Source organism: Triticum urartu, chromosome 2A (assembly GCF_056163025.1).
Source record: "Triticum urartu cultivar PI428250 chromosome 2A, HENAU_Tu73, whole genome shotgun sequence".
NCBI classification, from domain to species: Eukaryota; Viridiplantae; Streptophyta; class Magnoliopsida; order Poales; family Poaceae; genus Triticum; species Triticum urartu.
This window is the reverse complement of record NC_141874.1, coordinates 760463442-760751799: the sequence shown is the minus strand read 5'-3', so window position 1 is coordinate 760751799 and position 288358 is coordinate 760463442. Positions and strand designations below refer to the sequence as shown.

Here is a 288358-nt window from a genome sequence, read left to right as displayed (position 1 = left end):
TGCCTCATGGCAAGAGGTAATGACGAGGTATCATCTTCTCTTAGTGACAATGATGATAGTTTTAATGAGGATGATGATGATGATCCGACTAAAAATCTCTATGAGATTGGGAAAACTCTTCATAGAGCTAAAAATAACACTTATAAAAGGTTCCAAGATGTTCTTGCTTGCTTTCAAAAACATAATGACTTATTTCTTAACGAGCAAGTGAAAAGTGAACAACTTGAACATGAACTTGCTAAGGCTCATCAATGTCTTAGTGACTTGAGGTCTTTAAAAGAAGAGATTGAAGTTACTCATTGTAAATTTAAAGAGGATTTTGATCACCTTGACCTTGGCTACAAGAATGTCAAAGGAGAGCTCACCAAATTCTCTAAGTCTCATGAGGAACTTCAAGCTACTCGTGCGGAGTCTCTAGTTTCTACATGCTCCTCTCATATTGATAATGATGCTTGTGCTACTAACTCTATCTTGTGTGAAGCACCGATGTTGAAAGAAAATGTTGAGCTAAGGACTCAACTTGATTTGCTAACTACCAATTATTGGAAATTGGAAGTAAGTTATGAAAAGCTCTCGGGCACTCATGAGGATCTTCTAATCTCTCATGATGGGCTAAAGTTAGCTCATGAGGCTATGTGCACCAAGGTAAAATCGTGTGAGTCTCATGTGGATATTAGCACATCTTCTACTCGAAATGCCTTATTGCCATGTGCTAGTCCTTGCAATTCCTATCTACATGATATTGGTACATCTTGTGATGAATTGCTCACCATGCCTTGTTGCTCTAACAATGAAGTTTCTACTTCCCCTATTTCTTTTGTTAATACTAACCTTGTAGAAGAAAATAAAGAGCTCAAGGCCCAAGTCACCAGTTTGAAGAAAGACTTGGAAAAATATTGTGATAATATCTTGAGTGTGCAAAAGGACCCTCAAGACAAAATTGGACTTGATTTCATCTCCAACAAGAAGAAGTCTAAGAACAAGAAGAAGGGACAAGATCAAGTCAAGAATTCGGCCAACATTATATGCATCAAGTGCAAGAATGTTGGACACGATGTGAGATCTTGTCCATTGAAGAAGAAGGCTTCAAGTGTGAAGCATCAAGGGAAGTGGCCTCAAGTTTAATCTGAAGAAAATTAAAGGCCTCTTCCCATGCCTAACCTTGATAATATTCTCCAAGTTGAGAAGGTAAAGAAGAAGAGAAAGGGGAGCACATGTTGCTATATTTGCCGTGAGAAGGGACACATATCTTCGTCATGTCCCAACGGTAATGTCTCTAAGCCTCCAATTGTCAATGATCATTATTCACTTAGAGAAGGATAATGTTGGCAATTTGTTTGCAAATTTGTTGGTGCCCAAAGTGGTTTGAAAGTTGATAAGACCATTTGGGTTGCCAAACCTATTGGGACTAACTTCTTAGGACCCAATTTGGTTGGGGACCATCAAGCTCAAACTTGATCAATAGGTGTGTGGAGGACATTGAAGACTTGGCTAGTTCATCTAGAAAAAATATTTTCACCATGTATTATGGTTCAAGCCAAGTCAAGTGGATTATCATCATATTTTCCATTCCAATGCTCCTAGTGGAGGTAATTTGTATTTATATTGTCTACATTGAAAGTTACTAGTCCCTCTCATGTTTAGGTTTTGTACCTAGCATGTGTTTGGATATGGTGTGCCTCTTATTATGCTTGATTTGAGTTATCTAGCATGTGTACGTCGCAATGCACTTCATATATTTGTGTGTGTGGTTCCGAGCCTTTATTGCTTCATTAGTTGAATCTTATTGGGCACTTTTGAGATATTAATGGATCACCATATTATGGGGGAGTGATATGGTTTGTGCATATCACAATCCTTGTTAAATGTGTACAATTATGGGATGCCACTTAGAATATATTTGAGATTATCTTATATCTATGTGGCATGCAATGCCTTGTTTACATATGGCATTATTGTGCGGTTTTTCCCATGGCTATCTTCAAAATCATATTCGGAAAATCGTTTGATTAAAGATATTCCAATTGTTGCTTTGCATGATGATCTATCTAATTGGAATGTTAATAATATACCATCCAAGCTTTGTGTTTATTTCTAAACTCTCATGTTATGCTTGTGTTAGTATAGATGATCATGTACTTATGTGGTTTCTACGCTGATACGTCTCCGTCGTATCTACTTTTCCAAACACTTTTGCCCTTGTTTTGGACTCTAACTTGCATGATTTGAATGGAACTAACCCGGACTGACGCTATTTTCAGTAGAATTGCCATGGTGTTATTTATGTGCAGAAACAAAAGTTCTCAGAATGACCTGAAACTCCACGGAACTTACTTTTGGAAAATATTAAAAATATTGGCAAAAGAATCAAGGCCAGGGGGCCACCACCTATCCACGAGGGTGGGGGGCGCGCCCCCTGCCTCGTGGCCCCCCTGGAGCTCCTCCTACTTCAATTCCAACTCCATATATTCGTGTTCGGGGAGAGAAAAAAATCAGAGAGAAGGATTCATCGCGTTTTACGATACAGAGCCACCGCCAAGCCCTAAAACCTCTCGTGAGGGCTGATCTGGAGTCCGTTCGGGGCTCCGGAGAGGGGAATCCGTTGCCGTCGTCATCATCAACCATCCTCCATCACCAATTTCATGATGCTCACCGTTGTGCGTGAGTAATTCCATCATAGGCTTGCTGGACAGTGATGGGTTGGATGAGATTTATCATGTAATCGAGTTAGTTTTGTTAGGGTTTGTTCCCTAGTATCCACTATGTTCTGAGATTGATGTTGCTATGACTTTGCTATGCTTAATGCTTGTCACTAGGGCCCGAGTGCCATGATTTCAGATCTGAACCTATTATGTTTTCATGAATATATGTGAGTTCTTGATCCTATCTTGCAAGTCTATAGTCACTTACTATGTGTTATGATCCGGCAACCCCGAAGTGACAATAATTGGGACCACTCCCGGTGATGACCATAGTTTGAGGAGTTCATGTATTCACTATGTGTTAATGCTTTGGTCCGGTACTCTATTAAAAGGAGGCCTTAATATCCCTTAGTTTCCGCTAGGACCCCGCTGCCACGGGAGGGTAGGACAAAAGATGTCATGCAAGTTCTTTTCCATAAGCACGTATGACTATATTCAGAATACATGCCTACATTACATTGATGAATTGGAGCTAGTTCTATGTCACCCTATGTTATGACTGTTACATGATGAACCATATCCGGCATAATTCTCCATCACCGATCCAATGCCTACGAGATTTTCACATATTGGTCTTTGCTTATTTACTTTTCCGTTGCTATTGTTACAATCACTACAAAATCCAAAAATATTACTTTTGCTACCGTTACCGTTACTTCCATATTACTTTGCTACTAAATACGTTGCTGCAGATACTAAGTTATCCAGGTGTGGTTGAATTGACAACTCAACTGCTAATACTTGAGAATATTCTTTGGCTCCCCTTGTGTCGAATCAATAAATTTGGGTTGAATACTCTACCCTCGAAAACTGTTGCGATCCCCTATACTTGTGGGTTATCAAGACTATTTTCTGGCGCCGTTGCCGGGGAGCATAGCTCTATTCTTTGAGTCACTTGGGATTTATATCTGCTGGTCACTATGAGGAACTTGAAAGACGAGAAAACAGAAATTTATCCCTCAACTACGAGGGGAGGTAAGGAACTGCCATCTAGCTCTGCACTTGATTCACCTTCTGTTTTGAGTAAGCTTGCGACACCTAAACCTGCTTCTGCTATTAATTCTGATATGTTGCATGTTATTGATGATGCCACTTCTGCTATGCATGATACTTATGATGAAACTACTTCTATGCTTGATACTACTATGCCACTTGGTGAATTTCTTGATGAACAACTTGCTAGGGCTAAAGAGAATGAAATTATTGAAACTGATAATATTGATGATAGTGATGATGAAGACTCTCCCCCTAATAAATATGAATTGCCTGTTGTGCCCGAGGGCTATGTTATGGATGAAGAAACTAAAAGAGACTTTCTTGCTTGCAATGATAGAAGTGATCTTAAGAAATTATTAGCTAAGCTTAAATAAAAAACTCTGAATGCTAGAATGAAATATGATCCTTCTTATGCTACTTCACCTATCTTTGTTACTGATAAGGATTATGAATTCTCTGTTGATCCCGATATAATTACTTTGGTTGAATCCGATCCTTTCTATGGCTATGAATCTGAAACCGTTGTGGCACATCTTACTAAATTAAATGATATAGCCACCCTGTTCACTAATGATGAGAGAACTCGCTACTTCTATATCCTTAAAATATTTCCGTTCTCATTAAAGGGTGATGCTAAGATATGGTTTAATTCTCTTGATCCTGGTTGTGTGCGTAGTCCCCAGGATATGATTTATTACTTCTCTGCTAAATATTTCTCCGCTCATAAGAAACAAGCTGCTTTAAGGGAAATATATAATTTTGTGCAAGTTGAAGAAGAGAGTCTCCCACAAGCTTGGGGGAGGCTTCTCCAATTACTTTATGCTTTGCCTGATCATCCTCTTAGGAAAAATGAAATACTTGATATCTTTTATAATGGACTAACCGATGCTTCCAGAGACCATCTGGATAGTTGTGCTGGTTCTGTTTTCAGGGAAAGAACACCGGATGACGCTGAAATTCTATTGGATAATATGTTGACAATTGAAAATAATTGGACACATCCTGAGCCAACTCCTGAACCTATTCCTAAACCAACTCTGACGAAAAGAGGTGTTCTATTTCTCAGTCCTGAAGATATGCAAGAGGCAAAGAAATCTATGAAAGAAAAGGGTATTAAAGTTGAAGATGTTAAGAATTTACCTCCTATTGAAGAAATACATGGTCTTAATTTACTGCCTATTGAAGAAATATATGATCTTAATCCATTACCTATTGAAGAAACACATGGTCTTGATAACCCGACACAGGTAGTAAAGGTAAATTCTCTCTATAGATTTGATGAAGGTGATATCCCCCAATATAAGTCTGCTAGACAATGCTTAGACAAGTTTGACAACTTTATTGTTAAACAAGAAAACTTCAATGCTTATATTGGTAGACAATTGAAATATAATTCCGATACACTTGAACACTTGGGTGATTATATGTCTAGAGTTAAAGGTGAACTTAAACTCATTAGTAAACATGCTTCTATGGTTACCACTCAAGTAGAACAAGTACTTACAGCTCAAAATGATTTTCTCAATGAATTGGATAGTAAAAATAATGACTATGCTGTTAGAGTGGCTACTAGAACTGGTAAAATGGCTCAGGAACCTTTGTATCCTGAAGGCCATCCTAAGAGAATTGAGCAGGATTCTCAGAGAAATAATTTAGATGCACCTAGTTCTTCTAAAAAGAGTAAAAAGAAAAATGATAGGACTTTGCATGCTTCTAGTGAACCTATTGCAGACAGACCCGAGAATCCAAATGATATTTCTATTTCTGATGCTGACACACAATCTGGTAATGAACATGAACCTAGTGATAATGTTAATGATGATGTTCATATTGATGCTCAACCTAGCAATGATAGTGATGTAGAAATTGAACCTGCTGTTGATCTTGATAACCCACAATTAAAGAATCAACGTTATGATAAGAGAGACTTTGTTTCTAGGAAACACAGTAAAGAAAGGGAACCATGGGTTCAGAAACCCATGCCTTTTCCTCCCAAACAATCCAAGAAAAAGGATGATGAGGATTTTGAGCGCTTTGCTGAAATGATTAGACCTATTTTTTTGCGTATGCGATTAACTGATATGCTCAAAATGAATCCTTATGCTAAGTATATCAAAGAGATTGTCACTAATAAAAGAAAGATACCTGTCGTGGTTTTGTCACGGCAGATGTCCTCATGAAAGGACTTAGTCGTGGAGCCATCGCTACGGGTTAGCTTAAAGGGGTTAAAGCAGACAAGGGACGCAAGAGAGTTTTATACTAGTTTGGCCCCTTACGATGAAGGTAAAAGCCTACGTCTAGTAGTGATGGAATTGATGGGGTTTCGATGACCAGGGAGCGAATACGCTTTGCCTGGGTCTCGAGTTGTTGTGTGTTGTCCTTGAACCGCCGCCGGGTCGTCCCCTTATATACATGGGTTGACGCCCGTCGGTTTACAGAGTTCCGAGGCCGGCTCATAAGCGTGTCTGCCCCGGTCTCTGCTCTTTCTATCTTACAGTACAAGTTACATATCAATGCCGGTTTACATCTACAGGCCATAAACCGGCTCTGGGCCCTGGGCCTTCATACAACGTCATCTGTCTTCATGGGCTTCAGGTATACTAACTACTAATGGAGTTAACCCGGCCTCTCCTGGCCGGTTTACGCCCAGTGATAATATCCCCAACATTAGGCCCCAGACTGATTTGAACTAGTTCATGTCAGTCCCGAGCACTTAATAAGATTTCTTCTTCAATGTCTTCACTCGATTTGTAAACCGCCATGACGTCATCTTCCAGGACCATGGTAAACCGCCATGACATCATCTGTTGTTTTAAACTGTATATGCTTATCTTCATTAATGGGCCTCCGACAATCGAGGCAATCAAGCTGACACACACCCCATTTTTCAGGCTCCTCGATTCTCGCACCTGCCTTTTATCTATTCCCCTTATAAATAGGGCCGAGGGGTCATTTTAACATTTTCCCCCTCATGCGTCTTCGCGTCGTCGTCTTCCACATGCCGCTCAAGCTCTGAAGCTCCGCCACCACCGTCGACCGTCACCTCTGCCTCAACTCTGGCCACTGCATCACCCTGAGCGCACCAGAGAACTGCGGTGCTTCTCCGCTCTTGCATCAGCATCGGTAAGCTTTCCATTCTTCCACCATAGATCTGTTTCTAGGGTTTCGGTGTTCTTCGGTGTTCGTCGCCGTTCATCAATGTGCAATAGCTTTTTGATTTAAACTTTGGCCTTCATCCTATACAACGATAGCCGTAACCCTTCCTTTCCATCTACGCATCTCGTTTAAGCAGAAGATCCCATCTGAACCTTCATCAACTGCCTCTGTTCGACTATTTAGGTCTGAATATATTTTCCTTTCGTGACATGCGGTAGATCCAAAGTTATAATACCAACTTGTGAAACCTGTTTTTCCTTCACTTATGCATTTTTGCACTTGTTTCTTCAATACCAGATTTAGGCGGTTTAACTCCTTTAGAAAAAATGACGACCCAGTAGATACCATTAGTCCCCTATTAAACCGTCAATACCTTCACCATTATACTGTCTCCATCAGTAGGCTCCGGTTTATGAACAATCAACTCCGGTTTAACGATATGCTGGCACCCTTATATTGCTGTATAGTTATCCACTATAATTCTTAAACCGTCAACATAATGTTTCAGATTTTCATTGCCATGGCCAAGCAAGTGTATGAGTGCAATTGGGTCCCTTCTCGAGTGACTGAAGAACAATTAGACAATCTTGTTAAGACGGGCGCTTTAGCCAAAAAAGACGTCATCCACTGGAGGGTCCCTGGCCCGGAAAATCCTCCTGCCCCCAAGGACGGAGAGGTAGTCGTGTTTGTTGACCAGCTCGCTCGAGGTTTTAGCCCTCCCAGTTCAAAATTCTTTCGGGACGTGCTTGCCAATTTTCAACTTCACCCTCAAGACATAGGTCCAAATTCTATGACCAATATCTGCCACTTCCAAGTCTTCTGTGAGGCTTATCTTCAAGAGGCACCTACAGTTGACCTGTTCTTCCACTTAAACTGTCATACATAGTTCACAGATGGACCCAATACAGAATTGGGTGGAATGGCAGTTCAGAGAAGGAAGGAAGTTGAATTCCCGCACCCCAAGCTCCATACTCACCCCAAAGAGTGGAACCAGACTTGGTTTTACTGCAAAGAGATGTCTCCAATCGATGAAAACCCCTTGCTGGGTTACCGCCCTCATCGCCTTATCAATACACATCCTTTTCCTCAGAGGTTGAAAGGAGCAATTACGCCCCTCAACTATCCAAACTTAGAGCCTTCATGGTGAACGGTTTGACAGGGGTTGACCTTGCCTGTTTTTGGATAAGCTGGAGTATTCTGCCCTTAAGCCGGTGCACCGGTTTGATGTGTGAGTATACTGGGAGCTTGAAGGATGTTCAATGACACATTGATATCCAGCTCACAGATGCGGAAGTTACTGAGGCTGTAAAGAAGATGCTGAATGAACTGGAGGCGGTCTGCAGCCAAACCAGACTACTCCCTTTCTGCACTTTTAACAAACCGCCAGCTGTAAGACCCATACAACTCTTTTTATCCGACGCTGCTTTTGTCCATATATTCTTTGAAAGTTCTATCTATTTTTTGACAGGGTGATGATCCGTTCTGGAATAAAAAACCACCACAGAATAAACCGGCAAAGCCACAACGCCCGAAGACAAAAACTGTTAAGAAACCTGCCAAAAGAAGGACCACTGCATCCTCCGATCCACCAGCTGATGATGTGGGTAATCCGGACTCGGAGTTAGAACTTGAATCTCTTGGTTCATTTTTCATACATCTCATTGACAATGATTATCATAAGGACGACGCTGGAGGCAGCCAGGCTGAGGACGTAGAGGTAACCATTCTTTCCTCCGATTCAGATCCTCTGCCAACATCAAAAATCCGTCAAGCAAATCGGAAAGTAAAATTTTCTCACCCCTTGCTTATTTGGACCCAAAATTTATTTTTAAGACGCAGCAACACGAGGCCCGCCGCACAACCCGGCACAGCGGCCAGGTAGTGACCTTTGTCGGTTTACCGAACAGTCCGGTTCAGAAACGACGATCAGAGGTCTCTTATCCCATTGATACTTCATACCCCAAAGCAGGTTGTTTTCGCCAACCTCTTAACCCGTCTGACTCAAATTATCAGGGCACTTCTCACTCATCCTTTGGTGAGTCGTGAGCTACACAACTTCCTCCCCTCAAAACAGTGATTGGGTGAGTCATAACCTTACTTTTATCCTTAATAGTTGTTTTAATATATATTGTGATGATCCTCATGTTTGTTTTTCTCAGCGCCAAGCCCAGACCTAGTAAGAAGGCTCGGTTGAATAAACCGACTGAAGAAGATGTGGCTGCTGAACCAGAGAAAACTCCAAATCTTGAAGAGGCCAACATTGATGACATGCTGAACGACCCACCGCCTCAAGATAATGACTTCCTTGCTGAGCAGGCAGAAGTTGACACCACAGGCCATGCTGACCACCCAACCAGCCCTGTCCGAGCTGATGATAAACCGGCAAGTCCGGTTAAAAATACTAACAAACCGGCCACTCCAGTAACAGCTGCTGACTATAAGGATGATGATGTTATAATCACTGGCACTGGCCATACTACTCCCGATAATCCTGTCGCTTTGTCAAAGCACACTGCCAAAGAAGAATTCTCCGCAATTGGCAAAGGCAAATGGAATGCCGATTTGTCAAACTATGTCCATCTGAGCGCTCAAGACCTTCATTCTGGCTTCCTGAACCGTCTGTACACCAGCCGTGACTATGAAGCCGGTTTGGTAAATATGATGAAGGAACGATATGAGGTAATTTCACAAGTATTTCCCCCTTGTATTTATGAAAGTGCGTTATATCGACTAGAGGGGGTGTGAATAGGAGATTTTTATGAAATTCTTCACTGAGGAATTTGCTGGTGAGGAAATTCCTTAGCGAAGAACTACTAGCATCGGAATAAGTACTCAGAGGTAAACATAACAGAATACATGCATGGTCATCATGATGAAATGAAGACAAACACAGAGTACAGAAAGCGTAAACACAGGATAGCACAAGATGAAGACAAACAGACTGAAGAAATTGAACTGAGGAAATTGAGAAAGTCTTCAGTCAAAGTCTTCAAACACAGATATGAACAAACACACAACACAGTAATGAGGAAATGAAAGTGTTGAGGAAATGGAACTAGTTGGCTTGGTGAAGACAATGATTTGGTAGACCAGTTCCAACTGTTGTCTCAGTTGTACATCTGGTCGGAGCGGCTGAGTATTTAAACTCGAGGACACCCAGTCCCGGACACACAGTCCTCACCGTATTCTCCTTGAGCTAAGGACACACAATCCTCGCCCAATCACTCGTGGTAAGTCTTCAGGTGACTTCCGAACCTTCACAAACTCGGTCACTCGGCGATCCACAATTCCTCTTGGATGCTCTAGACCTTGACGCCTAGCCGTCTGGAAGAAGCATAGTCTTCAAAGGTAACAAGCTCAGATCCACGCAGGATCAATCTCTTCAGTGATGCTCAATCACTTAGGGTTTGTAGGTGTTTGGGTTTGGGTTTGGATTTTCCTCACTTGATGATTTTCGCTCAAAGTCCTCGGAGGATGGGTTGCTCTCAAATGACAAATGTCAAGTTCTTGCGGAGCAGCCAACCAGCTAGTGGTTGTAGGGGGCGGCTATTTATAGCCTAGGGAGCAGCCCGACATGATAAGACATAAATGCCCTTCAATGATATGACCGTTAGGTGGATAAGATATTTTGGGACAGTTGGCGCGTAGCACAGCAACGGTCGGAATTGAGGTACAAATTCCTCAGGGCTATCATGTTCCTCACAGTGTAGGCAATTCGCACTGGCGAATTCCTAACTCCTCAGTCAGAGCAAAGTCCTCAGTGACCAGAAGAACTGCGTCTCTGTCACTAAAGAAATTGACTGAACTGTATGAGATTTCCAATGGATTCACTCGAAGGGATTGGTAGGTGTAGGATTTGAGTTGAGCATCACATGGAAATTTTCTCCTTAGTATTTCCTCGACCCCCTTTAACAGTACGGTGTTTCCTATGACTCAAGAAAGAGAAAATGAAACTACGAAAACAAAAGTCTTCACGCTTCATGTTCCTCGAATGAATACCAAGTCTTCAGGATTACACCAATTTCTTCACTTTCAAAGTCTTCAGAAAGTCTTCAAAATATCAAAGTCTTCAGTTGAAGAACTTCATTTTTAGGGGTCGACTTTCTCTGTAAATATCAAACTCCTGATAGACTTATAGGCCTGTGTACACTCATAACCACATTAGATACTTAACCTATAAGTCTTCAATACATCAAAATCACTAAGGGGCACTAGATGCACTTACAATATCCCCCTTTTTGGTGATTGATGACAATATAGGTTAAGTTTTCAACGGGGATAAATATATGAAGTGTAAATACTGATATTGAGGAATTTGATTGCAAGATATAGAAGAACTCCCCCTGAAGATGTGCATAGTGAGGAATTTGCTTTTGAAGCAATGCACACTTGAAGAGTTGAATCATGGAGATCTCCCCCTATATCTTGTAATTCATACACACATTTGATATATAATACGAAGAATTTGAAATGCATGATGAAATATGATGCCTGATGTAATTCAACATGCGTGCAATAATATTAATGAGGAATAAGCATGCAGAATAGCGCGTCGAAAAGCATCAGAGAATAGTGCATCAAAAGTATCAGCGCACCATCGGGTTTAAGATTACAACTCGATCCAAAAAGTTTCAGAAGAACGAGAGTTGTAACTTAGCAAAAAACGCCCTTATAATAGACCCGCTTGAAGACTAACTCAGATTTCTCCCCCTTTGTCATCGAATGACCAAAAGGATCGAAACTGAGGACTAACGCCCCTGAAGATAATCAAGTTGATGAAGGAGCGCCAGCGTTGTTGGGGTCGGTTGTTGAAGTAGGGCCTGCCGCAGTGTCGTCCAAGTATTCATTTTCATCAGTCTCACGCGATGAAGAATATGAGCTGGCCACCAAAGAAGGAACCTTGACCTTCTTGTATTTCTTTGGAGGAGGTGCAGACCAGTCAAACTCTTCTTTGAGACCCATTTGCTTCAAATCATCAGCACTGTAAACTTGAGACAGAACAGCCCAGGTGCGGTTGAGGGTTTCATGAAGGTAGTAGTGGTTTTTCTTCACTACATTATGGGTTGCAGTCATGTTGTGAAGAATTGAACCAAACTGACGCTTGACCCATTTGTGATTGCGATCAACCTTCTGATGAAGACTGAGGAGTAACTCACGATCAGTCATCACCCTGGGTGCTGTGGCTTGAGGATTTGGCTTGACAATGTTGGCGGCAGTGTCATGTGTGGCAGAGTCATCATTGGTGGAATAAGATGCAGCCTTGCAAAATTGACCATCCAATGGACGAATGCCTTCATCTATCACAGCAGTGGCCTTGCCCTTTTCTTCAGCTGAGGAAAATGTCCTTTTGAGGACTTCAATAGGGGGCAAGTAGCTGCAGTGGTTCAGAGTTTCAGCTTTGTAATTGAGTGAAGACCTTGTCCTGATGAATCTCATAATCCATGGCGCATAAGGCTTCAGCTCAAATGGTGACATAGCAATGTTGGCTAGAGTCCTCATGAAGAAATCATGGAAGTTGACGGGAACACCATGACAGATGTTGAAAAGCATATTCTTCATGATGCCAACGACTTCTTCATCTTGTGAGTCATGGCCTTTGATAGGACTCATTGTCTTTGTCAGAATGCGATAGACAGTCTGAGGCACATACAAAAATTCCTTGACGAGGAATTGGGTTCGAGGGGTCTGCCCTGGCTTCAAAGGTTTCATCAGCACTTGCACGTAGTGATTTGAAAGCTCAGGTTCGTTGTAAACACAACGTGCATCTTTAAGGGGAGGACTTAGAGGAAGGGCATGAAGCAATTCAGATGCTGGTGCCTTGTAATGTGTGTTCTCAGTCATCCAGTCCAGAACCCATGAATTCACATCGTCAGAGTTGCCGGTGATGTGCAGTGTTGCGGAGAACTGAAGAATGAGTTCTTCATTCCAATCACAAATATCAGTGTAGAAATTGAGTAGCCCAGCGTCGTGAAGAACACTGAGGACTGGCGTGAAGCACGGCATGGACTGCATATCCACATGAGGAATATGTGCATGGTCGAAGACTTTGTCTTTGTTAAATAGCACTGAGGAATAGAAGTTAGCTTGACTTGCAGTCCAGAAATGCCTCTTCCTTATGCGAGCAGAGTCATATGGATTATACTCTGTGAAGAACACGTGCTCGCCAAAGAAGTCTTCAGCCTTGAACTTTTGCTTCCTTGAGAACAGGTCCTTTGGCTTGGGCAGAGGAGTGTCAGTGAGTTGCATCACTACCTCAGGAATCACGATCTCAGGTTCTTCATGCTGAGGAATTTCTGGTTCCTCCTCAGGTGCAGTCGGATTCTCAGTATCAGCAGCAGTTTCTTCAACACTAGTGGCTGGAATTTCTTCATGCACAGATGTAGTGGGATGAGTTTCTTCAGAGCCCAATTGAACAGTAGGTGCAGGAGAGTGAGGAATTTGCTGCAGTGGGGTGAAGAGTGGGGAATTGGGATGCTGACTTTCCCAAAAGTCATCATTCATCAATGGAGTTGTGCTTCCAATGTCCACATCTTCATCATCAATTTCTTCAACACCAGCCTCTTCAGCATCAAACTGAGGCATTGGTGATGAGACCATTGGGGTTGAAGGGATTGCATCCACTTCAATTTCTTCATCAATCTGCTCTGATGAAGCAGCAGATTGAGTTTCTTCATCAGATCCGCTTGGGATCTCATATTCTTCACCAAAAGGAACAAGGTCCTTTGATGGCATGGTTGAAATTGGAACATCATCAATTGGATTGTCGAACGAGCTGGTTATGGGCTTCATCTTCTTTGGGGCTGAAGATTCTGAAGCACTTGATGCTTTCCTTTTCTTCACTGCAGCTCGCTCTGCAGCCTTGGTCTTCTTCACATCTGATGCAGATGGAAGGATTGGAGTTGGTGTAGGCGCAGGTGGAGCTGAGGAATCTGGTTGATTTTCCTCAGGCGCAACTAATGCAGTTGCCCTGACTACTTCAGTTTCTTCAGGCGCACCACTAGTGGATGCCCTAGCAATTTCTTCAGCGGCTAGAATGGAGTCATCAGCCCTGGAACTGGCATTTTCTTCAGCAGCCTGAAAATCATCAGCGGTGCTGGCATGTTCTTCAGTTTGCTGAACAGATGCTTCAGCTTGAGGAACTTCTTGTTGCGATGGGGCTGCAACCTAGGTGAATGTATCAGTCAGCTTCACAAATCTGACCTTGGCTCCTTGCCAATCAGCATAGTACGAGTTGAAGTTGTCGCTGAGGGCTTTGATCTCAGCCTACATCTTGATAAGTTCTTCAGTTGTCATTTTGACAACATTTTTCTTCAGCAGTTTCTCTTTTCTGTACTGCGATTTCTTGATCTCTCTGGCCCTATCATATTTCCACTTCTCCTCTTGGATGAAGTGAGTCAGCATGTGAATTTGACCAGGTGTCAGCTTGAAGTCAGACATAGGTGTGTTGGGATCCTTATGCCAGAGATCAATGTAATCGAGGATCGCCCTTGGATCCAACAGCAGTGGCACAGGTGTGCCTTTGGCTCTAGCGGCCCTTTCTTGTCGGTCCCTGATGATTTCTGCAAGTTCTTCTTCATCAGCTTCATCTTCGTTAGATGGTACATTGAAGACTACCTGCTTCTTCTTAGGACTTGGGCGAGTACCGCGTCCAGCAGTAGCCTTTTTCTTCAGTAGAGAGGGTCCAGCTGAGGAACTTGGTGCAGCTGAGGAACTTGCTGAGACACCAGAGGCAATAGAGATGCCTACCGTCCTTTGACACGTGGCAAGATGCGCAGGTGCTGAGGACTTTGGCGGAACAGCTGAGGACTTTGGTGGAGGTGCTGAGGATTTTGGAGGAGCGGGGGCAGCTTGAGGAATTGGTCTTGAGGACTTTGAAGATTCTGGCCGTGAGGGCACAGTTGGTGAAGCACTTGGCTTTCGAGCGGGCTTCTTAACCATTGATTTCCTTGGCCTGACAGAGGCCTCAGCAGCAGCAGCAGCAGCAGCAGAGTCTTCATTGAATTTCCTCACTGCTTCTCTGGCTTGTCTTGCCAATTTGGCTTGGCGCTCGGCCCATTCTTCAGGAAAATCCTCACCGCGTTTGAGACTAGTGGGATCAGCCTCTTGGCCAGGTGCCAGTGGATTTCTTGGGTGTGGAGGGTTGAGAGCGAATTTCTTCATGTACTTTGGAGTAACATATCTGTACTCCCTCCATTCACATGCCCATCTCCGTTCAATCCTCTGAATGCGCACCTTGCGCTGATTTTTGTTCTCTTTGCCAAACTTGGCTTCATCAGGTGTGCAGTACTCAGCATATATATCTTCAGGGATCTCAAAAGCAGTCATGACCTCAGGTTTCTTTCCTCCTTTCTGAGGCTTCTTACCATCTTCCATGTTCTTCAGATGAGGAATTTGAACAATGGAATTCTCTGAAGAAGTATGCAGTTTTTCTTCGAGGAACGCTGCAAACGAGTTAAGTTGATGAGAACCTAATGATTCAGTAGCGGACATGTGTACCTGTGAACAGAATATAGTTGCGAGGAATTTGGAGAGGTCACCTGCGTTCTCAGAAGATTTTTCAAAAAGAACAAGTTTGAGGAATTTGACCAGATGCGTCTTGAGGAATTTCACTAAGCGCGCTATATCTTAGGTTCCAGAGTTGTATAGATCGAAGATCCACACAATTGAGGAATCTTGAAGAAAATGATGCTTAGGGAAATGAATCAAGAACAGATAACATGTGTGGTGTTTTGTGTGTGAGGATTTGAATAATAAAACACCTTTGAAGATTTTGTAGAAAAGTTTCGAATCAAAGAGGGCAGTAAAAGTAACTTTTAATTACCCTGAATGAAGAACATGACGAACAGTGAGATGAAACAGTGAGGTTCGTCGATGTAGATCTTCCACGCCCTAACTTGGCGGAGGAAGACGTCTACGGCGGCGGCGGAGGTGAAGATTTCCGCGGTTGGCGCGAGTACGACGGCGACGAGGTCGAGGCAGTGAAGCTCTTCCTCACCGGCGACGATGGAGTAGCGGCGGCGCTAGGGTTTGAGAAGCTCGAGCGGGAGAGAGAGATCGAGCGGAGTAAAAGAAGTGAGGAAGGGGAGAGGGATATTTATAGCCACGGTGAAAAACTATTCGCCCGAAGATTTGGGACGAACGTGCCCCTGGCCGTTCTCCTTCTCATGACATGTGTCACCCACGTACTGTGTAGTGGAGATCGTGTAAGATCGTGGGTGAGTAAAATAATGCATCGTGGGATGCGGAACGGTTTGAGCGGCAAAACCGAAAATTTGGATAAGATTAGTTTTAACGTTCCGTTCGCAATTTCTTCAGCTGACAAGGACACAATGAAGATTTTGAACGAGTTTCAAATAGAACGCACATGAAGAATTTGTGAACAGATTGGATTGAGTATAGCATAGAGGGGAAGGGTCCGATCACATTCACTTAGCAGAAAAACCAACTTGAAGAAATAGCTATAAGTGAATGCTGTAGAGGACATAAACTCATATATATATATAACCAATGAAGAAAAACGACGACACAAGTGAAGATTTTGCAAAGTTGAAGAATTTGAACAATTGAGGAATTTCAAAACCGAAAAAAACTCAAATTGAAGATTTTCAACTTTTGTGGTGGCGTGACCCACCGTATAAGAATGATGATTTCAGACACCACGTACAATTGTCGTAGGGTTCTGAGAATCAAATTCTTCATTAATTTCTTCACACTTAGAGTGTTATTCTTCATTGATTGAAGAAAAACGTTTCTTCATGTGTTGCACATCTAAGTCATCAATTTTGCATTAGTGTTAGGATGAGTGCCTTTTCAAAGTACATTCAAAGACTCTAAGATATTTAGCTCACACCGCAACTTGCTAAATCTCTTCTCATCCAAGGGCTTAGTGAAGATATTGGCTAGCTGTTCTTCAGTCTTCACATGCTCAATAGAAATGTCACCCTTCAACACATGATCACGAAGAAAATGATGACAAATCTGAATGTGCTTTGTCTTCGAGTGCTGAACTGGGTTGTGAGCAATCTTGATGGCACTCTCATTGTCACAGAGGAGAGGCACATTCTTCACGTTGACGCCATAGTCCTTGAGTGTTTGCTTCATCCAAAGCAGTTGAGCACAGCAAGAACCAGCAACAATGTACTCAGCTTCAGCAGTAGACAGTGATACGCAGTTCTGTTTCTTCGAGGACCAACAGACCAAGGATCGTCCGAGGAAATGACAAGTACCAGATGTTGACTTGCGGTCCACATGGTCACCAGCATAGTCAGAGTCAGAATATCCAATGAGATCAAAATCCGAGCCCTTGGGATACCATAATCCTAGTGTTGGTGTGTGAGCTAGATATCGAAGAATATGCTTCACAGCCTTATGGTGTGATTCCTTCGGTGCAGCTTGAAATTGGGCACACATGCAAACACTAAGCATTATGTCTGGCCTAGATGCACATAAGTACAATAAAGAGCCAATCATGGAGCGGTATACCTTATGATCGAAGTCAATACCATTTTCATCAGTACCTAGTTGACCATTTGTGGGCATAGGGATTTTGATGCCTTTGCAATCTTGCATGCCGAATTTCTTCAGGACGTCCTTGAGGTATTTCTCCTGAGATATGAATATGCCATTGCGCTGTTGACGAATTTGAAGACCTAGGAAGAATTTCAACTCTCCCATCATAGGCATTTGATATTCTTCACTCATCATATAGGCAAATTCATCACTATAACGTTGGTCAGTATAGCCAAAGATGATATCATCAACATATATTTGGCACACAAACAGTTCACCATCATAAGATTTAGTAAAGAGAGTGGGATCGAGTGAACCGGGTGTGAAGCCTTTCTTCATGAAGAATTCCTTCAATGTATCATACCACGCCCGTGGGGCCTGCTTGAGGCCATAGAGGACCTTGTTAAGTCTGAAGACTTTGTCAGGATGTTTTGGATCTTCAAAACCTGGGGGTTGAGCAACATATACTTCTTCCTCAAGCTTACCATTGAGGAATGCACTTTTTTACATCCATTTGATATAGATGATATCATGATGGTTAGCATAAGCAAGCAATATGCGAATAGCCTCAAGTCTAGCAACAGGTGCAAAAGTTTCATCAAAATCAACTCCTTCAACCTGTGTGTAGCCTTGAGCTACTAGTCGTGCCTTATTCCTCACCACAACACCATTTTCATCTTGCTTGTTGCGGTAGATCCACTTTGTGCCAATGATGTTATGCTTGCGAGGATCGGGACGATTGACTAGTTCCCAGACGTTGTTGAGCTTGAACTGATGTAATTCTTCTTGCATGGCCTGAATCCACTCAGGCTCCAGAAATGCTTCATCTACCTTAGTGGGCTCTGTGATAGAGACAAAAGCAAAATGCCCACAAAAGTTAGATAAGTGTGAAGCTTTTGAGCGTGTGAGAGGACCTGGTGCTCTAATGTCATCGATGATCTTCTCCACTTGCACTTCTTTTGCAACGCGAGGATGAGCTGGTTGTCGTTGAGGAATTTGATCAGCATTTTCTTCAGCATCAATTTCCTCAGCATTTTCTTCAGGTGCATCAGCTCGATATTCTTCACGTTGTGGAATGAATTCTTCAGCAGATTCTTCAATAGGAATGACATCTTCAGTGGCCTTGTGTTTGATAGAATCCTCGGGTGCTGGTTCATCTAACACAGAAGGTAGGTGCTCTCTTTGCGAGCCATTAGTTTCATCAAACCGCACATCTACAGTTTCAACAATCTTGTGAAGAACATTGTTGAAGACTCTGTAGGTGTGCGAGTCCTTTCCGTAACCAAGCATAAAACCTTCATGTGCTTTCGGTGCAAATTTAGAGTTGTGATGAGGATCTCTAATCCAGCATTTAGCACCGAAGACTTTGAAATAACTCACATTGGGTTTCTTGTTAGTGAGGAGTTCATAGGCAGTCTTCTTGAAGAATTTGTGAAGATATACTCTGTTGATGATATGGCATGCAGTATCAATTGCATCAACCCAGAAACGACGAGGGGTTTTGCATTCGGCAAGCATAGTGCGAGCCATCTCAGCAAGAGTCTTGTTCTTGCGCTCCACGACGCCATTCTGTTGAGGAGTGTAAGGAGCAGATAATTCATGAGTAATGCCAAGTTCATTAAGATAGTCATCGAGACCCGAATTCTTGAACTCAGTGCCATTGTCACTTCTGATGTGCTTGATCTTCACACCAAAGTTGGTTGAAGCCCCCGAGGAAAATCGTTTGAAGACTTCCTGCACTTCATGTTTGTAAGAGACAAGGTGTACCCATGTGTAACGAGAGTAATCATCAACAATAACAAAGCCATATTGAGATGCTTCATTTGAAACAGAGGAATAATGATTAGGACCGAAGAGATCCATGTGAAGCAATTCGAATGGACGAGTAGTGGTCATGATAGTCTTCGCTGGATGCTTGGCCTTGGTCATCTTTCCAGCTTCACAGGCACCGCATAAGTGATCCTTGAGGAATTTGACATTCTCAAGGCCAATGACATGCTTCTTCTTCTTCTCAACCGTGTGCAAATTCCTCATGCATGCATGACCAAGTCGTCGATGCCATAGCCATCCTTCTGAAGCTTTTGCAAGTAGGCACACGACTGATTGTGAATCTGCAGAGAAATCAACAATATACAAGTCTCCTCTCCTAAAGCCTTCAAAGACTTTGGAATTGTCAGCTTCCCTAATCACAACACAACGATACTTGCCAAAGACAACAACCATATCAAGATCACAAAGCATTGAGACAGACATAAGGTTGTATCCTAAGGACTCAACAAGCATGACTTTGTCCATGTGTCGATTCTTTGTGATGGCAACCTTACCTAGACCCAATACCTGACTTTTGCTTTTATCAGCGAAGATGATATGCTTCAGATGTGATGACGATAAGGGAGCATCCATCAATAGATTTCTTTCACCAGTCATGTGATTTGTACATCCACTATCAAGTACCCACTCAGTGGCTTTGGGTTGATCATCCTGCAGATGAATTAGTGCAACTTATGACCTCATATACTTCAGAAGTGAAGAATATGATATCACAATTCATCAGATCAATTTCATCAAGCAGTAGGACAGATAAAACAGAGGGAGGACGTGTGAAATGAAAGTTCATTTCATCATGGTTAGTCTGCGTCCTTTCAGGCAGTTTGTCAGGTCCCCAGCAAATTCTTCAGACGTTTGAGCACGTCTGGAGACCTGACCCTGCAGAAGAGATTAGTTCTTTTTCTTCACCACCCACATCTGAAGGGGTGGCAAGGAGTTCATCACTCTGCGAGCTCCATATGAAAATGGTGGCATAGCGGCCAAACCATTACGTTTCACATAAGAGGGATTAGGGTAAGCATATGAATAAGCAGAGAAATTCTTCGAGGACTTATGAACATAATAATTTGAGGAATAATGCTCATATTCATAGCCCTTGGCTCTTCCCTGCGAAACAGAGTTGTTAGCACGATGATGTTCATATGAGGACTTTGATCCTTTTGAGGAATTTGATCTACGTGAGGAATTTGGTCCGTATGAGGACTTGGATCCATATGAAGAATTTGGTCCATATGAAGAATTTGATCTGGGGTTCCTATTTTTCACAGGTGGTGTCATGAGGACATTCACCTGAAGACTTTCAAGGCACCTTTTGGGAACCCAGATTTTCTTCATAGGGGAACCATTCCTGCAGTTAGTGCCAACATATCTAGCAAATACTTCACCATTCTGATTTTTGAACAGTTTATAGTTGGAGTCAAATGACTCATCAGAAGAATGAGAAGATTCACATGTATAGCCAAATAAATTAGATGGATCAACTGGAGGTCCCTTTGCAGCAACCCATGAGGTTTTGGGGTACTTCTTAGGCTTCCAATATGTACCATCGGCATTGAGTTTCCTCTCAAAGGCAATACCCTCTTTCCTAGGGTTCCTGTTGAGGATCTGCTTTTTAAGCACATCACAAAGAGTCTGATGCCGTTTGAGGCTTTTGTACATGCCTGTCATGTACAATTCCTTCAGCCCTGCATCGTCGGTGATACTAGCAATGTCCTCAGATGAGGAATTAGTGATAGCAGAGGCAGGTGAAGAATTTGTAACATTAGAAGCATTTGAACATTCAGGTGAAGAATTAGCAGATTCTCATTCAATGCATTTTAAACATGGAGGAATGAATTCTTCCTGAGCAGCGCTGATTTGTTGAGCAAGCAAAGAATCACGCTCCTTCCGAAGATCTTCATAACTTACTCTTATCTTCTGAAGATCGGACAAGAGAGAGTTATGCTGATCCTGAAGGGATTCATACTTAGAATGAAGTCTCTGAAGACTTTCAGCCAAAGCTGTTGATTGATCCATTTCTTCACCCAACATATCATTGCTCTTACTAAGCATGTTGTTAGCCTTTTCCAAAGCTCTTTGTTGTTTAGTAGCAAGGGAAGGAAGTTTGACATAACTGGGTCCAAATTCATCACCAGATTCATCATCACTAGATTCAGACATATAGCATTCAGTTACCTTTTCACCATCTGCCATAAGGCATGATGAGGAGGATGATGATTCTAGTTCAAATGTCATTGACTTGAGAGATTCTTTGAAGTCCTCGAACCAAGGATCGTGACAGGTTCGATGGCCTTCATAGACATCAGAGAGGCGGTCCCAGATAAATTTCGCATGATCGAGATGCATGACATTCTTGAACTGATTTTGAGACAGACAGGAGCAGATGACGTCCTTCGCCGTGAGGTTGAGAAGGGTGTACTTGCGAATGTCATCAGCTTCCGCCATCTTGCACAGATCGGTCAGACCAATCTCAGTGACGGTCCACAGCTCGCCGTTCATCGCCATGAGACGCTTCTTCATCATGGCCTTCCATTTGGGGTACTCGTGACCGTCAAAGATGGGGCATGTCACTTTCTTCATATCTGCGGTCGACATAACTAAAACTCCAGGCGGTTAAACCAAAATCACACAGAACAAGGGAGTACCTTGCTCTGATACCAATTGAAAGTGCGTTATATCGACTAGAGGGGGGGTGAGTAGGTGATTTTTATGAAATTCTTCACTGAGGAATTTGCTGGTGAGGAAATTCCTTAGCAAAGAACTACTAGCAGCGGAATAAGTACTCAGAGGTAAACATAACAGAATACATGCATGGCCATCATGATGAAATGAAGACAAACACAGAGTACAGAAAGCGTAAACACAGGATAGCACAAGATGAAGACAAACAGACTTAAGAAATTGAACTGAGGAAATTGAGAAAGTCTTCAGTCAAAGTCTTCAAACACAGATATGAACAAACACACAACACAGTAATGAGGAAATGAAAGTGTTGAGGAAATGGAACCAGTTGGCTTGGTGAAGACAATGATTTGGTAGACCAGTTCCAACTACTGTCTCAGTTGTACATCTAGTCGGAGCGGCTGAGTATTTAAACTCGAGGACACCCAGTCCCGGACACACAGTCCTCACCGTATTCTCCTTGAGCTAAGGACACACAGTCCAAGCCCAATCACTCGTGGTAAGTCTTCAGGTGACTTCCGAACCTTCACAAACTCGGTCACTCGGCGATCCACAATTCCTCTTGGATGCTCTAGACCTTGACGCCTAGCCGTCTGGAAGAAGCACAATCTTCAAAGGTAACAAGCGTCGGATCCATGCAGGATCAATCTCTTCAGTGATGCTCAATCACTTAGGGTTTGTAGGTGTTTGGGTTTGGGTTTGGATTTTCCTCACTTGATGATTTTCGCTCAAAGTCCTCGGAGGATGGGTTGCTCTCAAATGACAAGTGTCAAGTTCTCACGGAGCAGCCAACCAGCTAGTGGTTGTAGGGGGCGGCTATTTATAGCCTAGGGAGCAGCCCGACATGATAAGACATAAATGCCCTTCAATGATATGACCGTTAGGTGGATAAGATATTTTGGGACAGCTGGCGCGTAGCACAGCAACGGTCGGAATTGAGGTACAAATTCCTCAGGGCTATCATGTTCCTCACAGTGTAGGCAATTCGCACTGGCGAATTCCTAACTCCTTAGTCAGAGCAAAGTCCTCAGTGACCAGAAGAACTGTGTCTCTGTCACTGAAGAAATTGACTGAGCTGTATGAGATTTCCAATGGCTTCACTCGAAGGGATTGGTAGGTGTAGGATTTGAGTCGAGCATCACATGGAAATTTTCTCCTTAGTATTTCCTCGACCCCCTTTAACAGTACGGTGTTTCCTATGACTCAAGAAAGAGAAAATGAAACTACGAAAACAAAAGTCTTCACGCTTCATGTTCCTCGAATGAATACCAAGTCTTCAGGATTACACCAATTTCTTCACTTTCAAAGTCTTCAGGAAGTCTTCAAAATATCAAAGTCTTCAGTTGAAGAACTTCATTTTTAGGGGTCGACTTTCTCTGTAAATATCAAACTCCTCATAGACTTATAGGCCTGTGTACACTCATAACCACATTAGATACTTAACCTATAAGTCTTCAATACACCAAAATCACTAAGGGGCACTAGATGCACTTACAATTTAATTATATCTTATCAACTCCAGCAGCCCCCAAGTGACGGTTTAAGATGCCAACTTAAACCAGGACTTTAAGAACAATTTCCTGCTTGCAACAATGTATCTTAACTTCACTGATGTAACCTCCAAGGGCCGGTTTAACTTCATAAAGATGAATCGGGACTTTGTAGAGGAATTACCATCCCAACAATTTATGAGCAAATTCCCATTAGCCCCCAAGTGCCAAGCTTAATACTTGTATTGTGCTTGGGACTTGTGAAAATTTTCTGATAAAAAGCAAATATGCATTAGCCCCCAAGTACCAGGGGCATAACTTGTTATGTGCTTGGTACTTCAAATATTCACTGTCAATTCATTATATATCTGTCTTTGTATAGGCTGAACTGAGCAAGAAGGAAAGCCAAACCGCTGATCTGCAAGAGAACCTCAAGTCCCAACAAACTGAAACCTCCAAAGCGAAGGAAGAATTGACCAGCGCTCTAGGCACAATGAAAAAACTGAAAGAGGGCTTCAACAAGGAGCGGGCGGACTGGGAAATTGAAAAGTCCGCTTTGATCAAAAGGGCGAAGAACGCAGAAGCAGCTCTTAAACCGGTGCAAGACGAACTGACCAGTGTAAAGCGGCAGATTCATGCCATGACTGCTGCCGTGTTCAGTAAACATCTTGTCCTTAATATTTTCCACATATCTTCCTCTGTGTTGTCGGTTTACTGATGTGTACAATGGTGCAGGAACTCGTATAAGCCATCTGGGCTCTGATGTACGGATGAAATTGAAAGCGGCCTATTCCCTGATAGAGCAGCTATATACCGGTGCTCAGCGGATCATCTTTACTACTTCACACAATAACCCTCCTACCACTTTGATCAAGGATACCTTGCAAAGGCTATCTATGCTTCCTGCCCGGGTTGAGGAGCTAAAAAAGTCTGCTGCTAGAACGGGCGCTTTAGCCGCACTGACCCGGGCAAAAGAATGGGTACCTGACTTTGATCCAGTTGAAGCGGCCCAAGGTTATCCTAGTTCGAAGGAGGACGGAACAGAATTTGGTGAAGATGATCTCCGGATCATAAACCGGGAAATATGCGCATTGGCTTGTCAACTGGTTGAAGAAGCGGACCTTTCATACTATCAAGCAAACCATGATGACAATAACAAGCGGGATGCTGCCTCAATTCCAGAAGCTCAAAATCTTATCCCTCCAATCCATAAGCACACTTATGCCCCTGACATTGAACCATCCACGCTGATAAGTGATGAAGCTATATTTCAAGCCTTAACTGGGATCGACTGGGCAACTATTGATTTCCAGCCACTAGGTAGAGAAGAGGAAGTTGACCTGGCGCGAGATGATCCGCAACCATCAGGCCAAGCTAGTGAACAATCATGAACCAGAGGCCGGTTTAGTCTTCTACATGCTGCGACATGTATTTGAAAAACAATTATCTTTTTAGGCACTGAAACGCCTTGTAATAGGCTAGTTAAAACACTTGGTCTGATATGCCTTTGTGCATATTTATCTGCAACTGATGCTTCCTTAAACCGTCCTGCTTATGACATGATATTCATAATCCTTAGCCAGTTATTCAAGCTGTTCCTGTAGATAAACAACTTAAAGCGCCCTGGCGGTTTACCCCCAGGCGGGTCATGATACCCAAATATATATATAACCAGGGTTTATAACCGAAGTTGCAAAATATGACCAAATATGGAAATATATAATACCTGAGATCTTTAGGCATAATGTTGTCTAACCAATGTTGTGATAAACACCGGTTTATTCCATACTGGTAACTTTGAGTCAAACCAGACCGGGCTGATAGTCTCCGGATTAGAATTTGATGGTGTACTGACAACTTGTAGTTGACAGTTTGAACCGGGTCGATGATCACCAATTTAGAAAACATCATAAATCCTATCAAAAGAAAGCAAAGCTTAACAAAAAGGCAAACAAAACCGTTGTAGTCGAGGCTTTTCACGGGCTGCCAGGCCCCAAATCCGAGGCTTTTCATGGGCTGCCAGGCCACTGAGTTAAACCATTTTTGCAAAGACTTTTAAGATGGTCCGCAATCCTTAACCAATCATTGTTTTAACTTGACAAGTTCAGGGTCTGCATTTTTGAGTAACTTGTCAAAGTTCGAAGGGTCATACCAGGTTTACCTGGGCGGCGTGACTTACTTAAAGAGGCAGGTTAACCCGGGGTTTTAGGTGTATACACCAGGCTTCCAAGCCATGGCTTGATAGCCCATTACAAGTGTTGATTCTAAGTTCATTGCGATAGCAAAGAATCCCCAAGTAACATTTTGAGCTGTGCTCAGTGGGTACCTATGTTTGAGTTGTTGTTTTACAACACTCTCTTTGGCCCCAAATTATTTTGGCTTTGAGCCGATCAAGAGGTGTGACTATGGTTCGAATACGACCAAGCCCCCAAGTGATGCTATGGCATTGCGCCTATCAAAAGGTGTTGCTGTGGTTCGGATACGACCAAGCCCCCAAGTGATATAATGTGAAGCTTTAAAAAGCTAAATCAAAGGGTAAACCGGATGTCGCTTTAAAAACAGAAGCTCCATGTAACCACACATGATGTAAGAAAACAATAGATACCCCACTTTAGCTGAGGTTCCGGTTTATTATATTGATCATAATAAATACATTGTCATAATATGTACATAAGCAGAGCCTATAGCTCAAGTATAGTAAGGCTGAAGATGAGCGATATTCCACGGCCGGTTTGTCTCCTCCTCCGATTTACGTGAGTCTTTGCACTCTCGAACATCGATTAGGTAGTACGACCCATTGTGTAGATTCTTGCTGACCACAAAGGGTCCTTCCCAAGGGGGGGATAACTTGTGCATATCCGTCTGATCCTGGATGAGCCGAAGTACCAAATCTCCTTCTTGAAAGGTTCTGGTTCTAACCCGGCGGCTGTGATAACGACGCAGATCTTGCTGATAAATCACCGAGCGGGCTGCCGCTATGTCATGTTCCTCATCCAACAGGTCAAGAGCTTCCTGCCGTGCCTTCTCGTTGTCAGCTTCAACATATGCCGCTACACGAGGCGAGTCATGACGGATGTCACTAGGAAGAATCGCTTCCGCTCCATAAACCATGAAAAATGGTGTGTACCCTGTCGATCTGTTGGGCGTAGTATTAATGCTCCATAACACAGAAGGTAACTCCTCGACCCAACAACCCGGCGTCCGTTGCAAAGGGACCATAAGCCGGGGTTTGATGCCTCTCAAGATCTCTTGATTGGCCCTCTCCGCTTGACCATTGGACTGGGGGTGAGCTACTGATGACACATCAAGCCGGATGTGCTCACGTTGACAGAACTCCTTCATGGCACCCTTTGACAAGTTGGTACCATTGTCTGTTATAATGCTGTGTGGAAAACCAAACCGGAAGATCACCTTTTTGATGAACTAAACCGCCATGGCTGTGTCACACTTGCTAACTGGCTCTGCCTCCACCCACTTTGTGAACTTATCAACCGCCACCAAAAGGTGGGTCTTCTTGTCCTTGGACCTCTTGAAAGGCCCAACCATATCCATCCCCCAAATTCCAAACGACCAGGTGATTGGAATCATCCTCAATTCTTGAGCCGGTACATGAGCGCGCCTCGAGAACTTCTGACATCCATCACATCTTTTGACCAAGTCCTCAGCATCAGCATGAGCTGTCAACCAATAGAAACCGTGACGAAATGCCTTGGCCACCAAAGACTTTGAACCGGCGTGGTGACCACAATCTCCTTCATGGATTTCACGCAAAATTTCACGGCCTTCCTCAGGAGATACACAGCGTTGGAATGCCCCTGTCACACTGCAATGATGTAACTCTCCGTTGATGATAGTCATGGACTTGGACCGCCGGATTATCTGCCTAGCCAAAGTCTCATCCTCTGGTACTTCGCCCCGGTTCATATACACCAGATAGGGAACCGTCCAATCCGGAATAATATGAAGAGCCGCCACCAACTGAGCTTCCGGATCAGGAATAGCCAAATCCTCTTCACCAGGGATCTTGACGGACGGATTATGCAAAACATCCAAGAAGACATTAGGTGGAACCGGTTTACGCTGGGAACCCAAGCGACTTAAAGCATCCGCCGCTTCATTCTTCCACCGGTCCACATGATCCACCTGATACCCTTTAAAGTGCCCTACAACAATATCCACCTCACGATGATATGCTTCCATGAGTGGGTCCTTGGAATCCCAAGTACCGGACACTTGTTGAGCTACCAGATCCGAATCACCGAAGCACTTAACCCGACTTAGGTTCATCTCCTTAGCCATCCGAGGACCATGGAGTAAGGCCTCATATTCAGCTGCATTGTTAGTGCAAGGGAACATTAAACGGAGAACATAACAAAACTTATCACCTCGTGGGGAAGTTAATACGACTCCAGCCCCCGAGCCCTCCAATTTCCTGGACCCATCAAAGTGAATAGTCCAATAAGTGTGATCCGGCTTCTGTTCTGGCGCTTGTAGTTCTATCCAATCATTAATGAAATCCACAAGTGCCTGAGATTTGATCGCCGTTCGGTGTATATATTTCAGCCCGTGAGGCCCGAACTCAATAGCCCACTTGGCAATCCGGCCAGTTGCTTCCATGTTCTGGATTATATCTCCCAAAGGAACAGAACTGAGCACTGTGATGGGATGACCTTGGAAATATTGCTTTAGCTTCCGGCTTGCCATGAAAACCCCGTACACCAACTTCTGCCAATGCGGGTACCTCTGATTGGATTCAATGAGCACCTCACTGATATAGTAAACCGGACGCTGAACCGGATATTCCTTCTCTGCCTCCTTGCGCTCCACCACAATAGCCACGCTTACAGCCCGAGCGTTAGCTGCCACATATAGCAACAATGGCTCCTTGTCAACCGGAGCAGCAAGAACTGGCGGGTTAGCCAGCTGCCGCTTTAAGTCCTCAAACGCTTCATTTGCGGCGTCACTCCAGACGAAGTTGTCCGTTTTATTCAGCATCTGATACAAAGGAATGGCCTTCTCGCCAAGGCGGTGCCCCTGTTAGACACCAAAAAGCCCAATAGTTTGCCTGCTGGTACACCAAAAACGCACTTGGCCGGGTTGAACATCATTTTGTAAACCCGCAGGTTATCAAAGGTTTTCCTCAAGTCATCAATCAATATCTCCTTCTTCCTTGACTTCACCATGATATCATCCACATAGGCATGTATGAAGACAATTCTGCACACACCGTTGATAAGTCGCCTGGGCACTCTTAAGCCCAAAGGGCATGGACACATAGCAGAAGGCTCCAAAGCGAGTTATGAAGGCTGTCTTCTCCTGGTCCTTAACTGCCATTTTGATCTGATGATAACCAGAATATGCATCCGAAAAGCTCAAACGCTCGCAACCCGCCATAGCATCAATAATTTGATCAATACGGGGGAGGGTAAAAGGATCTGCTGGACAAGCTTTGTTGAGATCTGTGTAGTCCACACACATACGCCAAGTGTCGTTCTTCTTTAGGACCAGCACAGGATTAGCCAGCCATTCAGGATGGAATACTTCAACGATAAACCCAGCCGCCAAGAGCCTGGCTACTTCTTCACCAATAGCCTTGCGCCTTTCCTCATTGAACCGGCGAAGAAACTGTTTGACCGGTTTATACTTGGGATCAACATTAAGAGTGTGCTCAGCGAGTTCTCTCGGTACACCTGGCATGTCAGAAGGCTTCCACACAAAGATGTCCCGATTCTCACAGATGAACTCGATGAGCGCACTTTCCTATTTCGGATCCAAGTTAGCGCTGATGCTAAACTGTTTGGACAAATCGCCAAGCACGAAGTCAACAAGCTTAGTCTCATCAGCCGATTTGAATTTCAGGGCCGGATCATGCTCCGTAGTTGGCTTTTTCAATGAAGTCATATCGGCCGGATCAACGTTATCCTTGTAAAACTTCAACTCCTCTGTTGCACAAACCGACTCAGCATAAGCCGCATCACCTTCTTCACACTCTAGAGCGATCTTGCGGCTCCCATGCACAGTTATAGTTCCCTTGTGACCCGGCATCTTGAGCTGTAAATAGATATAACAGGGCTTGGCCATGAACTTGGCATAGGCCGGCCATCCAAACAGGGCATGATACGGGCTCTTGATTTTTACTACCTCAAAGGTTAACTTCTCTGACCTTGAATCATGCTCATCTCCAAAAGCCACCTCCAGAGCTATCTTACCAACAGGATATTCCGATTTACCAGGAACCACACCATGAAACACCATATTGGATGGTTTAATATTTTTATCTATTAACCCCATGCGATGGAAAGTTTCATAATAAAGAATATTGATGCTACTCCCTCCATCCATGAGTACCTTAGTGAACTTATAACCTCCCACTTGAGGTGCCACTACCAGTGCCAGATGACCCGGAGCTATCTTACCAACAGGATATTCCGATTTACCAGGAACCACACCATGAAACACCATATTGGACGGTTTAATATTTTTATCTATTAACCCCATGCGATGGAAAGTTTCATAATAAAGAATATTGATGCTACTCCCTCCATCCATGAGTACCTTAGTGAACTTATAACCTCCCACTTGAGGTGCCACTACCAGTGCCAGATGACCCGGATTGTCAACCCGGGGTGGATGATCTTCCCTGCTCCACACAATCGGCTGCTCAGACCAGCGCAAATAACGGGGCACCGCCGGTTAAACGATATTCACTTCCCTTTTATGAAGCTTCTGATCGCGCTTGTCCAGGCTAGTAGTAAAGACATGATACTGCCCGCTATTTAACTGCTTCGGGTTGCTCTGGTAACCCGACTGCTACTGCTGGTTCCCCTGATTGTTATAACCACCTTGGTTACCCTGATTGCCTTGGTTGCCATGCCCGCTCTGGTTACCGTGAAAACCTGAACCAGAGCTGCTTCCACCATAACCTGGCCCCTGTGATCCGTGGCCCGAACCGCCACCCGGCCCATTATCATACCGGAAAGAATTGGAATTTTTGAACTCTTGCATGATGTAACAATCTTTCCAGAGGTGTGTGGACGGAATCTCCTTCGTCCCATGTTTCGGGCAAGGCTGGTTCAACAGATAAGATAGGCGATCCGGGTTGGGGCTTGGTGCTCCACCACGCTGGGGCGGTTTACCCTTACGCCGCTGGCCCTTGTCCTGCGTGCTGGTATTAGCCACAAAGTCCAAGTTGTGATCCGCTTTACGTTTTCCGCCGTTTCCATGGCCCACCGGGTTGTGGTGCTGCCCCTTGGCGTTGCCGTTTCTTTTTCCCTTCCCTGTCTTATCATCCTCTGACTCGGGATCCTTGGTACTATCAGAATCGGCATACTTCACCAGAGCAGCCATGAGGGTTCCCATGTCATTACAATGACGCTTGAGTCGTCCCAACTTCAACTTCAGGGGTTCAAACTGGCAATTGCCTTCCAATGTTAAAACTGCGGTTACATTGATGCGGTCCGATGAATGTAAAATCTCTGAAACCCGGCGCACCTAGTGGGTTGTTGACTCTCCTTCCTCTTGGACACAGGCAGCTAGATCTACAATTGACATGGGCTTCTAGCATGTGTCTTTAAAATTCTGGATAAACTGGCTCCTTAATTCGGCCCATGACCCAATGGAGTTAGCCGGTAAATTCTTTAGCCAAGTACGCGCTGTCCCTTCCAGCATCATGGTGAAGTATTTCGCACACGCCGCATCATCCATGCCCAACATCTCCATTGCCATCTCATAGGTCTCCACCCACGTCTCAGGGGATAAATCGGCAGTGTAATTCGGCACCTTGCACGGTCCTTTGAAATCCTTGGACAGGCGCACATTGCGCAACGCTGGGACGAGGCACGACACTCCCAAAGAACTAGAGGTAACTCCTGGCTCCACCGATGTGGTTGGGCGAAATGGAGTGAGCTGACGGGCTTCATGTTGTGCTGCTGATTCGGCCCCTCTGCGTGCCCGAGCCCGGTCCACCACCTCCTGAGCATAACCAGCACCACCCGCCGGGTTATGGCCACGGGGTGGTTCACGGTCCCGCGCATTGCTTGATACTGCCGGTTCATCCATACGCCTACTGTAACTCCGGCTTGGACGGGGAGTGGAATGAATCCGATCACGACTGTATGAATAAGCCTCTTGTTGAACCAAGGCTGTCCGAAGAAGCTCCTTAACCCGACGCGTCTCAACCGCCGCCGGAGAATAGCCCTCAATTGGGATGGCCTCCAGCCGTGAAGCGGCAGTGACAAGGTTGTCCATCGAGTTAGAATAATGACCCGGTGGTGTTGGGACATGTGGCACTATGATGTTGTTCTGACGAGGTGGATCCACCAAACGTGGCTGAACCGGTGCTCCTGCCCCAGGTGCCTCCGCCCGGTTTACCACCGGCGGATTACTGGTCCCTGCCCCTGGGGTGTTAAAGAGGTTTCTAGTGTCATAAACCGGCGGCAGGCGAGACCGGTACCTCCTCTTCAGGACCTCATTCGACGCACTCTGATCCAGCATCAGCCTGTAAGCATGTGCATCCAAAGCGGCCCGCTCCGCAGCCATCCTGGTATCCTCAGCTGCCAATTTGGCCTTAGCCTGGGTGATTTGATCTTTCACTTTCGCAATTTCCGCATTGTGTGCCTCCTGATCCGCCGGGTTAACCTCCGCCATCAGTGCGGCCAATGCGTCAAACAAATCAGATAGAACCTGAGCTGGCGGTCGCACAGGGCCTCCTGCCCCGGCTGCCGCTGTTGATCCGGAAATCATCGCTGCTGCGGTCGAAGAGTGGAGCGCCGGCTGCATACCGGCCATGAAGATTGCAACCCGGTTTGGCAGATCAGAGGGGTCCGGAATACCGTCCCCATCGGAACAGCCCCCAATCCGGCCATCTTGTAGCTGATATAACGACTCAGTCTCTCCGGCCGATGACTCGTCGCCGGAATAAACGACGGTCTGACCACCAGATTCCCATCTGTCCTCGTATTCCCCTCCATGGATGACTCCCACGAAGGCACACTTCATGACAGGATTGACCCGGGCAGATCTCGCACGCTGAGCCGTTTCAACGAGGTTGGTGCAGATGTCCGGCTCAGGGCCCGGTTCGCCGATCTTGCCAATGAAAACGTGTATGCCACCAAAGGGGACCCGGTACCCGTACTCAATTGAGCCGGCCTCGGGGCCCCAGCCTGCATCGTCGATGTAGAGCTTGCCGCGACGACTCTTTGTCATCTGGCCCACAGCATAACCCTTGAGTCCTTTGAAGCTGCCCTCCAAGAACTTGAAACCATGGTGCGATAGCCCCATGGTGGGCGCCAACTGTCGTGGTTTTGTCACGACAAATGTCCTCGTGAAAGGACTTAGTCGTGGAGCCATCACTATGGGTTAGCTTAAAGGGGTTAAAGCGGACAAGGGACATAAGAGAGTTTTATACTAGTTCGGCCCCTTACGATGAAGGTAAAAGCCTACGTCTAGTTGTGATGGAATTGATGGGGTTTCGATGACCAGGAAGCGAATACGCTTTGCCTGGGTCTCGAGTTGTTGTGTGTTGTCCTTGAACCGCCGCCGGGTCGTCCCCTTATATACATGGGTTGACTTCCGTCGGTTTACAGAGTTCCGAGGCCGGCTCATAAGCGTGTCCGCCCCGATCTCTGCTCTTTCTATCTTATAGTACATGTTACATATCAATGCCGGTTTACATCTACAGGCCATAAACCAGCTCTAGGCCCTAGGCCTTCATACAGCGTCATCTGTCTTCATGGGCTTCAGGTATACTAACTACTAATGGAGTTAACCCGGCCTCTCCTGGCCGATTTACACCCAGTGGTAATATCCCCAACAATACCGGAAGCTAAAATTTCCACCATGCATGCTAATTATACTTTTAAGGGTGGAATACCTAAGAAATTAGGAGATCCAGGAGTACCAACTATACCATGCTCCATTAAAAGAAACTATGTTAGAACAACTTTATGTGATCTTGGAGCCGGTGTTAGTGTTATGCCTCTCTCTTTATATCATAAACTTGACTTGAATAAGTTGACACCTACTGAAATACCTTTGCAAATGGCTGATAAATCAACTGCTATACATGTCGGTATTTGTGAGGATGTGCCTGTTGTAGTTGCAAACGTTACTATTTTAACGGACTTTGTTATTCTTGATATTCCCGAGGATGATAGTATGTTTATTATTCTTGGAAGACCTTTTTTGAATACCGCAGGGGCTGTTATTGATTGCAACAAAGGCAATGTCACTTTTCATGTTAATGGTAATGAGCATACGGTACACTTTTCGAGGAAACAACCTCAAGTCCACAGTATCAATTCTATTGGAAAAATTCCATCGATTATTTTTGGAGGTTTTGAATTTCCTCTTCCTACTGTCAAGAAGAAATATGATATTCTTATTATTGGGGACGTGCATATCCCCGTTGAGGTAACTTAGTGCTATTCGAAATTTCTCCAGTTTCATGTTACTCGAAATGAGTTTGTTAACAAGACCTGATCAACCTTGTTAGTGGATTCCTTTTGATGAGCATGAGATGGATGAAGTTAGAAGGCACAACCTTCTATACCCTCCTTTTACTTTCTGTTATATATAAAGTAAAAATAGTATTTTCTGTCTGTTTTCTAAATTACCCGTGCAATATAAAAATGCCCCGAAAATAAAATTTCTCCAAATGCCCCGAAATTGAAATATGATTTTTTCTGAAATATTTGAGAATATCTGGCACTGAGAACACAGTAGGGGGAGCAAGCACCTGGCCACGAGGGTTCAGGGCGCGCCCCTGCCTCGTGGGCCCATGGTGGCTCCCCTCCACTTATTCCTGCACCCACACACTTCTTCCTCCTAAAAAAATCACCATCTAGCTCAAGCACGAATTCTAGCTCATTTTGCTGCGATTTTTGATCTCCTTGCTCAAAGCACCTCTCACAAAACTGCTTTGGAGGATTGTTCCTTGGTATGTGACTCCTTCATTGGTCCAATTAGTTTTTGTTCTAGTGCTTTATTCATTGCAAATTTATGCTGCTTAGGTGACCATGTTCTTGAGCTTGCATGTCAAATTTATATGGTTCCAAGTAGTTCCAATGCATGATATATTCTCTAGGCACTTGTAGGAGTAGTTGCTATCAGTTTTGTTGAGCTTGGTTCACTTTTATTTGAAGTTACTAAAAATTTCAGCAATTTTGCAGAGGAAGAAATATGTTTAGGAAAATGTACCAAGGTGGCCCTTCAAGGAAGCAAGGACCCAGGCTCGCAATGCGCGATGCCGATGATGAGCCACCAAGGAACGCTCTAGTGCGGCCTTGTGAATGGCCTTCAGAAGACTTTATGGATCGAGCGGGAATCAAGGAAGGATTTAACACATATTGGCGTAACGCTGATCTTGTGAGCTTCGAGGCAGAAAAGTGCCGTTAGTACCACTATCTCACTAGTTCATTTGTGAGGAGGTTTGAATATTCATCTTCACGCAATTCTCAAACTGTCCTATTTGATCTTTATGAAAATTCTTATACTATGGACTTAGAGGATTTTACGACTGCTTGCAAACTTCCACAATGGGGTAGTACTAGTGAACCTCGCAAATCTGAATTTAGAGAATTTCTTGCTAGTATAACTATGGGGGAATCTAGAGACATAGCACAAGCTACCATAGGGAGCATTCACTTTCCTGCTATACATTATTTTGCTCTTTTCATAGGTAGGTGCATAAATGGTAAGGATGAAGCATGTCACATGTGTGTCCTTGACCTCAGTATTCTTAGGAGTGCTATGTTAGGAGATAAATCTTATAATTTGGGAGCTATTGTTGCACGTAGGTTGCATCATAATAGATTTAATGGAGATTTCTTTGGTGGAATTTATGCAACCCGTTTAGCTAATTTTCTTGGTGTAACCATACGCGATGATGATATTGAATTGCCTCCTACTTATCTAGACTTTAATGCTATGGTTCACCATCAAGTTGTCAAGAGGAATGAACCACCTCTTCAGTACTGACTAATCTTTGACAGGTGTCACGCCGTCAATATTGTTCTCCCTGCCCCTACTCTCTTTGACTTTCAGGCAAAGGGGAGACATTTTATAACCAGGGAGGAGCAAATGAGTACGAAAGGAGGACGAGGGCAGCTCGCCTCCATGCTGCAGCCCACGATGCAATAGCCGCTGCTTCTCAGTACGACCCCAACTACAACTATGGATATCCGCCAGGCCATCCATGGCAATAAACCAACTTAGGCCAAAAGCCTAAGATTGGGGGAGTACGTATTTCTCACCGACATTACATTTATGTTTACACACTCATTGCTAGATATCGGTACTCATACTTTTTCACTGTAATATCCATGCTAGTTTATTTTCTTTTTTATGCTTTCTTCTTGTGTGTTTGGAAAATCTTAAGAAAAACCAAAAAAATTAGTTATAGCTTTTAGCTAGTTTACTTTCTTGCTGTAGTAGCAATAATTCAAAAGAAAACCAAAAAATATTTCTTGTTCTTCTTTTGCTTTTTGGGAGCTTTCCCGTGTAAATAGTTTTATTTCTTCTCTTTTCTTTGGGGGTTGATAGGAGAAGACCATGATTAAATTGTTGAAGTGGCTCTTATATGCATTATTATTGATTTAACCAAGAGCCCATATTGCCTTGTCTTCTCTTGTTTATTGAACGCTCGCAGATTCCAGCTTAGTCCAATGCACGTACACTATTATTATTATTCACATCGTTCGGTCGTGCAAGTGAAAGGCAATTATGACAATATATGATGAATTGATTGAGATGAGAAAAGCTGGTATGAACTCGACCTCTCTTGTTTTTGTAAATATGATTAGTTCATCGTTCCTGATTCAGCCTATTATGAATAAACATGTTTGCAATGACAATTAGAGATTATAGTTGCTCGTGCCATGCTTGATTAGCTATGAGTTATAATGGTTTACCTTGCGTGCCAACATGCTATTAAAATGGTTGTGATGTGGTATGATGGGGTGGTATCCTCCTTTGAATGATTTAAGTGACTCGACTTGGCACATGTTCACACATGTAGTTGAAACAAAATCAACATAGCCTTCATGATACTTATGTTCATGGTGGATTATATCCTACTCATGCTTGCACTCAATGTTTATTAATTTTAATGCATGTTCATGACTATTGTCGCTCTCTAGTTGGTCGCTTCCCAGTCTTTTTCTAGCCTTCACTTGTACTAAGCGGGAATACTGCTTTTGCATCCAATCCCTTAAACCCCAAAGTTATTCCATATGAGTCCACTATATATTCCTTTATGCGGTATCTACCTGCCGTTCTAAGTAAATTTGTATGTGCCAAACTCTAAACCTTCAAATGAAATTCTGTTTTGTATGCTCGAATAGCTCATGTATCAACTAGGCTGTCCTTATCTTCCATGTTAGGCGGGTTATTCTCAAGAGGAGTGGACTCCGCTCCTCACTCACGAGAAAATGGCTGGTCACCGGGATGCCCAGCCCCATGGTTTATGCAAACTAAATCAAAATAATTAGAAACAAAACTCCCCCTGGGACTGTTGTTAGTTGGAGGCACTCGTTGTTTCGAGCAAGCCATGGATTGATGCTTGTTGGTGGAGGGGGAGTATAAACTTTACCATTATGTATGGGAACCGCCTATAATGTGTGCAGCATGGAAGATATCGCCATCTCTTGGTTGTTATGTTGACAATGAAAGTATGCCACTCAAAATATTATTTATCTCTGCTTTAAAATCGAGCTCTGGCACCTCTACAAATCCATGCTTCCCTCTGCGAAGGGCCTATCTATTTACTTTTATGTTGAGTCATCACCCTCTTATTAAAAAGCACCAACTGGAGAGCACTACTGTCATTTGCATCCATTACTATTAATTTATATTCGGTATGCCTATGACTGGATCTCTTTTACCATGAATTACAATGTTTAGTCAGTCCTTGATCTTTAAAGGTGCTCTGGATTTATGTTTTGCGGTCTCAGAAAGGGCTAGCGAGATACCATCTTGTTATATCATATTATGATTGTTTTGAGAAAGTGTTGTCATCTGAGATTTATTATTATTGCTTGCTAGTTGATTATGCCATTGATATGAGTAAACATGAGACCTAAGTGTTATTGTGAATATGGTTAGTCATAATGTTTGCTGAAAACTTGAATGCTGGCTTTACATATTTACAACAACAAGAGCAAACAGAGTTTGTAAAAGTTTTTCTTTATCACTTTCAGTTTACCAACTGAATTGCTTGAGGACAAGCAAAGGTTTAAGCTTGGGGGAGTTGATACGTCTCCGTCGTATCTACTTTTCCAAACACTTTTGCCCTTGTTTTGGACTCTAACTTGCATGATTTGAATGGAACTAACCCGGACTGACGCTGTTTTCAGCAGAATTGCCATGGTGTTATTTATGTGCAGAAACAAAAGTTCTCGGAATGACCTGAAACTCCACGGAACTTATTTTTCGAAAATATTAAAATATTGGCAAAAGAATCAAGGCCAGGGGGGCCACCACCTGTCCACGAGGGTGGGGGCGCGCCCCCTGCCTCGTGGGCCCCCTGAAGCTCCACCGACCTCAACTCCAACTCCATATATTCGTGTTCGGGGAGAAAAAATCAGAGAGAAGGATTCATCGCTTTTTATGATACGGAGCCGCCGCCAAGCCCTAAAACCTCTCGGGAGGGCTGATCTGGAGTCTGTTCAGGGCTCCGGAGAGGGGAATCCGTCGCCGTCGTCATCATTAACCATCCTCCATCACCAATTTCATGATGCTCACCGCCGTGCGTGAGTAATTCCATCGTAGGCTGGCTGGACGGTGATGGGTTGGATGAGATTAATCATGTAATCGAGTTAGTTTTGTTAGGGTTTGATCCGTAGTATCCACTACGTTCTGAGATTGATGTTGCTATGACTTTGCTATGCTTAATGCTTGTCACTAGGGCCCGAGTGCCATGATTTTAGATCTGAACCTATTATGTTTTCATGAATATATGTGAGTTTTTGATCCTATCTTGCAAGTCTATAGTCACCTACTATGTGTTATGATCCGGCAACCCCGAAGTGACAATAATCGGGACCACTCTCGGTGATGACCATAGTTTGAGGAGTTCATGTATTCACTATGTGTTAATGCTTTGGTCCGGTACTCTATTAAAAGAAGGCCTTAATATCCCTTAGTTTATGCTAGGACCCCGCTGCCACGGGAGGGTAGGACAAAAGATGTCATGCAAGTTCTTTTCCATAAGCACTTATGACTATATTCGGAATACATGCCCACATTACATTGATGAATTGGAGCTAGTTCTGTGTCACCCTATGTTATGACTGTTACATGATGAACCGCATCCGGCATAATTCTCCATCACCGATCCAATGCCTATGAGCTTTTCACATATTGTTCTTTGCTTATTTACTTTTCCGTTGCTATTGTTACAATCACTACAAAACCCAAAAATATTACTTTCACTATCGTTACCGTTACTTCCATATTACTTTGCTACTAAATACTTTGCTGCAGATACTAAGTTATCCAGGTGTGGTTGAATTGACAACTCAACTGCTAATACTTGAGAATATTCTTTGGCTCCCCTTGTGTCGAATCAATAAATTTGGGTTGAATACTCTACCCTCAAAAACTGTTGCGATCCCCTATACTTGTGGGTTATCATACGCCAAATGATAACTCGAAATACCATTTTGTTCGAGTTCATCTTATTGGTTTGTATGGAGTTATGGGAGTTTGTTATCTCATTATTTATAGTATCCTATATCTACTTGAGTGAGATATTCCTATGAGTATGTGTGCAATGCATATCTTATATGCTCATTGGTTTTCCTTGGTTCATATGTTAAACTTTGTGTGCTATCATATGTTGATTTTGTCACTTTGATTTATTTTGGATAACATGAATGACTAGTGATGTTACTGGAAGTATTAATGGTTATGTGTTCATTTGTCCATTTTATATCTCCCTGGATTTTCGTAGGCATGTGCATGCATAGTTACTATGTGTAAATTCGCATGCCTTGTTTGCTTTATTTGATCCCATATATATATGGTAAATCCATCAAATTCTTAATAGCTAAGATGTGCATGAAATTCAAATTCATATCGATATGCACATACTTAAGTGGTTTCACCCTATGTGTTGTAGTTATGCTAACTACTTCGGACCCAATAAGTTTGGGGACCATATTGTACTTAAAATGTTTTAAGTACATTTGAGAAGCATTGGGCGCTTGGCTTATTCATGAAGGTGGTGGCACTATGAGGAAATTAGAGCCAAGCTTGGACATTTTATTGATCTACGACTTCATACCAATGCTATCTCGGTAACAAGTATTTACTTCTTGCATATATATAGAAATGGGGTCAACCTTGTGTAGGTTGCATCATTGCATGAATCTCTTGACTCGTTCCTGTGATACTTGTTTCCTTTCTCACAGCATCCCAACAATGATCTCTTGTTGCTAGTTGTGATGTCTTTGATGTTTGTGTTTTTGGAGTTCATTAATATACAATAAGATAATATTAAGCCATGTGTTATGCTTTCAAGAAAAGATCTCATTGGTATATTTTATGACTCCCGTTTGGATATCTTATTCTTTCCTTTTGTAACCATTTCACGTGTACATCTTCCTTTGTGGATATATATCACCATGATTGTCATCTACCTAGAATCTTATACACGTGAGAGAAGTTACATCTCTAGTTGATATCCTTATTCTTTCATGTCCATCGTTTCATTCTTATTTTATATCTTTGGTGGCGTGGAAGCATTTTTTGTATGAGTGCGTGTGTTACCTTTTTGCGTCTTAGTGCACTCATGTTTTGTGAAGATTATTGTCCCCGTGCTTGTCTTGACAAGCCTATTATTTCCTATCTTCATCATGGGTGGTCACAAGCTTTGATTTTTAGTTTGCTATTACTGAGCTTGTGAACCCATTGCTTGATGTGTGTGTGACCTTCTTAACTTCGTGTGTGTGGGAAGGACATGTCTTGCACCTTGTATCTCAGTTACTCAAGACTATGTTGATGTTTGATTCTCATCCTCATATTAGTCTTCTCAAGTGCTTTGATGTGACTCACACACATCATTTTGGTTGTGCCTATTCTTAGGTTGCCTCATCTACATGTTGCTCAACCATATGTTTGTTGAAAATGCTAGGTTTCTTTTCTTATCTATGCTTCCTTGCAATTGTTTTGTGTTCCTATTGATTCTGGGGGAGTGATGATCCTATTTTGTGCACTTGTATCCAAATACAAAAATACTAAATAGTGCACAAATCATGGGGAGCTTCTCTATTTTCCTTAGAACACTCCTTTGCCCAAATCATAATATTCTTTTATCCTTTTTGCTCATCGGGTCTTTTGATAGCTTACTTCACTTTGTGTTATGCAAATGAGATCAATTTGTGCCATGTGCCTTGCTCTCATGCTAGGATCACAGTTGTATAATAATGGATTCACTTGTGGATATCATGTTCTTATCAATTGCGTCTATTTTGTGTATACAAGTTTATTTGTGGATACATATCATGATTATTATTGGCCACTTAGAAATTCTATACATGGGAAAGCTCATATCTTTCCTTGATATCATTTATTCCTTGTCGGCCACTTGGTTTGTTTCCTTTTATTCTTAAGGTGGCTTCGGTAAGAGGTTGTGTCATGAGTGCTTGTATGTTTTGCAGATAATCTTGTGCACTCATGTGTTCTGAATGTATTTTGGACCCATACTTGAGAGGATGATCACATTGGATATTCCTATTTATCTTGTCCAAAATATGTTCTTTGGATCTTTTGAATGTTTTCCTCCCATGTATAATCTTATTTTCATATCATATTATCTTGTTACATTATATAGATCCTATATATGGGTTGAGCTCCTCAATTTTTTCATCATTGAATATGTGCATTTGATTTCACTCACATTTTTTTGCAATATGCACACATTAAGGAGGAACTCATACTATATTGGTCCATTTTGGCATTTGTTGACAATGGGGATAAGTTTAGAGGGTTTAAGATAAGTATTTTTGTAGTGCTTGTTGTCACTCATGCATATCTACCCTTGTTATATATTCTTGCTGCATGGATGAGTATTGTATATAGAGAAATCTTCTCCTAGTTGGTCAACCAATGTATGCAATGACATTCAAAGTTCATTCACACATGCATATATTGTGGGGGAGTTTGCCTTATATACTATGGGTGTACTATCATCAAATGCTTGTGTAGTGTCTTGATGATAGTACAACCATCCCGAGTATACAATTTATCCTCGGATAAATTGCATGCTTGTTAAAAATTCATTATACAAACCCTCTTGTTGAGATTGTCATCAATTACCAAAATGGGGGAGATTGAAAGTACATGTAAGTCCCCATGTGTGGTTTTGGTAATTAAATGACAATCCATATGGACTAATGTTTACATTGAGATATACATTTGAAGGTTAGTACCATTGGAAAATGATTGAAGAATATTGGAAGACAACTCCTTTGAAGCAAAAATTACATCGATATGATCGGAATGGAGTTCATTGGAGTATCTGAAGGATTACCTGCTTAGATCTATGCATGGTTTGAGCCACAATGGATCAAGATCCTAAAAGGAGGATTTGAATGATGAATTCTAGGATATGATCATAATGGACTCATGTGTTGAGTCATGATTGATCAAGTATTCAAGCAAGCTATTTAAGTGAAGAATTCAATATACCCTTCAAGTCATCAAGATTAAACAGGGAGTAGAGATATCGGTTGACCAAGAGGAAGCTCAAAGATAGAACACTAAATGGTCAACACACAAGCGCAAACGATGTACCACATAGGATCTTGTGGTATGATATGCAATTGTCAATTGCACTTTGTGTAATAACCCATACTATGTGTTGCCTATGTTTTTGAGGGTTAGGTGATTATCATGGGCTCGCATCGAGAGAGAGATTTCAAGTGTCCATGAGAGGATGACATCAAGTGTTGATGATCATGGTTGACAAGGGCAAGTTCAAGATAACCATCCCAGAGGATTACATGCTTGAAGCTTGTGGATGATCACATGATGTACACGTGAGGATGAATACAAATCAAACCTTCCCACATTGTGTATGGGGGAGCTACTTGAAGACTTCACCAATGTCTTGCCTTCAACTTGAGCCAAGAAGAAACATCAACATCAAGCTCAAGTGAAAGGCTCGAGTCAAAGGTATTAGTTCATTTGACGTTAGTGTTGTGGAGTGATGACCACCGAAGAAACATATACACTCAAGAATGGATTCTCGATAGCTATGTAGTGTAGCTCTTTTATGATTCTTGAGTTATAGGGATCCCGCACTATTGAGAGGGGATCAAAGGGGTTCGTGATGGATTTGCTCGAGTCAACTTCTTCTATACACAATTCCACTCCTATCCTATATACCAAAGAAAATCCTAAGCCAAATAGGTTACCCAAATATATGATAAAACCTTTGCATATTTGGCATCCTACATTTTGGTTGATCTTGGTTGGTTCTCTATGTGAGGACCTGGGATTTTTCCATAGCTTCAAAACGAGCCCAAGATCATCAAAATCGGAGTCCGGATGTAAAAGTTATGCATGTTTTAGTTTCGGGTCTCCTCCTGTTTTTTTGTTGGCCGGATCATCCGGGTTCCAGCCCGGATCATCCGGGTTTCTCAACAAAATCATCACAGAAACTTATTCTGCTAGCCGGATCATCCGGCTACCCATCCGGATCATCCGAGAATTGTGCGGATCATCCGGCTACGCCCCCGGACATCCGGGTTTCCGCTTCACCACATTGTATATTGACCTTCCCAGACATCCGGACATTGCCCGGATCATCCGGGTGTGCCTCCAGATCATCCGGGCAGGTCAACAACTGCGGGAAAATGGCTCTATTTTCTTGGGGGTATAAATATCCCTCTCCCACTCCGGGAGAGGGTTGACCACTCCATCCAAAATCGCCCCAAGAACACAAGTGGCTCCCTCTCACTTCTCCTACACCAAATCTTAGATCCTGGAGAGATTAGTGAGTGTTCTTGAGAGTTGTTCCAACCAAAAGATAGATTCTCTCCCTCTCCCTCTTTTGACCAAAGCACCAAAGCAACTTGTTATTTGAGCAAGTCTTGAGCATTTCCCCCTTGATCTTGTTACTCTTGGAGGTTGGAGACTCTTAGGCAGTAGGAGTGCTCCGGTGAGGAATCAACTTGTGATTTGTCCCTCGAAAAGTTTGTGAAGGTTTAGAGGCCGCCTCAAGGTCTACCACTAGTGGTTGGGAATCACCTTCGTGGTGATATATCAAGGAGAATAGGGTGAGCCTTCGTGGTAACACCCATCCCTCCAACAGTGACTAGCTTCCCTCCAAGGAAGTGAACATCGGGATACATCCTCGTCTGCGTGACTTTGGTTATCCGTAACCCTAACTCCTTACTTGTGGTTTATTCTAGCCTCTTGACCTTGCATTCACTATATCTTGTTGTTCTCATTGTAGTGTGTTGGCTATTCCCTTGAAGAGATTATTTAGGCCTACACTTTATATTCATAATTCATACTTGCTACCATTGATATATCTTGTGATTAGTGTGAATTGCTAACTTGTGTCATTCACTCTCATATATTGTGATATTGCTCATGTAAGTTTGTGTAACTTACTTGTGCTTGGTAGTATCCTCGTTGTCCTCATTATATTGTGTTGGTTACCATATCATAGAGATTATTTAGGCCAACACTTTATAGTACGCAAATCATACTTCCTACTATTGTTCTATCTTGTGCTCAGTGTGAGTTGCTAGCTTGTAACATTCATTTCCATATATTGTGATAAAATTTGTGTAAGCTTGTATTGCTTACTTGTAGTTGTGTGTATTATTCATTTCCATATATCATGATATACATTGAGTAAGTTTGTGTAACTTACTTCTGCTTACTCATATCCTTGTTGCTCTCATCTTGTTTATCCTAAGTTGTTGGTGCACTTAGTGAGCCTAGTATATTTAGGATTTGTGCTTGAAAAGTATCCGCTTAGTTTATTTCCGCATTAGGATATAGCCAAATCCGTAAAAGATTTTAAAACGCCTATTCACCCCCCCTCTAGGCGACATCGTGGTCCTTTCAATTTGTATCAGAGCAAGGTCTCTCCTTATTAGGCTTCACCGCCTGGAGAGTATCGATGTCGACTAATGATTTAGTGCACAACAACACTTTTTATTTGGATGGCACAAATTATCACCTATGGAGAATTCACATGCTTTGTCACCTTCGGGCCATGGGTCCAAATGCTTTGCGAATTGTCCTTGTAGGAATTTCTATTGCAAAGGATGGACTTTCTCCATCTATTAAGGATATGTATCTTGATTGTGATACTTCTCTTATCATTCATCAAACTTTAACCTTTGAAGTGTTTAAGGCAGTCACGACTTGCAAGTCGGCTCATGAGACTTGGACCAAACTTGAAGATATATATGGTGGGTCCAATCTTGATGAAGATAATATTCTGTTGGGGGAGTTGATGGAGGAGTTCTCCACATTTTTAAATCATGAAGAGATCTCTATTGCTTCCACCTCCGATTACTTGCACACTTCAATATCTTCCACTTCACCAACATGTGGTGTGCCACAAGGTAATGACATGGTGAGTGAGGAAATATATTGTGATGATGGTGTTAAGCTCATTTGTGATGATCTTGCTTGTGTAAATACTAGTGATGTATCTTCTATGGACTTGATCATAACTAGCACAACTAATAGTATAAATTATTGTGTTGATAGTCCATGCATATCACCTAATAATTCCATGACAAATGTTTGTGATGATATGCTTTCTCTCCCATGTGGCCATGATAGAAATGCTTTGGTTTCCTCTAGTTGTTCTATGACTAACCATGTAGAGGAAATCAAGAAATATGAGGCATGCTTGAATGATGAAGAACCCTCTTCTCCAAAAGAATCATCATCGACCCCCTTTGTTCACATGTGCCTCATGGCAAGAGGTAATGACAAGCTATCATCTTCTCTTAGTGATAATGATGATAGTTGTAATGAGGATGATGATGATGATCTGACTCAAAATCTCTATGAGATTGGGAAAACTCTTCATAGAGCTAAAAATAACACTTACAAAAGGTTCCAAGATGTTATTGCTTGCTTTCAAAAACTTAATGACTTATTTCTTAATGAGCAAGCGAAAAGTGAACAACTTGAACATGAACTTGCTAAGGCTCATCAATGTCTTAGTGACTTGAGGTCTTTAAAAGAAGAGATTGAATTTACTCATTCTAAACTTAAAGAGGATTTTGATCATCTTGACCTTGGCTACAAGAATGTCAAAGGAGATCTCACCAAACTCTCTAAGTCTCATGAGGAACTTCAAGCTACTCATGCGGAGTGTCGGTGTCAAAACCGGCGGATCTCGGGTAGGGGGTCCCGAACTGTGCGTCTAAGGCGAATGGTAACAGGAGGCAGGGGACACGATGTTTACCCAGGTTCGGGCCCTCTCGATGGAGCTAATACCCTACTTCCTGCTTGATTGATCTTGATGATATGAGTATTACAAGAGTTGATCTACCACGGGATCGTAGAGGCTAAACCCTAGAAGCTAGCCTATGGTATGATTGTTGTTGTCCTACGGACTAAACCCTCCGGTTTATATAGACACCGGAGGGGGCTAGGGTTACACAGAGTCGGTTACAATGGGAGGAGACCTTCATATCCGTATCGCCAAGCTTGCCTTCCACGCCAAGGAGAGTCCCATCCGGACACGGGACGAGGCCTTCAATCTTGTATCTTCATAATCCAACAGTCCGGCCAAAGGATATAGTCCGGTTGTCCGGATACCCCCTAATCCAGGACTCCCTCACGGAGTCTCTAGTTTCTACATGCTCCTCTCATATTGATAATGATGCTTGTGCTACTAACTCCATCTTGTGTGAAGCACCGATGTTGAAAGAAAATGTTGAGCTAAGGACTCAACTTGATTTGCTAACTAGCAATTATGGGAAATTGGAAGAAAGTTATGAAAAGCTCTCGGGCACTCATGAGGATCTTGTAATCTCTCATGATGGGCTAAAGTTAGCTCATGAGGCTACGTGCACCAAGGTAAAATTGTGTGAGTCTCATGTGGATATTAGCACATCTTCTACTCGAAATGCCTTATTGCCATGTGCTAGTCCTTGCAATTCCTCTCTACATGATATTGGTACATCTTGTGATGAATTGCTCACCATGCCTTGTTGCTCTAACAATGAAGTTTCTACTTCCCCTATTTCTTTTGTTAATACTAACCTTGTAGAGGAAAATAAAGAGCTCAAGGCCCAAGTCACCAGTTTGAAGAAAGACTTGGAAAAATATTGTGATAATATATTGAGTGTGCAAAAGGACCCTCAAGACAAAATTGGACTTGATTTCATCTCCAACAAGAAGAAGTCTAAGGACAACAAGAAGGGACAAGATTAAGTCAAGAATTCGGCCAACATTATTTGCTTCAAGTGCAAGAATGTTGGACACCATGTGAGATCTTATCCATTGAAGAAGAAGGCTTCAACTGTGAAGCATCAAGGGAAGTGGCCTCAAGTTCAATCTCAAGAAAATGAAAGGCATCTTCCCATGCCTAACCATGATAATGTTCTCCAAGTTGAGAAGGTAAAGAAGAAGAGAAAGGGGAGCACGTGTTGCTATATTTGCTGTGAGAAGGGACACATATCTTCATCATGTCCCAACGGTAATGTCTCTAAGCCTCCAATTGTCAATGATCATTATTCACTTAGAAAGGATAATGTTGGCAATTTGTTTGCCAAGTTTGTTGGTGCCCAAAGTGGTTTGAAAGTTGATAAGACCATTTGGGTTGCCAAACCTATTGTGACTAACTTCTTAGGACCCAACTTGGTTGGGGACCATCAAGCTCAAACTTGATCAATAGGTGTGTGGAGGACATTGGAGACTTGGCTAGTTCATCTAGAAAAATTATTTTCACCATGTATTATGGTTCAAGCCAAGTCAAGTGGATTATCATCATATTTGCCATTCCAATGCTCCTAGTGGCGGTAATTTGTATTTATATTGTCTACATTGAAAGTTACTAGTCCCTCTCATGTTTAGGTTTTGTACCTAGCATGTGTTTGGATATGGTGTGCCTCTTATTATGCTTGATTTGAGTTATCTAGCATGTGTACGTCGCAATGCACTTCATATATTTGTGTGTGTGGTTCTGAGCCTTTATTGCTTCATTAGTTGAATCTTATTGGGCACTTTTGAGATATTAATGGATCACCATATTATGGGGGAGTGATATGGTTTGTGCATATCACAATCCTTGTTAAATGTGTACAATTATGGGATGCCACTTAGAATATATTTGAGATTATCTTATATCTCTGTGGCATGCAATGCCTTGTTTACATATGGCATTATTGTGCGGTTTTTCCCATGGCTATCTTCAAAATCATATTCGGAAAATCGTTTGATTAAAGATATTCCATTTGTTGCTTTGCATGATGATCTATCTAATTGGAATGTCAATAATATACTATCCAAGATTTGTGTTTATTCTAAACTCTCATGTTATGCTTGTGTTAGTATAGATGATCATGTGCTTATGTGGTTTCTACGCCAAATGATAACTCGAAATACCATTTTGTTCGAGTTCATCTTATTGGTTTGTATGGAGTTATGGGAGTTTGTTATCTCATTGTTTATAGTATCCTATATCTACTTGAGTGAGATATTCCTATGAGTATGTGTGCAATGCATATCTTATATGCTCATATGTTTTCCTTGGTTCATATGTTAAACTTTGTGTGCTATCATATGTTGATTTTGCCACTTTGATTTATTTTGGACAACATGAATGACTAGTGATGTTACTGGAAGTATTAATGGTTATGTGTTCATTTGTCCATTTTGTATCACCCTGGATTTTGGTAGGCATGTGCATGCATAGTTACTATGTGTAAATTCGCATGCCTTGTTTGCTTTATTTGATCCCATATATATATGGTAAATCCATCAAATTCTTAATAGCTAAGATGTGCATGAAATTCAAATTCATATCAATATGCACATACTTAAGTGGTTTCACCCGATGTGTTGTAGTTATGCTAACTACTCTGGACCCAATAAGTTTGGGGACAATATTGTACTTAAAATGTTTTAAGTACATTTGAGAAGCATTGGGCGCTTGGCTTATTCATGAAGGTGGTGGCACTATGAGGAAATTAGAGCCAAGCTTGGACATTTTATTGATCTACGACTTCATACCAATGCTATCTCGGTAACAAGTATTTACTTCATGCATATATATAGAAATGGGGTCAACCTTGTGTAGGTTGCATCATGGCATGAATTTCTTGACTCGTTCCTATGATACTTGTTTCCTTTCTCACAGCATCCCAACAATGATCTCTTGTTGCTAGTTGTGATGTCTTTGATGGTTGTGTTTTTGGAGTTCATTAATATACAATAAGATAATATTAAGCCATGTGCTATGCTTTCAAGCAAAGATCTCATTGGTATATTTTATGACTCCCGTTTGGATATCTTATTCTTTCCTTTTGTAACCATTTCATGTGTACATTCTTCTTTGTGGATATATATCACCATGATTGTCATCTACCTAGAATCTTATACACGTGAGAGAAGTTACATCTCTAGTTGTTATCCTTATCCTTTCATGTCCACCGTTTCATTCTCATTTTGTATCTTTGGTGACGTGGAAGCATTTGTTGTATGAGTGCGTGTGTTACCTTTTTGCGTCTTAGTGCACTCATGTTTTGTGAAGATTATTGTCCTCGTGCTTGTCTTGACAAGCCTATTATTTCCTATCTTCATCATGGGTGGTCACAAGCTTTGATTTTTAGTTTGCTATTACTGAGCTTGTGAACCCATTGCTTGATGTGTGTGTGACCTTCTTAACTTCGTGTGTGTGGGAAGGACATGTCTTGCACCTTGTATCTCAGTTACTCAAGACTATGTTGATGTTTGATTCTCATCCTCATATTAGTCTTCTCAAGTGCTTTGACGTGACTCACACACATCATTTTGGTTGCGCCTTTTCTTAGGTTGCCTCATCTACATGTTGCTCAACCATATGTTTGTTGAAAATGCTAGGTTTCTTTTCTTCTCTATGCTTGCTTGCAATTGTTTTGTGTTCCTATTGATTTTGGGGGAGTGATGATCCTATTTTGTGCACTTGTATCCAAATACAAAAATACTAAATAGTGCACAAATCATGAGGAGCTTCTCTATTTTCCTTAGAACACTCCTTTGCCCAAATCATAATATTCTTTATCCTTTTTGCTCGTCGGGTCTTTTGATAGCTTACTTCACTTTGTGTTATGCAAATGAGATCAATTTGTGCCATGTGCTTTGTGCCATGTGCCTTGCTCTCATGCTAGGATCACAGTTGTATAATAATGGATTCACTTGTGGATATCATGTTCTTATCAATTGCGTCTATTTTGTGTATACAAGTTTCTTTGTGGATACATATCATGATTATTATTGGCCAACTAGAAATTTTATACATGGGAAAGCTCATATCTTTCCTTGATATCATTTATTCCTTGTCGGCCACTTGGTTTGTTTCCTTTTATTCTTAAGGTGGCTTCGGTAAGAGGTTGTGTCATGAGTGCTTGTATGTTTTGCAGATAATCTTGTGCACTCATGTGTTTTTAATGTATTTTGGACCCATACTTGACAGGATGATCACATTGGATATTCCTATTTATCTTGTCCAAAATATGTTCTTTGGATCTTTTGAATGTTTTCCTCCCATGTATAATCTTATTTTCATATCATACTATCTTGTTACATTCTATAGATCCTATATATGGGTTGAGCTCCTCAAATTTTACATCAAGGGGTAAGAGGGGCCCATCTTAAGAAAGCTCCTTAAAAAAAGAGGCAGTTAATTGTTTGCTATAAATCAATAGCTAATTACACACTAACTTGAGTATTAGTTTATATATATATAAAGAGATACATTGATTGTACATGTACGGAAAATTGCCGAATAGAAAAATGATACTTTTTAAGCTACTTTTTCGTTGGACCAGTTGAACAATTATTGCACTGCCACTCTGCAGATGGGGCAGGCTTATCTTGTGTCATTTCGAAAACGCGGACATGCACCATCTATTTAACCTGTGCAACTCCCATACGTTTGTACTATTCATGCAGAAGTATATTGGCTAGTATACCTCGGAAATGTCTGACGGGATGGAATCAAGAAGTCCATTCCCATGAAGGGGATACCGAGCTACCTGACGCTCGGCCTCTGCAACGCCGCTCGCGTAGCGTAGGGGGTTTGTACAAGGTGATGTGGAGAAGTGGAAAGGGATGACACTGACGGGGTGTGGCGCTCAGGTGTGACGGCGGCAGGGCTGGTGGAAAGCGGTGTAGGATGGGGAGGAGAAAGGGCTGCGCAAGCAAGAAGACGATATGATGTGACCAGGCTAGGGAGGCCGAGCCCATCGAGGGTCGGTCGGGGCCTCGGTGACCTGTGGGAGCTCAGTTTCGGTGAAGGCCTGACGAAGGCTGGGGTTTGTGGCCTGGGGGAGGTCAGCATAGTCATTGTCGGCAACAACACCGGTGAGCGGCGGCTGACCATGGGAACCTTGTGCTCGTTGGTGTACTGTGATCCAATTCGATGAGGGAAACTGAATGGAAAGGAAGCAGACGTGCCGCCACGTTTTGCCTGAAATTGCGCTCAAACGGGCCACATGAAGTCGCTGAGCAAAACCTCGATACACCATCGGCTCTTATTTCCTCGGAGCTTAGAATCTGTGCTGATTTTGTAACGTCTTTCAATTTTACCCCTTGAACAAAAATATACTACTTATTTTTCTACTAGTATTGGCGGATCTAATCCATTGAGTTACTGGAAATGGATGACTTATATCATTTTAATGTACCGTAAAAAGAGTGTGGCGATGGTCATCGGGTGGGTGGTGTGGACAGGTTGCAGTGCACCCGGCTGCAAATGTGATTGGCAACGACGACCGGGCGATTGGATATGGCGAACTTGAAGTTTCCATTGATCGATTGAACAATGGGTGCACGGCGAGTGGATATCTTCTTGTTACTAATACAAGGGCAGTTTAGTCCTGTCACCAACCTCGTCATGTGAAAAGAAAAGAAAAGGAAACACTATACGACTACAGTTGCATAATCTATCTGGATTGCATCCCAACTTGTTAATTGACTCTCAATTTTTTTGTTTGGGCTGTGACTTGCAAACTCGAGACCATCCTAACAGTGGGGGACTCGACACTGGACCCTCTACCTTGTATTTCTTCCTTGGGAAAGCGTACGATCTACGATTTGTGAAGGACACTATTCACAAACAATGCATCAATGCTACTAGGTGGGAAATTAAATGTAGGACATCCCAATCTTACATACTTCTATTAAGCAGCTGAGCCGAATATTTGCGATGGCACACAATAAGTAAACATAATGCCAGTACAAGCAAACTTGGCTTTCAAGACTATTTGACAAATATTTCACACAACACAACTGCTTCTGCTCATTAACACACAAGTCAAATAACATAATATAGAGTTGATAGAGTTGGATAACATAATATGGAGCTGATACATGCTACTTGCCAACATACAAATACCACATCCTGATCGCAGATAGCACACTACATCTGAGTAGTGTATCCCTCAATCAACATCGCCATCTTGTCCCCCACAAGCCGGGACCAAGCAACGGTAATCTCCACCTCAGAACCGCAGACAAAAAATCTACCCTGACTTGTGTTGCAATACTTGGAAGGGAAGTAGGAATGACCAGATGTAGAGCCAGAACGCCTGTAGGCTTCTACCACAACATCCAACCCTCCTCTAATTTCTACCGAAACGACATTCCTTGACAAAGGAACATAACCATCTGGACCTACTTCATGTTCTTTAGAAATTTTTTCAATGGAATGAAACAAAACAACCTTCTCACGTGTGCCATCAATAACACAGGCAACCTGGCCTCCGAATTTGAAAGGAAACTCCCCTCCAATAAAACGAACGGATAAAATAGTGGCTTGAACCGTTGTAAGAAGCCTCTCAAACCTCAACTCTGCCCTACAGAAGGGACTATCGAACGGTAAAGGTCGATGCTCACCGTTGTCATCTGCTTCATCATAACGGTTGCCATCATAACGGTTGACGGCACACATCAACTGTGTATCATTGAGCTCATCATCTCCATCACGTACTTTTAGTTCGACTTCAAAGTCAACATAGTCCACAGCTAGAATTGCACGAGAAGGGCCAGTCAAGCGCAGATAAGAGTCCTGCAATCATTAGATCATCATTATATTTAGCTAAAGAAGAAGAAAAGTAGTATTTGAAAGAAACAGAGGACAAAGAAGTATATACTCGTATTACTTAAAGGAAACAGAGGACAACGAAGTATATATTACATGAAAGAAATATTTGACAATGAAGATAATAAACTCAATATACAATGGTACATACATCTTGAGTGAGTACTTGGCACATAATCCTTGACCGAGCGAAGAGAAGGTTGCGGTTGCGGTCCACGGTGTCTCGGGCAGCGACCACACCATACACCCTGAGTGGCCATTTGAGGTCATCACTTAGTTCAACAATTTTGAAGGAGTAGATCTGCAATGTGCTCCCAGTGACAGCGGCACGGGGCGGGATGATACCGGGTATGCAATGCGTAAACTGCATAGGACTCAATGTGGCTGCAAAACAAATTAAGCAAAGACAATCAATTCACTTCCAAGGGAGGAAATTAGTGATATGCAGAAATTTCTTGAGACATGAATAGAGCAAACGGACCAAGGAAAAGAAGTTGAGTAAGCTAAGCTGCAGCATGCATGTTTTACTTACTTTTATCTTCGAAGCCGCCGCACCGTCCGGACTTGCTGCCACTAGAGCGTTCCCAGATGCTACGGTGGCCTGCGAAAAATTCCAGCTCATCATCCATCCACTCTTTGAGTTGCTCCGTTTGTGATTTCGTTTCCTGCTCGTCAGCAGCGTGCTCCACCTCCACAATCGGAGGCTTCTTCGGGGGCCTCTTCTTTCTTCTTCGCCGCCTGCAGTTCTCCCTCTGCCTCTCCATCTCCCTCTCCGCCTCCATCACCCTCTCATACTCCTCCTCATCCTCTACCGTAAACATCATCGCCAACTCATTCTTGTAAAGGTTGGGTCTAGCCAGGACACTGGAGGAGAGACGCAAGAATTCGTGGGTCAGCATCGTCTGATCCCTCTCTCCATCCTTCTTCCTGATCCTATCCCTCTCCTTATCTTCCTTTCTCTTCTCCTCTGCCGCCTCCTCGGTAGCCTTGTAGAAATCCTTGGAGATTTTCTTTAATCTGGATGTTGTGGTAACCAGCTCATCGGCCGTGTACAAGGAGACGCGGGCATGGGAAATCCAGAGATATTGTGACATGGATAGCAGCCGGTGGCCCAGGTCCTCCGTGTCTTGGAGGATGGAATCGACGAGTTGTTTCTCGTCGTCTCTAACCTGCGGCGAGTCCGTCTTCTTCTTGTGTACAGGGACGGACATTGTGTTGTCGGCCATGAATCCCTTCCATGTTGTTCCAGAGAGGATATCCTCCCAGCGAGAAATCGTGGGAGTAAGGGACCCAAGCAAGTCTTTGCGCTCCCTCTCCAGCGAGATGATGTCCTCTATCAGCGTCGATAACTCATCAGTTTGATCTTTCCCGGAGTCCATCTCGGACAAGATCGACCCACCGGCCGCCGCTATTTGTACGAAGCAACTAGCGGCCGGCTTGTTCGATCGAACACACAAGTCGACGGTCGCATCTGTGACCTATCAGTTTATTTCGATCGGGGTTTACAGGGAACCACGTAGAAGTATATATAGTAGTAGCTATTTAACCTATACGCAATCGATTCGGCCACAACTACAAGTCCATGCCGGACTCTATTTCCCTTATTTTAGAACTTCCGGACTCTGAATTTTTTTAAGACACAACACAGACGCATGCATTTATATATACGCGCGTACACTCATTCCTATGAACATACACATGCCCTCAATCTATTCTTGCACGAGAAGCACAAATTGGGCTACTAGATACGTCTCTGAGGAAAGAATTCAGTGTCACCGTCCCCTCCCCTTGGAGAAGACCTAGCTAGATTCACGTTCCAGTTCACCTCTCGTTAAGGTTTGTCCTCCCCCCCGACGGCACTTCGCAACGATCGTGGAGAACATCGCTCCCCTACCCACTCCTGCTGCCGCTGGTAGCCGACGTCTTCAGACTCGCTGCTCGGGATTTCCCGCCGGCGAAACAATCTCTTCTACGGGCAAGAGATGTGATGGACGCCTCTCAGTCAGCAGGGGCACGGACCCGCCGATCAACGACAAGGAGGCCATGATGAAGGAATTAGGTCTTAAATGGATGACCTAGTGGATGTGGTGGTTGATGAAAGCGATCTCCTAGAAGATGCGGCTCGGTGGATGGCAATTGCCCGTGTACACGAACCCTACAGCCCCTACTTGTTTTACTGGAACATGCGTGAGGTAAAATTTCGGCCGCTCAATTTCGGCCCCTGCAGCTTGGGATTTGGTGCAGGAGGTAAAATTCCGGCTCAATGATTGTCAGAATAAATTTGAGACATACTATCAGTCATTCGAGGACCAAGCAATCACATAAGCACGACACTGAAATTTGTTGACAAGGTTCATCGATATGGCTACATCCCGAGGTTTGACTATGGACACTCCCTTCCCCATGATATCGCTACAATACCGTACCCAGTCGCCCTGGACGCCGGCACATGCCGCCGGCTCCCCTTGTCTTCCTATGCTATTATGTTGGCATAGGTTACATCATGTGTCTACCCTTGCTATATATGAGAGGCCTAGGATACAAATGTCCTATTAGGACACAACTCCTACCGTAGCTACACACAGTCCAAAATCAAGTCCAACTGTAACCTACTTTGTACATTAATATTCAACACAACTCTAACAAACTCCAGCATGTCGAATATTCTCGACCACCTTGGATTCATCAATGCGTCGAACCTCCATGTACATTGGACTTTAAATACGCCATGAGCACCGCTGCTACTCCCAGACTCCACGTGACTCCACCTGCAATTGTAATTCCTTCTCGTCTTCTTCACGGTCAACACTCGAGCAAAATTAAGTTCCTCGTTACTCTACGTTGTGCTCCCAACTTCCGGAGTATCCATTCAATGCCATCATACACCGATCACTGTCTGCGTGAAAGTGAACAACTCACATATTGGAAGCCACATATAAGAGTTATTTGAACTCAACGTCACCGCTCTTTCATGACCGTCTGTCTGAAACATGAAGAAATTTCACCGTCGCCCTATGTCACCCTGAGTCAAATGCACAGTTGTCCCACCCTTTTACCGGATAGTCTCTGACATGTCCCACACCTATAGCACTCTGCCTCCTTCTGTTCTTGTCATCCGCACTTTGCCATGTGCACAGAACACCACAGAATATACGGCCATGTACTCACTTAGCCATTGACAATTTCAGACTTTCCGCTACTTTCTCAGATTCCCCATGGTCAACTCCTGTCCATCAGCTAGTACCGATAGACCCAGTCACCAACTTGAATCTAGTACTCATCAACACTGCTTCAGCACCCCTGCACACTTTGTCTGACCACAGGTTTGACCACCAGTGTCTTGGCCCGTCGCTGTGTCCTGTGCGCACCGCATGCCTCGCCGCAATTACCGCGTCGATTCTTAGCTGTCACGGTCAAGTCTCAAGGGTCGCGAACCCACACGACTCAACCCCCACTGCAGAGTACCATCGGTCATTGCCGACCAATAACGAGTTTCACGTTTTCATCAGACCACCGGGCTTCAGTCCGAATTACGTGTCCCTCGCTTTTTCCCCGCTGAATAGGCTTCGATTCTTTGGATCCTTACACCATAGCCCCTCAATCTAGATCCACCTTCAACATGACTCCATGGTAGATGATCGATCTACCCCTGCGCCTCGTCGACATCAAGCTCCGTGTGTACACCAACTTGAATCAACCCCGCACCATAGTCTTGTCGAAGCCACACAAGCACTCGGGCATGCGCTACGTGTTTCCATGCCCAGAAGTCGATCACCATCACTGCTCACCACCGTCTTCTGTACCAACCGACTTACGTCGATCCGTCAGACTGTCTAGTCCAACCCAACCGAACATATTCGACTGCAATCATGCGCCAACCTGCACCAGGACCGCTTGCACGTCCGTGCATGTCTTGGCGCCCTGTGTATACATGATCTTCATGACGCACTTCCAGGCTCCTCTGAACCTTATATGCACATTGCCAGTCTGCTAAACTCCTGGTAAAACACCGTACGCAATTAGCAATGCATCAAAAAACTGCTTCCATGCAAGCTCTCGTGACTACACAAGTGTGCCGCCACAACTCACAATGCTCCTTTATTCAATCCAATTGCTGTCCATGCTAACGTCAAATACCACATGTTGCAAATTATTTCTTTTCCTCAAACCAGTCCCGGCTTGCTAGCTCGCACGCATGCATCTAGCCTCGTCACGGCTCCTTGAGCTAGCCGCGATGTGCGTGGCCACGCCCCGCGCTGCCCTCATGGGCCACCTGCCCTGCAGCGCGCCAAGGACCTTGGGCCACCACACTTTCACGCGTATGCCGGAGAGAACCTATCCCAGGCTTCCAGCACCGGTGCCTCACAAGCTTCTAATCGGATACGGTCAGTCATCCACGTTGATACGAGTCGCTGCCGCTGAGACAATTCGATCCGGCACACGACGCCTTGCCCAAATCACCAAAGGTTCGCCTGTCCTGCCGTGAGACTACCCACTGTGAAAATAACATAGATGGTAACATCACACACCTCTAGACAAAATATATGATGTGGTAAGTTTTAATAAGGAAAGAGGGGCATGTGGTAACATAGCTAGTTATTGTAACATCACACATACCAAGATAAGATGGGTCTACAACCTAATAAATGAAGTGTTGCATGACACCACACATATGTTACTCCCCACTATAGAGGTGGTAACATACACTAGTAACATTAGCATGTTACTATTCTAAGTTACTACCAATTGTGACTAGTCTAACGACGCAGCCGCTTGCACCCGTTTCCTGATTGCTTCTCTTGATCACGCTGAGAACAATGCCGCAACCTGCTGCATCACAGAATCGATCCTTCCTCTAAGTCAACACAACACGGCCTCGTGAATAACCTAGCTCATGATATCACTTGTTAGAATAAATCTGAGGCATACCGTCGATCATCCGAGGACCAAGCAATCACACAAGCACGTCACCGAGATTTGTTAATGATTTTCATCGATATGGCTACATCCCCAAGGCTTGACTATGGGCGCTCCTCCCCATGATACCTCTACAATACCGCACCTGGTCGCCATTGACGCCGGCACATACTGTCGGCTTCCCTTGCGTTCCTATGCCCTGGACGCCGGCACATGCTGCTGACTTCCCCTGCGTTCCTATGTTATTATGTTGGCATAGGTTACATCGTGTGTCTACCCTCACTAGATATGAGAGGCATAGGATACAAGTGTCCTATTAGGACACAACACCTACACTGTCTACACACAATTCAGAACCATGTCCAACTGTAACCTACCTCGTACAATAATATTCGACACAACTCTAACAATGACAATCTATACGCTCTTCAATTCTCATGCCTTGGTGATTAAGAAAGAGTGTTGGAGGAACGACCCTGGACCTTCAAGGGTAAAGCAGTAGTCATTGAGCTGTATGATGGATATACTAAACCGTCGATGATTGGGCTGATCAAGATTGATCCGGATCCATGTTCTTCCAGAAGTTTTATCGCCTGATCAAATACCTGGTTGCCATGGTGGGTGAGTTCATCTATGTGGAGCAGGAATCCCATGACTTCGAAGGAAACATTTTGGTGCGGGTCAAGGTTGATGTCACAAAACCTCTGGAAAACGCTGTATGATTGTCATGAAGCAGAAGAGGGAGATTTTCAGTGTCGTATACGAAAGACTAACTGACTGTTGCGCTATTTGCAGCCAGCATTTGTACAAAGAGTGCGGAATGACATTCACCCCCCCCCCCCCTCAGCTTTGGTATTCAAAAAGAGGACCAGGCCGAGGTCCAGAAGCAGGCAGAGGTTTCAGAAGTGGCAGAGGTAGGGGGCGCGCTGGGTGTGGCACAACCCAGAAGGAGTTCTCTGAATGGTTTAGAGGACCAAGAGGCATACCCAGCTGATGCAACAAAGGCTGAGGCATAGATCATCAGGATAACGCCCCCCCCCCCCCCCCCCCCCCCCCCCGCGAACAAACAAAATGATGTGCTTTAATTGGCGGACCTCCATGGGGGGTAGCGCCTACTGAGTCTCTTTACTTTGAATAGTTTTCTTCTTCTTAATTTTTCTATTCAGAGTTCAGTTAACGACGAGATTTAATATCAGTTCTTGCATTTTCATAACTCGTGGAATGCCGAGTATGCAAAGAGAGACAAACTGAGGGTAGTGAGGGACTCTCTTGGACAAATGCTCTGCAAGTTGTATAGAAGGCTAACTTGGCTTAAGTGATTCTACTTTTCTACCAAGTACATTGCACATACATGTACCAATGGATTATTTTATCTGCTATAACATCCGATACACATTTGACACAAGAATAATAAGGATAAAGAGCAGCATACTTACAATTCGGTGAAAAGCTCATAGAAATATTTTATGAACTCTAGTCTTTTCATTCTACATATACCTAAACGTTGACTAGAAACCACTATGAGGACATTATTGGGAGCACATGATTTTGAGAACTCTACAAAGATATTTGAGGATGCTCACAAACGTATATATGAGGATTGGTTTTCAATATTTCTACACGATGCATTGTGCCCAAAAAACACTAATTTAACTTCTATTGCAAATCTGGTTCAAATTAAATAGAGTGCATGCACATTTTTGAACGATGGACATTACAATTGTATCATAATAATACAACTAATATTATTTTGCGGGAAATAATATAATTAATATTTAGCAATATTATCATCTCATTAATTATGACCAATAAAGTTGTACAAAGTATAATCTCTAATTAATATTTGTAAAAATAAGTTATAAATAAATATAAAAGTTTACTATAAACGTTGGTTCTTCAAATAAGTAATAAATAAATATAAAGGGAATTCCAGTTTTTATCCCTAAGTTTGATATTTTTGACACTAATTCAGATTTAAGAGAAATTCATCTGTCATACCCCATGTGGCGAGGCGAACCACGTAAGTATATATAGCTACTATTAATTCAACCTATACGCAGCAGACTCCGCCACAACTAAAAGTCCATGCCGGACTCGACTTCCTTTTTTTTAATCGTGATTATCTCTAACAGAGAATTGGGCTACAACAATTGGGCTACATGAGTAGGCCCTCGATCTACCACACTCTTGCACGGAACTGCGTCAAAGTGTTGGGCGCACAGGTGCGCGACCACACGGGCCCGCCCATCTCCCATTGTTCGAATCGCTTGGGAGTTCCGATTTTGTGAAAGTCCTAGAAGATTCCCGGTTTTGGGAACCGTTTAGAAGGTTCCTTGTATGGTTTTTTTTTCATTTTTTCTGTTTCTGTTTCTTTCTTTTTTCCTTCTTTCTTTTTCTTTTTTTCTTTTCCTGTCTTTCTTTTTCTGTCATTTTTGTTTTCTTTTTTTCTTTTCCACAAAAGTTGGGATATAAAAAAATCACAAATCCATAAAAATTTCTGGGAATTAAGAAAATGTTACATTATGAAACAATTGGTTCATAAAATCCGAAAAAGTTAGCAAATTTCAAAAGATATTCTCGTTTCAAAATTTAGTTCACATATCGAAAATATGTTTCTTAATTTTAATAAATGTTCCCATTTCGCAATTTAGTTCAAAAATTCAAAAAAAAAGTTTGGGAATTTAAAAATGTGTTCTATCTTTTAAAAGATTGTCTGTGTTACCAAAAAAATGTTAACACATTCAAAATATTTTAGTGTATTAAGAAAGTTCTTGCATTTCCTAAAATGTTCATGTTTTCTTCAGGTTTTCACAAAATGTTCAGAGTTTCAAAATTTGTTCACAATTTCAATAAATGTTCTAAATTTCAAAAACTCTTCACATTTTCAAAAAACTTGTTGTTTAAAATTTTGTTTGTGCTTTCATTTTTTTTTTCAGAATGTTAATTTTTGTTTTCATTTTTAAAAATTTGGTTTAGAATTTCAAAATTTGTTCTAATTTTTCAAAGTTTGTTTGTGTTTTCCAAAAAAAGTTCTCATTTTCTAAAATTGTTCATAGATTAAAAGATGTTCATAGATATAAAAGTTATTTGTGAATTAAAATATGTTCAAGGATTTGAAAATATGTTCATGATTTCTAATTTTTTTTTGGAATTTCGAAAATTGTTTTCTTTTTCTGAAAAAAATTCGCAAATCAAATAATGTTCCGGATTTCATGATTTTCAAAAAATATGCAGAGGAGATCCGATAAATAAAAGGACCCAATAAAGATGGGATGTTCGCTATAAAATAAATAAAAGAGAAAATGCAGAGAAGATCCGATAAAGATGAGATGTTGCGCTATTCTCTTATATGTAAGAAGAAGAAAAGGAGGACATACATGAAAAAAGTAAAAAGGAGGCATGCATGACAAAAAAAAAACAAGTTTGATAAGAAATAAATAGTGATGAAACGGGGACCAATAGCTATGACATTTATTTTTTGTGGAAAAAAATCACAAATCAAATAATGTTTAGGATTTCACGATTTTCAAAAAATATGCGGAATAAAAAAATTGGCAATTTTTTTCCTAAATTTTCAAGAAACGTTTGAAATTTTGTAAGTATTGTTTTTAGGGTGCTGCTTTAGTGAGATTAAGAAACAAATCGCGCTTCGCTTATAGCGGAAACTGCCGTGGCTAGCTGCACACGTTGTGAATCAAAAGTTGCGAGTTCGATACCTGTCAGCGCCTACTCTGTTTTTTTATGTCGCGTTCTCTTTCATTTCCTGTTCGTGGGCCGGCCTAGTCGTGGGTCATGCTGTGCGGCAGCGCGCTATTGGACGCAAAGAGCGTCTAATAGGTGCTCTCACTGCATCCACAGTATGGGGAGACAATCCCAACTAGATTCAAATTTGGACGCATCGAGCTGGTGGCTGTTGGCCCGCTAGCGATCTGTGAAAGCCTTCTTCATTAGGAAAGATTATGTCTTCCTGCTACTTTAGAAAAGTTTGTGTCCGTTTTAGAAATCTCAAACGCAGTTAATCTCACCTGGTCCCCACAGTGCTGCTTGCATGCATCCATGTGACTGCATGGTCCAACTAGTTTGCATGCATAAGAGTTTGCTCGACGCCTTTGTTCTTCTCTGGTTTTTTACTTTTGTTTTTTCTTTGGTTCTTTTTGTTTTTCAACTGTTTTCTTGGGGTTTTTCATTTTCTTCGTATAATTTCAGTTTTCTTTTGTTTTTCACAGTTTTTTCCTCAATTTTCATGGTTTTTTATTCTCTTTCTTTTTTCTATGTTTTTTCTCAGTTTTCACAAGTTTTTTATTTTATTCTTCTTCGGTTTTCTTTGTTTCTTTCTTTGGTTATCATCGATTTTCTTTGGTTTTGTTCATTTCTCTTTCTATTCACTGGTTTTCATTGGTTTTGGGACCATTTTTATTGACTTTTTTTTGTTTCCTACGTGTTGTTTGTATCGTTGTTCGTCGGTTTTCTATGTACATGTGAGACATTTTTTGAGACATCATTTTTAAAATACACAATAAAATTTAAAAAAATATTTTTATGTCTACTTTTTTCTTCTATATCAAGACCAATTTTATACATGTTTAACATTTTCATAATACATGATTACATTTTTAGTGAAAATGATTACTTTTTTAATACATGTTTGATGTCTATTTCTTCATAAACATTGTAGATTTTTTAATATACATCTAAAAAGTTATTTTATATAGGTATAACATTTTCCAAATACACGATTCAATTTTTTATAATGACACATACATTTTTTTGAAACGTATGAACATTTTGAAAATGTCATGAGATTTTTTTTGTATGCTATCAACATTTTTCATATACATTTGAAACATTTATTTTACATATATCTAACTTTTAAACCCGCACCGTAACTCCATATTTAACATATTATATATGGAATTTGATTAGAAAATTATGTAGAATCTAAATATGATGTTAATTTACCTGTTAATAATTTAAAAAATTACTATCTAGGCTGCAATGTTAATCAACAATGCATTTATCCGTCTTTTTTTCATACTGGTACTGATTCAGATATGGGATGAACACCTCAGGAAAATCAGGATTGGACATCAGATTGAAGATAAATTTGTTAGAGACACGCAATAAATAAGGACATGCATGTCAATAAATAAAAGGACCCAATAAAGATGGGATGTTCGCTATAAAATAAATAAAATAGAAAATGCAGAGGAGATCCGATAAAGATGAGATGTTGCGCTATTCTCCTATATGTAAGGATAAGAAAAAGCGGACATGAATGAAAAAATTAAAAAGGAGGCATGCATGACAAAAAATAAAATAAAAAACAAGTTTGATAAGAAAAAAGTAGTGATGAAACGGGGACCAATAGCTATGATATTTATTTTTTGTGGAAATAAATTACAAATCAAACAATGTTCAAGATTTCATGATTTTCAAAAAATATGCGGAATAAAAATTTTTGGCAATTGTTTTCCTAAATTTTCAAGAAACGTTCAAAATTTTGTAAATATTGTTTTTAGGGTGCCGCTTTAGTGAGATTAAGAAACAAATCGCACTTCGCTTATAGCGGAAACTGCCGTGGCTAGTTGCACACGTTGTGAATCAAAAGTTGCAAGTTCGATACCTGCCAGCGCCTAGTTCATTTTTTTATGTCGCGCTCTCTTTCGTTTCCTGCTCGTGGGCCGGCCCAGTCGTGGGTCACGCTGTGCAGCAGCGCGTTATTGGACGCAAAGAGCGTCTAATAGGTGCTCTCACTGGATCCAGAGTCTGAGGAAACAGTCCCAGCTAGATCCAAATTTGGACGCGTCAAGCTAGTGGCTGTTGGCCCGCTAGCGATCCGTGACAGCCTTCTTTATTAGGAAAGATTATGTCTTCAAGCTACTTTAGAAAAGTTTGTGTTCGTTTTAGAAATCTCAAACGCAGTTAATCTCACCTGGTCCCCACAGTGTTGCTTGCATGCATCCATGTGACCGCATGGTCCAACTAGTTTGCAAGTATAAGAGTTTGCTCGACGCCTTTGTTCTGCTCTGGTTTTTTCCTTTTGTTTTTTTCTTTGGTTCTTTTTGTTTTTCAACTGTTTTCTTGGGGTTTTTCTTTTTCTTCATATAACTTCTGTTTTCTTTTGTTGTTCACAGTTTTTTTTATTTTTTTCCCTCAATTTTCATGGTTTTTTATTCTCTTTCTTTTTTCTATGTTTTTTCTCAGTTTTCACAAGTTTTTTCTTTTATTGTTCTTTGGTTTTCTTTGTTTCTTTCTTTGGTTATCATCGATTTTCTTTGGTTTTTTTCATTTCTCTTTCTTTTCACCGGTTTTCATTGGTTTTGGAACCATTTTTATTGACTTTTTTTTGTTTCCTACGTGTTGTTTGTATTGTTGTTCCTCGGTTTTCTATGTACATGTGAGACATTTTTTGAGACATCATTTTAAAAATACACAATAACATTTAAAAAAATATTTTTATGTCTACTTTTTTCTTCTATATCAGGACCAATTTTATACATGTTTAACATTTTTCATAATACATGATTAAATTTTTAATGAAAATGATTAACTTTTTAATACATGTTTGATGTCTATTTTTTCATAAACATTGTAGATTTTTTTCATATACATCTAAAATATTATTTTATATAGGTATAACATTTTCCAAATACGCGATTCAATTTTTTTTTGTAATGACACATATTTTTTTTGAAACGTATGAACATTTTTAAAATGTCATGAGATGTTTTTTGTATGCTATCAACATTTTTCATATACTTTTGAAACATTTATTTTATATATGTCTAACTTTTTATAATATCACACAATATTTTTGAAACACATGATACTTTTAAAATGTCAAAACAATTATATACTATCAAAAGTTTTTATTTTGAATTAAGTTAATTTTTTTACATTGTGTTAAGATATTAAAAATTCAATTTTTAAATTTTATTTGTAAAAAACCGGAAAGACGAACTTACCGGTAACCGACCTGGGCCGGCCCATTTGCGAAGCCCTGACGCGAGCGGTCGCTCCAGCTCGCGTCAGGCGATGTGTGACCCCTTCCCTAAAAACAAAAGGCGATGTATGAGTATGACCCACACCAAACAGCGAGCGAGCAAGCAAACACTCTGTTCTTCCTCCTCTCCTCCCGTAAGAGGAAAAGAAAAAGAAAGGAGAAAATCTGGCGCCGAGCTTTTTGCTTGGTTTCTTGCCTTGCTCCAATCCTCCCCTTCCTCGTCGTCCGTGTCCCGCCGCCGCCGGCGTCATCCATCAAGACTGCTGCTGCCGCTCCACAGTATCTGCTGCTCAGCTCCAGCTCCAAGCTAGGTAAAGGACCCCCTCCTGCTGCCCGCACGGGATTTCTCTTCCTCACCGAATCGTCTCCTATGAAGCTGCAGGTACTATACTTGGGTTCCGCTGCTCGATTCGTCACCCAGGCCAGGCTTAGCTACTTCCTCCCCTCCCAGATTTACCAGTTTACAGACTTCCTGTATTGACCAGTAGTGTAGTGTAGTACTGTAGTATTCTCCCCCTTCTTGCTAATCAACGGCGGACCCCATCACTTCACTCTGCTTAATTTTCCAACACCTCTAATTGCATTTTAGAAAAATCAGACGACCGGGCGTTTCTTTCTCTCATTAACCTTTTGTGTAGCCCTGGCACCATACTACTTACTCTAGTTACTAGACTGGTAATTTCCTTCTCCATTTTTACAGGTGCAGACTCATACAGAGGCGTGCCTTTAAGCTTCAAAGCTCACTGTGTCTGTGTGGTTAATTTACTAAATGAGCTTTGAGGAACAATATGTGCAACAGAATGGCAGTCGAAAGCCTGGTATCATCAAACCGCCTACTTGCTTGGGATCACCATCTTGCTTCGGCCCTGATAATGATTTCTGCCTTTATCCTGGCATGCCATTGTGTGGAACCTTATTTCAGAGACGATTCTACTCTGGGTTTCATAGGCATTGTACTGCCTTCTCCGGAACCCTCGTGCGCAAGGATTGACTAATAATGCCACCAAAGCTTCCACCAGCAAGCATCAGGGATGGCTCCAATGCTCCAATATTTCTCGGGTTTATATGCCTTGACGGGGAGATATTCGTATGCGCTACTGATGTGGAATCAGCCCCTTTGCATCGGCAAGATGATGTCGTGATATAGGACGTTCCTGCAAGAATGAGCTGTCTCTTGCACATTGTCCATGTGCACTCAAGTGGTTCATCAGCCATGGATCAACTGTATGTGAGATGGGAAAGTAGTGGCTGCACCCAAGTTTGGTGCACCCACGCAATGAAAAGTAAAAAAATATATTAAAAAATTCTGAAACTTCGTGGCATTGGTTACGAGCAAATGTTTTACAAGGTTGCAAAGTTTGGTCGCCAAATCAAATGATCTCCACAAAAATTTTCCATTGCCAGCACGTAAAACATTTGGTCATAAGCGAAGTTGCAAAGTTTCAGATTTTTTTTATTTGTTTTGCTTAGTTTTCAATCGTGGTTCAATCCTCACGGTACACATGTGGTGTTCTCTCGGAGGCACAATGAAGAACCACCAGTTAGCCCAAGTAATAATTCTGTAGAGCATAGTGGTGTGGCTGCAAGGACACATGCAAGGCGTAGTTTGGGGGGTACTGGAGTTTTTGTTGCTACTGCCCTAGGTTTTGTTGTTCTTGCATGGTTTGTTGCTCCACATGTTGGCAAGGTATCTACCCCTCAAAGCTTCACTCCTATTTTCTGTGTTTGCTGTGGCATTCGAAAGTTAAAACTTGATGCCACTCTTTTGGACAGGATCGTTCAAAATTCTTCTTATTTTAGTTCACAAGCTCAGATAGACAAACCTTATATTTGTGTTCAACATAATAGTGGAGATAATGTAAAAAACTGGCAATACGGCCCTAACTATGTTATTGTTGACTCCTATGAAATGTATGGATATGGTGACATGCTTTAAGAATTTTTGTTAATCATTTGCAGTAGACTCGATCTTAGCATCTAAACTTTGTGCAATTGTGCAGCAAACTTCTGGAAATTCAAAGAAAAGATGGTGTAAAAAAACCTATATTGGATGATAATCAAGTTGCTCACGTTCTGGACTACTTTGTTCCCTTCATCAGCCTGATTACTCAATTTCTTGTCTCTTTTACCAGTCAGATAATCAAATGGAGGAATTGTGCCAACATCAAGGTCAATTAATTTGCTTTACACATGTGCATTATGAATGGAACATTGCTAACTACCCTGCTGATGTCAAGCCCCATCTCAGTTGCTAAGTATTAACGATTAGCACCCCAACACTGCTGGAGCTACTGTTTTTTCTTCATGTTTTGTGTATGGGTATAGCAGCCTTATTGGATATACTGTAGCTGGTAATAGCATCTTCAAATTTGTACAGTTTGCCAGCATATTGGTTACAGTAATTTCCTCCTGTAAAAATAACCCTGAGTAATATGTATGAACCCGTGACTAAATGAGCTTGACAAACTGCTACCATTGGCTGGAGCAGCTATTCGGAGTATTGCAGTGTATATTTCCTTCTAATAGCTCGTTGGTTTGACTAGAATTTTGATAAAACAGTAGCAATTCTTCTTGTAAAATATGACTATCAAGATGTGTATAGTTCACTAAGTTGACAATCAGTAGGAAATTCTACCAAGATAATTAACTTATTGTCAGGGTACTCTGCTTTCAGAGGTATGTAGTAAATATTGGCTCTTTTCTGTTGAAATGGACAATCTGAAATACAGGTGAAAGCTTTCTTCTTCTGTAGCATGAAATGAAAGTTAATATCTTTTTTATTATGTTTTAAAAATTGCAATAGGTGGGAGATGGATGTGAAGTTGAGCCAGCTGACAAGAGGGGCACTGTAAAATTTGTTGGCCAAGCTGAATCCCTTGGACATGGATTTTGGGTTGGAGTGCAATACAATGAGCCACTCGGAAAGCACGATGGCACATGTATGTTCATTCTCAAACTATGAAAGTGATGAATAGTTGATCTTTGAAGCAATAGCTCCTTGAAACATTTTTCTTTGATTTCTCGGATGCTGCAGGGTGAAAGGCGTCCGCTTCTATGTGTGCCCTCAAGGGCATGGAGCAATTGTCCAGCCAGAGAAAGTAAAGGTATCTGTCCTTGCTACATGACATACAATGCTTACGACCTGGCAACTGGTGCCATAATTTTGGCTGGATGGGTATTATTGCCGTGGCTGAACTTGAACGGTGCTTCCTCAAATAATTGAATTTCATATATATCCTCTAGGCTTTGTTCCCTTAAAACAAATTGCGCCTTAAAACAAATGGTGCTTGATCACGATGGCGGTTTGGTTGCAATGGCAAGTTGGCAACAGCATGTTTCAGTGCACGTTAGGATGGTTTGCATGATATGCTATTATGATTGCAACGTCGGGCTTGTTGGATTGTCATGACGTTTCAATTGATGTATTGGAAGGGTTACAGAGGGGCAATTTATTCTAGCCTGCAGCAGAAACCTACCTTACATTATACAAGCAACTTAAGCCAGAGCTAAAAGCATGTGCCCCTAGTAAGATGATTGTGAACATGCATAAAGTACCAGTAGTATTTGTTATTATGGTGGAAAAAAGAACTTGTCCTTCTGCAGCGTGTCAAACTTTAGTCAGCAAAGGGAGAAGGAGTTGGACTTCGACTGACTAGCAGAACTTTACTAGTCATACTCCGCCTAAGAAGCAACCAAAGTTACTAGTCATTCTCAACCTAAGAATGTCCATGCCCTCATTTTCCTGGGTGTTCAAAATGTCATGTTAACCTTTAAGCAGTCCTGAGTCATGGTCCCATTTTTATTTTGTGCTGTGTAAATGCTCTGAAGCGTGCCATGGAATCCAATATGTGTGTGGTCTTCAATCAGGAACATCATCTCTTCCTTATCTTTTTCCTAGGCTCCTTTGTCTAAGACGCTATCTTTTGAAATCCGTTCCCTACATAATTTTCCTCATTCTCTTTCTCTGTTTTGGCTGGGAGCTACATGTGTTGGGGGGGGGGGGGGATTTACCTCTTTGATTGATAATAATCTTCCGTTTCTGTCATTGCTTCTCTCTCTCTCCCTATCAGGCTGTCCAGTCATTTTCTGATTGTGTTGGCCTGTTCAAAATAGCACTGGAAGGTTTTCATTGGGTCGTAATGATCAAAACCATTAGCCCCGGGCCATCAGTTTGCCGAGCCTTTTTTTGGGTCTGGGGAACATGGGAGTTTTTCCACTGTGAGAGAACCAATGGAAAAGATGACAAGAATCTGGACGGAGGCATTTTTTACACACATGTACACATGCCAGTAACTGGACAAAAAATCGACTGTTGCTCAAAGGAAAAATAGCTGACTGTTGATTAGGCACTCCCATTTAGTTGAAAGCATCAGAGAAGCTTCCTTGACCAACACGGTAAATCAAGAAAACAGCAGTAGCAGCCACAACATCAGGAGCTGAATATGCAACAGCAATCCGGGGATGCATGCCCAGATAGAAACCAAGTTCCTACTCACGAACCATATAACAAGCTACACCAAGTAAGAAGTGTAGAGCAATTAGCTCATAAGGGCCACCGTTGTATAACCACTCATCAACAGATGCAACTCCCAAATTGAACAATAGCACCAGAGATAACATTTACTATATTTATACTACTTGGTAGTTGGTACCCTTCCAAGAATAGCACATCCATTGGATTAGGTCCTGTGCCGCACATTCGTGGCTCTAGTAATTCAACGTGTTCCGCTGTGATTTGGCAATAGTGCCCCTTCAATCTTGTAAGTCCTTGCCTTGGTAAGATGATTCATTATGTGTTATCTTATTCTGCAGCATTATTTAACAGTGTACTATATGTCACCCTTTGCCACCATGATACTAGCTCTACCAGCAATATTGCTCGAAGGAGGCGTTGTAATCAACTTGTTCTACACTCACGACCCCATCTTTTCTATGCTGATTATCATCCTCGGCTCAGGGGTGCTCAACTTCTCCATCTTCGACGTGATCTGTTCAACCACAGGGTGCCCTTCAATGTTACTGGCAATCTTCAAGTAAGATCATCCTGGACTATGTTTCCTTCTCTCCAACTTTGACTTGGTTTACTCTGGATGAACCATATGTGATGACAATAATGACCACCACTACATGCTTCTGTTTATGTTATCGTTTGTGATAAACTCCTTTTTGGAGTGGAGAGTAATGTGTAACCCTATTTTCTGCAGAAGCTGAATTCCAAGTTTCCCCAGATGGTGTCTTGTGTCAACTTCATACGATCTTCCATCGGAGCTTACGGTGCAATCTGCATGCTCAAAGCGAAGCCATTGATCAAGTCGAGTCCAAGGACCATTGGAAGAGGATTTCCCCCATGCCATTTTGCGTTCTACAAGAACATTGTGCTTGGAAATGACACTCCGGCCTCCTTCACTCCTGCAACCACATGTACCATGGCATCATCGTGCGCTTCTTACTACCACATGTTTCCTGTAAAAAATAAGTAGTAGGGTTGTGGTGTTGCTGCCTATAACATCTTTTCTGATTCAGTGTGATGCAGTTGTTCTGCAGTGGTTAGTTTGGAGCAAGCATTTTGAGTGGTGGGATACTGACAGGGCTTAGTTCCAACAGTTTTGGTTTCTATTCTACCATGGTTGGCTGCCTCGCCATGTCTACGTTGGCAGTCCTTCTTCATGGGTGCACATTTGACAGGTACATGCACGGGTGCTTTAGCGGCTGGTGTGGTCTGGCATATACAATGTTAAAGCATTTTATAGGATTGTCTTTCTTTCTAAAATTATTAGTTTCCTTTCGAGTTCGAGGGTCAAAAGATTTAGTTATTGCTGTAATGTTACTGCCAAATTCAATCTTTTAATCTCTTGACTCGGTAAGATAATTTATTATGTGTTTTTCTTATCTGCAACATTAACATGGCACCCTTTGCCGCCATGATACTGACTCTGCACACATGACTTGACCTTGTCTGTGCTGATTATCATCCTAGACTCAAGGGTGCTTGCCTTTGGCCTTAACTTGTCCATCTTCCACGTGATCCAATCAACCACTGCAGTGAAGTTGAATGTTGCTGGCAACCATAAAGTAAGACCGACCATTCTGGACTATGTTTTCTGCCCTCTACGTTTCTCCTCTATTTCTTTCTAAAAACCGATCCTCAATGAATGCAATTTGGTGCGCAATCATGCTCGTCGGCTGTACTTTCTCCCAACAGCCCCTGAGGAGCCAAGGAACGAAACCTTGGCCACTTCCCATAGTTAGCTATATAAGCAGGAATGTAAAGTAAACCTAGAATGACAAATACGTTATGTGATTTGACTATGCCGGTTTTGAAATGTACAACAACCTATAACTGAGAGGATCCGTGTATTTTGGACCTCACTTACTCCAAAAGTCTGTGCAGATTTGGTAGAAATTAACAAAAGTGACACTCATTGTATGTACACTGCTTGGAAAATAGCTAAAAAGAAGTCAGAGGATGAGCTGGATAACAGAACCGCGAGAGAAGTTTGTCAGTGAACAGAGCATGCCTCGGCTTTGTCCTGGTTGAGAGATTTTTATTTTTGCCCCACTGTTGTTTGGGCACTTTGGTTGTGTGGATTTGGTAGAGGATGCTGCCTTCACCACCTGTGGCGGCGCGAGGGTCCGTCATTAGGTGGGTGGTGCGGACAGGCAGTTTAGTCCTGTCACCAACCTCTTATGTGAAAAGGAAATTCTATACAACTTCAGTTGCAGAATCTATCTGGATTGCATCCCAACTTGTTAATAGACTCTCAATTACTTTGTTTGGGCTGTGACTTGCAAACTCAAGACCATCCTAACTTGGCTTTCAAGGCTAGTTCCTGAATATTTCACACAACACGACTGCTCATTAACACATAAGAGTCAAATAATATAATATAGACTTCATACATACTACTTACCGACATACAAAATATAGAGTCGATACATGCCACTTGGCAACATACAAAATAATATATATAGTTGATACATGCTACTTGCCGACATACAATTACCACTCCTGATTACAGATAGCACACTACACCTGGGTAGCGTATCCCTCCAACAACATCTCCATCTTGTCTCTCACAACCCGGGACCATGCAACGGTAATCTCCACCTCAGAACCACAGATGAAACATCTATCCTGACTAATGTTGCACCACTTGGAAGGGAAGTGGACATTATCAGAGACAGAACCAGAATCAGCATAGGCTGTTACCTCAACAGTCACTCCTTTTTCAAACTCTACTGAAACGGCGTTTCTTGACAAAGGAACATAACCATCCAAAACTACTTCGTCTTCTCTAGTAATTTTTTCAGTAGAATCAAACAGCACAACCCTCTCACGGCCAGAAACAATACAAGCAACCTGACCCCCAGAGCTAAAAGGGAACTCCCCTCCAACAACACGAACGGACAATACAGTGAGCTGGACGGTCATAGGAACGCTCTCAAACCTCAACTCTGCAGTACAGAATGGGCTATCGAAGAGTAAAGGTTGCTCACCGTCGCCGTCTGCTTCTTTATACCGCTCGCTAACACACATCAATTGTGTATCATTGTGCTCATCATCTCCATCACGTACTTTTAGTTCAACTTCAAAGTCAACATAATCCCCAACTAGAATTGCTCGAGACGGGCCAGTCAAGCGCAGATAAGAGTCCTGCAATCATTAGATTAAATCATCCTTATAGTGTTTGGCTGAAGAGGAAGAAAAACAGTACTTAAAAGAACCAGAGGACAAAGAAGTATATATTACTTAAAAGAAACAGAGGACAAAGAAGTATGTGTTACTTAAAAGAAGAAGAGGACAATGAAGAGAAAGTGAATATACAACAGTACATACATGTCCAGAGAGTAATTGACCCCTGATCCTCGACCGAGAGAAGAGAAGGTTGCGGTTGCGGTCTATGGTGTCTCAGGCAGCAACCACGCCATAAACAGAGAGTGACCATACCATTGCTTGAATCCTTTTGCAACTAGTCTAGGCTTGTAACGATCTATAGTTCTATCAGAGTTCTGTTTTATCCTGAAGACCCATTTGCAATCAATTAAATTTTTACCTTGCTTTGGGGGAACTAGGTGCCATGTTTTGTTTTTCTGAAGAGCCATGAATTCTTCATCCATGGCCTTTTTCCACGTTGCATTTCCTAATGCTTATTGAAGTGTAGCAGGTTCACCTGCAGAGCATGCCAAACCAAACTTTGTGATAGTTTTATAATTAATAGGTTTGATTACCCCTTGTTGAAGTCGTGTCCGACGTGGCACAGGAGACACAGCAGGAACATCGTGCACAGAGGATCCAGATTCTCCTCCTGCAGCGCCAGATCCCGAAGGGGATCGAGCGACAGGAGATAGCGACGCGCTGGGATCCTCTGTGGCTGTGGGTTGACGCACGGGTGACGAAGCAAGCGCAGAAGATCCAGGGTCAGATCGCCCCGACACGGCTTCACGCCGCAATGATGAGCCAGGGGCCGCGGACCCCGTAGCCAGGTCAGGGTCGGTCGGGCGGCGCGTCTGTCGGCGAGTGTAGCACCGGCTCGCGTCGGTTGGCCACCGAGCCAGAGGAGGGCACGTGGCGGATGGAGATTCGTCCGGCGCGCCTGGCCCCGTGAGACGGATCAGAGGCGACCGCGCATCCGCGCCTGGGAGGCTGGAGCCGTCGCTGTCACCAACTGCAGGTGCCGACATGCTGCGGTGCACCAGCGGCTCGAATCCCGCAGCAGATTCGCTGCCAGGGTGCTGCATCACCGATCCCGAGGGGGATTTGCTCCCTGGGAGCGGACACATAAATGTGCCTCATGTGCTGCACTGTTTTGCACAATTTCATCATCATTTTCTTCAGAATTTTCACCTGCATCACCAGAGGACTCATGCACACGAGGATGAGGGTTAGCCAACAGTGGTGCATTGCAATTATTTTCCCCGTAATCACCATTGATAAGATGTGAAGGCAGAAGTAGGATTTCTTGACGAAGAAGTGCTCCGGCGTTTGGGTGGAGATCACGAAAAGGAAAACAAGTCTCATCGAAGACGACGTCACGAGATATGTAGACGCGACCGGTGGACACATCGAGGCATTTTACACCTTTGTGTTGGGGACTATACCCAATAAACACACACTGTTTGGACCTGAACATGAGCTTGCGGGTATTGTAAGGCCGTAGATTTTGCCAACAGGCACATCCAAAGACACGAAGGGAGTTGTACTCCGGTTTAGTGTGAAAGAGTTTTTCAAGAGGAGTTTCAAAGTTAAGAACTCGACTAGGCAACATGTTTATGAGGTGCACAGCGGTAAGGAAGGCCTCATCCCAGAATTTAAGAGGCATAGATGCACGTGCAAGAAGGGCAAGCCCTACTTCAACAATGTGACGGTGCTTGCGTTCAGCCGACCCATTTTGTTGGTGAGCGTGTGGGCAAGAGACTTGGTGAGATACGCCAAGTGTTTGGAAGAAGGAGTTGAGATACGCCGCACCGTCCGGACATGCTGCCACTAGAGCGTTCCCAGATGCTACGGTGGCCTGTGAAAAATTCCAGCTCATCATCCATCCATTCTTTGAGTTGCCCCGTTTGAGATTTTGTTTGCTGCTCATCAGCAACGCGCTCCTCCTTCACCACAATCTGCTGCTTGTTCTTCTCCCTCTGCCTCCTCTGCTTCTTGCTCATTAACCTCCGCCTCTCCATCTCTCTCTCGGCCTCCCTCACCCTCTCATACTCCTCCTCTTCCTCCACCGTAAACAGCATGGCCAACTCATTTTTGTAGTAGTAGGGTCTATCCAGGACACTGGAGGAGAGTTTCAAGAATTCGTTGGGGAGAAAAAGCTCGCTCAGTCCACCACACCAGCTACTGACTTCGGTGGTGCTCCTACGCCACAATCTGCAGATCAATCGACCACATCAGCTACTCAGTCCAGCGGCGCCAGCAAAGGTATGCAGTTTCTACATGGTATATACTTGCATGCTAGTAAGTTATATTTCTCCTACTGATAGTTATGTGTCAAGTAAAATCCATCGGCTAAATTTAAATGAGCTGACGCTGGTAAATCTTTTTACAAACTTAGTGAAACGTAAAAAAAACCAATAGAATCATACACCCCATGCCACTCTTTGCTTTGATGTTCTGCAAGCAACACACCTATCATAGTGATAGCTATTGGCACACCACCACATTTACGCAAAACTTGATCTGACAGTGTATCAAATTCTGCATCGTGGCTTTTAACTTGAGCTTTGGATCGGAGCAACTCTTTCGAGTTGGCAGGGGAAAGTGGTTTCACTGTGTACACCATGACACCAACTCCTTTGACAATGTTGCGGTTACGAGTGGTGGTGATGATTTTAATTCCAGCACAACCCTTAAAAACACGTTCAACAAAGTTCCATGTTTCCTTATCCCATATATCATCGATGACAATTAAACACCTAATCACAGCAGAAAAGACAAGAGGCTAGAATAAATGGTCATGACAAAAAAAAAATCTGCTTCACAAAAACTGAAAATGCAGGGGAGAAGGCAGGAGGGTTAGGAATACAGTGATGCAGGAGTTAATTAATTACCAATAACTTAGTGCATTATTTCTTTGTAAAGTACTACCAGACGTTTATATAAGGGTGTTGGAGCATATACTATACTATACTACTGATTTTTCCTAATTAACATGGTATTATAATAAGCATCACAATTTGAGAGGTTCATTTTGTAATGGATCTATCGTGTCACTTTTGTATATACAGCAACAAAATATAATTTTAAACTCGTACTAGAAATTAGTACTAGATAGGATTTAATGTCCACATGTAGGTACCACAGTACTAATTATACACTGACGAATAATAGCCCACCTAACTAACATATGAACTTGATTGATGGGATGTAATCTTTAAAATTCATTCACTATTTAATTACATGTCTAGGAAAGGGAACACATATACACATTCATTAATCCATAATTTCTGTAATGATGTATTTTCTATGTGTAGATAAGATCATATGTACAGACAATTTGTTTCTCTTACTAGTTTATAGAGATGGTAAATGAGGATAACTACGCATACACATAAAAACATTTCATCAGCCCACATCACTAGCAAGCATATTAGATAAATTATCGGAATAACCATGCGTACCTCTTATCCACCAGGAAACTTTGCAGCTGGTTGGTTAGCTGGTGTTGGTCTGGTTCGTGACCACAGATCTCCGTGTCAAGTCCGTCGAAGATGTACATCAGAACCCTCTTCATGTCGGCTCTCTGACCGATGGGAACAAAAGCTCCACAATCAAAATCACCTTTGATCTTGTCATAGACTGCTCGAGCAAGGGTGGTCTTGCCCATCCCCCCCATCCCGACAATGGAGACATGATCGCTCTTGGACAGCTTCTTGGTTAGCTCGGCAATTGCCCCTTCTAGGCCAACATGGTTAGATTCCCTGGTGTCCGTGGCAAACATACGAGTGCTGACTTCCAATGATGAATTAGTTTCCAGAGCACTCTTACAAGGATAAGGGCCATACCGTTTACTCACCTTCTCAACCTTCTTCATGGTTTCTTTGACATATCTGTCCATCTCTTGCTGAATGTTCACCTTGCTCATGCCAGGAAGAAGGGCGCCCTTGGTTGACTCGATGCGCGCCATGAAGGAGTGGAGGTGTGTCCCGATGGCATGAGACAACTCCCTGACCTCGCGAGCCCTGAGCTTCACCTGTGACTCAAGCTCGTCCGGGGGCATGCTGGAGACATCCTCAAGGAAAGCGTCCATGTTCCTAAGCTCGTCGTAGAGGTTGGTCAGCTCGTCCTTCATGGTCTTTTCCACGCACCACTCGTTGACGACCAACTTCACAAGAGAGGACATGATGCCGCTCAAAGAAGTCGAGACCACCGCCTCCATGGCCATGCTTGCACGGTGGACTCTCACCCTCTCTTGCAAGCTTACATCTTCTTCTTCCCTCAAGTCTCTACTACCTTTGGGAAGCTCTTGCTTGGATTGGGAGCGTATAGATACTAGCTAGATCCAGGCATAGATATTTTGTTGGTCAGATCTGACCCATGGTGCCTTGCTTGCTGCTACGCAACGTCTAAAAATACAGTGACTCACTGATCTAGGCGGTAAGTGAGTGCAGTTCACGTGCCTCTGCAATTAACCTGATATTTACTCCAAGATTCCCGCAACAACAAAAGAAGATATTTACTCCCGAGGTAATCAAGGAGCCGTACGTCTTTCCAGGAAGGATCATCTTATAAAAACACAGTTTTTGTTGCGTTCTCAGATATTTACTCCGAGGTAATCAAGGAGGGTATCCAATGCATGCATTTCTATCCTCCCGTTGGGCTGTGCTAGGAATGGGATGGTTAAAGTTAAACGTTGACGGTGCTGTTTGTTGATAATGCTAATGGCAAGGGAACCATGGGCATGGTTGCTTGCGATCATGATGGTGCTTTTCTGTCGGCAAGATGCGTCGGCTATGTGGGTGTCACTGACCCTATTAGCTTGGTGCTTTTGGCGTGCCGTGACGCCGTGCTGTTTGCAAAGGAGGGGTAACAGTCCATCATCATAGAGACGGACTGTTTAAACTCCAAGAACCTATGGGAAGCAAGGCAAGTGGATAGATCAATTAGCTACCACATTTTACAGGAGATACAAGAAGAGATATTAAGTTTCTAGGGATTCGAGCTTCGTTATGCTAGTCGGCATGTTAATTTTGTTGCACACATGTGCGCTAAGGAGGCTCTAGTGTTAGATGATATTGAAACTTTTTCAGATGTAATTCCTGGCTTTCCGATGGGTGTTTTGCACTCAGATGGGCTACCGCTCAATGAATAAAATCCGGTGTTTGTAAAAAACCGGACCGGCCTCTGAATCTGGTTTTCTCTGGTCCGGTTTTTAAAACTATGGGTGACACTTGACAAAACTGGACACGCGGTGTCCTATGCTAGCCCCGCGGATGGGCTTTTGCCAACACAACTTTGATGAGTGCCCGCATCTGCTAGACACTCAGCAAAGCATGGATACATGGTGTGCTGCTGTGCTCCCAGTTTTCCTCAGTGTCGCTGGGACGGCACTCTTCCTTTGCCCACTGGAAACAGGCCTTTGCCCAGTGCGCCCAACACTCGCAAAGGGCCGGGATCCGGTAGTGTGGAGTACTACGTTTCTTAGATTGAGGTTTGATAGTAGTGAGAGATGTTTCGGTCTTTGAGACTGTTAGTAGTACTAGTGTGTACTTCTGAACCGAAAAGACATCTAGTAGTACTAGGTATGAACAAGTTGGAACTGTCATGGCAAGGGGTAGCCACATGCCCGCATATGGTTCAGGAGTCTACAGTAGGTATGAACAAGGTCTTCACGGCCATGTGAGTAGCTGTATGCCATGGCATGGAACGTGCGGCTCCTTGATTATCTCACAATTAATATATGTAGTACTGTACAAGTATATCAGCTTAATAAATTGCCGGCACGTGAAGTGCACTCGCCTTCTGCCTAGATCAGTGAGGCAGTGTCTTTTTCGACGTCGCGTAGCGGCATGGGTCCAGATCTGGTCAAATGCCTCGATGAAGTCACCATGTGTCCAGATCTGATCAACAAAATATCAATGCCTCCATCCAGTAAACAGGCAGCGCTTGCATATCTTCCTAGCTCCAGCAGCAGCTAAGCTATAGCCAATATCTATGCGCTCCCAAGCCAAGCTATCCGGCGACCAAGCAAGAGTTTCTCAAGCAGGTATAGAGAGAGCAATAGGACAGAGAGGAGAGAAAAAATTAGCTAGCAAGAGACGGTGAGAGTCCACCGCGAGATCGAGCATGGCCTTGGAGGTCGGCTCAGCGGTGCCGTCTCTTGATAAGCTGCTCAAGCATGACTGGGGCCTGGACAAGACTGTGAAGGACGAGCTGTGGAACCTGGAGGCCGAGCTGAGCAGCATGCACGATTTCCTTGATGATGTATCCAGCATGCATCCAGGCCAGCTCAAATTCAGTGTGATGCTCAAGGCGCGCCAGGTCAGGGAGTTGTCTCGTGCCATCGAGACACGGCTCCACTCGTTCATGGAGCGCATTGAGTCGATCAAGGACGCCTTTCTTCCTGCCATGAGCAAGTGGAAAATTAACCGTGAGATGGCGAGCTACATCAAAGAAACACTCATCAAGTTTATGGAGGTGCGTCAAGTATCCATGTATCCATGTAGTAGTTCCCTGCAAAGTACTACCCCATGGGACCCTCGTATGTTTGCCATGTCCACCAGGGTAAGCGAATCTAGCCTACTTGTTGGCATGGACGGTCCAGTTGCTGAGCTGACCAACAAGCTATCCAAGGGTGATCATGTCTCCATTGTCAGGATGGGGGGAATGGGCAAGACCACCCTTGCTCGAGCAGTTTATGACAAGATGAAAGGTGATTTTGATTGCGCAGCTTTTGTTCCCAACTGTCAGAGAGCTGATACGAAGAAGGTTCTGATGTACATCTTCGACGGACTTCACATGGAGATTTATGGTCACAAACCAGACCAACACCAGCTAATCAGCCAGCTGCGGAATTTTCTGGTGGGTAAGAGGTATGCATGGTTTCTATTCCCATATATCTATCCTTGCTAGCCGTATGAGTTGATGAGTGCCATCTACCATCTTAGTAAAGTGTAACATACTAAGAGTATATATAGTCTAATATATGATCGTTACAGGAATTAAATTCATAACTGCACATATGCCACGGATAAATAGTGAAATATAAACTAATTGCATACATCACATTGTCAACGATCATTAGGTGGGTTATTATTTATCTGATCATTCTAACATTCATTGTGTGGTTGCGCGGTTATAAATTGCTAATATGTGATTTAGATTATATGCCTTGCCCTATATATGGGACTCATTGCAAAATGTACCTTTAACTTTGTGATGACACCGATAATACCATGTTAACAACAAAAAGTATAGTGCGCAACTTAAAAACTCTAACATCAACATGATATAAACATTTTACAATGAAAAGAAAAAACTATAGATGAAAACAAAAAAACTATATAAAAAAACTACTCAGAAATAAATATAACAAAATAAATATAGCATAAAAGAAAAAATCGCTCAGAAATAAATAGAAGAAAAAATAAAGCAGAAAAGAAAAAAAAAATTATATTTGCTATTTTTCAATCGTTTACAAAATGACCGTGAAATTGAAAATCACTACAAAATGAACTCTGAAAATGTTGAATTTTGGCAAACTAGATGAAAAACTACTCACAAATAAATAGAAGAAAATAATATAATAGAAAATAAAAAACTATACAAAAAACTACGCAGAAGAAAAAATAGCAGAAAAGAAAAAAACTATAAAAAAATTGGGGCGCTGCCATGTGGGCCTGCTAGGCCACGGGCGTGCAATTACAGGCCTTAAAGGCCCAGCAGACTCACAGGGCAGCGCACAGAATTTAGGCCCACAAGCCTACTATATAGAGGAGTTCGAAGAGGTAGTCGCGGCTGGGTTTATAAACCAGTGCGGCTGCCCTTCGCCCGGTGAGGTGGGACTAAACTTTGGGGTGGCAGCGCGAGGCCTTTAGTACCGGTTGGTGACTCCAACCGGTACTAAAGACCACCCTTTAGTACCGGTTGGAGCCACCAACCGGTACTAAAGGCCTGCTCTTCCCGCCTCTTGCCCTGGCCAAAGTTGGCCTTTAGTACCGGTTGGAGCCGCCAACCGGTATTAAAGGCCTCTCCTATATATACAACACTTATGAAAATTCAGTTAGATCTCCCCACTTCTTTCGTCTCAACCTCTCGCGTGTCACTCCCGTCGTCGCCGCCCGTCGCCCGTCGTCGTCGTCGTCCCCACCGCCGCCCCGAACGCCGCGCGCCGCCGTCCGTCGTCGTCCCGCGCCGCGGTCCCGTATACATACGTATCTCGCTCTCCTCGCGTACCCGCCACGCCGCCGTCCGTCGTCTCGTCGCACCCGGCCGGCCCGTACGCCGGCGCCCCCGCTCGTACGTACGGGGCGGCGGCGTACGGGGCCGCACACACAAACATACCACACACATACACACACACACACACGTACACACATATATATATATACGTACACACACATACACACACACATTTTTTTACTTATTTTCTGTTTTTAAAAAAAGTTAATTAGATGATCGAATGTTAGATTAATGTCGAATGTTAGATGAATTAGCTAGATAGATAGAAAATTGTCGAACTAGAGATTTGAACTAGTTGAATAATTAATATAACTAGTTTATTTTTAGTAAGAAAATTGTCGAACTAGTTTATTTAGGTATATGAGATTTGAACTAGTTCAATAATTAATATAATTAGTTTATTTTTAGTAAGAAAAATTAGGTATTTGAGATTTGATGATCTAAGTAAAATATTATTGTTAATGTGTTTTTCTGTTTAATTATTTAATTTTTTATATATTTTGAGTTTATATAAATGTTAGATTAATGTCGAATGTTAGATGAATTAGATAGAAAAGTTAAATATATAGTAATGTCAATTGTTAGAGATGAATATAGTTAGATATATTAATGTCAAATGTTAGATGAATATATATTTGCCTAGATATTAATTAATGTTAGATAGTAATAGGTGTTTAATGTTTCACCTATATGAACATAGGAAATGTCATCTGATGACGAAAAAGATTTCATTATGTGCGAACACTGTGAAGACCAGCGCGGCCTGTGCGACAGAAATTTCCTTGTTGATGGTAGGCGCTTCAGCATCAAGCTGGATGAGACATTCGAAGTTGATACAGTAAGTCACTTTGGCAATTATTATTTGAATGCAAAACTTATGCTTCATTTGCTTTAACTTATAATTTTAAATTTTCACTATTCTACTAGTGCATCCCCTGCTATGCAAGAATTTTTGTCTTGGATAAGATATGTTTTAGTCCTATAGATGATATGGAGGTAAAGAGAGTTTATTTGAAGACAGAGCATGGGTATACTTTCAACGTCAAATTATATAATGGAGACACATACACCCATTTTGAATGCAAAACTTGGCAAGCACTATGCAAGGCTTATGCATTTGAGCCTGATATGGTTATCACCTTTGATATTCGTCCGGAAGATGATATTGAAGGTAATATAGACATCTGGGTCGATGTGCAAACGCCTCCAGTTCTACCATTATGTGAGTTTTTCTCAACCATGCATGCATATGTTTATGTCTTTGATACAGTTTATTCAAAAATAGTTGACAACTAATTTGTATTGTCAGCTTATTTCGGTTCAAGCAAACATGTACGGCGCTTGGTAGACAGGACCTACTACTGCCCCGGGGCTCAACTAAACTGCGAGGAGATAAGTCATTATGTTTCATGGCTTGAGGATCTTAATACTGTCAAGACAATTTTTTTCCTGAACTTAGAAATGTTAATACTCAAAACGTGCGACCAATGGTGATCGTATTGAACTACGGTCACATCTATAATCGAAAGATGGTAAAATTTTAACTATTTGTCCTTAATTAGTGCATCTTTTGCATACATTATTTTTGAAGCTAAACTTTCATTGCTAATTAGTATATTAATTACTATACGATGTTCTTCAACAGGGACTTCCGATGACAGTTGTGCCTCAGTGGATCGAGACTAAAGGTGACATGTCAATGGTTAGCTTACGACCAAGATATCCTACATTGCACATGAGTGCATTCAGGATTTCTGAAAGCGAAGAATGCTTAATAGTGAAAGATTGGAGCAAAATTGTTAACGATCGCAGAGAAGTACTAAGGGGCAGTAAGGAGAAGCGCAACCCAAGATTAGGAGATAGATTCATCTGCATGCTCCAGTATGATGAATCAGGAGAGCTATACATGTTCTATGCTATTCTACCTAAGAGGGAGCAGCAGGAGTAGCTAGTTCATGCTCTTAATTAGTACTTGTCATGTCCGTGTCCTGAACTTCGATGTTGGTGATGATTATGTTGAACTCGATGATATCTTTGCTTCTGTTACAAACTGAATGTTTCCTCTTTAAGCTAGCCAGTGTTGGTGATGATTAGATAGCTAGCGAGAATGACTATGATGATTAAATAGTGGTAATTAATTAGACGAGTACGATGATTTTTAGCTAGCTAGAGTTTATTTATTTATTAATATGCGATGATGATGATGATGATGACGACTACAACTCATTATAACGTAAAACAATCCTAAATTAAATTGATAACACAAATTTAAATGAAAAAAAAATAAAACAAAACTCACAAACATTTAGCACCGGTTGGTGTTACCAACCGGTACTAAAGGGCTCCCGGCCCCCGGAGCTGACTCGTGCCACGTGTTGCCCTTTAGCACCGGTTCGTGCTGAACCGGTACTAAAGGGGGGGGGGCTTTAGTGCCCACACTTTAGTGCCGGTTATGGAATCGGCACTAAAGGGCCTTACGAACCGGTGCTATTGCCTGGTTCTGCACTAGTGTATGTTAGCTATTATGCTATACCCTATAATATCAAGAGATGCTTTTTGTACCTAAGCCTGTTCCCACAAGACCAATGTATCGAGAAGAATATGTTGATATGGAGGTGGGTAGCAGAAAGCTTTGTTTCTGATGGGCTATTTGAAACTGGGGAGACCTATTTCAACGAGCTACTAGATAGGGGCATGATCCAGTGGGCGGTGAGACCTGGTGACGTAGGCCAAGGTGGTTGCCGGGTCCATAATTTGATGCTTGACCTCATCCACGACGTGTCAAGCAGCAAGAATTTCTCTACTGTGCTAGGCCTAGGCATGAAGCAGGAGAGCACATACCAAACCGGACCCACTCATAGATTAGCCATCCACGAGGGCCAAAACCTAAACACTAGCCTGGAAGTGGGGGAGGTGCTGTCATTCTATGCCAGCATGTGCCCCGGCACTAGCTTACCACCACTCCAAAGGTTTAAACGGCTCCGTGTAATAGATCTGGAGGCTTGTGATTTATCCGTCAGAGATTGCAAACTGAAGGACCTTGGTAAACTGAAAGTGCTGAAGTACGTTGGGCTTGTCGGCACACCCATAGCCAAGCTCCCAAGGGAAATAGGAGGCCTCGAGCTCCTACAGACGCTCGACGTGACGGCAACCGGCATCAGAGAGCTGCCACCGTTCGTCGGAGAGCTAAGGTGTCAACACCTCTACACCAAGGGCAATGACAGAAGGGGCCAGGAGCGAAGCGGGACCACCGACAGAGGGCGACGACCCCGTCAGCGCATCGACAGCGAGCACCAGTACTTAAGGCGCGTTTGTGTGTGAGTAGGTAGGCTGGATTATTGTAAACATAACTGGAGCTGCTCTCCACGGCATCCCCTTCCTCCTCCTTTCCCCACCTACTCTCCTGCCTTCTCCCTCAAACTCTTCCAGATCCGATCTGTGTAATCGAACTACGGCAAGGCCCGTTACAATCTGGTATCAGAGGTCCAGTACTCCATCGATCTGGAGACCGCCTACCCCAAACCCCGCTACCAGACGAAGCAAGCACAGCAGGCGGCGGCGATGGAAGAACAACTAGCGGCCCTCGCCAAGGCCGTCACGGAAGGGCGCATCGCCACTGAGGCGAGGTTGGATGCGATCCAGACCTCTCTGGAGTTGTGGCGCCCCGCCGTCTCCCACATCCAGAAGCAGGTGGATGATCTGCGCGGACAAGTTGGGCGCATCGCGCTCCACCACGCGCTGGTGGCGCCTCCGGATCCGATCCCGGAGAGCGACACGGTGGTGCGGCCGTCTTCGTCTACAAGCCCAGACGGCCCCGAGCACCACGGGCCAGGAGGCCACGGCGAGATCGACGACACCGGGGTCAGGCGTATGGCGTGGTCACCACCCATATACCGCCTCCGGTCAAGGGTACGTCCCTGACCAACAATCCATCCTCTGATTTGCATCTGGTTCTGCATCGGGGTGAATTAGATCTGCGCACAACACCCAACTCGCATTTCAATTGGTCGCTACCCAAGTTGGATTTCCCCAATTTTGACGGCGATAATCCCCAGTTTTGGAAAACCCGGTGTGAGAAATACTTCAGTGTGTATGGTATAGCATCAGAGTTGTGGGTGCGTGTCGCTACGCTCCACTTCACAGGGAACGCAGCGCGCTGGCTGCAGCTTCAAGAAGCACAGAGCGAGTCGATGTCATGGGAGGGGCTGTGTGCAGCTCTATGCGGCAAATTTGGCCGTGAGCAGTACCAGGCACACCTGCGTCAATTCAGAACTCTTCGTTAGACAGGCACTGTACAAGCGTACATGTCTCAGTTTGAGGAAGTCATGCACCATCTCTTAGCCCATAATCCAGCTTTTGATCCAGTCTTCTTTACCAGTCAGTTTTTGGAAGGACTAAAGCATGAAATCCGAGTAGGTGTACTGTTGCATCAACCCAAGGACTTGGACTCTGCGTTTTCTTTGGCTTCGATGCAGGAGGAGCTGATGAATGCCTTACCGCGGCGAGAGTACAGGCGGCAAGATGTGCCACAACCACGAGCAGCCCCAAGACCACTTCTGGCAATGGGAGCACCAGCGCCACGGAACCCACCACCGGGCGCACCGGTCGCGGCTGACGACAGACGCGGCATCGACGCCGCGAACGCTCCAGAGCGCGGCCGAGCTGGCGAGGACCAAGTGGCTGCACTGCGAAACTACAGGCGCGCACGCGGTCTCTGCTTCAAGTGTGGAGAACGATGGGGCCAAGGGTGTTGGGGAACGTTGCAGAAAACAAAAAATTTCCCACGGTTTCACCAAGATCCATCTATGAGTTCATCTAGCAACGAGTGATCGGATGCATCTACATACCTTTGTAGATCGCGAGCGGAAGCGTTCAAAGAACGGGGATGAGGTAGTCGTACACGACGTGATCCAAATCACCGGAGATCCTAGCGCCGAACGGACGGCACCTCCGCATTCAACACACGTACGGTCAGCGTAACGTCTCCTCCTTCTTGATCCAGCAAGGGGAGAGGAGAGGTTGAGGAAGATGGCTCCAGCAGCAGCACGACGGCGTGGTGGTGATGGAGCTGCAGTACTCCGGTAGGGCTTCGCTAAGCTCTATGGAGGAGGAGGAGGTGTTGGAGAGGGAGAGGGAGGCACCAAAGGCGTGGCTTGAGAGGCCCTCCTTCCCTCACTATATATAGGGAGCCAAGGGGGGGGGCGCCGGCCCTAGGAGATCTAATCTCCTAGGGGGGCGGCGGCCAAGGGAGGATTCCCTCCCCCCCAAGGCACCTAGGGGGTGCCTTCCCCTTGTGGGACTCTTCCCCTCTTGAACCCTAGGCACATGGGCCTCTTGGGGCTGGTGCCCTTGGACCATGTAGGCCAAGGCGCACCCCCTACAGCCCATGTGGCCCCCCGGGGCAGGTGGCCCCACCCGGTGGACCCCCGGGACCCTTCCGGTGGTCCCGGTACAATACCGGTGACCCCGAAACTTGTCCCGATGGCCGAAATAGCACTTCCTACATATAATTCTTTACCTTCGGACCATTCCGGAACTCCTCGTGACGTCCGGGATCTCATCCGGGACTCCGAACAACATTCGGGTTACTGCATATACATATCCCTACAACCCTAGCGTCACCGAACCTTAAGTGTGTAGACCCTACGGGTTCGGGAGACATGTAGGCATGACCGAGATGACTCTCCGGTCAATAACCAACAGCGGGATCTGGATACCCATGTTGGCTCCCACATGCTCCTCGATGATCTCATCGGATGAACCATGATGTCGAGGATTCAAGCAACCCCGTATTCAATTCCCTTTGTCAATCGGTATGTTACTTGCCCGAGATTCGATCGTCGGTATCCCAATACCTCGTTCAATCTCGTTACTGGCAAGTCACTTTACTCGTACCGTAATGCATGATCCCGTGACCAGACACTTGGTCACTTTGAGCTCATATTGATGATGCATTACCGAGTGGGCCCAGTGATACCTCTCCGTCATACGGAGTGACAAATCCCAGTCTTGATCCGTGTCAACCCAACAGACACTTTCGGAGATACCCGTAGTATACCTTTATAGTCATCCAGTTGCGTTGTGACGTTTGGTACACCCAAAGCACTCCTACGGTATTCGGGAGTTACACGATCTCATGGTCTAAGGAAAGGATACTTGACATTGGAAATAACTCTAGCAAACGAACTATACGATCTTATGCTATGTTTAGGATTGGGTCTTGTCCATCACATCATTCTCCTAATGATGTGATCTCGTTATCAATGACATCCAATGTCCATAGTCAGGAAACCATGACTATCTGTTGATCAACGAGCTAGTCAACTAGAGGCTTACTAGGGACATGTTGGTGTCTATTATTCACACATGTATTATGATTTCCGGATAACACAATTATAGCATGAATAAAGACAATTATCATGAACAAGGAAATATAATAATAATGCTTTTATTATTGCCTCTAGGGCATATTTCCAACAGTCTCCCACTTGCACTAGAGTCACTAATCTAGTTACATTGTGATGAATCGAACACCCATGGAATTCTGGTGTTGATCATGTTTTGCTCTAGGGAGAGGTTTAGTCAACGAATCTGCTATATTCAGGTCCGTATGTACTTTACAAATATCTATGTCTCCATCTTGAACATTTTCACGAATGGAGTTGAAGCGACGCTTGATGTGCCTTGTCTTCTTGTGAAACCTGGGCTCCTTGGCAAGTGCAATAGCTCCAGTGTTGTCACAGAAGAGTTTGATTGGCCCCGACGCATTGGGTATGACTCCTAGGTCGGTGATGAACTCCTTCACCCATATTGCTTCATGTGCTGCCTCCGAGGCTACCATGTACTCCGCTTCACATGTAGATCCCGCCACGACGCTCTGCTTGCAACTGCACCAGCTTACTGCCCCACCATTCAAACTATACACGTATCCGGTTTGTGACTTAGAGTCATCCAGATCTGTGTCGAAGCTAGCGTCGACGTAACCCTTTACAACGAGCTCTTTGTCACCTCCATAAACGAGAAACATTTCCTTAGTCCTTTTCAGGTACTTCAGGATATTCTTGACCGCTGTCCAGTGTTCCTTGCCGGGATTACTTTGGTACCTTCCTACCAAACTTACGGCAAGGTTTACATCAGGTCTGCTACACAGCATGGCATACATAATAGAACCTATGGCTGAGGCATAGGGGATGACACTCATCTCTTCTATATCTTCTGCCGTGGTCGGACATTGAGCTAAGCTCAATTTCACACCTTGTAACACAGGCAAGAACCCCTTCTTAGATTGATCCATATTGAACTTCTTCAATATCTTATCAAGGTATGTGCTTTGTGAAAGACCTATGAGACGTCTTGATCTATCTCTATAGATCTTGATGCCTAATATATAAGCAACTTCACCAAGGTCCTTCATTGAAAAACTTTTATTCAAGTAAGCCTTAATGCTGTCCAAGAGTTCTATATCATTTCCCATCAAAAGTATGCCATCTACATATAATATGAGAAATGCTACAGAGCTCCCACTCACTTTCTTGTAAACACAGGCTTCTCCATAAGTCTGCGTAAACCCAAACGCTTTGATCATCTCATCAAAGCAAATGTTCTAACTCCGAGATGCTTGCACCAGCCCATAAATCGAGCGTTGGAGCTTGCACACCTTGTCAGCATTCTTAGGATCGACAAAACCTTTCGGCTGCATCATATACAATTCTTCCTTAAGGAAACCATTAAGGAATGCTGTTTTGACGTCCATTTGCCATATCTCATAATCATATATAGTATGCGGCAACTGCTAACATAATTCGGACGGACTTCAGCTTCGCTGCTGGTGAGAAAGTCTCATCGTAGTCAACCCCTTGAACTTGTCGATAACCCTTAGCGACAAGCCGAGCTTTATGGATGGTCACATTACCATCCGCGTCTGTCTTCTTCTTAAAGATCCATTTATTTTCTATGGCTCGCCGCTCAACGGGCAAGTCAGTCAAAGTCCATACTTTGTTTTCATACATGGATCCTATCTCGGATTTCATGGCTTCTAGCCATTTGTCGGAATCCGGGCCCGCCATCGCTTCCTCATAGTTCGAAGGCTCACCGTTGTCTAACAACATGATTTCCAAGACAGGGTTGCCGTACCACTCTGGTGCGGAACGTGTCCTTGTGGACCTTCGAATTTCAGTAGGAGCTTGATCAGAAGTATCTTGATCATCATCATTAACTTCCTCTCTAGTCGGTGCAGGCACCTCAGGAACATTTTCTTGAGTTGCGCCATTTTCCGGTTCAAGAGGTAATACTTCATTAAGTTCTACTTTCCTCCCACTTACTTCTTTCGAGAGAAACTCTTTCTCTAGAAAGGATCCATTCTTGGCAACAAAGGTCTTGCCTTCGGATCTGAGGTAGAAGGTATACCCAATAGTTTCTTTAGGGTATCCTATGAAGACGCATTTTTCCGACTTGGGTTCGAGCTTTTCAGGTTGAAGTTTCTTGACATAAGCATCGCATCCCCAAACTTTTAGAAACGACAGCTTAGGTTTCTTCCCAAATCATAATTCATATGGTGTCGTCTCAACGGATTTCGACGGAGCCCTATTTAAAGTGAATGCGGCAGTCTCTAAAGCATAGCCCCAAAAAGATAGCGGTAAATCGGTAAGAGACATCATAGATCGCACCTTATCTAATAGAGTGCGATTACGACGTTCGGACACACCATTACGCTGAGGTGTTCCCGGCGGCGTGAGTTGTGAAACTATTCCACATTTTCTTAAGTGTGTGCCAAATTCGTGACTCAAGTATTCTCCTCCACGATCTGATCGTAGGAACTTGATTTTCCTGTCACGTTGATTCTCAACCTCACTCTGAAATTCCTTGAACTTTTCAAAGGTTTCAGACTTGTGTTTCATCAAGTAGACATACCCATATCTACTTAAGTCATCAGTGAGGTTGAGAACATAACGATAGCCACCGCGAGCCTCAACACTCATTGGACCGCACACATCAGTATGTATGATTTCCAATAAGTTGGTTGCTCGCTCCATTGTTCCTGAGAACGGAGTCTTGGTCATTTTACCCATGAGGCATGGTTCGCACGTGTCAAATGATTCGTAATCAAGAGACTCTAAAAGTCCATCAGCATGGAGCTTCTTCATGCGTTTGACACCTATGTGACCAAGGCGGCAGTGCCACAAGTATGTGGGACTATCATTATCAATCTTACATCTTTTGGTACTCACACTATGAACATGTGTAGCATTACGCTCGAGATTCATTAAGAATAAACCATTCACCATTGGAGCATGACCATAAAACATATCTCTCATATAAATAGAACAACCATTATTCTCGGATTTAGATGAGTAGACATCTCGAATTAAACGAGATCCCGATACAATGTTCATGCTCAAAGCTGGCACTAAATAACAATTATTGAGGTTTAAAACTAATCCCGTAGGTAAATGTAGAGGTAGCGTGCCGACGGCGATCACATCGACCTTGGAACCATTTCCGACGCGCATCGTCACCTCGTCCTTCGCCAGTCTCCGCTTATTCCGCAGCTCCTGCTTTGAGTTACAAATGTGAGCAACTGCACCGGTATCAAATACCCAAGAGCTACTACGAGTACTGGTAAGGTACATCAATTACATGTATATCACATATACCTTTTGTTTTGCCGGCCTTCTTGTCCGCTAAGTATTTGGGGCAATTCCGCTTCCAGTGACCACTTCTCTTGCAATAAAAGCACCTAGTCTCGGGCTTGGGTCCATTCTTTGGCTTCTTCCCGGCAGCTTGCTTGCCAGGCGCGGCAACTTCCTTGCCGTCCTTCTTGAAGTTCTTTTTACCCTTGCCCTTCTTGAACTTAGTGGTTTTATTCACCATCAACACTTGATGTTCCTTCTTGACTTCTACCTCTGCTGATTTCAGCATAGCAAATACTTCAGGAATGGTCTTTTCCATCCCCTGCATATTGAAGTTCATCACAAAGCTCTTGTAGCTTGGTGGAAGTGACTGGAGGATTCTGTCAATGACCGCGTCATCCGGGAGATTAACTCGCAGCTGAGTCAAGCGGTTATGTAACCCAGACATAGTGAGTATGTGCTCACTGACAGAACTATTTTCCTCCATCTTACAGCTGAAGAATTTGTCGGAGACTTCATATCTCTCGACCCGGGCATGAGCTTGGAAAACCATTTTCAGCTCTTCGAACATCTCATATGCTCCGTGTCTCTCAAAACGCTTTTGGAGCCCCGCCTCTAAGCTGTAAAGCATGCCGCACTGAACGAGGGAGTAGTCATCGGTACGTGCCTGCCAAGCGTTCATAACGTCTTGTTCTGCAGGGAGAACAGGTGCGTCACCCAGCGGTGCTTGTAGGACATAATCTTTCTTGGCAGCTATGAGGATGATCCTCAGGTTCCGGACCCAGTCCGTGTAGTTGCTGCCATCGTCTTTTAGCTTGGTTTTCTCTAGGAACGCGTTGAAGTTGAGGACTACATTGGCCATTTGATCTACAAGACATATTGTAAATATTTTAGACTAAGTTCATGATAATTAAGTTCATCTAATCAAATTATTCAATGAACTCCCACTTAGATAGACATCCCTCTTCTAGTCATCTAAGTATAACATGATCCGAGTCAACTAGGCCGTGTCTGATCATCACGTGAGACGGACCAGTCAACATCGGTGAACATCTTCATGTTGATCGTATCTTCTATACGACTCATGCTCGGCCTTTCGGTCTTCTGTGTCCCGAGGCCATGTCTGTACATGCTAGGCTCGTCAAGTCAACCTAAGTGTTTGCATGTGTAAATCTGTCTTACACCCGTTGTATGTGAACGTTAGAATCTATCACACCCGATCATCACGTGGTGCTTCGAAACAACGAACTGTCGCAGCGGTGCACAGTTAGGGGGAACACTTTCTTGAAATTATTATGAGGGATCATCTTATTTACTACCATCGTTCTAAGTAAACAAGATGCAAAACATGATAAACATCACATGCAATCAAATAATAATTGTGACATGATATGGCCAATATCACATAGCTCCTTTGATCTCCATCTTGGGGCTCCATGATCATCTTGTCACCGGCTTGACACCATGATCTCCATCATCATGATCTCCATCATCGTGTCTCCATGAAGTTGCTCGCCAACTATTACTTCTACTACTATGGCTAACGCATTTAGCAATAAAGTAAAGTAATTTACATGGCGTTTCTCAATGACACGCAGGTCATACAAAAATAAAGACAACTCCTATGGCTCCTGCCGGTTGTCATACTCATCGACATGCAAGTCGTGATTCCTATTACAATAGCATGAACATCTCATACATCACATATATATTGTTCATCATTCATCACAACTTTGGCCATATCATATCACAAAGCACTTGCTGCAAAAACAAGTTAGACGTCCTCTAATTGTTGTTGCAAGTTTTACGTGGCTGAAATAGAGTTCTAGCAAGAACGTTTTCTTACCTACGTGAAAGCCACAACGTGATTTGTCAACTTCTATTTACCCTTCATAAGGACCCTTTTCATCGAATCCGCTCCAACTAAAGTAGGAGAGACAGACACCCGCCAGCCACCTTATGCAACTAGTGCATGTTAGTCGGTGGAACCGGTCTCACGTAAGCGTACGTGTAAGGTTGGTCCGGGCCGCTTCATCCCACAATACCGTTGAAGCAAGATAAGACTAGTAGCGGCAAGAAAGTTGACAAAATCTACGCCCACAACAAATTGTGTTCTACTCGCGCAAGAAGAACTACGCATAGATCTAGCTCATGATGCCACTGTTGGGGAACGTTGCAGAAAACAAAAAATTTCCTACGGTTTCACCAAGATCCATCTATGAGTTCATCTAGCAACGAGTGATCGGATGCATCTACATACCTTTGTAGATCGCGAGCGGAAGCGTTCAAAGAACGGGGATGAGGTAGTCGTACACGACGTGATCCAAATCACCGGAGATCCTAGCGCCGAACGGACGGCACCTCCGCGTTCAACACACGTACGGTCAGCGTAACGTCTCCTCCTTCTTGATCCAGCAAGGGGAGAGGAGAGGTTGAGGAAGATGGCTCCAGCAGCAGCACGACGGCATGGTGGTGATGGAGCTGCAGTACTCCGGCAGGGCTTCGCTAAGCTCTATGGAGGAGGAGGAGGTGTTGGAGAGGGAGAGGGAGGCACCAAAGGCGTGGCTTGAGAGGCCCTCCTTCCCTCACTATATATAGGGAGCCAAGGGGGGGGCGCCGGCCCTAGGAGATCCAATCTCCTAGGGGGGCGGCGGCCAAGGGAGGATTCCCTCCCCCCCAAGGCACCTAGGGGGTGCCTTCCCCTTGTGGGACTCTTCCCCTCTTGAACCCTAGGCACATGGGCCTCTTGGGGCTGGTGCCCTTGGCCCATGTAGGCCAAGGCGCACCCCCTACAGCCCATGTGGCCCCCCGGGGCAGGTGGCCCCACCCGGTGGACCCCCGGGACCCTTCCGGTGGTCCCGGTACAATACCGGTGACCCCGAAACTTGTCCCGATGGCCGAAATAGCACTTCCTATATATAATTCTTTACCTCCGGACCATTCCGGAACTCCTCGTGACGTCCGAGATCTCATCCGGGACTCCGAACAACATTCGGGTTACTGCATATACATATCCCTACAACCCTAGCGTCACCGAACCTTAAGTGTGTAGACCCTACGGGTTCGGGAGACATGTAGACATGAGCGAGACGACTCTCCGGTCAATAACCAACAGCGGGATCTGGATACCCATGTTGGCTCCCACATGCTCCTCGATGATCTCATCGGATGAACCACGATGTCGAGGATTCAAGCAACCCCGTATTCAATTCCCTTTGTCAATCGGTATGTTACTTGCCCGAGATTCGATCGTCGGTATCCCAATACCTCGTTCAATCTCGTTACCGGCAAGTCACTTTACTCGTACCGTAATGCATGATCCCGTGACCAGACACTTGGTTACTTTGAGCTCATATTGATGATGCATTACCGAGTGGGCCCAGTGATACCTCTCCGTCATACGGAGTGACAAATCCCAGTCTTGATCCGTGTCAACCCAACAGACACTTTCGGAGATACCCGTAGTATACCTTTATAGTCACCCAGTTACGTTGTGACGTTTGGTACACCCAAAGCACTCCTACGGTATCCGGGAGTTACACGATCTCATGGTCTAAGGAAAGGATACTTGACATTGGAAATAACTCTAGCAAACGAACTATACGATCTTATGCTATGTTTAGGATTGGGTCTTGTCCACCACATCATTCTCCTAATGATGTGATCTCGTTATCAATGACATCCAATGTCCATAGTCAGGAAACCATGACTATCTGCTGATCAACGAGCTAGTCAACTAGAGGCTTACTAGGGACATGTTGGTGTCTATTATTCACACATGTATTATGATTTCCGGATAACACAATTATGGCATGAATAAAGACAATTATCATGAACAAGGAAATATAATAATAATGCTTTTATTATTGCCTCTAGGGCATATTTCCAACAAAGGGCACCAATGCGTCGCCACGGTGCAACTCCACATCGTGGAAAAGTTACTCGAGTTACTACAAGCAGAAGATCTGAACCAGCCAGAGGAAGAACAAGAAGGGGAGGTGCTGATGTCAATTTCCAAGGTTGCAACCACGGGGCAGACGACGCCGCACACAGTGCGCCTGGTTGGTACAGTTGCAGGCAAAGAAATGTTGATACTGGTTGATTCTGGGAGCTCACACAGCTTCGTCAGCGAAAGCATAGCAGAGGTTCTGGAAGAGCAAGTTCAGCCAATTGCCACCACATCAGTGAAGATAGCAGATGGTGGAACACTCCAGTGCAAAGGAATGATACCAAACTGTTCATGGTCAACACAGGGACACACATTTCAAACAGATCTGAGGGTGCTATCTCTGGGATGCTACGATATGATAGCCGACATGGACTGGCTGCAGCAATGTGGACCCATGTGGGTTGACTGGGAGCGCAAAACACAGCAGTTCCAGCACGCGGACGAATGGATCTTGCTGACAGGGGTTCAATCCAAGGTGACAGCCGTGCCACAAGTTTCTGCACAGCAACTGGTGGAGTGTGAGGACCAAAATGCTATAGCCCACATTGTAGTTTTGTGCAGCGTATCCTCAACAGCACAAGACGCACAAGAACTCCCAGAAATTACTGCACTGCTAGAAGAATTCCAAGGAGTATTTGCAGAGCCCAAGACGCTGCCAAAGCACCGGAGTTGGGACCATCGGATTCCGTTGTTACCAGGTGCAAAACCAGTCAACATTCGGCCATACAGATATACACCAGAGCAGAAAAATGAGATAGAAGCACAGATCAAAGAGATGTTACAATAAGGACTGATCATACCCAGTGTGAGCCCGTTCTCGTCCCCAGTACTGCTCGTGAAGAAGAAAGACCAAACATGGCGATTCTGTGTGGACTTCAGACATCTGAATGTGATCACTGTCAAAGGGAACCGCGCGTTGCCAATTATAGACGAACTGCTCGATGAATTGGCAGGCTCCAAGTGGTTCTCCAAGATGGACCTGAGAGCAGGATACCATCAGATTAGGCTTGTCGAAGAAGACGAAGAGAAAACAGCCTTCAGGACTCATCTGGGGCATTTTCAGTTTCGCGTGATGCCGTATGGATTGACCTTTGCACCGAACACATTTCAAACTGTCGTGACCAATGTGCTGGGACCATTGATGCGCAAAGGAGTCCTCGCCTTCATGGACGACATCCTAGTGCACACGGCCACATATCAAGAACACCTGCAGCTACTACGGCAAGTACTACAACGTCTTCAAGAGAACGAACTGGTGGCGAAAAGGTCCAAATGCTCATTCGCGCAACAACACATCAGCTACTTGGGGCACCACATTAGCGACAAAGGCGCGCCGACACTCTCAGAACACATTCAGACAGTGAAGGAGTGGGAACAGCCAACAACAGTCAAACAGCTCAGAAGTTTCTTGGGGTTAGCAGGGTATTACCGCAAGTTTGTGCGCAACTTTGGCGTTATTAGCAGACCATTGAATGATCTACTCAAGAAAAACACACTGTTCGTGTGGACACCTACAGCCCAGGATGCATTTCAAGCCCTGAAGCAAGCTCTGATCTCAGCCCCAGTTCTAGCACTACCAGACTTTTCGAAGCCGTTCGTAGTCGAGACCGACGCAAGTGGAACTGGAATTGGAGCGGTGCTCATGCAAGGGGGACACCCAGTGGCATACCTCAGCAGAAGCCTAGCCCCCAGGAACCTGGGCCTATCAGCGTACGAGAAAGAATGCCTCGCACTACTATTGGCAGTGGATCACTGGCGGCCATACTTACAGCACTCGGAGTTCATTATCCGCACAGATCAGAAAAGTCTCTTGAACCTCATAGACCAGCGCTTCAACACACCAATACAGCAAAGAGCATTCACCAAGTTGGTGGGGCTCCAATTTAGGATCCAGTACAAAGCAGGAACAACGAACAGAGCAGCAGATGCGCTATCGCGGAAGGAACCAAGTGAGCAGCAGGAGCTTGCAGCAATTGCAGTGGCTCGACCAGCATGGCTAGAGACAATCGTGGCCAGCTACCAGCAGGATGATGGTATGCGGCAGCTCATGGCAAGATTGGCGCTGGACCCGCAAAGTGAGAAAGATTTCGCCCTACAGGATGGGATGATCAAGTACCAAGGGCGCATCTGGATTGGAACTGCACCAGAAATCCAGAAGAACCTAATCGCAGCACTTCATGACAGCGCAGCAGGGGGGCATTCCGGGTTTCACGCCACATATAATCGAGTACGCAGACTGTTTGCGTGGAAAGGGATCAAAGACATGATCAAACAGTTTGTTCGGCAGTGTGATATATGTCAGAAAGCCAAGACCGAAAGGATCTCACCGGCTGGACTACTACAGCCATTACCAATTCCAAAACGGCCGTGGGCAGTGATTTCTCTGGACTTCATCGAAGGGCTTCCGAAGTCTGGGGGGTACGACGTGATTCTGGTCATCGTAGACAAGTTCTCGAAGTATGGGCACTTCCTGCCCATGAAACATCCATACACAACACTGTCAGTAGCCATGGCATTCGTGCACAACATCTTCAAACTCCACGGGATGCCTTTGGCGATCATATCAGATCGGGACAGAGTTTTCACCAGCAATCTGTGGCAAGAAATGTTCAAGCTAGCGCAAACACAACTGAGAATGAGCTCGTCTTATCACCCGCAAACGGACGGTCAAACGGAAAGGGTGAACCAATGCCTGGAGACATACCTTCGCTGCTCAGTGCACGCATGCCCCAGGAATTGGTTCAAGTGGCTCTTTCTAGCGGAGTACTGGTACAATACCAACTTCCATTCAGCTCTGGGGAGAACACCATACGAAGTCGTGTACGGAACACTGCCAAGAGAATTTGGAGTAGCTCAAGTAGACTCCACCACAGTGCCTGATCTAGCAGCCTGGTTGCAGGAACGGGAGGTGATGCGCGAACTGCTGCAACAACAACTCAAACAGGCGCAAGACCGCATGAAAAAGCAGGCGGACAAACACAGGACTGATCGAGAGTTCCAGGTCGGCGACGCAGTATACTTGCGCCTACAGCCTTACATCCAGACCACAGTCGCTCAACGACCCTTTCAGAAATTGGCGTTCCGATACTTTGGACCATATCCAGTGGTGGCTCGCGTGGGAAAAGTGGCATACAAGCTTCAGCTGCCGGACGGGAGCAAGATACACCCGGTCGTGCACGTCTCACAGCTCAAGAAAGCGATCGGGCAGAATATTCAGGTAGAACATGAGTTACCCCCTGATCCTGAAATCCTTCGTTTAGAGCAGGTACCAGCAGCAGTGTTGAAGGAGCGCATCGTCAAGACCGCGCAAGGCGATGCAAGACGTGTGCTCGTACGCTGGACCCAACTGCCGATATCCATGGCCACCTGGGAAGAACCAAGCTCACTCCAGCATCTGTTTCCTTCGTCGCTGGCTTGGGGACAAGCCAGTTTCCAAGAAGGGGAGAATGTCAACACCTCTACACCAAGGGCAATGACAGAAGGGGCCGGGAGCGAAGCGGGACCACCGACAGAGGGCGACGACCCCGTCAGCGCATCGACAGCGAGCACCAGTACTTAAGGCGCGTGTGTGTGAGTAGGTAGGCTGGATTACTGTAAACATAACTGGAGCTGCTCTCCACGGCATCCCCTTCCTCCTCCTTTCCCCACCTACTCTCCTGCCTTCTCCCTCAAGCTCTTCCAGATCCGATCTGTGTAATCGAACTCCGGCAAGGCCCGTTACATAAGGAAGCTGAGGTGCCTGCGTGCTGGCAAGGGCACGACGATGACGGACCGGATAGGGGGCCTGATGTACCTGGAAGAGCTGTGGCTGCACTCAACGGACAAGTCCCCGGACTTCGCCGCCGAGCTGCGGAAGCTGAGAGAGATGCGGGTACTTGTAATCCACTTCGATGAGATGGACGAGGGCATGCAGAAGGTGCTGGTGGCGTCCCTGCATAAACTGAAGAAGCTCCAGGTCCTGCAGGTCTGTTGTGACGCAGAGGAGAAGGTCCGTCTCGGCAGCTGGGAAGGCAGTGTGCCCTCCCCGCTCCTCCACCAGCTGCTGCTCCTTGGGATCATCTTACCCAGGCTGATGCCATGGATCCACCACTCGCGTGTCCCGAAACTCTCCAAACTGCTGCTGCAGGTGGAGGTCCTCAAGACGCATGACCTGGAGATCCTCGGGCAGATGCCGTTGCTCTGCTCTCTCTGCCTACACAGTGAGGACAATGGCCTGTCGTACACCGCACGCAGGGACGAGTTCAAGGTGTTGGAACACGTCAACACCAACATAGAGCTGATTTGTGGAGCCGGAGCACTTCCAAGCATCCAGGAGCTGGAGGTTGGCACCTCGTCCAGGCCGGAGACGGACGTTGGCCTGCGGCGGAACATGCCCCTGCTCGAGAAGGCCACTTACCACCTTGACTGCAGGGGCTGCGGCCCCGAGGAGGTGCACAAGGCAGAGAAAGCGCTGAGGCGGGCGAGCCGACGCCATCCCAACAAGCCAGTCCTCACGATAAAGAGATGGAACGACGAGTTATGTTCCTCTTTATTTCAGGTAATCAAACACCGGTAGATAATGATTTTGAATCAACTATACTCGTGCAGCAACTCAACTGTCGACCTTCAGTTGATTAATCAGGAGTACCATATATAGTTCTTTCTCTAGCTAGCAATCATTTGCATATATACTTGAGCTGATTGTTTTTAATCACGCATGCAGGGAACGAGCTGTAGTGATTCTGAATGCGAAAGCCAAGTCTCTACCGACAGCATGTCAGCTTGTCTCAACGACCAGTTTACAAACAATGCAGAGTCAGCACCTCAGGTAAGTGTATCATTTAACAACTCTGCAAGCATGCACCATGCATCTGTAGTGTTTGATCAAGGCGTCGTTATCTTAACTTGTCCTTGTCCATGTATGTATTATATACACACTCAGGTCGACACCGACGACAGTGTACTCCCCTTGCTTAACAGCCCGGACGGAGCCGCTCTTTTGTCGGAGGAAGTGGCCAAGTTAACAATCGGTCCTTTTCTCTCCGGTGGCTATTGCTACATCACCCAAGCTGGCTACCTAGATGGCAGGTTCTGATGCTACAACTCATCTCACTCCATCCAGATTTTATGGCTGTTATTTCATCATCATGCTGCGCACTATGCGTACTATTCAGAATGCACCTAGCTGGGCATTGGATCGACTGACCCTCAATATATTGGTTAGGAGTAATTGATTATTTTTTTGCGGAGTAATATATTGGTTAACTATCAGTAATTTATATGTCCTAAAACGGCCGTGCATATGGGTTTAATTTGTACCTGCAGAGACACTGCGGCTGGGGAAAGGTTACACAGTGCTGAAGCCATGGAACCAACCAGTCTAAAGATTGAATTATTAAGAAAGATCACAAAGAATTTCGCCGAGGAGAGAGTACTTGGTAAAGGTGCATATGGAAAAGTTTACAGTGTAAGATTCTGGAAATTTCATTTGTGGTTTTCACTTTCAATGAGATTTCGTTGAATTTTTAAAATTTCAGTCATATCAGTAGATACGGAAATAATAGCCCTTTGATCAAAATATTTTAGCTGTTACAGTATTACACAGAAATTTAAAATGATTCCAATTTTTTGAAGTGTTGATTGTCAGTTAAATTCTAGTGAAATTTTTGGTCCTTTGACCAAAATATTTCTGAAGCCGAAATTCAAAACCATAGTTTTGACATTTAACCAACAAAACAAGTTTGATATCTAGATTTTCTGCTTGTTATGATCGATGCCGTATGCTGATAATACATCTTGAGTAGGGTGTGTGTGACGACGGACAAGTCGTTGCTGTGAAGCTGCTCTATAATTTAAAGCAAACTGTTGATGATGAACAATTCATACGTGAGTTTAAAAACCTTATGATGCTAAAGCATCCGAACATCGTAAGGTTAGTTGGATACTGCTATGAAACACAACGCCAACATGCAGACTATGAAGGAACTATTGTTTTTGGTGAAACAACAAACAAAGCACTTTGCTTCGAGCAGGGCCGTCTTCAGAAATTTGGGGGCCCGGGACGAAAAAAAATTTTAGAGGAAAAGGGCTCAAAGCCCCGTTTCCAATTGGATTACCAAAAGAAACCAGACCAAGTTCACGTACGGTTACAAGAACGTGGGGGAAAATACAGCACACGCGCTGCCCCAGCAAAACACCAGCTTGCGCCCATAGTGCACAGAACACTGATGAAATGAAAGATAAAAGGAGTACAGTCTACCAAGGGGCAACAAGCTAAAACAGAAGACTCATTTTATATCGCAGACCCACTTGAACACTTCCTCAGCCCTAGCCAGGGTCCGGCCATAGTAGGAGGGGTGGGGACCTTGCCATCTGTTCCAGTTTCCGCACCATACTCAGCACTTTGGTTTTGACAGGATCTGAGCAACGTACCGCCCAGCTGTCTAAGGTAGCAGCTATCTTCCTCCACAACACCTGCATCCCAGACCAGGGAGTATAATTGAAGCACATATCATTATGTTGTTTCCATAGAGCCCACAAGACAGCGGAGTGCAATAAACATTCAGCCGGGTAATTTTTATTAAGGGACCACCATTCCAGCATGTCATTCATCGACATCCTGGGATGATTATTGTAAAAGTCCCCAATCACTCTCCAGAGCTCCATTGAGACCACACAGTTGAAAAATAAATGTTCTATAGATTCAGGATCATTGCAGAAAAGACAGGACGCATTATCTACTGTTTGTCTTTTCTGCAGATTATCCCTAGTCAATAGCTTGTTATTAGCCATAAGCCAAAGGAAAATATGAATGCGGAGCGGGACTTTGATATTCCAAATAGATATACTGTTCCCGGGGGAGACTCCTCTAAAGTTTATAATGTTGTAGAAGGACTTGACAGTGTAAACACCTTTAGTGTCAAAGTCCCAGCGAACAGTGTCTCTCTTGTCCATCAGGACAGTATTTTTGACATCATTACATAGAGCATTCCACTCATCTACCATATCACGAGAAAAACATCTTCTGAAAGTGATTTTCAGATTGGTACCATCCCAGGCCTCACAAACAGTGATGTTCTGACCATTGGCAATCTTATATAGATTCCAATATTTCGTGGCTAGGGTGGTATGCCCTATCCAACGATCTCTCCAAAACCTGGTGTTTTTGCCATCCCCTATTATCCAGGAATATCCTATGTTTGCAGCTTTGGCCGCCCATAGAATACCTTTCCAAAAAGGGGAAGCACCAAGGCTAGAACAAGCAAAGATATTAGGGTTAAGGGTGTTGTACTTGGCATCAATGATTTGTTTCCAAATCTTGCCCTGATCTACAAAATATCTCTTTACCCAGGAGGTTAATAAGCATAAGTTCATATCTGCAATATTAGGGACACCAAGGCCCCCATGTTGTTGTTTTTGAGCCACACACCCCCAGGAAGCTAGGTGATATTTGTGGTGGCCCTCATAGTTATCCCAAAAACAATGAGCCAGTTGGGAATTAATCAACTTAATGGCCCACTTAGGAAATTTGAAGATACCCATCAGGTAGCTAGGTATAGTGGCCAAGCAAGTTTTCACTAATGTGAGTCTCTTGCCAGAAGACAGAAGTCTGCCCCTCCACCCAGCACCTTTCTTAATGATCTTATCCACAGTAGGCTGAAGTTCACATTTCTTCAACTTTCTGTGGTGGAGAGGGGCTCCTAAATATTTAATGGGAAAATCACTAATTCTACAGCCCAGGATTTGAGCAAATATGTTTGCCTCCTCCATATCAACATTGATGGGAACTAGTTCACATTTATGAAAGTTAATGCGCATCCCAGATATTTGCTCTAAGCAGGATAACAACCATTTAAGGTTCTTAGCTTGGGCAGCGTTATTACTCAGGAAAAGTAAAGTGTCATCCGCATATTGCATGCTAATAACACCAGCTGGATTGGAGCTAGGGAACAATCCTTCTAGGATGTTATTATTAGCAGCTTTAGCAAGAATCCTGGTAAAGACATCAGCTACTAGATTGAACAAAAGGGGGGAATAAGGATCCCCCTGTCTGACTCCTTTACCAGTTAAAAAGAAATCACTGTTAGTATTATTTATATTGACCCCAACAGAGCCTTTATTAAGTAGAGAAGAGACTTTCTTCATCCACCTAGGGCCCCGGGACGAAAATCAAAATAGGGCCCTATTTTTTAAAACCATATAACTGAAGAACTAATGCAAGTAAAGCATACTATCACTTAATTATTTAACTTCAAATATATCTTATTTGTTACAATATTTAGGAAATATATCAAATACTAACGGTAAAATAGTAAAGATTGTACTAAGGGAATACACTTATAAACTGACCTCATTTTCTACCAAGAAGCAGCATTCTTCTAGTATTTCTTGATATGAAATCTTCGATCAAATCTTCATAATTAATCTTCTCCAAGACATCAATTTCAATTGCTATTGTTGCCAATCCATTCAGTCTTTATCAAGAGCGTCATTTTGTGTTCGAGCATCTTTCTTCCTTCGCTTTGAAGCACCAGAATCATACCTCCTTCCCGGATGCATGATTCTTTCTGTTTAATAAGATAAACATAATCTGAATCAACTCAAACTCTGAGAATTATAGCTATAAGAAATAGAAAAGGACTTCAACAAGATGTAAGATTTTGAATTTTTCATTTAACAAAAAAGTAGCCTACTGCCTACTGCCTACACTAGCAAAATAAAGTAGGGTTTGAACGCTTTGTCTACAAGAACCAGGGCCTGAGAAGAACTTACCCTGCCAAGGGAAGGGATGATGTGCGCTGGGGCGTGGCCGGTCGGCTGCCGCGTAGCACGTACACGGCGTCGCCCTGCCTGCTTGATGCCTCTGTGGCTCTGCCGCCGTCGACCAGGCACTCAGCCGCCATCGAGCCCTGCTGCCCTTTCGACTGCGTGCGATCGAATCGGGACGGGAGTTACGGAAGCAAAACGGCTGCAGGAGCTTCGTGCCTGGGATCGCTAGAATGGGCTGCCTGAGATTGCGTTTTTGGCTGGGCCATTTTTTTCACATATTATGTATACATATCACTTGCTGGACCTGGGGCCCCCAAAATTTTGGGGCCCTGTGCCGTCGGCCAATTTGGCCTTCCTCATCAACGGGCCTGGCTTCGAGTATATGCCCAAGGGGAGCCTTCATAAGCATCTGTCCGGTAATGAGTCTGATCCACTTCAATTATACTATGTACACACTTATTAAGGATGTGAAAAAAATACCATCTATATCTGGATTCCATTGACAACCTCTTTGTATAATAATTTTGCAGATGAATGCAATGGACTTGATTGGCAATCACGTTACAGAATTATCAAAGGGGCTTGTTGTTAGAATAAATCCGAGGCGCTCCGTCGATCTACCGAGAATCAAGCAATCACGCAAGCACGACAACGAGATTTGTTAACGAGGTTCACCGATAAGGCTACATCCCCGGGGCATGACTACGGGCGCTCCTCCCCATGACACCGTCACAATACCGCACCCCGGCCGCCCGGACGCCGGCACACGTCGCCAGCTCCCCCGCGTGCCCGTGCTATTATGTTGGCATAGGTTACATCGTGTGTCTACCCTCGCTATATATGAGAGGCCTAGGATACAAATGTCCTATTAGGACACAACTCCTACCCTGTCTACACACGGTCCAAAACCAAGTCCAACTGTAACCTACCTTGTACAATAATATTCGACACAATTCTAACACTTGTGAAGGTTTAAGATACCTTCATGAAGGATTCAGAAAACCATTTTATCATCTGGACCTAAAACCAGACAATATACTTCTAGATGAAAACATGTCCCCAAAACTTGCGGATTTTGGTTTGTCCAAGTTCTACGGCGAAGAACAAACCAGGATGACACAAAGTCCTATTGGAACTATGTAAGTAAATGCCTCCCGCGAATGAAATCATTTCTGACGAATAACTTCTCTCTGTAATATTTATCTTGCCATATGCAGTGGATACATGCCGCCAGAATACTTATTTGGAAGAAAGGTCTCAAAGAAGTTTGACATATTTAGCCTGGGTGTTGTGATGACAAAGATAATTGCAGGGCCTAGCGGCCATTACACACATGATGAAATGCAACAAGAGTTTCTTCATCAAGTAAGAATGATATCTCATTGATTTTTAAATAAGATATGTTTATTTTGAACAATATTATGATATGTTCCACATTTGTATGTTGTAATTATAGCTTTACATTTGGATTACAAAGGTACATGAAAACTGGAGAAAAAGGTTGCAGACTCTATGGAGTTCTCCTGCGCAACTAGAGGCACAATGCCAACAAGTGATAAGATGCACTGAGATTGCACTGAGCTGCACGGATATGGATCCGCACAGAACGCCAAGTATAGTGAATATCATTGATGAACTGAACAAGACTGAAAAATGTATTGAAAAGGTTACTAATCATGAACTAGATCCATCACCAACACTTGCTTCCACTTCAAACGTTGTTCAACCTGCAGCATCACCTCCACCTTCAACGCCATCTCCAGCACCATCTGCCATTGCCTCCTTCTCCGACGTTATGATGCTAGACCGTGATGACATTGACATAACTTCAGAAGCCAAAGATCAATTCCCAGAGAATTCCAAAGCCGAGGTATGTAATTAATAATCCTTGTTGCCATCACAATCAACTTATTATTGAAGAAACTAAGTGTTTCCTGTCATTTTGGCCAAAAGGATACATTTTCAGAAATGGTCACAAAGGTAGCAAGTGAAGGAGAGGAGGAGGACCTAGCAGTGGAATCATTTGCAAGGGTTCAAGAGATGTTTGGCAATATCGACTAAATGGCTTGGCTCAGAAGGGAATACTGCAGTCCAGTTCATAAAAGCCGAGATCAAGGTCCAAGAGGCATCCTTCGACCAAGTTGTGAAGAAGAGGCATGGAGGTCTGTCCACACTGGTCTCCTGGTGGGTGGACGACACGAACGGGCAGGGAGACGGCGCCACTGGGTACGCCATAAGCCAAGCAGCCAACATGAGCGGGACCCTGTGGCCACTCCATTGCTCCTATCATGTATCATCAAAGAGCAACTCTCCATGACTACATAGGTCCCTCACCCTGGAACCAGCAAGAGGATGCAAATCTTGTTGGCAGAATTTTTGGACATGTCGATCTGTATTTGTGTGTTTGGGCAACAATGTGCTTATGTGGCATGGCCTGTGGCCTTAATTGATGTCCTAATTCTAGAAGAAAGTTTTCATTAATTACCACCAGCATCTGTATCACCGTGTGCTGCCCCTAGTAGACCACTGCCCCGTTCTCACTCCCCGACCTACTAGCCGACGAAGGTAGCCACGCTCCCCTTAGGGCATCTCCAATGGTTGTAAGATAGTTGTTGATAGAATTTGCCACATAAGATTTGTGATGATGTGTCATACAATAAATGAGGAAAGAGGGGAAGGTTGTATGTACATGAACCAACACCCCTTGCACAAGCTTCAATGTAGAATGAGAGAGCACCCTATTTATTATCTCACATTCTATTGAGCAAACTAGATACAACCCATTCGAGTTGTTGTATGTTAAGACTAGCCATAATGGGTAGTAACATAGAGTAGTAACATGCCCATGTTACTATTCTATGTTACTACCTCTATAGTGGGGAGTAACATATGTGTGGTAACATGCAACACTTCATTTATTAGGTAATAGACTTATCTTGTGTTGATAACTTGATATGTGTGATGTTACTCATACTAATAGTAACTAGCTATGTTACCATATGTCTTTCTTTCTTCATTTATTGTTTACCACATCATCTATTTTATATAGATATGTGTGATGTTACTACCTATGTTACTTCAATTATGGGTAGTCTCAAATGTTAATTGATGACATGATATATTTTACCAACAAGCTAACATATAAACTGTTGGAGATGCCCTTAAATGCCGACCTCAGCCCCCAACAGCTGACAACAGCCTTAATCCCCAAATAGGACAGCCAGCACCGCTGGTGGCCGGAGGAGATTACGCTATCGCCACCACCGAGAATGCCGGCGAGACGCTAGATCTAGACGTACCTAGGACTCCCTGGCAGCCCAGTCACTGCCGCATGCTGAGCCGACCCGGCCGTTCAGCCTCATCGCTTCACCGCCGCCACAGTGTCTCGCTGACGTGCCACTTGCTGACGCCTCATCCCATAGAAAACCACAGAACCACCTGGAGCTCTGCCGCCACCGCCGTGGGCCAAGCAGGCGTTGCCCGACTGCATCGAGGGGATAGAGATTGGGAGGGATGTGGAAAACGCGGATCAGATTGCAACCCATATCGCACTGCAACCTCGGGGAATCCATGCACAAACCGTTTGAGATCATCCGCCGCAGGGAGGAATCCGTTCCGCAGCCCAAGTAGTCTTCCTTTTGTTACATGCCAAAATGTAGGTGGTAGTGATTATACTTTTTCTTATATAATGCTTGGTATTTTTAATCGATTATCATAACTTCTCTACATTTATGTGCTATATCTCCTAATGTTGTCCTCTTTATCCTTTACTTCTATTTCAGTTTAGTTTTGTTTTCAATCACCAATGTGTATTCTGATACATGAAAGCTGTTGCATGATTTGGCGATTTTGTGACTAGGCCTGCGACGAAAAGGTGCTCCGGAAGCTTTCTAGCGATTCAAGCATGAAGGCAGTAATACATATGCATACACTACTCGAATCGAGCTATACACCGAGTGCCACGGAAATTTGGCAAAGGGCCAACAACCGCCGGCAAAGCCTTTGCCGAGTGCTGCACTCGGCAAAAGCCACCCGACGCACACCACTCCAGCAAACAGGAATTTGCCGAGTGACAGGACATGGGCACTCGGCAAAGACTTTGCCGAGAACCAAACAGTACACCCGGCAATATAAAATGACTTTCACGTCGGCTGGTTCTGTCAGCTCTTTGCCGAGAGTGGCTTTCGGCAAAACTGCCACAGCCAACCGCCAGCGCATGCCACTTTGCCGAGAGTGGCTCTCGGCAAAGCTGCCACAACCAACTACTAGCGTGCCACTTTGCCAAGAGCCGCTCTCGGCAAAGATCCATTCCCAGACAACTTTTGTACTGCTTTCTCTCGGATCTCTGTCGTAAAAATATGTATACAATACACAAACATGCATTTCAAGTCTCAAAGTCTAACAACAAACTCACATAACCATTATATAAAATAGTTCACACGAACTTCTTTTGGGATCACAATGTAGTTCTTTAGTACAAATGTCTACTTACTAAACAATAAAGTGGTCAATGCATTTCTACATGCGACCACAAGATAAAAGGAACACCACATGCCTACTTACTAAACAATAATTGCATCCACTTGAGGAAAAATTGCTATTGTCCTACAAAACTCTGCGCTTGGAGGGCAACACGTGTCTACAAGAATAAAGTTGAGTAGTAGACATCAGTAACCCAGTGGTAGGGCATGCCCCTCCCTTGTCTGTGCAAGGCCTAGGATTGCCATAAGGACATCACAAATGATTTCCCATGCCGCTACCGGGCATGATTTCATGTGCCCCCTTGCTGATCTGCAATTCCCGGCGATGAAACCCTAGCAGAGCAATAAATTTCTCGAATATTGCACGCGTCCCCGAAAAATACGAGGCCGTGGCACGTGCCATGCAGTTGCCCCCTCTTAGAGCACGATAAGTTTCGAGGCCAATGGAGAAACAGGACCAGCACTTCCTGCACAAACCGGACACGTTTCCTCTCGATACTAGCTCGGAGACAATGTGGTTTACAAGCTTAGGGCCCTGTGATGACACCATTAATAAAAAAACGCCGGCATCCACCATTAAGAAGATGACCTATCACTTTGAATGTTCTCTGCTCCAGAGAGGTGAACATTCAAAGTGATAGTCCATCTCCTTAACAAGAGTGTAATGAATACCAAAGCTTACTGCATCGGGACTATCCCACTATTTAAACAGGTTTTGTTGTTTGTCCCTAGGTGAGGCGGGACTAAACTTTGATGGTGGCCTTATCATTACCGAGAGCCACTCTCAAAAACTGCTCTCTTACCGAGAGCTCCTCTCGGTTACTTTGCCGAGTGCCCGTGTTTTAGCTCTCGGCGAAGACGCCGACACCCGGCATATACGAAAATTCCAGTAGTGATAGAGGTACCAGATCGTGAGATGAAAATTCAGTGTGAGTCCTACAATTAACACTGTTTACAAGGGTTGGAAATTTCAGGTGAGGAGAAGCACATTTCCAAATCTATGCATCCTTCTCTCTTTAAGATTCAGCATGGCAATCTCTGTTCATTTCCTAATCTTGAAATGGCATGATAGTTCAGTCATTGTGCAGATGACAATGGATGTGGCCATTTCTTCCATCTCCGCGGTAGGAACATGGTAGTTCAGTATCATATCATGATACTGTATCATATCATTTTTTATGATGTGGCACATAATTAAATGAAGAAAGAGAGAGTTGAGTATCATATTAAATGATGTGCTACTATTTGTCATGCATGGAAATTAATGAAGCCCACTATGATACAACATATGATATTATGCATTACGAATGTAGTATCATACATTAGTATCATATGCATGATACTCCCCACCACGACCGGTCTAATGCATTCAAGCCATGGCGTACAGGAAGTTGTGCCCACATCTTAAATATGTGCTGGTCTTCCAGTCCACACAGGGTCACTAACCACTCTATATTCAACTAGAACACCACCCACATTGCTTACGTTATTGTTGAAAAATATGCCATGTAAAAAGAGGATGTGATAATGATGTGACAAACAACAGATCATACATGAGCTATTTACAATAAATGTTAATGTCATGAACTCATGATGTGTTGTTCTCTACCAGTTTGTCTTCAAGGGATACGAGTCCTAATGTACTATATGAAGTTGCTAGGTAGTTTCCGAATAAAACTGACAATTGGGCAAAAGCGCCAGACACAAGGTGACTTAAGTTGTGTTGAATGAGTCATTAGATGACAAAAAATAGATTCGAGTATGAAGACTAGTTTATTCAGAATCATTAGTACATATACGTACAAAAAGGACTAACTTGTGTGTTAGTTGCTTAGATAAATAACAAAGCATGACAAGTGGGCATCTGCATACGTAGTCTGAACTAAATGAAGGGGTACCAAGACTTGGTATGCTATGCTCAAGTCTTTTCCTATTTTATACAGCCTACTCAAATTAACGATTTGACCTCTGGTAAAAAAAGGTCTACAGTTAGAGTTAGTCCATACAAAAGGTGGAATTATTTCGGCCCCCCACAAAATACAAGCGGGTCATCATTTACCAATATATGCAAATACTTGGCTAGAAGTTATATTTGTTGATCATCCTACTTCAGTAGCAATTGTTGCTAAAGTTTCAATAATATTTTATTCCATATGTTAAATGCAATACTATATTTTTGCATTCATGTAGGAAAATATGTTTGTTAGTTCTAACTAATTAATAACTATCAAACACCTCTTTCTCGATTGTCCGCTGGCCAAACTATTATGAAGTTCAGTTGTTATAATCTTTAATATCACCCCTCCAATTAGTACTAACACATTATTTGGGACAAGTCTAAATGGAGTAGGGACAAATATTGCGAGACATTTTCGGATAGGAGTATGTGCATTACTTTGGGCTATGTGGAACTATAGAAATGATATGGTGTTTATCAGACAAATAGGTATAAATTTTTTGCAGGTTATCTACAGGGCCACTGCTTGGATTCGTACGTGGTCGTTACTTACTCCTGCGGAATACAGGGAGCCTTTGGTTACTGGGTCTACCCAACGGGAGATGGTAGCTCGGGATATCTACAACTAGTTTGGATGGCAGACCAGTAATAGGATCACTACTAGGGAAAACCCTAGCAGCAGCGCGGGTTTTAGACCTATCAATAGCGCGGGGGTATGCGCTACTGATAAGGCGCTACAGCTAACTAATAGAAGTAGCGTGCCTCCACCCACGCTACTGCTAAATCGACTTAGTAGTAGCGAGTTCCAGGAGGAGCGCTGCTGGTAATTAGTAGTAGCGCTTCTCCCTGCCCGCGCTGCTACTATTATTTCGTATTTTATTTCTTTTTTATTTCATGTTGTATTCGTACACCTTTACACAAGTTTTCATACAACAGAAATTTAGAAATTGTTTTTACATCATAATGAGTTATTACATCACGGGGTGAAAGAACTGTGTGGACTAGTTTCAAGTGGATGGACATCCACTTGAAACTAATCCGCGGTTCTTTCACCCAATGATATAATAAATATCATCATCATCATATCATTAACAACTTATCATCATCATCATCATCATCATCATATCATTGGTCACTATTCGTAATCACAAGTACTCCTCACATCTTCAACTCTAACACACTGTATCACATAATAAACATATTGTACCTCATAGGACCTACTACATTCTCATAGGACCTACTATATTCTCTAAGGTAAAATAGCAAAAAACAAGATAGCCCCTGACTCTCCATTATGGAGAATGGAGATTATCCTGTCTCCAATTCTTGCCTTTCGCTTAATGTTACTTCCAAGAACCTCCTTGCGAATGTCCAAACATTTTTTCCATTCTTCGATTAGCATGTGTTCACCGCTTTTAGAAATCCGATATGCACAGGTGAGCTTCTTAGAATGACCTGGCTGTAGGTTCATAACTGCAAGGCGACCATTCTGATACATCAGATGAGGCACACAATCCATCGGCATTTTTTGTTGAAAAACATAGTAATAACTTCGTAGTTAGCAATGATGTACTAGTTTTAGAAGTATGCAAAAGATGCACGGATGTCGTAATAGTAAAAAATCTTACCAGGGTATCTCCATTGAAGTTACCGCGGTTCAATAGGTGCACTAGTGGCACATATTCACCATAATTTGGAGGAGTTCGATAATAGGTATTGTAATTCTCAAAAAAAGTACAATAAGCAATCAGATGACTTTTCTCCTTATAAGTTAATTCGGAGCCATCAGTGTAGTGGGTTTTATCTACCATCTTCTGCACATTCTTTGAAGATTCAAAATAAGCTGTCAATGAAAATAAGCTGTCAACTATTTTGAAATAAACAATATAAATTAGTTAATAACTATGTTTGAGAAACTCACATTGCGGTAGAATCGGAAGCGTATCAACAAGGACCCAAATGTCCATATTGTCTTGCTCGATGTCAGGATCACCAAGATCCATGGTGACAATCATACCCTCATAAAAACCATACATTTTGCAAGGTGCTTCCCAATTTTGGCAACCAAAATGGGTTACGCTCTGAGAATTGTACAGATTTACTTCAAAATCGATATCATGATGGGTCCTTAGGTGTATTTTCTTTGTTTGAAAATTTTCATGGTCTTCAAAACCCATCCTCTCCAAGACATAGCGTCTTGCATGGCATGGGATAAGCTAGTCGAATTATAAAAGATGAAAATTAGACATTGAAATAGTTGAAGTCATGCTTAATTACGAAAAAAACACTTGTCGTTGTTGCGTACCGTTTCAACATCGAAGGTCTCCTCGAGCTTAATGCTGAAGCGCCGATCTTCATCCAGCTCAACGAACCTGTCGCACATACCTCGATCATCGTGGCACCAGCTGCACTCCCCCGGGAGACTGTCGTCATCCGAGTACGACATTTCCTACGTTCATAAATCAAAGATTAAACTTGTACATATTCTAGCACAAGTCATGCCAGAATTCACGGAAAAATCCGGCATGATCTTTGCTAAAAAAGGACATATCGAGCGCCTGAAATTTGACGGAACGGAATTAATCAACACTCCGGCAAAACATAGGACACTCGGAGGTGTAACCAAAACATGAAATAATTGCTTAAACTAAAAAATAACAACAAATATGGCATGTTCAACTAGTTCTATTAATTCAACTAGTTCTATTAATTCAACTAGTTCTTACTAAATATAAACTTAGTATAAAAAGAAAAAAACTAGTTCTTTCTAAAAATGAAGTAGTTCAACTAGTTATTAATTTACTTACTATACTAGTTCAACTAAAACTTAACTAGTTCAACTAAAACTAAACTAGTTCTATTAATTCAACTAGTTCTTACTAAATATAAACTTAGTATAAAAAGAAAGAAACTGGTTCTTTCTAAAAATGAAGTAGTTCAACTAGTTATTAATTTACTTACTATACTAGTTCAACTAAAACTTAACTAGTTCAACTAAAACTAAACTAGTTCTATTAATTCAACTCGTTCTTACTAAATATAAACTTACTATAAATAGAAACAAACTAGCACATCTACTACTACTAATTAACATCTAACTACTACATCTACTACTAATTAACATCTACTACTGCTAATTATACAACTAGTTTACTATCACTACTAGTAATTAATATCCACTACTTCTAAAAATCATTAACTATGAACCCTAAATTAACATCTACTACTACTAAAATCATCTACTAACTAAGCAAAGAGAGAGGGGGTGGGGGAGGGGTGGGGCGCTTACAGAGGGAGAGACGGTGGCGGGGAGGTGCTCGGCGACGGAGGGGCGGCGAGGGAGGGCTCGGGATCGGGAGGCGGCGGTCCTGGGCGGCGGGCTCGGTCGAGGGCGGCGACAGTGTGGTCGAGAGCGGCGGCGGTGAGGTTGAGGGCGGGCGGCGGCGGCGGCGGCGGTGAGGGCAGGCGCGCTCGGGCTTAGGCGGCGGTGACAGGAGTAGGGGAACAGGTCGGTGGGGGGGGGGGAAGGAGGACTTAGCGAAATTTTGATTCAGGGGGGTGGTGGTTAACTCAAACTAGCAGTAGCGAGTTTTGAGGAAAACCGTTGCTACTAAGTTCTTTAGCAGTAGCGCGTCCACGAGAAGGGCGCTACTACTATATCTAGCCTGGAGGCAACACCGTGGCAATTATAGTAGTAGCGCTCTTTTCACCTAGAGCGCTACTGCTACTCAGTCATTAGTAGTGCTCTTTTCTAAAGCTCGCTGCTGCTAATTAGCAGTAGCGCCTGTTTTTAGACCGCGCTGCTGCTAAGATTCTATGTATAAGGTTTTCCCTAGTAGTGGATAGGTGTTTTCGCTGGTTGTGGCAACTTTTACTGTTTTGACTACTTTTTCAGCTTTGAACGAGCTTGTTCTGGACCACAGACACTTCAGTTACTTTGCTTAGTAAAGGGGTTGCATGCATCTTTCTGATGCAGAGGCCGGGGGTAATCCTCCTTTTCTAAAGAAAAAACCTTGGTGTGTTAGTTTGATTAGCTAGCTAGTGGCCTATTGTTGATCTTGATAGTTTTCTACCTTATTTGTTTAAAAATATTTATATAAGCCAACATTTTAGGGTATACCCCAAGCTAGTACCCAATCATTCAAGTAACTTCTAACTAAACAACTACTAGGGATCGTTGAAAATGTACATTATGAGATGGCTCCTACAACTAGTTTTTTTTAAAGATCCAGCATCGCTGGCGTTCATTGATAATAGCAGGAAGCAATGGAAAACAACAAGATGATGAAGGTCCTAGGAACAGAGGATCCGAAGATCAAAGAAAAAGAAAAACAACAGCCCCAAAAGCTGCAGCACAACACTCCATACAATCCATACTAGGCAGTGCAGCTTCGACTCTAACGGTGAACTACTAAGGAAACTAGGCAGGGGTGGCCTCACGAAGGATCACCGAACGAACCACCTATCACGCGTCATCGTATACCGCCGGCCCCCCACCGCGGCTTTGACTTCACAGCAACAGACAGTCGAGGCACTCCCACGGACACGCCGGAGAAGAAGAGCCGACTACCACAACCAAGGCCACGCCTCCGACATTGCTCACCACCATCATCATTGCCACAGAAGCCACCGTGCACGTCCAGTCGCAGGAAGCACCAAAGGGATCAAAGTTCTCAAGACGGCGCCCTAAAGAGGGGAACGACGTTGAAGACGACGCCACCGCCCGACCCTACAGCAGGATCTGGGTTTTCACCCGAAGTACTTGATCCGGGAAATCTGGCTGCGAGTTCCGACGACACCTCCAAGAAGGATTGCGACGCCCACAGGCGCCGTTGCCGCCGGCTGGCCAGCACCGGCCAGGCTTTCACCTGAGGCAGCCACTCCCACGCAGCAGGCCGAGGTTGACCCATGCCTCCACTGGACCGCACATCCCACACACAGCGAGCGCGCCACCACGGTGCAGGGCCACTACCAAGCCTCCCCGACGACGGGCCTGCAGAGACCAGATCGGGCTCTGCACCCCGCATCCAACCGCGGCCGGAGCCTCTCCAGCACCGCCCACGCTCACGAACCGACCGCCGTCACCACGCGCCACCATGCCAAATCTGTGCCACCTCCCCCGACCGCCGGACACCAGAGCAGCAGATCGGCCAGAGAAGCCCACCATGCTCTGTCTTGCCCAGATCTGCAGCAGCCATCTCGCAGCAGCCGAACGCCCGCGCCTGCACCAGCCCCACACCGGCCCGCCTCTGCAGATGCACCTCCGCACATCTCAGCAGCCCGGCACCATCACCTCCACGCCCGCCAAAACCACGGCCTAGGACGCTAGATCCGCGCCGGAGGACGACTGCGCCTCGGAGCCACACGCGCACGGCACCCTCGCTGACGCCCCGGGCGGACACCAAATCCGCGCAACATTTCGCCGGATCTGCAGCGCCCGCGCATCTTCTCGCGTCCCTGACCAGAATCGCCATGGTTGGCGCCGGACCAGACCGCCGCCAGTCGCCCTCGCCTGCGCACACCGCAGTGCTGTCCCCGCGGCCTCGCTAACGCACGCATCCCCGCCACCTCGCCACTCCAATGACCCGCACCGCCGCGCCAGCAGAGAGCATCAGCCGAGACCAGCAGCCGCCGCGCCGCAAAGCCCGAGCAAGGGTAAACCGCCCCACCGCCTCCAGCGTTGCACGGGCTTTGCCCGGCGACGCCTGAGGGCGGCGGCGAGGGGGAGGGGAGCGGGGTGGTCTCGGCTGGTCGGCGCTGCTTTTTGGCTCCCGGGCCGCTGCGGGGAGGCGACACGGGAGAGGAGGGGAGAGGGAGTAGCCCCACAACTAGTTTTTTAGGCACCTCAAAAACTTTGGCTATGGGGGGTCCTCTCACTGACTGTTCGTTAGGGCATGTACAATGGTTGATAAGACCGTCTTATGACAACAGATACATGCATACAATGGGTTATCTCTTTATTCTTATCTTCAATAACTAGTTGTTTCTAAAAACATGATGAGACATATTATGCTAAGAGATGATCTCTTAAATAAGAGAAGACAAACCTTTTCTTATGATTTCTTTCTTCTCCACCTCAGCATTTATTTTATGTGACACTGCTAAGATAGCACCATTGTACAATGCCTTGACCTCTCCAGAGAAATACTTGTGGATAACACTCCAACGGAATCCTGCGTGGACTCAGAATGCGGTTGGGCGAGTCTAGCATTATGGGCTCTAGCCGCTGAGCTAGTGCTTGACGGGTGTTAGTTGGCATCAACCATTTGCATCAAATCAAGAACCAGATACAACACAACGACTGCATCACGTAGCGCACACACACAGACTGGAAGCGAGCCGTGCCAAGCTGCCCAAGCCTTGTACTTAGCACCCATCAGCACAAGAATAGATTGAAAAGAGCGGGAAGGAGTATTGTAGGATCGCTCAAAAGGAATCGTGACATCGAGAATATGAAGAGAAAAATGTCACCCGGTTGCCCATCGTACACTCTTAACCTAAGAACTAGGAGAGTTGTAGCCATCGTAGAAGGGCATCCCACCATCTAGGCCACCTTCTGACGTCGAGAGTCACCTAAGCTACTAAAGTGCAATTGTGTCCAGCAACCACTACAGTGGAGATGCATAAGTCCATGGTCTCTGGGTGGAACCAACAGGAGACAGCCTCTTGGGCTATGCTTAGCCGATTTGACATCGTGCCCGCTACCTAATGTGCTGGTCATCCAGTATTCCAGTCCACGGGGTCCTAACCACTCTATTTTCCATTAGAACATCTCCAACATCGCTTACGTTATCACTGAAAAAACATGCCATGTAGAAAAGGAACATGATAATGATGTGACAAAAAACAAATGAAACATGAGTTATGTACAATAAACATCAAGGTCATGATGTGTAGTCCACTTGTTTGTCTTCGAGGGATAGAAGTTTTATGAAGTTGCTAGGTAGTTTCCAATATAAATGAAAATTGGGCAAAAACGCCACACACAAGGTGACTTAAGTTTTGTTGAATGGGCCATTAGATGACAAAAAAATTGGATTCGAGTATCAAGAATTCTTTTATTCTCAGTACATATACGTACAAAAAGGACCAACTTGTGGGTTAGTTGCCAAGGTAAACAACAAAGCATAACAACTGGGCATCTGCATGCGTAGTATGAACTAAAAAAAGGGGTAGCAAGACTTGCTATGCTATGCTCAAGTCTTTTCTATTCTATAGAGCCATGTAAAATTAACGATTTGATCTAACTGATGCTTGATTTCAAGTCAATAAAATTCATCATTTGTCTGAAAAAATTAGAGAAGTCAAATTAACTATTTGACCTCTGGTAAAATAAATTCTACAGTTAGTCCATACAAGAAATTCTACAGTTAGTCCGTACAGTTAGCCAGAAAAATAGAGAAGTCTTTCGAAGTCAGTCATCCTATCTCAGTAGTATTTGTTGCTACAGTTGCAAATACATCATTTTCTTATGTTAAATCCAATGCTCTATTTGTGCATGCATGTAGGTAATATATATGTTTGTTAATCCTAGCTAATTAATACCTTGGCGTGTTAGTTCGATCAGCTAGCTATTGGCCTACTGTTAATCTTGATTGATAATCACCATGTGTGTTTAAATCAATTATTTATACTGATAAAACATCATTTTTAGAGTCTACCCCAAGCTAGTACCCAATCGCTCAAAAATAACTACTGGGGATCGTTGGAAATGTAAATTGTGAGATGGATCCTACTACTGAATTTTTTTAAGCAACTGAAAAACGTCGGCTAAAGGGGAAGAATCCATCCCCTAGCTGCATGTTAGTTACATAAGAGATGAGACCACCCCGTAGAAATACTTGTGGATAACACCCCAATGGAATCCTCTTTGCGTTGACTCACACGTGGGTGGCGATACTACCACTGTGGAGGGTTTAGGGGGGTGGGGGAGAGAGATCGGAAGCGAGCTATGCCAAGCTGGCCAAAGCTTGTACTTAGCGCCCATCACCAAGGACTAGATAGAGAAGAGCAGGAAGGAGTATTGTAGGATCACTCAAAAGGAATCCTGACGTCGAGAAGATAAAGAAATTAATTCCACGTGATTGCCCTTCGTATACTCCCTTGAAGAACTAGAAGAATTGCAGCCATAGTAGAAGGGAATCCCGCCATCGGGGTTGCTTTGAGACACCGAGAGTCACCGACACCACTGAAGGGCAATGTTGTTCCGAGACAACCTCTCCAGTGGATATGCAACAGTCCAAGGTCTCTGGGTGGAGCCAATGGGATAAGGTGGGTTGGGCTATGTTTAGCCGATTTGAATGGCCATCCAGTAATAGGACTTGTATTTCTTTCTACCCTTGGATGATATAATCATGCAATTAATAACATAGAGTTGTGTGCATCCATAAATGCATAGGCTGGTTTTCTAAGGGTGTGTTTGGTTCGAGTCATCAGGTGGAACGTAACGGTCCGTTCCGTCCCCAGGGGTCATTCCCTTGTTTGGTTGGGTCGAGGAACGAGAACCTACTCGTTCTAGGGAACGGCATATTCGCTCCATATGCGGAATGTGCTCGTACCTCCGATTTGGAGGAACCACACGGAACCTCTCTTGCACCTCACCTCTCCCCCGATTCACTCACCTCAAAGGCCCAATCCCCATCTTTATCTCAGCGCCGCCGCACGCCTCTCTCCCCCTGTCGATCTGCCACCAGTGCTGGCGACTCCCATGGCACGGCCTCTCCCTCCCCGGCGGCGAACTAGGATCGGGGCGGCGGGCAAGCAGGTATGGGTCTGGTACCGGCGAGGTGGGCGGCGAGATGGTCCCCGACAGCGGCGACTACGAAGGAAGCCATGACCCAGCGTGGACTACCTCCGCCCGGAGTCCTTCATCGCGCCTGAAGAGAGCAGAGCAGCTGCAACACCGCAGCGCAGATTTTGTTGCCGATCTGGCCGAGAGTAGAGCAGCGGCTATAAAGCAGCAGAAAGCACAGGAGTAGATCAACGGCGCTGGCAGCAGGGAAGAGGAGTAGCGATGACATGCAAGCAAGTCCGGTGATGAAGGGTGGCACCAGGGAGGAGGGAGCTGGACATCTCACCGATCTGGATTGGTTTTAGGGACTAATGTGTACCGTTCATCCAGAAGAACCTCACCTCTTCTAGTTCTAAGTGTGTTTAATTAATTTTGTTTCTAACCTTTTCATTGGATGGAAGAAACAATAGTTCATCCTGGTTTTGATTTTCTTCAATTTTTTCATCTTTTCAAGAGAGATGTGAGGTAAAATTTAGACATATTTGTTCAAAATTGTATAGTATTGGTAGTTGACTTCTTGGTATATGCCATGAGTATATATTAAAATCAAGGATGTTATGCATATATGAGAATTTCACCAATCTTACAAGAGAGATGAGCTGAATCAAATTTGTCTTTGTTCCATTCCTTCAACGTTACGGTGAGACGGAACCATTCCATTCCATCATTTGACTGCAACTAAACGCAAGAATGGAATGGACCGATTCTAATGGAATGGAACCATGACATTACATTCTATTTGGTTCCTCAACCAAACACACCCTAACCTCCTTTGAAAGAAACAATGAGAGGGATAGGGTTTTTTATTATATATAAAAATTGGAGTGAATTCCGGTTTTTACCCCCTATTTTGACATTTTTGACACTACTTACCCCATTTAGCGAAATTTCATCCATTTTACCCCATTTAACAAAAGTTCTGCCACGATTTACCCTGTTTAAAATTTCGTGAGTGTTCTGACAGACATGTCCCAATTGTGAAGTCTAGCTGGCATGCCACATCGATGGTTTTTTCCTGCTTATTTTTCTCTCTCGTGAACCAGTCCTCGCGGTTTCTCCCGACCGGACCGGCCCGATGGAGGTCACTTGCGTCTCGTCCAACGCATAATGCCTGAGTCATCCACACTCCTTACTCATGCCCAATCGATTGCATCGCCCGTCCAGGCTTCTGCCCACACGTACCCGTCAGACTCGCTCGAACTTAGGGTTAGGGATTGTCAGGCAGCAGCGTGATTTCATACCTCCTCGAGCGGCGTTGTATATGGCCGCGACATCAAGGCAAGAAACGACCCCGTGGAATCCGGCTCCGTCAGTCTCGCCGATTATTGGTGCAAGATTTGTCCTAACAAAAAGAACATATCTATTTATGAGAGGGGTGGGGAAAGGGGGGAGTATAATATAGCCAGATATGTTGGCAACTTACCCGCAAAAGAAAAAAGATGTTGGCATTGGAACAAATTATTGCATATATCAACATCAATACCAAGGTATGAGATTGCTAACCGGACCTGCCGCCCGGTAACTTGGAACAAATTAGGTACATGTGAACTCCCTTCACATGCGCGTTGATGATTTGAATGTCGGCTTCTACTCTGAGCATCTTTTTTTTAGTATATCATTTATTCTTGTGTAATTGCAACATGGACGTCACAAATCCTTTTTCTTAAACATGGGATGGGAAACCTCCCAAAAGCGGGCCTCCACTAAAAAATAAGACATGATTGTTCGTAGGTCCCCAGTGCCAAGAATTAACGGGTATGATTAAGTCTTGATATAAAAGAACGGCTGTTTTGTAGGGTGATATGGCTTAATGAGGATGTTGTATTAGAAAACCGTTTAGAATAAAGACAGATAAGAAGCACACTAAGTATGGTTAGACTTCCAAATCACAAAAAAAAAAAGGATGGTTAGACTCCACTTGTATGTATAGTAGTCAAATGAAGTCATAAAGAATAATTAATGAACACGGAGTTAGTTGGCCTGTCTATACCAGTGTAGAACGTACGGGTCTACCTCGAGCAGTGTCTCGTGTATATAAACCCATGCATTCGCCTTCTTCCTCCACAATAGCAAACCAATAAACAACCTATAGCTAGCTTATAGAGCCATGGCACTCCGACGACCCTCATTTCCTCCATTCTTGTTACTTTGCTTCCACCTGCTGGCTCCATTACACACAACCTCCGATGCAGCCGTGAGTTCACACATGCCTCAAGCCATGCAGTGCTCAACGTCTGGCAACTACAGCTCTGCCAGTGCCTACGCTGCCAACCTGAACCAGTTCCTTGCTTCGCTCCCCGAGAAGACCGTCTCCAAGAATGGCGGCTTCTTCAACGGCACGGTCGGCGTGGGCGTGGGCACTGTGTATGGCCTTGCGATGTGCTCCGCTGACCACTCGCGCTCTGACTGCGGTGACTGCCTCGCGGCCACTGCTAGCAGCAGCGCTAATGGTCTGCTGAACCGCTGCTCTGGGAGCACCACTGTGCTCGCCTGGTTCGACGCGTGCCTCGTCCGCTACTCAGACACCAACTTCTTTGGCACGGCAGAATTAGGTAATTGCTTTCTTTGCGATGATACATGTATTGTTTGTCATAAGATTTGGTGTAAACTCTCGATGAATTCTACCCGTGAAGCAGAAGCCTTTAGAAAAAAGGAGGTTATACTTCCAGCCTCTACATCGGTTGATCCATACCAATACAAGTAGCTACTCCCTCCGTTCCAGATTAATGTTTGAAATTTGTTTCACCAACTTCATAGAAAAAATTGCTAATATCTATAAGATCAATATATAGAGTATGAAAATATAGTTTACGATGAATCTAATGAAGCTAATTTGGCATTCCAGATGTTGATATATTTATATCTACAAACTTGATCAAATCTAAAGATGCATGTTTGACTTAGCAGAAACCTAAAACAGCAATTATTTTGGAACCGAGAGAGTAGCTCTTTGATATAAGATCAATTATGTGTAATCCCTTTCAAAAAAAATTATGTGTAATAAAATATGGACGAATTCCGTAAAAACTATGTACTTCCGTCTGTGCAGGTGTTATCTACACGTCGCATGGTCCAACATCCACGCAGCCAAAGCAGTACACTGACGACTTGGAGAGAAACTTAAACGTGGTGATAAAGGCCGCAGTGGCCTCGCCTCAGAGATTCGCGGCGTCGTCGACGTATCCATACACGTTGGTGCAGTGCACGTGGGACCTGCCGCCGGAACTGTGCAAGACGTGCCTGCACGTGTTGTTCGACAGTTGGTCGAAGGACTGGGTTTCCGTAGATGGCAAGCGCAGGAGCTATAGCTGTGCTGCTAGGTACAGCAACACCAGCTTCATGGTTGTGACGTCCGGTGGTGCTCCTACGCCGCAATTCGTAGATCAAGCGGTCAGACCAGCTACTGCTCAGTCCAGCGGCGGCAAAGGTACGTACCAAGGTTCTACTCCCTTCGTTCCTAAATATTTATCCTTTTAGAGATTTTAAGAAGTGAATATATACAGAACAAAATTAGTGAATCTACACTCTAAAATATGTCCATATATATCCTTATGTGATAGTTCATTTGAAATCTTTAAAATAACAAATATTTAGGAAAGGAGGGAGTACTTGATATACACAGATGGTCCTATTTAACAGAAAAACGTCTTTTGGGGTGTTTGGGGGATAGGCAATTTTAACAAAATTTTGTAAAAAATATCAATTTGCAGGAAAAATAAACTTTGTTTTGTCCTGGTTGTTGGTAATGATTTTTTTTGCGGGTGATTGGTAATGAAAATAACTGGTTACTCTCTTCGTTTCAAAATATTAGGTACTTTTCTTCATAAGTCAACTTTTTTAATGATTGACTACATTTATTTAAAAAAGATACAATGCCAAATTAGTATTATTAGATCCATCATCAAATATATCTTCAAATTTTATTTATGTGGTATTCAAGATGTTGATGTTTTTTCCTATAAATTTGGTCGGTCCTAGAAAAGTGTGACTTTCAAAAATATATAGACCTTATATTTTTGGATCGACAAAGTATTATTTAGCAAATCCGTTTATATTTGGCTTGAGACTAACTCCAAAATGACTCGATCTATCTATTTATATATACTATAATAAAACAAATATATGGACAACCTGGAGCAAGAGAAATAGGCTAGAAAATTCTATTTTAATCAGAAAATACTGGCCCTTGATCTGTTGGTTCTCTTAAATTAAGATTATGTGACCGTTCAATCTGTGTAAAATAACATGCTGGGCCAAGGAGATTTGTAAGACACATGTACATATAAACACAAGTTCAAGGAAAAAAATATTTGGTACAGCCCCCACGTATAACGTTAGGAAAGAAGTAAAAAAAAAAAGAATTGGACTGTCACATGGCTTGATATCCACGTAGAGCCCCTAGCCCCTACAATGTTCAAGGAAACATATTTGGTACGGCAACACCAGCTTCGTGGTTGTGCCGCTCGGTGGTGCCCCTACACCGCACTCTGTAGATCTAGCGACCACACCAACTAGTCAGTCCAGCGGCATCGCCGGCAGTATGCAGGTTTCTACGGGATATATGCATGCAGGCTATATTTCTCCTACTGATATTCGTGTTTCAAGCAAAATCCATCTGTTAAGAGTTAAATTAGCTGGTGTTGGTATATTTGTTATGAACTCAGTAGTTTGACTTACGACTATGCGTGTCCCATTCGACTAAATTTTCTTATTAAGAACAGAATATGCATGAAGTCCTCATTGATGTCTGTGGCGCAGTTCCTCGTAATTAACTCTCCCTTTGTGCAGCTTCCCTGACTATTGGCTTGGTTGTTGGATCTGTACTTCTGTTGGCTTGTTTAGCAGGCTTGATTTGGTATGTGCTATATGGACGGAACCAGCAGCCTAAAACAGGTTAGTGTGACCATCATCCGTGAATTATAATAATTATCTTGTACAAATAGGTTGTCTCTCATAGATTTCCAGCGAGGAGCTACCTCTGTCGCTCCATCATCATATATATACTGCATTTTCTCTTCTCATAGGGCGTGCTCGAAGGTTCTCTTACCGGGAATTGACATCTGCAACACGTAAGTTCGCGGACATACAAAAGCTTGGAGAGGGTGGCTTTGGCACTGTCTATAAAGGTATAGTGACGCAGCAAGATAAAGAGGGGAAAGACAAAGAAGTGCAGGTGGCTATAAAAAAGAATACACATGACAAGTCAGCTGAAGCGACCCAAGCTTTTAATAACGAGATTGACATTATGAGCCCGCTGTACCATTGCAACGTTATACGTCTTATGGGTTGGTGCAACGAGAGGAAAAATCTCTTCCTTGTCTACGAACTAGCAGATGATCTCAACCTTGACGCTCGGCTTCACGACAGTCGTGCTAATCCGGGCTCAACTTTTGTTCTAGATTGGCGCCAAAGGTAGCTAATTAAACACAAATATAACCTCCAGATTACTTCTGTTGTTTCTTCCATTCATCAAAAGAAACCACGAGTTTTCAACCTTCAAATTACTTACCTCAAAGAGAATGCACCGTCTGTGTTTCAGGTACAACATACTAGTTGGAATAGCATCGGGTCTTGACTACCTCCATAATAATTGTACGAAACCCGTCCTGCATATGGACATCAAGCCAGGCAATGTGATGCTGGATAAGGACTTCAAAGCCAAACTGTGTGACTTTGGCTTGGTGACGCAACTCACCCAAGCCGTAACCTCAAAATCGAAGGAAGTCATCATTGGAACACTAGCCTACATGGACCCATTATGCTGGAAAAACAAGAAGATTAATAAGGAGTCCGATGTCTACAGCTTCGGTGTGCTGTTGCTCGAGGTTGTATGCGGCGAGAAGCCGGTCCTAATTGATACTGCTGGGAAAAACAGCCTCATCGAGAAGGTTCGGGAATGTGAGGGGAGAAATGCAATTCTTGATGCAGCTGACACACGCCTGGGGCACGAGTTCAAGGACAAAATCAAAGGAGTGTTGTTGATCGGGCTCCATTGTGTCAAAGCAAAGCGCGGTGACCGTCCAACTATCGATATTGTGTTGTCCCAATTAAAAAGCATGCGCGAATCGCAAGTCAGTCTCGACACATGAAGGTGAAGATGCTCACACCTGCAGTGAAGTCTTGAATAGTATGCAGAACGACAAATTAAAGTTCATCACTGAAGCCATTAATTTACATGTTATTGTGTGTGCGCGCCTAGGCCCTATTTAAGATATCCCCGCTCAACAACGGGATTGATCTAATATTGTGTCTCCATTCATGTAACATATGCGATCATGTAACCCGTCTTCCATCTCAAGCTTCTATAAATGGACAATTCCATTTTTTCCCTAACTTGAACCACCACCTAGCTTTTACCCCTAAAATTCGGGTATGCTCAAAAATACCCCTCTCCCATCTGTGGCCCTTACAAAAATCCCCTTCCGGCCTGCTTCCACTGGGTCAATGGTCTTTGACCGGTAACTGGGCGTCTGTTGGACATTGTTGCCCTAGCTTCTTACATGTGGGCTTGCATCAAAACGTTATCCACTTGCTCACTCTGCTCTGTTTCTTCTACCTTGTGACGGCGCATAGACGGGAGTGAGGTGAGTCACCGACGGCGAATATCATTCTGGAGCTCGGGAGTGAGGTCGCACCTTAGGTGCGTGGATGTGCACCTCACGCATGTCATCCGCGAGCTCTTCGGTCGCCGGCGAGGTAAGTTTTACATCTCCGATTTGTGGATTTGGAATTAGGGTTTGAACTCAAATTGGGGAATATCTCGGTTGTAGATCAATGTGGTCGGGATAGTGCAGTTCTCGTCTGAGTTCTACATGTCGGATATGAGCTTTTGCAGCCTTGAGAAGCTTTCCAAACACCAGTGCCCGAGGCACGGGCTCGTTCCCGCTTGTCGTGTCGCCTGTCCTTGGTTACCAACATGATATAATTTGCATAGATTTTATCTGTTTGCTACACATTATTGCCAAGATTGCATTTTGACGATACTTTTCATGTTGCAGCGTCCTGGTGAATGTGAATGGGTTGTTTGGGTTGACCCTCCTCCTCCATATCATGTTGGGTGTGCATTTGAGGAACTACATGCTGGGCTAGAAGCAAGTTGGCTAAAAACTCATCGTTTAGAGAGGAGGGTGGCACTCTAAGAGAGAGAAAGAAGAAGCTCAAGTTAGAGTTGAAGAAGAGGCATGATCAGATGGAAACATGGGCATTTATGATGATTGTCAGCATATGCATTATGTCCTATTTGTTTGGTTCCAAGAATGCATCTTAGATGGCTTTGATGTTGTAGGCAGTGAGCTAGTAGAACTTGCTTCATGATGTGAACATTGTAATGATGTGAGTTGATGTTTTGCACCTTCTGCTTAGACAAATTAATTGAGAAGCATCAATTTGGTCTTGTCATCTCTTTTGCTTATTGTGTTTGTTTGTGATTCTTGTACATAAATGATAATGCATCAGTGCATAAGTTATTTTATATGAATTTGGAAAATCGACTTAGAAACATCTATAGGATTTAACAAGGAACAACAACATGCCAGGAACAAAATCACATGATGTAGGAGAGCAACTTGCCATGAACAACAACATGCCAGGAACACCAACAATAGGCCAACATGAATTAAGACCAACAATATCACATGATCAACATGCTAGGATCAACATGAAGATATGACCAACAACAACATCACTTAAGATAGTGCATAGTTCACACAACAACATAAGTTCAACAGTACCAAATAGGACCATAGTTCAAAATTTAGTACATAGTTCAAACAAAGGGACACATAGTTAAAAGCTTCTGGTACATAGTTCAAACAAAGGGACACATGAGCAGGCAATTGATAAGTGCCTTTCCTGTTCATAATTTGGCACAAAAATATACCATTTATTGTGATGTGGCCATCATTTGTTGCTATGAACTATTGCATATTTGAATGCAAATCATATAAAGGGATCATTTACTTGTGACTTGTTTCTTTTGCAGAAAAGTGCGAAAAGGCACTATAATCGTCAAGATTTCTACTATGTGGCTAACCAGAAGAGAGAAGGGCATGGAAGAAATACATCAAGGACTTGTGTGTGATGACGATAAGTAACCAAAGGGGCTAGCTAAAGAAGTGGAAGGACTTTCTTGTGAAGAAAGAATAGAAGGAAGAGGGCTAATGTGTAAACTTTGCAGATCAGACCGAGGGGTCAAAATCCCTAGTTCATCTTCAATCCCCCTCAGGCTTGGCACATCTCTCCCTCCCAGACCCTCCTCCAACACCGGCTGCCGCCTCGGCCAGGCCGGCGTGGTAGGCGCGCAATCATCACAACTCCACCATCACCACTTGCGCGCTCCAGCAAGGACGCGGGTGTCTGGACCTCCGCGCAAGACCTCACTTGCTGTTGTTGTACCCTGTGCCCCTTGCCTTGCTGCTCTTCCTCCTTCTCAATCTCTGCTGCTTCTTCTTCTCTGAATCCCCTCTTGCTGCTGCCGCTTCTCCCACGCCTATGTTTCCCTTCTTCTCCTTCACTTGCTGCTGCTGATCCCCACGCCCCTGCTGCCCTTCTTCTCTTCCTTTACCTCTGCTGCTGCCCTTGCTTCTTCTCCGAATCCTTTCACTACTGCTCCTCTCCACGTCCCAACTGCTGCTGCTACTCTCTTCTCTCCAACCTTCTTCCCAAATCTCGTTGCTTCTCCTAACCTTCTCCAATCCCCCACGCCGCTCCTGCTAATCGTCTCTGAACTACAAAACTGCTGCTGCTAGTATTTTCTCAACCACAAAACTGCTGCTCCTCCTCTCTGACCCCCCTTCTGCTGAATCTGATGCTCATTCTTCACCAACGCCACAACCTGAAGCTCTGTCCTTGCACCCCCGCTGTTGTTCTTCCCTACACCCGCCGTAGCCCCCGGAAGCCAAAACAGAGCACCAGCAATAGCAAGACAAGCACAATGAAAATTAGCTTCGGCCCTGTCGAAAGACTTGCACACGAGGAGATGCAATGGCAAGGCAGGACGGCTGAGGGTCAAGCAGCGGTGGAAGGAGGGTGCCGAAACAGAGCTCATTGATACACCTAGTCTGCAGGGACAAGCGCCGAGCTCCTGCAAACCAAATGGACATGGAGCTACCAAAAGAGCAGATAGGAGTAACCGCAGAGACACCGTCCGTCAAACTCCGACAACACCACCATCCACCAGCAGAGAACCAGACGGCACAACCACCCCAAGCTCACCAAAGACGGCACCCCGAAGAAGGTAACGACGCGAGCGGCGCCGCTGCCGCCCGATCCGGAAGGGATCGCCTGGTACACGAGTAGGGGGGAGAGGAGGGGAAAAGGGACAACCTTGACGACGCCAAAAAGAAGGGAACGACATCCAAGGACGTCGCTGCCGTCGTGGCCGGACCAGCCGGCTTCGGATTTCTCCGGTGTCCCTACCCACCTCCAGCCACCAAGCAGGAACAACCCCGGTAGCCGGAGACCACCACAGGACAGATCCAGCAGGGGGCGCCGTGGAAGTCTAAGGATGGAACCTTTAGATCGGAAAAGGGCACCACCGCACCACCGCTACCACCTGCCGCCACCTCGCCGCCCCCATGGCCAAGGAGGATGGCCAGCACCGTCGGCTGCCGCGCGCTGAAGCAGAAGCCGGCCCACCCGCCATGGCCGCTGCCATGGAAGCAGAGCACCTCGGGGGAGGCACAGGGTGCTAGATCCTCACCGCCACCTTCCTCGGCAGCCGCGCGGCGCACCGGCGGCTCCTCTGGTGGCGACAAGGAGGAGAGGAAGGGGAGGGGAGGCCGGCGGCGGCGGCTAGGGTTGGCCGCCCGTGTCGCCCCTGTTGGAGAGACGCGCCGGCGAGAGGGACGAATCTCTCTCTCTCTCTCTCTCTCTCTCTCTTAGAGAAAAGGCTCGGCCGAGCCCAAGAAGGGCTCAAACGTAACCCGGCTTTGAATTAACAAAGCCATCAACCGGCCAGGAGATTACAATCGACACCTTACAGAGGAAAAACAAAATAAACAGCGAAAGATACAAAGAGTTGTGCCAACATCTGATAGGCTCCATCCACACTACAAGCAAAGATCTAATAAGACTAAGGCACTAAGCAGCTTGAAGACGAAGAAGCCCTCCAACCTGAGCAAGCCAGCAACAACAGAACCATGTCGACATGAAGCACTCAGCAGGTGCAAAGGCAATCTTGTCTGCTCCAAGGGCTCTAGCTGACACGAAGACAACCTCCTCCATCTTCGAAGAGAGCCTCCTGCCCCCTCGCCCTGGCACGAAGGGCGCCGATCCGTCAAGAGATGAAGACGCTCACCCGAGAGCTAAGGAGTGAACCGGCGCCGTAGCCCCCGGAAGCCAAAACAGATCACCAGCAATAGCAAGACAAGCGCAATGAAAATTAGCTTCGGCCCTGTCGAGAGACTTGCACACGAGGAGATGCAATGGCAAGGCAGGACAGCTGAGGGTCAAGCAGTAGTGGAAGGAGGGTGCCGAAACAGAGCTCATTGATACACCTAATCTGCAGGGACAAGCGCCGAGCTCCTGCAAACCAAGTGGACATGGAGCTACGAAAAGAGCAGATAGGAGTAACCGCAGAGACACCGTCCGTCAAACTCCGACCAAGCCACCATCCACCAGTAGAGAACCAGACGGCACAACTACCCCAAGCTCACCAAAGACGGTGCCCCCAAGAAGGTGACGACGCGAGCGGCACCGCTGCCGCCCGATCCGGAAGGGATCTAGGCTTTTGCCCGGTACACGAGTAGGGGGGAGAGGAGGGGAAAAGGGACAACCTTGACGACGCCAACAAGAAGGGAACGGCGTCCAAGGACGTCGCCGCCGTCGTGGCCGGACCAGCCGGCCTCGGATTTCTCCGGTGTCCCTACCCACCTCCAGCCACCAAGCAGGAACAACCCCGGTAGCCGGAGACCACCACAGGCCAGATCCAGTAGGGGGCGCCGTGGAAGTCTTAGGATGGAACCTTCAGATCGGAAAAGGGCACCACCAGGGGGCCCCGCGCCACCGCTACCACCTGCCGCCACCTCGCCGCCCTCGCGGCCAAGGAGGACGGCCAACACCGCCGGCCACCGCGCGCTGAAGCAGAAGCCGGCCCACCCGCCATGGCCGCCGCCATGGAAGCAGAGCACCTCGGGGGAGGCCCAGGGTGCTAGATCCTCGCCGCCACCTTCCTCGGCAGCCGCGCGGCGCACCGGCGGCTCCTCTGGTGGCGACGAGGAGGAGAGGAAGGGGAGGGGAGGCCGCCGACGGCGACTAGGGTTGGCCGCCCGTGTCGCCCCTGTTGGAGCGACGCGGGAGCGAGAGGGGGGAATGAATCTCTCTCTCTCTCTCTCAGTAAAATAGAGATGTGTATGACTTGTAATATTTAAATTTTGTTAAGTGTTTGCAACCAACTAGTTTGTTCAGTTCGTACTTGATAAATATCATTTCATGAATTCTATGTTCTGAATAGTGGATTTCTTGTTGCTTTCGGAACTAAATGATGTGTAATACTTTGTCTTGGTAACTAGTGTTCTGCTAGAATATATGCGTGTTCACCCTGTGTATTTCTTCTCCCTGTACTAGTTAAATTTTAACAGTAGTTTTTAGTTGTTAAGTACTGTTTTGTTGATCTGTGGGTACTAGTCTTGTGGCTTGTATAATCTTGTTCATATATGTTTTAGCTCCAGTACTTGTGTTATAAAGGACTGGGATATAAATGCCTCTTCCTTATCTTACATGTCTACCAGTTATTGTTTCATCGACTCCTGCTTGTGTCAGTGCTTAAATTCCTCTAGTAAAGCGAAAATACCAAAAAGACACAATATCGTCACCCAATATCGTGTTAGTGTTAGGTTTATTTTCTGTTTTCATCACCCAATATCGTGTTATCTAGCTTTAGCCGAGCATAGCAGTTGATCGCCTAGTCCCTGTGGAGACTACGACAACGGCAGTTTGGGCATAAAAATCTCACTGTACTTACACTTGATCAACAATGTTCACAGCAAGTTTCCCCTCTTGCTCCTAGTGTTGCATGCGGGATGAGAAGAGAGCCCGGACATGCTTCTAGTGCTCCTAGTATCTGCTGCCACCTTCTAAGGAGAGGAAGACCTGGTAAGCTGGTTGCTTCCAGTTACAGAACCAACAATGGAAAGTGTATCGCCTTTCGCCTTCTTTTTTGGTGAAAGAGGGTTCTCACCTCTTTCTGCTGGCCTTTTGTAATTTTTCCTTGGGCCGAGAAGTGTCAACACAAGCTTTATTAGTTAGTAATGAAATAATTTGACAAATAAATCACTTAGTTGTCGTTCAGATAGCAGTATACCTGACAACACTTGCTATAGTTGGCGCTTCACTTCCAGGAGCTACACAATCATCAATATCTGCTGGCGTAGCTCCACAATTTTCTGGACTTGTTCGTGCATCTGTTCCTTATGCGTCATTGTTGTCTTGTGGTGCATCAATTTCTGCAGGTGCATCAATTTCTGTTGGTGCATTATGTCTGCTGGTGTATCTATTTCTGCATGTGCATCATTGTTTTCAGGTGCATTGTCAGCACCCCAATGCTCACCCTCTTCTTCAAAAGCTGGGTCAATTAACTCTTTCACTTATTGCCATGATGACCAAGTCTGCCACATCTAGGACATTTCTTTCTCCTACCCACAAGCCCTTTTCCTTCTAACTTTGCCCTAATCCTAGTCTTTCTAGGTCTACCCGGGGACATGTCTTGAACTGGAGCACTCAATTTGAACCCATGGTCAACTATATCCCAATGTTGCTTCAGAAGCTACAAGAGATATGGCCCATACAAATTTTCTCGAGTTACAATATTCTTTTTACATTCTCATATATGTTGATGGTATCATCACATGCAGCCCTTTCTTTTAATACTATGAGTAAAATATATTGACGATCTCAACCAACCATTTGTGGTCAAAGACATCAATGAACTACATTTCTTCCTATGCGTGCAGTTAATTTGGTGTTTTCTGCAAAATGGATGCACATTATTGAGCAATTTATTTCGAAGACGCTCTAGTTCACCTCCTCCTAACATCAAGTGGTAGATATTTTGACCAAGCCCCACTAGCTGGTAGAACCTTGACCATTCCGACGAGGCGAACACCACTAGGTCGGGCACCGACAAGGCGAAGGCCGGCCATCTCTTTGTGTTAACGAGGCCAGCCACCTTCATCATTGGACATCAATAAGTCAGAGGGATATGTCCAAGCGTTGCCAGAGTGATGGATGTACCGCTCCATCTTTCTATTCCACCGCATCATCATCGTTGTCTACACCAAGCACTTGGAGAAGACGAGACTTGAAGATGACGAACATTGCAGCTGCTTAACTGGATGTCGTCCGTGACTTTGACTCATGGACGTAAGTAATTGGGAGCCTTCAAACACCCCATGAACCAGAACTTCGCAATAGCCCAAGTCATATCGGCTGCACTAGAATGCCACAGAGCGCATATGTAAAGGGATCTTGTATTTTTATTTTTCTCGGATGTCCGATTAATAAATTTCATGTTTCCCTTTGTTATTTGTGTACTTATTACACTAGCACGCACGCAATATTTATTTCCCCTGGTGCATAGAGAGATGATAGCATAATAATCATGTTATTTTATTATTTCGTGTGTCAAACACCTCCTATGCAGAAACAGCGACCAAGACCGCCTCTACATTGCACACGACCTCAGGTAGAGTTCACTCACGGGAATGTCACTGTGTCACCACTGACTTGGAGCGTGATACACATGAAACATCATTGGGGAAGCCACGTTGGGAGGGTGAAACGCTTGACATGCCGACGAGGTGTCTTAAAGACGTAAAACCCCGCACCACCGGGGGGGGGGGGGCATCGTTAGGACGTTCTAGCTCCACTGGAAGAGAGGGAAAGAGAGCCCTCCTCTTTCTTGTTCTTCCTTGACCTCCCCCAAAATGGTAGAAGTGTCTCTCCTTTGGTTCTTGATAGCTATGGCCCTGGAGGTCGATATCCTCCTACAAGATTGTATCTAACCCTCTGTAGTAGAGTGTCAGAAAAGGGCAAGATTTGATCACCACGGAACACCCCATGGCGTCGCCCGAAAAATTGAGACAAATTCTATTAAGGGTTTTTGAGAGTATGTAAGTGAAGTGGGATGAAGAGACCGTGGAGGGCGATTCCTATATGACGCGCGCGAGAGTGAAGCTATCGCCGCTTCGCTGAAGCAAAGAAACCGATTGACCCGATATGGGCCAGCCCACTTGGAGCGAGGAACTGGTTTTGTGAAACTTCCAGAAGGTTCCCTGAACCGGGTTTTTTTTCTGTTTTGTTTTCTTTCACAGGTTTTTTTTCGGTTTTCTTCATTACTTTTAGTAATCTTTTTCTTTTTTCTTTTTTTCTTCTTATCTATCCCCTTTCTTTTCTTTTTTTCTACTTTTTGTGTTTCTTTTTTCTTTTTCTTTTTTTGTTTTCCATAAAGTCAAAATATGTTCAGATTTTTTGAAATTCATTTGACTTTTCAGAATTTTTTTGAAATTCCAAATTTTTGTTCACCGTACTGAAGAAAAATGTTCACCATACATTGAAAAAATGTTCAGTGTGTATAGAAAAATGTTCATCATGTATAGAAATTTTGTTCAGCATGCCTTCAAAACGAGTTCATCGTATTTAAAAAAAAATTCTATGTGTATTTGAGTATTGTTCACCATACATTGAAAAAACGTTCAGTGTGTATAAAAAATATTCATCGTGTAGAGAAATTTTGTTCAGCATGCATTCAAAAAAAGTTGAGCGTATTTAAAAAAATGTTCAGTGTGTATTTGAATAATGTACACCCTATACTAAGAAAATGATCAATGTGTATTCTAAATTCGCTTTCTAAAAATTTTTCACAATAAAAAAAAGTATTGAGATTTCGAAATGTGTTCAATTTTTGAAAAACATAGTTCACGTTAAAAGAAAAAGAATATTTAAAATTTGCGTATGATTTTCGAAACATTGTTCGCATATTTAAGATTTTCATTTTTCCAAGAATTAATGGAAAATGTTGAAAAACCCCGGATCTACCATTTGGGTTGGTACTTAAAAACAAACGCCATGGTTAGGACGTACACAATTAGTATCCCAGTTGGACGTTCGTTCGCTTGCAGCGCTAAGTCTGGAGTTCGAGTCTCACTGCGTTTGTTTTTGTTTTTCAATTACCGCGTTCGCTCGAGGCTTCGTTTGGACCGGCCCATTCGCACGTCAGATTTAGCGAAACCACCTCGTTTTGACGCACACGAGCGTCGAGCAGGAGCTCCCACCGTGGAGATAATGCCTGAGGGGTACATACCCCTCCATGCACCCTAGGCCCAAGGTACATGGAGAGGGAGTGTGGGCTTCTGGCCCGTACCAGGTGGGCTTTTGGCGCAAGCCTTCTTGTCCAACAACAGATAACATGTTTTTATCTTATTTTTAAGTGCCCAGAAAATACCAAATTTTGTTGCACAAAAAAATAAAAACAATTATCACATAATAAATAGGATAGTCAAAAATATATATGAAAATAACATGTATAATACTCAACCGCCGGATTGATGCGGCGACAGCAGCGAGATGGAGAGGCAGCGGCACGGCTGGGAGAAGTAAAGGAGGCGACGCGGCGGAGATCCATCGCCAGAGAGGACAGCGAGGGTGATGGCTATTGCGGGCGAGGGATTGTTCGTTTGGTGCCTCCCCATTTAAGATGAAGGATCATAGCTTTACCGAGCTTTGTAACTCGGCAAAGGAAGACGAATGGTCAGCTGACAGCTGGTCAACGATATGTGACACACTAGCCACCTATCACAGTTTCCTGAGTATTCTGGGAGTGGAACTAGGTATAGCTATGACCCTTGGAAAATGAAGAAAACAAACAATTTATTTTTGAAGTAAACGGCAATACAATGTGAAGGTATATAAGAGGATCTGGTCTTATTTCTCTGATCCATCCAGTTTTGTCGTAACTCTCTCAACTTTTTAGCACATGCTATATGGGTGAAATGATGGTACCATGCCAATTTTCAACCTGTTCATAGTTCATTTGTTGTGCTTTTCAATTTCAGGGTCATTTAGCTAAAAAATTAGTAAATGCATGGAAAATAGCAACTGAAGTGCATCCAGTTTTTGCTGTAACCCTCTCAACTTTTTAGCACATGTTATGTGGGTGAAATGATGATACCATGCCAACTTTCAACCTTTTGATAGTTCATTTATAGTGCTTTTCAATTTCAGGGTCATTTAGCTCAAAAAATTCAGTAAATGCATGGAAAATAGCAACTGAAGTCAGAAAGGATTGAAAATTGATGACGTTTGTCCGAAGCACAAAAGTACACATTTCAAATGCCAATACACATAAGCACCCTAACTATTACAAAGATTCCCTACGGTTTGTCCAAAGTGGGACTTTCCAGATATCTAAGTCCGGAAACTCACTAGAGAAGAAAGTGATGACAGTGAAGCCAATCACATCCCAGAGTGGGATCTTTGGGTGTAAAACTTTTTCTTCGCGTGTGTCCCTTTGCGCGGTAACCATGGACAATCTTCATCATTTAACTGGATGCTCGGGTCAATATTCATTGTGAAGGGAACAATTTCATGAAACTTTTCATAATCTTGTCACATGTTTGTCTTGTCATTCACTCCCAAGATGTTTCTTTTCCCTGAAAACACTATGTGGCGCTTTGGCTCATCGTATGATGTATTCGCTTCCTTATCTTTTTTTCGGCTTGGTAGACATGTCCTTCACATAGAAAACCTGTGCCACATCATTCGCTAGGACGAATGGTTCGTCTGTGTACGCAAAATTGTTGAGATCCACTGTTGTCATTCCGTACTGCAGGTCTTCCGTACCCCGCCTCGTGTCAGATTGACCCATTTGCACCGAAACAAAGGGACCTTCAAACCACGTCCATAATCAAGTTCCCATATCTCCTCTATTTAACCATAATATGTGTCATTTCCCCTCTTGGTTGCTGCATCAAAGTGGACACCACTGTTTTGGTTGATGCTCTTTTTATCTTGGGCGATCGTGTAAAATGTATTCCCATTTATCTCGTACCCTTTGAAAAGTCATTATATTCGAAAATGGTAACTGGAACAGCAAGTACAGGTCATCTTCAGTAACGTCATCATGCATGGTACGTGTCTGCAACCAACCGGCGAAAGTCCCCGTTTGTTCACGTGTAATCCAGTCGTCAGACTACTCCGGGTGTTTGGAGCGTAAAATATTCTTGTGTTCCTCAATACATGGAGCCACCAAGGCCGAATTTTGTAGAACTGTGTAGTGTGCTTGAGTGAGAGAATGCCCGTCCATACATATTATTTGTTTCGGTTCTAGCGTGCCATTTCCACCCAGTCTGCCCTTATGCCGCGATTCAGGAATACCAATCGGCTTAAGGTCAGGAATAAAGTCAACACAAAACTCAATGACCTCCTCATTTTCATGGCCCTTGGAGATGCTTCTTCTGGCCTAGCACGGTTATGAACATATTTCTTTAAGACTCCCATGAACCTCTCAAAGGGGAACATATTGTGTAGAAATACAGGACCCAGAACGGCAATCTCTTCGCATAGGTGAACTAGGACGTGCGTCATGATATTGAAGAAGGATGGTGGGAACACCAACTCGAAACTGACAAGACATTGCACCAAATCATTCTCTAACCTTGATGTGATTTCTGGACCGATTACCTTCTGAGAGATTGCATTGAGGAATGCACATAGCTTCACAATGGCTAATCGAACGTTTTCCGGTAAAAGCCCCCTCAATGCAACCGGAAGCAGTTGCGTCATAATCACTTGGCAGTCATGAGACTTTAGGTTCTGAAACTTTTTCTCTGCCATATTTATTATTCCCTTTATATTCGATGAAAAGCCAGACGGGACCTTCATACTGAGCAGGCATTCGAAGAAGATTTCCTTCTCTTCTTTGGTAAGTGTGTAGCTGGCACGACCCTGATGTATGCCGTCTTTTCCGTGCATACATTGCTGGTCCTCCCGTGCCTCCGGTGTATCTTTTGTCTTCCCATACACGCCCAAAAGCCGAAGCTTTTTACTTGCGCAGTTTCTCTTTGCATCGGCAATGGCCTGACCAAGATCATCAGCGGGCTCATCAGATGCCTCTTCTTCAGCTTCTTCCCGCTTTACCGGCTCAGCTTCTTCCCCATTGTTGTACCATTGTATTTTAGCCTCTCCTTTTCACTTGCGCAGTTTCTCTTTGCATCGGCAGTGGCCTGACCAAGATCATCATTGGGCTAGTCCGATGCCTCTTCTTCAGCTTCTTCCCGCATTTCCGGCTCAGCTTCTTCCCCCATTGTTGTACCATCGTATTTAGGAAGCCCATGGCCAGGATAGCTGTCGTCGTCCTCTTCTTCTTCATTGTCTTCCATCATAACCTCTCTTTCTCCGTGCTTGGTCCCAAACATTATAGTGAGGCATGAAACCGTACTCAAACAGGTGGATGTGAATGGTTCTTGAGTTAGAGTAATTGTGATCATTCTTACAGCCAGCACATGGACAACACATAAAATCATCCGCCCGCTTGTTTGCCTCAGCCGCGAGCAGAAAAGTATGTACACCATTAACGAACTGGGGAGAGTATCGATCATCATACATCCATTGCCAGCTCATCTTCATTACACAGCAACAAAAATACCAAATTAATACAAGTTCATACATAAAGTTCATACACAATTATTCTCATAAAACAACATACAAACTCTCTAGTTAAAGCATTTAAATGCAACAACAAATGGGATCAAGATCGCAACTAAGGTAACAATTGATACAACGGCATAATGATACCAAGCCTCACTATCAATGGCATATTTTCTAATTTTTATAATCTTCAAGAGCATTTTCTCCATCTTGATCTTGTGATCATCGACGACATCGGCAATATACAACTCCAGTTTCATCTTCTCTTCTTTAATTCTTTAAAAATTTTCTTTCAAATACTCATTTTTTTCCAACTAAATTTAACCTCTCAACAAGAGGGTCGGTTGAAATTTCCGGTTCACATACCTCCTAGATAAAAATATCTATGTCAACTTGATGGACATAATTTGTCATAAACATGAAATGCAACAAATAGTTATAAAAGAGAATATACCACATCCGAATCATAAACCAGACGAGGGCCGACGGGGACGGATATCAAAACCATGCCACTATGTATAACAAACAACGTACGGGTAAGAAAATTATACAAGTAACTATATATTTAAATCACACAAACATGATTTTTTTATATAAAAAAGATAAGAACAAGAGACTCACCAAGGTGGTGCCGGCGACGGGACGGGGCGGGAGATCGAGGGTGGTCGTTAGGACGGGGACGGGAAGGCACTAAGTAAACCACACCTACATATGCAACCTAAGAGTTAATTTGAGCTCAAATTGCGTATAAATCAAATAAACTACCACCTAGAATTACTCCCAAACTAAAACCCACAAATCACTATACTTATAGAGCATTGCAAGAGCTAATCTAGCAATGAGAGATGAAAGGACAAAGTTGCTCACCTTTGTGATCACTTGGATGAATGGGGGCCTTCAAATCTTGACAAATTTTGGCAGAATTAAAGGATGAGCTCGAGCAATGGGGAAGAACAGGGGAGAGGAAGGAATGAAAGGGGAAAACAGAGAGAAATCGGCTCGGGCTCGACAAAGAGTTTATATAGAGGCATCTCTAGTCCCGGTTCGCGCCACGAACCAAGACTAAAGGTGTTGGTGGGGCTCCAGCCTAACACCAGCCTGCCACCACCTCTTTAGTCATGGTTCGTGGCACGAACCGGTACTAGAGGATCAACACGAACCAGGACTAATGAGTGTCGCCCACCTAGCCGTTGGAACCGATACTAATGGTCACATTAGTGCCGGTCCGTAATTGAACCGGGACTAATGAGGTGAACATTAGGTCGTTTTCCTACTAGTGAACTATGCTTGCAATCTGTAAGCAGAAGGTACGCTACTAAATAGGTGAGGGAAACTCACGGTAGGCCTGTAGGCCAAATAATTGGTCAATGAGCACAAAATGTACAGAATGATATATGGAAGGATAACTGAATGCTTGGAATTACAATAATCTAAGGAAGTTCGGTGAAGCGTCGTCATTACCAATGGTGTAGCATCTGGCGAAATGTCAACTCCATCCAAGAAATCGATGATATCAAATATTTACCATGCGTGCAACACATATTTAGTCGTATCTACACTGCCTGTATTTTGAAATTAAACCACATTAATTTAGAAGTTAAATTGTGCATATAATGAGTTAATCTCCTAAATCCAGAGAGAGACGGTTTTAAAAGGATTGAACATTTGGACCATTTTATAGCGTCATAGTGAATTTTTTTAACCAAACACATCTTAATATTATCAAACAAAATATTAATTTATGGGTAAGGATAGAATATAACAGCTATGAGAAATAAATCTTTACAAATAAATAATTAATGCCATGAATAGGGATAACAATAGTTGACTGAACTTATCATATAATCATAGTGAATGCTTGGAAATCACAATTTGTATGCGAACCACAAAGCTAACTGAGGTTAAATTGGAGACGCAAAAATTGGGTTCCTTAGTATTCAAACAGATACAATTTACAGGATATATATGATTTGCAAACACTTAAAAAATACTACACAGGCAACAAAAGCCAATAGTCGTATGGACAAGCAAGGTATTAAGAACAGACAAATTTCCCTCTGAATGTTGTGTGCCCTATGGGATAGAAGTTTTAATAGTGCCATAACAGAATAAGGAGGCATTCAGGAACTGGAGACTAACATACCCATCACATAAGGCAAGAACTTGACTGAAGCATGAAAATAGCAACACAATCATAAAAACAGAAAATGAAGATCATACAGTTGAGTAGAATAGTGTACCTTCAATACAGAAGTTTGGCACTATATCCTTAGGCAGTAATATTTCTAATCCCCTTTCAATGTATTTATTTCATCAGTAAAAATCTACGATTGGGAAACTGTATTAAACACAGAAACATAGGACACTTATTTCCAGTTATCAAGAAGCCAAGAACACATTATGTACTAAATGGAATTTCATTTTTGAAGTATGGATCAGTGAACCATATGAAGAAATGAGCTCTAATTAATTTAAAATTGTCATGCTAACTTTCAGGTTAGAAACAAAGAGATACAATATATCATAAGCAAAATGACTTGCCAGAGAGGAAGTATATGGAGTGGCTAAACTCTCTCAAAACCAGAGGAAGTTCGCTGTACTAAATATAATTATTTGCTTATACTCTTTCAAATAGTCGTATACCGTTAAAAGAGAATACCATAGCTCCCACTCCAACCCATGTCGGAAAGAAGTAATGCGAAAATGAAACTAAATTGAAGCAAGTAAAGCATGGTGAAAACAAAACTGATGCGCACCTCAACTGCACAATCTGGACATTGCTGCTTAACAAAGTCATACATCCTCGTCAAGATTTGAGGTAAATGCCGGGATGCACGCCAGAAGATTAATCCAGTCCATGCACGTGATGTTTGACATTTTTGTTGCACTTGCCTTTTTCTCAAATAGGCAGGGACCTCTTGGGTGTTTGCTTACTGAACCAACAGGACCTCTTGTTTTTGAAATAGACTGACACATTGGGTCTTTGCTTACTGAACCAGAGCCCACTTAATTTTCAGCGCAAATGGCCGTGCAGTTCACGCCGCCCTTACCTCGTCTAGTTCTACTCACTCAGCCAAATGCCCAAAGAGGAGCATCACACGTGAATAAACCATACAAGTACTAAGGAGTGACCTGACCTGACATGCTTTATTTGAGCAACTACCACTTCTCATGCCATGGTCACGAGCTCACTCTACCAGCTTCTGCCACTTCAGACTCTAGTGAGTACAGATAAGTAGCTGGCAGTGCCGCCGCCGCGACTGTGCCATGCTGTGCGGAACACGTTGCATGTCTGTGTGCGCACAACATAATAACAGTCTGAAATCTCCCAAAACAGCAGTGTGTATCACCCAAAACAGATTTGATAGTTTCACAGCCAAAAAAAACAAACAAACCAGTCTACAGCAGCAGCAACAGGGAGAGGGGCATAGGAACGACCTTGTGTGGAGAGTAGCTGAGGTCAAGATTATGACGATGTCCTCATCCAGCTCGTCGGTGGAGACAAGAGGCTGTTGCACCAAATCTGAGAGAGACGGGAGTAGAGGTGAGGGTCAGAGCTCGAGCGGCGTAGAGAGGATGAGGAGGAGGGGGATGAACTCACCGGTGCAGAGGAGGCACGGCCCGACGCACCGCATGCACCTCATGGCCAGAGCCATGCGTGTGTGTGTGTGTGTGTGTGTGGAGGGGGGGGGGGGGGGGGAGGCGAAGGAGACGAGCCGCCGGAACCTCGCCAACGACGAAGGGGACGCCGCCCCGAAACCCTAGCCACAGCTGAGGGTCAGGAGCGAGCGCGGGAGGCCTGAAGCGATGGATCTGGATGGATGGGAGGAAGGAAGGAGCGGGGCGAGGGGAGGTCGTTGATGTGCCAGCCGCCACCGGGACTCGCCGGAATCGGCCGACATGGGTGGTGGCGGCGGGAGGAGTCGCGGGGGAGACAGAGATCGCTACAGAGGAGACGAGAGGAGGCTTGCGTGTTAGTTGGGGGATTGGATGATTTGCCCCACTTTATAAGGGGTTGAATGATTTGCCCTGTGATTGTCTCAATGACAGTGGCCCCGGGCCTCACCCGGTAGCCTCTCAGGGAGGGGGTAAATGATCAAATGGAGAAGTAAAGTGGGACAAAAGATCCAATTTCTCCGTGTTAGAGCAGGGATCGATGGGCCCATGCGTTTTTAACTTTTTCCCCTTCGACACGGTAAAATCGATGTGGCCATCGCAAGAACGCCACGTGGACACTTCCTTTGCTCGCCCTTTCAGGTACGTTAATGTGTTTGATTTCTTGCTTAATTAGAGAAGCTCTTGCTAGGTACCGAAAGGTTGCCTTGGCTATAGTATAGACTGCTGGTGGAGCTAGAAATAGGATTTGGGTTGCGGTGAAGCTGGTTCGTGCTAGGCGTAAGAACATCTCCAACAGACGCGCGCTGAAAATTTTTTGCAACACTGAAATAGTGTTTTTACGCGCGGGAGGTTTACCAGACGCACAAAAACACGGCGCCCAACCCGGCGCTCACGCATGCAGCAGCCAGCGTGCACAAGCCGGCGCCCCAAATTTACAGCCCCGTAGCCCGCGTGCGCTAAATTTACAACTTCGTTTTTATGCGTGCTCTATTTTACAACTTCTGCTAGAGTGCTGTTTTCGATCGCGCGCGCGCACTAAAAAACCGTTTTTTCAGGCGCACGGTTTATTTAGCGCCTCTTTTGAAGATATTTTAAGTGTTATTTTCTTGGCCAGGTCTCTAGATCCATGTTGTCTGTCATGTACAGTCCAATTCATTATTTCTTCCACCTGCTACCTACTGTTAATTAATTCCAAGATAAGCTAGCAATCGTCCCTTCACGCATGGTCCTTTTGAGCATCTTAGTTGTTTTGCCACTGGTTGGTTATGTCTTCAAGGGATACAAGTTAAAATACGCTCCCTCGGTCCCAAAATAAGCATCACTGATCTAGTACAGAGTTAGTTTTGAGACAGAGGGGGCACTATATAAAGTTGCCAACTAGTTTCCGAATACAAAATGACAATTGGGCAAGAACGCAACACACAAGGTGACTCAAGTTTTGTTGAATGGGTCATGGATGACAAAAACGCAGTCTAAAAGAATTGGATTCGAGTATCAAGACTTCTTATCTTGTATGAAGTCTTTCTACTTTATTCAGAATCATTAGTACATATACGTACAAACAAGACTAACTTGTGCGTTAGTTGCCTAGCGAAACAACAAAGTATGACAACTAGGCATCTGCATACTAATATGAACTAAAAGAAGGGGTATCAAGACTTAGTATGCTATGCAAAAGTCTTCATAATCTGTAGAGTCCAACAAATTGATCTGATAAAAGAAATCTACGGTTAATCCATACATAAAAGAGGAACTTTCGGTTACCTACCAAGTAATGCAAGATGAATAGACGATGTATGGATCAGCATTTACCACTAGATCCAAAAACCAAGCACGCAGCGAGAGGCGACGAGCTGACCGGGCTGGAGGACAGGCATCTCCCAGTTACTCAGGGGTATATTGGATCAAGAGACAAGGTCAAAGCCCTTTAACTGCATGAAAACCGCGCAAAGGGGCAAAAGTGAGCAGCGATTTGCCAGAAGAGGGGCAAAACTGAGTGGTGTCGAAAAATAAGTGCAAAACTGATTAGTGTGAATGAACTAAGGGCAAATAAACCCATACCCAGATTCTTTTTTTTTTGCGAAAAAACTTCCAATCTATTCATCTCCAATCATGGCAGTACAACGAACATCAGAAATAAAAATTACATCCAGATCCGTAGACCACCTAGCGACGACTACAAGCACTGAAGCGAGCCGAAGGCGCGCCGCCGTCATCACCCCTCCATCGCCGGAGTCGGGCACAACTTGTTGTAGTAGACAGTCGGGAAGTCGTCGTGCTAAGGCCCCACAGGACCAGCGCACCAGAACAGCAACCGCCGCCGATGAAGAATAACGTAGGTTGGAAGGATTCAACCCGAAAACACACGAGGACAACGACGAGATCCGAGCAAATCCACCAAAGATAGATCCGCCGGAGACACACCTCCACACGCCCACCAACGATGCTAGATACACCGTCGGAACGGGGGCTAGGCGGGGAGACCTTTATTCCATCTTCAGAGAGCCGCCGCCGTCTCGCCTTCCTGAGCAGGACACAAACCCTAATAAGACAGGAAAAAACGACTGAAAACGGAGCCCTCCTGCCAGTCCTTGGCAGGATCCACCGCGCCCCCATGGCCCTAGGGCCACCGAAGACGAGGCGGACCTGCGGCACCGGCGAGAGGCAGAAATCCTAGCTTTCTTTCTTGGAGGAGGAGGAGCGACTTAGCCAAATCCAAAACCCAGATTCTTAATATGTAGTATTTGCTACATCGCTATTATGGGAAATTATTTCCCTTTGCTGCTGCTTAATCAACGCCATATGTCTTCTTCTGTTACACTTGTAGCGGAGGAGGAATGCCCCCGGCTCCAAAGCTGTATAGTTAAGACAAAAAATAAATGCGGGATTGCTAAATCTCAGTCGACTGAGACTTAACCAAGTCTCAGTCGATGCTATATCTACGGGATCTTACGTGGAGATCCATGCACAATTTTTTTTAGTTTTGCTTTTTGTTTCTTACATGTTATGTCACTTGACTTTGACTTGGTTAAGTCTTAGTTGACTGAGACCTAACCGCACGAAAAAAATGACCATGCAATTTTTTGGGTGACCCTTTCCCGGACCCTGCGCAAGCGGGAGCTACGTGCACCGGGCTACCCTTTTAGTGTTGGCCAGTGATATCTTTACATTTTATTTATTTTATTAATTGCAGCCAATGTTTGTCAAAGGGTAATTACCTTTTTATAAATAGCTATAGTCGTTGTATCTTCTCTGCGTGGACAGCAGAATTGTTGCTAGTGCATCGATCATTTCATCTTCGTTTTATGTACCTGCTAGCTCAGCGTCGCCACCCCAGGGTGGCTCCAGGGGGATCAGATCCCAGCGCCGCCAGCTCCCCACCCCACAACGAAAGATCCTGCTGCCGCTGCCACTGGCGTTGGTCGCGGTGGCGGCGGCGCCCGGTGCCAAGGCGCTGAGACAAGAGGAGGCGGCGGCAACCACGCGAGGTGGCTGCGGCACCTCGGGCTGGGGGCTTCTAACAGCGGCCAGGGCGGCTCCCTGGCCGTGCGGCGGCAACCGGCAATCCCATGGCTCACTAGTAGAAAACAGGACTTTGGTCCAGGCCGGGCTAGCCCATTAGTCTCGGTTCAATCACGAACCGGGACCCATGGGGGCAGAGGTCTCGGTTCGTGAGTCCGGGGGGGGGGGGGGAGCGGCCGTGCCCCGTGGGGCATTGGTCCCGGTTCATCTGGCCCCTTTGGTCCCGGTTCTAGACACAAACCGGGACCAATGGGCCTCGCTCCTACCCCACAACCATTGGTCCCGATTCGTGGGTGGAATCGGGACCAAAGGAGGTCCTTTAGTCCCGGTTTCAGCCACGAACCAGGACCAATGAGATGTCTATATATACCCCCTCGCCCGCGGGCACAACACTCCACTGCTCTGTTTTTCTGGCCGGTCGTTGGAGAGCTTTGTGGTGCTCTATAGCTCACCTCCTATGCACATGAGGTGTTCGATGAAATGCCCGAGCCACACTTAAGCTTTCTCCTCTCGAAGCTCCTTGTCCAACCTTCATTTTCCTCGAGATTTGTCTAGGTTTGGCGGTCCATCCTGTCCCGTTCCCGTCCTCACCGTCGTTGATCGCCCGCGCCGATCTCGTCGCCGGCACCACCGTGGTGAGCCTGTTGATCTTATCTTCTTTCTAAAAGAAAAAAGTTCTTACTTGTATGATTTAGATAGATACTTTTGTAATTTTCTTACTTTTATTATTGTTTGATATTATATAGTGTGATGGTTTTGGTATCCGCCTCCGTCGGCCCTCGTCCTGTCTATGATTCGGATGTGGTATATATTATCTTTTATAACTATTTGGTTCATTTATTGTTTATGACAATTATGCCGACCAACGTGACATAGATTTTTTTATCTAGGAGGTATGTGAACCGGAAATTCCAACCGACCCTATTATCGAGAGGTTAAATTTAGTTGAAGAAGAAAACTATTACTTGAAGGAAAAATTAGAAAAATTGAGGAGAAGAAGATGATATTGGAGTTGCATGTTGCGGATGTCGTCGATGATCACAAGATCAAGATGGATGCAATGCGCTTGAAGATTAGAAAGATTAGAAAATATGCCATTCATACCGAGGCTTGGTATCATTATGCCGTTGGATCAATTGTTACCTTGGTTGCAATTATGATCACATTTTTTGTTGCATTGAAATGTTTTAGATAGTTCCAATGTATGGTTTAATTAGATGCTCTAGAGAGCTATATGTTGTTCAATGAGAACTATGTATGTACTTTGGTTTTAATGTGATGATGAACTTCTATTAATTTGGTCACTTATCTATTCATGATGTTCTGTAATGGTTTTTGACACACTTAATTATATATAATGCACGTAGATGAAACGGCAATGGATGTATGGTAACAGACGCACCTCCGAGTACATTGAGGGCGTGCATAATTTTCTCACAGTGGCTGAGGCAAACAAGCAGAATGGTTTTATGTGTTGTCCATGCCCTAGCTGTGGGAATACGAGGTCTTACTCTGACTTGAAAACCCTTCACACCCAACTACTTTATAAGGGTTTCATGCCACACTATAATGTTTGAACCAAGCACGGAGAAAGAGGGGTTATGATTGAAGACAGCAAAGAAGAAGAGGATGATGACAACTATGTGCCCCCTGAATGCGGTGATGCTGCAACGGGGGAAGTTGAAGATCAAGAGGAACCAGACGATGTGCCCGATGATGATCTTCGCCGGGTCATTGTTGATGCAAAGAGACAGTGCAAAATTGAAAAGGAGAAACTGAAGTTCAATCGCATGTTAGAAGATCACAAAAAGGGTTGTACCCCAATTGCGAACATGGCAACACAAAGCTCGGTACCATACTGAAATTGCTGCAGTGGAAGGCAGAGAATGGTCTACCTGACAAAGGATTTGAGAAGCTACTGAAAATATTGAAGAAGAAGCTTCCAAAGGATAACGAATTGGCCGACAGTATGTACGCAGTAAAGAAGGTTGTATGCCCTCTAGGATTGGAGGTGCAGAAGATACATGCATGCCCTAATGATTGCATCCTCTACCGCGGTGTGTACGAGGATTTGAACGCATGCCCGGTATGCGGTGCATTGTGGTATAAGATCAGACGAGATGACCCTGGTGATGTTGACGGCGAGCGCCCCAGGAAGAGGGTTCCTGCCAAGGTGATGTGGTATGCTCCTATAATACCATGGTTGAAACGTCTGTTCAGAAACAAACATCATGCCAAGTTGATGCAATGGCACAGAGAGGACCGTAAGAAAGACGGGAAGTTGAGAGCACCCACAGACAGTTCGCAGTGGAGAAAAATCGAGAGAAAGTACTGGGAGGAGTTTGCAGGTGATGCAAGGAACGTATGGTTTGTTGGGGAACGTAGTAATTTCAAAAAAATTCCTATCATGGTGATGCATAGCAACGAGAGGGGAGAGTGTTGTCCACGTACCCTCGTAGACCGAAAGCAGAAGGGTTAGCACAACGCGGTTGATGTAGTCGTACGTCTTCAGGATCCGACCGATCAAGCACCGAACGTACGGCACCTCCGAGTTCAGCACCACGTTCAGCCCGATGACGTCCCTCGAACTCCGATCCAGCTGAGTGTTGAGGGAGAGTTTCTTCAGCACGACGGCGTGGTGACGATGTTGATGTTCTACCGACGCAGGGCTTCACCTAAGCACCGCTACAGTATTATCGAGGTGGACTATGGTGGAGGGGGGCACCGCACACGGCTAAAAGATCAACTTGATCAATTGTTGTGTCTATGGGGTACCCCCCGCCCCCCGTATATAAAGGAGCAAGGGGGGGGTGCGGCCGGCCAGGAGGAGGGCGCGCCAGGAGGAGTCCTACTCCCACCAGGAGTAGGATTCCCCCCCTTTCCTAGTTGGAATAGGATTCAGGAGAGGGAAAGATGAGAGAGAGAAGGAAGGGGGGGGGGGCGACCCCCTCTCCTTGTCCTATTCGGACTAGGGGGGGAGGGGCGCGCGGCCCAGCCCTGGCCACCTCTCCTCTCTTCCACTAAAGCCCACTAAGGCCCATTTACCTCCCGGGGGGTTCCGGTAACCTCCGGTACTCCGGTAAAATCTCGATTTCACCCGGAACACTTCCGATATCCAAACATAGGCTTCCAATATATCAATCTTCATGTCTCGACCATTTCGAGACTCCTCCTCATGTCCGTGATCACATCCGGGACTCCGAACAACCTTCGGTACATCAAAACATATAAACTCATAATAAAATTGTCATCGTAACGTTAAGCGTGCGGACCCTATGGGTTCGAGAACTATGTAGACATGACCGAGACACGTCTCCGGTCAATAACCAATAGCGGAACCTGGATGCTCATATTGGCTCCCACATATTCTACGAAGATCTTTATCGGTCAGACCGCATAACAACATACGTTGTTCCCTTTGTCATCGGTATGTTACTTGCCCGAGATTCGATCGTCGGTATCTCAATACCTAGTTCAATCTCGTTACCGACAAGTCTCTTTACGCGTTCTGTAATACATCATCCCGCAACTAACTCATTAGTTGCATATCTTGCAAGGCTTAAGTGATGTGCATTACCGAGAGGGCCGAAAGATACCTCTCCGACAATCGGAGTGACAAATCCTAATCTCGAAATACACCAACCCAACATGTACCTTCGGAGACACCTGTAGAGCTCCTTTATAATCACCCAGTTACGTTGTGACGTTTGGTAGCACACAAAGTGTTCCTCCGGTAAATGGGAGTTGCATAATCTCATAGTCATAGGAACATGTATAAGTCATGAAGAAAGCAATAGCAACATACTAAACGATCGTGTGCTAAGCTAACGGAATGGGTCATGTCAATCACATCATTCTCCTAATGATGTGATCCCGTTAATCAAATGACAACACATGTCTATGGTTAGGAAACACAACCATCTTTGATCAACAAGCTAGTCAAGTAGAGGCATACTAGTGACACTCTGTTTGTCTATGTATTCACACATGTATTATGTTTCCGGTTAATACAATTCTAGCATGAATAATAAACATTTATCATGATATAAGGAAATAAATAATAACTTTATTATTGCCTCTAGGGCATATTTCCTTCAGTCTCCCACTTGCACTAGAGTCAATAATCTAGATTACACAGTAATGATTCTAACACCCATGGAGCCTTGGTGCTGATCATGTTTTGCTCGTGGAAGATGCTTAGTCAACGGGTCTGCAACATTCAGATCCGTATGTATCTTGCAAATCTCTATGTCTCCCACCTGGACTAGATCGCTTATGGAATTGAAGTGTCTCTTGATGTGCTTGGTTCTCTTGTGAAATCTGGATTCCTTCGCCAAGGCAATTGCACCAGTACTGTCACAAAAGATTTTCATTGGACCCGATGCACTAGGTATGACACCTAGATCGGATATGAACTCCTTCATCCAGACTCCTTCGTTTGCTGCTTCCGAAGCAGCTATGTACTCCGCTTCACATGTAGATCCCGCCACAATGCTTTGTTTAGAACTGCACCAACTGACAGCTCCACCGTTCAATGTAAACACGTATCCGGTTTGTGATTTAGAATCGTCCGGATCAGTGTCAAAGCTTGCATCAACATAACCATTTACGATGAGCTCTTTGTCACCTACATAAACGAGAAACATATCCTTAGTCCTTTTCAGGTATTTCAGGATGTTCTTGATCGCTGTCCAGTGATCCACTCCTGGATTACTTTGGTACCTCCCTGCTAGACTTATAGCAAGGCACACATCAGGTCTGGTACACAACATTGCATACATGATAGTGTTGGGGAACGTAGTAATTTCAAAAAATTTCCTACGCACACGCAAGATCATGGTGATGCACAACAACGAGAGGGGAGAGTGTTGTCTACGTACCCACGCAGACCGACTACGGAAGCGATCACACAACGTAGAGGAAGTAGTCGTACGTCTTCCCGATCCGACCGATCCAAGCACTGTTACTCCGGCACCTCCGAGTTCTTAGCACACGTACAACTCGATGACGATCCTCGGGCTCCGATCCAGCAAAGCGTCGAGGAAGAGTTCCGTCAGCATGACGGTGTGGTGACGATCTTGATGTTCCACTGTCGCAGGGCTTCGCCTAAGAACCGCTACAATATGATCGAGGTGGAATATGGTGGCAGGGGGCACCGCACATGGCTAAGGAACGATCTCAAGGATCAACTTGTGTGTCTATGGGGTGCCCCCCTACCCCTGTATATAAAGGATCCAAGGGGGAGGGGGCGGCCGGCCAGGAGGAGGGCGCAGGAGGAGTTCTACTCCTACCGGGAGTAGGACTCCCCTCCCAATCCTATTCCTAATAGGATTCCAAAGGGGGAAAGAGAGAGAGAGGGGGCCGGCCACCTCTCCTAGTCCTAATAGGACTAGGGGAATGCTGGGGAACGTTGCAGAAAACAAAAATTTTCCTACGGTTTCACCAAGATCCATCTATGAGTTCATCTAGCAACGAGTGATCGGATGCATCTACATACCTTTGTAGATCGCGAGCGGAGGCGTTCAAAGAACGGGGATGATGTAGTCGAACACGACGTGATCCAAATCACCGGAGATCCTAGCACCGAACGGACGGCACCTCCGCGTTCAACACACGTACGGTCAGCGTAATGTCTCCTTCTTGATCCAGCAAGGGGAGATGAGAGGTTGAGGAAGATGGCTCCAGCAGCAGCACGACGGCGTGGTGGTGATGGAGCTGCAGTACTCCGACAGGGCTTCGCTAAGCACTATGGAGGAGGAGGAGGTGTTGGAGAGGGAGAAGGAGGCAACCAAAGGCGTGGATCAAAAAGTCCTCCTTCCCCCACTATATATAAGAGGGCCAAGGGGGGGGGGCGCCGGCCTAGGAGATCCAATCTCCTAGGGGGCGGCGGCCAAGTGAGGTTTCCCTCCCCCCCAAGGCACCTAGGGGTGCCTTCCACTTGTGGGACTCTTCCCCTTTTGAAACCCTAGGCGCATGGGCCTCTTGGGGCTGGTGCCCTTGGCCCATGTAGGCCAAGGCGCACCCCCTACAGCCCATGTGGCCCCCGGGGCAGGTGGCCCCACCCGGTGGGCCCCCGGGACCCTTCCGGTGGTCCCGGTACAATACCGGTGACCCCGAAACTTGTCCCGATGGCCGAAACAGCACTTCCTATATATAATTCTTTACCTCCGGACCATTCCGGAACTCCTCGTGACGTCCGGGATCTCATCCGGGACACCAAACAACATTCGAGTTACTGCATATACATATCCCTACAACCCTAGCGTCACCGAACCTTAAGTGTGTAGACCCTACGGGTTCGGGAGACAGGCAGACATGACCGAGATGACTCTCCGGTCAATAACCAACAACGGGATCTGGATACCCATGTTGGCTCCCACATGCTCCACGATGATCTCATCAGATGAACCACGATGTCGAGGATTCAAGCAACCCCGTATGCAATTCCCTTTGTCAATCGATATGTTACTTGCCCGAGATTCGATCGTCGGTATCCCAATACCTCGTTCAATCTCGTTACTGGCAAGTCACTTTACTCGTACCGTAATGCATGATCCCGTAACCAGACACTTGGTCACTTTGAGCTCATAATGATGATGCATTACCGAGTGGGCCCAGTGATACCTCTCCGTCATACGGAGTGACAAATCCCAGTCTTGATCCGTGTCAACCCAACAGACACTTTCGGAGATACCCATAGTCTACCTTTATAGTCACCCAGTTACGTTGTGACGTTTGGTATACCCAAAGCACTCCTACGGTATCTGGGAGTTACACGATCTCATGGTCTAAGGAAAGGATACTTGACATTGGAAAAACTCTAGCAAACGAACTATACGATCTTGTGCTATGTTTAGGATTGGGTCTTGTCCATCACATCATTCTCCTAATGATGTGATCTCGTTATCAATGACATCCAATGTCCATGGTCAGGAAACCATGACTATCTGTTGATCAACGAGCTAGTCGACTAGAGGCTTACTAGGGACATGTTGGTGTCTGTTATTCACACATGTATTACGATTTCCGGATAACACAATTATAGCATGAATAAAGACAATTATCATGAACAAGGAAATATAATAATAATGCTTTTATTATTGCCTCTAGGGCATATTTCCAACAGTCTCCCACTTGCACTAGAGTCAATAATCTAGTTACATTGTGATGAATCGAACACCCATGGAATTCTGGTGTTGATCGTGTTTTGCTCTAGGGAGAGGTTTAGTCAACGGATCTGCTACATTCAGGTCCGTATGTACTTTACAAATATCTATGTCTCCATCTTGAACATTTTCGCGAATGGAGTTGAAACGACGCTTGATGTGCCTTGTCTTCTTGTGAAACCTGGGCTCCTTTGCAAGTGCAATAGCTCCAGTGTTGTCACAGAAGAGTTTGATTGGCTCTGGCGCATTGGGTATGACTCCTAGGTCGGTGATGAACTCCTTCACCCATATTGCTTCATGTGCTGCCTCCGAGGCTGCCATGTACTCCGCTTCACATGTAGATCCCGCCACGACGCTCTACTTGCAACTGCACCAGCTTACTGCCCCACCATTCAAAATATACACGTATCCGGTTTGTGACTTAGAGTCATCCAGATCTGTGTCGACGCTAGCGTCGACGTAACCCTTTACGACGAGCTCTTCGTCACCTCCATAAACGAGAAACATTTCCTTAGTCCTTTTCAGGTACTTCAGGATATTCTTGACCGCTGTCCAGTGTTCCTTGCCGGGATTACTTTGGTACCTTCCTACCAAACTTACGGCAAGGTTTACATCAGGTCTGGTACACAGCATGGCATACATAATAGAACCTATGGCTGAGGCATAGGGGATGACACTCATCTCTTCTATATCTTCTGCCGTGGTCGGACATTGAGCAGAGCTCAATTTCACACCTTGTAACACAGGCAAGAACCCCTTCTTAGACTGATCCATATTGAACTTCCTCAATATCTTATCAAGGTATGTGCTTTGTGAAAGACCTATGAGGCGTCTCGATCTATCTCTATAGATTTTGATGCCTAATATATAAGGAGCTTCTCCAAGGTCCTTCATTGAAAAACTCTTATTCAAGTAGGCCTTAATGCTGTCCAAGAGTTCTATATCATTTCCCATCAAAAGTATGTCATCTACATATAGTATGAGAAATGCTACAGAGCTCCCACTCACTTTCTTGTAAACACAGGCTTCTCCATAAGTCTGCGTAAACCCAAACGCTTTGATCATCTCATCAAAGCGAATGTTCCAACTCCGAGATGCTTGCACCAGCCCGTAAATCGAGCGTTGGAGCTTGCACACCTTGTCAGCATTCTTAGGATCGACAAAACCTTCCGGCTGCATCATATACAATTCTTCCTTAAGGAAACCATTAAGGAATGCCGTTTTGACGTCCATTTGCCATATCTCATAATCGTAGAATGCGGCAATTGCTAACATGATTCGGACAGACTTTAGCTTCGCAACCGGTGAGAAAGTCTCATCGTAGTCAACCCCTTGAACTTGTCGATAACCCTTAGCGACAAGCCGAGCTTTATAGATGGTCACATTACCATCCGCGTCTGTCTTCTTCTTAAATATCCATTTATTTTCTATGGCTCGCCGTTCAATGGGCAAGTCAGTCAAAGTCCATACTTCGTTTTCATAGATGGATCCTATCTCGGATTTCATGGCTTCTAGCCATTTGTCGGAATCCGGGCCCGCCATCGCTTCTTCATAGTTCGAAGGTTCACCGTTGTCTAACAACATGATTTCCAAGACAGGGTTGCCGTACCACTCTGGTGCGGAACGTGTCCTTGTGGACCTTCGAATTTCAGTAGAAGCTTGATCAGAAGTATCTTGATCATTATCATTAACTTCCTCTCTAGTCGGTGCAGGCACCTCAGGAACATTTTCTTGAGTTGCGCCATTTTCCGGTTCAAGAGGTAATACTTCATCAAGTTCTACTTTCCTCCCACTTACTTCTTTCGAGAGAAACTCTTTCTCTAGAAAGGATCCATTCTTGGCAACAAAGATCTTGCCTTCGGATCTGAGGTAGAAGGTATACCCAATAGTTTCTTTAGGGTATCCTATGAAGACGCATTTTTCCGACTTGGGTTCGAGCTTTTCAGGTTGAAGTTTCTTGACATAAGCATCGCATCCCCAAACTTTTAGAAATGACATCTTAGGTTTCTTCCCAAACCATAATTCATACGGTGTCGTCTCAACGGATTTCGACGGAGCCCTATTTAAAGTGAATGCGGCAGTCTCTAAAGCATAGCCCCAAAAAGATAGCGGTAAATCGGTAAGAGACATCATAGATCACACCATATCTAATAGACTGCGATTACGATGTTCGGACACACCATTACGCTGAGGTGTTCCAGGCGGCGTGAGTTGTGAAACTATTCCACATTTTCTTAAGTGTGTGCCAAATTCGTGACTCAAGTATTCTCCTCCACGATCTGATCGTAGAAACTTGATTTTCCTGTCACGTTGATTCTCAACCTCACTCTGAAATTCCTTGAACTTTTCAAAGGTTTCAGACTTGTGTTTCATTAAGTAGATATACCCATATCTACTCAAGTCATCAGTGAGGGTGAGAACATAATGATAGCCACCGCGAGCCTCAACACTCATTGGACCGCACACATCAGTATGTATGATTTCCAATAAGTTGGTTGCTCTCTCCATTGTTCCTGAGAACAGAGTCTTGGTCATTTTACCCATGAGGCATGGTTCGCACGTGTCAAATGATTCATAATCAAGAGACTCTAAAAGTCCATCTGCATGGAGCTTCTTCATGCGTTTGACACCTATGTGACCAAGGCGGCAGTGCCACAAGTATGTGTTACTATCATTATCAACCTTACATCTTTTGGTATTCACACTATGAACATGTGTAGCATTACGCTCGAGATTCATTAAGAATAAACCATTCACCATAGGAGCATGACCATAAAACATATCTCTCATATAAATAGAACAACCATTATTCTCGGATTTAAATGAGTAGCCATCTCGAATTAAACGAGATCCCGATACAATGTTTATGCTCAAAGCTGGCACTAAATAACAATTATTGAGGTTTAAAACTAATCCCGTAGGTAAATGAAGAGGCAGCGTGCCGACGGCGATCACATCGACCTTGGAACCATTCCCGACGCGCATCGTCACCTCGTCCTTCGCCAGTCTCCGCTTATTCCGTAGCTCCTGCTTTGAGTTACAAATGTGAGCAACTGCACCGGTATCAAATACCCAAGAGCTACTACGAGTACTGGTAAGGTACACATCAATTACATGTATATCACATACACCTTTTGTTTTGCCGGCCTTCTTGTCTGCTAAGTATTTGGGGCAATTCCGCTTCCAGTGATCACTTCCCTTGCAATAAAAGCACTCAGTCTCGGGCTTGGGTCCATTCTTTGGCTTCTTCCCGGCAGCTTGCTTGCCGGGCGCGGCAACTACCTTGCCGTCCTTCTTGAAGTTCTTTTTACCCTTGCCCTTCTTGAACTTAGTGGTTTTATTCACCATCAACACTTGATGTTCCTTCTTGACTTCTACCTCTGCTGATTTCAGCATAGCAAATACTTCAGGAATGGTCTTTTCCATCCCCTGCATATTGAAGTTCATCACAAAGCTCTTGTAGCTTGGTGGAAGCGACTGAAGGATTCTGTCAATGACCGTGTCATCCGGGAGATTAACTCCCAGCTGAGTCAAGCGGTTATGTAACCCAGACATAGTGAGTATGTGCTCACTGACAGAACTATTTTCCTCCATCTTACAGCTGAAGAATTTGTCGGAGACTTCATATCTCTCGACCCGGGCATGAGCTTGGAAAACCATTTTCAGTTCTTCGAACATCTCATATGCTCCGTGTCTCTCAAAACACTTTTGGAGCCCCGGCTCTAAACTGTAAAGCATGCCGCACTGAACGAGGGAGTAGTCATCGGTACGTGCCTGCCAAGCGTTCATAACGTCTTGTTCTGCAGGGAGAACAGGTGCGTCACCCAGCGGTTCTTGTAGGACATAATCTTTCTTGGCAGCTATGAGGATGATCCTCAGGTTCCGGACCCAGTCCGTATAGTTGCTGCCATCATCTTTCAGCTTGGTTTTCTCTAGGTACGCGTTGAAGTTGAGGACTACGTTGGCCATTTGATCTACAAGACATATTGTAAATATTTTAGACTAAGTTCATGATAATTAAGTTCATCTAATCAAATTATTTAATGAACTCCCACTTAGATAGACATCCCTCTTCTAGTCATCTAAGTATAACATGATCCGAGTCAACTAGGCCGTGTCCGATCATCACGTGAGACGGACTAGTCAACATTGGTGAACATCCTCATGTTGATCGTATCTTCTATACGACTCATGCTCGACCTTTCGGTCTTCTGTGTTCCGAGGCCATGTCTGTACATGCTAGGCTCGTCAAGTCAACCTAAGTGTTTGCATGTGTAAATCTGTCTTACACCCGTTGTATGTGAACGTTAGGATCTATCACACCCGATCATCACGTGGTGCTTCGAAACAACGAACTGTCGCAACGGTGCACACTTAGGGGGAACACTTCTTGAAATTATTATGAGGGATCATCTTATTTACTACCGTCGTTCTAAGTAAACAAGATGCAAAAACATGATAAACATCACATGCAATCAAATAATAAACGTGACATGATATGGCCAATATCACATAGCTCCTTTGATCTCCATCTTGGGGCTCCATGATCATCTTGTCACCGGCTTGACACCATGATCTCCATCATCATGATCTCCATCATCGTGTCTCCATGAAGTTGCTTGCCAACTATTACTTCTACTACTATGGCTAACGCGTTTAGCAATAAAGTAAAGTAATTTACATGGCGTTTCTCAATGACACGCAGGTCATACAAAAAATAAAGACAACTCCTATGGCTCCTGCCGGTTGTCATACTCATCGACATGCAAGTCGTGATTCCTATTACAATAGCATGAACATCTCATACATCACATATATATCATTCATCATTCATCACAACTTTGGCCATATCATATCACAAAGCACTTGCTGCAAAAACAAGTTAGACGTCCTCTAATTGTAGTTGCAAGTTTTTACGTGGCTGAATTACGGTTCTAGCAAGAACGTTTTCTTACCTACGTGAAAGCCACAACGTGATTTGTCAACTTCTATTTACCCTTCATAAGGACCCTTTTCATCGAATCCGCTCCAACTAAAGTGGGAGAGACAGACACCCGTCAGCCACCTTATGCAACTAGTGCATGTTAGTCGGTGGAACCGGTCTCACGTAAGCGTACGTGTAAGGTTGGTCCGGGCCGCTTCATCCCACAATACCGCTGAAGCAAGATAAGACTAGTAGCGGCAAGAAAGTTGACAAATCTACGCCCACAACAAATTGTGTTCTACTCGCCCAAGAAGAACTACGCATAGACCTAGCTCATGATGCCACTGTTGGGGAACGTTGCAGAAAACAAAAATTTTCCTACGGTTTCACCAAGATACATCTATGAGTTCATCTAGCAACGAGTGATCGGATGCATCTACATACCTTTGTAGATCGCGAGCGGAAGTGTTCAAAGAACGGGGATGATGTAGTCGAACACGACGTGATCCAAATCACCGGAGATCCTAGCACCGAACGGACGGCACCTCCGCGTTCAACACACGTACGGTCAGCGTAACATCTCCTTCTTCTTGATCCAGCAAGGGAGAGGAGAGGTTGAGGAAGATGGCTCCAGCAGTGCACGACGGCGTGGTGGTGATGGAGCTGCAGTACTCCGGCAGGGCTTCGCTAAGCACTATGGAGGAGGAGGAGGTGTTGGAGAGGGAGAAGGAGGCAACCAAAGGCATGGATCAAAAAGCCCTCCTTCCCCCACTATATATAGGAGGGCCAAGGGGGGGGCATCGGCCTAGGAGATCCAATCTCCTAGGGGGCGGCGGCCAAGGGAGGATTCCCTCCCCCCCAAGGCACCTAGGGGTGCCTTCCACTTGTGGGACTCTTCCCCTTTTGAAACCCTAGGCGCATGGGCCTCTTGGGGCTGGTGCCCTTGGCCCATGTAGGCCAAGGAGCACCCCCTACAGCCCATGTGGCCCCCCGGGGCAGGTGGCCCCACCCGGTGGGCCCCCGGGACCCTTCCGGTGGTCCCGGTACAATACCGGTGACCCCGAAACTTGTCCTGATGGCCGAAACAGCACTTCCTATATATAATTCTTTACCTCCGGACCATTCCGGAACTCCTCGTGACGTCCGGGATCTCATCCGGGACTCCAAACAACATTCGGGTTACTGCATATACATATCCCTACAACCCTAGCGTCACCGAACCTTAAGTGTGTAGACCCTACGGGTTCGAGAGACAGGAAGACATGACCGAGACGACTCTCCGGTCAATAACCAACAGCGGGATCTGGATACCCATGTTGGCTCCCACATGCTCCACGATGATCTCATCGGATGAACCACGATGTCGAGGATTCAAGCAACCCCGTATGCAATTCCCTTTGTCAATCGATATGTTACTTGCCCGAGATTCGATCGTCGGTATCCCAATACCTCGTTCAATCTCATTACCGGCAAGTCACTTTACTCGTACCGTAATGCATGATCCCGTAACCAGACACTTGGTCACTTTGAGCTCATAATGATGAAGCATTACCGAGTGGGCCCAGTGATACCTCTCCGTCATACGGAGTGACAAATCCCAGTCTTGATCCGTGTCAACCCAACAGACACTTTCGGAGATACCCGTAGTCTACCTTTATAGTCACCCAGTTACGTTGTGACGTTTGGTATACCCAAAGCACTCCTACGGTATCCGGGAGTTACACGATCTCATGGTCTAAGGAAAGGATACTTGATATTGGAAAAACTCTAGCAAACGAACTATACGATCTTGTGCTATGTTTAGGATTGGGTCTTGTCCATCACATCATTCTCCTAATGATGTGATCTCGTTATCAATGACATCCAATGTCCATAGTCAGGAAACCATGACTACCTGTTGATCAATGAGCTAGTCGACTAGAGGCTTACTAGGGACATGTTGGTGTCTGTTATTCACACATGTATTACGATTTCCGAATAACACAATTATAGCATGAATAAAGACAATTATCATGAACAAGCAAATATAATAATAATGCTTTTATTATTGCCTCTAGGGCATATTTCCAACAGGGAAGGGGGGGGGGGCGCGGCCACCTTTGGGCTGCCCCTTTTCTCCTTTCCACTAAAGCCCGTTAAGGCCCATATGGTTCCCGGGGGGTTCCGGTAACCTCCCGGTACTCCGGTAAAATCCTGATTTCACCCGGAACACTTCCGATATCCAAACATAGGCTTCCAATATATCAACCTTTATGTCTCGACCATTTCGAGACTCCTCGTCATGTCCGTGATCACATCCGGGACTCTGAACTAACTTCGGTACATCAAAATGCATAAAATCATAATAACTGTCATCGTAACGTTAAGCGTGCGGACCCTACGGTTCGTGAACAATGTAGACATGACTGAGACACATCTCCGGTCAATAACCAATAGCGGGACCTGGATGCCCATATTGGTTCCTACATATTCTACGAAGATCTTTATCGGTCAGACCGCATAACAACATACGTTGTTCCCTTTGTCATCGGTATGTTACTTGCCCGAGATTCGATCGTCGGTATCCAATACCTAGTTCAATCTCGTTACCGGCAAGTCTCTTTACTCGTTCCGTAATACATCATCCCGCAACTAACTGATTAGTTGCAATGCTTGCAAGGCTTAAGTGATGTGCATTACCGAGAGGGCCCAGAGATACCTCTCCGACATTCGGAGTGACAAATCCTAATCTCGAAATACGCCAACCCAACATCTACCATTGGAGACACCTGTAGAGCTCCTTTATAATCACCCATTTACGTTGTGACGTTTGGTAGCACACAAAGTGTTCCTCCGGCAAACGGGAGTTGCATAATCTCATAGTCATAGGAACATGTATAAGTCATGAAGAAAGCAATAGCAACATACTAAACGATCGGGTGCTAAGCTAATGGAATGGGTCATGTCAATCAGATCATTCAACTAATGATGTGATCTCGTTAATCAAATAACAACTCTTTGTCCATGGTTAGGAAACATAACCATCTTTGATTAACGAGCTAGTCAAGTAGAGGCATACTAGTGACACTCTGTTTGTCTATGTATTCACACATGTATTATGTTTCCGGTTAATACAATTCTAGCATGAATAATAAAAATTTATCATGATATAAGGAAATAAATAATAACTTTATTATTGCCTCTAGGGCATATTTCCTTCAGTCTCCCACTTGCACTAGAGTCAATAATCTAGTTCACATCGCCATGTGATTTAACTGCAATAGTTCACATCACCATGTGATTAACATCCATAGTTCACATCGTCATGTGACCAACACTCAAAGGGTTTACTAGAGTCAGTAATCTAGTTCATATCGCTATGTGATTAACACCCAAAAAGTGATCATGTTTTGTTGTGAGAGAATTTTAGTCAACGGGTCTGCCACATTCAGATCCACATGTATTTTGCAAATTTCTATGTCAACAATGCTCTGCATGGAGCTACTCTAGCTAATTGCTCCCACTTTCAATATGTATCTAGACCGAGACTTGGAGTCATCTAGATTAGTGTCAAAAACTTGCATCGACGTAACCCTTTACGACGAACCTTTTTGTCACGTCCATAATCGAGAAACATACCCTTATTTCCCTAAGGATAATTCTGACCGCTGTCCAGTGATCTACTCCTAGATCACTATTGTACTCCCTTGCCAAATCAGTGCAGGGTATATAATAGATCTGGTATACAGCATGACATACTTTATAGAACCTATGGCCAAGGCATAGGGAATGACTTTCATTCTCTTTCTATCTTCTGCCGTGGTCGGGCTTTGAGTCTTACTCAACTTCACACCTTGTAATACAGGCAAGAACTCTTTCTTTGACTGCTCCATTTTGAACTACTTCAAAATCTTGTCAAGGTATGTACTCATTGAAAAAACTTATCAAGCGTATTGATCTATCTCTATAGATCTTGAAGCTCAATATGTAAGCAGCTTCACCGAAGTCTTTCTTTGAAAAACTCCTTTCAAACACTCCTTTATGCTTTACAGAATAATTCTACATTATTTCCGATCAACAATATGTCATTCACATATACTTATCAGAAATGCTGTAGTGCTCCCACTCACTTTCTTGTAAATACAGGCTTCACCCCAAGTCTGTATAAAACTATATGCTTTGATCAACTCATCAAAGCGTATATTCCAACTCCGAGATGCTTGCACCAGTCCACAGATGGATCGCTAGAGCTTGCACATTTTGTTAGCACCTTTCGGATTGACAAAACCTTCTGATTGCATCATATACAACTCTTCTTTAATAAATCCATTAAGGAATGCAGTTTTGTTTATCCATTTGCCAGATTTCATAAAATGCGGCAATTACTAACATGATTCTGACAGACTCTAGCATAGATACGAGTGAGAAACTCTCATCGTAGTCAACACCTTGAACTTGTCGAAAACCTTTTGCGACAATTCTAGCTTTGTAGATAGTAACACTACTATCAGCGTCCGTCTTCCTCTTGAAGATCCATTTATTCTCAATCGCTTGCTGATCATCGGGCAAGTCAACCAAAGTCCAAACTTTGTTCTCATACATGGATCATATCTCAGATTTCATGGCCTCAAACCATTTCGCGGAATCTGGGCTCATCATCGCTTCCTCATAGTTCGCAAGTTCGTCATGGTCTAGTAACATGACTTCCAGAACAGGATTACCGTACCACTCTGGTGCGGATCTCACTCTGGATTACCTACGAGATTCGGTAGTAACTTGATCTGAAGTTACATGATCATCATCATTAGCTTCCTCACTAATTGGTGTAGTAATCACAAGAACAGGTTTTGTGATGAACTACTTTCCAATAAGGGAGAAGGTACAATTACCTTATCAAGTTTTCTACTTTCCTCCCACTCACTTCTTTCGAGAGAAACTCCTTCTCTGGAAAGGATCCATTCTTAGCAACGAATGTCTTGCCTTCGGATCTGTGATAGAAGGTGTACCCAATAGTTTCCTTTGGGTATCCTATGAAGACATATTTCTCCGATTTGGGTTTGAGCTTATTAGGATGAAACTTTTTCATATAAGCATCACAACCCCAAACTTTAAGAAACGACAACTTTTGTTTCTTGCCAAACCATAGTTCATAAGGCGTCGTCTCAATGGATTTTGATGGTGCCCTATTTAACGTGAATGCAGCTGTCTCTAATGCATAACCCCAAAACGATAGTGGTAGATCGGTAAGATACATCATAGATTGCACTATATCCAATAAAGTACGGTTATGACGTTCGGACACACCATTATGCTGTGGTGTTCCAGGTGGCGTGAGTAGTGAAACTATTTCACATTGTTTTAACTGAAGACCAAACTCGTAACTCAAATATTTTACCTCTGCGATCATATCGTAGAAACTTTTATTTTCTTCTCACGATGATTTTCCACTTCAGTCTGAAATTCTTTGAACTGTTCAAGTGTTTTAGACTTATGTTTCATCAAGTAGATATACCCATATCTGCTCAAATCATCTGTGAAGTTCAGAAAATAACGATACTTGCCGTGAGCCTTAACACTCATCGGACCGCATACATCAGTATGTATTATTTCCAATAAGTCAGTTGCTCGCTCCGGAGAACGGAGTCTTTAGTCATCTTGCCCATCAGGCATGGTTCGCAAGCATCAAGTGATTCATAATCAAGTGATTCCAAAATCCCATCAGCATGGAGTTTCTTCATGCGCTTTACACCAATATGACCTAAACGGCAGTGCCACAAATAAGTTGCACTATCATTATTAACTTTGCATCTTTTGGTTTCAATATTATGATTATGTGTATCACTACGATCGAGATCCAACGAACCTTTTTCATTGTGTGTGTAACCATACAAGGTTTTATTCATGTAAACAGAACAACAATTTATTCTCTTACTTAAATGAATAACCGTATTACAATAAACATGATCAAATCATATTCATGCTGAACGCAAACACCAAATAACACTTATTCAGGTTCAACACTAATCCCGAAAGTATAGGGAGTGTGCGATGATGATCATATCAATCTTGGAACCACTTCCAACACACATCGTCACTTCACCCTTAATTAGTCTCTGTTTATTCTGCAACTCCTGTTTCGAGTTACTAATCTTAGCAACTGAACCAATATCAAATGCCGAGGGGTTGCTATAAACACTAGTAAAGTACACATCAATAACAGTATATCCAATATACCTTTGTTTACCTTTGTTTACCTTGCCATCCTTCTTATCCGCCAAATACTTGGGGCAGTTCCACTTCCAGTGACCAGTCCCTTTGCAGTAAAAGCACTTAGTCTCAGGCTTAGGATCAGACTTGGGCTTCTTCACTTGAGCAGCAACTTGCTTGCCGTTCTTCTTGAAGTTCCCCTTCTTCCCTTTGCTCTTTTTTTGAAACTAGTGGTCTTGTCAACCATCAACACTTGATGTTTTTCTTGATTTCTACCTTCGTTGATTACAGCATCACAAAGAGCCTGGGAGTTGTTTCCGTTATCCCTTGCATATTATAGTTCATCACAAAGTTCTACTAACTTGGTGATGGTGACTAGAGAATTCTGTTAATCACTATCTTATCTGGAAGATTAACTCCCACTTGATTCAAGCGATTGTAGTACTCAGACAATCTGGGCACATGCTCACTAGTTGAGCGATTCTCCTCCATCTTTTAGCTATAGAACTTGTTGGAGACTTCATATCTCTCAACTCGGGTATTTGCTTGAAATATTAACTTCAACTCCTGGAACATCTCATATGTTCCATGACGTTCAAAACGTCTTTGAAGTCCCGATTCTAAGCCATTAAGCATGGTGCACTAAACTATCAAGTAGTCATCATATTGAGCTATCCAAACGTTCATAACGTCTGCATCTACTCCTGCAATAGGTCCTTCACTTAGCGGTGCATCAAGGACATAATTCTTCTGTGCAGCAATGAGGATAAACCTCAGATCACGGATCCAATCCGCATCATTGCTACTAACATCTTTGAACACAATTTTCTCTAGGAACATATCAAAATAAACACAGGGAAGCAACAACGCGAGCTATTGATCTACAACATAATTTGCAAAATACTACCAGGACTAAGTTCATGATAAATTTAAGTTCAATTAATCATATCACTTAAGAACTCCCACTTAGATAGACATCCCTCTAATCCTCTAAGTGATCACGTGATCCAAATCAACTAAACCATGTTCGATCATCACGTGAGATGGAGTAGTTTCATTGGTGAACATCGCTATGTTGATCATATCTACTATATGATTCACGCTCCACCTTTCGGTCTCCGTGTTCCGAGGCCATATCTGTATATGCTTGGCTCGTCAAGTATAACCTGAGTATTCCGCGTGTGCAACTGTTTTGCACCCGTTGTATTTGAACGTAGAGCCTATCACACCCGATCATCACGTGGTGTCTCAGCACGAAGAACTTTCGCAACGGTGCATACTCAGGGAGAACACTTCTTGATAATTTAGTGAGAGATAATCTTATAATGCTACCGTCAATCAAAGCAAGATAAGATGCATAAAAAGATAAACATCACATGCAATCAATATAAGTGATATGATATGGCCATCATCATCTTGTGCCTGTGATCTTCATCTCCGAAGCACCATCATGATTCACCATCGTCACCGGCGCGACACCTTGATCTCCATCGTAGCATCGTTGTCGTGTCGCCAATCTTATGCTTCCATGACTATCGCTACCGCTTAGTGATAAAGTAAAGCATTACATCGCGATTGCATCGCATACAATAAAGCGACAACCATATGGCTCCTGCTAGTTGCCGATAACTCGGTTACAAAACATGATCATCTCATACAATAAAATTCAGCATCATGCCTTGACCATATCACATCACAACATGCCCTGCAAAACAAGTTAGATGTCCTCTACTTTGTTGTTGCAAGTTTTACGTGGCTGCTACGGGCTTAAGCAAGAACCAATCTCACCTACGCAACAAAACCACAACGATAGTTTGTCAAATAGACTCCGTTTTAACCTTCGCAAGGACCGGGCATAGCCACACTTGGTTCAACTAAAGTTGGAGAGACAGTCGCCCGCAAGCCACCTGTGTGCAAAGCACGTCGGGGGAACCGGTCTCGCGTAAGCGTACGCGTAAGGTTGGTCCGGGTCATCTCGTCCAACAATACAGCCGAACTAAAGTATGACATGCCGGTAGGCAGTATGACTTATATCGCCCACAACTCACTTGTGTTCTACTCGTGCATATAACATCAAACCATAAAACCTAGGCTCGGATGCCACTGTTGGGGAACGTAGTAATTTCAAAAAATTTCCTACGCACACGCAAGATCATGGTGATGCACAGCAACGAGAGGGGAGAGTGTTGTCTATGTACCCACGCAGACCGACTGCGGAAGCGATCACACAACGTAGAGGAAGTAGTCGTACGTCTTCCCGATCCGACCGATCCAAGCACCGTTACTCCGGCACTTCCGAGTTCTTAGCACATGTACAGCTCGATGACGATCCTCGGGCTCCGATCCAGCAAAGCGTCGAGGAAGAGTTCTGTCAGCACGACGACGTGGTGAAGATCTTGATGTTCCACTGTCGCAGGGCTTCGCCTAAGCACCGCTACAATATGATCGAGGTGGAATATGGTGGCAGGGGGCACCGCACACGGCTAAGGAACGATCTCAAGGATCAACTTGTGTGTCTATGGGGTGCCCCCCTGACCCCATATATAAAGGATCCAAGGGGGAGGGGGCGGCCGGCTAGGAGGAGGGCGCAGGAGGAGTCCTACTCCTACCGGGAGTAGGACTCCCCTCCCAATCCTATTCCTAATAGGATTCCCAAGGGGGAAAGAGAGAGAGGGGGGGCCGGCCACCTCTCCTAGTCCTAATAGGACTAGGGGAAGGGGGGGCGGCCACCTTTGGGCTGCCCCTTTTCTCCTTTCCACTAAAGCCCATTAAGGCCCATATGGTTCCCGGGGGGTTCCGGTAACCTCCCGGTAATCCGGTAAAATCCCGATTTCACCCGGAACACTTCCGATATCCAAACATAGGCTTCCAATATATCAACCTTTATGTCTCGACCATTTCGAGACTCCTCGTCATGTCCGTGATCACATCCGGGACTCTGAACTAACTTTGGTACATCAAAATGCATAAAATCATAATAACTATCATCGTAACGTTAAGCGTGCGGACCCTACGGTTCGTGAACAATGTAGACATGACTGAGACACATCTCCGGTCAATAACCAAAAGCGGGACCTAGATGCCCATATTGGTTCCTACATATTCTACAAAGATCTTTATCGGTCAGACCGCATAACAACATACGTTGTTCCCTTTGTCATCGGTATGTTACTTGCCCGAGATTCGATCGTCGGTATCCAATACCTAGTTCAATCTCGTTACCGGCAAGTCTCTTTACTCGTTCCGTAATACATCATCCCGCAACTAACTGATTAGTTGCAATGCTTGCAAGGCTTAAGTGATGTGCATTACCGAGAGGGCCCAGAGATACCTCTCCGACATTTGGAGTGACAAATCCTAATCTCGAAATACGCCAACCCAACATCTACCATTGGAGACACCTGTAGAGCTCCTTTATAATCACCCATTTACGTTGTGACGTTTGGTAGCACACAAAGTGTTCCTCCGGAAAACGGGAGTTGCATAATCTCATAGTCATAGGAACATGTATAAGTCATGAAGAAAGCAATAGCAACATACTAAACGATCGGGTGCTAAGCTAATGGAATGGGTCATGTCAATCAGATCATTCAACTAATGATGTGATCCCGTTAATCAAATAACAACTCTTTGTCCATGGTTAGGAAACATAACCATCTTTGATTAACGAGCTAGTCAAGTAGAGGCATACTAGTGACACTCTGTTTGTCTATGTATTCACACATGTATTATGTTTCCGGTTAATACAATTCTAGCATGAATAATAAACATTTATCATGATATAAGGAAATAAATAATAACTTTATTATTGCCTCTAGGGCATATTTCCTTCAGATAGAGCCTATGGTTGAAGCATAGGGAACATCTTTCATCTTCTCTCTATCTTCTGCAGTGGTCGGGCATTGAGTCTTACTCAACTTCACACCTTGTAACACAGGCAAGAACCCTTTCTTTGCTTGATCCATTTTGAACTTCCTCAAAACTTCGTCAAGGTATGTGCTTTGTGAAAGTCCAATTAAGCGTCTTGATCTATCTCTATAGATCTTAATGCCCAATATGTAAGCAGCTTCACCGAGGTCTTTCATTGAAAAACTCTTATTCAAGTATCCCTTTATGCTATCCAGAAATTCTATATCATTTCCGATCAATAATATGTCATCCACATATAATATCAGAAATGCTACAGAGCTCCCACTCACTTTCTTGTAAATACAGGTTTCTCCAAAAGTCCGTACAAAACCAAATGCTTTGATCACACTATCAAAGCGTTTATTCCAACTCCGAGAAGCTTGCACCAGTCCATAGATGGATCGCTGGAGCTTGCACACTTTGTTAGCTCCCTTTGGATCAACAAAACCTTCCGGTTGCATCATATACAACTCTTCTTCCAGAAAGCCATTCAGGAATGCAGTTTTGACATCCATCTGCCATATTTCATAATCATAAAATGCGGCAATCGCTAACATGATTCGGACAGACTTAAGTATCGCTACGGGTGAGAAGGTCTCATCGTAGTCAATCCCTTGAACTTGTCGAAAACCTTTTGCGACAAGTCGAGCTTTGTAGACAGTAACATTACCGTCAGCGTCAGTCTTCTTCTTGAAGATCCATTTATTCTCAGTTGCTTGCCGATCATCGGACAAGTCAACCAAAGTCCACACTTTGTTCTCATACATGGATCCCATCTCGGATTTCATGGCCTCAAGCCATTTTGCGGAATCTAGGCTCACCATCGCTTCTTCATAGTTCGTAGGTTCATCATGGTCTAGTAACATGACTTCCAGAATAGGATTACCGTACCACTCTAGTGCGGATCTTACTCTGGTTGATCTACGAGGTTCAGTAACAACTTGATCTGAAGTTTCATGATCATCATCATTAACTTCCTCACTAATTGGTGTAGGTGTCGCAGAAACCGGTTTATGCGATGAACTACTTTCCAATAAGGGAGCAGGTACAGTTACCTCATCAAGTTCTACTTTCCTCCCACTCACTTCTTTCGAGAGAAACTCCTTCTCTAGAAAATTTCCGAACTTTGCAACAAAAGTCTTGCCTTCGGATCTGTGATAGAAGGTGTATCCAATAGTCTCCTTTGGATATCCTATGAAGATACATTTCTCCGATTTGGGTTCGAGCTTATCAGGTTGAAGCTTTTTCACAAAAGCATCGCAGCCCCAAACTTTAAGAAACGACAACTTTGGTTTCTTGCCAAACCACAGTTCATAAGGCGTCGTCTCAACGGATTTTGATGGTGCCCTATTTAATGTGAATGCAGTCGTCTCTAAAGCATAACCCCAAAATGATAGCGGTAAATCTGTAAGAGACATCATAGATCGCACCATATCTAGTAAAGTATGATTATGACGTTCGGACACACCATCACGCTGTGGTGTTCCGGGTGGCGTGAGTTGCGAAACTATTCCGCATTGTTTCAAATGTAGAACAAACTTGTAACTCAAATATTCTCCTCCACGATAAGATCGTAGAAACTTTATTTTCTTGTTATGATGATTTTCAACTTCACTCTGAAATTCTTTGAACTTTTAAAATGTTTCAGACTTATGTTTCATTAAGTAGATATATCCATATCTGCTTAAATCATCTGTGAAGGTGAGAAAATAACGATATCCGCCACGAGCCTCAACATTCATCGGACCACATACATCTGTATGTATGATCTCCAACAAATCTGTTGCTCTCTCCATAGTACCGGAGAACGGCGTTTTAGTCATCTTGCCCATGAGGCACGGTTCGCAAGTACCAAGTGATTCATAATCAAGTGGTTCCAAAAGTCCATCAGTATGGAGTTTCTTCATGCGCTTTACACCGATATGACCTAAACGGCAGTGCCACAAATAAGTTGCACTATCATTATCAACTCTGCATTTTTTGGATTCAACATTATGAATATGTGTATGACTACTATCGAGATTCAACAAAAATAGACCATTATTCAAGGGTGCATGACCATAAAAGATATTACTCATATAAATAGAACAACCATTATTCTCTGATTTAAATGAATAACCGCCTCGCATCAAACAAGATCCAGATATAATGTTCATTCTCAACGCTGGCACCAAATAACAATTACTTAGGTCTAAAACTAATCCCAAAGGTAGATGTAGAGGTAGCGTGCCGACCGCGATCACATCGACTTTGGAACCATTTCCCACGCGCATCATCACCTCGTCCTTAGCCAATCTTCGCTTAATCCGTAGTCCCTGTTTCGAGTTGCAAATATTAGCAACAGAACCAGTATCAAATACCCAGGTGCTACTGCGAGCATTAGTAAGGTACACATCAATAACATGTATATCACATATACCTTTGTTCACCTTGCCATCCTTCTTATCCGCCAAATACTTGGGGCAGTTCCGCTTCCACTGACTAGTCTGCTTGCACTAGAAGCACTCAGTTTCAGGCTTAGTTCCAGACTTGGGTTTCTTCTCCTGAGCAGCAACTTGCTTGCTGTCCTTCTTGAAGTTCCCCTTCTTCTTCCCTTTGCCCTTTTTCTTGAAACTAGTGGTCTTGTTGACCATCAACACTTGATGCTCCTTTTTGATTTCTACCTCCGCTGCTTTTAGCATTGCGAAGAGCTCGGGAATTGTCTTTTCCATCCCTTGCATATTATAGTTCATCACAAAGCTCTTGTAGCTTGGTGGCAGTGATTGGAGAATTCTGTCAATGACGCTATCATCCGGAAGATTAACTCCCAGCTGAATCAAGTGGTTATTATACCCAGACATCTTGAGTATATGCTCACTGACAGAACTGTTCTCCTCCATCTTGCAGCTATAGAACTTATTGGAGACTTCATATCTCTCAATCCGGGCATTTGCTTGAAATATTAACTTCAACTCCTGGAACATCTCATATGCTCCATGACGTTCGAAACATCGTTGAAGTCCCGGTTCTAAGCCGTAAAGCATGGCACACTGAACTATCGAGTAGTCATCAGCTTTGCTCTGCCAGACGTTCATAACATCTGGTGCTGCTCTTGCAGCAGGCCTGGCACCCAGCGGTGCTTCCAGGACGTAATTCTTATGTGTAGCAATGAGGATAATCCTCAATTTACGGACCCAGTCCGTGTAATTGCTACCATCATCTTTCAACTTTGCTTTCTCAAGGAATGCATTAGAATTCAATGGAACAACAGCACGGGCCATCTATCTACAATCAACATAGACAAGCAAGATACTATCAGGTACTAAGTTCATGATAAATTTAAGTTCAATTAATCATATTACTAAAGAACTCCCACTTAGATAGACATCCCTCTAATCCTCTAAGTGATCACGTGATCCATATCAACTAAACCATGTTCGATCATCACGTGAGATGGAGTAGTTTCAATGGTGAACATCACTATGTTGATCATATCTACTATATGATTCACGCTCGACCTTTCGGTCTCCGTGTTCCGAGGCCATATCTGTTATATGCTAGGCTCGTCAAGTTTAACCTGATTATTCCGCGTGTGCAACTGTTTTGCACCCGTTGTATTTGAACGTAGAGCCTATCACACCCGATCATCACGTGTTGTCTCAGCACGAAGAACTTTCGCAGCAGTGCATACTCAGGGAGAACACTTTTACTTTGATAATTTAGTGAGGGATCATCTTATAATGCTACCGTCAAACAAAGCAAGATAAGATGCATAAAAGATAAACATCACATGCAATCAATATAAGTGATATGATATGGCCATCATCATCTTGTGCTTGTGATCTCCATCTCCGAAGCACCGTCATGGTCACCATCGTCACCAGCGCGACACCTTGATCTCCATGGTAGCATCGTTGTCGTCTCGCCAATCTTATGCTTCTATGACTATCGCTACCGCTTAGTGATAAAGTAAAGCATTACAGGGCGATTGCATTGCATACAATAAAGCGACAACCATATGGCTCCTGCCAGTTGCCGATAACTTGGTTACAAAACATGATCATCTCATACAATAAAATTTAGCATCATGTCATGACCATATCACATCACAACATGCCCTGCAAAAACAAGTTAGACGTCCTCTACTTTGTTGTTGCAAGTTTTACGTGGCTGCTACGGGCTTAGCAAGAACCGTTCTTACCTACGCATCAAAACCACAACGATAGTTTGTCAAGTTGGTGTTGTTTTAACCTTCGCAAGGACCGGGCGTAGCCACACTTAGTTCAACTAAAGTGAGAGAGACAGACACCCGACAGTCACCTTTAAGCAACGAGTGCTCACAATGGTGAAACCAGTCTCGCGTAAGCGTACGCGTAATGTCGGTCCGGGCCGCTTCATCTCACAATACCGCTGAACCAAAGTATGACATGCTGGTAAGCAATATGACTTATATCGCCCACAACTCACTTGTGTTCTACTCGTGCATATGACATCTACGCATAAAACCAGGCTCGGATGCCACTGTTGGGGAACGTAGTAATTTCCAAAAAATTCCTACGCACACGCAAGATCATGGTGATGCATAGCAACGAGAGGGGAGAGTGTTGTCCACGTACCCTCGTAGACCAAAAGCGGAAGAGTTATCACAACGCGGTTGATGTAGTCGTACGTCTTCACGATCTGACCGATCAAGCACCGAACGTACAGCACCTCCGAGTTCAGCACACGTTCAGCCCGATGACGTCCCTCGAACTCCGATCCAGCCGAGTGTTGAGGGAGAGTTTCGTTAGCACGACGGTGTGGTGATGATGTTGATGTTCTACCGACACAGGGCTTCGTCTAAACACCGCTACAGTATTATCGAGGTGGACTATGGTGGAGGGGGCACCGCACACGGCTAAAAGATCAACTTGATCAATTGTTGTGTCTATGGGGTGGCCCCCGCCCCCGTATATAAAGGAGCAAGGGGGGGCGCGGCCGGCTAGGAGGAGGGCGCGCCAGGAGGAGTCCTACTCCCACCGGGAGTAGGATCCCCCCCTTTCCTAGTTGGAATAGGATTCGGGAGGGGGAAAGAGGAGAGAGAGAAGGAAGGGGGCGCCGACCCCCTCTCCTTGTCCTATTCGGACTAGGGGGGGAGGGGCGCGCGGCCCAGCCCTGGCCACCTCTCCTCTCTTCCACTAAAGCCCACTAAGGCCCATTTACCTCCCGGGGGGTTCCAGTAACCAACCGGTACTCCGGTAAAATCCCGATTTCACCCGGAACACTTCTGATATCCAAACATAGGCTTCCAATATATCAATCTTCATGTCTCGACCATTTCGAGACTCCTCTTCATGTCCGTGATCACATCCGGGACTCCGAACAACCTTCGGTACATCAAAACATATAAACTCATAATAAAACTGTCATCGTAACATTAAGCGTGCGGACCCTACGGGTTCGAGAACTATGTAGATATGACCGAGACACGTCTCCGGTCAATAACCAATAGCGTAACCTGGATGCTCATATTGGCTCCCACATATTCTACGAAGATTTTTATCGGTCAGACTGCGTAACAACATACGTTGTTCCCTTTGTCATCGGTATGTTACTTGCCCGAGATTCGATCGTCGGTATCTCAATACCTAGTTCAATCTCATTACCGGCAAGTCTCTTTACTCGTTTCGTAATACATCATCCCGCAACTAACTCATTAGTTGCATTGCTTGCAAGGCTTAAGTGATGTGCATTACCGAGAGGGCCCAGAGATACCTCTCCGACAATCGGAGTGACAAATCCTAATCTCGAAATACGCCAACCCAACATGTACCTTCGGAGACACCTGTAGAGATCCTTTATAATCACCCAGTTACGTTGTGACGTTTGGTAGCACACAAAGTGTTCCGCCGGTAAATGGGAGTTGCATAATCTCATAATCATAGGAACATGTATAAGTCATGAAGAAAGCAATAGCAACATACTAAACGATCGTGTGCTAAGCTAACGGAATGGGTCATGTCAATCACATCATTCTCCTAATGATGTGATCCCGTTAATCAAATGACAACACATGTCTATGGTTAGGAAACACAACCATCTTTGATCAACAAGCTAGTCAAGTAGAGGCATACTAGTGACACTCTGTTTGTCTATGTATTCACACATGTATTATGTTTCCGGTTAATACAATTCTAGCATGAATAATAAACATTTATCATGATATAGGGAAATATATAATAACTTTATTATTGCCTCTGGGGCATATTTCCTTCATGGTTTGGTTTAAGCGTGGATGGCATTAATCCTTTTGGGGATCAGAGCAGCAATCATAGCACCTGGCCCATGACTCTATGTATCTATAACCTTCTTCCTTGGCTGTGCATGAAGCGGAAGTTCATTATGATCCCATTTCTAAACCAAGGACCTAAGCAACCCGGCAACGACATTGATGTGTACCTAAGACCATTAGTTGAAGAACTTTTATAGTTGTGGAATAGAAATGGTGTACGTGTGTGGGATGAGCACAAACAGGAGGAATTTGACCTACATGCGTTGCTGTTTGTAACCATCAATGATTGGTCTGCTCTCAGTAACCTTTCAGGACAGACAAACAAGGGATACCACACATGCACGCACTACTTAGATGACACCGAAAGTATATACCAGGACAAATGCAGGAAGAATGTGTACCTGGGGCATCGTCGATTTCTTTCGACCAACCATCAATGTCGAAAGAAAGGCAAGCATTTTAAAGGCGAGGCAGATCACCGGAAGAAGCCCGGCATCCGTACCAGTGATCACATACTTGTTATGGTCATTGATTTACAGGTAATCTTTGGAAAGGGTCCCGGCGGACTATCTGTTCCGAATGACGCTGAGGGACGCGAACCCATGTGGAAGAAGAAATATATATTTTGGGACCTACCCTACTGGGAAGACCTAGAGGTCTGCTCTTCAATCGACGTGATGCATGTGACGAAGAATCTTTGCGTGAACCTGCTAGGCTTCTTGGGCGTGTATGGGAAGACAAAAGATACACCGGAGGCATGGGAGGACCAGCCACGTGTGCACGAAAAAGACGGCATGCCTCCAAAGCAGTATGAAGGTCCTTCCAGCTACGCTCTTACCAAAGTAGAGAAGGAAATCTACTTTGAATGCCTGCTTAGTATGAAGGTCCCGTCTGGCTTCTCGTCGAATATAAAGGGAATAATAAATATGCCAGAGAAAAAGTTCCAGAACCTAAAGTTTCATGACTGCCACGTGATTATGACGCAACTGCTTCCGGTTGCATTGAGGGGGCTTCTACCGGAAAACGCTCGATTAGCCATTTGAAGCTATGTTCATTCCTCAATGCAATCACTCAAAAGGTGATCGATCCAGAAATCCTACCAAGGTTAAGGACTGATGTCGCGCAATGTCTTGTTGGTTTTGAGCTGGGGTTCCTACCATCCTTTTTCAATATCATGATGCACGTCCTAGTTCATCTAGTCGACGAGATTGTCGTTCTGGGCCCTGTATTTCTACACAATATGTTCCCCTTTGAGAGGTTCATGGGAATCCTAAAGAAATATGTCCGTAACCGCGCTAGGCAAGAAGGAAGCATCTCCATGGGCCATCAAACAGAGGATGCCATTGGGTTTTGTGCTGACTTCATTCTTGACCTTAAGAAGATTGGTCTCCCTCAATCGCGGTATGAGGGGAGACTGACTGGAAAAGGCACGCTAGGAGGGGACTCAATAATATGTAGGGACGGGCATTCTTGGTCTCAAGCACACTACACAATTCTACAGAATTCTACCTTGGTGACCCCGTATGTCGATGAACACAAGGACATTCTGCGCTCCAAACACCCGGAGTAGTGTGACGACTGTATTACATGTCAACACATCAGGAATTTCGGTAGTTGGTTGCAAACACGTCTCAGGGGTGACAACACTGTTTCTCATGAGCTGTACTCGTTGGCCAAGGGACCATCTTCGACTGTATTGACTTACAAACGGTACGAGATAAATGGGAATACATTTGACACGAACGCGCAAGATCAAAAGAGCACCAACCAAAACAGTGGTGTCTGCTTTGATGCATCAACAAAGAGGGGAAAGGACACATATTATGGTTACATAGTGGATATATGGGAACTTGACTACGGACATGATTTTAAGGTCCCTTTGTTTCAGTGCAAATGGGTCAATCTGTTAGGAGGCGGGGTACAGGTAGACCCATAGTACGGAATGACAACAGTGGAAGTGGACAGTCACAGACGAACCATTCGTCCTAGCCAATGATGTGGCGCAGGTTTTCTATGTGAAGGACATGTCTACCAAACAGAGAAAAAGATAATATAAGGAAGCAAATACATCATACGATGAGCCAAAGTGCCACATAGTTCTTTCAGGAAAAAGAGACATCATGGGATTGGAGGGCAATACAGACATGTCTGAATATTATGAAAATTTTCATGAAATTCCTCCCTTCAAAGTCAAGGCTGAACCAAGCACCTTGTTAAACTATGAAGAACATCCATGGTTACGGCGCAATAAGCAAAGGACACAGGCGAAGAAAAGTGAAGACTTTCTCTCCACAACTATTATGATGATGCCTTTGATATAGAATATCACTGCAGTACATGTGAAGAAATGAAATGCCTTTTGTAACCGATGAGTTTCCGTATGAAACCTTGATACTTCGAAAGAGATTGTCCGTTTTGTACACGAAGTGCATCCAGTTTTTGCTGTAACCCTCTCAACTTTTTAGCACATGCTATGTGGGTGAAATGATGATACCATGCCAACTTTCAACCTTTTCAGAGTTCATTTGTAGTGCTTTTCAATTTCAGGGTCATATAGCTCAAAAATATCAGTAAATTCTTGAAAAATACCAAATGAAGTCAGAAAGGGTTGAAATTTGATGATGTGGCTATGAATGGTGCATTTTGAACACACAAAAAGTCTGGAGTTCAAATAAGTTCAAAAAAATAAAATCCCTTTGTAACAACTGAGTTTTCGTCCGAAACCCTGATACTTCAAAAGAGATTGTCCATTTTGTAAGTGCATCCAGTTTTTGCCGTAACCCTCTCAAGTTTTTAGCACATGCTATGTGGGTGAAATGATGATACCATGCCAACTTTCAACCTTTTCAGAGTTCATTTATAGTGCTTTTCAATTTCAGGGTCATATAGCTCAAAAATATTAGTAAATGCATGAAAAATAACAAATAAAGTCAGAAAGGGTTGAAAATTCATGATGTGGCTTTGAAATGGTGCATTTTGATCAAACGAAAAGTCTGGAGTTCAAATAAGTTCAAAAAATGAAATCCCTTTGTAACAGATAAGTTTTCGTTCGAAACCCTGATACTTCGAAAGAGATTGTCCATTTTGTACACGAAGTGCATCTAGTTTTTGCTGTAACCCTCTCAACTTTTTAGCACATGCTATGTGGGTGAAATGATGATACCATGCCAACTTTCAACCTCTTTAGAGTCCATTTGAAGTGCTTTTCAATTTCAGGGTCATTTAGCTCAAAGAATGAACTAGATAACATTTATGAAACTCTAATAGTAAAAATAATGAACTAAAAGAATGAACTAGAAAAATTTAATGAAACTCTAATAGGAAAAAGAATGAACTAGAAAACTTTAATGAAAATCTAATAGCAAACTAAAATAACAAAATCTGTTTTTGATTAAAACAGACATTTCAAATAACCTAAAAATAACCAAATTAAATATAATGATAAAACATAGTAATATTAAATAGCAGGAAAAAGAATCACTCAAAAATCTATTTTTATAGTGAAGTTATTCAAAAACTAGTGATTCACACAAGTTTCAAAAAATTCAAATTTAAACTATTCAAATTGGAAAACTAATGGCACTAGCAGAAAGTTTATAATTTTTATTACCTAAAAGCAAAAAGAATCACTAAAAAACTAGTAAGTATTTTGCTGTAAGTAGAAACAAAATAAAATAAATAAAGCAAAAAATAAAACAAAAAACTGGAAAAAATGCCACCTACTGGGCCACCACGGCCTGAATACGACTAGAAACCCAACCATGGGCCAGGATTCAGGCCTGCAGCAGGCCCAGTAGGCCCACAGGCAAGGAGTGACATATTAGGCCCAAAAGAGTGAAGTTGAGAGGACCTCGAGAGGGTGAGCGCAACAGTGCTTATAAACCACTCTCGAGCACTCTCAACTAGCGAGGTGGGACTAAACATCCCACCGCACCGCACCAGCGCAAGGCCTTTGGTCCCGGTTGGTAGCACCAATCGGGACAAAAGGGGTGCATTGGTACCGGTTCGTGGCACCAACCGGGACCAATGCTACCCTTTAGTCCTGGTTGGTGCCACCAACCGGGATCAAAGGTCCCTGTTTCCCGCCCTTTGGGCTGCTGAAAACAGACCTTTGGTCCCGGTTGGTGGCAACAAGTAGGACTAAAGGGGTGCATTGGTCCCGGTTGGTGCCACGAACCGGGACCAATGCTCTGGGTATTTAAAGTAGCACTTAGGAATTTTCAGTTCTCATCTCGCATTAGCCCCCGACGACGCCGACGACATCGACGCCGCTCGCTGCCCCCACCATCGCCGTCGCCCGCGCCCGTCGTCGTCGAGGCTCGCCCCCGCCGTCTGCCCCCGCCGTCGTCGCCGCGCCGCGCCTGCCTCGACGCCGTTCGTCTTCCCCCGACGCCGCGCCACCCCTTCCCCTGACGTCGTCACCACCCCCGCGCCTCACCGCCCCGGTACGCGCCGCCCCGCGCTACGGTCCGGCCGCCGGCCCCCTTCCTCTTCCCTATATGAAGCTTGCTTTCTTCATATGCATTTTTCATATAATTTTTTTTTCATACGATGATGTTGATGATAGATGATGTATGCTTTTTTGTTCATATATTTTTTGTTCTTATGATGATTTTTTTTCATATATTTATTAAATTTTTTATTTAGGTTGTTAGTAGACATCGATTTTAGGCTAGTGCATTTTAGGTTAGTTGATTTAGTGCATTTAAGGTTAGTTGTACTGTTAGTGCATTTTAGGTTAGTAGATTTTCGGTTAGTGGAGAGGAAAAAGGAAAATAAGGAGAAAGAAGAGAAGAGGAAGAAGGAAGAAGGAAGAAGAAGAAAAAGAAGGAGAGTAAAAAGGAAAATAAGAAGGGGAAGAAGGAGAAGAAGAGGAGAAAAAATAAGAAGAGGAAGATGAAGAAAAAAAGAGGAGAACAAGGAATAGAGAGGAGAAGAATAAAAAATAGAATAATAAGGAATAGAGAGGAGAAGAAGAAAAATAAAATAATATTATTCTATTTTTTTCTTCTTCTCCTTTCTATTCCTTCTTCTTCTCATCTTTTTTTTCTTCTTCTATTTCTTCTTCTCTCCTCTATTCCTTCTTCTTATCCTCTATTTTTTTTCTTCTTCTTCCTCTTCTTATTTTTATCAGGAACGAGGGTGTCGAGGATCGCCGAGCGGTCGAGAGTCGGGAACTAGGGTAGAGGGTCGAGGGTCGCCGAGGGGTCGAGGGTCGTTCACGGGTCGAGGGTCGAGGGTCAAGGATCACCGAGGGGTCGAGGGCCGCTATGATGGGCTAGGAGGGCACCCACACCCTAGAAAAAACATTGTCGATCTCCTACCCCCTCCCGGCCCTACCCGACAAACTCTCGAGGCCACCCAAACCACTAGAAGAAAACTCCGGTAACTTTGACATGAGGGGGGACGTCGATCAACCCCCTCTCGCCCGACCAACTCTCGAGGACACCCAAACCCTAGAAAAAAACGTTGTCGATCTCCTACCCCCTCCCGCCCCTACCCGACAAACTCTCTCGAGATTTATAAGAGATTTATCAAGAATGCCCCCATTATGGATGTGCATAATTAAGTTGATCCATATTTTTCCTGATCTCATCTACGCTTCTATATGTGCATGTTCTCTTGTGTCGAAGTATTGAAGAAATCCATGGTTTCATAATTAGCTAGAAGTAATAGGCGCATGATGGTATGAAGCTCTCCAAAATTATTTTGGAAAGGAGTCCTGATAGGATAATTTGCTTTTGGTACGAAGTTCAGCAAGGCCTTCCAAATAGCGATATTCGAAAGGCTATTGCTAAACTTCGTACCAAAAAGCGAATTATCCTATCAGGACTCCGTTCTAAAATAAATTTTGGAGAGCTTCATACCATTCATGCGCCTGTTACTTCTGGCTAACACTACTACAAAAAAGGCTGTTAGTGGCGCACCAGTTTTTGCTATTAATGGTGCACTATAGGTGCGGCACTATTAACACGCCACTAGTAACAAATAGTAATGGCACACCTCTAGTGCGCCATTACTATGTCCAATAGTGCGCCATTACTATCTGACTTAGTTATGGCGCACCACATAGAAGTGCGCCATTACTAACAATTTTGTTTCAAAAAAAATTCAAATTTTTTTCTCGCTTTTTTCTTTATCTCGGGTCACTATGGCTTTATATCGGGTCAATATGCTTAATCTCAAGTCAAATCACACTCCTTGGGCAAACTACCCAGAAGGTCACCCATCCTCACACTACTCCAGCCTGAGCACGCTTAACTTCCTAGTTCTATCCAACCCCAGCACCAGCTCACTTAACAGGCACTTGTTGATATATCTATCATATCAATCCTATTAAACCTTGTTGATGTCTAGGACTTTGTTCATGTTCATGAGTGTGATGAAATTTTGAAAAAATATTTCAAACTTCTCGGTCATATTACGTATCATATTTTGAACATTTTTTCCAACAAAAATCAAAACCATTTTTTTTCTGTTACTAGTGGCGCACCTAGCAAATGGTGCGCCATTACTAAGTTTGATTTTTTTTCCATTTCCCCCCTCTAGATATTAAAATCCCCGTATCTTTTATTCTGTTAGGTTCTTGGGGATTCTAAAAATCTTCAACGGGGTTCCCCAGGTTTGATGTAACTTTTCGAGTAGATGATTTTTCATATAAAAAACTTTTTAATCCGAGTTCGTATGCAAAAGTTATGCCCATTTTACTAAATTCCAGAGAGATTTTGCAAATAAAGTCAAAATTCATATTTGTAAATTTTCCCAACAACTAGACCACATATCACATGGGAAACTTATTTTCTTTTAACTTTTTGACATTTCCATCATTTTCTTTTTTTTAACTGAAAAGGCGGTCCACGGGGGGGGGGGGGGGGGTGCATTTCGTGAAATTTTCGGCCACCTAGACAGTTAGTAATGTTAGTAATGGCGCACTTTGTATAGGTGCACCATTACTAAGTTTGACATAGTAATGGCGCACCTATGCAAAGTGCGTCATTACTATGTTTGACCAAGGTTTGACCTAGTCATACACATAGTTATGGCGCACTTTGTAAAGCTGCGCAATTACTATGTCATTTTAGTAATGGCGGACCTATACAAAGTGCGCCATTACTTGACTGGGTCAAACCTTGGTCAAACTTATTAATGGCGAACTTTTCACCTGGTGCGCTATTGCTGTTTTAGTTACTAATGGCGCACATACACATGGTGCGCCATTACTATTTAGTAATGGCGCATGATACGTCTCCAACGTATCTATAATTTTTTATTGCGCCATGCTATATTATCTATTGTTTTGGACTATATTGGGCTTTATTATTCACTTTTATATTATTTTTGGGACTAACCTATTAACCGAGGCCCAGCCCAGAATTGCTGTTTTTTTTGCCTATTTCAGTGTTTCGAAGAAACGGAATATCAAACGGAGTCCAAACGGAATGAAACCTTCGGGAACGTGATTTTCTCACCGAACGTGATCCAGGAGACTTGGACCCTGCTCCAAGGAACAAAAGAGGCGGTCACAAGGGTGGGGGCGCCCCCCCTAGGGCGCGCCCCCTGCCTCATGGGCCCCTCGGAGCTCCACCGACGTATTCCTTCCTCCTACATATACCTACGTACCCCCAAACTATCAGAACAGGAGCCAAAAACCTAATTCCACCGCCGCAACTTTCTGTATCCACGAGATCCCATCTTGGGGCCTGTTCCGGAGCTCCGCCGGAAGAGGGTCGTCATCACGGAGGGCTTCTACATCATCATAGCCCCTCCGATGAAGTGTGAGTAGTTTACCTTAGACCTTCGGGTCCATAGTTATTAGCTAGATGGCTTCTTCTCTCTTTTTGAATCTCAATACGATGTTCTCCCCTTCTCTCGTGGAGATCTATTCGATGTAATCTTCTTTTTGCGGTGTGTTTGTTGAGACCGATGAATTTTGGGTTTATGATCAAGTCTATCTATGAATAATATTTGAATCTTCTCTGAATTCTTTTATGTATGATTGGTTATCTTTGCAAGTCTCTTCGAATTATCTGTTTTGTTTGGCCAACGAGATTGGTAGTTCTTGCAATGGGAGAAGTGCTTAGCTTTGGGTTCGATCTTGTGGTGTCCTTTTCCAGCGACAGAAGGAGCAGCAAGGCACGTATTGTATCGTTGCCATCAAGGATAACAAGATGGGGTTTTTATCATATTGCATGAATTTATCCCTCTACATCTTGTCATCTTAAGGCGTTACTCTATTTTTAACTTAATACTCTAGATGCATGCTGGATAGCGGTCGATGAGTGGAGTAATAGTAGTAGATGCAGGCAGGAGTCGGTCTACTTGTCTCGTACATGATGCCTATATACATGATCATACCTAGATATTCTCATAACTATGCTCAATTCTGTCAATTGCTCAATAGTAATTTGTTCACCCACCGTAGAAATACTTATGCTCTTGAGAGAAGCCACTAGTGAAACCTATGGTCCCCGGGTCTATTCTCATCATATCAATCTCCATTACTTTATTATTGCTTTGCTTTTTACTTTGCCTTTTACTTTTTACTTCGCATCTCTATATCAAAAATACCAAAAATATTATCTATCCTATCTATCAGATCTCACTTACCGAGAAGGGATTGACAACCCCTAATCACGTTGGTTGCGTTGAGCTATTGTTTTGTGTAGGTATGAGGGACTTGTGCGTAGCCTCCTACTGGATCGATACCTTGGTTCTCAAAAACTGAGGGAAATACTTACGCTACTCTGCTGCATCATCCTCTCCTCTTCGGGGCAAGAAGAATTTCTGGCACCGTTGCCGGGGACGTCTTCGTCAAAGTCAACATACCAAGTACCTATCATAATACCTATCTCTCGCATTACATTATTTGCCATTTGCCTCTCGTTTTCCTCTCCCCCACTTCACCCTTGCCGTTTTATTCTCCCCCTCTTTTCCGTTTGCCTTTTTCTCGCTTGCCTTTTGTTTGCTCGTGTGTTGGATTGCTTGTTTGTCGCGATGGCTCAAGATACTACCAAATTGTGTGACTTCACCAATACCAACAATAATGATTTCCTTAGCACTCTGATTGCTCCTCTTGCCGATACTGAATCTTGTGAAATCAATACTGCTTTGTTGAATCTTGTTATGAAAGATCAATTCGCCGGCCTTCCTAGTGAAGATGCCGCTACTCATCTGAATAGCTTCGTTGATTTATGTGATATGCAAAAGAAAAGAGATGTCAATAATGATGTCGTTAAATTGAAGCTATTTCCTTTTTCGCTTAGAGATCGTGCTAAAGCTTGGTTTTCGTCTTTGCCTAAAAATAGTATTGATTCTTGGAACAAGTGCAAAGATGCTTTTATCTCTAAGTATTTTCCTCCCGCTAAGATCATCGCTCTTAGAAACGACATTATGAATTTTAAGCAACTTGATCATGAACATGTTGCACAAGCTTGGGAGAGAATGAAATTAATGATACATAATTGCCCTACTCATGGTTTAAATTTGTGGATGATTATACAAAAATTTTATGCCGGATTGAATTTTGCTTCTAGAAACCTTTTAGATTCGGCCGCAGGAGGCACTTTTATGGAAATCACTTTAGGAGATGCTACTAAACTCCTAGATAATATTATCGTTAATTATTCTCAATGGCAGACTGAAAGATCTACTAATAAAAAAGTGCATGCGATAGAAGAAATCAATGTTTTGAGTGGAAAGATGGATGAACTTATGAAATTATTTGCTACTAAGAGTGTTTCTTCTAATCCTAATGATATTCCTTTGTCTACTTTGATTGAGAATAATAATGAATCTATGGATGTGAATTTTGTTGGTAGGAATAATTTTGGTGACAACGCGTATAGAGGGAATTTTAATCCTAGACCTTATCCTAGTAATCCTTCTAATAATTATGGAAATTCCTACAACAACTCTTATGGAAATTTTAATAAGATGCCCTCTGAATTTGAGAATAGTGTTAAAGATTTTATGAATTCACAAAAGAATTTTAATGCTTTGCTTGAAGAGAAATTGCTTAAAGTTGATAATTTGGCTAGGAACGTTGATAGAATTGCTCTTGAGATTGATTCTTTAAAGCTTAGATCTATTCCTCCTAAGCATGATATCAATGAGTCTCTCAAAGCCATGAGAATTTCCATTGATGAGTGCAAGGAAAGAACCTCTAGGATGCGTGCTACGAAAGATGCCTTTATTAAAGCGTGTTCTTCCAATTCCTATGAAAATCAAGATGAAGATCTAAAAGTTATTGATGTATCCCCTATTAAAACTTTGTTTTGCAATATGAATCTTGATGAAACTGAATATGATCTTCCTTTACCTAGAAGGCATTCCAAAAATTCGGAGTATTTAGATCTTGATGATGAAATTGATGAAAGTGGGATTGAAAAAAATAAAACCCTAGATGTTGCTAAACCCACTATATTGGATTTCAAGGAATTTAATTATGAAATTTGCTCTTTAATTGATTGTATTTCCTTGTTGCAATCCGTGCTAAATTCTCCTCATGCTTATAGTCAAAACAAAGCCTTTACCGAACATATTGTTGATGCCTTAATGCAATCTTATGAAGAAAAACTTGAGTTAAAAGTTTCTATCCCTTGAAAACTCTATGATGGGTGGGAACCAACTATTAAAATTAAAATTAAAGATCATGAGTTTTATGCTTTGTCTGATTTGGGTGCTAGTGTCTCCACTATTCCCAAAACTTTGTGTGATTTGCTAGATTTCCGTGATTTTGATGATTGCTCTCTAAACTTGCATCTTGCGGATTCCACTATTAAGAAATCTATGGGAAGAATTAATGATGTTATTATTGTTGCAAATAGGAATTATGGAACAAGGAGTGGCAAGAGCCTAATCTTGAGGATGCCCATGGCACCCCCAAGATAATCTAAGGACACCAAAAAGTCAAAGCTTTGGTGTCGGTGTCAAAACCGGCAGATCTCGGGTAGGGGGTCCCGAACTGTGCGTCTAGGCGGATGGTAACAAGAGACAAGGGACACGATGTTTTTACCCAGGTTCGGGCCCTCTCGATGGAGGTAAAACCCTACTCCTGCTTGATTGATATTGATGATATGGGTAGTACAAGAGTAGATCTACCACGATATCAAGGAGGCTAAACCCTAGAAGCCATCCTATGGTATGATTGTTGTTTCTACGGACTAAACCCTCCGGTTTATATAGACACCGGAGGAGGCTAGGGTTACACAGAGTCGGTTACAATGGTAGGAGATCTACATATCCGTATCGCCAAGCTTGCCTTCCACGCCAAGGAAAGTCCCTTCCGGACACGGGACGAAGTCTTCAATCTTGTATCTTCATAGTCCAAGAGTCCGGCTGAAGGTATAGTCCGGCTATCTGGACACCCCCTAATCCAGGACTCCCTCAGTAGCCCCCGAACTAGGCTTCAATGACGACGAGTCCGGCGCGCAAATTGTCTTCGGCATTGCAAGGCGGGTTCTCCTCCAAATTCCGCATACCTGTTGAATAATGTCCGGTTTCTTGTAAATGTAGCGCTCCTTGGCTTCTACGCCCAATAATGTCCGTCTCCCACGTGTCAAATGAATACGAAAAGTCTGGGTGTTTTTACATTCACACCCTTAGCCGCGTAAATGAGCCACCTATTTAAAGGGATGAGGATTTAGATCCAAACCACACCTTCTCCCCTCCGCGAGTATTCATCAGAGCGCATCCGACAAAGGTCCATTCCACCATGGCCAGCCGTCATAGCTCCTCCTCTCGCCCTTCCAGCCCTCGGCCTAGAGATTGGGAGAGATGTTCCATCCCGCACAGCGAACTAGTGTCGCTTCAGACCAAGGGATTCCTCCCCCCGGCCTATATGGTCCCGGTTCGAGCCGGACTTGCCACCTACAATGGCGGAGAGCAAGCGGAGAGCGCCCCAAATCCCTCCAAAGGAGAGCGGGTATGCCTTGTCCCTTATTTAATAAGAGGACTCGGATTCCCAATTCATCCGTTTCTCCGGGGGCTTCTGGAGTTATATGTCTTCCAGCTGCACAACCTCACGCCTGCCTCCATATTGCACATCGCGGGCTTCGTAGCCCTTTGCGAGCTGTTTTTGGGTGTTGAGGCTCAGTTCGCGCTGTGGAAGAGGCTATTCTGCCTGGTGCCCCGTTCTCAGGAGGGGTCAATATATCAAGTGGGTGGAGCCGAAGTATGGCGCATCGCCGGGACTGGATATCTATCCGGAACCCCAAAGAAGGCGTCCGAGGACTGGCCTTCGGAATGGTTTTATATAGAGGATGTCCTGTTGCCGGATCCTGTTTGGATCGGCCTCCCTGAGTTCAACAGTGCTCCCCTGAAGAAACGCCTAAGCTGGCGCCCACGGAGCCCTCAGAGAGAAAGTGACAAGGACGTCCTTTACCTGATGGGCCGGATAAGATTATTAGCTCATTCCGGACTAACCATGATCAGAGTCATGGTCGTATGCATCATGCGGGGGGTGCAACCGCTTCAGTATAGAGGCCACCCTATGTGGGACTTCAACGGGGAGGATGATGCCACCCGTCACGGCCGTAAAGGGCCGGACTCGGCTGCCGCTCTAATAAAGATCTTGTCCGCTTTGTACAAGGGAGAAGCGGAGGAATTTCTCCGTGTCAACCCACGGGGTGGATTTACTATGTACAATCCTCCAAGTTGGGTAAGCGGACAGTTTTACTTGCCCATCCGTTTTATATTCCCATCATTGAATATGTAATCTAACGACTTCAACGCAGGAACTACGCCAGGAAGTAAAGGAAATAAATAGCCCGCCTCCACAGCCCGAGGGTCCGGCGCGGTCCCTCGATCCGGCCTCCGAAGAGGATCCGGACTTATCTGTGGAGCTGGTTGATGGGGTGTTTCATCAACTGAGCAAGGACAATGCCTTGGTGGCCATTATGGCTGATTACCCAGGGCTACTCCCAGCCTCCCAGGTAACTGAGACCGAAATCCCAGCACTTTGAAAAGGGACCCATCCTCGCGTGTTTCCGATTACCGTATAACCACCGCGTTTTGCAGAGGAGGTCCTTGAGGCGGGAGGCCGAGCCTGCGGCGATTAGCCAACGAGGGGCCGCAAGGACCCAGGGGCTAAAAAGAAGTGAGGTCCGTACTGAGACGCCGGTGCAAAGGTACAACGCGCCATCTCATCTGCTGGTGTTATTCCTTCAAGGCATATTAACACTCGTGCTCTCTTTAGGACAAAGAGACCTCGCCGGACTATATCCGGAGAGGCTGCCAATCGCGCCTCCACTAGCCAGGCTCCAAAGCCTGGTCTGGAGGCGGAGGCGATCACGAGGCGCGCACCGGACGCTCCTCCGATAGAGGATGCAGATAGGCTGTCTGCCACCAATTCTGAGGTGGAGAGTGCCATGAACCACAGGCGTCGCCGAACAGTTCTTCGCGACACTTGTTTCTCCGAAGAGGCATTGGATGCCTTCAATTCGGGAGATGCGTACCTCCGTGCCGCTCAAGATGGTCTAACCAGAGCCACGGAGCAATATGTAAAACACATACGGGTGAGAAAATTTAATGGTTATATATATCAGTAGCCCCCGAGACTTGAAACAGTTAGAAGAACTGATTTAAGGATCATTTACAATGCAGGTTCTTACGAAAAAGAATACCCAACTGTCCCAGGAGCTAGAAAAGTGCAAAGCCCAACTTGAGGCCGCACTAGCCGCGACAGGGGAGCCAAAGGAGACCCCCTCTGGTAATATATGCTTCGAAAAGATAAGTATTTTGTGAAGTGCGGCGTGTGTGCAGATCTGACAAATGAAATTGCAGATGGCGTTGGATTAGATCCGGAAAAGCAACAAATCCTACGCCAGCTAAAAGCCGGTGAGAGCGTGCTGACAAAGGTGAGGCGGGAGAAGAACGATCTCCAAGATGCCAACACCAAGCTGGGCGTAGAACTGAAAGATGTTCGTGCCCAGCTTTCGGACTCCGTTAAGGAGAATCAGCGGCTTCGACGCGGCATATTTAGTAAGTGCTTAAACGAACCTTTGAAAGAAAAGAGTTCGGCGAGGAAGTCGACTAACAGAGTAATGTCTGTAGGTATGCTAACAGGTCGTCCTGCAGAGGAGATGCCCGGTTCTACGGGTGACCTTCTTCCCGAGCTCTCGCAACTGCACGAGCGAGTTCGGCAGGTGATGCGAGGCGTCGCCCAGGCCTTGTGGCCATCCATCTCCATGCCCGAAGGCCTTGGAGAGCTGGCAGAGAGGCTGAAGGGAGCGCGGCGGCGCTTCCGATTATGGAAGATATCGGCCTCCCGTCAAGGCGCTAGGGAGGCCTGGGCCATGGTGAAGACGCAGTACACGAAGGCTGACCCAAACCACATGGCCGAGGTCGGACCTGTGGGGCCCGATGGGAAGGAGATCCCTGTAAGCTTAGTATACGGCCAAGTAGAATTGGCCGCAAAGTATTCCCAGCAGGACTGTAAACTAGACAGCCTGTTAAATGGTATTGAAGTGGAATACAATCAGTCAGAATGACTATGTAATTTTAATTGACATGTATAATGCCTTCTAGCCAGATTGTAGATCGTTTGTCATGGCCGACCTTTTCGCCTCGACCTCAGGACCTGACAGTCCGGAGTGTGTCCGAATACCCTTGCGGTTATATAAGAACCGGGGTATGCATGGAGACCAGGCGTAGGGGTCATTAGTGCTTGAACAGACAAGTGCCCAACTAGTTATGTTATATTACATGGTTAGTAAGAAACATCTTCCAGGGAGAATAGTTCCGTTAGGGGTTCCATTCCCTGGGAGGCATGCCCTAAAGTGCATGTCCATTCTGCGAGAAGAGATGCAGGAAAAAACATCTGGGGGCACATAAATATATAAATGAAATAAAAAAAATCATCTTTAGTTCACCGACCGAATATTCCCTTAAGAACGCTAGCTTTCGGCTTCACCCAATCTGAGGTACACATCCGGCTGACCTGGCAGTAACAATCGCAGAGGTGCTCCCTTTACCACCTAGCCAAACAATCGGGAACGTAGGGGTAAGCACAGGAGCCAGGCAACCCAGCTTGGCCAAAACTTAAGTCATATCGATGCATATAATGGTGAATAAAGGTACATGCGGAAGTGTGACACATGTGTTGGGCATGAAGCCCGTATAAATAAGCTTCTGTTTGAAGGAAGCCCCAGGTTTAGTGAGCGCGGATAGCGCGTCACTTATTGAGCCTTTAAAGGCTATACGAGAAAAGAAGGGGAGAAGGAGAGAAATGTAAAACAGTAAATATAAAAAATGGACAGAGGAAGGAGACGAACACAGAGTCCGACGCTGGGCGTAGAATCTCCGGAGACGGGCTGCGTTCCATGGGTTCGGCTCGAGTCGGTTATCCGATGCATCTCGCAGGCGGTACGCTCCACCAGTCAGGACTTGGTCAATTATGAAGGGACCTTCCCATTTGGGCTTGAGTTTGTCCTTTTTCTTGTCCGACAGGCGTAGAACTAATTCGCCAACGTTGTAATTTTTGGCCCGTACTTCGCTTCTTTGATATCTTCGAGCATGCTGTTGATAGAATGCGGAACGGGCTTTTGCCACGTCACGCTCCTCCTCCAAGGCATCCAAACTGTCCTGCCGATCGAGCTCGGCTTCTCTTTCTTCGTACATGCGCACTCGAGATGAGTCATGAATTATGTCGCAGGGCAAAACTGCCTCTGCGCCGTACACCATGAAAAATGGTGTGTATCGGGTGGTGCGATTCAGCGTGGTCCGCAGCCCCCAGAGTACGGAGTCGAGCTCCTCTACCTAGTGCGTATTAGATTCCTTAAGGGACTGCACTAATCTGGGTTTGATGCCGCTCATGATAAGACCATTTGCACGTTCGACCTGGCCGTTAGTTTGTGGGTGACAGACGGAAGCATAATCGAGCTTGATGCCCATATTTTTGCACCAGAGTTTTACCTCATCGGCCGTAAAGTTCGTGCCATTATCAGTGATGATGCTTTGGGGGACGCCATAACAGTGTACGACCCCGGATATAAAGTCTATCACCGGTCCGGATTCGGCCGTCTTAACAGGCTTGGCTTCTATCCATTTGGTGAACTTATCCACCATGACCAATAAGTATTTTTTCTTGTGGGTTCCGCCTTTAAGGGGTCCAACCATGTCAAGCCCCCAGACCGCGAAGGGCCAAGTGATGGGGATAGTTTGGAGGGCGGTGGGTGGCATATGGCTTTGGTTTGCAAAAAGCTGGCAACCGACGCATAGTAGTGTTTTTCTTATAAAGCTCTCCCTCGTGGACTTTATAGGCTTTAGATCGCCGCACTATGCAGCGTGCCTCGTTTTGGTCCTCTAGGAGTTCTTGCCTAGTAAGGTAGGCTAGGAATGGTTCTGTCCATGGGGCGATGACGGCCATTATTACGTGGGCTGAGGGTGTGATTTCATTGGCCGAGCCTCTCATTATGTCATATTGTTCGGTGTTGGGCAGTGCAGTTGAGTCCGGGCTGTTATTGCCGGGTTCCCCTTCCCATACTACGGATGGCTTGAATAGCCTTTCCATGAAGATGTTGGGGGGGACTGCATCGCGTTTTACACCGATGCGTGCCAGGACATCCGCCGCCTGATTATTTTCCCGGGCTATATGGTGAAATTCGAGCCCTTCGAACCGAGTTGACATTTTTAAGACGGCGCTGTGGTAAGCTGCCATTTTTGGATCCTTGGCATCGAAGTCTCCATTTATTTGGGATATCGCGAGGTTCGAATCCCTGCGTACCTCTAGGCGTTGAATGCCCATGGATACTGCCATCCGGAGACCATGTAAAAGGGCCTCGTATTCGGCTGCATTGTTGGAGTCTGTGTACATAATCTGGAGTACGTATTGGACTATGTCTCCTGTGGGGGACGACAGAACGACGCCAGCCCCTAGACCGGCCAACATTTTGCAGCCGTCGAAGTGCATGATCCTGTTTGAATATGTGCCGTACTCTTTAGGGAGTTCAACCTCCGTCCATTCTGCGATGAAGTCGGCCAAAACTTGCCACTTGATGGCTCGCCGTGGCTTATAAGTTATGTCGAACGGGAGGAGCTCAATGGCCCATTTTGCAATCCGGCCCGTCGCGTCGCGGTAGTTTAGAATATCGTTGAGTGGTACTTCCGAGGCTACTGTTATTGAACACTCTTGGAAGTAGTGTCGCAGCTTCCGAGATGCCATGAATACCGCGTACGCAATCTTTTGATAATGCGGGTACCGTGATTTGCACGGAGTGAGGACAGTGGACACATAATGGACCGGCTTTTGAAGGGGGAATTTGTGTCCGTCCGTTTCTCGTTTGACGACGAGCACTGCGCTCACAACCTAATGGGTTGCTGCAATGTATAATAGCATTGGTTCTCCAATGTTTGGCGCGGCCAGGACTGGGTTTGTTGCCAATATGGCTTCTATTTTGTCGAGTCCGGCCGTGGCTGCATCCGTCCACTCGAAGTGTTCGGTGCGCCGAAGGAGGCGGTAAAGAGGTAGTGCCTTTTCTCCCAAGCGGGAGATAAAGCGGCTTAGAGCCGCTACGCATCCGGTTAATTTTTGTATTTGTTTGAGGTCCTTTGGGATATCCAACTGTGACAGCGCTCGGATCTTGGCCGGATTTGCTTCAATTCCTCTACCGGATACAATGAAGCCCAAGAGCTTTCCGGCTGGAACGCCGAAAACACATGGCATGTCTGAAGGGTACCAGTTCTCACGTAGGAACTCTCGCAGTTCGGCGTCTACATCAGGGTTTAATTGTGCCCCGATGGAAGCTGTTTTATTGGGGTCCATTGGATGGACCTGGAATTTGACTATTTTGTCTGCTGGTTTAAAGGAGGTGGACTTGGATCTTTTATCGAGTATCACGTCGTCCCTGTTCACCGTGGAGCGCAGCGCAGTCAGCTCCTCAGCCGCTAGGGCTTCGGATAGTGCCTCAAGGGCTAGTGCGGCTGTCTTATTTTCGGCGCGGAGTGCTATGTCCGGATCACTAGCGAGAGTGATGATTCCGTTCGGCCCAGGCATCTTGAGCTTCATGTACCCGTAATGGGGTATTGCTTGGAAGATTGTAAACTCTTCCCGCCCTAGCAGAGCATGGTATCCGCTATTGAACGGGGCCACTTGGAACGTGACCTCTTCGGACCTGTAATTATCCGGCGTGCCGAACACCACATCTAGTGTGATTTTTCCTGTACAGCGCGCTTCCCGACTGGGGATTATTCCTCTAAAGGTTGTGCTGCTTCGCTCAATGCGGTTCCAGTCTATTTCCATTTTTTGAAGGGTTTCCTCATAAATGAGGTTCAATCCGCTGCCTCCATCCATGAGTACCTTGGTGAGGCGAAAGCCGTCCACTATTGGACTGAGGACCAATGCGGCTGGTGCTCGGGCTGTTCGGAATTGAGGTTCATCACTGGCATTAAAAGTAATAGCCGTGTCACTCCATGGGTTTATTGTTGCTACTTGGTAGATTTCAGCAAGGCTGCGGAGTGTTCTTTTTCACATATTATTTGATGCGAAAGTCTCGAAAACTGTTAATACCGTACCGGTATCCCTGGGGTGGCTTTCTGTGGCCTCCGGAATTAGAAGTTCTTTGCCAATTTTGGCCACCTGCCGGAGTATCCAACATGCTCTAAGGCTGTGAGTTGGTGTGGCGCCATCTGTACTGTGAATTTTACAGGGTCCATTAAGCCATCCGTCCAGTACGATTCCATGCCCTGTAGAGGGTTTTTGTTTTTTGGTGTTTAACCCGGGTGTGTGGCAAAGATGCACCCTTTTATTTCGGACTGGGTTTGTATTCAGGGCCGGATTGTCCCAAAATTTTATTTCGGTTTTCCGGGCGCTTTCCATCGCGCAGTACTTTCATACTATGGACGCCAAGTCAGCAAAGCGTGTAATATCACGGCGACTTATGGCATTGAGGATTCCCTTGTCCGTGCAATTATTGCAGAAGAACGAGATTGCGTCTTCCACGCGGCAGTCCTTGATCCTGTTCATAACCAGGAGGAATCTGGCCTAGTAATGATGTACTGTTTCTTTGGGCTTTTGCCTAATTTGGGATAGATCGCGTATGTTCGGGTGGGTGGGTGGAATTAAATTCGAAACCTCACCCAATCTGAGACACAGAGGCCAAGGAGTTTCCGAACTCGAAAGTTTGGATTCATGGATGTTGTCCAATGAATCTAGCCCGTCGCCTGACTCTAAGTTCAGGTCTTGAGTGATGCCCTCCCCTCCGCAGATATCCGGCTTGGAGGGATCGGGAATCCGGACGTAGCTAGTCCTTAAGATAGATGAAGGGTCGCCGCACTGTCCCTCTACCACGGCAACATGATGGGTGACCTGGGGAGAGTTAATCTCTGTCAGATCGGGTTTAGGCCCAATCTGGTCGTAATCCGTCGCGACTCCCAGGGCAGCGATGCGATCCAAGAGCTCATTTATGGAGGAGAGCTCCATTGGATCTAATTGCTCGGCAAGTTCCGAGCTGACATGAAGATTGCTTTTGATGACTCGAGAGGTCATCGTCGGCGCAGCAGCCGAACAGGCGGTCATAAGAAAAACCACCTAGCCGGAGAGTTTGGCCGACAGCCAAAGCTCCCTTAGCAACGGTGCCGTCTTTAAAGACGGGATGAGGCATCCTTCCTGATGGCGACGGCATAGAGGAACTCTCAATGAAAGCACCAATGTCGGTGTCAAAACCGGCAGATCTCGGGTAGGGGGTCCCAAACTGTGCGTCTAGGCGGATGGTAACAGGAGACAAGGGACACGATGTTTTTACCCAGGTTCGGGCCCTCTCGATGGAGGTAAAACCCTACTCCTGCTTGATTGATATTGATGATATGGGTAGTACAAGAGTAGATCTACCACGAGATCAAGGAGGCTAAACCCTAGAAGCCAGCCTATGGTATGATTGTTGTTTCTACGGACTAAACCCTCCGGTTTATATAGACACCGGAGGGGGCTAGGGTTACACAGAGTCGGTTACAATGGTAGGAGATCTACATATCCGTATCACCAAGCTTACCTTCCACGCCAAGGAAAGTCCCTTCCGGACACGGGACGAAGTCTTCAATCTTGTATCTTCATAGTCCAAGAGTCCGGCTGAAGGTATAGTCCGGCTATCCGGACACCCCCTAATCCAGGACTCCCTCATTTGGGATGCCCCGGAAGGCATCCCCTCTTTCGTCTACTTCCATCGGTAATTTTACTTGGAGCTATATTTTTATTCACCACATGATATGTGTTTTGCTTGGAGCGTCTTGTATGATTTGAGTCTTTGTTTGTTAGTGTGCCACAATCATCCTTGCTGTACACACCTTTTGAGAGAGCCATATATGAATTGGAATTTGTTAGAATACTCTATGTGCGTCACTTATATCTTTTGAGCATTGTAGTTTTTGTTCTAGTGCTTCACTTAGATCTTTTAGAGCACGGTGGTGGGTTTGTTTTAAAGAAACTATTGATCTCTCATGCTTCACTTAGACTATTTTGAGAGTCTTTAATAGCATGGTAATTTGCTTAATGATAATATTCTTGGTATTCAAGATTTGTAAAACTTTCTTTTGAGTGCGTTGAATACTAAGAAAAGATTGATGCCTGCTAATTGTTTTGAGATATGAAGATGGTGATATTAGAGTCATGCTAGTTGAGTAGTTATGAATTTGCGAAATACTTGTGTTAAAGTTTGTGATTCCCGTAGCATGCACGTATGGTGAACCGTTATGTGATGAAGTCGGAGCATGCTTTATTTATTGATTGTCTTCTTTATGAGTGACGGTCGGGGACGAGCGATGGTCTTTTCCTACCAATCTATCCCCCTAGGAGCATGCGCGTAATACTTTGCTTTGATAACTTCTAGATTTTTGCAACAAGTATATGAGTTCTTTATGACTAATGTTGAGTCCATGGATTATACGCACTTTCCTTCCTCCCACCATTGCTAGCCTCTCTAATACCGCGCACCTTTTCGCCGGTATCATACACCCACCATATACCTTCCTCAAAACAGCCACCATACCTACCTATCATGGCCTTTCCATAGCCATTCCAAGATATATTGCCATGCAACTTTCCACTGTTCCGTTTATTATGACACGCTTTATCATTGTCATATTGCTAGCATGATCATGTAGTTGACATCGTATTTGTGGCAAAGCCACCGTTCATAATTCTTTCATACATGTCACTCTTGATTCATTGCATATCCCGGTACACCGCCGGAGGCATTCACATAGAGTCATATTTGTTCTAAGTATTGAGTTGTAATTGTTGAGTTGTAAAGTAAATAAAAGTGTGATGAGCATCATTTTTAGAGCATTGTCCCAAGTGAGGAAAGGATGATGGAGACTATGATTCCCCCACAAGTCGGGATGAGACTCTGGACGAAAAAAAAGAGGCCATAAAAAAGAGAAAAGGCCCAAATAAAAAAATGAGAGAAAAAGAGAGAAGGGACAATGTTACTATCCTTTTACCACACTTGTGCTTCAAAGTAGCACCATGATCTTCATGATAGAGAGTCTCTCATTTTTTCACTTTCATATACTAGTGGGAATTTTTCATTATAGAACTTGGCTTGTATATTCCAATGATGGGCTTCCTCAAATTTCCCTAGGTCTTCGTGAGCAAGCAAGTTGGATGCACACCCACTTAGTTTCTTTCGTTGAGCTTTCATATACTTATAGCTCTAGTGCATCCGTTGCATGGCAATCCCTACTCACTCACATTGATATCTATTGATGGGCATCTCCATAGCCCGTTGATACGCCTAGTTGATGTGAGACTATCTTCCCCTCTTTTTTTCTTCTCCACAACCACCATTCTATTCCACATATAGTGCTATGTCCATGGCTCACGCTCATGTATTGCGTGAAGATCGAAAAAGTTTTGAAAATGTTAAAGTATGAAACAATTGCTTGGCTTGTCATCGGGGTTGTGCATGATTTAAATACTTTGTGTGGTGAAGATAGAGCATAGCCAGACTATATGACTTTGTAGGGATAACTTTCTTTGGCCATGTTATTTTGAGAAGACATAATTGCTTTGTTAGTATGCTTGAAGTATTATTATTTTTATGTCAATATGAGCTTTTGTCTTGAATGTTTCTAATCTGAATATTCATACCACAATTAAGAAGAGTTACATTGAAATTATGCCAAGTAGCATTCCACATCAAAAATTATCTTTTTTATCATTTACCTACTCGAGGACGAGCAGGAATTAAACTTGGGGATGCCTGATACGTCTCCAACGTATCTATAATTTTTGATTGCTCCATGCTATATTATCTACTGTTTTGGACTATATTGGGCTTTATTATTCACTTTTGTATTATTTTTGGGACTAACCTATTAACCGGAGGCCCAGCCTAGAATTGCTTTTTTTTGCCTATTTCAGTGTTTCGAAGAAACGGAATATCAAACGAAGTCCAAACGGAATGAAACCTTCGGGAGCGCGATTTTCTCACCGAACGTGATCCAGGAGACTTGGACCCTGCTCCAAGGAACAAAAGAGGCGGTCACGAGGGTGGGGGCGCCCCTCCTAGGGCGTGCCCCCCTTCCTCGTGGGCCCCTTGGAGCTCCACCGACGTACTCCTTCCTCCTACATATACCTACGTACCCCCAAACTATTAGAACAGGAGCCAAAAACCTAATTCCACCGCCGCAACTTTCTGTATCCATGAGATCCCATCTTGGGGCCTGTTCCGGAGCTCCGCCGGAAGAGGGCCGTCATCACGGAGGGCTTCTACATCATCATAGCCCCTCCGATGAAGTGTGAGTAGTTTACCTTAGACCTTCGGGTCCATAGTTATTAGCTAGATGGCTTCTTCTCTCTTTTTGGATCTCAATACAATGTTCTCCCCTTCTCTCGTGGAAATCTATTCAATGTAATCTTCTTTTTGCGGTGAATTGTGGGTTTATGATCAAGTCTATCTATGAATAATATTTGAATCTTCTCTGAATTCTTTTATGTATGATTGGTTATCTTTGCAAGTCTCTTCGAATTATCTGTTTTGTTTGGCCAACGAGATTGGTAGTTCTTGCAATGGGAGAAGTGCTTAGCTTTGGGTTCGATCTTGCGGTGTCCTTTTCCAGTGACAGAAGGGGCAGCAAGGCACGTATTTTATCGTTACCATCGAGGATAACAAGATGGGGTTTTTATCATATTGCATGAATTTATCCCTCTACATCATGTCATCTTGCTTAAGGCGTTACTCTGTTTTTAACTTAATACTCTAGATGCATGCTGGATAGCGGTCGATGAGTGGAGTAATAGTAGTAGATGAAGGCAGGAGTCGGTCTACTTGTCTCAGACGTGATGCCTATATACATGATCATACCTAGATATTCTCATAACTATGCTCAATTCTGTCAATTGCTCAACAGTAATTTGTTCACCCACCGTAGAAATACTTATGCTCTTGAGAGAAGCCACTAGTGAAACCTATGGTCCCCGGGTCTATTCTCATCATATCAATCTCCATTACTTTATTATTGCTTTGCTTTTTTACTTTGCCTTTTACTTTTTACTTTGCATCTCTATATCAAAAATACCGAAAATATTATCTATCCTATCTATCAGATCTCACTTACCGAGAAGGGATTGACAACCCCTAATCGCGTTGGTTGCGTTGAGCTATTGTTCTGTGTAGGTACGAGGGACTTGTGCGTAGCCTCCTACTGGATTGATACCTTGGTTCTCAAAAACTGAGGGAAATACTTATGCTACTCTGCTGCATCATCCTCTCCTCTTCGGGGAAATCCAACGCAAGCTCAAGACGTAGCAGCGCACCACATGTATAATGCGCCATTAGTGTCCATATTGGCTATAGCTGTTTTTCTAGTAGTGTAATGATGAAGCCATGGTTTTCTTGAATCCTTTGACACTAGACAACGTGACATATAGAAGGGTAGATGAGATCAGGAAAAATAGGGACCATTTTCTGCACATCCAGAATGGCGCCATTTTGTTAAATCCCTTGTTTGACATTCATGAGAGAGGCGGTCCGGGCCAAACCCTAGAAGTGTTGCCGAGGCCACCCCAAACCCTAGAAGCATCGAGGCCACCCAAATTTACTAAGTTAAAAGAGCGTTGTCGAGGCCACCCCAAACCGTAGAAGCGTCGAGGCCACTATTTAATATTCCTTGTTGTGATTAGCTAGCTAGGTCTATGTTTGCCACTAATATATCCATATCTCATGTTTGTATATTAATTGCCATGTTGTAATATTTGCAGAAACTATGGAGCAAAGAGACTTGGAAACAGAATAGTTGTTGGGGGACTTAATCCTCGGCGGAGGTGATGTCTTGTCGTATCTCAACGACACCGATGGTCTGCAAGGAGGGGTTGAAGGCTCCGGTGATCAAACAATGGAGGAGGAAGGACATGATCATGATGGCTCCGGTGACCGAACAGAGGAGGGAGCTGTTGCAAAGTCCGGCGAGGTATATATATTAATTAAGCCTGTGCTGACTAGCTAATTTATGCATTAATTGTTTTGGTATGTACATATATTAACGCTTCTTCCTTCTTCTATGGCCCTCCGGATCGAGCCAAACTTCGGTAATGAGACGAGGCCCGAAGAAAAGGTTGCGCCAGGATGAAGGTTCACGATCACAACAATCTCTAACGATGGCCAACTGATTGAACCCAGACGGACCAAGGAAGAATTTTCTGCTCAGTGCAGGGCTATTGTTAGGGACATGAACCCGATCAGCATCCAACTATGGAATAAGCCCAAGAATGAACACCCTCAAGTTCCTTATGTCTAGGATAGACAGAAAGAAGATCTTTGGACCTCGCTGAAGGCAAATTTCACCCTATCGCCAGAGGAGGATCCGGATAAGCCAGTTATAGAGCCATTAGTCAAGGAGTGTGCTCTTAAGAAGATGGCAGGTCTATTCAGGAGGTGGAAGAATGAGTTGAGATCAATGTTTGATGACAAAGGGAAGACTCCAGAATTCACCGGCCGATTTGAGAAGATAAGAGATCACTGGCCCGCATTTGTGGCCTACAAGACATCGGACAAGAGTAAGAAGATGTCAGAGACAAATCAGATAAATGCTGCAAAGAAGAAGTTTCACCATCGCACGGGGTCAGGTGGCTACCTCAAAGCCCGGCCGCTATGGGACAAAACTGAGAATGACCTGCTTGCTAAAAGGGGTCAAACCAGAGACACTGAACTGGCCAGACCGTTCAAGGACTTGGTTCTTCGGAGTTGGGGGAACCTTGGACCCTGAAACAGGGAAGTGCGTTTGGATGGACGAGTAACTCGCAATACCCGTCAAGAAGCTTCAGAAGTGTATCGCCGCAGCGCAGCAAGGACCGTCCATTCCCGACAGAGAGAATGATGAGCTGACCGAGGCCCTCGGGAATCCTGAGCATCCTGGACGACCACGAGCTACGCCAGGCTCCGTTGAGTGGAAGGTTGGGTTTCCCTGCGCAGGCGGTTACAAAACCCGGGAGAGGAAGAGGAACCTAGAGCTCAGCAAAATGCAGAAGCTGAATGCAAGAGTACAAAAGCTAGAGGAACAAGTTGAGAGCCAGCGAGCTGCCGGAGCTACCCCCGAAGCTACCGCGCCATCTCAGCGGAGAAGCAACATGGCTTCTACCGAGCTCGTTTAGCAACCTAACTTCACGGCTCCTAGCTACCCCGTGGATGCTGTCACGGAGGCTCAACATTGCCAACTTATGACGCAACCGATGGAGCTTTTCGCTTCCGTCTGATTCCACATGGCTATGCTGTTGTGATGGTGGATGAAGTAACGGAGGGATTTGAGGGGTTCGAGCTTGACCACCCTACAGGTGAAGGGGAGACTCAGCTGGGTCTTGCTCTGAAGACTCCATGTCTATGGCGAAAGAAGCACATCAAGCTTCCGAAATGAACGCCTCTGCCTCCTCCTCCTCCTCCGGTGAGTCAGGGCAATCCTCCTCCTCCTCTGCCGCCGCCGCCGCCGAGTGATCAGGGCACTCCGCCTCCTTCTCCAGCTGCTCCGACGCGTAAGGACGGCACTCCGCCTCCTCCTTCACCTCCTTCGGCGCGTCCGAGTAGTCTGCATCCTCCTCCGCCTGGTCAGCAACGGCAGAAGACAGATGCCGCCGCTCCGGCTCCTCCAGCGCGTGGGAGCACTCCGCCTCGTAAGCAACGACGGAAGAGAGACGCCGCCGCTCCGGCTGCTAGCAGTACAGCCAAAGGCGGGAGGTAATTCAGATACGGTCCATCACTCAAGCCTCTGGAAAAGTTACCATACGAGAGGACCGTGGAGGAAAACGCGAAGATCTGTGAAGCCTATGTGAAGGACTTTTTTGCAAAGAAACCTCCACCTCCGAAAGAGATGATAGATCCGGTGAAATTCAAGCACACTATCGATGCCCTGAAGCGACCACCACCGCCTCCGCCGGATGACAACCATGTCCGCGCTCTTAAAAAGACACTACAAGAAGTGCGCCGGTCGGGAACTACTTCTAGTGATAAAAGGTTAGAAGAACGAAGAAGTGGGAAAAAATTCCCCAGCTTGGGGAACAGGCGAACCAATCATTCCCCCCGCTCAAGGTGTCTAGCGATATCATCGCTAATCTGTCGGGGATGGTGCCCGGTACCAATCCTGCTGATTACCTGAGCGATGATGTACACTTTGATACAATGGAGGTGGATGAATTAAGATACCAGCACGGGCAGCCTCTCATGAAACCTGATCATCCTCCTCTAACAACGATGATGCGAAGATTCCATGAATGGTACATGAAAACCTGCAGGGAGTCTGGGAAGGTTGTTTTGACAATGAGAATTAAAGAGGAGCACGACGTCTTTGGAACTGGTCTGTTTTCTGTTGCATTTGAGGAGTTATTCCAGTTATACAATAAAAAGACCCTTGACAAAACACTCGTGACTTGCTACTGTCTGTAAGTACTACTTCTATAATTAAGTCTCTCTCTATACATATAGCTCAGCTCTTTCATTGCATGTATATATAATTATCCTCACTATTATGAAAATTGAAGATCGTCGAATGCAGGAAAGCACAAATCTGGGACATTGGGTTCATTAACCCAGATATCATACATGAATGGACGGTTAAACACAATGTCACAAAAATCGAGGACAACTTGCTACAATCGTTGCTTAAAATTAACACAAAGATAAAATACTCTTTCCTTACAACTTCAAGTGAGTGTTAATGTCTTATGCATATTCGGTTTCCCTTATTATTACTCAAGGTTATAGTAATGTAATTGATGAGTTATGCATGCGTGCGCAGCTTCCACTTTATTCTGCTAGAGATCCAGCTTGAGAAGGGAGTAGTAACCGTCATAGACTCGAGACGAAAAGATCCCCAGGACTATGCAAACATGACTGTAATGCTCTAGAAGTAAGTTCACTTGATCATTATCGCACCATATCGGCAACTTTGTTCATTTGATCCTGATATCAAATGATTATTTTCTTTGTCTGACAGGGTTTGGAAAGAGTTCACCACAATGACTTTGGGACTGTTGAGGGAGCTGCGATTTACACTCCCGAAAGTAAGTGCTACTACCTAGTTCCGCACATCTGCCATTGATTCTAGTTTCATCAATACCATTTATAATGCTTGATTATCAGTTTGATTGAAATCTATTTCTCGTAAAGTGGTTGTGGCAGGAAGCCGGGAATGATTTTTGTGGATACTATGTTTGCGAGTACATCTACAACGTGACGATCTCTAATAAGCGGGGCCACTCTAAAAAACAATATGATGTGCGTAAGAAAAAATATTCACAATTTTTATTTTATTACCATCATTTATGTTGAGTTTCATTCATATACATCCCCTTCTTCAAATTAGGTCTGGCAGATGCAGGATGAACTCCTACCACATGATCGCATAAACGCAATTCAAGAGGAATTGGCGGGATTCTTTCTGGACCACGTCATCAATAAAGCCGAAAAATACCATGTGGAAATTGAGATAGACATGAGATGTTAGGGATTGTAAGAGATCTTATATTGTATATATGTACCTAGTAGCGTCTGATAGATATACGAAAACTTGTTGTTCAAACAATCTCTCGGAGAAAGAGAGGTCACTCCTCTCTGTATATGTTCATGATGATCTTGTATTTAATGGTTCCTTCATTTGGTTACTACCTAGCGTGTCGAGTTCTCTCTATACGTATAGTAGCTAGCGTCGACCAAGCACGGAGATAAGAGAGGACACTTCTCTCTATTAGCTAGCTAACACCCTAAATTAACCCCCCCCCCCAAAAAAAACCCCTAAACCCACCCCCTTTCAAAAAAACCTCAGCTCCTGCCAGGTGCTGACACTTGGATGCCTTTTGGTCCCGGTTGGTGTTACCAACCGGGACTAAAGGTGCTCCTGCCTGGGCACCCCGCAGTGGCCACGTGGAGCCCCTTCTGTCCCAGTTCGTAAGGGAACCGGGACTAAAGGGTTTGGGCTTTAGTCCCGACCCTTTTGTCCCAGTTCCAGAACCAGGACTAAAGGCCCTTTGGAACCAGGACAAATGGACTGTTTTCTACTAGTGGCTGGTGCTGTTGACGATGGTGGGCATGGCCGTGGCCACGGATCTGGATCCCACCAGATCCGTCGTTGATTCTTCACGTGAGTGGTCACCAGCATGATGAGGGCTCCGGTGAGGGGATGGAGGATCTCCACCGGAGTACCAGCGGCAGCATACGTCTTCATGGCGAAGCTCGCATGGTTTCAGCCAGCCACGAGATCGGGACGATGCGGCTTCCGATGAAAACCGCGCTTGACTACGGTCTTGGCGGACGATGGTGGCGTCTCTAACGTTGTTTCCTTCTCGAGGCATCATTGTTGCTGGTCACATCAACTTGACCGGGATGTTCCAGTGGAAACCCTAGTTCTGGGTTTACCGGACTGGATGATGGCGGCGCCTTCAATGTCGTTCTTCCTCCGTTTGGAGCAAGTGTTGGCTGGAGGGGACAAGATGAGGAGCGGTTTTACATCTACCTTGCACAAGACCGACAGCGGATCACGGTGGCATGGCGATGCGAAGTTTCGGCAACGGGTGCGTGTGGATGGATATGTGTAGGATGGTGGCGTTGTCAGGCGCCATGGTGGCGTCGACGGCAGGCCTGGCAAGGTCTGTGCGTTAATACCTGCTCTGGAGATGGATCAATGGAAGACGACGGTGGCGGCCTCTGAGAGTGCGTCGGACCAGTGTGTGACCCAGTCCCGGCATTGTGGCTTCGCTGGGACATCCAGCTTTAGATGTTAGGCTTTGGTGCGATGTCTGTTTGATATTCGGCTCGAACATTCAGCACCCCTGGGGTGAAAACAGCACAGTCACGCCCAAAATAAATGAAAGAGAAAATACAGAAGAAACAAATGCCGACAATGGCGGATCAACAAAAACGAAGAAGCCTCGCGACCGCTGCATCCACCGGAGATCGCCCACCAAGCTCCGAGACTCCGAATAGCCGGTACCAATCAAAACCTCCAAGAAGGGATGTGATGATGATGACGCTACTGCCAAGGGTTTACCCCGGTACACGACGAGGAGAGAGGAAAGGTAGCCTCGATGCCCTCCAGGAAGGTCCGGCGGCACCCTCAGGCGCCATCGCGTCGATGTCGGCCAAGCCAACAGGGATTTCTCCCGATCCCAGCCTTCACCTCAGGAACTCCGGAGCTCGCCACCAAACCGACCACCACCCTGCGCCAACCCGATCATGAAGCTTCTCACACTGTCTCACCATGGCACCGCGAAGCATGGCCTGCACAATGAACAAGAGGAGCCGGGACTAGCGCAGCAGCACCGTCGGCACGTGGGAGGGCCCCACCTCCAGTGTCAACGCCGGTAGCTAACCGGACGCAATAGCAGGAACATACTAGGCCCGTGGCCCCATGGGCCCGGCCGGGCTCTCAGAAGCCCGTAAAGTTCCTGCCTTCGCGCTGCAGCTGGCACACCGTCAGCATCACCGCCCCCTGTCCAAGCCACTCCCCTGCCTCCCTGCATAGTGGGCGTCGAGGCCGCGCCGGAGCCGGCCCGAATAATTGTGTACATTGCTTGCTCTACTCAAGCGATGGCTACAATCATCTATCGCCATCGGTTGTGGACATAAATCGATGCAGAAAATGGTCATCGTCATTAGTTGGAAAACTGGTGGCGATAGGGTCTGAAGACCAATGGTGATCACGTTTGTGAACCAACGGTGATGGCATCTTCTCCGCAGTAGTGATTTCTTTCTCTGAAGTTAGTCGGGGCCTCGGTTGCCATGCCTCTGCGTGGGGAACCCCGGATCTGGAGCGGCGGCTCCATTGGCAAGGCACGGCCGGCTAGCAGCCGTGCGGGCGGTGGTCTGGCGTCCCAACCACGCGGGCGGTGGGATCCGGTGGTCGTTGGCGGCCGGCGGCGGCTTCTATGGCGGTCGATGCGCGCGATCTGGCGCCTCCCCTCCTCCCCTGTTTGGCATGCGGGCCAGCCTGGTCGGGCCGCGCTTCCTCTTGGTCGCCGGTTCTGTACAGGAGGCACTGCTGGTGGCCGGGATCTAGTTCGGGCGAAATCCCTGGCCGTCCATGACCGGCCGCGCCGACGGCGATGCCTGAGGGCGCCGTTCCCTTCTTGAAGGCGCCGCTTTGGGAACCTTGGGCTTGGGTGGCGCTTGTGGGTGGTGGGCGACGGCGGTGGTGCGGCCTATCCTAGCATGGATTTACATCCGTTCCTTGGAGATGGACTCGCGTAGGTGGAGGTCGTCGTTTGGCATTGTGGTGGCGTCAATGCCGGAGGACCTGCCAAGGCTCGCGTAGGTGAAGGTCGCCGTTTGGAGTCGTGGTGGCGTCGATGGCGGAGGACCTGCCAAGGTTCTCACCTCAATCTGCTCTAATGATGGACCAGTGGAAGATGGCGGCGACGACACATGTGAGTGCGTCGGACCGGTTTGAGCCCCGGACCCGGCAGATGACTCGGTCGGGGCCTCCGGCTTTAGATGTTAGGCTTAGGTGAGAGGTCTGGGTATGTGGCCCAGCTTGCACCCCTTCATCATTTGGATAGGAGTAGCGGTAGATGTTGCCAAGATGGCGGATTCAGGCATATTGTTGTTCTACTTTGCAAGGTCCTCAAGAATAATCAATAAAATGGCCGCATGCATCTCCCAGATGCAGAGGCCGGGGGTCATCCTCCTTTTCTAAAAAAAAAACTCTTAGTTTGGGATGGAGTATTCACAACTACCATTTAGACAACCTCTCTCCATTGGAACTAGTACATTGAGTTATTGGATTCCTATGAAAAGAATGGGTAAGTTGATATTGATTTTGCAAATTATCTGCCACTTGAACTTGTGGGGAAGGCCAATGCAGTGTACCTATAATATTTCCCTGACAAGAACGGTCAAGTTGTAGTTATTTTTGTCAAAATATTCGCCACTTGGTCTTGTGTGAAAGACCAATTCAATGTACATCATCCTGCATGAAACACCCATCTTGGCGGGATCCAAGTAACGCCAATTGCTACCGACAAAAATTGGATAGTTTAATTTGTAATCCAACCGACTGTGAGGGCTTCAAATATGAGCAAAGTGAAATTTTAATGACAAGTCACTTCGAATTTGGAAACTGCTTCAGAGTAGTTACGACTTCGGTGGAAGGTACTAATACGATGTTGCAAAAAAAAAAGGACTGGTTCAGTGTTTTTACTCTTAGTAATTGCTCAGAGTAGTTACGAGTACTTTTGCTTAAGTAAAAATAGAAAAATCAAATGTAGCCGCCACCAAACCCAACCCTTAGTGTTGACAAGATGCTGTATTACGACCATGTGGGCGCCAGCGAGTAATCATTATAAAATATTGTACTGATTGATATGGCCGGATGGATCCATCACACACCGACGACCATCTTCATTTCTCCCCTCTCCGTGGAAAGCAAGTCTAGCAATGGCATCTCCTGGAGGCGACGAGGAAGTAGAGCAGCAGAAGACAGACGGCCATTTCTCGGGCTCAAGGTCCAGCTCCAGCTCCAGGTTTGTAGGCTAGGTTCTTCTCTCCTCTCTAGGATTGCTGCAGGTTCTTATGCGGCTAGCTTAACACATCTGATGATATCACCCGATCGACTCACATATAGATCTTTGGTTAAATTCTTAACTTGTCATATTATACGTTTGCCGTGGGTAGGGATTCAGTTTATACCAGCGGAGACATTAACACTGGCGAAAGGTCACACTGTGAAGCCAGGGAGCCAACAAGTATACCGCTGAAATTGTTAGAAAAAATCACGAATGATTTCTCCGAGGAGCGATTACTTGGTTATGGTGCGTATGGAAGAGTTTACAGGGTAAGACTGATTCATGACACTTTGTTTCTACCAAAAATGTTTCTGACACGTAGTCAACAAACAAAGCTTGATACTTATATTTTCTACTTGAAATATGATGTTGTGTGCTGATAATACATGTTGATAAGGGTGTGTGCGACGACGGACGAGAGATCGCTGTAAAGCGGCTCCATAACAACATACAAACAATTGATGACAAGCAATTCATACATGAGTTTGATAATCTTATGATGCTTAATCATCCAAACATTATACGGTTAGTAGGCTACTGCTATGAAACACAACGCGAACATACAAAATTCGAAGGAAGAGTTGTTTTTGCTGAAACAACATATAAAGCTCTTTGCTTCGAGTATATGTCCAAGGGGAGCCTTAAAAAGCATATATCTGGTACGAGACCACTCCACTTCAAGTACAGTACATACATACTTATGTTATGAAGCATTGTCAAGAAACAAATCATCTATATCTGGATTCCACTCACAGCTTCTTTGTATAATAAATTTGCAGACGAATGTGTTGGACTCGATTGGAAAACACGTTACAAGATTATCAAAGGAGCTTGTGAAGGTTTAAAATACCTTCATGAAGGATTCAAAAACCCATTTTACCATCTGGACCTAAAACCAGACAATATACTTCTAGATGAAAACTTGGCCCCAAAACTGGCAGATTTTGGTTTATCCAAGCTCGCCGGCGAAGAGCAAACCAGAATAACACAAAGTCCTATTGCAGGAACTCGGTAAGTAAATGCTTCCTACGAATGAAACCATTTCCAATGAATAAACTGTATTTATAATATTTAGGTTGCCATGTGCAGTGGATACATGGCACCGGAATACTTTTCTGAAAGGAAGGTCTCAAAGAAGTTGGACATATTTAGCTTGGGTGTTGTAATGACCGAGATAATTGCAGGGCCTAGCGGCCATACAAGATATGCTGAAATGCAGTACCAAGAGTTTCTTGATCAAGTAAGAATGCTATCTCTTCAACAGGACAAAAGGGCCATGTTTATTTTGAACAAATGCTCTACCTTTGCATGCTGTAATTCTAGCTTTACACTTCTATTAAACAGGTACATGGAAATTGGAGAAAAAGGTTGCAAACAATATGGAGTTCTCCCGAGCCACTAGAGGCACACTGCAAGCAAGTGAAAAGGTGCACTGAGATTGCACTGCGCTGCATGGACGATGATAGGCACAAAAGGCCAAGTATAGTGGATACCATACATGAACTTAACAAGACTGAACTTCTTATTGAAAAGGCTACTGATTACGAACAAGATCTGCCTACTTCCAATTCAAATTTTGTGGAGAAGATTACTTATTATGAACAAGAACCATCAGCACCCCCCGCTTCCAATTCAAATATGATGGAGATGGTTACTTATTTTGGACAAGAACCATCAGCACTGCCTGCTTCCACTTCAAATGTTGTTCAACCTGTAGTATCAGCTCCACTTTCAACACCATTCACACCCCCTTCCCCACCACCATCTTACATTGGATCTCCAACACCACTTCAGCGCCCACCTCCAGTGAGTAGTTATGTTATGTCGCCGCCTCCGCCACCACCACGACCACCAAGTGGTGGCTTCATGGAATTCTTCCGCGCGGTCATCCACAGGAAGCCCAAGATCATCGGTACATGCCCTTTCTCCATTTCCTTCCTCAATCACTCTTATGTTCTGTTTGAGATAGGCAGTGCATCGCATGACATCTCCCTTTTCACTTTAGCATCTTCTGCACAGTTCTGCCTGCCTCTCAAAGATTTCCAGCGAGGAGATACCTATGTGTGTGTCTCTATATATTGATTTTTCTGTTTCCATAGGGCATGTCCGAGAGTTCTCTTACCGGCAATTGAAGACTGCAACACGTGAGTTCGCGGAGATACAAAAGATTGGAGAGGGTGGCTTTGGCAGAGTCTATAAAGGTATGGTGAAGCTGCAAGACAAAGAGGGGAAACAAACAGAAGTGCCTGTGGCAATAAAAAAGAGTACACATGCTAGATCAGACCAAGCGAGGCAAGCTTTTAATAATGAGATTGACATTATGAGCCCCTTGAACCATTGCAACATTATACGTCTTATGGGTTGGAGTGACGATAGGCAAGAGCTCTTCCTTGTCTACGAACTAGCGGAGGATCTCAACCTTGAGGCCCGGCTTTACAGTTCAACTTTAGTTCTAGATTGGCACCAAAGGTAGTTAAGTTAAACACAAATATAGCCTGCAGATTAGTCTTTTCTTCATTCAGCAAAAGAAACGACGACCTTGCAATCTTCAAATTACTTGTCTGAAAGAGAATGCGTCGTCTGTGTTTCAGGTACAACATACTAGTTGGAATAGCATCGGGTCTTGACTACCTCCATAATAATTGTGAGAAACCCGTCCTGCATATGGATATCAAGCCAGGTAATGTGATGCTGGATAGGAACTTCAAAGCTAAACTGTGTGACTTCGGCTTGGTGATGCAACTCACCCGTGCGGTAACCTCGGTCTCCACGGAAGTAGTCATTGGAACACAAGCCTACATGGACCCGTTATGCTGGAAAAACAAGAAGATAAGTAAGGATTCTGATGTCTACAGCTTCGGAGTGCTGTTGCTCGAGGTTCTATGTGCTGCAAAGCCGAACCTAATGGATATCGCCGGGAAAAACACCCTCATTGAGAGGGTTCGTGAGTGTCAGAAGAAAAATGCGATTTTCATTGCAGCTGACACACGGTTAGGGACCGAGTTCAAGGACAAAATCGAAGGAGCTTTGTCGATCGGGCTCCATTGTGTCGAAGCACGCCGCGGTGACCGTCCAACAATCCATATTGTGTTGTCCCAATTAAAAAGCATGCACGGAGCATATGTGAGTCTCGACACAGGCAGGTGAAGATGCTCGCACCTGCAGTGAAGCCTTACGCAATCTGTACAACGACAAAGTTGATCACGAGCTAAAGCTATTAACTTTCCATGTTATTGTTTACCATATGCTATAAGTTACCATGTGTGTGTGCACGCACCTGCACCTATTCAACATCTCCCTGCTCAATAATGGGATTGATCCAGCATTGTGTCTCCACTCATGTAACCTATGCGGTCATGTAACTGGTCGTTCATCTCATGATTCAATAAATTTTTGTTGCAAATGCCCACCCTCCACTACCAGAATATCCGCCTACGCCGACGGCTTCATCTATGACGACGGATTGAGATATGCCGACGGCGTTTCTACGCCTACGGCCTGCCCTAGGCCGTCGGCATATGTCCATCTATGCCGACGGCGGCCCGTGGTGTGGCAGAGATAGGCCTACGGCATAGCCGTCGGCATAGGCCTGACCCATGCCCTCTGCCACGTCATCGATCCGCGTGCGATGCCACGTCATCGATCCGTGGGATCGTAGCTCCGTGTGCGCAGCTATGCCGACGGCGGCATACATTTTTTTTACTTTATATTATTTTTTACTTTTTATTTTTTTCACAAGATAAAGGTGCTTTATGTAAACAAAAAACATACCCCGATGGTATATCGATTGCCCCCCTCACGGACGTCACTGTCACCATGTCACGGAGGGGGGAAACGGTAGACACGGAGGGAATCTGGTTAGTGGGGGGATTCGGGGTGGCCTTCGGGGTGTAGCTATGCCACTGAAACATCGCATGGGTCCCGATGCATGTGTGAAAGTGCTCTGGCATGCGTAGACGCCCGTCTTGGGGCTCCGCGGTGTGGCCCACCCTCCACGCAAGGCAGTGTCGCCGTCACTTGGAGGGGGGCCACACCCCGGAGACGCGTGCCGCCTCTTCAGACATGCCACCACACCACCCCGCATGTATGAGGGCCCGGTGCGACACTCCGGTGGCATTGCTACCCCCTCAGGGCCCCCGTCCGGCCTAACCCTGTAGCGTTTGACCACAAGATCTAGCCCTTTGACTTTACACGGACGGGCTTTGACCAGTGGACCTCTCCACCCGGTTGTGCTAGGAAAGCCCAGAGGAACACTTTGGAGCGACATCCGGGCCAAACCCACAGCAAGATCCCCTCCGTGTGGACCCGACGTGTCCGTTTTCCCCCTCCGGGTGCCGGCGGCGCCGCCGTCCGTGAGGGGGGCCACACCCCGGAGACGCGTGCCGCCTCTTCAGACAAGCCACCACACCACCCCGCATGTATGAGGGCCCGGTGCGATGCTCCGGTGGCATTGCTACCCCCAGGGCCCCCGTCCCGCCTAACCCTGTAGCGTTTGACCACGAGATCTTGCCCTTTGACTTTACACGGACGGGCTTTGACCAGTGGACCTCTCCACCCGGTTGTGTTAGGAAAGCCCATAGGAACACTTTGGAGCAACATCCGGGCCAAACCCACAGCAAGATCCCCTCCGTGTAGACCCGACGCGTCCGTTTTCCCCCTCCAGGTGCCGGCGGCGCCGCCGTCCGTGAGGGGGGCCACACCCCGGAGACGTGTGCCGCCTCTTCAGACATGCCACCACACCACCCCGCATTTATGAGGGCCCGGCACGACGCTCCGGTAGCATTGCTACCCCTAGGGCCCCTGTCCCGCCTAACCCTGTAGCATTTGACCATGAGATCTAGCCCTTTGACTTTACACGGACGGGCTTTAACCAGTGGACCTCTCCACCCGGTTGTGTTAGGAAAGCCCATAGGAACACTTTGGAGCAACATCCGGGCCAAACCCACAGCAAGATACCCTCCATGTAGACCCGACGCGTCCGTTTCCCCCCTCCAGGTGCTGGCGGTGCCGCCGTCCGTGTGGGGGGCCACACCCCGGAGACGCGTGCCGCCTCTTCAGACATGCCACCACACCATCCCGCGTGTATGAGGGCCCGGTGCAACGCTCCGGTGGCATTGCTACCCCCCAGGACCCCCGTCCCGCCTAACCCTGCAGCGTTTGACCACGAGATCTAGCACTTTGACTTTACACGGACGGGCTTTGATGAGTGGAACTCTCCACCCGGTTGTGTTAGGTCAGCCCATAGGAACACTTTGGAGCAACATACAGGCCAAACCCACAGCAAGGTCCCCTCCGTGTAGACCCGACGCGTCCGTTTTCCCCCTCCAGGTGCCGGCGAGGTGGAACTATTTTTTCAAAAAAAAAGTGGTAGCCATCTATGCCTACGGTCTAGCCGTCGGCATAGGCCTCCTATCTATGCCGAAGGCCTGGCCCTCGGCATTGGGCCACCTTATCCACTCTGCTCGCTACCACTGACATGTGGTCCCAGCCTATGCCAACGGCAGAGCCGTCGACATAGGGCCACCTTATCCACTCGGTGGGCCTCCTCCTCCACTCATTTCTCTCCCTCTCCCCCCAACCGCACCCGACCCTAACCCCGCGCCGATCCAAACACCGCCGCCACCCTCTCACCGCCGCCGCCCACCACCTCCGACGTCCTCTCTGCCCGCCCTGAGCCCGCCCCGCCACCTGCCCCGACCGTGCCGTCGCCCGCCCCGAGCCCGCCCCGCGCCTGATGCCCCGACCCCGCACAGACCCCGCGCCACCCGCCCCGACCCGCGTCGACGGCCCCGAGCATGCCACTGCCCGCCCCGAGCCCGTCGCCGCCCGCCCCGCTCCGACCCCGCGCCGCCCCACCCCGACCACGCGCCGGCCACCCCCACCGGAAACAAAGCTAAGATTGAAGCTTCCATAGTTGAGGCACTTATCCTAGAGGAGGTGTTAGACCTCAGGACATCATACTATCCAGACCACGTTCCCCATCTGCATAACAAGGTGCCTCGATACAATATAGAAGAGCCCAAGTATCAACCCAGGCTCCATCTATTCAATGTGCAAGGTGGGAGGGCTGGGGCCTCAAAATCTTATAATATGCCATGACAAGAGTGGGAGGACCTCATGTTCTATATCTTGCACAACATCAAGGAAGTTGAGGAAGTGTGGATAAGCTAATACCACTACACCATTCCTTTATGTCTTCCACATCATCATGTTCTATGTTCACTTAGTCCCGGTCTAACACCGCTTTTCTTCTTTTACTGATTTCGTTCAAGAGGGATGGACGGGAATGAATCCTCCTACTGAGGCGGTGGCACTTACTCTTCTCTGTCATGGAAACCCTGGACGTAAAAATTTTGTTGCTTGGTTCATGGAGAAAGTAATTTTCCACATTCCCCTATTAAATACCTAGTTCAACATTTATTAGTTAACCGAACTAATGCACCGAGCAATTTCAATTATACTTGTAGGGAAAAGATCCGAACATATCTATGGATGATGAATTGAGATGGGTTTCCATGGGTTTTGACCCTGCCGTCATGACATGTAAAAAGTATGATGTGAATGGGTATCGCTTCCATACAGAGGAGCACCAGAACAGCCGGCCTAATCCCAAAACTATAAATACCGGAGTGTACACCCCTGGTCAAAATTCAGTAGACTACTACGGAAGGGTACAAAATATATATATGAGATTAAATTCTGCAAGGGGCGCGAGACCCTAAGTCTGCCTGTGATCAAATGCCGATGGTTCGATCCGCGGGAGGGGGTAAAACATATGCCTTCCATTAATTTGGTCGAAGTTAAACTATCAACCGTCTATGCCGGAGCCGATCTCTTCATTGCGGCTACCCAAGCTACACAAGTTTATTATCTGCCTTACCCATGCCAGAAAGAGTACCTAAAGGGTTGGGAAGTTGTGTTCAAGGCGTCGCCACATGGTAAGCTACCGGACCCGAATGAAGACAATTACTACAACATTAACCCCATGACATACGAGGGAGTGTTCTATCAAGAGCAACCTGATGATGATGATGTGGTTAGAAACGATGACGCTAGACCATTGGGTGATGATGATGTGGATGCAAACGAGGACGATGCACGGAATGATGGTGAGACCATTGTCAATGAAAGGCATTGGGAAATACTCCCTCCATTCCAGAATATAAGGTGTATTGGTTTCCGTGCAAGTCAACCATTTGAATGTTTGACCAAGATTATAGAATAAAATAACAACATCTGCAATACCTAGTAGATAAAATATGAAACTACTTTTCATGATGGATCAAATGAGATCAATTTCATATTGTGAGTGTTGATATATTTTTATAAAAACTCGGTCAAACTTGTACTCGTTTGACTTTTGAAAAAACAAATACACCTTATATAACGGAACGGAGGGAGTAATAAGTAGATGATGGGTTGCTAGAGTGACAGAAGCTTAAACCCTAGTTTATGTGTTGCTTCGTAAGGGGCTGATTTGGATCCATATGTTTCATGCTATGGTTAGGTTTACCTTAATTCTTCTTTCATAGTTGCGGATGCTTGCGAGAGTGGTTAATCATAAGTGGGATGCCTGCCCAAAGAAGGGCATTACCCAAGCACCGGTCCACCCACATATCAAATTATCAAAGTAACGAACGCGAATCATATGAGCATGATGAAAACTAGCTTGAAGATAATTCCCATGTGTCCTCGGGAGCGCTTTCCTTTATATAAGAGTTTGTCCAGGCTTGTCCTTTGCTACAAAAAGGATTGGGCCACCTTGCTGCACCTTGTTTACTTTAGTGACTTGTTACCCGTTACGAATTACCTTATCACAAAACTATCTGTTACCGATAATTCAGTGCTTGCAGAGAATACCTGATAACCCACAAGTGTAGGGGATCGCAACAGTTTTCGAGGGTAGAGTATTCAACCCAAATTTATTGATTCGACACAAGGGGAGCCAAAGAATATTCTCAAGTATTAGCAGTTGACTTGTCAATTCAACCACACCTGGAAACTTAATATCTGCAGCAAAGTGTTTAGTAGCAAAGTAATATCATAGTAGTGGTAACGGTAGCAAAGGTAATGGTAGCAAAAGTAATATTTTTCGGTTTTTGTAGTGATTGTAACAATAGCAACGGAAAAGTAAATAAGCGAAGAACTATATGTGAAAAGCTCGTAGGCATTGGATCGGTGATGGATAATTATGTCGGATGCGGTTCATCATGTAACAGTCATAACATAGGGTGACACGGAACTAGCTCCAATTCATCAATGTAATGTAGGCATGTATTCCGAATATAGCCACACGTGCTTATGGAAAAGAACTTGCATGACATCTTTTGTCCTACCCTCCCGTGGCAGCGGGGTCCTAAGGGAAACTAAGGGATATTAAGGCCTCCTTTTAATAGAGTACCGGAACAAAGCATTAACACATAGTGAATACATGAACTCCTCAAACTACGGTCATCACCGGGAGTGGTCCCGATTATTGTCACTTCGGGGTTGCCGGATCATAACACATAGTAGGTGACTATAGACTTGCAAGATAGGATCAAGAACTCACATATATTCATGAAAACATAATAGGTTCAGATCTGAAATCATGGCACTCGGGCCCTAGTGACAAGCATTAAGCATAGCAAAGTCATAGCAACATCAATCTTAGAACATAGTGGATACTAGGGATCAAACCCTAACAAAACTAACTCGATTACATCATAGATCTCATCCAACCCATCACCGTCCAGCAAGCCTACGATGGAATTACTCACGCACGGCGGTGAGCATCATGAAATTGGTGATGGAGCATGGTTGATGATGATGACGGCGACGGATTCCCCTCTCTGGAGCCCCGAACGGACTCCAGATCAGCCCTCCCGAGAGAGTTTAGGGCTTGGAGGCGGCTCCGAATCGTAAAACGCGATGAATCCTTCTCTCTGATTTTTTTTCTCCCCGAACACGAATATATGGAGTTGGAGTTGAGGTCGGTGGAGCACCAGGGGGCCCACGAGGCAGGGGGCACGCCCAGGGGGGTAGGCGCGCCTCCCACCCTCGTGGAAAGGGTGTGGGCCCCCTGGCCTTGATTCTTTCGCAAGTATTTTTCTTATTTTCCAAAAATAAGTTTCGTGGAGTTTCAGGTCATTCTGAGTTAGTTCCATTCAAATCATGCAAGTTAGAGTCCAAAACAAGGGCAAAAGTGTTTGGCAAAGTAGATACGACGGAGACGTATCAACTCCCCCAAGCTTAAACCTTTGCTTGTCCTCAAGCAATTCAGTTGATAAACTGAAAGTGAGATGAATATCAAAGAATTGGTAATATTAGTAGACGTCAAGAAATGCCTATGAACTATTCACTTGTTATTGAACCATTTGATGTTTGGGGCTTTGATTATATGGGACCGTTTCCTTCCTCTAATGGGTATGCACATATTTTAGTTGTTGTTGATTACGTTACTAAGTGGGTAGAAGCTATTCCAACTAGTAGTGCTGATCATAACACCTCTATTAAGATGCTTAAAGAAGTTATTTTTCCAAGGTTTGGAGTCCCTAGATACTTAATGACTGATGGTGGTTCACATTTTATTCATGGTGCTTTCCGTAAAATGCTTGCTAAGTATGATGTTAATCATAGAATTGCATCTCCATACCACCCACAGTCTAGTGGTCAAGTAGAACTGAGTAATAGAGAGATTAAATTAATTTTGCAAAAGACTGTTAATAGATCTAGAAAGAATTGGTCCAAGAAACTAGATGATGCATTATGGGCCTATAGAATTGCATATAAAAATCGTATGGGTATGTCTCCGCATAAAATGGTTTATGGAAAAGCATGTCACTTACCTCTTGAACTAGAACATAAGGCATATTGGGCCATTAAAGAGCTCAATTATGATTTCAAACTTGCCGGTGAGAAGAGGCTATTTGACATTAGCTCACTTGATGAGTCGAGAACCCAGGCTTATGAGAATGCCAGACTATTTAAAGAAAAAGTTAAAAGATGGCATGACAAAAGGATACAAAAGCGTGAGTTTAATGTAGGTGATTATGTTTTGCTATACAACTCTCGTTTAAGATTTTTTGCAGGAAAACTACTCTCTAAATGGGAAGGTCCTTACGTTATCGAGGAGGTCTATCGTTCCGGTGCCATAAAAATCAACAACTTCGAAGGCACAAATCCGAAGGTGGTGAACGGTCAAAGAATCAAACATTATATCTCAGGTAATCCCATAAATGTTGAAACCAGTGTTATTGACACCGTAACCCCGGAGGAGTACATAAGGGACACTTTCCAGAACGTTTCAGACTCTCCGAAAAGGAATAGGTATGTGGCACGGTAAGCAAACCGACTCCAAAACAGTTCTAATAGCAATTTTTCTCCATTTTGGAATATTAAAAAAATAGGAAAATAAGAAGTAGTCTGAAAGGGACACGAGGCATCCACGAGGGTGGAGGGCGCGCCCTACCCCCTGGGCACGCCCCCTGCCTCGTGGACACCTCGTGTGCCCTCCGGACTCCGTTTTCTTGCACAATACTTTTTTTGGTCGGTAAAAATTCATTATATAATCTCCCGAAGGTTTTGACTACCGTACCACGACAAAATCCTCTGCTTTTGTTTCGAGCTGTTTTTCTGACAGATCTAGATCACCATGACATCTTCAAGCGCCCCCAAGGACAAGTTTTTCGAGAAGGTCATCAACCCATACCTCGCGGAGGTGCTCTAACACCCTCAAACCATTGAGATGCGTGAGGGGGTGCTGCACATCTGCGATATTGAGGGACCAAGGAGGACCGGAAGCATGGAGACAAGACTCGAAGCGATGGAGCAACAAGTTTTCAAGTGCTAGGGGATGGTGGAACACGAACTCAATGCCAACCATATGATGATCGCGGAGTTCACCAACAACCACAAGCTGGATGCCAAGAACATTGGGGAGACCATCTTCAAGCTTCATGAGAAAATCGAGCACCTCCAAGCCCAGATCTATGACTTGCAAAACCAAAACTGTGAGTATGAATATAGATTCAAGAGGATGAGTTTGGCTGCAGATTTGAGGATCCCGGAGACTCGATCATCCTTCTATGATGGTGAACCTATGCCTTGGAAGATGGACGACAAGCCTACATCATCAATAACTCCATCATCACCACCTCCGAAGAAAGAGACATAAACACATGGGTATGGGCACTCCCCTTGGCAACTACCAAGCTTGGGGGAGGTGCCCCGGTATCGTATCACCATCACACTTTTATCTTTACCGTTTTTCTTAGTTCGATCCTTTTGGTTATATCTTGATCTAGTAGAATAAAGTTTAGTATGATCTAGCTTTGAGTTTTGTGTTGATCCTTATCTATGTAATTGAGTCCGTGAGCTATATATAATAAAGATTAGTCTTGAGTCGAGGGCTTGGTTATCTTGCTATGATCTTTAGGGAATAAAAGAAAAAAAGGAAGAATAAAAAGAAATAAAGAGATCATATTGATCTTACGGAGAGTAATGACTTCACATATAAATAGTATGATGAATAAAAGTTGTTGAGAGTTGACAAACATAGTTTTGGTCATCATTGCAATTAATAGGAAGTAATAAAGAAAGAGAGGTTTTCACATATAAATATACTATATTGGACATCTTTTATGATTGTGAGCACTCATAAAAATATGACATGCTAAAAAGTTGATGTTGGACAAGGAAGACAACGTAATGGGTTATGTTTTCTTATATCCGAAATAAATTATATTGTCATGGATCATCCAACATGTTGAGCTTGTCTTTCCCCCTCATGCTAGCCAAATTCTTTGCACCAAGTAGAGATACTACTTGTGCTTCCAAATATCCTTAAACCCAGTTTTGCCATGAGAGTCCACCATATCTACCTATGGATTGAGTAAGATCCTTCAAGTAAGTTGTCATTGTTGCAAGCAATAAAAATTGCTCTCTAAATATGTATGATTTATTAGTATGGAGAAAATAAGCTTTATACGAGCTTGTGATAAGGAAGAAATAAAAGCGACAGATTGCATAATAAAGGTCCCTATCACAAGTGGCAATATAAAGTGATGTTTTTTGCATTAAGATTTTGTGCATCCACCCATAAAAGCACATGACAACCTCTCCTTCCCTCTGCGAAAGGCCTATCTTTTATTTTTGTCTTATACCTTTCACAAGAGTCATGGTGATCTTCACCTTTCCTTTTTACACTTTATCCTTTGGCAAGCACTATGTGTTGGAAAGATCCTGATATATATATATATATATATATATATATATATATATATATCTAATTGGATGTGGGTTTTCATAAGGCATCATTGTTGACGTTACCCTTGAGGTAAAATGTGACACCCTCGATTCAATCGTACACTAATCATACACGCAAATGTGTATGATCAAGATCAAGGACTCACGGGAAGATATCACAGCACAACTCTAGACACAAATAAAATAATACAAGCTTTATATTACAAGCCATGGGCCTCGAGGGCTCGAATACATAAGCTCGAATACACAAGAGTCAGCGGAAGCAACAATATCTAAGTACATACATGAGTTAGACAAGTTTGCCTTAAGAAGGCCAGCACAAAAGCACCTACGATCGAAAAGGCAAGGCCTCCTGCCTGAGAGCCTCCTAACTACTCCTAGTCGTCGGCGGTCTCCACGTAGTAGTAGGCACCCTCAGTGTAGTAGCAGTCGTCGTCGAAGGTGGCGTCTGGATCCTGGGCTCTGACATCTGGTTGCATCAACCAGAAAGAAGAAGAGAGGGGGAAAAGGGGGAGCAAAGCAACCGTGAGTACTCATCCAAAGTACTCGCAAGCAAGGATCTACACTACATATGCATCGGTATCAATGAAATGGGCTGTATCTGTGGACTGAACTACAGAATGCCAGAAGAGAAGGGGGAAAGCCTAGCCTATCAAAGACTAGCATCTTCAAGCGTCTTGCATCATCAGAAGAGATAAGAGTAGCATAAAGTAAAATAGTAGTAGTGTTATCAACCTCGGCCAGAGATCCTTTCTCGACTCCCTGCGAGAAAGCAATCCCAGAACCATACTATCCAGTTATCACCTCAAGTATCTAGTTCTAGTTGTATCGATCGAGATAAAACTCCGAGTGTCCGTTACCGTAGGACAAGCTATCGATAGATGTTTTCTTCCCTGCAGGGGTGCACCAACTTACCCACCACGCTCGATTAACTCCGGCCGGACACACTTTCCCGGGTCATGCCCGGCCTCGGCCAAACAATACGCCGCAACCCAACCTAGGCTTAATAGAGAGGTCAGCACGCCGGACTAAACCTATGCCCCCAGGGGTCTTGGGCCGTCGCCCCGGGAACTCCTGCACGTTGCGAGGGCGGCCGGTGAGCAGACCTAGCTACCTCCTTAAAAAGGCAGGTCCTTACCAGTCCAACCCGGCGCGCGCCGCTCAGTCGCTGACATCTATTAAGCTTCGGCTGATGCATACGACGCAGAACGCCCATACTATGCCCACGTGATGGTTAGTGCTATCAGGCCAGAGGCCCCTCGGATCAAATATCCAAATTGTAGTGGATTAGGAACGCGCGGTAACAAGAAGAGACTCATGAAAGATGTGACCCCGTTGCCCCGTCTCGAGGACTTGCGACAAGGGCTAGGAATGCCCGGCCACGCCTCATATTTTTCTCGCAGGCACCCTCCAGGTCAACCCGTCTCCACATCACTCGCAAATATGCTCGCGTGGGTACCCCTCAGGGCCGACCCGTCTTTAGTAACAGGGTGCAATGTAAAGTCATAGTAACCAAGTAACCATGTGTCTAACACCAAGGGGAAAACCTAAGGAATCACCCTTGACGGATTCCACTCGATGTAATCATCAAGGTGAACGTAAGAGGAATCACCCCCGAGGTTCACACTTGAGGGGTTGCACAAAAGAGTCGTATCGGAAGTGGTTAAGGCGGAATCACCCTCGATGACCACGACCGAATAGCTACACTATAGGGTTAACATCAGAAGTGCTGTAGAGGTCTCACCCTCGGCACTCGATAGTAACCCAGCAGTGTCGAGCAACTAAGGGGAAAGTGATGTGCGGTGCCGGGGCCTAGTTTTCGATCCCGTTGATCGGGTCTTCGATGATGAAGCAGGCGCAACAAGGAAAAGATGGGGGTCACTGATGGATCACTAACCAACCTATACTAAGCAGTTTAGGATACGCAGGTAGGTAACAATAAGCAGGTTACAAAAGCAGGCTATGCATCAGAATAGGAGCAAACAATAACAGTAGCAAAATCTAATGCAAGCATGAGAGAATTGAATGGGCGATATTGGGATGATCAAAGGGGGGTCTTGCCTGGAAGCTCTGCTGAAAAGGAAGAAGTGTCGTCGTCGACGTAGTCGATCACAGGGCAGCATCAGTCTCGGGGTCTACCGAAGAGAAGAGGGGGAAGAAACAATAATATAAAGCAAACAAAGCATCATAAAGCATAACATGGCAATACGTGGTGCTAGAGGTGACCTAACACAGTACTAGGTGATACCGGCAAAAGGGGGGAAAACATCCGGGAAAGTATTCCTGGTGTTTTGCGTTTTCGGACAAACAGACCAGAGGTGGATTGTTGCATGTTCTCTATGCTAGGGTGAAGGAAATATGCCCTAGAGGCAATAATAAAGTTATTATTTATTTCCTTATATCATGACAAATGTTTATTATTCATGCTAGAATTGTATTAACCGGAAACATAATACATGTGTGAATACATAGACAAACAGAGCGTCACTAGTATGCCTCTACTTGACTAGCTCGTTAATCAAAGATGGTTATGTTTCCTAACCATAAACAAAGAGTTGTTATTTGATTAACGGGATCACATCATTAGGTGAATGATCTGATTGACATGACCCATTTCATTAGCTTAGCACCCGATCGTTTAGTATGTTGCTATTGCTTTCTTCATGACTTATACATGTTCCTATGACTATGAGATTATGCAACTCCCGTTTGCCGGAGGAACACTTTGTGTGCTACCAAACGTCACAACGTAAATGGGTGATTATAAAGGTGCTCTACAGGTGTCTCCAAAGGTAGATGTTGGGTTGGCGTATTTCGAGATTAGGATTTGTCACTCCGATTGTCGGAGAGGTATCTCTGGGCCCTCTCGGTAATGCACATCACATAAGCCTTGCAAGCATTAAAACTAATGTGTTAGTTGTGAGATGATGTATTACGGAACGAGTAAAGAGACTTGCCGGTAACGAGATTGAACTAGGTATTGGATACCGACGATCGAATCTCGGGCAAGTAACATACCGATGACAAAGGGAACAACGTATGTTGTTATGCGGTCTGACCGATAAAGATCTTCGTAGAATATGTAGGAGCCAATATGGGCATCCAGGTCCCGCTATTGGTTATTGACCGGAGATTTGTCTCAGTCATGTCTACATTGTTCTCGAACCGTAGGGTCCGCACGCTTAACGTTACGATGACAGTTATTATGAGTTTATGCATTTTGATGTACCGAAGTTTGTTCGGAGTCCCGGATGTGATCACGGACATGACGAGGAGTCTCGAAATGGTCGAGACATAAAGATTGATATATTAGAAGCCTATATTTGGACATCGGAATCGTTCCGGGTGAAATCGGCATTTTCCCGGAGTACCGGGGGGTTACCGGAACCCCCCCCCCCCCCCCCGGGGGGGGGGGGGGGTTATTGGGCCTACATGGGCCTTGAGGGAGAAGAGAGAAGGAGGCAGGAGGTGGCCGCGCGCCCCTCCCCTTCCTAGTCCGAATAGGACAAGGGAAGGGGGCGGCGCCCCCCTTTCCTTCCTCTCTTCCTCCTCTTTCCCCCTCTCTCCTTGTCCAACTAGGAAAGAAGGGAGTCCTACTCCCGGTGGGAGTAGGACTCCCCCTTGGCGCGCCACACCTTGGCCGGCCGCCCCCTGCCCTTGGCTCCTTTATATACGGGGGCAGGGGGCACCCCTAGACACACAAGTTGATCCTCGTGATCGTTCCTTAGCCGTGTGCGGTGCCCCCTGCCACCATATTCCACCTCGATCATATCGTTGCAGTGCTTAGGCGAAGCCCTGCGTCGGTAGAACATCATCATCGTCACCACGCCGTCGTGCTGACGGAACTCATCCCCGAAGCTTTGCTGGATCGGAGCCCGGGGAGCGTCATCGAGCTGTACGTGTGCTAAGAACTCGGAGGTGCCGGAGTAACGGTACTTGGATCGGTCGGATCGGGAAGACGTACGACTACTTCCTCTATGTTGTGCCAACGCTTCCGTTTCGGTCTACGAGGGTACGTAGACAGCACTCTCCCCTCTCGTTTGCTATGCATCACCATGATCTTGCGTGTGCGTAGGAAAAGTTTTGAAATTACTACGTTCCCTAACATAGGGATGCGTGGCGGATGAACGGGTTGCGTAATCGGGTTCATCTCATCGTTCTGAGCAACTTTCATATATAAAACATTTTCATCCGATCTACGATTGAATTTATATGAATTTTCAAAGCTTTAATGATTTTCTATATTAATTCGAAAATAAAACAGCAAAATACTTTTGTCACCTAGTGTTATTCTAGCCGTAGTGTATGACAGTGGAACCAGTGGGGCTGTGTTGACCCAGTCAAATGTTGACTAGTCAACATATGAATAGTATGGGGGCCACATGTCATTGACTTACTTTTCTGAAATTTAGTTTTTCTTTAAACTAACAATGGGTCCACATGTCATCTACTATTGGACTAATTAACTAGTACTAATAATTAGACTAACTAACTAAACTAGTCCCTAAGGCTAGTCATAGTGGGAGTAACATAAGTAGTAACATAGATGCCACGTAAGCAAAAAAGATGATGTGTCATGTAATTAAAGAGGAGAGAGAGAAATAGAGTAACATAATATGTTACCATCACCTAGCGGTTTCCAATGCAAAATGAATCTACAAAGCAATAAATGAAGATATGTATGTTACTACACCTATAACACTTCCCATTATGAAGATGGTAACATGGATTAATAACATATGTATGTTACTAGTCTAAGTTACTTCCCACTATGACTAGCCTAAACGAGTATTTGGGCCGGCCCCACACACACAGAAAACACACACTCACGAACACACACAGCACACACATGCTCGGCCATGACCATGGATTGGCCATGCCAATTAGTAGCGGCAAGCATCAGCATTTAGGTGCAGTGGTAGCTAGCGTCGAGGAGGCGGTAGCAGCACGCGAGCATCAGAGAAGCTGCGTAGCAAGTAGCACTGGCGAGAAGCAGCAGCAGTACGCAGCAGAACAGGGAGCAGCAGCAGCTAGCATCGGCAAGCAGCAGGAGCAAAAGGCGAGCGGGGGCGCGGCGCGCGCGCACGCGGGGCAGCAGCAGCGGCAGTGGCAGCGCCGCAGGCAGCAGTAGGCAGAGCAGTGCGCGGCCGCGACGGCGCAGGGCAGCAGCAGCCGCGGCAGCAGGCGGGCGCCAGCAAGGAAGAAGCAGGGCGGTAGTGGGCACGGCTGCGCGCGCACGGGCGGGTGCCCGGGTGAGTAGGGGCAGCCGGGGTCGGAGCAGCAAACAACGTTAAGGGGCGACGCGGGCGCGTGTGTACGCAGGAAAACGAGCGCGGCCATGGACGAGGACAAGGCGGCGGCTACGGCTATACGGATCGAAAGGGGAAAGCAGGGGAATTGGGGGAGGAGCTCACTGGGGAGGCGCAAGGGGGCCCGGTGACGGCTTAGTAGCTGCAGGCTCGCCGGAATAGCCGAGATTTGCCGGCGACCCGAGGAAGAAGAGGGCGGCGTCGAGGGCAATGCAGGGGCTCCCAACTCCAACACGCTGTTGCTGATGATGAGGGAGTCGACGGCGGGGCCGGTGGACGCGGTGGATTGCTGCGGGGGGCTCGGTGGCTATGCGGGCGGCGAACCCATGGTGACGGCGGCGACGGTTTCCTCCAGATCGAGAAGAGGGGCCAGAGCGAATCTGAGAGGGAGAGGGAGAGGGAGATGTGGGATTTGGGGGCTAGGGTTTCGGGGAGGGAGGAGGGGCGTCGGGGTCTTGTAGACGAGAGGCGAGGTCGTGGATGGCCGGCACCTGGCCGGGGCGCCATGGATGGCCTCCACGATCCCCTGTTGTCTCCTGTAGCGGGAGGAACAGGATGAGTGGGGGGAGTTGGGCTGCTGGGCCAGCAGGCCATCTGGACCAAGTGCCCGGGGGGGGGGGGGGGGGGGGGGCTTTCTCTTTTGTTTCTCTTTTGGTTTCTCCTTTTCCTTTTCTGTATCTTATTCAAATGAGTGACCAATGAATTTAGTTGAATGTTAAACTTAACATATAATTCAGGCACAACATTGTAGTGTTGCATAAAAAGTTTCAGAGCTAAAGGAATTGTTCAAGCATTTTAAAAAATTGAAAAGGCCAATTAATATGTTGTTGGGCCACTTATATTTTCCTAGGGATTAAAGGGAGAGCCAAATGATGTTGGTTGCCACATGATAATTAGTTAGTGAATATTTGCAGCCCAACGAACATTTTTGTTTTACCGTTTGAAGGAATAAGAATTTGACTTGTTTTGGAAGTTGAATTTGATTCGTGTTTGAACCAAAGTAAGATTAGCAACAGTAATTGCGATGACTCGGCACCATTAACATGGGATTACTGTAGCTTAATTATCCGGACGTTACAAATCTCCTTCACTAAAAGAAATCTTGTCCTGAGATTTAAGGGGTGGAGTAAGGGGAAAGACTCGGGAAGGGCGGAGCTCAATCACAAGATAGGTACGTGGGGCTATCTTAGTGAACGTGGCATAGAGGCATCTCTCGATTTGCAATTCAAGAAAGTCATCGAGAGCAAGGTAACAAAGTGCAATAAGAAGTTTCAAGCGGGTAGGCAGCCATTTGTTGCCTGAATCAGAGGGTGAAAGGGGTTCAGAGCAATGGGAATAGGTATTGTGTCTGATACCAGAATAGATCAATAGGTAGGTCGCTCATGAGTTACATACGAAGCCAAGCGCGAGTAACAACTTTGGAAAACAGGGATGGACAGGAGTCAGGTTTCGATCCTATGGAACTGTGGGTTATGGGCCCACCATGTGGGTTAAAGGAAGGGCGCTAACATTTTGCACGATCATGATAGCAAGGCAGGTCAGAGGATAGCCTGTCAGTTATGTTGGCAACCATGTTGGTACCAAGGGCGAGGGACGAAGAGAACCATTTTTCTGCTCGCTAAGACGAGGCGAACCAATAAGCAAAGTTCTCGTCCATCGGCGGCTACCGGAATGTCAACAACAATAGTAACAAGGTCTTACTGACTGTGTTGTACACCGAGGTGTTTACATACGCAGGGAAATATTACTGCTTATATCATATAGATTACCAGAATGGTTAAACAAAACAATGGAAAGGAAAATGTGTTTATTCCCGAGTATCAGGAGTATATTTTCAAAAGGAAAGGCAGAGCATGATTTACATGATAGGGCTCCGAGTATAAAACCAATTAGACAAAGGGGCAAGGAATTTAGGAGGTTTACCCATACAATGGTGTTTGGATAAGTGATCGGTAACATTTACCATTGCGCCAACAATGTTCTTAAAGATGTTCGGAGTCATGCTTCGGGATAGCATTGACATGGTCATCAGGTAAAGGTCGGACCTTGGGAACACAAAGGATACATCGGGAATTTTTAGAACATCTCATGCAATTTTATCAGAGAAAAGATGAGGAGGTGGCCGATGGGTTAAGTAGCAATCCATCGACATGTTAAAAAGATGTGTTCCCAAAATTTTATATGAACAAGTTTTTGTTGGGGGGAATGCAAGAATGTTGTCGATGATAACCCAAATCATCGAAGGTCAAGGATGGTATTTCTCATCACGAATTCGATTGATATGCTGGAAGGGCTCAGAATGTTGACGATAATCATGACACGTTTGTCGAGAGATTTCATGAAGATGTAATCAATCGGCGATGACATCAAGTCAAAGGAAAGATGAAGCGAAAGGTTATTGGAACCACGGGTATGACACAAACTCGAAATCAAGCTTGCTGTTCAAGGCGAAATGATATGACGAGGAAGATCGACGTAGGCTTAGCTCATCGTCGAAAATTCTGTTCTGGGAAGAAGGACCAGGTAGCACAGTTAAAATTTAGCACGATAACGATATAGCTGATCAGGCTAGGAATAACTTGAAGGATTATAAAACTACAACGAAATTTACTTAGAGTTATTGAATCAGAGTGCGGAATCGATTCACCTATCGGTGTTCTCGAGTGACTAATAACGAAGAACCCGAGGGAAAACTGAAATCGATGAGAAGCAATACTAGATGAATACTCATAGCAAGCAACTCAGTTCTTTGTTATTCTCGAGATACCGGAGGGTAATACTTGAAGGAAGATCAAAATACAGGTTGTGGAGTTGCATTGATCTGCAGAAGACAAGTGCGTGAACTTGTCCGAGAAATGGAATCAAAGGGGAACAATCATGGTCAGAACCAAAGTAAGATTAGCAACAGTAACTGCGATGACTCGGCACCATTAACATGGGATTACTGTAGCTTAATTATCCGGGCGTTACCTAAAAGGTTGGGAGGCAAACTATACGCCCCTATCTTTCTCTGTGTCCGATTAAAACTTCAAACCCATAAGTATTGCATGAGTGTTAGCAATTGTGAAAGAGTAAATGATAGTTGAGTATGTGGACCAAGGATGGCAATTTTACCCATGGGTATGGGTACCCGCGGATACCGTACCCGCATGGGCAGGGTATGGGCACAATTTTATACCCATGGGTAGTACCCATATCCTACTCGTTAAGTCACGGGTAGGGCACGAGTATAGCCTTGTACCCATGGATATACCCATACCCTACCCGTTTATACTGACACGTGACCTTACCCGTGAAGTGTGTCATGAGATTGTGAACCTATGTTTAAGTTGGCACCAATCGTCAATTTGAATTGAGATAATTGTTATGTACTCATCTATTTGTTACTGAGTCGAGATAAATATTTTTTTGGTCAAATGTGAAATTGTGAATAACTTATATACTATTTGATCTACCCGTTGGGTACCCAATGGTTATGGGTACCCGCCGGGTATGGGGACGGGTAAAGTTTCATACCTGTGGGTACGGGTATAGGTAGAATTTTGTACCCATTGACTACACTGGTATGGGTATGGTATTGCTCTACCCGCCCCATACACTACCCATTGCCACCCTTAATGTGGACTTGCTGAAAAGCTCTTATATTGACTCTTTCCGATGTTATGATAAATTTCAATTGCTTCAATGACTGAGATTATAATTTGCTAGTTTTCAATGAAGTTTCTGATTCATACTTTACATTGTGAATAGATTGTTACTTCAGCATAAGAAATCATATGACTATATATATATATATGTTGCTATTATAAGAATGATCATGATGCCCTCATGTCCGTATTTTATTTTATCAACACCTCTATCTATAAACATGTGGACATATTTTTTGATATCGGCTTCCGCTTGAGGACAAGCGAGGTCTAAGCTTGGGGGAGTTGATACGTCCATTTTGCATCATGCTTTTATATCGATATTTATTGCATTATGGGCTGTTACTACACATTATGTCACAATACTTATGCCTTTTCTCTCTTATTTTATAAGGTTTACATGAAGAGGGAGAATGCCGGCATCTGGAATTCTGGGCTGGAAAAGGAGCAAATATTAGAGACCTATTCTGCACAACTCCAAAAGTACTGAAACTTCACGGAGGCACTTTTAGGAATTAATAAAAAATACTGGCGAAAGAATCAACTGAAGGGGGCCCACACCCTGGCCACGAGGGTGGGGGCGCGCCCTACCCCCCTGGGCGCGCCCCCTGCCTCGTGGGCCACCTGGAAGCCCCTCGATGCCCATCTTCTGGTATAAGGTGTCTTTTGCCATGGAAAAATAAGATGGAAGCTTTCGGGACGAAGCGCCGCCGTCTCGAGGTGGAACCTTGGCGGAACCAATCTAGAGCTCCGGCGGAGCTGTTCTGCCGGGGAATCATCCCTCCGAGACGGGGAAATCGTCACCATCGTCATCACCATCGATCCTCTCATCGGGAGGGGTCAATCTCCATCAACATCTTCACCAGCACCATCTCCTCTAAAACCCTAGTTCATCTCTTGTATCCGATCTTTGTCTCAAAACCTCAGATTGGTACCTGTGGGTTGCTAATAGTGTTGATTACTCCTTGTAGTTGATGCTAGTTGGTTTTTCGGTGGAAGATCACATGTTCAGATCCTTTATACATATTAGTATCCCTCTGATTATGAACATGAATATGATTTGTGAGTAGTTACATTTGTTCCTGAGGACATGGGAGAAGTCTTGTTATAAGTAGTCATGTGAATTTGGTATTCGTTCGATATTTTGATAAGATGTATGTTGTCTTTCCTCTAGTGGTGTTATGTGAACATCGACTACATGACACTTCACCATTGTTTGGGCCTAGGGGAAGGCATTGGGAAGTAATAAGTAGATGATGGGTTGCTAGAGTGATAGAAGCTTAAACCCTAGTTTATGTGTTGCTTCGTAATGCTATGGTTAGGTTTACCTTAATTCTTCTTTCATAGTTGCGGATGCTTGCGAGAGTGGTTAATCATAAGTGGGATGCTTGTCCATGGAAGGGCAGTACCCAAGCACCGGTCCATCCACATATCAAAGTAACGAACGCGAATCATATGAGCATGATGAAAACTAGCTTGACGATAATTCCCATGTGTCCTCGGGAGCGCTTTCCTTTATAGAAGAGTTTGTCCAGGCTTATCCTTTGCTACAAAAAGGATTGGGCCACCTTGCTGCACCTTGTTTACTTTAGTTACTTGTTACCCGTTACGAATTACCTTATCACAAAACTATCTGTTTCCGATAATTTCAGTGCTTGCAGAGAATACCTTACTGAAAACCGCTTGTCATTTCCTTTTTCTCCTCGTTGGGTTCGACACTCTTACTTATCGAAAGGACTACGATAGATCCCCTATACTTGTGGGTCATCAGACGCTGACGACGAGGAAGAGACTCCACCTCCGTTAGACAACAAAGATGATATGATTGATAGTGATGATGAGACCGACCGAGAAAGAGGTTACAACAGTGATGATTCGTATGGGTTCTAGGGTTCTAGCAGATGTACGTTTCAAGTCTTTTTTCTATAGTTTAGGAATATGCCTTTTATTCTTTTTTCTTAATGTGTTTATTATTCCTTACTATTATGCCTTTTCCTTCATTTTATTAATGTACTAATTGCTTATTGTCTTTTCAATGCAGGTTCGTGGAACATGGGCAAGGGGAAGGCCGATGGCGTGGGTTTCCTACGCAAGGTCGCCGGCCTGCCTAGTCGGAGTGGTCGAGCACGTAATCCTCCCCCCCCGGCTACTTGACGATGACTCCTCACAGGGAGGTCAAGGCAGAGGTGCCCCTAGAGGAGGAGGAGGGGCGGGGGGAGAGCCCCTAGAGGGCGAGGTGGTGGGGGGGGGGAGAGCCACTACAGGGGGTCGCGGCCAGAAAGAGCGCACCCTCACCGACTTAGGGGTGTTGTCTTCGAGGCCCTCCTCTAGTGAGGTACCCTCTGACGACGAGGAGGAGGAGGAGGACGAGGAGGACAAGGAGGAGGAGGTTCGGGATGGGGCCGAGGAGGAGGTGGAGGAGGAGGCTGGGGAGGGGGACGAGGAGGAGGAGGAGGCAGGCGAGGAGGAGGGTGGTGGCGGGGATGATGGTGGTGGTGGGGAGGGGGTTGGCAACAAGGGGTGGTTGCGTGGTAACGCAAAGCTACCAAAGCAGATTCCTGCTACTGAGGAGCAGAAGTGGCTCATTGAGCCCACGGGGAAAGAGTAAGTGCCACTTTATAATAATTTTATTATTTTGCTTGTCACATGCTCATTCCGGTAGTTATTTATTTTGCTTGTCACATGCTAATATTTCATTCTTTTGCAGCAACTCGATATATCCTAAAGGGGCCCGTATTCCCAACGGCCTCATCACCGTCTTGCTGAAGTTACACTGGCCAGGGCTGTACTGTCTGGATCCAGTCAGGCACCCAGACCGTCGGGTTTTGGCCACGAGCTGGGACCACTAGGAAGCGGCCCTCCACGCGGACCATGAGACCCATGCCAAGGCCGTGATCACTACTTTCTGGGTGAGTTCTCTTCAGAAGCACAAGTCCATTCAAGTTTCATGAATGATTTAATTAACTCATGGCTTCTTCCATTCTTGTTTCATGCATGATTGTAGAAATTCTATCGAGTTCTTCCGGAGCACAAGGCCAGAGCCGACCAGATCATGCTGCGCCAATGCAAGAAGAAGGCCCGCTAGATGCAGTACGAGGTGCGCTATGTGGCCATCTCGACATACTATCATGACGCTCTTGGTGTGAAGATCACCAAGGAAGAAGCGCGGAGGATGGGCATTACCTTGGAGAGGCACGAGTACTTGGCGGTAAGTATAAAAGATTTTTCATTCTGATGTTTGTGGTGCATTTCACCGTTTCGTGTTGACATGCCATTATGCTTTCATTATGTAGGTGTTTCCAAATTGGTTTTATGGAAAATACGAGTCCTGGGCGGCATTGGTGGATCTTTGGTGTGATAAGGATGGAGCCTGGGCGGCTACGAGCATCAAAAACAAGGCTAATCGAGGGAAGGAGGGAGTACATGCTCAGGGAAACCAAAACCACTTTCTCCACAAGACACTTAATGTATGACTAACCTCATTAAACATTCTTCTTCTTCTTCTATTTACCGTCACTTTCTTATGTATGACTAACCTCTGTTTGGTGTTGCAGGAAGAGAAACTGAAGCGGCCGCTCTCACACATGGAGGCGTGGGAGATCGCCCATACGCGGAAGGACTCCAAGCCTGGCGAGCCCAAGTACTACGGCAAGAAGACCGCGCAGAGGAAGAAGGCCTACTCCGAAGGGTATCTAAGGTTACATCCTGACACACTTGACCCCATTGCGACGGATCTGGACGAGAGGGTGGTGGTGGGCATGGGGCCCAAGGAGCACGGTAGGGAGGCGGTTCTGGATACTGTGATCACTCCTACTATTTCCTACACACAGCTCCGCCGGATCGACCCGAGCCTGAGCCAGCGCACGAGCACGCCCATGTCCAGTGCACAGTCACAGTCCCTCTTTCAGGAGCGGCAATCTGTAAGTATTTTCCCTCTTATCTTCATTGCTCACTTTATTTTCCGCATTTAGTAGTTTTATGAGTTCCATCATGTCATACCGTAGGCCTACATGGAGTACACACGCCAGGAGACCATGGCGTGGCACGAGAGCCTTTATGCATTCCATGAGCAGAACAATCGCCAGATGCAGTACGCTCTTCAGGAAATGGCGGCCGACAGGGTTCCTCAATTGCAACCAGCACCATCTCCTCCACCACAACCAAGGCTGCTTACCTTTGAGGAGTTTCTGGCACAGAACGCTGGCCCCTCGCCGGTTAGTTCATCCCCAATCTATTCACCCAAAGCATATCATGCCTTTCAACACAGTCATATATCCCGTTAGCATGTCTTTTCAACTTCCAGGGAACCGGTGGATCAACCGTTGGTGGTGGTCTTCGCAGCACTCCCGAGTCACGGAGCCCGACCACTCTGATCCATGGAGGCAGAGGCGGAGGTGGAGGCGGTCTTGGCGGTAGCGCTGCCGCTAGCAGTGACGACCTGGGCTTCGGCGGACTTGGCGGTGACGACCTCCGCGGTGCTCGATGTCCTGGCGCTTAAGCCTTTGGGTGACTTGTGGTGATGATACACTTGATGCTTCTTATGTTGTGAGATGCTTATGCTTGTGAGATGCTTCTTATGTTGTGAGGTGATTCTTATGTTGTGAGATGCTTATGCTTGTGAGATGCTTATGCTTTGTGATGCTCAGTTTGTCTATGCATATGTGATCAGTTTGTCTATTTGCATATGTGTTGTATATATGTTGTATATATTGAATTGAATTGACCTGAAAAGAAACAGAAAAAAGAAAAAAAAAACAGACAGAAACTGCCGTCGGCATAGAGCTGGCGTGAGCTCCCAGTGGCTGACACGTGGCAGCTATGCCGACGGCTAGGCCGTCGGCGTAGTTTAAAACTAAGCCGACGGCTAGGCCGTCGGCATAGCCACGTGTCAGCCACTGGGCATTCCTGGGGCAGGGCTATGCCGACGGCTAGATTAAAACTACGCCGCAATCTGTAGATCAAGCGACTAGATCAGCTACTCAGTCGAGCAGCGCCGCAGGAAAGGTATATGCCCAGTGCAAGGCCCTATGCGACACATACACACATGCATGCATGCTAATAACCTGTGCAACAAGTTAATAAAACCTAATTTATGAATATCAAAAAATTCTGAACAAAAAGTATGTTGTACTAGCAACAAGAATCTGTCATACTACAATATTTGAGATCCAAACTGAAAAACTCTAGGAAATCATAACTCTGTCTTGTGCTTGTGCTACGTCCTCGTTGATTGCTTTTTGTGAGGCCCTCATAACTCTATCTTGTGCTTGTGCAGGTTCTCTGACAGCTGGCGTGGTGGGTTCTGTAGTTGGCCTAATTCTGTTGGCTTGTTTAGCAGGTTTGATGTGGTATGGACGCAAGGGCACAGCAGGTTCGTGTGACCCTCCTCGCCGAACTATAATTGATATTTTTTACTCCCTTCGATCTATATTAATTGTTGTACTAAATTGGCGATAATTAATATGAATAGGAGGGAATACAGTATGTTTTCTTTCATTCCATTTCCAACAAGGACCTGTGTTGCTTTTTCTGTTTTTATAGGGAATGCACGAAAGTTTTTTCGTTTGCAAAACACAATACAGACACAGACGGACATGCAAACGCTTGCCCACACAAATGCTCACAGATTCACTTACGAACAATTGGCGGCTGCAACACTTGCCTTCGCGGACACAAGAAAGCTTGGACAGGGTGCCTTTGGCGCTATCTATAAAGGCGTGGTGATGGTGCAAGGCACAGAAGTGGAGGTGGTTATAAAAAATAATACAAGTGAAGTGTCAGATGAAACGAGGAAGGCCTTTAAGAACGAGGTTAAAATTATGAGCCCGCTGAACCATGGCAACATTATACGTCTTCTGGGTTGGTGCAACAAAAGGAACAATCTCTTGCTTGTCTATGAACTAGTGCAGAATCACAACCTTGAGGCTCGGCTTTACGACCATGCTGGTACAGGTTTAGTTCTTGATTGGCGCCAAAGGTAGTTAAACACGAACATGATGCTCAGATTACCCTTTTTCAGTCATCAAAAGAAACTCTTATTTTACAACATTCAAACTACTTACCTGGCATAGAATGCACCGTTCATGTTTCAGGTACAACATATTGGTTGGAATAGCCTCGGGTCTTGAATATCTCCATAATAATTGTTCAAGAACCGTCCTCCACAGGGACATCAAGCCAGCTAATGTGATGCTGGATATGGACTTCAATGCTAAACTGTGTGACTTCGGTTTGGTGACACAACTTACACGTGCCGCAACCTCGCGCTCAACAAATAACATTATTGGAACACAAGGCTACATGGACCCATTATACCAGCAGAACGGCCAGGTTACTAAAGAATCTGATGTCTACAGCTTCGGTGTTCTGTTGCTTGAGGTACTATGTGGCGTGGCACCGATCCTGATTGGCAATCCCTTGAAAAACAGCCTCATCGAGAATGTCCGGGAATGTCGTGGGAGAAATGCAATTCTCGATGCAGCTCACCAACGGCTGAGGGGCGAGTATGATGAGGAAGTTAAAGGAGCGTTGTTGATCGGGCTCCACTGTGTCGAAACAAGACGTGGTGACCGCCCAACTATCAGAATTGTGTTGTCCAATTTAGTCAGCTTGACCGCATCGCATGTTGTGATGTCTTGACAAATGCAGGTGAAGATACACGAAGGGGCAACCCTCCTGCAATGGAGCCCTATATAGTATGTACAATGACAGAAGTTTGTTAGGTATTGTAAACCATATGATATATATGCGTGCGATCTTCTTGCTCAACAATGGGATTGACCCAATATTATGTCTGCATTCATGAAACATGTGCGATTATGTAATTGTTGATCTCGCGATTCAATAAACCATGTTGTCGTCGTCGTTTACATCCTAATTCAGCCAACCTTGTAAGGCACTGTTTGGATTACCATTTCTCTTTAAGATACACCCTTAAAATATACACGTCTCCACCCACAGGTTTCGTTTCGAGCCGGAAAACACTCATGTCCAGTAAAATGCACTTGTAAAATTAATACCCTCGACCGCCATGCAGTGTTTTATTTTATTCCGTATCATCAACTGCCCCGGCTATGGCAAAAGGGCCCACTTTCCGTGTGGAAGTGCTTTTCAGTGATGTCTTGCAGCGATACTGGCCATGCCGGTCACGCACCTCATGAATCTTAATTTGATATTTCCTCCGTCCGAAAAAGTTGTTCCAAACTTGCCTCTAAAATAAATATATCTAGCACCATGGATGTATCTAGCACTAATAGGGATAAGTTTTTTTGGGCGAAGGAAGTACTAGTTAATAATCGTTTTGCTCATAGTAGCAAGAAGGGTGTCCTCGGTCAACTCCATGCAGCATGAAGGAGTAGAGGCGTGTCTCGATGGCATGTAACAGCTCCCTGGCCTCGTCGGCCTGGAGCTGCAGGTCCGGCTGCACGCCGGAGGCATCCCCAAGGTAAGCATGCATTCTCATCAGCTGGACCTTGAGCTTACACAGCCTGTCCTTCACTTTCTTGTCCACGCCCCACTCGTCGCTGAGCACGGTGGCCTGAAGCACCGCTCAGCCGTCCCCCAACTCCAACGCCATGCTCGCGCGGTGCACTCTCATCCTCTCTTGCTAGCTAATTTCTTGTTTAATTGGAAAACCGCTTGCTAGGTAGTGAAAGGTTGCCTGGGCTATAGTATAGTACAGATTGCTGGTGGAGCTAAAAATAAGATTTGTGTTGCGATGAAGCTGGTTCATGCTAGGCGTAAATATGTTCTTGGCCAGGTCTCTAGATCCATGTTGTCTGTCGTGTACAGTCCAATTCATTATTTGTTGCGCCTGCTACCTACTGTTAATTCCAAGATAAGCTAGCAATGGTCCTTCCACGCAGGATCCTTTTGAGCATCTTAAATAGTTTAGCCACTGGTTGGTTATGTCTTCGAGGGATACAAGTTAAAATATGATCCCTCCGTCTCAAAATAAATGTCGCTGATTCAATACAATTTAGTTTTGGGACGGAGGGAGTACTATATGAAGCTGCCAGCTACTTTCCGAATACAAAATGACAATTGGGCAAATAGTTTTACGAAAATGTTAACGCCCACACGTGTGGGCGTTTGCACATCGCCCGCACGCCTCCAACACCACTCATTTTGCCACGTATGAATATATGACATCAGCAGAAATTTTTTTGGTTTTCGGCTTAAAAATGTTGTATCTCCTAAATAAAAAAGCGAATTAAAAATCCGTTTTTACCATTAAATCCGTCTCGACGAGATCTTCAAAACTAGACCCCATGTTGATATGTTTCGACGAATTTTTTTTTTTGCCCAGAAGTTGCCATGATGTTTACACTGCAGTTGCCATAGGGCTTAAACTAAAGTTGCCATGTGGCAATTTTAGTTTGTAGATCATGGCAATTTTAGTATTTTGATGATGGCAACTCCAGTACTTTGATCATGAAAATTATTTTTTGTATGAACCATGGCAATTTTACGTGCATGTATCATAGCAATTTTAGTTTATGGTTCATGACAAGTCTAGTTTCTTAATTCCCCCTTTTATAAATGTCAAAATTTACTTTTAAATGTAGAAGAAAATAGCTGAAACATATCATGGCAACTTCAGTGTAAACATCATGGCAATTCATATGCAATAGACATGGCAACTTTTAATCCAAAAAAAAAATCATCAAAACATATCAACATGAGATCTAGTTTCGAAGATCTCATTGCGAGGAATTTAATGGTGAAAACGGATCTTCAATCGGATTTTTCATTTAAGAGATAAAACATTTTAAAAACTGAAAATCCAAAAAGATTCCTACATGCATGCATGCGATGACGTGGCAATCTGTTTGCATTGGAGACGTGTGGTGCGTCTTCCTTCCTGCCACACGTGTGGCAGTTAGCGGCGTCCTAGTTTTATTGAATGGGTCATAGATGACAAAAACAGTCTAAAAAAAATTGGATTTGAGTATCAGGACTTCTTATCTTGTATGAAGTCTTTCTACTTTATTCACAACCATTAGTACACATATACGTACAAACAAGACCAACTTGTGCGTTAGCTGCCTAGCCAAACAACAAAGTATGTTCCCTAGCGGCGGCGACTAGGGTTCGGGGGAAAACACCAGCGCCCGTCGACACCGATCGACGGGGCGGCTCGTTCTCCTGAGAGGATGGCAACATCCGATCACGGCAAGGCTACAGCGGGGGGGGGGGGGGACTCCTAGAGGAAGGTTCGGGCTCGCCTGGAAGAGGCCCTTGGAAAGTTGGACATCACAGATGAGGAAGCTACTCCGCTGATCATTGACGATCGCTAGGAGGATGCGCCGGTGAAGTGGTTACTAGCGGGGAAAGTTCTGCACTGCAATATGCTCCACATCCAGACCATCCGCAACGCATTGCGGCCGGCGCGGGGGAATCCCCGAGGTCTTGAATTCCGATCTATGGGGGAAAACATGTTTGTGGCCGAGTTTGAATCAAAGCATGATCGCGACCGGATCTGGGAAGGATCACCGTGGCATATCGGCAAGAACGCAGTTATACTGGCTGAATTCGAGGATTACATGTGGCCTGACGAGGTCCGTTTTGACCGGCTCCAGCTGTGGGCTAGGGTTTTGAACTTACCCTATAATCTTCGCAATGATTCATGGGGGAAGCTAATCGCTGCACAGATTGATAAACCGGCTTCCTGTGTTCAGTTTGACCACATCGGTGGGTTTCTGCGAGCGAGAGTACCAATTGATGTTAATAAGCCTCTCAGGAGGTGGATTATTATTGATTCGGCAAAGAGGAAAACACAAGATCCTTATGACATCCAGTACGAGGACGTGCCTCACTTCTGTTTTTCTTGTGGCCGGTTAGGGCATTCAGATCCTTATTGCCCAACACCGGGGAACCGTGATGCAAAGGGTGATCTACCCTTCGGCCCAAGGTTGAGGGCAACTGATGAAAGAAAGAAGCCTACGTCCGGTGAATATGCAAACAAAGAACAATCAACAGGACAGGGCAGTCAGAGGGAGTCGAAGAACTCCAGTAACGTTCCAGGTGGTGCTGCCGAGGTGACCTCTCCTACGAAGAAGAAGCATCAGAATAAAAGAAAGGACGTGCCTAAGCAGGTTTACCGTCGAGTTTAACCAAACTGTCTCCTGTTGACATCTGCTGGTGAAGCACGTGAAGATCCGGAGCATGCAGGCACTCTGGAGTCACGGGAGGGCGATGAACACGGGACAGATTCTGAACTTGAGAGGATTCCAAAGAAGAAAAGACCCACACCGGATAATTCGGCAGGAGCTGCTAGTCAGCCCTGCCAGTCCCAATGAACTGTTTGAGCTGGAACTGTCGAGGGCTTGGGAACCCATCGACAGTTCATGAGCTTCGCAAAATTATGAAGCAGGAAGGCCCCTCCCTTTTGTTCATAATGGAAACCAAAATTAAAGGGAAAAAAGTTGAGAACGTGCAACGACTGCTGGGTTTTGCAGGATGCTTTGCCGTTGATAGCAACGGATTGAGTGCTGGCATTGGCTTGTTCTGGGACGACTCGGTGGAAGTGGATCTCAAGAACTATAGTCAGGCGCACATTGATGTGGTAGTCAAGAGTAAGGACCATCCCCAACCTTGGCGTTTCATGGGTTTCTATGGAGAACCAAGAACTGAAAATAGATATCAAAGTTGGAATTTCCTGCGTACCTTGCATGGTGTGCAGCACAACAGTTGGCTTTGTATGGGTGATTTCAATGAGACTTTGTACTCAGAGGAACACTTCACTTTACACGCAAGACCGGAATGGCAGATGCGGGCATTCCGGGAGGCAGTGGACTTTTGCTCTCTCCAAGACCTTGGATGGAGAGGAGTGCCCTTCACATGGGATAATAAGCAACATGGTAACTCGAATGTTAAAGCTAGATTAGATCATGCCTTTGCAAACGCATCCTTTCTTACCATGTTTGAGTTTAGTACTGTAAAACACATCAGTTCAACAGCCTATGACCATTGTTATATTCTGGCTGAGTTGAGGAGAGAGCGAGCACCTAACGCCCGTCGCGGCCCACGGCCGTTTCGTTATGAAAACGTGTGGCAGTCCTATAGTGTTGGTCAAGCAAACTCGGTAAGACCGATTACAGATCTCGGTGGGACCGAAATTATTGCAACAGGAACCTGAGAGTTTGCAAGCCCATCTCTGTGAGACCGGGGATCCCATCGGTGAGACCGAATTGATTAGGGTTTCTGGCAGTGGCTATGTCAAGTGAACTCGGTGGCTCCGGATAGATCCAATCGGTAGGGCCAAGTTTGACTTTTGGTTTGGGACATATGTGGATGTGAGAAAGTGGTTGAGGGCTTTGGAGCATATCACTAAGCACTTTGAGCAAGCAAGCCATTAAGCAACATCTCATCCTCTTTTAGTAGTATTGGCATTCCTATGGACTAAATGTGATCTTGGATCACTAAAATGAAAATGCAGAGTCTTGAGCTTTTGAGCTTGAGCCAATCCTTTGTCCTTAGCATCTTGAAGGGGTTCCACATCCTCTTGTCCACGCCACTTCATCTGTTGAACTTATCTGAGATATACTGGATAAAAGCATTAGTCCAACAAGAGATATGTTGACATTAATTACCAAAACCACCCAGGGAGCACTTGTGCTTTCAGATTCCTTTGGGTATATATGATAAACTGCCAGCTAATCCTTATGCAGGAGAAAGAACATTACCTCCTGATATGCACCTAATCTATGTGGATAAAGTTTGTGGATTATTTAAGCTTGCAGGTTGATACGTCTCCGACGTTCTATAATTTTTGATTGTTCCATGCTGTTATATTATCATTATTGGATGTTTTACAATCATTTTATAGCAACTTTATATCATTTTTTGGGACTAACCCATTGACATAGTGTCAAGTGCCAGTTGTTGTTTTTTGCTTGTTTTTTACTTCGCAGAATATCCCTATCAAATGGAGTCCAAATGCGGCAAAACTTTGTGGACATTTTTTTGGACCAGAAGACAACTTGGGAGCCAAGGAAGCACCTGGGAGGAGACTCGTGGGGCCCACAAGACACCAGGGCGCGCTAGAGGCCCCTGGCGCGCCCTGATGGGTTGTGGGGCCCATGGGGGTCTCCTGCACCGCCTCTTCGCTTTATAAATCCTCAAAAATCCCAGAAACCCTAGGGGAGCAGACGAAACACAATTCCAGCCACTGCAAGTTTCAGAACCACGAGATCCAATCTAACAACATCACAGATGGTTTCATCATCCTCATTGGTGCCTCTCCGATGATGCGTGAATAGTCCACTATAGACCTACGGGTTCATAGGTAGTAGCTAGATGGATTCTTCTCTTTTTTTGATTCTCAATACAATAGTCTCTTGGAGATCTATTTGATGTAATGAGTTTTCCGGTGTGTTTGCTGGGATCCGATGAATTTTGAGTTTATGATCAGTTTTTATCCATGAATATTATTGGAGTCTTGTTTGATCTCATATATGCATGATTACTAATAGGCTCGTATTTTTCTTCGAATCTTTGGTTTAGTTAGGCCAACTAGATCGATTTTTCTTGCCATGGAAAGAGGTGCTTTGTGATGGAAATGCACATTGAGAGCCGACTTGTCGTTGTCGTGGGAATCATCGCCGGTTCAATGCATGCTCGTCGTGAACCCACACACCGGTGGCCAGACGATGGCGATGGTAATCAAGGAGTCATGAATGCGTCAATACTCTACTTCACATGTTTCTCGCCGTGGAAAAAAGAGAACGAAGTTTGAACAAACATCAATGACAAGCCACTAGGGGTAGCCAATGATAACAAAGTAGTAGCAGCACTGACGGTACATTTTGACATTAGTCTGTGATGAACAATCGACCTTGCTATAGTTGAGGAGGGCAATAACACATACATACCTAATTCTAACGATCTATGTTAACTGTCTTGGAAGTCCTGCAGAGGCTTATCACTAACGCGTCCGCGTTGTCCCTCCAGTGATGACCCTCATCACTGACGCATGGTCATAGTCCAGTTAGTGATGAGTAGTCACTTGTGTTTGGTTTTGTAGTAGTGTTGGGGGCAAAACACAAATCTTATGTAAATTACATGACGATTCAACATGAATATAGAAGAGAAGATATGTTAACCCCAAGGCACGACTCTGTAGTAGTTCCATGGGCGCCGTGGTTGGGGGTCCGTTGTCAATCCCCGGAACACAATGTTACTTAAATCACGTAACAGTTCAACACGAGTGTAGAAGAGAAGACATGTGGACCCCATTGCATGGCTGCGGGAATCCGTGGGTACAAAAGAGTTACGATAAGTGATGCCATGGGGAATGCCAACAACAAAATATAGCAAAGTAAATACAATAGAAAAATGTATCTCACGACATAACTAACGATGTTTTTAATGTGTATATATATATTTTCTAGTTTACGAAGTTTGATTTTTGGAGAAAACAGGAAAGCACCTGTATTTATTTCAGAACAAAAAGCATCTTTTTTTTAGTAGAGCAAATTTTTTTTAGCAAAGGCATGGATGTTAATGGACGGGCCGGCAAGCGGAGAACTGGGCCATACTTACTTGTGGAGAAGAAGAATAGGTTCTTCTTGGGCCAGTCCCTCCGAGGAGAGACCGGGCCGGACTGAGCTTGCTTGGGTGGGACAGCACCATATATATACAACCATCCCAGCCCGGCCACATCGTTGTTGAAACCCTAAGCTGCTAGGTTATTCGCCACAAAGAAAAAAGGAAACCCCAGGCGGCGGCGGCGGCGGAGACAGAGATCGACGGTGCGGGCAAGAGGCGCCAATGGGCGGCAGCGGAGATCAACGGTGGATGCAAGGGACGCCGACGGGCAGCGGGTCGAATCAAGACTCAGGAGAAGCTCTTCGTTGGTACCGTGGTTTCCTGAGGTGGGAGTCCGATTTGCTGCGGAGTCAGGTCAGGTCCCGGGGGCTCGATACGATTGCTGGAAAGAAGGCTTATCTTGAGCGGCATTCTGATGGAATACAACTAGGTTTTGCTTCACCTCAACCTAATTTCGGGAGTATGCCTCTGGTGTCTTGGCCTTACCTTGTTCCTCATCATCAGGAGGCCGTGGAGCTACTCTTGCACGAGGCACACAGACCGACCTACTGCATCCAATCTCTGACGGAACTCGGTGTGCCAATCCCATTAGAGAAGCTCGAATTACTGTATCGCTTGTCCAAAATGTGTGCGAGCCTCTCCAGAAGCATAAGGACGCATGCATCGCCAACTTCAACCGAGTCTTCTCAGGATGCTGCAATTTCTCCTTACAAGGAGCGACGTAAGAGCTGGGTGTCGACTTGGGGGAGTCCAGTATTAAGATGCGGCGGCTTCCATGACATAAGTAAGTTAGAGAGTTCGTCCATGTTCTGGTTATCTCATCTAACTAATTTTTCTAGTCAGCTTTCCTTCCTTTTTCTTCCTTAAAATGCTTCATACGCATGCAGAATTGACTAGTGGCTGCAGAGAAAGGAAAATGTATTGAGTAAGCTCAGCAACTAGTGCAATGAGTGAACCATATAAGACAAAGACACATGCTTCAGACATTGCTGCTAGGCATCTATCCAGCACAACAGAACAAGAAAAATACTTCAGACTTGGATGATTTCAGCCATTAGAAAATACAAGCACAAGTTCTTCAGTTAGTTAGCAATAGGAATATCAGCTTTCCGTTAGTTAGCAATAGGAATAGCAATTTTCAGTTAGTAGAAATACAAACAGCAGCAATAAATGTTGTACATACTACATTAGAAAAGTTGTTGTTGTATACGCACTGAATAAAACAACATTGCAGAGAACCATATAAACTTCCATTCCACAAACATGACAAGAGATAATGTACAGATTTATGCAAATAAAAGAACCAAGAAATTGCAGAGAAGCAGCAAACAATGTTGCCATCCTTCCACAGAGCACAGAACACATTTCTTCAGATTTTTTAAGAGACAACGAGCCACTTGTCATCACCGATTAAAATAGCCCGCAAAATTGCCGCGATAGCTGCCCGGGAGCCTTGCCGCTACGCTATGTTTGCTGCCGCGAAATCCTCGACATATCCCTCTAAATGCTCAGAAATCAGCAAAATCCTCCAAAAATTATCTCTCCCACCAAAAAATCTCCGCTATTTGCCGCGATTGCCTGCTATGGCCGCCGCTATAGCTACTGGGAGAGGCCGCCGCGAAATCATTTCTCCCGCGATTTTAATCTATGCTTGTCATTGAAATTCAGTACCACTTGTCATTCCAAAATTCCAGTTTTTATAGGAAACTTTTAACTCTGGGGAAATTCATTGTAGTAGTTCCCGGGCAATTAGTGCTCATGTCAGAAATTAGAGAAATCCACACCAAATTCCTAGAATTTAAAATGCAACATGTGGGTCAGAGTTACGGACAGATCAATTGATTCTCTAATCCGTTTACCATAGAGAAAAGGGTATTGCTCCCCTGATGTATTTCTAGCAAGAAAATTAATTCAGTAAACAGAAATGAAAACATATTAGGAAGTAGAGGGGCTCGGTGTCAAGCAATGGTTTCATTTAACTATTTGGTCCAACAAGTACTATGCCAATGTGTCTGTCAATCTCCCATTCTACCTTCTAATAACCATGGAAGATATAATCAATTGTAGTGTGGTGAGCAGCAAGAGGAACATTCAAACAATCAATGAGACCATTAATTCCTGGTTCATTCCCCGGGTTCTATGCTGCTAACCATTTGACTTTCCAGTGGACATGGCACCTGGTAAGTCTTGAGCGCAAGCTGTATGATGGTGATGATTACAATAATAAGGCTTGCTAGGTGATGATAATAGTACTCTATTCTGATCCGGTCCTGTCCTCAAGCTAGTGTGGTTCACACTTTTGAGTGTTGAGAGTTGAGTGTGTCACTGCATTGGGTGGTGGGCATTGTAGGTCTGTACGCTGTACGTGTATAGCACGGCTGTTGTATTTGTTATTTATGTACAAAAATGAAGTGTCAATGATGGTTAAGCAATCATATTCGATTCAGATCCAGTGGTTTTTCTTCTTCTTCTTCTTCTCTCTCTCTCTCTCTCTCTCTCTCCGTGTGTGTATCTCATGGTAAACCATTTCACATGGCATTAGTAATGATAATGATGATTGTTGTTTGCAGGATCCTTTTTTGCACTTGACTGGCCCTTCTTGTGCTATTCTGTCTGAGTATCCGGTTGATTTTGAAGTTGAACTAAGGATAAAAGATGGAAGCGAGTCTCAAGATAAAGCATTGATCAGTTCTACTAACCACCACCATTTTTGTGCTGATACTGCTCTTTTCCTTGGCTGCCTGTGTTCAGCAAAGTTAAACCTCCAGACTGTTGCTAGTGCTGTCCAGGCCACGATATTATCAGTTCGTGTCACTGGAGGGCTGTCTACTTTTGAATTTGGAGGGCAAATTGCGTGTTCATTGTCTACTGCAGGTCGCCAAGTTGTGTTGTTTGATTCTAGTGAAGAATTTTGTGAAGATCTGGAAGGTTACGTTCCATTGGCAAGGAATGTTCTTATGGTGGAATCAAAAGGTTCACTGAGGATCATCATAAAAAGTTACACAGAATCTCATCTTGTTGCTCACCAGGCTGAATTTGAATTCGGTCCCAAGCATTGTCAGATAAGCAGTCAGGAACGTGTTATTGGTGATTCTAAGCTGCAGGTTGTCATTGCTTGGTCCCTACTTGTGAGCGACAAGCTTGGGAACATGGCAGCGGGGTATGCCTTCACTTATCCCTCTCTCTGTGGTTAGTTCGACAACTTGGTGGGGTGATCAAACTTAGAACTTTGTTGTCTTGTGTAATCTAACTTGAAGTTGACCTATGTTGTGTTGTGTGATTAAACGTGTCATCAAACTAAGTAGACCTATGTTTTCTTTTGTTCCATTCGTACACCCTGCTGGGAAGGTACCTTCATTATGTAATATATACTGTGGTTGAGTCGAACTGGCTGGGAAGGTGCCTTTTATTATGTAATACTCCCTCTGTCTGGTTGTCCATTTCTACGACAAGTATTTTCAAGTGGAGGGAGTATATAATTGTGGTTGAATCAAATTGACGAATGTAGTTTGTTTTGGACAAAGCCGTGACCTTTGCCAAGCTAACAAATGTGGGTCGTTGTTGAAACCCTAAGCTGCTAGGTTATTCGCCACAAAGAAAAAGGAAACCCCAGGCGGCGGCGGCGCGGCGGCGGCGGAGACAGAGATCGACGGTGCGGGCAAGAGGCGGCGATGAGCAGCGGGTCGATCTCGTCGGACATGGAGATGCTGATGGAGGAGATCATCTCCCTGCGGAGAGAGCGGAAAGACCTTATGGATTCTCTTACTCCCAAGATTTCTTGCTGGAGGGATCAGATCTCTGGAGCAGCAATCTCGTCCTTCCATAAGATGGACTCGAGCACCATCAAACCAGCCTCCAGGTTCCAGTCCGACTCACAGCAGCAGCAGCAGGAGGTATACTTGACAGACGACTTCGATGTTCTGGAGGACGTCGAGGATTTGGACCAGCGGATGCTATGTTTGGCACATTCTCTTTCGACCTCCCATGCCCCCATCTCCTTGTACAAGGCGGACGAGCTGGTTAGCACAGCATCCAAATTAGAGAGGATCTCGCTGGATTTCTACAATTCTACCAAGGCGGCAATGGAGGAGGCAGCCGAGGAGGAGAGGAAGACGAAGCAGACTCAGGAGAAGAAGATGAGGAATGATGATGAGCTGAGCAAGCCTTTTCTGTCCAACGAATTCTTGGAACTCTCCTCCAATGTCCTGGATAGACCCTACTGCTACAAAAATGAGTTGGCCATGTTGTTTACGGTGGAGGAAGAGGAGGAGTATGAGAGGGTGAGGGAGGCCGAGAGGGAGATGGAGAGGCAGAGGATGATGAGCAAGAAGCAGAGGAGGCGGAGGGAGAAGAACAAGCAGCAGATTGTGGTGAAGGAGGAGCGCGTTGCTGATGAGCAGCAAACAAAATCTCAAACGGAGCAACTCAAAGAGTGGATGGATGATGAGCTGGAATTTTTCGCAGGCCACCGTAGCATCTGGGAACGCTCTAGTGGCAGCAAGGCCGGGCGGTTCGGTGGCTTCGAAGATAAAAGTAAGTAAAATATCCACGCTCAACTTTATTCGTTTAGTCTATTATTATTATCTTGGTGAGCTCTTACTACTATGATTTTTTATACTACCACTGAGACAAAAAAATTACTTACTATTTCGCTGGCACTTGCTGTCCTATTATTCACCAGTGCCTGTGTGTGTCATAAGGTGCGGATGGACAAACGGGATGCAAATGAGTCTGAAGATCTGACCATACTATAATGAATATATGGCTTGACCTACTAAATTCCAGTAAGCGGCAAGTTAACTATGGGACTTGCTACAACATAAAACTGAATCTGCAATAAGTCGTTTATTTATAGTATTGGTCTGATTAAAAAGTGTGAAGTAAGACCCATTGAGTATGAACAATTGGGCACAGTTAAATTAGGAAATAATCTGCAACTCAAGGATACTCACATTGTCATATTTATAGTATAGGAAAGTGTTAAAATTGAATTAGCCAGCTAAAGTTGCTTAGCAGCAGCTTTAATGTGGTATAAGGACTGAGGAATATCTGGGTAAATGCAAGTATTCACACTTGCACGGTTCAACAAAACAGGGGGGAAGTGGTATCTGCTTGAGATCTCTTTGTACTACTAACTCTTGAAGCATTTCAAAATGAAAGTGAACTGATGGTCTTTGTTTAATTTGTGTTGCAGCGACATTAAGTCCTCTCCAGTTTACGCACTGCACACCCGGTATCCTTCTACCCCGTGCCGTTGTCACTGAAAGAACGTTGCAAATCTACTCATTCAAACTTGTTGGACTAACGGAGCAGCTGAAGTGGCCACTCTCTGTTTATGGCGTGGTTGCTGCCCGAGACACCGTGGACCGCAACCGCAACCTTCTCTTCTCTCGGTCGAGGATCAGGGGTCAATTACTCTCTGGACATGTATGTACTGTTGTATATTCACTTTCTCTTCATTGTCCTCTTCTTCTTTTAAGTAATACATACTTCTTTGTCCTCTGTTTCTTTTAAGTAATATATACTTCTTTGTCCTCTGGTTCTTTTAAGTACTATTTTTCTTCCTCTTCAGCCAAACACTATAATGATGATTTAATCTAATGACTGCAGGACTCTTATCTGCGCTTGATAGGCCCGTTTCGAGCAATTCTAGTTGGGGATTATGTTGACTTTGAAGTTGAACTGAAAGTACGTGATGGAGATGATGAGCAGAATGATACACAGTTGATGTGTGTTAGCAAGCGGTATAAAGAAGCAGACGGCGACGGTGAGCAACCTTTACTCTTCGATAGCCCATTCTGTACTGCAGAGTTGAGGTTTGAGAGCGTTCCTATGACCGTCCAGCTCACTGTATTGTCCGTTCGTGTTGTTGGAGGGGAGTTCCCTTTTAGCTCTGGGGGTCAGGTTGCTTGTATTGTTTCTGGCCATGAGAGGGTTGTGCTGTTTGATTCTACTGAAAAAATTACTAGAGAAGACGAAGTAGTTTTGGATGGTCATGTTCCTTTGTCAAGAAACGCCGTTTCAGTAGAGTTCGAAAAAGGAGTGACTGTTGAGGTAACAGCCTATGCTGATTCTGGTTCTATCTCTGATAACGTCCACTTCCCTTCCAAGTGGTGCAACATTAGTCAGGATAGATGTTTCATCTGTGGTTCTGAGGTGGAGATTACCGTTGCATGGTCCCGGGTTGTGAGAGACAAGATGAAGATGTTGTTGGAGGGATACGCTACCCAGGTGTAGTGTGCTATCTGTAATAAGGAGTGGTAATTGTATGTCGGCAAGTAGCATGTATCAACTATATATATTATTTTGTATGTTGCCAAGTGTCATGTATTGACTCTATATTTTGTATGTCGGCAAGTGGTATGTTTGAAGTCTATATTATATTATTTGACTCTTATGTGTTAATGAGCAGTCGTGTTGTGTGAAACATTCAGGAAATAGCCTTGAAAGCCAAGTTTGCTTGTACTGGCATTATGTTTACTTGTGTTGTGTGCCATTGCAAATATTCTGCTCAGCTGCTTAATACAAGTATGTAAGATTGGGATGTCCTGCATTTAATCTTCAACCTGGTACCATTGATGCATTGCTTGTGAAGGGTGTCCTCCAGGGATGGTAGATCGTGTGCTTTGTTTAGCCAGGGAAGAAATACAAGTTAGTTAGGATGGTCTCGAGCTTGCAAGTCACAGCCCAAACAAAATAATTGAGTCAATTAACAAGTTGGGATGCAATCTACGTAACAGATTCTGCAACTGAAGTTGTATATAATTTCCTTTTCACATAAGAGGTTGGTGACAGGAGTAAACTGCCCTTGTATATTTATTACTCCCTCTGTCACATAAGAGATTTGCCTAGATACGGATGTATCTAATGGAAACATCACTCAATGTTCATGCTGCTTGTCGGGTCGTGACCTGTCCGCACCACCCACCTAATGACGGACCATCGCGCCAGCATAGGTGGTGAAGGCAGCATCCTCTACCAAATCCACACAGCCAAAGTGCCCAAACAACAGTGGGGCAAAAATAAAAAATAAAAATCTCTCAACTAGGACAAAGCCGAGGCATGCTCTGTTCACTGATGAAGTTCTCTCGCTGTCTCCTTCTGTTATCCAGCTCATCCTCTGACTTCTTTTTAGCTATTTATCCAAGCAGTGTACATACAATGAGTGTCACTTGTTAATTTCTACCAAGTCTACACAGACTTTTGGAGTAAGTGAGGTCCAAAATACACGGATCCTCTCAGCTATAGGTTGTTGTACATTTCAAAACCCGCATAGTCATTCTAGGTTTACTTTACATTCCTGCTTATATAGCTAACTATGGGAAGTAGCCAAGGTTTCGTTCCTTGGCTCCTCGGGGGCTGTTGGGAGAAAGTAGAGCCGACGAGCATGATTGCGCACCAAATTGCATTCATTGAGGATCGGTTTTTAGAAAGAAATAGAGGAGAAACGTAGAGCCACAGAAAACATAGTCCAGAATGGTCGGTCTTACTTTATGGTTGCCAGCAACATTCAACTTCACTGCGGTGGTTGATTGGATCACGTGGAAGATGGACAAGTTGAGGCCAAAGGCAAGCACCCCTGAGTCTAGGATGATAATCAGCACAGACAAGATCAAGTCATGTGTGCATAGTCAGTATCATGGCGGCAAAGGGTGCCATGTTAATGTTGCAGATAAGAAAAACACATAATAAATTATCTTACCGAGTCAAGAGATTAGAAGATTGAATTTGGCAGTAACATTACAACAATAACTAAATCTTTTGACCCTCGAACTCGAAAGGAAACTAATAATTTTAGAAAGAAAGACGATCCTATAAAATGCTTTAACATTGTACGTATATGCCAGACCACACCAGCCGCTAAAGCACCAGTGCATGTACCTGTCAAATGTGCACCCATGAAGAAGGACTCTGCCAATATGGAAGTCGTACACATGGCGAGGCAGCCAACCACATGGTAGAATAGAAACCAAAACTGTTGGAACTAAGCACTGTCAGTATCCCACCACTCAAAATGCTTGTTCCAAACTAACCACTGCAGAACAACTGAATCAGAAAAAATTTTATAGGCAGCAACACCACAACTATACTACTTATTTTTTACAGGAAACATGTGGTAGTAAGAAGCGCATGATGATGCCATGGTACATGTGGTTGCAGGAGTGAAGGAGGCCGGAGTGTCATTTCCGAGCACAATGTTCTTGTAGAACGCCAAATGGCATGGGGGAAATCCTCTTCCAATGGTCCTTGGACTCGACTTGATCAATGGCTTCGCTTTGAGCATGCAGATTGCACCGTAAGCTCTGATGGAAGATCGTATGAAGTTGACACAAGACACCATCTAGGGAAACTTGGAATTCAGCTTCTGCAGAAAATAGGGTTACACATTACTCTCCACTCCAAAAAGGAGTTTATCACAAACGATAACATAAACAAAAGCATGTAGTGGTGGTCATTATTGTCATAAACAGAAGCATAGAAAAGACGGGGTCGTGAGTGTAGATCAAGTTGATTACAACGCCTCCTTCAAGCAATATTGCTGGTAGAGCTAGCATCATGGTGGCAAAGGGTGACATATAGTACACTGTTAAATAATGCTGCAGAATAAGATAACACACAATGAATCATCGTACCAAGGCAAGGACTTACAAGATTGAAGGGGACAGCGGAACACGTTGAATCACTAGAGCCACAAATGTGCGGCAGAGGACCTAATCCAATGGATGTGCTATTATTGGAAGGGTACCAACTACCAAGTAGTATAAATATAGTAAATGTTATCTCTGGTGCTATTGTTCAATTTGGGAGTTGCATCTGTTGATGAGTTGTTATACAACAGTGGCTCTTATGAGCTAATTGTTATACACTTCTTACTTGGTGTAGCTTGTTATATGGTTCGTGAGTAGGAACTTAGTTTCTATCTAGGCATGCATCCCCGGATTGCTGTTGCATATTCAGCTCCTGTTGCTGTCGCTGCTACTGCTGTTTTCTTGATTTACCGTGTTGGTCAAGGAAGCTTCTCTGATGCTTTCAACTAAATGGGAGTGCCTAATCAACAGTCAGCTATTTTTCCTTTGAGCAACAGTCGATTTTTTGTCCAGTTACTGGCATGTGCACATGTGTGTAAAAAATGCCTCCGTCCAGATTCTTGTCATCTTTTCCATTGGTTCTCTCACAGTGGAAAAACTCCCATGTTCCCCAGATCCCAAAAATGGCTCGACAAACTGATGGCCCGGGGCTAATGGTTTTGATCATTAAGACCCAATGAAAACCTTCCAGTGCTAGTTTGAACAGGCCAACACAATCAAAAAATGACTGGACAGCCCGATAGGGAGAGAGAGAAGCGATGATAGAAACGGAAGATTATTATCAATCAAAGAGGTAAATCAAAGAGGTAGCTCCCAGCCAAAACACAGAAAGCGAATGAGGAAAATTATGTAGGGAACGGGTTTCAAAAGATAGCGTCTTAGACAAAGGAGCCTAGGAAAAAATAAGGAAGAGATTATGTTACTGATTGAAGACCACACACATATTGGATTCCATGGCACGCTTCAGAGAATTTACACAGCACAAAATAAAAATGGGACCATGACTCAGGACTGCTTAAAGGTTAACATGACATTTTGAACACCCAGGAAAATGAGGGCATGGACATTCTTAGGTTGAGAACGACTAGTAACTTTGGTTGCTTCTTAGGCGGAGTATGACTAGACAAGTTCTGCTAGTCAGTCGAAGTCCAACTCCTTCTCCCTTTGCTGACTAAAGTTTGACACGCTGCAGAAGGATAAGTTCTTTTTTCCACCATAATAACAAATACTACTGGTACCTTATGCATGTTCACAATCATCTTACTAGGGGCACATGCTTTTAGCTCTGGCTTAAGTTGCTTATATAATGTAAGGTAGGTTTCTGCTGCAGGCTAGAATAAATTGCCCCTCTGTAACTCTTCCAATACATCAATTGAAACGTCATGACAATCCAACAAGCCCGACATCGCAATCATAATACCATATCATGCAAACCATCCTAAGGTACACTAAAACATGCTGTTGCCAACTTGCCACTGCAACCAAACCGCCATTGTGATCAAGCACCATTTGTTTTAAGGCGCAATTTGTTTTAAGGGAACAAAGCCTAGAGGATATATATGAAATTCAATTATTTGAGGAAGCACCGTTCAAGTTCAGCCACGGCAATAATACCCATCCATCCAAAATTATGGCACCAGTTGCCAGGTCGTAAGCATTGTATGTCATGTAGCAAGGACAGATACCTTTACTTTCTCTAGCTGGACAACTGCTCCATGCCCTTCAGGGCACACATAGAAGCGGACGCCTTTCACCCTGCAGCATCCGAGAAATCAAAGAAAACTGTTTCAAGGAGCTATTGCTTCAAAGATCAACTATTCATCACTTTCATAGTTTGAGAATGAACATACATGCCATCGTGCTTTCCGAGTGGCTCATCGTATTGCACTCCAACCCAAAATCCATGTCCAAGGGATTCAGCTTGGCCAACAAATTTTACAGTGCCCCTCTTGTCACCTGGCTCAACTTCACATCCATCTCCTACCTATTGCAATTTTTAAAACATAATAAAACAGATATAACTTTCATTTCATGCTACAGAAGAAGAAAGCTTTCACCTGTATTTTAGATTGTTCATTTCAACAGCAAAGAGCCAATATTTACTACATACCTCTGAAAGCAGAGTACCCTAACAATAAGTATTATCTTGGTAGAATTTCCTACTGATTGTCAACTTAGTGAACTATACACATCTTGATAGTCATATTTTACGAGAAGAATTGCTACTGTTTTATCAAAATTCTAGTCAAACCGGTGAGCTATTAGAAGGAAATATACACTGCAATACTCCGAATAGCTGCTCCAGCCAATGGTAGCAGTTTGTCAAGCTCATTTAGTCACGGGTTCATACATATTACTCAGGGTTATTTTTACAGGAGGAAATTACTGTAACCAATATGCTGGCAAACTGTACAAATTTGAAGATGCTACTACCAGCTACAGTATAGTTAGCAATGTTCCATTCATAATGCACATGTGTAAAGCAAACTAATTGACCTTGATGTTGGCACAATTCCTCCATTTGATTATCTGACTGGTAAAAGAGACAAGAAATTGAGTAATCAGGCTGATGAAGGGAAAAAAGTAGTCCAAAACGTGAGCAACTTGATTATCATCCAATATAGGTTTTTTTACACCATCTTTTCTTTGAATTTCCAGAAGTTTGCTGTATAATTGCACAAAGTTTAGATGCTAAGATCAAGTCTACCGCAAATGATTAACAAAAATTCTCAAAGCATATCGCCATATCCATAAATTTGTTGAATGTGAACAACAAAATATATCAAGTAAATGCAATAGAAAAATGTACGTCACGACATAACTAACGATGTTTTTAATGTGGATATTTTTTCTAGTTTACGAAGTTTGATTTTTGGATAAAAAAGGAAAGCACCTGCATTTTTTTCAGAACAAAAAAAAAATCATCTTTTTTTTCTTTTCGAGGCAAAAAAAGGGGCACGGATGTCAATGGACGTGCCGGCAAGCGGAGAACTGGGCCATACTTACTTGTGGAGAAGAAGAATAGGTTCTTCTTGGGCCAGTCCCTCCGAGGAGAGACCGGGCCGGACTGAGCTTGCTTGGGTGGGACAGCACCATATATATACAACCATCCCAGCCCGGCCACATCGTTGTTGAAACCCTAAGCTGCTAGGTTATTCGCCACAAAGAAAAAAGGAAACCCCAGGCGGCGGCGGCGGCGGAGACAGAGATCGACGGTGCGGGCAAGAGGCGCCGATGGGCGGCAGCGGAGATCAACGGTGGATGCAAGAGACGCCAACGGGCAGCGGGTCGAATCCAGACTCGGGAGAATCTCTTCGTCGGTACCGTGGTTTCCTGAGGTGGGAGACCGATTTGCTGCGGAGTCAGGTCAGGTCCCGGGGCCTCGATACGATTGCTGGAAAGAAGGCTTATCTTGAGCGGCATTCTGATGGAAGACAACTAGGTTTTGCTTCACCTCAACCTAATGTCAGGAGTATGCCTCTAGTGTCTTGGCCTTACCTTGTTCCTCATCATGAGGAGGCCGTGGAGCTACTCTTGCACGAGGCACACAGACTGACCTACCGCATCCAATCTCTGACGGAACTCGGTGTGCCAATCCCATTGGAGAAGCTCGAATTACTGTATCGCTTGTCCAAAATGTGTGCGAGCCTCTCCAGAAGCATAAGGACGCATGCATCGCCAACTTCAACCGAGTATTCTCAGGATGCTGCAATTTCTCCTTACAAGGAGCGACGTAAGAGCTGGGTGTCGACTTGGGGGAGTCCAGTATTAAGATGTGGCGGCTTCCATGACATAAGTAAGTTAGAGAGTTCGTCCATGTTCTGGTTATCTCATCTAACTAATTTTTCTAGTCAGCTTTCCTTCCTTTTTCTTCCTTAAAATGCTTCATACGCATGCAGAATTGACTAGTGGCTGCAGAGAAAGGAAAATGTATTGAGTAAGCTCAGCAACTAGTGCAATGAGTGAACCATATAAGACAAAGACACATGCTTCAGACATTGCTGCTAGGCATCTATCCAGCACAACAGAACAAGAAAAATACTTCAGACTTGGATGATTTCAGCCATTAGAAAATACAAGCACAAGTTCTTCAATTAGTTAGCAATAGGAATATCAGCTTTCCGTTAGTTAGCAATAGGAATAGCAATTTTCAGTTAGTAGAAATACAAACAGCAGCAATAAATGTTGTACATGCTACATTAGAAAAGTTGTTGTTGTATACGCACTGAATAAAACAACATTGCAGAGAACCATATAAACTTCCATTCCACAAACATACAAGAGATAATGTACAGATTTATGCAAATAAAAGAACCAAGAAATTGCAGAGAAGCAGCAAACAATGTTGCCATCCTTCCACAGAGCACAGAACACATTTCTTTAGATTTTTTTAAGAGACAACGAGCCACTTGTCATCACCGATTAAAATAGCCCGCAAAATTGCCGCGATACCTGCCCGGGAGCCTTGCCGCTACGCTATGTTTGCTGCCGCTAAATCCTCGACATATCCCTCTAAATGCTCAGAAATCAGCAAAATCCTCCAAAAATTATCTCTCCCACCAAAAAATCTCCGCTATTTGCCGCGATTGCCCGCTATGGCCGCCGCTATAGCTACTGGGAGAGGCCGCCGCGAAATCGTTTCTCCCGCGATTTTAATCTATGCTTGTCATTGAAATTCAGTACCACTTGTCATTCCAAAATTCCAGTTTTTATAGGAAACTTTTAACTCTGGGGAAATTCATTGTAGTAGTTCCCGGGCAATTAGTGCTCATGTCAGAAATTAGAGAAATCCACACCAAATTCCTAGAATTTAAAATGCAACATGTGGGTCAGAGTTACGGACAGATCAATTGATTCTCTAATCCGTTTACCATAGAGAAAAGGGTATTGCTCCCCTGATGTATTTCTAGCAAGAAAATTAATTCAGTAAACAGAAATGAAAACATATTAGGAAGTAGAGGGGCTCGGTGTCAAGCAATGGTTTCATTTAACTATTTGGTCCAACAAGTACTATGCCAATGTGTCTGTCAATCTCCCATTCTACCTTCTAATAACCATGGAAAATATAATCAATTGTAGTGTGGTGAGCAGCAAGAGGAACATTCAAACAATCAATGAGACCATTAATTCCTGGTTCATTCCCCGGGTGCTATGCTGCTAACCATTTGACTTTCCAGTGGACATGGCACCTGGTAAGTCTTGAGCGCAAGCTGTATGATGGTGATGATTACAATAATAAGGCTTGCTAGGTGATGATAATAGTACTCTATTCTGATCCGGTCCTGTCCTCAAGCTAGTGTGGTTCACACTTTTGAGTGTTGAGAGTTGAGTGTGTCACTGCATTGGGTGGTGGGCATTGTAGGTCTATACGCTGTACGTGTACAGCACGGCTGTTGTATTTGTTATTTGTGTACAAAAATGAAGTGTCAATGATGGTTAAGCAATCATATTCGATTCAGATCCGGTGGTTTTTCTTCTTCTTCTCTCTCTCTCTCTCTCCGTGTGTGTATCTCATGGTAAACCATTTCACAAGGCATTAGTAATGATAATGATGATTGTTGTTTGCAGGATCCTTTTTTGCACTTGACTGGCCCTTCTTGTGCTATTCTGTCTGAGTATCCGGTTGATTTTGAAGTTGAACTAAGGATAAAAGATGGAAGCGAGTCTCAAGATAAAGCATTGATCAGTTCTACTAACCACCACCATTTTTGTGCTGATACTGCTCTTTTCCTTGGCTGCCTGTGTTCAGCAAAGTTAAACCTCCAGACTGTTGCTAGTGCTGTCCAGGCCACGATATTATCAGTTCGTGTCACTGGAGGGCTGTCTACTTTTGAATTTGGAGGGCAAATTGCGTGTTCATTGTCTACTGCAGGTCGCCAAGTTGTGTTGTTTGATTCTAGTGAAGAATTTTGTGAAGATCTGGAAGGTTACGTTCCATTGGCAAGGAATGTTGTTATGGTGGAATCAAAAGGTTCACTGAGGATCATCATAAAAAGTTACACAGAATCTCATCTTGTTGCTCACCAGGCTGAGTTTGAATTCGGTCCCAAGCATTGTCAGATAAGCAGTCAGGAACGTGTTATTGGTGATTCTAAGCTGCAGGTTGTCATTGCTTGGTCCCTACTTGTGAGCGACAAGCTTGGGAACATGGCAGCGGGGTATGCCTTCACTTATCCCTCTCTCTGTGGTTAGTTCGACAACTTGGTGGGGTGATCAAACTTAGAACTTTGTTGTCTTGTGTAATCTAACTTGAAGTTGACCTATGTTGTGTTGTGTGATTAAACGTGTCATCAAACTAAGTAGACCTATGTTTTCTTTTGTTCCATTCGTACACCCTGCTGGGAAGGTACCTTCATTATGTAATATATACTGTGGTTGAGTCGAACTGGCTGGGAAGGTGCCTTTTATTATGTAATACTCCCTCTGTCTGGTTGTCCATTTCTCCGACAAGTATTTTCAAGTGGGGGGAGTATATAATTGTGGTTGAATCAAATTGACGAATGTAGTTTGTTTTGGACAAAGCCGTGACCTTTGCCAAGCTAACAAATGTGGGTCGTTGTTGAAACCCTAAGCTGGTAGGTTATTTGCCACAAAGAAAAAGGAAACCCCAGGCGGCGGCGGCGGCGGAGACAGAGATCGACGGTGCGGGCAAGAGGCGGCGATGAGCAGCGGGTCGATCTCGTCGGACATGGAGATGCTGATGGAGGAGATCATCTCCCTCTGGAGAGAGCGGAAAGACCTTATGGATTCTCTTACTCCCAAGATTTCTTGCTGGAGGGATCAGATCTCTGGAGCAGCAATCTCGTCCTTCCATAAGATGGACTCGAGCACCATCAAACCAGCCTCCAGGTTCCAGTCCGACTCACAGCAGCAGCAGCAGGAGGTATACTTGACAGACGACTTCGATGTTCTGGAGGACGTCGAGGATTTGGACCAGCGGATGCTATGTTTGGCACATTCTCTTTCGACCTCCCATGCCCCCATCTCCTTGTACAAGGCGGACGAGCTGGTTAGCACAGCATCCAAATTAGAGAGGATCTCGCTGGATTTCTACAATTCTACCAAGGCGGCAATGGAGGAGGCAGCCGAGGAGGAGAGGAAGACGAAGCAGACTCAGGAGAAGAAGATGAGGAATGATGATGAGCTGAGCAAGCCTTTTCTGTCCAACGAATTCTTGGAACTCTCCTCCAATGTCCTGGATAGACCCTACTGCTACAAAAATGAGTTGGCCATGTTGTTTACGGTGGAGGAAGAGGAGGAGTATGAGAGGGTGAGGGAGGCCGAGAGGGAGATGGAGAGGCAGAGGATGATGAGCAAGAAGCAGAGGAGGCGGAGGGAGAAGAACAAGCAGCAGATTGTGGTGAAGGAGGAGCGCGTTGCTGATGAGCAGCAAACAAAATCTCAAACGGAGCAACTCAAAGAGTGGATGGATGATGAGCTGGAATTTTTCGCAGGCCACCGTAGCATCTGGGAACGCTCTAGTGGCAGCAAGGCCGGGCGGTTCGGTGGCTTCGAAGATAAAAGTAAGTAAAATATCCACGCTCAACTTTATTCGTTTAGTCTATTATTATTATCTTGGTGAGCTCTTACTACTATGATTTTTTATACTACCACTGAGACAAAAAAAATTACTTACTATTTCGCTGGCACTCGCTGTCCTATTATTCACCAGTGCCTGTGTGTGTCATAAGGTGCGGATGGACAAACGGGATGCAAATGAGTCTGAAGATCTGACCGTACTATAATGAATATATGGCTTGACCTACTAAATTCCAGTAAGCGGCAAGTTAACTATGGGACTTGCTACAACATAAAACTGAATCTGCAATAAGTCGTTTATTTATAGTATTGGTCTGATTAAAAAGTGTGAAGTAAGACCCATTGAGTATGGACAATTGGGCACAGTTAAATTAGGAAATAATCTGCAACTCAAGGATACTCACATTGTCATATTTATAGTATAGGAAAGTGTTAACATTGAATTAGCCAGCTAAAGTTGCTTAGCAGCAGCTTTAATGTGGTATAAGGACTGAGGAATATCTGGGTAAATGCAAGTATTCACACTTGCACGGTTCAACAAAACAGGGGGGAAGTGGTATCTGCTTGAGATCTCTTTGTACTACTAACTCTTGAAGCATTTCAAAATGAAAGTGAACTGATGGTCTTTGTTTAATTTGTGTTGCAGCGACATTAAGTCCTCTCCAGTTTACGCACTGCACACCCGGTATCCTTCTGCCCCGTGCCGTTGTCACTGAAAGAACGTTGCAAATCTACTCATTCAAACTTGTTGGACTAACGGAGCAGCTGAAGTGGCCACTCTCTGTTTATGGCGTGGTTGCTGGCCGAGACACCGTGGACCGCAACCGCAACCTTCTCTTCTCTCGGTCGAGGATCAGGGGTCAATTACTCTCTGGACATGTATGTACTGTTGTATATTCACTTTCTCTTCATTGTCCTCTTCTTCTTTTAAGTAATACATACTTCTTTGTCCTCTGTTTCTTTTAAGTAATATATACTTCTTTGTCCACTGGTTCTTTTAAGTACTATTTTTCTTCCTCTTCAGCCAAACACTATAATGATGATTTAATCTAATGACTGCAGGACTCTTATCTGCGCTTGACAGGCCCGTCTCGAGCAATTCTAGTTGGGGATTATGTTGACTCTGAAGTTGAACTGAAAGTACGTGATGGAGATGATGAGCAGAATGATACACAGTTGATGTGTGTTAGCAAGTGGTATAAAGAAGCAGACGGCGACGGTGAGCAACCTTTACTCTTTGATAGCCCATTCTGTACTGCAGAGTTGAGGTTTGAGAGCGTTCCTATGACCGTCCAGCTCACTGTATTGTCCGTTCGTGTTGTTGGAGGGGAGTTCCCTTTTAGCTCTGGGGGTCAGGTTGCTTGTATTGTTTCTGGCCATGAGAGGGTTGTGCTGTTTGATTCTACTGAAAAAATTACTAGAGAAGACGAAGTAGTTTTGGATGGTCATGTTCCTTTGTCAAGAAACGCCGTTTCAGTAGAGTTTGAAAAAGGAGTGACTGTTGAGGTAACAGCCTATGCTGATTCTGGTTCTATCTCTGATAACGTCCACATCCCTTCCAAGTGGTGCAATATTAGTCAGGACAGATGTTTCATCTGTGGTTCTGAGGTGGAGATTAATGTTTCATGGTCCCGGGTTGTGAGAGACAAGATGGAGATGTTGTTGGAGGGACACGCTACCCAGGTGTAGTGTGCTATCTGTAATCAGGAGTGGTAATTGTATGTCGGCAAGTAGCATGTATCAACTATATATATTATTTTGTATGTTGCCAAGTGGCATGTATTGACTCTATATTTTGTATGTCGGCAAGTGGTATGTATGAAGTCTATATTATATTATTTGACTCTTATGTGTTAATGAGCAGTCGTGTTGTGTGAAACATTCAGGAAATAGCCTTGAAAGCCAAGTTTGCTTGTACTGGCATTATGTTTACTTGTGTTGTGTGCCATTGCAAATATTCTGCTCAGCTGCTTAATACAAGTATGTAAGATTGGGATGTCCTGCATTTAATCTTCAACCTGGTACCATTGATGCATTGCTTGTGAAGGGTGTCCTCCAGGGATGGTAGATCGTGTGCTTTGTTTACCCAGGGAAGAAATACAAGTTAGTTAGGATGGTCTCGAGCTTGCAAGTCACAGCCCAAACAAAATAATTGAGTCAATTAACAAGTTGGGATGCAATCTACGTAACAGATTCTACAACTGAAGTTGTATATAATTTCCTTTTCACATAAGAGGTTGGTGACAGGAGTAAACTGCCCTTGTATATTTATTACTCCCTCTGTCACATAAGTGATTTGCCTAGATACGGATGTATCTAATGGAAACATCACTCAATGTTCGTGCTGCTTGTCGGGTCGTGACCTGTCCGCACCACCCACCTAATGACGGACCATCGCGCCAGCACAGGTGGTGAAGGCAGCATCCTCTACCAAATCCACACAACCAAAGTGCACAAACAACAGTGGGGCAAAAATAAAAAATAAAAATCTCTCAACCAGGACAAATCCGAGGCATGCTCTGTTCACTGATGAAGTTCTCTCGCTGTCTCCTTCTGTTATCCAGCTCATCCTCTGACTTCTTTTTAGCTATTTTTCCAAGCAGTGTACATACAATGAGTGTCACTTGTTAATTTCTACCAAGTCTGCACAGACTTTTGGAGTAAGTGAGGTCCAAAATACACGGATCCTCTCAGTTATAGGTTGTTGTACATTTCAAGACCCGCATAGTCATTCTAGGTTTACTTTACATTCCTGCTTATATAGCTAACTATGGGAAGTGGCCAAGGTTTCATTCCTTGGCTCCTCGGGGGCTGTTGGGAGAAAGTACAGCCGATAAGCATGATTGCGCACCAAATTGCATTCATTGAGGATCGGTTTTTAGAAAGAAATAGAGGAGAAATGTAGAGCGGAGAAAACATAGTCCAGAATGGTCGGTCTTACTTTATGGTTGCCAGCAACATTCAACTTCACTGCGGTGGTTGATTGGATCACGTGGAAGATGGACAAGTTGAGGCCAAAGGCAAGCACCCCTGAGTCTAGGATGATAATCAGCACAGACAAGATCAAGTCATGTGTGCATAGTCAGTATCATGGCGGCAAAGGGTGCCATGTTAATGTTGCAGATAAGAAAAACACATAATAAATTATCTTACCGAGTCAAGAGATTAGAAGATTGAATTTGGCAGTAACATTACAACAATAACTAAATCTTTTGACCCTCGAACTCGAAAGGAAACTAATAATTTTAGAAAGAAAGACGATCCTATAAAATGCTTTAACATTGTACGTATATGCCAGACCACACCAGCCGCTAAAGCACCAGTGCATGTACCTGTCAAATGTGCACCCATGAAGAAGGACTCTGCCAATATGGAAGTCGTGCACATGGCGAGGCAGCCAACCACATGGTAGAATAGAAACCAAAACTGTTGGAACTAAGCACTGTCAGTATCCCACCACTCAAAATGCTTGTTCCAAACTAACCACTGCAGAACAACTGAATCAGAAAAAATGTTATAGGCAGCAACACCACAACTCTACTACTTATTTTTTACAGGAAACATGTGGTAGTAAGAAGCGCATGATGATGCCATGGTACATGTGGTTGCAGGAGTGAAGGAGGCCGGAGTGTCATTTCCGAGCACAATGTTCTTGTAGAACGCCAAATGGCATGGGGGAAATCCTCTTCCAATGGTCCTTGGACTCGACTTGATCAATGGCTTCGCTTTGAGCATGCAGATTGCACCGTAAGCTCTGATGGAAGATCGTATGAAGTTGACACAAGACACCATCTGGGGAAACTTGGAATTCAGCTTCTGCAGAAAATAGGGTTACACATTACTCTCCACTCCAAAAAGGAGTTTATCACAAACGATAACATAAACAGAAGCATGTAGTGGTGGTCATTATTGTCATAAACAGAAGCATAGAAAAGACGGGGTCGTGAGTGTAGATCAAGTTGATTACAACGCCTCCTTCAAGCAATATTGCTGGTAGAGCTAGCATCATGGTGGCAAAGGGTGACATATAGTACACTGTTAAATAATGCTACAGAATAAGATAACACATAATGAATCATCTTACCAAGGCAAGGACTTACAAGATTGAAGGGGACAGCGGAACACGTTGAATCACTAGAGCCACAAATGTGCGGCACAGGACCTAATCCAATGGATGTGGTATTCTTGGAAGGGTACCAACTACCAAGTAGTATAAATATAGTAAATGTTATCTCTGGTGCTATTGTTCAATTTGGGAGTTGCATCTTTTGATGAGTGGTTATACAACGGTGGCTCTTATGAGCTAATTGTTATACACTTCTTACTTGGTGTAGCTTGTTATATGGTTCGTGAGTAGGAACTTAGTTTCTATCTAGGCATGCATCCCCGGATTGCTGTTGCATATTCAGCTCCTGTTGCTGTGGCTGCTACTGCTGTTTTCTTGATTTACCGTGTTGGTCAAGGAAGCTTCTCTGATGCTTTCAACTAAATGGGAGTGCCTAATCAACGGTCAGCTATTTTTCCTTTGAGCAACAGTCGATTTTTTGTCCAGTTACTGGCATGTGCACATGTGTGTAAAAAATGCCTCCGTCCAGATTCTTGTCATCTTTTCCATTGGTTCTCTCACAGTGGAAAAACTCCCATGTTCCCCAGATCCCAAAAATGGCTCGACAAACTGATGGCCCGGGGCTAATGGTTTTGATCATTAAGACCCAATGAAAACCTTCCAGTGCTAGTTTGAACAGGCCAACACAATCAAAAAATGACTGGACAGCCCGATAGGGAGAGAGAGAAGCGATGATAGAAACGGAAGATTATTATCAATCAAAGAGGTAAATCAAAGAGGTAGCTCCCAGCCAAAACACAGAAAGAGAATGAGGAAAATTATGTAGGGAACGGGTTTCAAAAGATAGCGTCTTAGACAAAGGAGCCTAGGAAAAAATAAGGAAGAGATTATGTTACTAATTGAAGACCACACACATATTGGATTCCATGGCACGCTTCAGAGAATTTACACAGCACAAAATAAAAATGGGACCATGACTCAGGACTGCTTAAAGGTTAACATGACATTTTGAACACCCAGGAAAATGAGGGCATGGACATTCTTAGGTTGAGAACGACTAGTAACTTTGGTTGCTTCTTAGGCGGAGTATGACTAGACAAGTTCTGCTAGTCAGTCGAAGTCCAACTCCTTCTCCCTTTGCTGACTAAAGTTTGACACGCTGCAGAAGGATAAGTTCTTTTTTCCACCATAATAACAAATACTACTGGTACCTTATGCATGTTCACAATCATCTTACTAGGGGCACATGCTTTTAGCTCTGGCTTAAGTTGCTTATATAATGTAAGGTAGGTTTCTGCTGCAGGCTAGAATAAATTGCCCCTCTATAACTCTTCCAATACATCAATTGAAACGTCATGACAATCCAACAAGCCCGACATCGCAATCATAATACCATATCATGCAAACCATCCTAAGGTGCACTGAAACATGCTGTTGCCAACTTGCCATTGCAACCAAACCGCCATTGTGATCAAGCACCATTTGTTTTAAGGCGCAATTTGTTTTAAGGGAACAAAGCCTAGAGGATATATATGAAATTCAATTATTTGAGGAAGCACCGTTCAAGTTCAGCCACGGCAATAATACCCATCCATCCAAAATTATGGCACCAGTTGCCAGGTCGTAAGCATTGTATGTCATGTAGCAAGGACAGATACCTTTACTTTCTCTAGCTGGACAACTGCTCCATGCCCTTCAGGGCACACATAGAAGCGGACGCCTTTCACCCTGCAGCATCCGAGAAATCAAAGAAAACTGTTTCAAGGAGCTATTGCTTCAAAGATCAACTATTCATCACTTTCATAGTTTGAGAATGAACATACATGCCATCGTGCTTTCCAAGTGGCTCATCGTATTGCACTCCAACCCAAAATCCATGTCCAAGGGATTCAGCTTGGCCAACAAATTTTACAGTGCCCCTCTTGTCACCTGGCTCAACTTCACATCCATCTCCTACCTATTGCAATTTTTAAAACATAATAAAACAGATATAACTTTCATTTCATGCTACAGAAGAAGAAAGCTTTCACCTGTATTTTAGATTGTTCATTTCAACAGCAAAGAGCCAATATTTACTACATACCTCTGAAAGCAGAGTACCCTAACAATAAGTATTATCTTGGTAGAATTTCCTACTGATTGTCAACTTAGTGAACTATACACATCTTGATAGTCATATTTTACGAGAAGAATTGCTACTGTTTTATCAAAATTCTAGTCAAACCGGTGAGCTATTAGAAGGAAATATACACTACAATACTCCGAATAGCTGCTCCAGCCAATGGTAGCAGTTTGTCAAGCTCATTTAGTCACGGGTTCATACATATTACTCAGGGTTATTTTTACAGGAGGAAATTACTGTAACCAATATGCTGGCAAACTGTACAAATTTGAAGATGCTACTACCAGCTACAGTATAGTTAGCAATGTTCCATTCATAATGCACATGTGTAAAGCAAACTAATTGACCTTGATGTTGGCACAATTCCTCCATTTGATTATCTGACTGGTAAAAGAGACAAGAAATTGAGTAATCAGGCTGATGAAGGGAAAAAAGTAGTCCAAAACGTGAGCAACTTGATTATCATCCAATATCGGTTTTTTTACACCATCTTTTCTTTGAATTTCCAGAAGTTTGCTGTACAATTGCACAAAGTTTAGATGCTAAGATCGAGTCTACCGCAAATGATTAACAAAAATTCTTAAAGCATATCTCCATATCCATAAATTTGTTGAATGTGAACAACAAAATATAGCAAGTAAATGCAATATAAAAATGTACGTCACGACATAACTAACGATGTTTTTAATGTGGATATTTTTTCTAGTTTACGAAGTTTGATTTTTGGATAAAAAAGGAAAGCACCTGCATTTTTTCAGAACAAAAAAAATCAACTTTTTTTTTCTTTTCGAGGCAAAAAAAGGGACACGGATGTCAATGGACGTGCCGGCAAGCGGAGAACTGGGCCATACTTACTTGTGGAGAAGAAGAATAGGTTCTTCTTGGGCCAGTCCCTCCGAGGAGAGACCGGGCCGGACTGAGCTTGCTTGGGTGGGACAGCACCATATATATACAACCATCCCAGCCCGGCCACATCGTTGTTGAAACCCTAAGCTGCTAGGTTATTCGCCACAAAGAAAAAAGGAAACCCCAGGCGGCGGCGGCGGCGGAGACAGAGATCGACGGTGCGGGCAAGAGGCGCCGATGGGCGGCAGCGGAGATCAACGGTGGATGCAAGAGACGCCGACGGGTAGCGGGTCGAATCCAGACTCGGGAGAAGCTCTTCATCGGTACCGTGGTTTCCTGAGGTGGGAGACCGATTTGCTGCGGAGTCAGGTCAGGTCCCGGGGCCTCGATACGATTGCTGGAAAGAAGGCTTATCTTGAGCGGCATTCTGATGGAAGACAACTAGGTTTTGCTTCACCTAAACCTAATGTCAGGAGTATGCCTCTGGTGTCTTGGCCTTACCTTGTTCCTCATCATGAGGAGGCCGTGGAGCTACTGTTGCACGAGGCACACAGACTGACCTACCGCATCCAATCTCTGACGGAACTCGGTGTGCCAATCCCATTGGAGAAGCTCGAATTACTGTATCGCTTGTCCAAAATGTGTGCGAGCCTCTCCAGAAGCATAAGGACGCATGCATCGCCAACTTCAACCGAGTCTTCTCAGGATGCTGCAATTTCTCCTTACAAGGAGTGACGTAAGAGCTGGGTGTCGACTTGGGGGAGTCCAGTATTAAGATGCGGCGGCTTCCATGACATAAGTAAGTTAGAGAGTTCGTCCATGTTCTGGTTATCTCATCTAACTTATTTTTCTAGTCAGCTTTCCTTCCTTTTTCTTCCTTAAAATGCTTCATACGCATGCAGAATTGACTAGTGGCTGCAGAGAAAGGAAAATGTATTGAGTAAGCTCAGCAACTAGTGCAATGAGTGAACCATATAAGACAAAGACACATGCTTCAGACATTGCTGCTAGGCATCTATCCAGCACAACAGAACAAGAAAAATACTTCAGACTTGGATGATTTCAGCCATTAGAAAATACAAGCACAAGTTCTTCAGTTAGTTAGCAATAGGAATATCAACTTTCCGTTAGTTAGCAATAGGAATAGCAATTTTCAGTTAGTAGAAATACAAACAGCAGCAATAAATGTTGTACATACTACATTAGAAAAGTTGTTGTTGTATACGCACTGAATAAAACAACATTGCAGAGAACCATATAAACTTCCATTCCACAAACATGACAAGAGATAATGTACAGATTTATGCAAATAAAAGAACCAAGAAATTGCAGAGAAGCAGCAAACAATGTTGCCATCCTTCCACAGAGCACAGAACACATTTCTTCAGATTTTTTTAAGAGACAACGAGCCACTTGTCATCACCGATTAAAATAGCCCGCAAAATTGCCGCGATAGCTGCACGGGAGCCTTGCCGCTACGCTATGTTTGCTGCCGCGAAATCCTTGACATATCCCTCTAAATGCTCAGAAATCAGCAAAATCCTCCAAAAATTATCTCTCCCACCAAAAAATCTCCGCTATTTGCCGCGATTGCCCGCTATGGCCGCCGCTATAGCTACTGGGAGAGGCCGCCGCGAAATCGTTTCTCCCGCGATTTTAATCTATGCTTGTCATTGAAATTCAGTACCACTTGTCATTCCAAAATTCCAGTTTTTATAGGAAACTTTTAACTCTGGGGAAATTCATTGTAGTAGTTCCTGGGCAATTAGTGCTCATGTCAGAAATTAGAGAAATCCACACCAAATTCCTAGAATTTAAAATGCAACATGTGGGTCAGAGTTACGGACAGATCAATTGATTCTCTAATCCGTTTACCATAGAGAAAAGGGTATTGCTCCCCTGATGTATTTCTAGCAAGAAAATTAATTCAGTAAACAGAAATGAAAACATATTAGGAAGTAGAGGGGCTCGGTGTCAAGCAATGGTTTCATTTAACTATTTGGTCCAACAAGTACTATGCCAATGTGTCTGTCAATCTCCCATTCTACCTTCTAATAACCATGGAAGATATAATCAATTGTAGTGTGGTGAGCAGCAAGAGGAACATTCAAACAATCAATGAGACCATTAATTCTTGGTTCATTCCCCGGGTTCTATGCTGCTAACCATTTGACTTTCCAGTGGACAACTGGACATGGCACCTGGTAAGTCTTGAGCGCAAGCTGTATGATGGTGATGATTACAATAATAAGGCTTGCTAGGTGATGATAATAGTACTCTATTCTGATCCGGTCCTGTCCTCAAGCTAGTGTGGTTCACACTTTTGAGTGTTGAGAGTTGAGTGTGTCACTGCATTGGGTGGTGGGCATTGTAGGTCTGTACGCTGTACGTGTACAGCACGGCTGTTGTATTTGTTATTTGTGTACAAAAATGAAGTGTCAATGATGGTTAAGCAATCATATTCGATTCAGATCCGGTGGTTTTTCTTCTTCTTCTCTCTCTCTCTCTCTCCGTGTGTGTATCTCATGGTAAACCATTTCACATGGCATTAGTAATGATAATGATGATTGTTGTTTGCAGGATCCTTTTTTGCACTTTACTGGCCCTTCTTGTGCTATTCTGTCTGAGTATCCGGTTGATTTTGAAGTTGAACTAAGGATAAAAGATGGAAGCGAGTCTCAAGATAAAGCATTGATCAGTTCTACTAACCACCACCATTTTTGTGCTGATACTGCTCTTTTCCTTGGCTGCCTGTGTTCAGCAAAGTTAAACCTCCAGACTGTTGGTAGTGCTGTCCAGGCCACGATATTATCAGTTCGTGTCACTGGAGGGCTGTCTACTTTTGAATTTGGAGGGAAAATTGCGTGTTCATTGTCTACTGCAGGTCGCCAAGTTGTGTTGTTTGATTCTAGTGAAGAATTTTGTGAAGATCTGGAAGGTTACGTTCCATTGGCAAGGAATGTTGTTATGGTGGAATCAAAAGGTTCACTGAGGATCATCATAAAAAGTTACACAGAATCTCATCTTGTTGCTCACCAGGCTGAGTTTGAATTCGGTCCCAAGCATTGTCAGATAAGCAGTCAGGAACGTGTTATTGGTGATTCTAAGCTGCAGGTTGTCATTGCTTGGTCCCTACTTGTGAGCGACAAGCTTGGGAACATGGCAGCGGGGTATGCCTTGACTTATCCCTCTCTCTGTGGTTAGTTCGACAACTTGGTGGGGTGATCAAACTTAGAACTTTGTTGTCTTGTGTAATCTAACTTGAAGTTGACCTATGTTGTGTTGTGTGATTAAACGTGTCATCAAACTAAGTAGACCTATGTTTTCTTTTGTTCCATTCGTACACCCTGCTGGGAAGGTACCTTCATTATGTAATATATACTGTGGTTGAGTCGAACTGGCTGGGAAGGTGCCTTTTATTATGTAATACTCCCTCTGTCTGGTTGTCCATTTCTCCGACAAGTATTTTCAAGTGGAGGGAGTATATAATTGTGGTTGAATCAAATTGACGAATGTAGTTTGTTTTGGACAAAGCCGTGACCTTTGCCAAGCTAACAAATGTGGGTCGTTGTTGAAACCCTAAGCTGCTAGGTTATTCGCCACAAAGAAAAAGGAAACCCCAGGCGGCGGCGGCGCGGCGGCGGCGGAGACAGAGATCGACGGTGCGGGCAAGAGGCGGCGATGAGCAGCGGGTCGATCTCGTCGGACATGGAGATGCTGATGGAGGAGATCATCTCCCTGCGGAGAGAGCGGAAAGACCTTATGGATTCTCTTACTCCCAAGATTTCTTGCTGGAGGGATCAGATCTCTGGAGCAGCAATCTCGTCCTTCCATAAGATGGACTCGAGCACCATCAAACCAGCCTCCAGGTTCCAGTCCGACTCACAGCAGCAGCAGCAGGAGGTATACTTGACAGACGACTACGATGTTCTGGAGGACGTCGAGGATTTGGACCAGCGGATGCTATCTTTGGCACATTCTCTTTCGACCTCCCATGCCCCCATCTCCTTGTACAAGGCGGACAAGCTGGTTAGCACAGCATCCAAATTAGAGAGGATCTCGCTGGATTTCTACAATTCTACCAAGGCGGCAATGGAGGAGGCAGCCGAGGAGGAGAGGAAGACGAAGCAGACTCAGGAGAAGAAGATGAGGAATGATGATGAGCTGAGCAAGCCTTTTCTGTCCAACGAATTCTTGGAACTCTCCTCCAATGTCCTGGATAGACCCTACTGCTACAAAAATGAGTTGGCCATGTTGTTTACGGTGGAGGAAGAGGAGGAGTATGAGAGGGTGAGGGAGGCCGAGAGGGAGATGGAGAGGCAGAGGATGATGAGCAAGAAGCAGAGGAGGCGGAGGGAGAAGAACAAGCAGCAGATTGTGGTGAAGGAGGAGCGCGTTGCTGATGAGCAGCAAACAAAATCTCAAACGGAGCAACTCAAAGAGTGGATGGATGATGAGCTGGAATTTTTCGCAGGCCACCGTAGCATCTGGGAACGCTCTAGTGGCAGCAAGGCCGGGCGGTTCGGTGGCTTCGAAGATAAAAGTAAGTAAAATATCCACGCTCAACTTTATTCGTTTAGTCTATTATTATTATCTTGGTGAGCTCTTACTACTATGATTTTTTATACTACCACTGAGACAAAAAAAATTACTTACTATTTCGCTGGCACTTGCTGTCCTATTATTCACCAGTGCCTGTGTGTGTCATAAGGTGCGGATGGACAAACGGGATGCAAATGAGTCTGAAGATCTGACCATACTATAATGAATATATGGCTTGACCTACTAAATTCCAGTAAGCGGCAAGTTAACTATGGGACTTGCTACAACATAAAACTGAATCTGCAATAAGTCGTTTATTTATAGTATTGGTCTGATTAAAAAGTGTGAAGTAAGACCCATTGAGTATGAACAATTGGGCACAGTTAAATTAGGAAATAATCTGCAACTCAAGGATACTCACATTGTCATATTTATAGTATAGGAAAGTGTTAAAATTGAATTAGCCAGCTAAAGTTGCTTAGCAGCAGCTTTAATGTGGTATAAGGACTGAGGAATATCTGGGTAAATGCAAGTATTCACACTTGCACGGTTCAACAAAACAGGGGGGAAGTGGTATCTGCTTGAGATCTCTTTGTACTACTAACTCTTGAAGCATTTCAAAATGAAAGTGAACTGATGGTCTTTGTTTAATTTGTGTTGCAGCGACATTAAGTCCTCTCCAGTTTACGCACTGCACACCCGGTATCCTTCTGCCCCGTGCCGTTGTCACTGAAAGAACGTTGCAAATCTACTCATTCAAACTTGTTGGACTAACGGAGCAGCTGAAGTGGCCACTCTCTGTTTATGGCGTGGTTGCTGCCCGAGACACCGTGGACCGCAACCGCAACCTTCTCTTCTCTCGGTCGAGGATCAGGGGTCAATTACTCTCTGGACATGTATGTACTGTTGTATATTCACTTTCTCTTCATTGTCCTCTTCTTCTTTTAAGTAATACATACTTCTTTGTCCTCTGTTTCTTTTAAGTAATATATACTTCTTTGTCCTCTGGTTCTTTTAAGTACTATTTTTCTTCCTCTTCAGCCAAACACTATAATGATGATTTAATCTAATGACTGCAGGACTCTTATCTACGCTTGACAGGCCCGTCTCGAGCAATTCTAGTTGGGGATTATGTTGACTCTGAAGTTGAACTGAAAGTACGTGATGGAGATGATGAGCAGAATGATACACAGTTGATGTGTGTTAGCAAGTGGTATAAAGAAGCAGACGGCGACGGTGAGCAACCTTTACTCTTTGATAGCCCATTCTGTACTGCAGAGTTGAGGTTTGAGAGCGTTCCTATGACCGTCCAGGTCACTGTATTGTCCGTTCGTGTTGTTGGAGGGGAGTTCCCTTTTAGCTCTGGGGGTCAGGTTGCTTGTATTGTTTCTGGCCATGAGAGGGTTGTGCTGTTTGATTCTACTGAAAAAATTACTAGAGAAGACGAAGTAGTTTTGGATGGTCATGTTCCTTTGTCAAGAAACGCCGTTTCAGTAGAGTTTGAAAAAGGAGTGACTGTTGAGGTAACAGCCTATGCTGATTCTGGTTCTATCTCTGATAACGTCCACATCCCTTCCAAGTGGTGCAACATTAGTCAGGATAGATGTTTCATCTGTGGTTCTGAGGTGGAGATTACGTTGCATGGTCCCGGGTTGTGAGAGACAAGATGGAGATGTTGTTGGAGGGATACGCTACCCAGGTGTAGTGTGCTATCTGTAATCAGGAGTGGTAATTGTATGTCGGCAAGTAGCATGTATCAACTATATATATTATTTTGTATGTTGCCAAGTGGCATGTATTGACTCTATATTTTGTATGTCGGCAAGTGGTATGTATGAAGTCTATATTATATTATTTGACTCTTATGTGTTAATGAGCAGTCGTGTTGTGTGAAACATTCAGGAAATAGCCTTGAAAGCCAAGTTTGCTTGTACTGGCATTATGTTTACTTGTGTTGTGTGCCATTGCAAATATTCTGCTCAGCTGCTTAATACAAGTATGTAAGATTGGGATGTCCTGCATTTAATCTTCAACCTGGTACCATTGATGCATTGCTTGTGAAGGGTGTCCTCCAGGGATGGTAGATCGTGTGCTTTGTTTACCCAGGGAAGAAATACAAGTTAGTTAGGATGGTCTCGAGCTTGCAAGTCACAGCCCAAACAAAATAATTGAGTCAATTAACAAGTTGGGATGCAATCTACGTAACAGATTCTGCAACTGAAGTTGTATATAATTTCCTTTTCACATAAGAGGTTGGTGACAGGAGTAAACTGCCCTTGTATATTTATTACTCCCTCCGTCACATAAGAGATTTGCCTAGATACGGATGTATCTAATGGAAACATCACTCAATGTTCGTGCTGCTTGTCGGGTCGTGACCTGTCCGCACCACCCACCTAATGACGGACCATCGCGCCAGCACAGGTGGTGAAGGCAGCATCCTCTACCAAAACCACACAACCAAAGTGCCCAAACAACAGTGGGGCAAAAATAAAAAATAAAAATCTCTCAACCAGGACAAAGCCGAGGCATGCTCTGTTCACTGATGAAGTTCTCTCGCTGTCTCCTTCTGTTATCCAGCTCATCCTCTGACTTCTTTTTAGCTATTTTTCCAAGCAGTGTACATACAATGAGTGTCACTTGTTAATTTCTACCAAGTCTGCACAGACTTTTGGAGTAAGTGAGGTCCAAAATACACGGATCCTCTCAGTTATAGGTTGTTGTACATTTCAAAACCCGCATAGTCATTCTAGGTTTACTTTACATTCCTGCTTATATAGCTAACTATGGGAAGTGGCCAAGGTTTCGTTCCTTGGCTCCTCGGGGGCTGTTGGGAGAAAGTAGAGCCGACGAGCATGATTGCGCACCAAATTGCATTCATTGAGGATCGGTTTTTAGAAAGAAATAGATGAGAAACGTAGAGCGCAGAAAACATAGTCCAGAATGGTCTGTCTTACTTTATGGTTGCCAGCAACATTCAACTTCACTGCGGTGGTTGATTGGATCACGTGGAAGATGGACAAGTTGAGGCCAAAGGCAAGCACCCCTGAGTCTAGGATGATAATCAGCACAGACAAGATAAGGTCATGTGTGCATAGTCAGTATCATGGCGGCAAAGGGTGCCATGTTAATGTTGCAGATAAGAAAAACACATAATAAATTATCTTACCGAGTCAAGAGATTAGAAGATTGAATTTGGCAGTAACATTACAACAATAACTAAATCTTTTGACCCTCGAACTCGAAAGGAAACTAATAATTTTAGAAAGAAAGACGATCCTATAAAATGCTTTAACATTGTACGTATATGCCAGACCACACCAGCCGCTAAAGCACCAGTGCATGTACCTGTCAAATGTGCACCCATGAAGAAGGACTCTGCCAATATGGAAGTCGTACACATGGCGAGGCAGCCAACCACATGGTAGAATAGAAACCAAAACTGTTGGAACTAAGCACTGTCAGTATCCCACCACTCAAAATGCTTGTTCCAAACTAACCACTGCAGAACAACTGAATCAGAAAAAATGTTATAGGTAGCAACACCACAACTCTACTACTTATTTTTTACAGGAAACATGTGGTAGTAAGAAGCGCATGATGATGCCATGGTACATGTGGTTGCAGGAGTGAAGGAGGCCGGAGTGTCATTTCCGAGCACAATGTTCTTGTAGAACGCCAAATGGCATGGGGGAAATCCTCTTCCAATGGTCCTTGGACTCGACTTGATCAATGGCTTCGTTTTGAGCATGCAGATTGCACCGTAAGCTCTGATGGAAGATCGTATGAAGTTGACACAAGACACCATCTGGGGAAACTTGGAATTCAGCTTCTGCAGAAAATAGGGTTCAAACAATCAAACAATTGTAGTGTGGTGAGCAGCAAGAGGAACATTCAAACAATCAATGAGACCATTAATTCCTGGTTCATTCCCCGGGTTCTATGCTGCTAACCATTTGACTTTCCAGTGGACAACTGGACGTGGCACCTGGTAAGTCTTGAGCGCAAGCTGTATGATGGTGATGATTACAATAATAAGGCTTGCTAGGTGATGATAATAGTTCTCTAATCTGATCTGGTCCTGTCCTCAAGCTAGTGTGGTTCACACTTTTGAGTGTTGAGAGTTGAGTGTTTCACTGCATTGGGTGGTGGGCATTGTAGGTCTGTACGCTGTACGTGTACAGCACGGCTGTTGTATTTGTTATTTGTGTACAAAAATGAAGTGTCAATGATAGTTAAGCAATCATATTCGATTCAGATCCAGTGGTTTTTCTTCTTCTTCTCTCTCTCTCTCTCTCTCTCTCTCTCCGTGTGTGTATCTCATGGTAAACCATTTCACATGGCATTAGTAATGATAATGATGATTGTTGTTTGCAGGATCCTTTTTTGCACTTGACTGGCCCTTCTCGTGCTATTCTGTCTGAGTATCCGGTTGATTTTGAAGTTGAACTAAGGATAAAAGATGGAAGCGAGTCTCAAGATAAAGCATTGATCAGTTCTACTAACCACCACCATTTTTGTGCTGATACTGCTCTTTTCCTTGGCTGCCTGTGTTCAGCAAAGTTAAACCTCCAGACTGTTGCTAGTGCTGTCCAGGCCACGATATTATCAGTTCGTGTCACTGGAGGGCTGTCTACTTTTGAATTTGGAGGGCAAATTGCGTGTTCATTGTCTACTGCAGGTCGCCAAGTTGTGTTGTTTGATTCTAGTGAAGAATTTTGTGAATATCTGGAAGGTTACGTTCCATTGGCAAGGAATGTTCTTATGGTGGAATCAAAAGGTTCACTAAGGATCATCATAAAAAGTTACGCAAAATCTCATGGTGTTGCTCACCAGGCTGAGTTTGAATTCGATGCCAAGCATTGTCAGATAAGCAGTCAGGAACGTGTTATTGGTGATTCTAAGCTGCAGGTTGTCATTGCTTGGTCCCTACTTGTGAGGGACAAGCTTGACAACATGGCAGCGGGGTATGCCTTCACTTATCCCTCTCTCTGTGGCTAGTTCGACAACTTGGTGGGGTGATCAAACTTAGAACTTTGTTGTCTTGTGTATTCTAACTTGAAGTTGACCTGTGTTGTGTTGTGTGATTAAACGTGTCATCAAACTAAGTAGACCTATGTTTTGTTTTGTTCCATTCGTACAACTGTTGCCCTGCTGGGAAGGTACCTTCATTATGTAATATATACTGTGGTTGAGTCAAACTGGCTGGGAAGGTGCCTTTTATTATGTAATACTCCCTCTGTCTGGTTGTCCATTTCTCCGACAAGTATTTTCAAGTGGAGGGAGTATATAATTGTGGTTGAATCAAATTGACGAATGTAGTTTGTTTTGGACAAAGCTGTGACCTTTGCCAAGCTAACAAATGTGGGTCGTCCCGCATGGGCAAACTGGAGCAAAACGTTTCTCATAGTAGAAAAAAGCTATACTCTTATTAATAACACTGGGGTAGCATCATAGTAGAAAAAAAATACCCTTGATTAATCACACTGGGGTGGCCCTTGAGTGCAGCATCCAATTAGGTTCAGTACGACCTGTCCTGACAATGCTAGAAACAGAGTGGAAGAAAATCTGAGAAGATGGAAATACTATCCCAGCAACAGTAGAAGCTGAAAGGAGAAGAAGAAATTTGATTCTGAAGAAGAAGATGTGGAACATAGCCAGAAGCAAGCTCCAAGCTCTGATGCTGTGCATGGAAATTAACCGGTGTATATGGGTATGCTGATATACTACTGATACATAGCAACACAGGAGCTGAGGGTAGTAATTTAGGACAGTATAACCGCACCTAAACCGAGCACTCTCATGCCTCCAGCGATTTTGGCCCTTAGATTTCGCGTGTGGGCAGTTTTTGGCCGTCAGATTGTTGTTCCAGCACCAATTTACCGCGACTGGGCTACCTGTCCTAATGGGCCGCTACTCTGGAGACTTTTTTGAAGGCCTGTCGTTGAATGGGCTTTATTGGCCCATTTATCTATCTACAACTCATGAAAGTACATAATGCTTCATTGGCCCACTCGAGCGCTCGAGGGATCTGACCCGACGCGCGCGAGTGAGCCGGCGTCCTAGGGAATCCAGCCAACGCGAGTCGCGAGGCGCGCGAGAGATCCATCGCTCGAGGGCCACCTGCGCGGGATGCGGCTGAATCGGATGCCGGTCAATCCAGCCGCTCCGGGCGATCTGCCTGCGACGAAGAAAGGTGGGGATGCTGGCGATAATGGCCGACGCCACATCTACTGGAAACTGCTCCGCTCAGACTTCAAGCAGCCAATTATACTTCAGTTTCTAAGCGTGTATTCATGGCGGGTGATGTGTCGACCCTTTCCTCTGCCGAGTGGTACGTGTACATATGCCTCGGTACGCCACCACCCCACCCCGCCTCCGTTCCTTTCGGTTACTCCTGGTCGGTCCAGCTCCTCGGCTCATCTACTTCATGCTATTTATTTTTTGCTCTTTGCATCTTTCCCCGTATTAATTTCTTTCACATCTCGCTTTCATGGACCGCATAGGTGCTAATTGCTGTTATTCTTGTGTGATTTAGGTTCCACGACGGCCGATATAACCATGGTGACAACACGACAACGGACGAGGAGGATGAGGCAGCGCACCCGCTCGACGATGCAGAGCAGGATAGGGAAGGAGGCGGGGTATGTGGCTCACCGGCGCAAGAGGATGTGGCGGCAGCAGTATTAGTTATTGGTCTAAGTCGACCAGGTAAACCTTAATGCTAGCTCTGCTCCTTCCTTTTTCTCTAACCATGATGCCCTTTGTAATTCGCCCTTCTCACGTTCATCTTGTTGGTCGTGTGTTTACAAGGTTCAGGGCTAGGATCCGCGGATGAAGAGATGGTGTGCGCAGCTGCTGCTTGTTGAATTTGTGGTATAGTTGTCGTTTTATCAGTACCATTTTAATCTGCTCAGCAGTCATCGGATGATTATTATAAGACCTCTATTTTACAACTATGCTTCTTTGTAGTAGTATTACTTGGTGAACACTTACTTTTTGTGAAAGGAGAAGAGCAAAGCTAATGAGAATGCAGAAACCAGCTCATATGCTGCAGGAATCGCAAACCTAAAAGCACAATGTTTTCATGGGGTAATTTTATTTCCGCCTTTTCAACATTCTGAATATCAGTTCTAGAACAAGGTTCATTCTAAGTGTGGATGTACTGTAAATTTGTAATATTGTGATGTCTCGCGGAACTTTTAGATTCAGTCTTTCAATTTGTCTCTGTTGCATTTCCAGCTTCATGGATCTGGAAGTATTGATATTGATGGTTCCAAGGGATGAAAAAGTGCTAAAATTTTCTTTTCTCTGTATCGTTTGAGCCAATGCCAACTGATTGTTGAATAGTGCTTTGGAAAAAACAATTTAGAGAACTTTGCATACCCTTCTAACTGAGTTACTAATCTGTGAAAACCAAGTGCCTCTTATGAATCTAGGAAGAAATGATATTCACTGAATTTGTATATTCTCAGATTTTTGGTTTCGTAAATATTTGTTGTTTAATTGGACATCTAATTGTATGTTTTGCTGTTTACATTTTTTTGTGTATTCTCTTTTGTTGAACTGTAATATAGAGAAAATGTTAAAAAGACATTTATATGAGTACATATCAGTTCCACCCATTCTTCAAATATTCCTAATGTAATGTTGCTATTTTTTGGGATGCCATGATGTCATCCTTTGCGAAAGAGTAGACCTATAAGTAAACACAGTACAATGGAAACCAATGAGATTCCTCTCTTCAGTTGCATACCATTATTTTGGAAAATGGAGCGTACAAGCACAAGCTGCAAGAAAGAGCAATAGTTGAAAGCACTTGAAGCAAATGTATGTTATAAGAGCCAACACACTTCATATGCCTAACAATCACAAGAGCTCAAAACACTGAAAAATGTATACAAATTATTTCATATATCTAACAATTATAAGAGCCAAAAATAGACGGGCGCGGCAACGCGCGCCATCAACGATCTAGTTTAGAGTGAAAGCGAGTTGAAAGTTGACATTTGATAGTGTTGGAAGCCCCCAGCCATAATCACCCCATAAATCTCCATTGCCCGAAAATATAATGGAAAACATACATGAAAACTACCGTTGGCGAACAAGGGCCGCCGTACGCAGGCGGGGACGGCAAGGCCGGCAAAAAGGAAACGGAGCAAGAAGAAACGGCGGCAGCAGCACGGACAGCAACATGAGAGGCAAACAAATCAAGAAAACCAGAGAACCTAAAACCCTTGAGGACTTAAGTGAAAAAAGAGAAAACCAGAAACGAAATCTCCCAGGAGCACGCGATTTTCGGGGGATTAATGACTGAAACGTTTAACTGCAAAAAGAGAAGGAAAAAAAGGCAGTCAAACAAGGCCCTTAAATTTCCAGGATGTCCTCTAAATATCAGAAGTGGGCTATTGATATTATTATTTTCTATATATCTATGAAAGAAGTACAAGTATCTTCGGAAAATCAGAATATAGATTCTAATGTCGATGGTAATTTTGAAAATACTAATGTAGATAGACTTGTAGCTCAAAATTCTGAGATTTTTCTTTTGGTATTCTTTGAGATATTCGTACTAATGCAATGATTATTAATAAAAGGTGTTTTTATTTAATCACCTACTTGATTTTCTTATGCATGGTGCTGATTTCGGTCGGGGCCCTGGGTAGGAGCAAAAGCTCTGATGGCCAAAGTGGGACGCTCCGTTTGCCAACTTAATGGATAAGCTGCTAACTGAAGTTCGTAACTTGAGATGATTCGCCCCGCAGTCAAAGAATGCAACACGTTGAAGGTCAGTTTGAGCACGCAGATTTAATCTGCACATGTTCAACACAAGAGTCAAAGAATGCAAGCACGTCAAGCTTCGAGTTGAGCTGACAGTTTTTGACAGCTTCTTCGTCCCCAGCATCGAGAGCTGACAGTTTAGGCAAGCTCGAGAAGCAAGAGAGGAACATCAGAGGGGAGGGGAGAAGAGAAGACGCATTTCTAATAATCTAAACGGACCACGGATGCGGTCAGGCTCATCAACTACACAAATTTCAAGATCAGCCACCACAATTGTTCAAGGTGTTCAGGATAACTACACTAACATCACCATGTTCAACACAAGAGGCAACAAGAAGTTTCAATACAAGAGTAGGGTACAAGATCAGCCACCACAATTGTTCAAGGTGTTCAGGATAACTACACTAACATCACCATGTTCAACACAAGAGGCAACAAGAAGTTTCAATACAAGAGCAGGGTACAAGATCAGCCACCACAATTGTTCAAGGTGTTCAGGATAACTACACTAACATCACCATGTTCAACACAAGAGGCAACAAGAAGTTTCAATACAAGAGCAGGGTACAAGATCAGCCACCACAATTGTTCAAGGTGTTCAGGATAACTACGCTAACATCACCATGTTCAACACAAGAGGAAACAAGAAGTTTCAATACAAGAGAAGGGTACAAGATCAGCCACCACAATTGTTCAAGGTGTTCAGGATACTACGCTAACATCACCATGTTCAACACAAGAGGCAGGCAAAACTGGTGTTCAGCTCCTACACCAAACAACATGTTCAACAAGGGCTACATGATTCGATATAACTGAAGGTGTTCAGGTACTGAGCAGGATACAAGATAAACCACCACAAATCGTTCAAGATTGACCATCCTCTGTCTCTGGCGAGAAGTGGATACCAAGGGGACCCTCATAGCCGCCCTTCCTCGCAAGGATCCCAGGAACAACCACCTTGTCAAACCTAAGAAGGTAGAGGAACCGATGGATCAACTGATCCAAACTTGCTTTCCCACGCACAGATGGAGCAAGAGTGGCAGTTACATAGGGCCCCATCTGATCAGGTTCGGCCAACAGTCGTTCAGTCTCTTGTTTTAGAGCAGGGAATGGATCTAACGCCTTGGAGCTCGCAAAGATGGCTTCAAATCTCCTTCCCAACACAGCACGGTTCTCCCTCACTTCCTCAATCAAAGCAGCAAGATCAGTCTCATCCTCACGCAGTTCTTGTTTGATTTTGTCAACCAGGCTCTCCTCCAACAGCAATAATAACAAGCAGAATGTCGTGTAAGAGAGGCTTCTCCAGTTTTTGATTAAATCAAATAACCGCCCAACCGCAACGCACCCAGCCAGAGCTCTTTTCCAGAACAGAATAGAACAGCAAACACCTTCTTCCAAGGGACCAAACCGAGGGCATTCGCCAAGGAGTACGAAGATGGTCTCAAACACTAGACGCCCTTCTTTGGATGGCTTCGACTTAGGTTTTCTATAAAGCACAGTCAAGAACTTCTCCACATCATCCAGCACACCATGATAGAACTTGACAGATTCCCTACACAGATATGGGTTTAAATCTGTTACAACTAATCACAATAAATAATTTATGGTGCCTACATATCAACACAAAAACAAGAAACAAGAAACACTTATAGATGCTTCGTGTACGTGTGCGAGTATCGTGTTTCCTTGCACTTGTCCTTCAAAACCCCTTTATCATTTAAAGATGACGATTCAGTGAATAAGCACCAAAGCGCACTTTTGAATTCAGCAAAACATGTAATGATCCTCCAGGCCACCACATAGTTATCCACATGTTTACATAGGAACTCCATGATAACTCTCTGACGCAAACTGTGCTTGAAACGATGGTGGGTCCGTATTCGCACTATATAGTAAGTGTCCTGATATGTAAACAATAGCGAATACAATACTCAGAACAAGAGAAAAGTAGCCACATTCAACACAAAACGAATGCAATTAAACAATAGGAACACTATTAAAAACACAAACCATAGCTTGCAACAGTAACACCAAAGGATGCAAACAATTGAATCATATTAAGGATATTGCACTATTAAAAACACCAAAGGATGCAAACACCGTCCATCATAGGCTGGCTGGACGGTGATGGGTTGGATGAGATTAATCATGTAATCGAGTTAGTTTTGTTAGGGTTTGATCCCTAGTATCCACTATGTTCTGAGATTGATGTTGCTATGACTTTGCTATGCTTAATGCTTGTCACTAGGGCCCGAGTGCCATGATTTTAGATCTGAACCTATTATGTTTTCATGAATATATGTGAGTTCTTGATCCTATCTTGCAACTCTATAGTCACCTACTATGTGTTATGATCTGGCAACCCCGAAGTGACAATAATCGGGACCACTCTCGGTGATGACCATAGTTTGAGGAGTTCATGTATTCACTATGTGTTAATGCTTTGGTCCGGTACTCTATTAAAAGGAGGCCTTAATATCCCTTAGTTTCCGCTAGGACCCCGCTACCACGGGAGGGTAGGACAAAAGATGTCATGCAAGTTCTTTTCCATAAGCACTTATGACTATATTCGGAATACATGCCTACATTACATTGATGAATTGGAGCTAGTTCTGTGTCACCCTATGTTATGACTGTTACATGATGAACCGCATCCGGCATAATTCTCCATCACCGATCCAATGCCTACGAGCTTTTCACATATTGTTCTTTGCTTATTTACTTTTCCATTGCTATTGTTACAATCACTACAAAACCCAAAAATATTACTTTTGCTACCGTTACCGTTACTTCCATATTACTTTGCTACTAAATACTTTGCTGCAGATACTAAGTTATCCAGGTGTGGTTGAATTGACAACTCAACTGCTAATACTTGAGAATATTCTTTGGCTCCCCTTGTGTCGAATCAATAAATTTGGGTTGAATACTCTACCGTCGAAAACTGTTGCGATCCCCTATACTTGTGGGTTATCATACGCCAAATGATAACTCGAAATACCATTTTGTTCGAGTTCATCTTATTGGTTTGTATGGAGTTATGGGAGTTTGTTATCTCATTGTTTATAGTATCCTATATCTACTTGAGTGAGATATTCCTATGAGTATGTGTGCAATGCATATCTTATATGCTCATTGGTTTTCCTTGGTTCATATGTTAAACTTTGTGTGCTATCATATGTTGATTTTGTCACTTTGATTTATTTTGGACAACATGAATGACTAGTGATGTTACTGGAAGTATTAATGGTTATGTGTTCATTTGTCCATTTTGTATCTCCCTAGATTTTCGTAGGCATGTGCATGCATAGTTACTATGTGTAAATTCGCATGCCTTGTTTGCTTTATTTGATCCCATATATATGGTAAATCCATCAAATTCTTAATAGCTAAGATGTGCATGAAATTAAAATTCATATCGATATGCACATACTTAAGTGGTTTCACCCTATGTGTTGTAGTTATGCTAACTACTTCGGACCCAATAAGTTTGGGGACCATATTTTACTTAAAATGTTTTAAGTACATTTGAGAAGCATTGGGCGCTTGGCTTATTCATGAAGGTGGTGGCACTATGAGGAAATTAGAGCCAAGCTTGGACATTTTATTGATCTACGACTTCATAACAATGCTATCTCGGTAACAAGTATTTACTTCATGCATATATATAGAAATGGGGTCAACCTTGTGTAGGTTGCATCATGGCATGAATTTCTTGACTCGTTCCTTTGATACTTGTTTCCTTTCTCACAACATCCCAACAATGATCTCTTTTTGCTAGTTGTGATGTCTTTGATGGTTGTGTTTTTGGAGTTCATTAATATACATGTAACGCCCTCGATGCGGCTATAGCTCCCACGTGTCGAGGCACGACTTAGAGACATAACTGCATTGAAAGCAATGTTGCAAGTCAGGCGATCATTACAACATCCCATGTAATATATAATGAAAGGGGAAGAAACATAGTTGGCTTACACTCGCCACGTCACCTCAGAGTACATAAATAACATTCATCAAACAATCACTCATGGCCCGACTACGGCGCCAAAATAGAAAAGAACCCAACATGCGACAAGGCCCTGAATCAAACACCAACTAGGCACCACTACTGATCATCGGGAAAGAAACATAATAACGCTGATAGTCCTCGTCGAACTCCCACTTGAGCTCGTACTCGTCACCTGGAGCGAAATCACCTGGTCCTGCATCTGGAATTGTAGTATCTGTGAGCCACAGGGACTCAGCAATCTCGCACCCTCGCGATCAAGACTATTTAAGCTTATAGGAATGGATAAGGCAAATATATGTGGAGCTGCAACAAGCGACTAGCATATGTGGTGGCTATCTTATACGCAAAAGAGAGCGAGAAGAGGAGGCGAAGCGCGAGCGAGGAACTAGAGGAACAGCCTGCGCAAGCATTACTCCAACACCGTGTCCACTTCCCGGACTCCGCCAAGAAGAGGCCATCACGGCATCACACTCAGTTGATTCATTTTAATTAATTAAGGTTTAAGTTATCTACAACCGGACATTAACAGATTCCCATCTGCCCATAACCGCGGGCACGGCTTTCGAAAGTTCAATCCCTGCAGGGGGGGTCCCAACTTAGCCCATGACAAGCTCTCACGGTCAACGAAGGAATAGACCTCCACCCGAGACACACCGATCAGACTCGGTAACCCGGTACAACAAGACAATTCAACAGGTTAAAACAAGACCAGCAACACCGCCCGAATGTGCCGACAAATCCTGATAGGAGCTGCACATATCTCTTTCTCAGGGCACACTCAGATTGTCCTAGGTACGGGTAGGCCAGCCCAGAGTTGCCCCTGGTGGCCACCGGTAGCTGACAGGTGGACCAACACTCAGAGGAGCACTGGCCCGGGGGGGTTAAAATAAGATGACCCTTGAGTCTGCAGAACCCAAGGGAAAGGAAAGGCTAGGTGGCAAATGGTAAAACCAAGGTTGGGCATTGCTGGAAAAGCTTTAATCAAGGCGAAATATCAAGGGGTTCCCATTATAACCCAACCGCATAAGGAACGCAAAAATCCGGGAACATAACACCGATATGACGGAAACTAGGGCGGCAAGAGTGGAACAAAACACTAGGCGAGAGGCCGAGCCTTCCACCCTTTACCAAGTATATAGATGCATTAAGATAACATAGCAATATAATGATATCCCAACAAGTAAAATAAGTGTTCCAACAAGGAACGGCTCCAATCTTCACCTGCAACTAGCAACGCTATAAGAGGGGTTGAGCAAAGCGGTAACATAGCCAATCAACGGTTTGCTAGGACAAGGTGGGTTAGAGGTTGACATGGCAATTGGGAGGCTGACAAGCAAAAGGTAGGCATCGTAGCATTGGCATAGCAAGAGCGAGCAAACTAGCATAGCAAAGATAGTAGTGATTTCGAGGGTATGATCATCTTGCCTGCACAGTTGTCAGAGTTGACTGGATCCTCACAAGCAAACTCAACGGGCTCCTCGGTAGCGAACTCGTCTCCCGGCTCTACCCAACAAGACAAACAAGCAACAAGGATACAATCAACCACGTGCAAGACCAAGCAATAAGATGAAATGATGATATGCTATGCGGGATGCGATGCGGGATGCAAAATGCAAGATATGACAAGAAATGCATGAACCTGACCTCCACATGGAATTCCAAGGGTGCCACTGGATAGAGGGGATGAAATCGCTTGAAAACGATATAAAGATCATTGGAAACGGAGTTACGGTTTGGAAATGGCAAGCGTTTTAAGATATGACACCGGTCTGCGATTTACAGCAAGTAGGCATCTAAATGCAATGCAATGAACATGCTACAGCCACCAAACATGACAACAAAATACATGGCAGGGATGCACACAAGATGCTTAACAAAAGACTAGCACTGAGCCACGGCCAATTCTTCCATTAAGAGGTTGAAACAAGCATGGCAAAAACCCAAATGCAAAACAGATTCCAGACTTGGTGAAATTAACACTAGTCTGAAATTTCAGATCACGATGCTCTCTTCGGAGCAGCAAAACAACATGATACATGACCTGATCATGACAAGTAAGAACATGGCATGGAGCTACTCAACAATCTTAACAAAAGTCCCAAAGTGACCTGGGGCCAAAAGGGATCACAAAATATATTAACGGGCACACGAACATAGCTAAAACACAATCAGTTTTCAGACTTAGTGAAAACTGAGACATGCTGAAATATAACTCACGAAGGCATGTAAACGAGCTTGATGCACTCACCATGGTGCAAGTCACAGCAAGGCAAGCATACATCTATTAACAAGGAACAAAATACAAGCTAGACATGGCAAGAACAATGGCATGGCATGCACGGATAAACTACAATAACAACGGCAAAATCGCAAACGAGTTGACGATCTGCCCAGATTCACCACGAAGCAAAAGTATAGCTCGATTGAGTCAAGCTAGATTGCTCCAAAATTGCAAAAAAAAAGACATGGATGGAAAGAGCACAACATGTATAACAAAACTCCTTTACTGATCATCCTCAAAAGAGGCACGGATCACTAGGAAACAAGCTGAACATATGGCAACATGAACTAAAATAACCCAGACTTAGTGAAAACAACAAAGTCCCTGAAAACAGATTTACCGGGTGCCTCACTTTGCAAGGTTGCACAAGTCACCACACACATCCTAAAAGTGCATGGGTTGCACCTCTGGAAAGAAGACAAAATTCTTAACAAAACATATGAAGGACTCACAGGCATAGCATGCACACAATAATCATGGCAAAAATGACAAAAGTCTAAGATGAACTAGCAGATCTGACAATTAACTCACGAAGGCTCCTTCTAACAGCATTTTGGGCATCAAGATCAGCTCAAATGAAAATGAGGCAATGGAATGAAATGATGTACTCGTTGAGACGAACATTTTGATATATAATATGCTCAAATCGGAGCTACGGATGCAAAGTTACGGGCGGTCAAAGATCACATAAAAAACTAGGGTTAGGGACGAGAAGTCAACCGAGGTTCAAAATATCCCAGATCTGAGATCCGATCTGCACGCTTCCCGATGCACGCCGGAGAACACTGTAGCTGCCGGACTTGGAGCTCGCCGGAGATTGGAGAGGAGGGGACCGGACGTGGGGAAGCTCGAGTCGGCGCCGTGGGGTGGCCGCGACGAGGTGCGGCGGCGCCGGCGGGGCGGATGGCGGCGGTGGCCCGCCGGAGCGGCTCGGGCGGTCGCCGTCGCCGGCGAGGGACGCGGCGGCCGGCACGGCAGGCGCGGGCGAGCCGGGCGGCGCGCGGGCGGCGGGGAGGAGGCGCGGGGCGCGGGTTGGGGAGGGCCCCGCGTGGGCTTGCGGGCCGGCGGCCGCGGCGATGTGGTCCTGCCACGTGGCGGCTGGCGAGTGGGCGGGCTGCGGCGGCGGACGCTGTCCGGCCGGGGGCGGACACGTCCGTCAGCGGAGATCTTTTTTTTTATAAGAACTAGGGTTTCGAGGGGGAAGACGAGATCCGAAAATGGAGGGGGTATATATAGGCATAAGTAGAGCTAGGAGAGTCCAAATGAGGTGCGGTTTTCAGCCACGTGATCGTGATCGAACGCTCTAGGACATGGAGCAGATTTTGGTGGGTTTTGGTCCAAATTTGAGGGGTGTTGGGCTGCAACACACACGAGGCCTTTTCGGTCCCTCGGTTAACCGTTGGAGTATCAAACGAAGTCCAAATGGTACGAAACTTGACAGACGGTCTACCGGTAGTAAACCAAGGCCGCGTGACAAGTCTCGGTCCAATCCGGAAATGTTTAATCCCCACACACGAAAGAAAGCTAGAAATGACCACCGGAGGAGAACGAAGCGCCGGAATGCAAAACGGACAACGGGGAAAAAGCTCGAATGCATGAGATGAACACATATGCAAATGCAATGCACATGATGACATGATATGAGATGCATGAAAATGAAAACAACACACGGAGACAAAACCCGAACCCGAGGAAATAAATATAACTTAACGCCGGAAACGGCAAGAGTTGGAGTACAAATTGGGAAAGTTACATCCGGGGTGTTACAACACTCCACCACTACGAAAAGATCTCGTCCCGAGATCTAGGACTGAAAGAACTCCGGGTACTCAGAACGGAGGTGATCCTCGCGTTCCCAGGTAGCTTCACGGTCGGAATGGTGTGACCACTTGACTTTGAGAAATTTGATTGACTTGTTGCGAGTCTTGCGTTCAGTCTCTTCAAGAATAGCAACTGGGTGCTCACGATAAGAGAGATCTTCTTGGAGCTCAATGTCCTCGAAGTTGACGGTGCGGTCAGGAGTCTTGAAGCACTTTCGAAGCTGAGAGACATGGAACACGTCATGAACATTTGCAAAGTTTGAAGGAAGCTCGAGTTGATAGGCGAGGTCGCCTCTCTTGCTGACAATCTTGAATGGTCCCACGTATCTAGGGGCAAGCTTCCCTTTGATACCGAAGCGACGAGTACCTTTCATAGGAGAGACGCGGAGGTAAACATGATCTCCGATCTCGAAAGCCAAATCACGGTGCTTACTATCATAGTAGCTCTTCTGGCGGGATTGGGCTGCTTTGAGGTTATCACGAATGACTTTGCACATTTCTTCTGCCTCTGTGATTAAGTCATTACCCAGCAGCTGACGTTCACCGGTTTCAGACCAGTTGAGAGGGGTACGACACTTCCTGCCATACAGAATTTCAAAAGGGGCCTTGCCCGAACTTGCTTGAAAACTGTTGTTGTATGAGAATTCAGCATAAGGAAGACAATCCTCCCACTTCATGCCGAAGGAGATCACACAAGCCCTGAGCATATCTTCAAGAATCTGGTTGACACGCTCGACTTGACCGCTTGTTTGAGGATGGAAAGCAGTGCTGAAGTGGATGTTAGTGCCCATGGCCTTCTGAAAAGAATCCCAAAACTTCAAGGTAAAGATGCTGCCACGGTCTGAAGATATCACTTGAGGAATACCGTGCAGAGAGACAATACGAGAGGTATAGAGTTCCGCGAATTGAGCTGCAGTGATCGACTCTTTGATAGGCAGAAAGTGAGCCACTTTGGTGAGCTTGTCGATGACAACAAATATAGCATCATTGCCACGCTTGGACTTTGGAAACCCAGTCACGAAGTCCATTTCAATGTGGTCAAACTTCCATTCTGGAATGGCAAGAGGTTGGAGGAGACCAGCTGGCCTTTGGTGTTCTGCCTTCACTCTTCTGCAGACATCACATTCATTCACGAATTGAGCGATCTCGCGCTTCATTCGAGTCCACCAATAAGCTTGCTTGAGGTCCTGATACATCTTTGTGCTCCCAGGGTGGATGGAGAGGAGAGAATTGTGAGCCTCGTTCATGATCACTTTACGAAGTTCACCTTTGGGCACAACAATACGATCCTCGAAGAAGAGAGTGTCCTTGTCATCAAGGCGGTAGCACTTGTACTTGGACTGACTCTTGGCAATCCCAATCTTCACCTTTTTCACCATAGCATCAAGAAGCTGGGCTTGGCGAATCTGGTCTTCTAAGGTAGGAGAGACTTGAAGGTTGGCGAGGAAACCTTGAGGAACAACTTGCAGATTAAGCTTGCGGAAAGCTTCACAAAGCTCGGGTTGATAAGGCTTGAGAATCAGACTATTGCAATAGGCCTTTCTGCTCAAAGCGTCAGCAATCACATTGGCCTTGCCTGGAGTATACTCAATACTCGGATTATACTCTTGAATCATTTCGACCCATCGAGTTTGCCTTAGGTTGAGATTAGGCTGAGTGAAGATGTACTTGAGACTCTTTTGATCAGTGAAAATGTCCACTTTTCTTCCCAATAAAAGATGTCTCCAAGTCAAAAGAGCATGCACAACTGCCGCCAACTCAAGATCATGAGTGGGGTAGTTCTTCTCATTAGGCTTCAACTGGCGAGATGTATAAGCAACAACTTTCTTCTCTTGCATCAAAACTGCGCCAAGACCTTGGAGAGAGGCATCACAAAAGACCTCGTACGGCTTGGATTCATCAGGCGGAGTCAAGACTGGAGCAGTGATCAATTTCTCTTTCAAAGTGTTGAAAGCAATATCACACTCTGGAGACCAAATGTACTTCACATGCTTCTGAAGAAGATTAGAGAGAGGCTTCGCGATCTTAGAAAATTTTTCAACGAATCTTCGGCAATAGCTTGCGAGACCGAGAAAACTGCGGAGTTGCTTCACGTTCTGAGGAGGTTCCCAATTCACAATTGCGGACACCTTCTCGGGATTCACGGAAATGCCCTTGGCAGAGATGATATGACCAAGATAAAGAACCTCATCGAGCCAAAATTCACACTTGGAGAACTTGGCGTAGAACTGATGTTCCCTGAGCTTATCGAGAACCAAACGCAAGTGCTTGGCATGATCTTCCTTGTTCTTGGAGAAAACCAGAATGTCGTCGAGATAGACCAGAACGAAGTCATTGGTGTAGGCGTTGAAGATGAAGTTCATCATGCGAGAGAACATCGGAGGAGCGTTGGCGAGGCCAAAAGACATGACCGTGTATTCATATGAACCAAAGCTTGTTCTGAATGCTGTCTTGGGAATATCTTCTTCACGAATGCGAATCTGGTGATAACCCATACGGAGATCAAGCTTGGAGAATACTTGGGCACCTTTGAGTTGTTCGAACAGCTCATTTATGTTGGGAAGTGGGTATTTTTTCTTGATGGTCTTCTTGTTCACTAGACGGTAATCAACACAAAGTCGGTCCGTTCCATCCTTCTTCTTCACAAAAAGAACACCACAACCCCACGAAGAAGTACTAGGCCGGATGAGACCCATTCTTTCTTGCTCATCGAGTTGCTTCTTCAGCTCCTTCAACTCTTCAGGTCCGAGCTTGTAAGGACGTTTGCACACAGGTTCCGTGCCAAGCTCAAGTTCAATAACGAATTCCACTGGCCGGTGCGGAGGCATTCCTGGCAGCTCTTCTGGAAAGACGTCTTGATATTCGCAAACGACTGGAATTTGAGAGATGGCATCCAATTCACCCTTCTCATTGAGAGAAAATAGACGGATAGTATTATCCCGAGCGGCAAAGACAATTACATCCTCAGACGAATGAGTCAATTGAATCTGCCTAGCTGCACAATCAAGATGTGCCTTGTGCTTAGAAAGCCAATCCATCTCGAGAATAAGATCAATATCCGAGTCACCGAGAACCGTAGGAGAAGCCAAGAACTTGTAGTCACCCAAAGTGATAGAAACATCCGGAACGATGGAGTTAGCCTGCATGCGCTTGCCGGGAGAGACAACTGCTAAAGGACTAGGCAAAACTTGTGAAACCAATTCATGCCTATTTGTAAACGGTCTCGAGATGAAGCAATGCGATGCACCAGTGTCAAAAAGAACTTTTGCAGGAATATCATTAACAGGAAGGTTACCCATGATCACATCTGACGAGTCCTCTGCCTGAGCTGCATTCATCAAATTGACCTTGGCGTGCTTGGCGTTATGCTTGACCACAGCTGTACTTGCCGATCTGACAGGAGGAGGAGGAGGAAGACGCCTCTGGTTGAAACACTTGTTGGCATAGTGACCCTTCTGTTGGCACTTGTTGCACGTGACCTCTGAAAGCGGACGGTGATACGGAGCACTCGATCTTGGAGCTTGAGACGAAGTCTTGTTCTGAAAGCTTGGGTTGGGTGGGTGGGAAGAACCACTGCCACCTTTGCTCTTCTGCTGATACGGCTGACGGAACGGAGGAGGAGGAAGCCAAAACTTCTGCTGCTTGGCCACTTGAGTAGAGGAAGAAGAAGTAACATCTCTGACTCGCTTCCTGGAAGCATCACACCTCAACTGAGCAGCCTCTTGCTTCAGTGCCATGTTGTAGAACTCATCGTATCTCAAGGGCTCGAAGAGAACAAGAGCGAGCTGAATATCTTCTCTGAGACCACCCCTGAACTGATATATCATGCTCTTCTCATCAGGCACGTCCTGCTTGGCAAAGCGGGCAAGCTTCTGGAACAATTTGTTGTAGTCATAGACAGACAAAGAACCTTGCTTCAGATTGCGGAATTCCTCACGCTTGCTTTCAACCACGCTCTGCGGAATGTGATGAGCTCGGAAATCTCGACGGAAATCATCCCAAGTGATAACACGTCCACCTCTGGAATCCTTGTACTGCTGGAACCAATCTGCAGCTTGATCTTTGAGTTGGAAGGAAGCGAACTTCACAAAGTCCTCAGGCCTGACGTTACTGCACTCGAAATGCTTACACAGATCCACAAGCCAATCGTCAGCATCGGTTGCCTCAACACAATTGCTGAAAGTCTTTGGCCCGTTAGCAAGGAACTGGTTGAGTGTAGCAAAGTGACTCTGATTACTGCCTTGATTCCCTTGACTGCCTTGATTGCGCTCTTGGAGAATTTGCATGATCAGCTGAGTGTTTGCATTGGTTGCGGCCATCACAGCTTGCCATGCCTCTGGAGGAGGTGGAGGCGGTGGCAGATCTTGATTCTAGTTCTGACTGGTGCTCTTAGCGGGAGCCATCCTGAAGAGGTTGACCACCGTTAGCACATTGACAGATAAATATTGAAGCTGAATCCAATGGAATGAAAATTGCAACATAAAGTCTTCACATCCGAACAAAATGAACGAATGCATTCCTCTTCAAATGGTCACATATCCATAAATTGAGAAGCCACGTAGAATTAAGGTAGAGAAATAAATCAACAAGGTACGGATCAAGAACAAAAAATCGATAAGAAATCCTAATCTCAAACCAATATTCGTGGAAGAAGAACTAGAGCTACTAGAATTCCCACCTATGAAACTCCCGAACCTTTCCGGTTATGCAATCAGGTGTTGGGGATACAGGGGAAGCATAATATCTCACCCAAACTAGCAAATCCTACATCCAGCTGTATCCATCCTTCAACACATA

The 288358-nt window shown here is 44.5% G+C and overlaps 9 protein-coding genes and 2 pseudogenes across 12 annotated transcripts; 10 read left to right on the top strand and 1 right to left on the bottom strand.

Moving 5' to 3' along the window:
* Window positions 1-51968: 51968 nt before the first annotated feature.
* LOC125534615 (uncharacterized) lies at window positions 51969-54028 on the bottom strand. The gene is made up of 3 exons (XM_087540482.1): window positions 53182-54028; window positions 52801-53033; window positions 51969-52616 (listed from the first exon to the last, which is right to left on the bottom strand). Exons 1-3 carry the CDS (start codon window positions 54026-54028, stop codon window positions 51969-51971), a joined length of 1728 nt encoding a protein of 575 aa, XP_087396608.1.
* Window positions 54029-65278: 11250 nt separating this feature from the next.
* On the top strand, window positions 65279-66759 carry LOC147987979 (uncharacterized; annotated as a pseudogene).
* An 11427-nt stretch (window positions 66760-78186) lies between these two features.
* LOC125531459 (uncharacterized) lies at window positions 78187-105410 on the top strand (annotated as a pseudogene). Its single transcript, XR_015615467.1, has 12 exons — window positions 78187-79098; window positions 82280-82296; window positions 82977-83658; window positions 97772-98852; window positions 98967-99112; window positions 99350-99491; window positions 99829-99910; window positions 103324-103372; window positions 103753-103932; window positions 104011-104158; window positions 104271-104663; window positions 104747-105410. The product of XR_015615467.1 is annotated as an uncharacterized LOC125531459 (transcript).
* Window positions 105411-120129: 14719 nt separating this feature from the next.
* Window positions 120130-232055, top strand: LOC147987976 (cysteine-rich receptor-like protein kinase 7). The gene is made up of 5 exons (XM_087545533.1): window positions 120130-120574; window positions 121072-121449; window positions 230692-230783; window positions 231005-231393; window positions 231509-232055. The coding sequence occupies exons 1-5, from the start codon at window positions 120130-120132 to the stop codon at window positions 232053-232055; spliced, it is 1851 nt and encodes a 616-aa protein (XP_087401659.1).
* On the top strand, window positions 204023-207505 carry LOC147987978 (receptor like protein kinase S.2-like). 3 transcript variants are annotated; one of them, XM_087545530.1, is made up of 8 exons: window positions 204023-204172; window positions 204324-204483; window positions 204612-204873; window positions 204994-205225; window positions 205304-205454; window positions 205559-206126; window positions 206314-206683; window positions 206806-207505. In XM_087545530.1, exons 1-8 carry the CDS (start codon window positions 204087-204089, stop codon window positions 207359-207361), a joined length of 2385 nt encoding a protein of 794 aa, XP_087401656.1. In that variant the 5' UTR covers window positions 204023-204086; the 3' UTR covers window positions 207362-207505. The 3 variants fall into 3 exon arrangements, with proteins under 3 accessions (XP_087401656.1, XP_087401658.1, XP_087401657.1); XM_087545532.1 differs by having other exon boundaries at window positions 204038-204172; window positions 204332-204483; window positions 204748-204873; XM_087545531.1 differs by having other exon boundaries at window positions 204038-204172; window positions 204332-204873.
* On the top strand, window positions 228502-229914 carry LOC147987977 (uncharacterized). The gene is made up of 5 exons (XM_087545538.1): window positions 228502-228624; window positions 228710-228883; window positions 228971-229336; window positions 229421-229630; window positions 229720-229914. Exons 1-5 carry the CDS (start codon window positions 228502-228504, stop codon window positions 229912-229914), a joined length of 1068 nt encoding a protein of 355 aa, XP_087401664.1.
* Window positions 232056-239189: 7134 nt separating the features above from the next.
* On the top strand, window positions 239190-242161 carry LOC147987975 (uncharacterized). The gene is made up of 3 exons (XM_087542568.1): window positions 239190-239805; window positions 241047-241147; window positions 241538-242161. Exons 1-3 carry the CDS (start codon window positions 239190-239192, stop codon window positions 242159-242161), a joined length of 1341 nt encoding a protein of 446 aa, XP_087398694.1.
* A 477-nt stretch (window positions 242162-242638) lies between these two features.
* On the top strand, window positions 242639-245204 carry LOC147987974 (uncharacterized). The gene is made up of 3 exons (XM_087545534.1): window positions 242639-243500; window positions 244162-244394; window positions 244578-245204. The coding sequence occupies exons 1-3, from the start codon at window positions 242639-242641 to the stop codon at window positions 245202-245204; spliced, it is 1722 nt and encodes a 573-aa protein (XP_087401660.1).
* Window positions 245205-250789: 5585 nt separating this feature from the next.
* On the top strand, window positions 250790-253747 carry LOC147987973 (uncharacterized). The gene is made up of 4 exons (XM_087542567.1): window positions 250790-251379; window positions 252635-252638; window positions 252733-252747; window positions 253124-253747. The coding sequence occupies exons 1-4, from the start codon at window positions 250790-250792 to the stop codon at window positions 253745-253747; spliced, it is 1233 nt and encodes a 410-aa protein (XP_087398693.1).
* A 469-nt stretch (window positions 253748-254216) lies between these two features.
* Window positions 254217-256783, top strand: LOC147987972 (uncharacterized). The gene is made up of 3 exons (XM_087545535.1): window positions 254217-255078; window positions 255741-255973; window positions 256157-256783. The coding sequence occupies exons 1-3, from the start codon at window positions 254217-254219 to the stop codon at window positions 256781-256783; spliced, it is 1722 nt and encodes a 573-aa protein (XP_087401661.1).
* Window positions 256784-265809: 9026 nt separating this feature from the next.
* LOC147987971 (uncharacterized) lies at window positions 265810-273957 on the top strand. Its single transcript, XM_087542566.1, has 7 exons — window positions 265810-266671; window positions 267334-267566; window positions 267750-268295; window positions 271048-271637; window positions 273209-273314; window positions 273679-273762; window positions 273913-273957. The coding sequence occupies exons 1-7, from the start codon at window positions 265810-265812 to the stop codon at window positions 273955-273957; spliced, it is 2466 nt and encodes an 821-aa protein (XP_087398692.1).
* The last annotated feature ends 14401 nt before the right edge of the window (window positions 273958-288358 follow it).

Excerpts from the sequence above, each read along its gene's own strand:
- LOC125534615 (XM_087540482.1), bottom strand. The coding sequence starts at position 54,028 with ATGGACTCCGGGAAAGATCAAACTGATGAGTTATCGACGCTGATAGAG. Across the intron at positions 53,034-53,181 it reads CGGCGGCTTCGAAGATAAAA|CCACATTGAGTCCTATGCAG; the intron begins GTAAGTAAAACA and ends TTTGTTTTGCAG. Across the intron at positions 52,617-52,800 it reads GCCAAGTACTCACTCAAGAT|GACTCTTATCTGCGCTTGAC; the intron begins GTATGTACCATT and ends TAATGATTGCAG.
- LOC147987976 (XM_087545533.1), top strand. The coding sequence starts at position 120,130 with ATGGCACTCCGACGACCCTCATTTCCTCCATTCTTGTTACTTTGCTTC. Across the intron at positions 230,784-231,004 it reads GGTATGGACGCAAGGGCACA|ACGGACATGCAAACGCTTGC; the intron begins GCAGGTTCGTGT and ends ATACAGACACAG. Across the intron at positions 231,394-231,508 it reads GTTCTTGATTGGCGCCAAAG|GTACAACATATTGGTTGGAA; the intron begins GTAGTTAAACAC and ends TTCATGTTTCAG.
- LOC147987978 (XM_087545530.1), top strand. The coding sequence starts at position 204,087 with ATGGCATCTCCTGGAGGCGACGAGGAAGTAGAGCAGCAGAAGACAGAC. Across the intron at positions 204,173-204,323 it reads AGGTCCAGCTCCAGCTCCAG|GGATTCAGTTTATACCAGCG; the intron begins GTTTGTAGGCTA and ends TGCCGTGGGTAG. Across the intron at positions 206,127-206,313 it reads CAGGAAGCCCAAGATCATCG|GGCATGTCCGAGAGTTCTCT; the intron begins GTACATGCCCTT and ends CTGTTTCCATAG.
- LOC147987977 (XM_087545538.1), top strand. The coding sequence starts at position 228,502 with ATGCAGTACGAGGTGCGCTATGTGGCCATCTCGACATACTATCATGAC. Across the intron at positions 229,337-229,420 it reads TCTTTCAGGAGCGGCAATCT|GCCTACATGGAGTACACACG; the intron begins GTAAGTATTTTC and ends GTCATACCGTAG. Across the intron at positions 229,631-229,719 it reads AGAACGCTGGCCCCTCGCCG|GGAACCGGTGGATCAACCGT; the intron begins GTTAGTTCATCC and ends TTCAACTTCCAG.
- LOC147987975 (XM_087542568.1), top strand. The coding sequence starts at position 239,190 with ATGGGCGGCAGCGGAGATCAACGGTGGATGCAAGGGACGCCGACGGGC. Across the intron at positions 239,806-241,046 it reads TCATCTAACTAATTTTTCTA|CAAGAGGAACATTCAAACAA; the intron begins GTCAGCTTTCCT and ends TGTGGTGAGCAG. Across the intron at positions 241,148-241,537 it reads TCCAGTGGACATGGCACCTG|GATCCTTTTTTGCACTTGAC; the intron begins GTAAGTCTTGAG and ends TGTTGTTTGCAG.
- LOC147987974 (XM_087545534.1), top strand. The coding sequence starts at position 242,639 with ATGAGCAGCGGGTCGATCTCGTCGGACATGGAGATGCTGATGGAGGAG. Across the intron at positions 243,501-244,161 it reads CGGTGGCTTCGAAGATAAAA|CGACATTAAGTCCTCTCCAG; the intron begins GTAAGTAAAATA and ends TTTGTGTTGCAG. Across the intron at positions 244,395-244,577 it reads GTCAATTACTCTCTGGACAT|GACTCTTATCTGCGCTTGAT; the intron begins GTATGTACTGTT and ends TAATGACTGCAG.
- LOC147987973 (XM_087542567.1), top strand. The coding sequence starts at position 250,790 with ATGGGCGGCAGCGGAGATCAACGGTGGATGCAAGAGACGCCAACGGGC.
- LOC147987972 (XM_087545535.1), top strand. The coding sequence starts at position 254,217 with ATGAGCAGCGGGTCGATCTCGTCGGACATGGAGATGCTGATGGAGGAG. Across the intron at positions 255,079-255,740 it reads CGGTGGCTTCGAAGATAAAA|CGACATTAAGTCCTCTCCAG; the intron begins GTAAGTAAAATA and ends TTTGTGTTGCAG. Across the intron at positions 255,974-256,156 it reads GTCAATTACTCTCTGGACAT|GACTCTTATCTGCGCTTGAC; the intron begins GTATGTACTGTT and ends TAATGACTGCAG.
- LOC147987971 (XM_087542566.1), top strand. The coding sequence starts at position 265,810 with ATGAGCAGCGGGTCGATCTCGTCGGACATGGAGATGCTGATGGAGGAG. Across the intron at positions 271,638-273,208 it reads CTTGACAACATGGCAGCGGG|GTTCCACGACGGCCGATATA; the intron begins GTATGCCTTCAC and ends TGTGTGATTTAG. Across the intron at positions 273,763-273,912 it reads AAGCACAATGTTTTCATGGG|CTTCATGGATCTGGAAGTAT; the intron begins GTAATTTTATTT and ends TTGCATTTCCAG.